Source organism: Mirounga angustirostris, unplaced genomic scaffold, assembly GCF_029215605.1.
Source record: "Mirounga angustirostris isolate CCGP_5_RB_7025 unplaced genomic scaffold, mMirAng1.0.hap1 SCAF_11, whole genome shotgun sequence".
Lineage (NCBI taxonomy): Eukaryota > Metazoa > Chordata > Mammalia > Carnivora > Phocidae > Mirounga > Mirounga angustirostris.
In genome coordinates this window covers 32662388-32950745 of record NW_026991719.1, presented here as the reverse complement: position 1 = coordinate 32950745, position 288358 = coordinate 32662388, and the positions used below count along the sequence as shown (strand labels likewise).

General features: G+C 41.5%; 4 protein-coding genes, 1 non-coding gene and 2 pseudogenes across 6 annotated transcripts; 3 read left to right on the top strand and 4 right to left on the bottom strand.

Annotated features, from left to right (window-relative positions):
* Nucleotides 1–12441: 12441 nt before the first annotated feature.
* DYNLT3 (dynein light chain Tctex-type 3) lies at nt 12442–19877 on the top strand. Of its 2 annotated transcripts, XM_045876253.3 has the most exons (6): nt 12442–12591; nt 14757–14798; nt 16917–17040; nt 17703–17780; nt 17864–17984; nt 18065–19877. In XM_045876253.3, the coding sequence occupies exons 1-5, from the start codon at nt 12475–12477 to the stop codon at nt 17968–17970; spliced, it is 468 nt and encodes a 155-aa protein (XP_045732209.2). In that variant the 5' UTR covers nt 12442–12474; the 3' UTR covers nt 17971–17984; nt 18065–19877. The 2 variants fall into 2 exon arrangements, with proteins under 2 accessions (XP_045732209.2, XP_045732217.2); XM_045876261.2 differs by lacking the exon at nt 17864–17984 and having other exon boundaries at nt 12446–12591.
* A 24549-nt stretch (nt 19878–44426) lies between these two features.
* Nucleotides 44427–45931, top strand: LOC123843641 (G2/mitotic-specific cyclin-B1-like; annotated as a pseudogene).
* A 5688-nt stretch (nt 45932–51619) lies between these two features.
* On the bottom strand, nt 51620–84347 carry LOC123845481 (cytochrome b-245 heavy chain). Its single transcript, XM_045876230.3, has 13 exons — nt 84142–84347; nt 82162–82257; nt 80713–80823; nt 72310–72394; nt 69736–69881; nt 67307–67497; nt 64096–64225; nt 61599–61691; nt 58854–59107; nt 57580–57742; nt 55695–55841; nt 53134–53258; nt 51620–51824 (listed from the first exon to the last, which is right to left on the bottom strand). Exons 1-13 carry the CDS (start codon nt 84184–84186, stop codon nt 51698–51700), a joined length of 1713 nt encoding a protein of 570 aa, XP_045732186.1. The 5' UTR covers nt 84187–84347; the 3' UTR covers nt 51620–51697.
* Nucleotides 84348–118247: 33900 nt separating this feature from the next.
* XK (X-linked Kx blood group antigen, Kell and VPS13A binding protein) lies at nt 118248–162474 on the bottom strand. Its single transcript, XM_045876241.3, has 3 exons — nt 161870–162474; nt 154316–154578; nt 118248–122106 (listed from the first exon to the last, which is right to left on the bottom strand). The coding sequence occupies exons 1-3, from the start codon at nt 162112–162114 to the stop codon at nt 121280–121282; spliced, it is 1335 nt and encodes a 444-aa protein (XP_045732197.1). The 5' UTR covers nt 162115–162474; the 3' UTR covers nt 118248–121279.
* LOC123843155 (large ribosomal subunit protein eL30-like) lies at nt 128375–128855 on the bottom strand (annotated as a pseudogene).
* LOC123851624 (small nucleolar RNA SNORA63) lies at nt 129729–129858 on the top strand. The gene has a single exon (XR_006792656.1). It is a non-coding gene; the product is annotated as a small nucleolar RNA SNORA63 (small nucleolar RNA).
* Nucleotides 162475–170980: 8506 nt separating the features above from the next.
* Nucleotides 170981–264041, bottom strand: LANCL3 (LanC like family member 3). Its single transcript, XM_045876222.3, has 5 exons — nt 263353–264041; nt 189352–189475; nt 186634–186831; nt 179446–179653; nt 170981–172637 (listed from the first exon to the last, which is right to left on the bottom strand). The coding sequence occupies exons 1-5, from the start codon at nt 263923–263925 to the stop codon at nt 172478–172480; spliced, it is 1263 nt and encodes a 420-aa protein (XP_045732178.1). The 5' UTR covers nt 263926–264041; the 3' UTR covers nt 170981–172477.
* Nucleotides 264042–288358: the final 24317 nt, after the last annotated feature.

The window sequence follows — 288358 nt, the reverse complement described above, 5'->3', positions numbered from 1 at the left end:
CAAGTAACTGACTAGCCGAGACTTCCATAAACTGAGTAATGGTTAGCCACAGAATAATCTCAGGTCCCACAATGTGGACTAAGGTTGTGGACTCAGTAATGTGACCCTGAGCTGGGGGAAATCTCAGTCCCCAGAGGATCCAAGATGTTCCCGTTCTCTTGGAATAAGCAGCCTGTGTTATTACCTCAATCCGGTGTTGACTTGTATAACTCTCCTGCCCTGGACTTATTTGTTCAATATTCCCTTCACAGCCATATGCCATTAGCACGGTTGGTTTCTCTTTCCGTGTCTAGCAAATGATCCAAATCTATTTCCACCCACATGTTCCCTCTTGTACTCTGAGAGTGGGATAGTTCCTCTAAAGAGAACCTGTCAGTGCTAATTAGGGAGGAAAACCTATGTGGCAATGTGTAGGTTTAAAAGACAAGAAAATCCCCCATGGAGGTTCTGTAGAACACTTTGGATACACTGACAAGTTAATAAAAAGCTTGATTCAGTGACATTTTTTAACACACTGGCATGGAAAGTACCACTGGAAATCAAGTGACTTTCAAGAGAAAAGTTGTTTCATTGAACTCTGTGAAGAGCTATTATTGGTCTTAAATCTCCTCTGTTTCATGGCTCCTGAAGTAATGCATCAAAGAACGATCAGTGAGGGAGTTGGGTTCCCACTCTGGTTCCACAACCTGCCAACAACTTCTTTGTGGCATTTGGGAGCATCATTGTTAGAGAAACTCACTCATCCAGGGAAAGCAGGCCGAGGGTTCTCTTACTCTTTCCTAAACCTATGTTCACACAGAGCTAACTTGGAGAGGGGGTGAGAGGAGAGGGGAAGCGGAAGGGAGAGAAGGATCCATGCGGACGCAGATGGACGTGTGGATGCTCTGACTGGAGAACAGTCAGGAGACTGGTAGTCACAGCTTTGAGAACGCCAGGTTTGATATTGTTTGTGTCAGATGTGTGAATGATCACTGGGTTTACAAAAAGTTCTCTCACCTCTCTCAGTGCTCTTGTGGAAATAGCAGAAAGCTCTAACTGTCTGCCTGAGCTTCACCAGCATTCTAACAAGTGGCTTAATAAAGAGCCAAGCAACTCAATGATGAGTCTGTACATATTATATGGCTGGCGGGATGTGAGTAAAGTTATTAATTATCAAAGAAATGGCAAAAGAGCTCAGTATGCACAGTAGCTAGTAGAGTTGGCAATTCAACCTAGAAACAGAGAACTCTTCAAACTTCTAAGTAGCTTATGTCGATTCATATTTATGACTACCACCTACGGCCGTTTCAAATCATCCCATCTCAGTAATCTAAGAGACGCCACTTAGTCAAGCTGTAATCATTTATGCTTATTTTCGTGAAGTAGATATAGTCAGACTTACCGTGGTCATGAATTTCAATAAATGACTCAAGAAAATAAACAGCATGGTAGACTGATAGCAAAAATGGCTCCAGTCCTCCCCCTCCTGTATCTACACCCCGTGAGTTGTGATATTTCAGCTCCTCCCTTGAAGAGGTGGAGTTCTTTCCTCCACCTTTTGAATGTGGGCCAACTTGTGACTTGCTTTAGCCAACACAATACAGAAGAAGTGATATCATTCCAATTCTGAGCCTAGGTGGCAAGAAACCTTGCACACTTCTGCCTTCTCTCTTGGACTCATTCCTCTATATGAGAATAAGTCCCAGCTCGTCTGATGGAAGGTGAGAGGGCACAAGGAGCAGGGCCTCATCATCCCAGCTGAGACTACCCAAGACCAGACAGCTGACCAGAGACTATGAATGAGGCAAGCTGAAATAAACTGAGCCCAGCCCATATCAGCAAGGTCGCCAAGCCAATCAATAGACTTCCAAAAAATTATCGATGGTTATCGTTTGAGGGATGACATTTAGCAGTAGCTAATTGACACGATCGGTGAATATTAACTTTCTCTTAGACCTGCTGTCTGATTTTTTTTGGACTCATCCTGATTTCTTGCAAGTTTTAAACATGTACCACAGTACTTGTTTTCTAGAAAGGGATATTATTTTCTTTATGAACAATGTTAACTTTTAACTTTACTCAAGCCCTAAGCCCCTCCATCATCCTGAGAAATGTCAATATCCATATGGAAGATTCTTTCTAGTATGATTTTTCTTTAACCTTCTCAATTCGAAGAAACTTTGCCCTCATGGGCTCTTTAATGACCATCTCTCATTCCCTAAATTCCCTCATGCCAGAATTTTTAACCTCCAATAGCACTAGCCTTCTCATATTTTTCACCATGTCCGATATTCAAGCTTGTTGAAAGTTTCTATCTTTGGGTTCCTCCGTTTTCCTGCATTGTGTCAGCTCCTTCTTGATCTCACTTCTGTAGCAGACACTATACATTGGTTCACTTCAATATCAAACCCCTCCTCCCTGAGCAATACATAGGGATGTACAATAGATGCTGGAAAATTGAGACCTTGAATTTCTGGTCGCCTTTGCATGGAGGAGTGCGATGTGACACAGTTCTGTCCAAAGAGGTCAGGGGAAGTTACAGTGGAAGGCTTCCCTTCCTGAAAAAAGCTTCATTAAGGGAAAGCCCTTAACGACCTCCTCCTTCCTGCCTCAAGCTCAGATGTGATGATGCAATTGCTCAGCAACTACACTGCACCCCCAAAGATTAAAGCCATGTGACAAGGATGACGAAAAAGAATGATATATTGGTGTTACAGTGATGACACTGGAGTTACACCAGGACCTTAGATCCATTCTTCAGGACTTTTGTTGTATGAGAAAAATAATCGTGTACTTACTTGAGCTAAGGTTTTCTGTTGCTCATGGCTCTATCACACAGTTGTACTGGTACAACTTCTTTTCCTATTTGGTCCTTACATATTCAATATATCTTGCTTCCTATCATATTGCCCTACACTGCCCTGTAGCATTCCAAACTAGAATCCCTCCAACTGCCCACCTACCCCCAGACCTGAATTACAAACTTATCTAGAGAAATCATACAAGTATGTATTCTTACCAGTATAAATATATTTTCAGCTTTAGTTGGTAAAATATCCTGAGTTTTACTCCATACTGGACTAACTCTTCCCTCTCTTCACCTAATAGCAGCAACTAAGGTCTATCACTCTTCTCACTGTTTGTAACATGACTTTGCAAAGTCCCTGGACCAATACCCTTTTGTATTTATATAGAAGCCATAATATGGGAACTCCTTGTTTCATTTTTCTTCCTCTTCTCCATTCTTTCCTGGAAACTTATCTTTATTCCAACTCTTAACTTCTCTCTTCCCAGTTCAGTGAAGAAGTATACTATTTTTTTTTTCAAGTAGGCCCCATGCTAGTGTGGAGCCCAATGCAGGCCTTGAACTCACGACCCTGAGATCAAGACCTGAGCTGAGACCAAGAGTCAGATGCTGACCTGATTGAGCCACCCAGGCACCCCGAATTACCCCTTTTTCTAACCAAGGCAATTTTCTCTTTGCCTTAGTGGTCATCTCCTACTTGCTCAGGGATCACTCTGCATAGGTCATTCGAGGGAATGCCATGATCCCCATCTGCTACAACCTGCTGCCCCGAATCACTGAAGCCAAATATTTGGACCCCATGGATGCTGAGCACTGACAGGCCCTGACGCGCAGGCCCCGGCCGTATCCCCTTCACTCGTCCCTCTGACTCTGCCCAGGCTGACTCTGCGGCCATGGGGGGGGGGGGGAGGTATGGGTGTCTTCTCGGGGGTGGCTCTGTGCTGCACCCCCTCCCAGCTGTCCCATCAGGCCTAGGGCATCTAGGCATGGGAAGGGGGGTGGGTGTTCCATGGTAGGTGCCCATCCCTGTCCCCATTAGCCTTTTGCTTGGGTCAGTACACTGCTCAGGGCAACTTCTGTCCAGAGTAGGACTAAGCAGGATGGATTTTCTTTTGATAAAAGAGTCAAATGTCTGAAAGAGAAACCATTTCCTTGATTGTGTAAGGAACTTGCTGTATGCACACTAGAGAATAAAACTCCTGTTTCTACGCTTCCAAAAACAAACAAACAAACAAACAAACAAACAAACAAACAAACCCACTCCCTCTTGGCTAGTTCTATCTCCTGGGCATATAAAAGTACTCGTATCTCCATTACCTTCAGATAGCACTCTTTCCCTTTATCTATATTCCTCTAGCTTTTGCCCTCTATCTCTCCACACCGCATTGCCAGTCTATCACCACAAAATGATAGATTGTGTTATCCTTATATTTTTCAAATCCTCTGCAATTGTGGTTCTGACTCCACCACTTCATTGAAACAGCTCTGATTAAAGTCAGCAGAATCCTTCTAACTGCATAATTCAATTCATAATTCTTTACCTGGCATTCCACACCACTAATCACTCTCTCTTTGAAACTGTGTATCAGTCAGCTATTGCTGCATAAAAAACCACTCCAGAAGTTAGTGGCTTAAAACAACAATCACTGACTGTTTCAACATAAGTGTGCAGGTCAGATGGAAGTTGGTTGATCTAGGCTAGGCTTAGCTGGTGGTGGCTTATCCTTCTGCTGTGTCCAGTGAGCTATCCAGGCTAGTTCTTCTCCTAGCAGAGACGTGAGAGAACAGGCCCAGTTGTGCAAGCTGCTTTTCAAGTCTCTTTGTGTCACATCTGCTAACATTCCATTGGGTAAGGTATGTCATGTGGTCAAGCCTAGCGTCAGAGCGGGAGAGCACTGAAAATTTACGTAATACTAGGAGTAGATATAAGGAGAGTGAAAAATTAGTCATTAGTGTAATTTATCTACTCTATCACTCAGTGTATTTTTTCAACGTGTGATATCACTTCTTCTATAATTGCCTTTTCTCTTTCTTTCTGGGGGGCTCTTCTGATGCCCACCCCTTGGATGTGTTTCCTCATATTTCAAACTCAGTGCTCCTTTTTCTCCTCACTCTGCATTCCGCCCCCCCATATTCAGGAGTCCTACTTTTTTATCTCCACATGTACCCTTTCTCTAGCCAAATGGAAGCATTTATAATCTTCCACATGCATTGTACTTTTTCATGCCTCATGCTTTTAAACATTCTGTTACTTCTTCCTGGCAGTTTCACTGCCCTTAGCCTGGTTACCATCAGCCCTCTTCCACAAGTCAGCTCAGCTAAAGCATCACCTTCCCTGCTTCCCTCATCCCTCAAAGTCCAAGCTAGTGTTACAACATAGTAAGCCATCAACAAACATTTGTTGAGATGGTTATTTAAAATAAAAATATGTATTTAATTCTATTCCAAATTTAAAAAAATCCAAGTCTACTGGGCAAAGACAAAACACCAAAATTTGTTTTAGCCTACGGAGATAAAAGGTGACACAGAAACAGATTTTGTATTGCTTTTTCCTCCTACATGTCTTCAAGAAAAATTCACAATGTGATATGTGATAGCTGGAAGTGAATGATTCATCTTATTTTGACCTCAAATATAACCTCTAAATGATAGGCCTTAAACAGTTTTTTTCCCCCTAGTGGATGACATACTATTTTCTGAAGTTGACCTTCACTTTCCTTGTTTATATAAATGGCTGAATGCTTCTCTTTTGGTAAAAGCACACTATTTCCAACCATGTCATTGGTATCTAACATGGACTATGCAATGCTCAAGTAAATATGAAGGAATAAGTAAATATAATTCTATCAAAACACTTTCTCCTGCAGCTTCCTCGAGTGGAGTTTTATTATAAACTTTCTGATAAATAATTCACTGAGAAATTACATATTCGTAGTCCCTTGGTAGCACGGCACAGTATGAATGCCATAAACTTGACAAGTGGTCAAGGGTACAGACTGTGTTGGCCTAGAAGTAAACAAGGCACTACGGGTAAGTGTTCCAAAAGCACCACTGCTTTGTTGAAGAAAGACAACTTATCAGTAAAGACTCACATAGGAGAGTTCAAAAGGAACAAAATAATTGAAATGGAACCATAGAACATTCTGGGTTCCATAACACCACTCTGCCCCACCACACATCCCTTTTAGCTCTCATTCATTCATTAAAAAAACAAAAACATTTATTAAATCAGGCATTCTCTGCTCTAGAAACACAACAAGAAGCAGAATAGACCAGGTCCCTGGTTGGGAGGTTTACACATGCATGACAGATACAAGTCAAATAGGTGGGCAGTTACAATAAACCCTAGAAGGGGTGAGATGAAAAACAAAGGAGAAAGAAGAAGAAAAATATTTTTCCATAGTCTATAAGAAAGAAAGAAAGGTCGAAGAACTGGTAGAGGGATTCCCACTTCTGTTATAAGAAAAGCAGAGAACAGCAAGGCATGCAAGTGTGTTCTTATGGCAAATGGCAAAGAGTGAAAAGAGGCCTCATACGATGGATTCCATTTCTTGGTGAAGTGGGAAGCAATATGCAGACAGTGACAGGAAATTTCTGGAGTCACAAGGTTGGAGAGTGAGAGAGTGTGTATAAAAGCCGTGGTGGAGAACCAGTGCTGAGCGGACCAGAGAATTATCAGAGGTTTCCCCTGCTGCTCTGAAAGCCCCACTGTGGGTGGAGGCCACAGAGTTATGGAGGCGCCCGTTGGTTCGCTGAGAGGCATTTTCTGCCAGCCTGAGGTAGGTAGAGAAAAGGCAAGTGAGTTGGAGCCATTCAAGTGTTAAATGTTTAGCCAACAAAGAATCAAAGGAAATCACAGCTTTTTTCACTTTGTGATGGCTCCTAAAAGAAACAGCCAAAACCCAAATTCCATAATGACCCCAGGAGACATGTCCCCCAGTGAGGGCCTTCTTCCCATCTGAACAAATTCCTGCCACATGGACCCAATATCCTCACCATAATGACGGGCATGCTCCAGGCTCTGGATTCCCCCATTCCATCAAACATTAGCTAGGGGTGAAACAGAGGTGAGACCTGGGGGGACAGAAACTCCTTTTCGAACAGTTTCTATTGTTCTCCATGCCCTTGTCTGTATCTGGAAAGAAGACAGTTGGGCCTTGAATATTTTCATCAGAGCTGACCCCTAAGTTTTATAGCTTGGAATAGAGGAATGGGAAATGTGTTTAATCATGTTGTCTCAGCACATTGTTCAACATCTGTATCATCCATATCTTGACCTAAGGAGGAGGGTATACAATGATGATTATTACGATGAGAACTATACGCATGATCCCTTGGTGTCAAATGAGGTCAATCTATATATGTTTATATTTGATTATGCATTTGAAAACTAGGGATGGATCATGTGTTGAATAAGCGTACATGATTAATGTTAGTTCTTAGCAAATGCTTTGTTATGTGGAAACCAGGGCACAAAATGCTCATTTTCAGTGTTATTTTCTCCCTGTACAAAAGTTGCTTTGTCTTAAAATTAACCACTTTAAAGGTTCTCATCTGGCCCATGAATAAATATTTATAATGTGCTTTGACTATGAAGAGGGTCATTAGCATATATACTTGGACAATGAATTACTTCCTCTGATAAGGATGCAGATTTGTGAAGAGCAAAAATGACTAAACTTAATGAAGGCATTTTATGCTTGTAAATACCTTATCCGGTCCTTCAAAATCATCAAGAAATGTCCTTTATGAGACATGGTTTAGAAGAATCACAGAAATTAAGAGCTGGGTGAGACTTAATAGGTTTCCTTGCACGTGTTCTTTCTCTGAATCAATACAGAACTGACTCATGGAGTACATTTATTTTTTAACCAGTTTATGGTTCCCTTCAGGGCAATAAAGCACTATAATAGACAAAAGGGTCACAGTCTATACCCTGAATCAAAAGGTCAGCATTTCTTGCCACTAAAAGAGAGACACCAAATAAGATTTTTTTCCCCTCTCTAATGTAAGGAAATATTCTGAGTCTTGAGATTTGTTTCAAGTTTGTAATTTGTGCATGAGCTGGGTGTGAATTGCCCATAACGTGAGTAAAATTTTTAGTTCAATGAACGGTTCAAAAATTGCCGCCTTCGCTAGAAATGGCAAGAGGAGGGACCAAAACACACAAATAAACGAATCCCCTAAACCTTAGCCAAAACCATTCTTTTTTTTTTTTTTTTAAAGATTTTATTTATTCATTTGACAGAGAGAGAGACAGAGAGAGCACAAGCAGGGGGAGCGGCAGGCAGAGGGAGAAGCAGACTCCCCTTGGAGCAGGGAACCCGATGCAGGGCTCGATCCCAGGACCCCGGGATCATGACCCGAGCCAAAGGCAGACACTTCACTGACCGAGCCACCCACACACCCCAGCCAAAAACATTCTTATGGTTTCCTGCAACTGTGTGAACAAGCAGAGCATACCAGAGACCTAAGTGTAATCTCACCTTTTGCTGCATGAACAAGTACTAAATCATGATAAAAATTCATGGCAGAGACTAGGACAGGAAAGAGAGGAAAGAACATAAGCTGCATACCTCACATAGAATCTATGAGTCCGCAGGAAAGGCATCAACCTGTATAGGCAAGTCTTTCTTTTGCTTCCCTGGTGCCTGCTTACCTCCCCCTAGCCAATGTGCTAATCGTGGTACAGCAGGCTCGGCTTTGTACTCAGCGATCCTCTTTCACTCACGTCCCCCCGACCACCCCAAATACCAAAAAGCCAGAGAAGGACATCAAATAAAAGCCACAGAAGCTGATAAAAGCACTGTCCACCAGCTGTGACATCAATACCAAGCTTCTTATACTCCCTAGTAATGCACCCCTCCCCTGGCTTCCAGGCCCACGGTATGATGATAGAATGAGTGAATGAAGGCACCAAGTAGGAGAGGATCTTCCTTGCTCCTTAGATCTATTTTTCTCTTCAGTCATCTGACTTTCTGACCCTCACTCTCTTTCTTCCCATCTCACTTCTCCTAAAACCCTCGCCACAGTAATTCTCTGACCCCATTTGGACCTTGGATGCCACGAACCTATTGCTTTTTCACTGTTCATTGCTACTTATTCAGCTTGGAATCCGTGATCTATCAGCACACTCCCTCCTCTGAAAATGCCTTCAAATCCCATGATCCTCTCTTCCTCAGTTAAAATCACCTGCAGACATCCTAACCCTGGTTAATCCTACTCTTCTCACGCTTCCAAGAGCTGAATGGGACTGGAGCCCGAGGCCTCCATAACTAGTTTCGCTTTGAAATTTAGGACCACTCCCTTCCGCTCTGAGAAAACACAATGTTCTCTCTCATCTAACTTCCAATTTTGAATCCAACTTCTAATCTAACTTTCGAGTTCCCATCTAACTTCTTCACATCATTCAAATGATCACTTAAACATTTTTTTCAGAGGAACCTTCCCTTATCACCTCAACGCAAATAGCCTCTCCCCCAACACACTTCATTCCCTCGCTTTGCTTAGATCATCTTCGTAACGCTTCTCACTACCTGACGTCCCACACACATGTATACATATATATGTACAAATATACATAAATGCCATAGAGACAGGGAGTTTTTTCCGTCTCTCACCTTCAACACTATTATTTTGTGTAACGTAGGTTTTGTTGTGGGGCACTGCCCTGTGCCTTGTGCGACGTTTAGCAGCATCCGTGGCCTCTACTCACTATATGCCAGGGGCACCCATGTTAGCTATGATGGTCAAAAATGTCTCCAGGCTTATCAAATGTTTGCAGGAGCCCCAAGGGGAAAAATGGCCCTGATTGAGAACCATTGCTCTAACGCAATGCCTGGCCCACAGTGGGTGCTAAATGAACATTTGATGAATGAATGAACGACTGAATCATAGGTCACAAAGAAGCCCCAAGAATTAATATAATTTATCGCTCTCACTTCCAGCAGAACCATGTTTAAGTCTTACCAGAAAACGCGAACTTACTTTGTTTTAGGGGGAAAGAAAGGATCTTGTGCCAAGCGTTCTCAACCCTGACTACATGTTTTAATCACCAGGGGAAGCTTTTGAAAAACTACTGATGCCAGGCTCCTCTCCAGAGCAATTAAATCAGAATCTCAGGAGGTGGGGTCTAGCCTAGATCATTTTTAAAACCTCCTCTTATGATTCTGATTTGCAGCCAAGGTTCACTTCCTGTTCTTTTCAACCCTCCAAAGACTAATTCCATAGCATAGCGATCGTCAGCAGATAGGACATTTCTCCTCACACGTCTACACTGGCGACCAGTGCTTTTGAAAGGAAGGAAAGTGTATGTGAGCATAGTAACTTCTTGCTCCATTTATATCTTCTATTCCCTGCCCTATTGTTGGTCCATGTTCATCCTAAATAAAACAATTTAAAAATTAGTGTTCTAGGGGCACCTGGGTGGCTCAGTTGGTTGGGCGACTGCCTTCGGCTCGGGTCATGGTCCTGGAGTCCCGGGATCGAGTCCCGCATCGGGCTCCCTGCTCAGCAGAGAGTCTGCTTCTCCCTCTGCCCCTGCCCCTCTCATGCTCTCTCTCTCTCTATCTCATTCTCTCTCTCAAATAAATAAAATCTTTAAAAAAAAAATTAGTGTTCTACTCTTGGTCATTAGTTCTGATAATTAGGAAAATTGTATTACCTTGCTATTTTCTTTGGTAGTAATAGTTTTGCTATGCTGTCATATTGGGACCAGATATTATAAAGGCCTTAAAATAGTACTGTGTGAAAGTCTTGATTTATAGTAGCTCACATACTAAAAACAAAAGGATTATAGACACGGATGCCTGAAGCAGAACCCACAGTGAAGCAGGGTTAGCACTACAAATTAGAGAGGTCCACCAATATTTATATATTTATATAACATATGATGGTCTATTAGTGAGAACATTAATAACTGTGATTTTAAGTGTCTTATTCAAGTACACAGAATTTTTCATTCCCAAAGTGGTACCTCATAACTTGAAAAATGAACTCTGGTTCTCAAAGATGAATAGTTCTGAAGTGAACTAAATACTTTCTCATTCTAGAAAAGGTTTCTTATGGGAGTTACCTGTTTCCCTGTGATTGCAAAACAAGTAGGCATAATACCTGTCACCATATTGCAATAACTTTGGTACGCAAAATATCCTGAGAAAGGAGGAACAGTCCTCCTCTATGAAGCTTTTCTGCAGTAACTCGGACATGACGCACAACTTAGGAGAACCCGGTAACAAAGTGCACACAATCAAGTAAACAGGCCAATTTGGTTCAGCCTAGCTCATAAGATGAGAGCAGAGAATGCAGAGGCCTGAGATTCAGAAGCCCTGGGGTCCGGTTAATAACCACGTGCCCTTGCCCAAATTATGGCGCCTCTCTGAGCTCCAGTTTTACTTGTAAAATAAGAGTTGGACTAGAATACTAATGAAACTTCCAACTTTGATTTAGAAGAGTAAAATCGAATAGCGGTTGTGATAAGCTGAGTAATGCATCCCCTGCCACCCCTACTCCTGCCCCACAAAAGATGTCCACATCTGCAAATCCCTGGAACCTGTGAATATGTTATCTCACATGGCAAAAGGCACTTTGCAGAGATGATGGAGTTCAGGACCTTGAGAGAGAGACAGAAGGAGAAGACATGAGGATGGAAGTAGAGGTCAGAGAGGAGAAAAGATACTAAATTGCCAGCTTTGAAGATGGAGGAAGGGGTCATGAGCCAAGGAATGCAGGCAGTTTCTAGAAGCTGCAAAAGGCAAGTAAATGGATTCTCCCCTAGAGCCTCCAGAAGGAACAAAGTCCTGCAGACCCACTTTAGACTTCCGACCTCTAGCACTGTGAATTAATAAGTCTGTGCCGCTTCGAGCCACTAAATTTATGGTAATTGGTTATAGCAGCAATAGGAAATTAATTTAGGTTGAGAAGTTGGGTGCTACTATCAGACTATTTGAGTTTAAATCCTTCTTCTATTATTCACTGGATAGGGGAACTTCCACAAATGACTTCAACTCTCTGTACCTCAGTTTCGTCTTGAAAAATGGGATGATATGGTACCAGCACCAAACCTGCTGGGTTATTCTGAGTTTACGTGAGGAAATCCTGAGGATCATCTGGAACTTAGTATACTACCTTTAGATAAATGTAATCATTGTTCTGCCAAATTTTATAATTTAGGATATTAGCACCTCGTTTCCTATAAATCAGTTATTTCTTTTTATGTAGTCACTGAGGAGGACGGGTGTAGGAGCATTCACTTTTAAGAGTTATGTATATAACATTTCATTTGATTCTTACAATCAACCGTGAAATAGGTATATCTCTCAGTTTTCATACGAGGCTTTGGGAGGTCAATTCACCCAAGTAACGCAGCTAGTAAGTGAAGAAATCAAAGCGGTTGTTCATTGTTACATTAACTGCACTTATTGGCTAGATGATGATGAAAGAATGTGTGCACATAAACACTGCAGTGGGCACTCAACCAATACTGCGCAGTCTAGACTAACACTCGGTCACCGCATCTGACCCACACCGTCACAATCCCCAGCGCTGCATCACCCAACCCTTGTTTCCAGAAAGGTCGGAGGCAAAAGACAGACGCCTCCCATCGCGCAGAACCCTGCCCGCATTACCGACAAGGCGGCGCCGTTACGACACAAAGGCGGAGCCTTCGTGGGGACCGCCCTGGTATATAAATGGGGCGGGGCCTCCCCGGAGGCCATTGCGCGGCCGCTGAGTTCGACCCGCCCGCCGCTCCGCCCCCCGGGAAAGTCGGTGCCACCATGGAGGAGTACCACCGCCACTGCGACGAGGTACCGCCCCTCGGCCGCCCGCGGACGACCCCCGCCCCCGCCCGCCTCACCGAGGCGTCTCGGTCGGGTGGTCTCTCGGCGCCGGGCGGCCCCGAGAGTCGGGGTGCGGCGCCCTCCGAGCCCGGGTCCACCCCTCCCCTCCGGGCCAGGACCCGCCCCGCCTGGCCCGGCCCCGGCCCCCCGACCCCCCGACCCGCCGACCCCGAGGCCCTGAGGGTGGGCTGAGAGTCGGGGTGGCTGGGGCGTCTGGGAGCACGCGGGGCGGGCGGGGAATCGGGGCCGAAGGGTGGAAGGCCGGACTCGGGGTGCGTGGGGTGGGGATGGGGTGTCGGGCGCCGCCCGTCTGAGAGACGGGCCTTAGAAACCTGTCTGCCCGGCGGCTTCCTCCGCCCCTTTGGCGTCCCCGAAGCAGGTGCCGCAGCCTGGCGAGCGAGGCCCTGATGGCAGAGCCCCTCCGCGGCACTCTCGCCTGGGTGGGCTGGAAGGAGGTGCTTCATGGATTACGAGCCCTTGCTTACTGACTCAGGCTTCCCGGCACCTCACCAGAACCCCATGATGTCAGTTGTTATCTTCCTGTTACTGATGGGGACCCTGACTTTCATGGCGACTACGTGATTTGCCCAGAGTTAAAACTGCCAGGAATGACAGATGCTCCATTTGAACTCTACAACCCTGGCTCCACTTAACCTTTAGGAGGGTAAGGCCTTTTGGATCCCAGCATAACCTGTGACAGGCCTGAAGGGCAGAAGAGACAAAGACATTTTCTGTCCAGTGGTAGCCACAGGTGAATGATGTAGTGAAATGAAAGTAGGCACCTGGAGGAGGTGCCACAGAAAATGGTGTGTTATTAGACCCCTGGAAAGGGCTTGCGGTCCATCCAGCTGTAGGTGGGATTCTGCTGAAGCTACAACCACACTTAAATTCATTAGTTCTGTGATGCAGGTGGCACACAGACTTGTAGGTTAGTGGGCAAGTATTCTTCTTTTAGAAATTGAGGCACAAGCACTTTCACTCTCAGACAGATCCCCCCGACAAGTGCTAGTCTCCTGACTCCTAAGAGGGTTCTGTACTGCAGTACTTCCTAAATATATTTAAAAAGAAATAAAATTACATGTGTTACCATGGCCACCCAGTACGACCTGATTATTTGGTGACCTTCCAAATCGAAGTGAAATGGACATCACTTAATCTGTAGGCCACTTTTGAAAATCGATAATGGCCTTATTTTAAGGTAAAATGGTAATTTTGAGAGGGTCAAAATGTGAGAGCTGTCTTCGCAATCCTCATTATTTAGGATTTTATTCCTTTGTTGTTGGGGAATTCTCTGATGTAATTAAGTGAGTTGAAAATATTTTAAATCTATACCCAAGATGATACTTAGTTCCAGGATTGTTTTTTGAACTAATTTTAAGTTGCACAGTGGGATTTTCAAAAATGGTGATGTCATAAAGCACCTAAAACGTCTCCATGGAAACAAATCATGTACTACCTGAAGAGTTTGGGTTTAGATTGTAATCTTATCACAATTGTAATCTAGTTCTCTACTCTAGGACACTTGGATGTCATTAATAGTTGCTTTTAACTCAGAATTCTGTCAAGCCACTCCACAGCAAAGATTCAGTTGCCAGGCCTATTATAGTATTAAAGTGACATTAATTTAGATCAAGCATTTTCATAATCTCTAACTCAGGAAAGCCCCATTTTTGCCCCGCCTAAGTTAAAAAACAAAATTGAAAACAGTATACTAATCAGTCTCTTCTCATGGACCATCTCATTCTTACTTTTCCTATATACTGATGTATGTGTGTACATCTTTATATCCTCCTCCTGCTGGTTCCTGAGCTTTACAATACAAAGATTCTCAATCTAGGACATTCCTCAAAATCACCAGTAAAGCACCGTTAAAAAAATGTGGTTGCCCAGACTGTGTCCCAGACCTAATGAATCCAAATCTCGAGGGAGGGAGGGAGGGAAAGCATTCTGCAACTTTAGAAGTGTTCTCAGTGGGATTAGCCGCCTCGGTAGAACTGACTCCCCTTATCACTATGGTCTGCTGTCACTAATACCTGCTCAGGCCAGCCTAGGGTATTCTGTGTGTCATCACAGCTATAAATAAAAGGAAGTCTGTGTTGAAAGCGGCTGTATCTTTTGTTTCCCCCCTTTAGGTTGGCTTCAGTGCTGATGAAGCACACAACATAGTTAAAGAGGTGAGTTACACATCTCGTTCATCTTGAAGCTTGCTGCACTGATTGAAATGTTAGAAAGCTCTGTTTTGACTTCCAGTACAAAGTTAGAAACCTTACTATTAAAACAAGATTTTTAATATTTACTCACTTTTTATAGGGGTGCTTCATAGAGACGGGCCTTAACAAGGTGTTTTGTTGTATGCTATCAGGCATCCTGGAGCTTACTCTGAAAGTGATATTGGAGTATTAGTCTAGAAAACTGGTTTGCTGTTTTGTAAAATTGATGTTCTGTCTTTTGAATAAAAGAAGTTTTATTCCGGTAGGCCAAATATTATTTTAAATGTTAATGCTATAGAAGTATGTGTGTGTGTGTGTGTGTGTGTATATCTCTCGCACACACACACACTTTTATATGGGTAAATTATATGTAAAATATATGTCAAAAGACCCTAGAAATATGCTTTTTTAGCCCAATTAATTGGAAAAATAATCACTTACCATCTTATAGACACTGATATGATGCTAAATCAAAACCTTAAATATTTGAAACATGAAATCTGGTCCTCCTAGTAGGCAAGTAGACAAGAAGTTCTATTTGGGAATCAGTTCTGGCAGAGACACTTGGATTACTCTAGTTGTATCACATACAGACTACATGGTGGGTAAGGTATTTATGAACACTTTTAATAGTTCTGAGTCATTTTTCACTGTGCCAAATCCTAGGGAACAAATGAGCTGGCCCAGAAGGCACCCTTGTATTGTGGGTATGGTGGCTGGGTCTGTGTCCTGGCAGGCTCTACCTGCCTTTAGTCTGGGCTGGACTGGCTTGCCCTCTGGGGCACTAAGCACCTCCTCAGTCCATCCGGAGATGGTGCCTCACCTGTCTGAATGTTCTAGGGCATGAGCTCACCAAGAACTCATCCAGGGCTCGCCTTGTACAGCTAGGATCAACCCGAGGTCTGAGAAAGCTAGACAAGCACTGGAAAATCCTGCCGTATTTTTATGGTTCAGATTCATGTATTAGAACTATGTAGGACAGCATGATGACTCCAATTAACAATACTGTATTGTATGCTCAAAACCTGCTGAGAGTAGATCTTAAATGTTTCCACCCCAAAGGCAAAAAGTGGTAACTGCATGGAGGGATGGATAATGTTAACTAACCTTATTGTGATCATTTTACAATATATCTGTGTATCAAATCATCACATTGTACACCTTGAACTGACATACTGTTGTGTCAGTTACATCTCAGTAAAGCCGGAAAAAATAAAATAACAGCAGCGGTAAGGATGATGATGATCTGTAAGGTTGCATAACTGCTTACTCTGTCTCAGTCACTGTACTTGAGCGCTTGACATTCATGATCTCACTCCCTCCTCACACCAACCTGATAAGATGAAGCTCTGATCTCTAAGGATTAGGAAAATAGGGGCTCCGAGAGGTTAAGTCACTTGCAAAAGGTCACAGTGAGTAGGTGGCAGAAGTGACCTTACACCTAAGCTTGTGATACTAAACTGGTGCTCTTAATCAGGCATCAGAAGTGGACGTGAGTGAGCACTGGAAAATTATTCAGCTGTCTTGTGCTAGAGCCCCTGAAAAGTGGTGTTTGTTGATTTACTTTTAGTAGCAGGAGGTGGTAGCTTTATAGCTAAGTAATTACATAATATAAACAAAAATGTAATTATTACACATGAGAATTCTATTTTTAAATTGGACTCCTGCTTTATTTCGAGCATCTGAAACCCAAGGTTCAAATCCCAGCTGTTTCAAAGCCAACCTTTAACCAATTAATATCACCCTTTCTTAATCTTCACTCCCCTCCATAATCCTTTTGTGACATAGCTTATCATCCTCGATTAGTCTTTCTGGTGTTACAGATTTCTTTTATTAGCTTCTCTTCTAGTTCTTTACAACAGAGGCCAAGTCCTGTTTATCTTTATATGGCCCGTAGTATCTCGTAGAGTGAGATAGTACATGCAGGAACGCCCTGAAAATTCTAAAACAGCTAGAGACAGGGCATAATAAATATTTACCAGATGCATATTTTCTAAGATGCTTTTTGGGGTTAATTTTTTTGTTTTGAATAAATTTTTGCTGTGATTTGTATATGTCTTTAACTATCCTCTGCCCTTTTAGTGTATAGATGGGGTCTTGGGTGGTGAAGATTATAACCAGAACAACATCAACCAATGGACTGCAAGCATAGTGGAACAATCCTTGACACATTTGGTTAAGTTGGGAAAAGCTTATAAATATATTGGTAAGTATCAGTGTCCTTCCTCACTAGTTTACTCCCCTTTGTCCTCACGGTCTTCTCTGAACTTAGAGAATGTAAATGAGTGATAGACAAGTTGGATTCTAATAGGATATGAAGGACTTCTGGCTTATTCATCCAAAGATAGTATTTGGTAATACCTAAAAGATGGAGATCTTTTGCTACTCAGAAGCAGTTGGAGCTCCTGCCAGCCACCTCCCTGTCCTTGGTAACAGTACCTTTTACATTTGTATCAGCTACCTCCTTCCACCAAAACCACTCAGCCCTACCGTCTCCCTGTCAGGAGCTCCGTCCTCCTTACACGTACATAGGACAGTGAGGCGCCTCATAGTAGTTGTTTGGAAAGTGTAATCTTTTCTTCATTTTTGTGTCCAGATTATGCCCATGGAGTGAGGCACGTGATTTGGCCCGGCTTTTTCTGTGGCATAATCACCAGTGGTCATGGCAATGGGCAACAGACTGGATCCAGTGGGGTCAAAATCGTGGTGGGAGATAATCAAGAGGACTTATTTTTTCTAATCTGTTTGCCGAAAGCTTCGTTTGCTGTTCTTTTTGCAGCTTGTAGAGCTCTGAACTCCAACACTTAGATATCTTAGATGTCTTTGCCTTTGTTTGTCAGTGTTCTCACGCTGCGACTTTGTTTTTAGTGACCTGTGCAGTGGTCCAAAGGAGCGCCTATGGCTTTCACACAGCCAGCTCATGTTTTTGGGATACTACATCTGATGGTAAGAGACCTTAAGCTGATTCATACAAAGTCCAACTTCTGGCAGGGTCAGACACTTATTATCAAATGCTTGTTTATCTCTAGATTTCGAAAAGGCTATCAACAGGATTGCTTTGTACCTAGCAATGAGTATGCCTTCAGACAAATATGAAATGGGAAGATTTAACAGATCGCAGGAAATAAGATATTAAAACAGATGAAAAATGTGTGTATATATATATATATTCCCTGGCAATTCTGATGTTTTGCTGATATTTCAAAGTCCTTTTTTTGTGTGTGTTTCAGGAACCTGTACTGTAAGATGGGAGAACCGAACCATGAACTGTATTGTCAATGTTTTCGCCATTGCTATTGTCCTGTGACCGACTAAAAATGTGCGGCCAAAGCCATTAACTTAAGAATTTGTCAGTGTATCCTTTCTAAAAAGAGTAGTAGTTACTAATTAATGTGTTAATGACAAGTGTGCAATATGCTTCAAAAGCTACCAATGAAAACTGAACATTATACAAGCAATCTCATAGTAAGTTGGCAGATTATCTCATGTTCTATCCGGCATCATTTAAATAGGAAAAATTTGTTGTTGGCAAAACACAAAAACAAATACGGCATGACATGAAAATATAATCTTATATTTTCACTAACATGTACCTAAGAAGATGGGGAAATCCATCCAGATAATAAAATTCTCTTTCATCCAGAGAAGTTAACAGGGATAAATATATGACCAAAAAAAAAAGATGCAAAGATAAATGTGGAGAAAATAATAACTAGCTAACACTTCTTAGTTTTTCATCTCCTCTCCTCACTTAGTTGTACATATCATTTAGTAGAAATGAATTCTGTTCGTTTTTTTCCCTACCAACTATTACTACGGTAGCAACCATCATTGACTTGTTTACTTTTTCTGAGAATTGTCCAAACAGTTTTTTAAATTTAAAATTCTTGGATTTACATTTGAGAGCCAAATAAATCTGGGAACCTGAATTCCCTAGTTCAGCAAAATTCGGGACAGTGTCTGCTGAAAGGTACATGACACTGACAGCTGACTCACAACTGGCTCATTTCACATAGAGCCAACATTTATGGAATCCCTATTATATGCATATTTCTCTCTTAGCATTACAGTTATCAATGTACTGTGCAAATGCTGAGTTACTTTTGGCACCTGTTCAGTTGGACAGCTAACATGCTTGGGGAAGAAAGAATTGTTTGACAAGAAGAAAATGAATCTGGTTATCCATGTAGAAATAAGCAAAATGAAAAGCACTTATTGCTGACAGAGAATTTTCGATGTCATTTTAAGCATTGCTCCTAGCAAGTAAAAAAATGCAAAGAATATGCAACTCTTAGTTAAAGGCCTTACTAAGCAGTGTGACTATACAGATAGTCAATTTTGTCGTTGCTTTAGTTACAACCATCTGTAAATAATTCAAATACTTATGACATGGGGTTCAAATTGAGTGGAGTCAAGTATAAATTAAAAGTATACAATCATTAGCAGGTTAATGAATATCTCAGGGCTTATGAAATGTAGTTAAATTTATTAAGAAAATAGAAGATGAAAAATTAGGGTACACAGCTGGTCGCCAAACGCGAAGTCAATCTGGTTACTTAGCCTGGAAAACAAAATTAATTTTGCATATTACCACTAACACTAATATACATAGGGAGGGGAACCACGATTCATTGCATTTTGAGGGGAAAGGCAGGCTTAGTATTAGTACTGACAATATTAAGATAGTGATAGTATTCTTGTAGGAATACTATGTGCATGTTTGATATATTGCTGAATAATTGTTCAATGTTTAAGAAGAATATTAAGAAAATACCAGGATAATTTCATGGGGGTGATCTACATGTCTGGCACGTCAAAAATTCTCACAGCCATTACCTTTCTTTTACGTGGCGCTGTTGGCTTTTGTGCCTTGAAGATTATATTAGTGACCAAAATATCTGTTCGGTTAAGGCTTGCTTTTGATTATTGTTATTGAAGCCTGATTTTAAAGGAATAATAATCAAATATACCTCGTGAACTTGCTATCTGCTCTGTTTTTATTTAAAATACAATAAAGATTAGCTTCCTGCGCTGTGCTTTTCACTTCTTGCGTGATCATTGAATAGTTAAAGAAATGGCATTGTGCTTACTCTAAAAAATTCTAAAGGAATAAGGGAAAAAATAAAAAAAAGAAAAAAAGAAAAGGAAATCTAATAAACTATGGATTTTAGTTAATAAAAAAAGGAATAAGGGGAAGGAAGGTCAGACCACATAGATAACAGCATACAGAATAAGGGAAAAAATAAAAAAAAGAAAGAAAAGGAAATCTAATAAACTATGGATTTTAGTTTAAAAAAAAAGGAATAAGGGGAAGGAAGGTCAGACCACATAGATAACAGCATACAGAATAAATACCATTAAAATAGCAACCCAAACCCAAGTGTTCAACATTACAACATAATAGCTTCTGTTTTATGCCTTTTACTCTGTGATCTTAACACAAAATTTCACTTTTAAAAAGTCCATGTAAAATACATTCTGTAACTATTTATTAGCTTTTAATGACTAGTTTTGGCAAGGAATTGTGTCCTGTTTGTCAACCTTCAATTGAGTTGTTGCTGTTTTGTTTTTTTTTAATTAAAGACTTCATGTAAAATTAATGTATTCAAATGTAAGTACTACCTCGGATTTTGGTAAAGCTGCAGTTTCAGGTTTGTAAAGTGCCGGTATGCTGCCTTAAATTGATAGCAACAGCTCATTACATTTTCTCTAGTAAAATGTACTTTTTTGCTCTTCTCCCCAAGCTGGTTGTTATCTAATTATGAGTCACTGAAAGCATTTCACCACCTACAGTCATCATCACATTTTTAAAGTAATCATACGATACTGCAGATTTTATTTTCAAAGTTTGAGTAAAAAAAAACCAAAAACCCTCGTCTGTTCCTGATAAGTCTCTTAAAAGTGGGAGAAAACTCTGACTTTTTATGACAAAAGAAGTTCTTTCATATAGCGGACACCAAAGCAAAGTTTGAGAGATGGATTGAAAATTGCACCCCATGTGTTAGAATCTACCCAAGGGGAATTTGTTTTAAAATCCAGAAGGTGGAGCTACATTCGTGGCTAGAAAGATTCAGGAAAATTGACTTTTGTGTATTTATGAAATTCCCTATAAAAGGATCTTAAACACTCTGCTCTTGCAAGATCTAGATGGCCATCATCCATAGACATTAAATGGTTCAGGTGATTCTAGTCCACCATGTTTAGTTGGAACCCTGTAATTCTCGCTGAGGTTCCACCTAATGTCCCTCTATGTCATCCTTGGCTATGTAGGATATATGGACAATCCAGGACTACTTAGAAACGACCCGCACTGCTTTGTGAAAAGTGTCTCTTTCCAAAATGGTTTCTAAGGATCCCAGGGACGAAGCTGGGACTTTGAATAGACACTTGTAGCACCACTGGTATGATATGTATCTTCCCTACAGGACATGAAACGTGGCCAACTCCCCCCCCCCCCCCCCCCCCCCCGCTCTGGGATCCTTTAAAGGTATAAACTATATGGGGAAGTTTCTTTGTAGCTCTGCCTCACGAGGTCAGGGAATTTGATGCCTAGGCTTATCAAGTAATGTCTATTCGACTTCCTTCATGCCAAAATACATACCTTTTTATTTTACTGAATGCTTCATCTTTTTAGGTACTTTTTTTTTTTTTTATGAACACCAGCCTTTAAGGAGATATTTCAGTCTGGGTTTCTCAGGGCAGAGTTTTACACAAGCCAGTAATGAAAGTTCTGTCAACTCATTTTCATCCCCTCTAATACCTTACAGAGGAAATCTGCATGAAAATTATTAGATTTTGGCATGTAGTGACCTTTCATTTTGTAGGCCAGGAATTTGAGTTAAGCTGCATGAGCGAACATAGCCTTTCATAGTTAATGCTCATACAGAATACCACCCAAAATGATCAGGGTTAGAATAATGGTTTCTTAATAAAGCAAATTTTTTTTCTGTAAAGGGTCATCTAGTAAATATTTGAGCCTTTGCAGGCCTTTGCAACTACTCAGGTATGCCAGTTGCAGAATGAAAGCAGCCACAGACAATGAGTAAGTGGATGGGTGTGACCGTGTCCCAGGGAAACTACAAAAACAGGTGGCAGGCTCGCAGAGTTTACCAACCCCTGCGTTAAAGGAAGAAGTGTTTCCTGGCCACTTCAAAAATTAGATGTTAATGGATCTGAGAACTTTTTTTTTCCTTTTATTGTTTTCAGTTACACACAAAGGGACACAAAGCATTTTTATATATTATGTTTTTATTATCTTGGACTCAGAGGGACCTTATCAGTAAGCCCAACCTGTACTCTCTTTACAAAAAGAAAGAAGGGCTATAAATCAACTTTTCCAAAACTAAAGTATTCTTTTTTTGAAATACATCACCTAACTTTTCACTAGTCGACAGATCCTTTTATATCTTATTGGAGTTCATTTTACCACCTTATTTTAAAGAATGTTATTGTAAAAGTCAACATTTTGTGTTTTATCAATTTTTGCTTTTTTTGTGGTGAAGATTCTCGAGAATCTTCCACGCATACCAGACCTGGTAGTCATGGCCCATTCAATGCCTCCTGTTAGCAGAAATCACATACGAGGAAGTGCATAGCCCACAGCTGAAATAACCCTGCCTCATAATTTGGGAAAGGGGATGTTCTTTACCCAGGATGGCTATGTATTGCATTGGCATGAACACCTGACCCAGTGATGGCTTATCCATAGACTGATTCTTAATCCACGAGATGGCTGGGGTACATTAAGTCAAGCAAAGTAGTTCCCTCTGTGGATCAGAAAATAAGGAGCAGTAGTCAACAGGAGGAAAAGGGAGCAGAGAGAGAAGCAAAAGTCTCGTCAAAGATTGGTGGCAGAATGGTCACCACAGCTTACCCTCTCCCCTGTCTACCATCCTTCAATCCCTGGAAGACAGACCAAACTCCAGTACCAGAGTGGTGTATTAGGCCGGGAGCAGGTTGGTGGGAATGGTCTGGCTTAGAATCACTAGCATGGGGTGATAAAAAGAAAGAAAAAAAACCTGCACACAAATGTTCCTAACAGTTTTAATAGTAATAGCAAAAAAAAACTAGAAACCACTTAGATGTCCTTCAGTGGGTGAATGGTTTAACCAACTGTGGTACCTACATGAAATAATACTCAGAAAAAAAGGAATACATTATTGGTACAAGAACTTGCATGAATCTCAAGAGAAGTGGGCTGAGTAAAAAAGTCCTAAAAGAATACATAATAAATGATTCCATCTATATAACATTTTTGAAACATTTTTTAAAGATTACTTAGAGAGAGAAAGCACATAAGTCGGGGGAGGGGCAGAGGGAGAGGGAGAGAGAGAATCCTCAAGCAGACTCCCTGCTGAGCATAGAGCCTGATGCAGGTCTCAATCTCATGACCCTGAGACCATGACCTGAGCTGAAACCAAGAGTCGGACGCTTAACCAACTGAGCCACCCAGGAGTCCCTTGAATCAACACTTTAAAAACTGGAGAACCGACTAGTGGGTGCCAGAGTGTAGAGATAACAGGCAGGAGGGAGGTAGGTGTGGCTATAAAAGGCCAGCATGAGGAATCCTTGTGGGGTTGGAACTGTTCAGTATCCTGGCTGTGGTAGGTGGACACACAGATCTACATGTCATAAAACTGTGTAGAACTGAGTACACACAGATGAGTACAAGTAAAATTGGGGAAATCTGAATAAGGTTGATGGACTCATCAATGGCAATACCCTAGGTGTGATAGTGTAGCATAGGGTTACAAAATGTTACCATTGGGGGAAACTGTGAAAAGGACACAGGGGAGCCATCTGTATTATTTCTTATAACTGCATATGAATCTAAAATTACATCAATAAAAATTTCAATTAAAAAATGAAGATGAAACAGACAATTTCATGTTAAAAAAAAAAAACATTTAAAAAGGCAGATCAACTTTTGGTTGGTTTTCCTGACTCTAAATTCTCTACCAACAACATGCCCCCTTATTGCTTGCTCCCAGGGATGACCACTCCCACTACTCCCCAGGATACACCACTAGATAAAGACGTACTAAAAGAAAAAGATTCCAGAACAGCCAAGCTGCTCTGTAATAAGCCAGTCTCTTAATCTGGAAAATTCTGTGTCGACTCCCTTAAATTTGGGCTCCTGAATGATTTGTTGTAGCAGGGATACAATTACACTTAGACCAGACAAGTGTTAGTTTTCCATAAAGTCTATCACAAGCATGGAAGAGGGCTGAATTATTTCCAAAAACATCGGGGTACTTCTTTTGCATACTATATTCTATTTATCCATTTATCAGTTGATGGAAATTTGGATTCTTAGTTTTTGATGCTATGAAAATGCTGTCTTGAACATTTGTGAACAAGTTTCTACATGGACGTACATTTTCAATTTCCCTTAGGTATATGCTTAAGAGTGTAATTGTTGGGTCATATGGTGTGAAAGGTGCAATGAATATTGGATGGGATGCCAGCAAGAAATCGGCAATGCCCACTACCCTTCCACAAAGAAATGCTCTCCCACGTCATTTTGAAATATATAGCCATCTTGATATAGCTTCCATTTTCCCTCTAGGGATAGATATGCATATAAGAAATGTTTTACTTTCTCTTTAACTCTTATATTAGTTTCCTATTGCTGCTTATACTTGGTGGCCCCAAACAAAACGAATTAAGTTTCTTGCAGTTCTGGAGGTCAGAGGTCCAACATGGTCTTACTGGGATAAAAATCAAGGTTTAAGCAGGGCTGCATTCCTTCTGGAGGCTCGAGGAAAGCATCCGTTTTCTTGCCTTTTCTAGCTTCTAGAGGCTGCATACATTTCTTGGTTAGTGGTTCCACCGTCCAAGCCAGAAGTGTAGCGTTTTCAAATTTCTCTCCTCTCTCACCCCTGCTTCTGTCCTCTCCTCTGACTCTGAGCCTCCAGCCTCCACCTTTCCCTCCCTAGGACCCTTGTGATTACATAGGGCCCACACAGGATAATCTCACCCTCCCAAATGCTTTAATCACACCTGCAAAGTTCCTTTTGTCATGTAACTTTTTTTTTTTTTACAGGTTCTAGAGATTAGCATGTGGATATGTTGGGGCAGTCATTCTTTGGTCTAGCACAACTTTAGATTATCACATGCTGAATGTCAGTAGAGTTGATCTAAGTATCAGAAAAGCAATAGGGAATAATGGGGACTGTAATGTATTGGATAGCGCATGCCCCTTCAAAGAGGGAAGCTACATCTCAGCTCCAGCCATCATCAACATTTAGAAACAAGGTCTCAGGCTTCCCTAATCCTCCAGTTTTGCAAGAAATTCGGAAATATCAATTATGCTGTGAAATCTCTCAATTTCAAAATCTCGGTATTTTTCAACATTGGATTTTGGACTTAGGGGGCCCAATAAATTGTACATCTTTTTCCTACTTGAGTCTGGAACAAACTAAAAGACAAGGAAAAAGGATACAATCAAAACATCACCTTTCTGTTGGAGAACAGGACTTACCTGAGGACAGCTGGTCCTTTTAATATTGAACCTCAGAATTTGAACTACCTCCCAGTCCCAAGCAGAAACATACTCTCTCAGGGGAATCAGCTACAAAGAGGAAGATAAGAAGCAGCCACTCCACTTCCCAAGGCAGGAATGAGTGAGAGCGCCAAGAAAGAACAGTAATGTTATATGAATTGATGATTCCCCACACAGGGAACCATATGAAAGGAAACATCATGAGCAGAAATTTAGCACCGCTCCCTTAACACTTGGCACTGAGTCTGAGGTTATTAAAAATTTATTTATTTATTTTGGGGAGTGGGCAGAAGGAGAGGGAGAGAGAATCTCAAGCAGGCTCCAAGCTCAGCACAGAGCCAACGCAGGGCTGGATCCCATGACCCTGAGATCATGGCCTGAGTAGAAACCAAGAGTCGGGCGTTCAACCGACTGTACCACCCAGGTGCCCGGGTTCTGAGGTTTTTAAACACTGTGTAGCCTGACATTGTCCAGGCCGAAGAAAGCATGTGTGTGGGTCAATATGGCCCATGGGTCATTAGTTTGTCTCTGTTGCATGGCCTACCAGGCCCTACCTTCCCCTCCCACCCTATCCCAGTCTCTTCCATTACTTGGCTAATGGCCAGACACTGCAGGCAATTGTTCCACAATGGTCAACAGGCAAGGGGAGAAAATTAAGTCAGCCGTTGTCTGGACTTAAGGCCAAGTCAGTATGTCTGGGAACAGCTACTATCACTGCAAGCTTGATGAGGGGAGCTGCAGAGTTACCGCAGAACTACTGTTCTATGGATCGCTAGTATGCTCTCTTCGGAGGGCAATTCGGCAGCATCTACCCAATGTTTAAGTGTTACATCCCACGACATCAGTTCTTAGAATCTATACAACAGAAATAATAACATTAATGGATGAAGGAAAAAATGAGAATTTTCCTTGCCATACTGTTCGTAAAAGCAAATTTACAAAAAGAAAACAACTAAAACGTCCACCACTAGGACAAGAAATAAATTATGAAGAAAAGAGGAGGTATCACGTTGGACTTTATGAATTATAGGTTAGAAACAGACAGTTATATATTAATTTTTAAAACTTAGTTTAAATCACACATGAATGCATTTCTATGTGAAGCCCTTCCAATGTAACAAAAGCTTAACAAGCCCCTTGCCCTCCATCTTGTCCCCTTTTGGTTTCCCACCTTGTCATCCACTCCCAAGGGTAATAAGAGGTAATAATTGCTGTCATTTTGATGTATATAGCTCCAAGCTTTTTCCACATTTATATACGTAAATGCATGTACCACTGGAAAATGGTATCTAATAGATACGATTCTGCGAGCTGCCCGTTCTAGGCAACAGTATACCTTGGGGATTTTTTTCATGTTAACACACACAGAGCCACCTTGGTAAGTTTAGCTGCTGTATTGCATCATATGGTATGGAGAGGCCATAGTTTATTCCTTTCCCTCCTTGTGGGCAACTGGGTAACTTCCAGTGTTCTGCTCTTACAAACAATACTGACATCAATATCTTTGCCCAAACCACCTTGTGTCTGTGTGCAAATGTTTCTCTGAAAATAATTATAGAGGGCGCCTGGGTGGCTCAGTCGTTAAGCGTCTGCCTTCGGCTCAGGTCATGATCCCAGGGTCCTGGGATCGAGTCCCGCATCGGGCTCTCTGCTCGGCAGGAAGCCTGCTTCTCCCTCTCCCACTCCCCCTGCTTGTGTTCCTGCTCTCGCTATCTCTCTCTCAAATAAATAAATAAAATCTTTAAAAAAAAATAAAAAATAAAATAAAAATAATTATAGACTTAGTGGGTTTTAACATGTACACCATTTAAATATTAATATATTGCATTTCTTCTGTAATTTAAAAATAATCCTTTGTCTTAAGAAGACAGAAAACAATTCAGACTCTTGAAAATAGCAAGCAAATATATTTGCACATGGACGTACATACAGGGTACACATATATGGCTAAAGAGACCCTGTGCCAGCCCTTAAAAGAAACAAACTCAGGAGCAAGAAAGAAAAAAAAAATGTGTTACTAGGCAGAAGTAAGAAGCGCATGGTGAAGAATCCATCCAGGGGATGTAGCAGGCTCCAGCAAGGGGAAGCTGGGAATGCCCCGACTCATGGACTAGAAGGCAATGGGGTGAGAAGGGCGGCTCATCCTAAAGTCGGAGAATCCTAGAGTTGGAGGGGCCTTTGAGGTTGCCTATGCTAACCTCCCGGCCACAACAGAAATTCTTTCTACAAACACATTTGGCAGATGGTTTGTAAGGGAGGTCATGTAGGGCCTGGATTGGGGGGCGTGTTCTACATCCCAATCCAGTACTTGGCGGGGTAATGCCTTCCATTGAACTGGTCCCCTTTGATGCTGAAGTCACACGAGTAAGGCAGCATGGTCGGATTTCATGGAGGAGAAACCCTGGGAGGTCTTGATCGAGCAAATACACCCGCACACACACATTTAGGGTTGGTACAGGCTTTGGCCGACAGAACACTGAAATTCTTGTTTTGCTTTCTCTTCTGCAAGGAATTTAGCTCCCTGTGCAGGTTAGCGGTGCTGCCACCAGGGGACAGAAGGACGCCACCGATTCTGTCCTGATAAGGAACTTGAAAGTTTGTGCTCTCCCCGAGATTCAAACAAGGGCTCTGCTAGCTTTGATCTCTCACCCAAGGGGTCTAGCCAGAGAGCTCCAGCTTTGCCTAGAAAACGTATTATCCCGTTTGTTAAAAGGATTGAAATCTGTCAAGCTTTAAACGTGTCACGCTGGAACCCACATTTTCCAGGCCTCCGAATATACAAGCAGGAGAAATAGTGGCAGTCTGATCTGCAGCAACTCTGCCTCAGAGAAGTCACTGGAATCCCTAATCCTGCTGTTCCATTAGAGGTCTCTCGACCGTGTCTCATTTGTTTTCCTCAGCGGCCCTGGTCTCTTCCCACAATGCAACGCGGGGGGAGGTCAGTAAACCCCGCAGTACGCGTTTACTTAGCGTTCACTGGGTGCCAGACACTGTTCTAGGCTCTGGGGGACCAAACGGACACAACTCTTCCCTCCCGGAGCTGACGTTCCAGGGGCGGGGCAGACAAGAAACAAACGTGTTCAGACAGTGATAAGTGCTACACAGAAGTCATAATAAATAAGAAGGAATGCAGGTCTTACCAGACAGAGGACTGGTTCCACCCTCAGATTCTGCTGCTCGCCACCCCAAAGTCGATACTTGAGAGAAGAGATGGTCGGAAAGGAAAGTTGCTTTACTCCGCAAGGGGGCAGCCTGGAAAGATGGCGGACTCATGGCCCAAAGAGCTCGTCCCGGAATAGCAGGTGGTTTTTAAAGGGGAAGGCGCGGGAAATGGTGACGGGGCTACACGCAGGAGAAGCTGGTGCTCAGCGGTTAATCATTTGTCCTTGCAAGGCTTCCAGACTCCTCCACTCTGCCAGGAATCAACGCTCCCAGGTAGCTCTTGTTGAGGATACCGTGGTGAGCGATGGCAGTTTTTCAGGGCGGTCGGGCCTTACCTTCCAGAAAGTCTGGTCCTTTGTTCTTCAAGGCCAGCGGTCAGCAGGATCTCAAGGGAAGTAGGTTAGTTCTGCTACAAACTATGGGGTTTAGGCCAGCAAGCAAGGAGTGCATACGCTTGCCCGTCGGAGTGCTGTCCCACGGGGGAGCGGGATCGGGAGGGATTCAAGGACGGGATGGTGGCAGGGCTCCTGTTCTCCAAAAGTGTCCAGTATTACTTACAGGCACCTGGCAGGATGGCACTTTCTAGGACCCTTAATATTAGGTATAGGGAAGGCACAGAAGTAGACACAGTCCCTTTTAAGTCATGTTAAAAACTTGGGGCTCTAGGGGCGCCTGGGTGGCTCAGTTGGTTAATTGTCTGCCTTCAGCTCAGGTCATGATCCCAGGGTCCTAGGATCGAGCCCCTGGCTCAGCAGAGAGTCTATTTCTCCTTCTCCCTCTGCCCCTCCTCCTACTTTCTCTCTCTCTCTCAAATAAATAAATAAAATCCTAAGAAAAAAACTTGGGGTTCTATCCTGAAGCAGTAGGAAACTTTGAAGTTTTTTAAAAGAGGGATGACAGAAGATGGGCTGGCCAGAATTGCATTCCCCACCAAAACTTAGACTAGGCAACGTTTTGTCAACAATAAAGATGCACATATCTGATCATGTGAAAAAGCATCAAAATACTCAAAACCTAACACAACATAATGTAACATAATATAACATAACAACATAAAATATAACAAAACATAATATAGAGTAAAAGTGAGAATCCCTCTCACTTCTCCACACTATTATATCAATATTTTGGTGTACATCTTTCCAGACCTTTGCCATGCTCCTAAACACACACACACAGGCTTTTTTTTTTACATTAATGGGATCATACGTATAGATCTAACTAGATAACTGTATTATAGGCATTCCAGTGTGTGGGTACACTATTATTTATTATCGATGTACAATTATGATGTTTCCAATACTGCATAAATATCCTTGTATACATCTAGTGTATTGTAAAGTCTAACTCCAAACCAAAGTATACACCATGTATGACTCCCTTCACTTTAAAGTATGTACGACTCCCTCTAACCAAACTTAATTTCCCTTTTAAGCCCCTTCTATTATACAGAAGTAAGATTAACCAGTCTTTTAAGGGTTATGGCTTTACTGCCCCCTATGGAATTTGCATCACAGTTCTAGAACCTTACACAACCCAAGAGGGCTGGAGCATTTGGACATTTTCCCCCATCATCTGTCCATTTTTCCCACCAAATCCGGTATCTCTCAGCTATTCCTGTCCCACATCTGGGCACATGAAATTCTTTCTAGGAGATTTCCCATGGGCATATCCACATATCCGGATGGCATATCCCTTTTCTCCCTCAGGGCTTGCCAATACTCCACCCCTTCTGTTGTACCTTTAATTTTATATTGTCAAGGTTGACAATTTTACTTTCCAGTTTTTAAGCACAGCTAATTCTTCTGTGCTTTGTCTATTAATTAATTCTAAAATTTAAAAACAATTAGACAATATTTACATCATTATGACATATAATATATTATGTAATGATAATAATATGTATATTTTTGGGCGCCTGGGTGGCTCAGATGGTTAAACGTCTGCCTTCGGCTCAGGTCATGATCCCAGGGTCCTGGGATCGAGTCCCACATCAGGCTCCCGGCTCAGCGGGGAGCCTGCTTCTCCCTCTGACCCTCTCCCCTCTCATGCTGTTTCTCTCTCGCTCGCTCTCTAAAAAATAAATAAAATCTTTAAAAAAAATAATATGTATATTTTTAAACTTTGAGCTGAGTTGTGTGCTAGTATTATTTTTCCTTCTCTATGGATCTAAGCTCATGACTATACCACAAAAAAGGGAATATTCCTAGACTGATGTTTGAATGGATTCCTTTTTTTGAAACTCCTATCAAATGCTTTTACCATATGCTGAAGAAGCCCAACTCTCTATCCCTGCTTATTCCATCATGTTTCTTTATTTCCTGGAGATCATGTTGGAGGGTTCTTTTCTCTTCTTCTATCTGAAATAGCTGCTCAGCCTGAAAAACTGCACAGCCATAATCCTGAGGCGTTCTTTCCCTGCTCCCCTGGGTTAGAAGACATTTTGCTTTAGATCTTATTTCCTCATTTGTTTTAGATTACTTCCTCATTAAAAAAAAAAAAATACAGCCTCAAGTGACTTCTCATGAAAGAGTTATGGGAGGTTCATTTTAGTACACCTAAAAATCTGAAAACATCTGAGAGTTCCTACTGCTCCACGTCCTCACCAACACCAAAACTTTTGAATTTAAGTGATATTAGTTCATATGAGGTGGTATTGCCTTGTGATCTTAATTTGCATTTTCCTGATGGCTAATGATACTGAGAATTTTTCATGTTTATTGGTTATTTGGATATGTCTTTTTGTGAAGTGGCTGTGCACGTGGTTTGTCCATTTTTAAGGTTTTTTTTTTTTGTCTCTTTGTTATAGATCTGTACAAGTTCTTTATATATTCAGACTATGAGTCCTTTATGGACATATTTATTATAAACATCTTCTCCCAGTCTGTGACTTGTCTTTTTATTTTCTTATTCACATTTTTTGATGAACAGTAGTTCCTAATTTTCTAAAGTCTGATTTTAATTTTTTTCTTTATGGTTCGTGATCATTGTATACTGTTTATTAAATCTTTGCCTATCCCCAAGATCATAAATGTAGTCTCCTCTGTTCTATTCTAGAAGTTTTATTTGTCACCTTTTCAATTTAGGTCACTTAGGCCTATGACTTCTCTAATTTTGGGGTGTGGTATGAAGTAAAAGTCAAGGTTTCATATTATTCCATACGGATCTATAATTGCTCCAGCACCATTTATAAAAAAAGACCATCCTTTCCCTTGATTTAATTGCAATGGCACATTAATATATGCTTATAATATACAATACTAACGTGAATATATATAAATTTAAATATATATACATATATATGTATGTGTGTGTATATATATATATATTTGCCGACTTTTCTATTTTTGCGCCAATACCACACTATATTAATTACTATACCTTCACAGTGCTAGTAGGAGTATAAATTGGGACAACCACTTTGGAAAAGTCTGGCAGTGTCTAATAAAGCTAAATATACACTTACCCTATGATCTAGGAGTTTGACTCCTACATATTTGCCCAAGAGAAATCAATGCATATGTTTACCAAAAGACGTATAAGAATGTTTGTATCTTTATTCGTGATAGCCAAAAATTGAGAATAAACCAAATGGAGAATGGATAAATGAATTTTAGTGGAATTTAGTGGAGTTTAGTGGAGTCATACAAAGATTACACCACCATAAAAAAGAACAAATTCCTGCTTCCCATAACATGGACAAATCTCACGAATATTTTCGTTTTTTTTTTTTTTTAAGATTTTATTTATTTATTTGACAGAGAGAGTCACAGCGAGAGAGGGAACACAAGCAGGGGGAGTTGCAGAGGGAGAAGCAGGCTCCCCGCCGAGCAGGGAGCCCAATGCGGGGCTCAATCCCAGGACCCTGGGATCATGACCTGAGCCGAAGGCAGACGCTTAACGACTGAGCCACCCAGGTGCCCCTCACGAATATTTTTGAGCAAAAGACACAAAACCACATATACTACAAGATTCTTTTTCTATGAAATTCAAGAGCTTGCAAAACCAAACATGTAATATTAAAAGTCAGAATAGTGGTTACCTCTAGGGGGCAAGGTGTTGCCTGGCAGGGGGCATGATGAAAATTGGGTTCCAGAGATGCTCTGTATATTGGTCTGGGTGGTGTTACGCGGGTACCTGTGTCCATACAAATTTATTGAGTTGTACATTTAAGATCAGTGTTCGTTATACACTTTGCTTTACACAATGTCATATATCGGTAAATTTAAAAAAGGAAATGGAAGTCTGAAAATGTTCTTGTTCTGCCTCACAGTTGAGTGGTTAGCTGGGTTAAAGGACACAAACTGTGTGCTTCCTCTCAGGTTTCCTCAAATATCTCCTTAATGGCCCTCTTGGACAGAGCCCCGTCTGTGTGGGATTGCTCCTTTTCTTCCAGACCTCAATAAAATGTCCTAACACGGCATAAGAGGTCTAGGTCCTGACATGCCACTGAGGCTGGATGAGGCAATCCAAAAGTGTGTGTGTGTGTGTGTGTGTGTGTGTGTGTTGGTATACTACTTCACTTCTGGTCACCAAATGTGTGGACATTTTCCCATACTGACCAAATTCCCAACATCAGCTGGGTGTCCTACAATTCACTTCAGTTCCGACACCATCTACCTGAAGTTAACTCAGATCTCCCAAGTTCAGAGCTCAGTCCCACAACACTGCTCCCATTTCAGACGCCAGTCACGAGTCTCAGGTTGTCATCTGTACTTCGGACTGTAAGTCAGAGTTCCCAGTTCAGGTTTGGTCATTTGTTAGAGCAGTTCACAGAACTCAGGAAAACCATTTACTTATCAGATCACCAGTTCATTATAAAAGGATACAACTCAGGAACAGCCAGGTGGAAAAAGCGCATAAGGCCAGGTATATGGGAGGAGCTGAGGAGTTTTCCCGCCCTCTTGGGCTATGTCACCCTCTGGGCACCCTGATGAGTCCAGCAACCTGGAAGCTCTCCAAACTCTGTAGTTCAGAGTTTTTTATGGAGGCTTCATCACATAGGCTGGATCAATTATTAACTTAGTCTCCAGCCCCTCTCCCCTCCCTGGAGAATGGGGAGTAGGGCTGAAAGTTTCAAGTTTCTAATCATGGTGCAGGCTTTCAGGTGACCAGCTTCCATCCTGAAGTCATCCAGGAGCCCATAAAGAGTCACTTCATTAGAACCAAACATGTTCCCATCACTCAGAAAATTCCAAGAGATTTAGGAGTTCTGTGTCAGGAACTGGGTCAAAGACCAAATGTTAGAACAAAAGATGCTTCTAGCACCTTTATTGCTTAGGAACTTACAAAGGTTTTAGGAGCTCTGGCCAGAAGCCTGGAATGAAGACCGAAGTATGTATATTTCTTATTATATCACAATATCATGAGGGTTATATTCCCTTGAAGTGAACTTGACCAATGGAAAACAGACAGGAACACACTGGGAAGATATTAAAAAAAGGGGGGGAATCCATTTAAATATCACTCTAGGAATAGTCCCTTTTCAGTGTTATAGTCACGACATTAGATCCATACAGAAGGAAAAATAATCCTAGCACACAACTCAGCTCAAAATTAAAAATAGTAACATATATTATTAATATGTATATACATGTACATATATGTCATATGTACTGGTTATTCAATGAACCCTATCAATATGATGGTTTGTGTTATTTAGCTCAGATAAACGATCTTCTATTTTCTTTGATACTTTTCTTGCACCTGGTCTGTCTGTACTGTCTTTCTGGAACTTCTATTGGTTGGATAATGGACTCTACTCTTCAATTCCATGTCACTATTCTCCTCCTTTATATCTGGCATTCCCATGTCCCTAAACTCTCTGGCATTCTTCAGGATAAGTACAGCATCTATCTAAGCTTTGGCCTCCTCTTCAGATACTTCTGGTTTTGGTTTCCTTCCTCCTAATTCATGAATTATCATTTCTCCACCAATTATCCAGCTTCTAGGAATATGTTGAAACCTTTTATTCCTTGAGGTCCTCATCTAGTCTCCTTGCATGGGTAGTTATACTATTATCTTTTTTTTAATGCACTCTAAGAGCCTTGGGGGAGAGAGAAGGAAATTTGCTTAGGGTCAGTTCACCACCTTGAACTGGAAGTGTCTAAATGCTTATTACATAGTTGAATCTGTCCTTACCATGTCACTTGTGTGTTTCATGACTGCTTAACAGGACTATTTTTTTCTAAACGTCAGGCATGTTTTTGGTCCATTTGGCCTGTATAAAGTTTTAGAGACAAGTTAATAGTTATCTGCCATCTCAAAGCAATCAATACCACCTGCAGCAGACCTTTATCCAGCAGGTCAACACATCTTCATTTCTGAAAGTAACTAATTGTGTTTTTTAAATACCATTAAGAAAGTGGAAAGTGAAAAAGTTGTTAGTACATTCTGTGCTTTTCACTTCCAGCAGATATAAGGAATTATTTTTAGAAAAATAACACTCTGTTTTTCTTCTTTTAATGCCTTAAACATCACATAATTTTTAATTTGCCTCCCTGATTTTAAAGTAACCTAATTCTTTATTTTTACCTTTAAATTAATCTATAAACAAATTTTACTTATTTTTTTAAGATCTTCTTTATTTATTCATGAGAGACAGAGAGATAGATAGAGGGAGGCAGAGGGAGAGGGAGAAGCAGGCTCCCCGCTGAGCAGGGAGCCCGATGCGGGACTCGATTCCAAGATCCTGGGTTCATGACCTGAGCCAAAGGCAGACTCTTCACCGACTGAGCCACCCAGGCACCCAACAAATTTTTACTTATTTAGGCAGAATCTACACAAGTTCTCTTTTCCTCTCCCCCAGAAATCTGGCCATTACTGTCCTGGAAATGCACATACTAATGATACAAAACTTACAAAAAATCAGACATACTAATGATACAAAATTTAAGCCATCTGGGAACACCTGATACAAATCACTCTCAAAGTCTGCACTTTCCGGATGACTAAAGATTTACCTTTTAAACATGGGCATGGGCAAAAATCTTAACCATTATGTATGAATATTTTAGCTGACTTAACATGTTTTGTCTGTGGACTGTTTAAAACATGATTGCCATTACACGTATTATTGTGCCAAATTGTAAGTTCTAATTAATATTCTCAGTCCTTTAGGTCCCGGACAGTATATTGACCAGAGAAAAAGCTCAGTATACATAGCATTTGTTGAATAAATGTATGAAGGAAGGAAGGAAGGAAGGAAGGAAGGAAGGAAGGAAGGAAGGAAGGAAGAAAAGAAGGAAGGAAGGAAGAAATGCAGTACGATGATGCTCTTAGGTTCTGTTGAGGTATATGAGACTATTTTCTGTTATACTAAATGACCCCAGACTGCGGTGCTTCTGAGTTTTTGAGTCTGCTTGTAATGTTCCTTCTTTGCCCTTTCTTTAGGTTCTCTTGTCTCTATGTCTCTTGTTACCATTGTGTGTATACCTATCTCTAAAAACCCTTCTCTCTTCTTTTAACTCACCACCTCTCATTAAGTATGGATTTGGGACCAAGATCACTAAGCTCGTTATGGCAAGTTAAAAAAGCTCTGAGTGAGTTTCTGATTGATTTTGCCAGAGTTTAATGTACTGTTTGTGGATTTTAGTTCCGTTTTGGTTGCCCAGACACTTCCTCCTGCCCTCATCCCCAGTTTTTATTTCTATTTCAGATAGTAAGATTGCCAGATAGCTTATTTCTACATGGATGAAACGATGTGCTAGTTATTGGGTAGAATTGTCTAATATAAATTACCTCTATTTTCTAGATGGCAATGCCCTTAGGCCCTATGAGCCCTGGGATTTTCAAAGCAAGCATAACTCCATGTAAGTCATGACGATTCAGAGGATATAGTGTTTTCCTCAAAGTAAAGCCAGTATGTTCCTTATGGTAATCCCCAGAGAAGTTTGCCATGCGATGTAAGCACGAATATAATCACCTAAAACTCTCATCCTGGACCCGTCCATCTCTTTCATCAATTTTTGATACCATTTATATCCGTAGCTTTGTTACATAACAAATTACCCTAAAGTTAGAGGCTTTAAGCAACAATTATTTACATTTTCTATGCATCTATAGGTCACCTGGGTGGCTCTGTTGATGTGAGCTGGCCTCACTTATGCATCTGCAGTCAGCTGTAGGTTGCCTAGAAGGTTCTTTTAATCTCAGGCTCTCTCCCATATGTCTGGTGTCTTGATGGGCACTACTAGACTGTATCTGCTCTGCCTACACGTTCCACCCCCAAGCAAGCTAGCTTGGACACACTATCATGGAAAAGGTAAAAGAGCAAAAGATACAGCAAAAGCATGCCAGGTTTCTTGAGGTCTAGACTCTGGAACTCACACATCAAGTCTGCTGCATCCTATCGGTCAGTGCGAGTCACAAGAATAGCCCAGATTCAAGGGGTGAGCAAACGGACTCCTCCTCTTGGTGGAAGGAACTGCAAGTCACATTGCAGAGGACACGGATAAAGAGAGAAGTAGAAAACTGGGGCCAAACTGCTATCAATTTAAGCATTATTTACTTTTTTAAAAGCAAGGAAAAATAACTACTCCATTTTATTTTAGTAGTCCCTATTTTGTTTCACTCCCTGTAGTTAATGCTGATACCATCTATTTCTATTTTATTTTTTTCCCTGTTCCCATTTCCTCACCCTTTGGTATACAATGCTTTAAAGAGGATGTCTCAAAATGCATTGTTATATACATCAAACGGAAAGTAAAGTTGCTGAACATTTGCTACAAAAGAAAAAGTGCAAAAACTCATTTTCTTAAAGAGTGTTGTAGTGTCTACTTCCACTGTGAGTTGGACGTAGTCAAACTTCCTGTTGCCTTTGATCTCAGAAAAGGCCCAGGCACCTTTGCACTGGCAGAATGAAACACCAGGTAATAGAGGCAGCACGAAGTTGACAACACAGATATCTGAGTTTAATATTTTAGCTGTGGGCGATACAGAGCCTCCAATTGGGAAACAGGATGATCAGATAGTTCTGCTTTCAGTAGCTGGATCTGGAATAACCACCATGTGAATGGTGTGCCCTGGGTGCCAAGCACATTACTTAACCTCAGGAGATGTTTAGATAGCACGGGGGCGGGGGGGAGGGGATTTCTTATCAACCACAGCAAGGAGCTCTGAAATTTGCTCTAAAATCCCTCAGGAGGGACAAAGGTGACTCATTCCTTATGCCCTGAATTTCCCCCCATCTGACCTGAAAGAGTGATGTTTAGCTGTTTCCATGTGAGTGGGAGGGTTAGAGATTTTATTGTTACTTAATTGGGAATTGCATGACCGAAAAGAGGAAGCAATGTTTAGCAATCGAGTGATCTAACATAATGGTAAACTTTATGATTACTTAATCTTTTAATGTAATTCTAAAATTGATGAAGAACTTTTGAGCCCGATTTTTTATATAAATCCGGTTTACTGATTTATATAAAATACAATTTTGTACTGTACAAATACAAATCAGTATTTGCAGTGGTCTTCTCTGAAGGATACAGTTCAGAGTAAAATCCTTTGGGCTGCTTCCAAAAGACAGACAGGCACAGTCTCCAGGTCCTTAATTCTCAGAGTAGGATTGTTGAAAATCAACTCACAGTGGCTGCTTTTCATGTACAGTCTTGCTTAGTACTTCCTTTTATCCACAACACAGTATACATCAAAATTTACTTTCTTCTTAAACTATGGTATCCCGATTCCTTGAAAACTGATCATCTGTTAGCAATAATTAGCATTAACTGGAATATCCAGTTGCTGAGACCGCCTCATTCCTCATCAAGATGATAAAGATGACAGTTTTAAAAGAATCTCAGGCCAGCTGGTTGATCTTCTGTCGAATTTTTAGAAATCTCTAGGGGTCTGACATCCTGGCCTTCATCAGCAATTTGTTTTTTACCCAACAACACTTAACAGCTGTGAAATCCTGTCCTTTTATAACTCAGCTTCTTCCTCATACAATTTTATTTCATAATACCCACACGCACACACCACACGATATGGACAATAACCGGCCATTCTCTACCAGATAGAAATACATTATAAATAAATACCAAAAAGTAAATTTCATAAATATTATTGAGCCATCCTAGAACCTTCTTTTGTCCAAGCAAAATAATTTCAATGCTTGATAGGTCCGATCTTAAATTAAAAATTAGGTTACATGGAATAAATGGTGACATAGGAGAACCCAGCTTCCCCGTCTCCCTCCCCACAAAGATTAATAATTAGACACTGTCCATGAACAAAAACAGCTCTGGGAGAGCTCTAGAGTCCACGTAGGACATTTTAGAAACACAAAAGAGAAGGAAAACGGATTCATTTTGCCTACATCATCCCATCTCCCAGGCCAGCGTCGTTCAACACCAAGAAGGAACTTCCCAACTAGAAAGAGTTCCTCTCACCCGAAAAGCGTGGCTTGAGTGGCCAGTTTCCCCAGCCTCTTGGGACATGGCGCGAAGGTTCCGCTTTAGTCTCACCCCACCCAGACCTGCAAAGCTGAGACGAAGTTGAGCCAGCTAAGAATAAGGAAGAAAAGCAGAGGCTGTTATTAGCAAACACACAGTACAGCAATGATTGTTCACAGAGATCTGCTGTGCAGAAAAAGTCAACACATTTTGCCACTGATAAAGCCAAAGGTCGGCACAGCTGCCGGGGACGTCCTGCACGTCGCTGGAGCTTTTGCCCCGCAGGTATTCACTTGCTGATGCCAACTGCTTGAGTCTCTCCTGCCCCCCCCCCGCCCCCCCCCGGCCTCCAGGGCCCGGGACCAGCACCTGCAGCCATTGAAGTCTCTGTGGCTGGGCAACTGTAAGACGCCACCCATCAGAGTCCCCGCCCACGCCCACCAGAGCCCAGGAGCCATGCTCCCAGCCAGCTCTAGCTTCTGCAGCTGCACAAACACAACACATCAGTCTAGGCCCCCCTAGCTGACGCCCCTGCTATGCCTGCCCTGAGGGCTAGCCCCTTCAGCTGTGTACCTGCCCACCACTGGCCTGACACCAGTCATCAGCCTCTACTCTAGCCAGCAAGCACAGCGGGAGTGTATACAGCCATGGGTGCGTGCACCAACAACTAGGGCCTTTGCAGCTGCTTGTGGCCCCGATCAGGCCCTGTCTTCCATCACCGGCCAGCACCACCATGCCCACCTATAGCTTGCCCCTCCAGCTTTGCAGGTGTACACCCCCAGCCTGAACCCGTCACCAGCATGCACTCCTGCGGGGAGAGTATGCAGCCACAGGAGAGCACAGCGACCAGTCAGGTCCTCTGCAGCTGCTAGTGGGCCCCTAGTTAGCCCCCAGCCCTTGCTACCTGCCCCGGTGCCCATCACTACGAGTGTGTCTGCAACTGGCCCCAGCCACTGCAAAGCACCTGCAGCTGGCCCCATAGTTACGTGTGTGCATGCCACCAGCTCCGTACACCACCACTGCCTACCCTGATCCTTAACTACTACATCTGGAGGTGCTACCTAGGACCCCAACAGCCCTTGCAGCCACTGCAGACTCCTCATAGTGCCCACAAGGACCACAGAGTTATTGATGCTGTGGTCCCAGTGGCCTCAGCCAAAGAGAAAGCACACTTCCCCAGACCTGGTGCTGCCACATACCCCCACACTGGGCACCTTGCACCACTAGACCCAGTGGATTACAACATGATCCAATGTGCCCCCACGCACAGGTGAAAAGTTTCCCTTACTGAACTCACTGCATAAAGTCTGAGAGAGGTGACTGTTTCTTCAAATGTGCAGACACCAGTGCGAAGCTACAGGGATCACGAAGAATCGGGGAAACAGGACGGCACAAAGGAATACAGTGAAACCCCAGCAGCTGGCCCCAAACAAATGGAGATCCAGGAATTGCCTGACAAACAATTCCAAGTAATTATTCTACAGATGCTCAGATCGCTACAAGAGAACTCAGATAAACAATTTAATATCAGGAAAACAATACAAGAACAAAATGAAGAGTGCTGCAGAGAGATAAAAAAAAATAAGAAAGAACCAAACAGAAATTTTGGAGCTAAAGAATACAATGACTGAATCGAAGAATCCAATTGAGAGCTTCAACAGCAGACTTGAGCAAGCAGAAGAATCAGTGAGCTAGAAGATAAATCAATTGAAATGATCTAGTCAAGGAGCAAAAAAGAAAAAAAAAAAGAGTGAAAAAGAATGAAGAAATGAAAAAAGAATGAATAACTTACCTTAACCTAGGTACGTTATAGGACACCATAAAAAGAAATAATATATACATCATTGGAGGCTCAGAAGGGGAAGAGATGGGGAAAGGGGTAGAAAGCTTATTTAAAGAAATAATGGCTGAGAACTTCTCAACTCTGGGAAGAGATCTGAACATCCAAGTTCATGAAGCTAATAGGTCACCTAAAAATTTTAATCCAAAACAATTTTCTTCAAGACACATAATAACAAAACCATCTAAAACAAAAGACAATAAGAGGATTTTAAAAGCAGCAAGAGAAAAAAAAAAAAAAAAGCTATCTCATACAAGGAAACCCCCATAAGGCCATTAGCTGATTTCTTAGCAGAGACCTTACAGGCCAGGAGAGAATGGGATTATATATTCAAAGTGCTGAAAGAAAGTGCAGACCATGAATACTTTAGCCAACAACACTCCTTTTCAGTATTGAAGGCAAAAGAAGGACTTTCCCTAATAAACAAAGCCAACAGAATTCATCACCAATAAATCTACCCCACAAGAAATGCTGAAAAGAATTCTTCAAGCTGAAACAAAAGGATGCTGATTAGCAACATGAAAACATGTGAAAATATACAACACACTGGTAAAGGAAAGCCCAGAGTCAGATATAGAATCCTCTAAGACTGTAGTGTAGTGATATGTTAACTACTTAACTCTAGTGTAAAGGTTAAAGGAAAAAGGTATTAAAAATAGCTATAACTTCAACAATTTGTTAATGATTACACAATATAAAAAGATGTAAATGATGACATCAAAAACAAAAGGGGGAGTGAAAGCATACAGTTTTTGTATGTGATCAAAATTAAATTCTTATCAGTATAAAATAGACTGATATAGATGTGTATAGATGATGTTTTATGTAAACCTCATGGGATTCACAAAGCAAAAATGTGCAATACATACACAAAAGATAAAGAGAAGGGAATCAAAGCATGGCACAATGGAAAATAATTAATTTAAAAGGAAGGCAGTAAGAAAGGAGGCAAAGAAAAATGGAACTACAAAATGGCCGGAAAACAATTTCGAAGATGGCATTAGTACATCCTTGCCTTCAATAATTATTCTAAATGTTAGTGGATTGAAATCTCCAATCAAAGGCAGAGTGGCTGGATGGATAAAAAGTAAGATCCAACTGTATGCTGCCTACAAGCAACTCTTCAGGTTTAAGAACACACATAGGCTGAAAGAGATGGCAAAATAGATTCCACACAAGTGGAAACGAAAAGAAAACAGAAGTCCCTATACTTACATCAGAAAAAAGACTTTAAGCCAAAAATGGTAATAAGAGACAAAGATGGTCATATAATAATAAAGGGATCAATTAGTCAAGAAGATATAACAATCATAAATATATATGCATCCAACATTGGAGTCTTTAAATTTATTAAGCAAATGTTAACAGATCTGAAAGGAGAAATAGAAAATACAACAATAGTAGGGGACTTCAATACCCCACTCTCAACAATGGATAGACCATCCAGAAAGAAAATCAAGGAAATGCTGGATTTGAACCATACTTTAGACCAAATGGAAATAACAGACACATACAGAACACTCCATCCAAAAGCAGCAGAATAAATATTCTTCTCAAATGCACACAAAACATTCTCCAGGATAGATCAAATGATAGGTCATAAAACAAGTCTTAGCAAATTTAAGAAGATTGAAATCCCAAGTGTCTTTTCTGACCACAATGGTACAAAACTAGAAATCAATAGCAGGAGGAAACTGGGAAATTTACAAATATGTGGACATTAAGCAAGTACACCTGAATAACCAATAACCAGTGGGCCAAAGAAGAAATCAAAGGTAAACCAAGAAATATCCCTAAAGAGACAAAAATGGAATCCCAACATGTCAAAACCTATGGGATGCTGCAAAAGCAGTTTTAAGAGGGAAGTTTATGGCAATAAATGCCTACAGAAACAACTCAAATAAACAACCTCATTTTAATTCTCAAGGAACTAGAAATAGAAAAACAAACTAAGCCCAAAGTTAGTAGAAGGAAGGAAATGGAGACCAGAGCAAAAATAAATAAAACAAATACCAGAGAAATAACAAAAGATCAATGAAACTAAGAGCTGGTATTTTTTTGTAATGATGAAAAAAACTGACAAAAGTTTAGCTAGACTAACTCAGAATAAAAGAGATAGAACTCAAATGAAATCATAAATGAAAGAGACATTACAACTGATACCACAGAAATACAAAGGATCATGAGAGAATACCATGAATAATTATACACCAACAAACTGGATAACCTAGAAGAAATGGATAAATTCCTAGAAACATACAAGCTACCAAGACTGAATCATGAAGAAATACAAATCTGAAGAAACTAAAAAAGAGTAAGGAGATTGAATCAGTAATCAAAAACCTCCCAACACAGAAAACTCTAGAACAAAACATTTAAAGAATTAACCCTGGGGTACTTGGGTGGCTCAGTCCATTGAGTGTCTGACTCTTGGTTTTGGCTCAGATCTCGATATGAGGGTCTTTTTTTTTTTTTTAAGATTTTATTTATTTATTTGAGAGCGAGAGCGCTCATGAGAGGAGAGGGGGGAGGGTCAGAGGGAGAAGCAGACTCCCCGCGGAGCAGGGAGCCCGATGCGGGACTCGATCCCAGGACTCCAGGATCATGACCTGAGCCGAAGGCAGTCGCTTAACCAACTGAGCCACCCAGACGCCCCACGATATGAGGGTCTTGAGATCAAGCCCTGTGTCGGGCTCCCAGCTCAGTGGGGAGTCTCCTTGAAGATTCTCTTCCTCTGCCCTTCCCTCTGCTTGTGCATGCACACTCTCCCTTTCTAATAAATAAATAAATCTTTTTTTAAAAAAAGAAGAATTAACCCCAATCCTTCCCAAACTCTTCCAAAAAATTGGGAAGGAGGGAACACTCCCAAACTCATTTTACAAAGCCAGCATTACCCTGATACCAAGACCAGATAAAGACATCACAAGAAAAATAAAATATAGGCTAATAACCCTAATGAACACAGATGAAAAAATTCTCAACAAAATACTAACAAACCAAATTCAACAGCACATTAAAAGGATCATACACCCTGATCAAGTGGGATTTGTCCCTGAGATTCAAAGATTATTCAATATACACAAATCAATAAATGTAATATACCACATTAATAGAAAAATACAAATCATATGACCAGGGCGCCTGGGTGGCTCAGTCGGTTAAGTGTCTGCCTTCAGCTTGGGTCATGATCTCAGGGTCCTGGGATCGAGCCCTGCATCGGGCTCCCTGCTCAGCGGGGAGTCTGCCTATGCTCCTCTCTCTGCTCGTGCTCTCTCTCTCTCTCAAATAAATAAATAAAATCTTAAAAAAAAATCATATGACCCTTTCAATAGATGTAGAAAAAGCATTTGATAAAATACAAAATCCTTTCATGATAAAAATTCTCACAAATTGGGTATAGAATGAAGATACTTCAACACAGGAAGGCCATACATGACAAGCCCACAGCTAACCTCATACTCAGTGGTGAAACGTTGAAAGCTTCTTCTCTAACATTAGGAACAGGACAAGGATGCTTATTTTCTTCACTTCTATTCACCATAGTACTGGAAGTCCTAGCCAGAGCAATCAGGCAAGAAAAGTAAATAAAAACATCCAAATAGTAAAGGGAAAAGTAAAGTAGACTTTGTTTGTAGATGGTGTGATCTTGCATACAGAGAATCATCAAGACTCCACCAAAACACTGCTGGAACTAATCAATGGATTCAGTAAATTTGCAGGATACAAAAATCAACATCCAGGAAACAGTTGTGTTTCTATACACTAACAACAAAACATCTAAAAAAGAGCCTGGCATGCTGTGGAGGAATGGCTGCTGGTCTGCAGTAGGTTCAGGCCCCCAGCTCGTTGGTGGCTCCCGTGCTCTGCTTCTCCCCACTGAGCTGCTGCCTGGTGAAAAGGAAGCCATTGCACTCCGGGTCACCAGGAACACAAAAGTTAATGTTGAAAATAAGGCGAAGATCAGTATGGCAGGCACAGAGCATGTGCCTCTGGCCATGACTGTGACCTTCAAGCCCGGGCTGAGGCCAAGAACAGCTCTCGGAAACACTGGTAACAAAGTCAGTGAACAACCACAGGCCAAACTGCCTCTGAAAAAAAGGAAGCAAAAGCTTTGGTTCCTGGAAAAGTTATTGCTAAAAAAAATACCTAAACCTCTGGAAAAGGCACCCAAGCCTGTGCCTGAACCAGAGCCAGAACCTTGAGCCCGTTAAAGAAGAAAAACTTACGCCTGAGACGATTTCGACTGATACTCCCTCTCCAAGCCCAGTGGAAACATCTGGATGTACCCCTGCAGAATAATATCTGTATCAGGCATTCTCTGATGTAATTCTTGCAGTGAATGATGTGGATGCAGAAGATGGAGCTGATCCAAACCTTTGTAGTGAATTATGTGAAAGATACTTATGCTGGTCTGAGACAACTTGAGGAAGAGCAAGCAGTCAGACCAAAATACCTATTGGGTCATGAAGTCACCGGAAACATGAAAGCCATCCTTATGGACTGGCTAGCACAGGTTCAAATGAAATTCAGGTTACTGCAGGAGACCATGTACATGACAGTTTCCATTATTGATTGGTTCATGCATAATAATTGTGTGCCCAAGAAGATGCTTCAGCTGGTTGTGGTCACTGCCATGTTTATTGCAAGCAAATATGAAGAAATGTACCTTCCAGAAATTGGTGACTTTGCCTTCGTGACTGACAACACTTACACTGAGCACCAAATCAGACAGATAGAAATGAAGATTCTAAGATCCTTAAAGTTTGGTCTGGGCCGCCCTCTACCCTTGCATTTCCTTTGGAGAGCATCTAAGATTGGAGAGGTTGATGTTGAGCAACATACTTTGGCCAAATACCTGATGGAACAAACTATGTTGGACTACGATATGGTGCACTTTCCTCCTTCTCAGATTGCAGCAGGAGCTTTTAGCCTAGCACTGAAAATTCTCGATAACGATGAATGAACACCAACTCTACAGCATTATCTGTCATACACTGAAGAATCCCTTCTAAATGTTAGGCAACGCCTGGCTAAGAATATAGTCATGGTGAATCGTGGGCTTACAAAGCCCATGACTATCAAGAACAAGCATGCCACATCTAAGCATGCTAAGATCAGCACTCTGGCACAGCTAAATTCTGCACTAGTTCAAGATTTAGCCAAGGCTGTGGCAAAGGTGTAACTTGTAAACATGAGTTGGAGTGCTATAGTAACTGCAAATAAAATTGGCACCATGTGCCATCTGTACATATTATATGTTACCTTTACTTACTTTTAATGAAATTTGTGTTGTGTTCAAAAACAAAAACAAATCTAAAAAAGAAATAAAACAATCCCATTCACGAGAGCATCAAAAATAATAAAATACTTAGGAAGAAATTTAACCAAGGTGGTGAAATATCTGTACACTGACAACTATAAGAATTGGATGAAAGAAATTGAAAAAGATAAAAACAAATGGAAAGGTATCTCATGTTCTGGATCAAGAGAATTAGTATTGTTAAAAATGTCCATATTACCCAAAGCCATCTATATATTCAATGCAATCCTTATCAAAATGCCAAAGACATTTTTCATAGAAATAGAATAAACAATTCTAAAATTTGTATGGAGCTGCAAAAGATCCGGAATAGCCAAAGCAATCCTAAGAAACAACAAAGCCAGAGGCAAACTATGCTACAAAGTTTTAGTAATCAAAACAGTATGGTGCTGGCATAAAAACAGACACATGGACCAATGAAACAGAATTGAGAGCCTAGAGATAAATCCCCACATATGGGGTCAACTAATATTTACCAAGGGAGCCAAGAATACTCAATGGGGGGAAAGGATAGTCTCTTCAATAAGTGGTGCTAGAAAAACTGGATAACCACATAAGAAGAATGAAATTCTTCTATATTACACTACTCGCAAAGATGAACTTGAAATGGATTAAAGACTTAAACATAAGACCTGAAACCAGAAAACTCCCACAGGAAAACCTAAGAAGAAAATTCCTTGACATTGGTCTTGGCAGTGATTTCCTGGAAATGACACCAAAACCACAAACAACAAAAGCAAAAATTAATAAGTAGGACTACATCAAACCAAAAAGCTTCTACACAGTGAAGGAAACAACAAACAAAATGAGAAAGCAAGCTACCGAACGGGGTAAAATGTTTGCAAATCATACTCCAAAACATAGAACTCCTACAACTCAATAGCATAATCAAGCAATCCAACTAAAAATTGGGCAGAGGAATAGACAACTTTCCAACGAAGACATACAAATGGCCAACAGGTACATGAAAAGGTGCTCAACATCACTCATCATCAGGGAAATGCAAACCAAAATCACAATGAGATGTCATCTCACACCTGTTAGAATGGCTAGTATCAAAAAGATAAGAGATAACAAGTGTTGGCAAGAATGTGGAGAAAAGGGACCCCTTGTGCGGTGTTGGTGGAAATGTAAATTGGTGCAGCCACTATGGAAAACAATATGCAGTTTCCTCAAAAAATTAAAAATTAAAAATAGAACTACCCTATGATCCGGCAGTCCCACTTCTGGGTATGTATCCAAAAAAATTGAAATTAGATCTCATAGAGATGTCTGCACTCCCATGTTCACTGCAGCATTATTTCACAAGAGCCGAGATGTGGAACAATCTAAGTGCCCAACAACAGGTGAATGGATAAAGAAGATGATTTATAATTATACAACGGAATATTATTCAGCCATGGGAAAGAAGGAAATTCTGTCATTTGCGACAACCTGGATGAAACTTGAGGGCATAATGCTAAGTGAAATAAATCAGACAAAGAAAGACAAACACTGTATGATCTCACATATATGTGGAATCTATAAAAGTTGAACCCAGAGAAACAGAGTGGTTACCAGGTACTGGGGTGTGGGGGACATTGAGGGATATTGGTCAAAGTATATACAAATTTACAGTTACGAGATGAACAAGTTCTGGGGATCTAAGGTACAGAATGGGATTATGGCTAATCCTGTATTATATACTTGAATGTTGCTAAGAGACTAAATCTTAAATGTTCTCACCCCCCAAAAATCAATGGTAATTAAGGGACAGGACAGAAATGTTAGCTAATGATATAGTGGTAATCATTTTGCAATATATAAAAGTATTAAATCAACCCTTTGTCCATTGTACAGATTATTGAGGTTTAGGAATCCAGATCTTTTGTAACCACCATTGAAATTGATTCGGCGGAATTTCATTAATGTATGCCAAAATGACTGGGTAAAAGGCTATTGGAGAAAATGAGATTCGTACCATCCCAGAGTAGTAAGTCCCAAATGTGACTTACTATTTACAAAAGTAAAATGAAGCTTTTACATTTATAACAGAGAAATCTGGTGATCAAACTTAAAACCGCCAATAACAGGACAAACTGAGAGTACCTACCCCCTAATGCAATGCACTGAGGACACAAAGTCACCTGTACATAGACGATAGAGTAAATAATAGTTCTGTATCAGTGTTAAATTTCTTGGATTTGTTCATTGCCTTGTGGTTATATAGGTAAAAGTTGTTCTTTGGAAAAACATTATTTGGTGAATGATCACGTTGTAATGCTTTAAATATCTTACAATTTTATTGGTCAATTATACCTCAATAAAACTGAAGAAACATTATAAATAATTTATATTTATTTATAATTATATAATTATATTTATATATATAATTTAAAATTATATAATTATAAATTATATTTATATTAAATTTATATTTATTTATAAATATAAATAAATGAAAGTAAAAATGAGCATGAATTGGGTTAACCAGCGTTTCTAAACTAAGATACCACGATATTTTTTTAAAAGATGTTATTTATTCATTTGAGAGAGAGAGACAGAGACAGGGAGAGCACAAGCAGGGGGAGAGGCAGAGGGAGAGATACCAAGATATTTAGATGGCATAAACCAGAGATTTATACCGCCACTGTTACCCAGCTGTTCTTAGTGCATAATCTGTGCCTAGCACAACAGCTTTGAAAATATCCTTGGTTACTTATACCTTGACTAATCTGCTAGTGTAGTATAAAGAACATGGACTTTTTCACCAGAAAGGTGTGCATCAATGTTGACACAGTTACACACTAGTTGTGAGATGGCTTGTGCCGGTCGTTTGTCCTCTGTCCCTCAGCCTCAATTTTTATCAACAAAATTGGGATAAAATGGCTACCTTGCAGTGTCCTAAGGGATTAGCCGAAGTGTATGTAGAATGTTTGGCTTAGCCGAAGGTGTTTTGCTAAATGTTAGCTATTTCTCTTACTGACATTTGTTTCAGGTGCTGTCCTCTCCCCCTGTGGCCGACCCCCCGAGAAGAACACATGCCCACACGTCTACCCATTTCCTAGACCGTGCAGATCCGAACTGATGGACCCATTCAGAACAACGGCCAAGACTGAACCGTGAGCATATGTATATATTCACAATCTGATTTGATGACACCTAACTGCAAAGTTAGAGCCTACAAAACGAGTGGAAGTGGGGAAAAAAAACCAAAAACGGTCTCATACTAGGGCTTCTTTGCCTCTGAGATTCTGTCCCCAACATGAGGTGACACTCTTGTCTCCTACCAGTGCCATGAGGATCACCAGGCCATGAGCAATGGACTCAGTACTCAGTTTTCCCTTCCCAACCCATAAATCATGACACGTTCGGCTCATCACATGCAAAAACACAGACAATCTCAGCCCCACTGGGGCAGAGCACATCTCTGCTATGTGAATCCACCCTTTAATACGAAGAAGATCAATAACACAGACACCAAGAGAGCTCATTTGTTTTAATAGCCGAGCACAGCTTTATTAGTTCTTCCTAGGAATTGTCCCCCAGGCCCCCCCCAAACTATTCAAATACAACAGCTACAAGTATGCAGATTTCATAAATGCAATATTGCAAAAGCAGGGGAACTAAGAAAAGCCTTCTGAGCCTTGAGATTAAAAGCGATGCTTTATCATGCTCTCAGTACCTGTTACTAAGTGCTAAGTCCTGGAAGCCAGAAGAACTCTGCGGGCAGTTGAAAGCCGGCGGCTTGGGAGAAGAATGGAGTAATGAGGAGCACTCTTACACTCATTTTTCATCTCATAACCAGGGTAACACAGGGCAGGGCAGGGCTCTCTGCTATGGTAACTATGTTGGCATCAAGGTAAAAAAAAAAAAAAACAAAACCCTGGACACACACTTTCAGAGCAACAGATGAATCAGTTTTACTTATGCCACAGAGGTTAGAGAAGGCCAAGGTTCTCAGCCGCCTAGAACTGTGGTTCCCCCTCTCGCTCACGCTCTGGTGGAAAGAATTGAGACTGTGAGCACCAGAGCCTGAGTCAGAGTAATAGCACAATAAAAATTTGGTGAATGAATGAACTGATACCTGGGGTGCAGTGTGAACAGGCCGGACCTAAGTCTCTCTGAGTAAAAGCCTTGCTGGGACGTTCTGGGGAGACAACATGCCCACGGCAAGCCTGACTTGTCAGGAGGAACCCGCAGTGACCTGCATGTCCTGAGAGAACAACCGAGTTCTTACTACTGCATCCCGGTCCTTTGTATATGCCCACCCAGCATCAAAATTTGCAGCCAGAATCTCAGATTCAAGACCACATGTAATCAACATAAAATGAGCATGTGTAAGTCTCCTTCAATACATACAAGACTAAGGAATCTGGGGTGGAAAGTGACCAGTGTGAGACCCCCACCTCTCCCCTTCCCTTGTGCCTTTTTTGCTTTCTCTCGTTCGCCTCCTGTTCTCTTTCCCCCTGCCCTCCCCTTTTCTCCTAACCCAGTCTTGTGCCCTTCCCCCAGCTTTCTTCTCATTTCTTCCTCATTACCAAAGTTAAGTAGTTCTAAATATCTGTGGTTCCACAGGGTAGGGCAAATAAAGATATTTTTAGTTTCCAGAAATAAGAGTGGTTCTAAGAAACAAAAAACAAACAAAAAACCCTGTTTCTGGCCACACTAACAGTGATTTAGAGACTCTTGAACTCATGGATATCTAGAACATTCTACTGGGTGTGAATCCAATACCTACACAGTAAGCTGGGGATTTTGGTTTCTAGGACATAAATTTGATGATGATGATGATGATGATGATGATGTAACAAGAAACCAGTAGTCACACAAATAAGAGCCATTTTTGTGTGTGTATTTAAATAAAACAAGGGGTAGATGCTATTTAAAGCAGCTGGGCATATCAGATACATACTTGGCCTAATTCTTAGTTTAAGGCTTTAAATTATTTCTATCCGGGCCTTGTATGGTTCTAAATGTCTTTTCATTCATTCATTCAACAAACTTTCACCGAGTATCCACTCTGCCAAGCATCATTGTAAATGCTGAGTGATACATTAATTAGCAAAGCTAAGCTGGAGACTGCTCCGATGGCCATCCTGTCCCTCTTAAGTGTTCAATCCTTCTCGGCATATATTATCTACTAAATATTTGGAAGAGTTCATTCACTATGACAACAATGATAACAAAGATAACACAAGATGGAAAATGAATGGCCACTCCCTGGATTGTTGCTTTTTGGGGGGAGTATATGAACCTACTTCCAGGTGGCCTGGTATCACAGAAAGACCACCAAACCTGGGGCCGCATGGACTAGATCTGGTCCACGCTTCATAATCTTCGGGAAGTTACCTCACCATTTTGAGTCCCTATTTTTTTTTAAATCCTAAACACTGAGTCCAGGAACCTTTGCCCTACCTTTCTCTGGCATTATTGTGAGTAAAACATGAAATCAAGTTTGTAAAAGTGCTCTGAAAACCATAAAGTTCCATACAAATGCAAATTATCACTATCAAACAATCTTTAACACTCATTTCGGGGAAAACCTTCCTTCCCCTTATAGTTTCATTTTCTCTCTTTTTGTAAGGGGGGAATTTACATGATCAACTAGCATTATTGGGTTAGGTACTTGGCAGCATAACCCACATTGATCTCGCGGGAAGAGACCAGTTAGAAGTTTTCCTTGTTGAAAATGAAATGCACTCCCCGGGGGCCAGACTCAGAGTTGGAGATGCACTGTTTACTGAGGGTTTCAGCCAAGGCTTCAGGTCCGCAGAGGAAAACTCCTATTCTGGTACTTTGGGGGAAAGAAAGGAAAAATAAAACAGTGTCAGGCTTTTGGATGAGACAGACTACAAAGCATGTGAGGGCATTTCCTCTTGATTTTAGGCTCTAGGGCAGAGTCCCCCCCTGCTCCTTTGTCTTTTCCACTATGGGCAGTGTTCAGATTACCCTGTGGGAGAGTGGTTCAGCCCTGTTTGTGGGGACAGCTGCAAAAGGCAATTGACTTCCCTGGGAAATAGCCCTCAAGGAGAGTTTATAGAAACCTCTGCCATGGAGAAAATGGTGGTGAAGTGGTGAGTCTGTGGACTAGTTCCCTTCAGGGCTCTATATCCCCAAACCCTTTCCAGCATCTAGAAATCAGGAACAAATCTGCTTTTGGTTCACCGACCCTGACAACAGCTGGGTGGAGCTTGATCCCTCTCTGTTTTAAAGCCTAGTTCCTCAAGGTGTGGTCCCAGACCAGTAGCCTCCTACTCAGCTTTTTAAGAATGTAGATTCTCAGGGCGCCTGGGTGGCTCAGTCAGTTAAGCTTCTGCCTTCGGCTTAGGTCATGATCTCAGGGTCCTGGGATTGAGCCCCACTCAGTGGGGAGTCTGCTTCTCCTTCTCCCTCTGCTCCTCCCCCTGATCATGCTCGCTCTCTCTCTCTCAAATAAATAAAAATAAATAAAATCTTAAAAAAAAAAAAGAATGTAGATTCTTAGGTCCCACCCAAGACCTACTAAATCAGCATTTGCATTGTGAAAGGACCCCCAAGTCATTCATATGTTCATTAAAGGATAAAAAGCAGAGGCGTGAAGGGTATATTTGTGGTGATTTCTTGAGTCTATGATGTGTTCTAGCAAGAGAAAGGATCCCCTCAAACTTCCAGAATGGGTAAAGCTTTAATGAAGGCAGAAAGGAACTTAGGATGTCTGGCAACTTATGATTTTAGACCCAAAAACTAAAACTGAAAGTGGGGACGGTATCTCCTTAATGATAAAAGTCTAAATCATATTGAATTAAAAGAAGTAGATACACCAGTGAGATTTAGGAACTGAAAGAAAAGAACTGAGTTATGGCCCCACTTGGGAGGAGCAGGGTTCAGAAAGGCAGAAGTGGGGGGCACCCCGAGCATCTTTGTTTATAATAACTCTCCAGGTAATTTTGCTGTGATCTAAAGCCTCCCTCGTAAATTCATAGGTATCTAGAACCTTTGATTGGGTGTGAATATAGTAATCTAGGTATTTTAGTTTTTGGAATATACAAATCTAGCTGTGTTTGGGAGCTGCCGCTTTGGGCAGACCGTGAGCCTCAAGAACACCTTGGTGGGGGACTCCTTACTTTGGGTGTTGACTTGCAATTGTCTTGAATTCGTTATCCCAGTTGGGCCGTCCATACAAGGTCTTTTGTTTCAGGCCTGTGATCACATCTTTCTCCTCATCATGGTGCACAGCAAAGTGATTGGCCTGTGGGAAAGGACATGAATTCACAAAAAGAGACATTCTGTAAGAAAAACAGCTATTTTTACGTATCTTACAAGCCAAGCTCTCACTACCCATTCTAACCATATATATATTTGAAGGCTAGAAGGTATACAAAGATGAACAAACTGGGTCTCCTCGGGCAATTTATAATCTAGAAGGGCAGACCTTGAAGTGTGAACGTGAATAATCCTATTTGTAGAATAGGGTATCATGAATGCCGCAGGAGAGGCACAAATATCTGAGAGCAAGGGAGGGAAGTGGGATGGGAGGATATGGGAAGATTGCAGGTTGGCAACACTTGGCGTCGGGCGTTGAAGGTGTGGGTAGGATTTAAATTCTGTCTCACTGTTTTTCTCTCCGTTCTACATGTAACTTTCTCTCTTCACCCTATTAGACTCTCACTCCTTCAGGAGAATCGCTAAGAACTAAAACAACCACAGATTAAAGTGCACTCATATAGTGGCAACATAATGAGACAACAAATCAAGCCTAAAGCTAGTCTGTGTGTGTGTGTGGGTGTGTATACATAGTCACTGGTTGTTTTCTGCTACCGTTCTAGGGGACCTCGGTTCAAACAACAGATATTTTTCATAGAAGTGGTGAATTAAATTTATTTAAAACTTGAATCAGATTTTAAATTCACCGGCCAGGGGATGGATGATGGGGATGGAGGAGGTTAAGAAGGGTGACCACTGTGGTTTAATAATCCTGTAGGGACCAGTTTTGTAAAGCAAACAGTTATTTTTCAATGCAAATAAATTTCTCATTTAAAAAACTGTGTCTGGCTTTTTAAATAATAAAACTGCAAAGTAATTTATATTTTATAGATTTTTTTCCTCCTGGGTTTCATTTTTTATCAATATTTGTTGTTGTTTTGTATTTAAATTGCAGAAATGGCTCTTAAAATCCCTTTTTCTGGAGCAGCAATGTTCATGGTCATAGGTTCCTGTATCTACATGCAATAAGACTCTTCTAAGACTTGGAGGACCTATGATAAACAGTACACCAAAACCCAAAAGAAGAGTGAGTTTTCACAATCCAAGGTGTGTGTGAAAGATGCCCGGGGTGGAGGAGGCAATGAGTGGCTGTGGACAGCTGAGACACCAGCCAGGGGCAGGCAGAGGCTTCTGCCTTAGCTCCTCACACAGGGGGAGCCCATGCTGCTTCTGCTGCTTCCAGGCCAAATCACTGATGTTTGCTTATTTAGAAAGATTTTAGGGGCGCCTGGGTGGCTCAGTTGGTTAAGCGTCTGCCTTCGGCTCAGGTCATGATCCCAGGGTCCTGGGATTGAGCCCCCCATCGGGCTCCCTGCTTGGCAGGGAGTCTGCTTCTCCCTCTGCCTCTCCCTTTGGCTTGTGCTCTCTCTCAAATAAATAAAATCTTTAAAAAAAAAAAAGGAAAGGTTTTACCTCCTAGGAATCATTAACTTGTTTCAGAGTTTCTCAGTCTGAGCACTTTTGACGTTTGAGGCCAGATAATTCTTTGTTGGGGGGGGGGGGGGTTGCTGTCTTATAAATTGTAGAATGTTTTCATTGTTAAATGTCCCTGGAGGGAGGGTTGTGTGTGTGTGTGCATATAATGTGTTATGTATTATGCATTATGTTATATTACACACACATATACATACATATGTATATGTTATATACATATACACATATGCACACATATATCATTTTCATTAAATACATTTTGATTTATTTATAAATGATAATCATGAACTAGTGGGAGTTGCTAAGAGTGCAGGCTCTGGAACATTCTACCCCTGCCTCTTACTAGTTGGGTGCCCTTGGACAAATGACCCAACCTGTTCTGGGCTTTGGCTTTCTTATCAGTAAAGGGTGGATAATAATAGTAGCTGCTTCATAGGGCTGTTGTAAAGGACTGAATTACACAATCTATGTAAACACTAATAAAAATACCTAGCACATGGTATATGCTTAATAACTATGAGCAGTTATTATTACTACTTACTAAATGTATTGTGTATATTGTAAAATACACATAAACATAAAATTAAAGGAATGTGTGTGTGTGTGTAGAGATACAAAGATAGAGGTAGAGATAGAGAGAGAGGCATAAAGAGAGGGAGAAAGGCAGCTAATATTTTCTTCCCATTACCCTGTGGATCGTCTTGTCCAGCTGGTTCGAGACCCCTGGTAGGAGCATGACTCTAATAAGGCCAAAGGCATGGCTCTTATTCCCTTGTGGGCTCCTTAGGTTCCACAGATACGAGCTTTGAATCTAGTCTCAGGAGTCTGAACATGTGGGGACACTGAGTGAGAGTGAACGGGCCGGATCACCCAATTCCATCAACTGTTCTTGGTAAAAACAGTACACAAAACACTCCGATAACCAAAGGGTAGTCAGTCAGCCCCAGGCACTGTGGGGAGGACCCGGGAGCTGGGATCTCGCCCTCACCTGAGACTCATCCCAGCCCGTGAGATAGATGTTATAGCTGAGGAAGCCGGCGTTGTTCCTCTCCTGCATCTGGGTCTCTAGAAGCTGCAGCAAGTCCGCAAACCACTCAAAGGCGTGTGTGTCCCGGCACAGCCAGTAGAAGTATATCTGCAAGAACAACAGATCAGGAGACAGATTCTATGTAAACGGGCCTCATGGGAATTGACATATGGATTTCTACCCTCCCCTCCCACCAACTTTTGCCTCCTGCTCAGAACGCCTAGAAACAGGTTTTCAGAAAGCTCTGGACATTTCACAAACCAGCTCACATGAACCTGCACAGGCCTTCACCCTGTGGGGCAGTAAATAAAGAGCTTGGTCTCAGAAATGCATGGCTGAGGAAAACAACATTAGCATACCACTTTCCCTCCAGGTCTGCTCTTGCCCACCTCAGGTCCCTGGCTTCCTTTGTACCTCCTCTCAGAAAGACCAGTGGGATCCAGGCTAAGGGGGCGACCACAGGACTACTTCGCTGCCTACTATGTTGGACATTCCTGAGTTGCCAGGAAAAAAGCCGCTCTCCCCATACCTCCTCCATATAGTAAAGAGAGAAAGGGGAGAATAAAAAGTCAACATATGTTCAATGTCTCTATTCGAGGTTATCTCTAAAGTTATTCGAATGACTCACGTTTTATGCAAGAAGTCCTTTATCGGGCAATGAAACCAAATTTACATGTGACCAAAAAATGCCCTGGGAATTAATTCTGAGGAGATACCCATAAGATACTATGCTGAGGGAAATAAGTCAATCAGAGAAAGACATGTATCGTATGATCTCACTGATACGAGGAATTCTTAATCTCAGGAAACAAATTGAGGGTTGCTGGAGTGGTGGGGGGTGGGAGGGATGGGGTGGCTGGGTGATAGACACTGGGGAGGGTGTGTGTTTGGTGAGCGCTGTGAATTGTGCAAGACTGTTGAATCACAGATCTGTACCTCTGAAACAAATAATACATTATATGTTAAAAAAAGAAAGAAAGAAAAGGAAGATAGCAGGAAGGGAAGAATGAAGGGGGGGAAATCGGAGGGGGAGATGAACCTGAGAGACTATGGACTCTGAGAAACAAACTGAGGGTTCTAGAGGGGAGGGGAGTGGGGGGATGGGTTAGCTCGGTGATGGGTATTGAGTAGGGCATGTATTGAATGGAGCACTGGGTGTTATACGCAAACAATGAATCATGGAACACCACATCAAAAACTAATGATGTAATGTATGGTGATTAACATGACAAAATAGTTTTTTTTTTTTTTAAAAAAAGAAAGTAAGTAAAAGTTTCATGAAAGGACGTGTCTCCTGCCCTCTCCTTGCAAAAAAAAAAAAAAAAAGTACTGGGGGACTGGAAAAGGAATCAATCTCAATATCTAATAAAGGATGATAGAAAAATTATTCTGTATCCTCTCCATGGAACATAAAGGAATCATTAAAAAGGATCATCATAAAGCCTGTGACAACACTGAAAAAACACTATGTTTTTTTTGAAAGCAGGCCATGAACGTATATGTACTCAATATTTACAACTTTCAAAGAGTATGAGAAAATACTGGAAGAGAATCCACAAAAAGGGCAGCTGCTGAGTCGGGGTTGTCAACACTTTCTGTCCCCACTTCCTTTCTTCCCAATTTCTCCTAACGCTATACAAGTGCAGTATACTACTTGCAGTAATAGACCTGCTTATATACAAGCACATGTGACTTATCAGGTAGCCCTTTTATGAGAAGTCTGTCTCTCTGAAACCACCAGGAACTTGTCTCCACTTCCTTTGGTCCCCCCCAGTCTCTGCCCCGAAGGCTCTGTCACGCTTCACTCAGCCCCAAGCAAGCTCCCTGAAAAAACGAAGGGACTTACCTTTTGGAGCCTCAGATTGGTGGCATTGTTGCAATATTTATACCAGACGGACTTGAGGATGGATGCAAAGGGTGTGACCCCGATCCCTGCTCCCACTAACATCACCACCTCGTAACTGAACACATCTTCACTGGCTGTGCCAAAGGGCCCATCCACAGCTATCCTGGAGGGAGGGAAGCGTGCGAGGAGGTGGTTAGAGAGCTACCTTGCACTGCAGAGTAGGATGGGGCACAGCGTATTACTGGGGGCGTGCAATATGTCACATCAAACTGGGACACTGTATCTCTGGGGCACTTTCTTCTATGAAATAGCTTTCAAGTAACCCACTCGGGGTGTTGACATAGTGGTTGGAAGTAAGAAGAGGAAGTTTTAGCTAACTGAAAACATTTGGTAACTCTCGGGGGTACTTTTTTCATCTCTCCACCCTTTCACCTACCACACACACTCACACACACACTCACACACACACACACACATACACCTGTACCTCTTGCCAGGGCATCCCACAGTTGAAATTCCTGCTCACATTGCACACTGAAGGAAAGTGAGAATTTTCTGTCATAGCATCTTGTAAATTTAATATCTTCACTTTTCATTTGTTCATTGAGTTAATCAATAAGCTTTTCTTTAGCATCTCCTAAGTGCCTGGCACCATCTCAAACATGTGGGAAGAAGGGGGCAAAGCGAATAATTTTTGGCCTTTGCCCTCAAATGACATATGTCAATTAAATTTTAAGAATATCTTTGATACACTATAACTTTGTTTGTTAGAAAAGTTAATACACCGGGCGCCTGGGTGGCTCAGTTGGTTAAGCGACTGCCTTCGGCTCAGGTCATGATCCTGGAGTCCCGGGATCGAGTCCCGCATCGGGCTCCCTGCTTGGCAGGGAGTCTGCTTCTCCCTCTGATCCTCCCCCCTCTCATGTGCTCTCTCTCTCTCATTCTCTCTCTCAAATAAAAAAAAAAAAATCTTTAAAAAAAAAAAAAGAAAAGTTAATACACCTTGGCCTTGACCCTTACGTATTTAAAGGAATTTGGGAATATTCATTATTAATATTTGATTCAAATACTTTATACTTCACACAAGATTTATTAGTATATGCCTAAACGTACCACATACATAAAATGGGGAACACCGAGATAGCTACCTATATTTGTAGAACTTGTGTGTTTGCACACAAGGAGACAGTGCAGTGAGAGATGGGAAAAGGGGAGTATTTGGTGACATTTTTCCTGAACTCGTACACTTCTGTAAATATGCGCTTTGCACTTACTTAGGTAGTTTCCAAGCATCCTGAAACTCCTGCTTATCACAGCCACAAGCATTGAAAAGTCCTTCCGTCCAGTCCCCAACGATACGAATATGGATGCTAAAGAAGTCTTCCTCAGGGGCGGAGGTCAGTGTGAAAGGGTGCCACTCCAGCCTGGACACCTTGGGGCACTTGACAAAAATGTATTGTCCCACCTCCATCTTGAATCCCTTCTTCTTCATCTGTAGCTCAATGGTTTTGAAAGGGTGAGTGACCACCTACGGAACAAAACGTGTCTCTGGAAACTACACTTTCCCCAAATGCTTGCCTTTTCAGTGTCCACATGGACAAAAGGCTGAGCTAAGATGCCCACCCACATCCCCTCTTCAGGCCCAACGAGGCATTTCCTCGAGCAGATGCGTTTCTCGTGGCGACTTGCCCTCAGCTGGAGCCCACGGCCTGCCAACTCCCAGACGTCATCCCAACCCCCGCACTCCCTGTAGGATCAGCTGAGGCAGCAGCAGCAACTGAGTGAGGGTCATTCATTTCCTCCCTGATTCTGACCATCTTTCTTTTCACAGGTGCATCTTCTGAGAACATGCCCCAGTCAACCTTCTGTCTGCAATTCTCTGTCTCAGAGTCTTTGCCAGGGAGTCCAGCCCAAGACGCCAGTCTACTGTGATATTTTTTTCTCCAAGAAGTCAAGGCACGTGCTAGCAACAGAAAGAAGAGATGGCTGCTTGCTCAGCCTTCCTGTCTCCCCAGAGGATCATCGAGAGCCTTGGCAGCTGGGTAGAAGAAGGACACCCTATTGACTGGCTATATAGCAACATCCCCCAAACCAAGCCGCATGTACTGGTCTATCTTTGTCCTGAGTCACACCTTGAATCTGCCTGATTGCATGCATTGTGTTTACATTTCTACCTACCTGGGAAGTACACCATCGGTCTCTCCCAAAGCCAGTCCCCCCCCCCGCCCATTGCCTTCCTCATTCTCCGTGTGTACAAGTGTTCGTCACAGCTTTGTTTAGAATAGCAAACAATTGGAAACAGTCCAAACATCCATCAGCTGGTGAGGTGGTAAATAATTTTAAGAAACAAAGCAGCACAATGAAAAACTGTCATTACAACACAGACAGCAATACACTGTTTCTGGGACAATTCCTGAGATACCCAGGACTTTCTATGTACAACTGAAAAACAAACCAAGGGACATCAGGGCAATGAAAAATCAACAGAAACAAAATAGCAGCTCCCTAAATGTTGACTGAGTGTCAAGCTCTTCTTTCCGTGAGTGAGGAGGGGTAAGATGGGCAACCCTTTCGATAAATATTGCCAAGCATTTCCCAAACCTGTGATTTCACTCCATCTTAAATGATAAAGCAGTACCCAACGTCCTTCCATCACGGAAATAAAGAATCTTAAAGCTTCATTTTGGAAAAAAAAAAATAAAAATCGACAAAAATTATTTTGAAAGTGATGTTCACTAGCAATTTTGTAATGTGGCAATTTTGTATGGTGAAAACATTCTTTTCCCCCTTTTGCAATTTTGCTGCCACAGGTGAAATCGGGATTAAACTAAATAAAATGCACTAGCAGAATTGACATCAGCATACTTTTGGATGACACCTTGTTTCTTTTTTTTTTGAGAAGAAAATGAATATCTGTTTTTATGAGAAGAAAATGAGTATCTATTTTCTCCACAGGAAAACAGATTTGCCTTTAAAATACGTTCAAGGGAAATGCTTGCCTGCTTAGTCAGGTCTAGCCTAGTAAGGGAAATTCTGTGGCAGCCTTTTTTGCTCTTCTGTGGGCTTTTTCTTCTAATACAGTATAAGTATCATAAAAGGAGAACTGCTGTAGCTTCCTATATTTCAAGATTTCCAGTGCCAGCTGGACTGACTTTCCTCTGGCCTTCCACAGATGCCAAGAAAGAAAAGCTAGGGTGGAGGGCAGGAAGAATTCATGCGTTTTGCAAGAATAGCCCATACCAGGGTTTTAGTAAACACTTTTTGAACTGTATTGAGTTGAATTCAATTTTATTTGATAAAACTAGTTTTGTCTCTTGTTTCCTGAAACTATAACCAGGAGTTTCTATTTCTATTTATTGAGTTGGATATTTATTTAGTTAGTAATGAGAAGCAGCACCGAAGTGTGGAGCGGGGGGAGCCACCATATACCTGGAGTCAACTCGATTCTAGATGCAGTTTAGTTACTAACCTCCTTGAGAGTTTGGGTCCTCCAACTCTGATATTCTGTGATTACATACACAGCACAGAAAAGCAGGTAAAGGGAGACCTGGAAAACTACCTCAACCTCAATCAGACCTGCCCTTGGCTCCCTGGTTCTTTTGGCATCTGAGTATTTTAAGGCTCAGTGTGTACCCTTTTGAACTCATGTGCTTTGCTTCTTCACTCTAACCTGCTCACATTCATCACAGTATGCTCCTCCTCTCTCTCTCTCTCTCTCTCCACACACACACACACACACACAGAGAGAGAGAGAGAGAGAGAGATTCATGTACACAAAACCGTCAGATTCATTTTTCAACAGAAAATGTTAACTTGTACTTGCCCCAGTTAAAAGGTCCAACCATTTGATTATCAAGCTAAGTATACTGACTGAATTCAACTGTAGGTCTTCTCTCTGCTCTACATTTAATCAAAAGAAACCGAGTGAAAGACAGCTCTGACCAATGCTACAGAGAACTTGGGTAAACTTGTCCATGATATAGTTAGATGTTACTAGTAATTCCTAAACCAGACAATACCTTGGTGATGACCACCTTCTGTTGAGATCGCCAAAACCGTACCAACCTCTCACAGAGATACAGAAACATGGGACCCACTATCCATTTCCACGTCTGTAATCAGAACAAAAAATGAAAACAGGATGTATTAAGGGGTAATAGCTAATATAAGATTAATGGGAACAAAACATTTTAGAAGTCAAGTTAATCTTTGTAGGCTTGTTTAAATATATATATATATATTTTTAAAGATTTTATTTATTTATTTGAGAGAGAGAGAGACACAGCGAGAGAGGGAACACAAGCAGGGGGAGTGGGAGAGGGAAAAGCAGGCTTCCCACCAAGCAGGGAGCTTGATGCAGGGCTCGATCCTAGGACCCTGGGATCACGACCTGAGCCGAAGGCAGATGCTTAACCGACTGAGCCACCCAGGCGCCCCTGTAGGCGTGTTTAAATATCTGATATCCGATTCGTAAATTTCTCATACAACAGAATGCATGAAAAGTACCGAAAGTTAAAATAAAGTTTTGAGCCAGTAGAAATGAGCATTCTCCTTTGGCCACACCGGGGAACTTTATCTACAGTATAAGACTCTCCCAAGAGGAACTGCCCACAAGAATGGGATTTCCTCCTGGTGTTGCAACAGCAGTTGCTGTAACCCTACAGCAGAGCAAGATTAGTTTCAGAATTAACATTTCTCTTAAGGATAGCATTTCAACAACCCCATATTTTTTTTAATGCAACATTGCAGCTGCTTTCTCTCAACTATGTAGTCAAAGCTTAATCTTTTGCAAGATAAAAAATTTCATGCAAGAATTTAGTTGTTTCTCCAATATCCTGGTAAGTTCTAGGAGCTATGCAATGCACCTGCTGAAGAGGGACAAGCCCAAAGATTTTCAGATTTCTTTAGATTCCTCTCTCATCAGAATCTCCAGTGTTTCACAACACTGGAATTACCCTGTAGTATTATTGGCTATATGAAAACCTTTAGGATAAACAGATCCATCCTGGGACTCAGTCAGTTAGGTTCCTAGTTTAATACCTGAAGTAGTAAAGAGCTTTAGGAGGCGATATCATTTAAAGGATGGCATCTCAGAATGGATTTCAAGAAAGAAAAAGAAATCACAAAGGGCTTCCTACAGTCTCACATATGATCTTTCTATTAAACGTTTTGAAAAAACTGTAGATTGGAAGTTGAGAGCACCTGAATGTCCCCACCTTCCGCCAAAGTTGAAGACTATCTGCCCTGAAAGTCGGAAATATTCTGCTGCTGGCCTTTGTTTTCATGGGACAGGTTTTTAAAATAGCACGGCACCATCCATCTATTTCCTGGGCACCGCAATGGGGCTCCATCAAATAGAGTGAGGTCTTGGACATCGCCTCTAATCCCAGAAACCCAGAAGCTCCTTTGAGGTAGATGCCTGTTAAGATAGTAGTACCTTGATTCCAGCTGTCTTCAAGGAAATGTGCCTTCCCCTAACCCATAAGAGGACCTGCAATTCAGTTCTTTTTTTTTATCCTTTCTATTGATGTGTGCATGTAGTGGGGGCAGTTCATTGATACATCTGGTTGCTTTCATTAATGAGCACGGATGCTTAAAGATGTTAAGTCCCTGGACAGCAGACTGTGTCTTAGAGGAAGAAAACTCCTATGTTAAGAGAGCAGGAAGAAAGAAAGGAGACAATGGGGTGGGACATTTGCCTTTACATTATACTGTGCTTAAAAAAATACTAATCCTGTTCAGAAGCCCTGTACCAATGTTGATTTTTGCCTAGCTTTATACCAGTGCTTAGCATGGTAACCAATAAGGTACACTGCTTGCTAATGGAGGAAAAGATATGAAGAACATAAGGCCCACTTCTCACTCAATGGAGCGGAGATATTGAGAATACACAAAATGGAACTTTGCAGAGCATGCAAGAGGAGCTCCCAACAGAAGGTGAATATTCTACCATGTTTTCCCTTGGTCATCCTTGCCATCCTCTTGCATTGGTACAAACCTGGCTGTCCGGTGTCCTTTATGTGGTGTAGACACAGCCTCCTGATGCTTAAGGGCAGCCCTATATGTTACTTCATAATTTCCTTCCCAGCTTTGAAAGCTGTAAAGAAAGTCTTACTTCCTGGTATCTGAAAAGGCTCTTAGCTCCTTATAAGTGATTATCTGAGCTATCCAACTCAGCTTAGAATGGAATCCCTCTGGAAACCATTAACTGGTATTATTGTGGCCCTCACATCCAGAAGAGAAGAGATGGAATTTCTTGAACCCCAACAGCACTTTCAAAAACAATGCTTTTCCAAGTTTTATATCAAGATGTTCATAATAGACCAATGCAATCCTTACCTTTCAAAAAATAATTCTAGACAATAAGTATCACAGAAAAAAGTAGATACTTATAACATTCTAGCAGTTCCATGGCATTCGTAATGGACAGCTCTATGACATTTGTACATATTTCTTAGACACAGTTGGAAGATTGTTGGTAATGAAATTGTAATAGTAACAATGAACTGTACATACCATAGGAGGGTTCCCAGAGAACTGTGGGATTGGGCATTTTCCTGGTTTTCCCCAGTCTGAGGGGTCTTTTTCACATTGCTCAGGCTTGTGTTCCTTTAAACTCTGTGGGGTCTGCCCACGAACGATTCGCCTGGGGAGGAAATTAAGTCCAGACCATTTAGTAGCAAGAAATTAAGTTCTTAGTTTTTAGAGAATCTGGGCATATTTCAAGTATTCTAGTATGGATCCTATACTTTCCACTTAACAGTAATATCTCATTGACCCCTCTGAGTAGATTTGAGGAAGGGAAAGGAAATATGTCTTCTTCAGCAATATAAAAAAACATATGTACAATGACACAAAGAATATGTAGGTTTTGGATCATCAGTACATGTTTTCTTAAAGGGAGCATTTGTGCTTCTGTTTCGAGTATTATTTTCATTTGTAAACAAACAGACAAAAACAGGAAAACTGCCAATCTAACAGAGCACGTACTCGCCCATACAGTGTCTTTGTGCGAATTACAAAAAGATGCCCCCTCTGTGGGGACAGTCATAGAAGCAAAGAGCCTGGCCAGCAAAGCATGGGCGAAGTTTACGCCCCACGGACAGGCACCCTGTGCGGTTGACACACAGTAGCTCCGAGGCTTAGTCCAAGCGCTTCATTTGTTGTTCCAAAATTGTCTAAAGTAAATCGAAAGGGTTGAAATCAGTTTAAGGAGACTTTGTGGGGATTATGACATTCTCACAGATATCAACACTAATGGTGCGTCCTTGGAAGCACTCAGAGCACATTCATTTCGATTCCATACATTTCAACTGAGCAACTGCTAACACACAAGACAATGTGGGTTTACTGGGAACAGAAGAAGGGGGGCACAAAGTCAGGTAAGTCATGTTCCTGACCTCAAGGAACATAAATGGCAGGGTCTTCAGAATATATATGAAGAAGAGACACAGAAGGCCCCCTTTGTAATAGTTGTATGGGGGACCTAAAATTTCTTGTGCCACTTGGTATATTCTGTGAATGTTTTAATTCAAGGCTGTTAACCATCCTTTTCTATCCCTAGGCGTTGGGGCAGAGAGTTACCATGTACTGAGCATCTATTATGTGCCAGGCCTGGGGAAAGTTACTCTACACAAATTATCTCAGTTGACCCTCATAACAAGCCTGAATGGTAAGTATTGGCAGCCCCATTTGACACATGAGAACACCGAGGCTTAGAGAAACTAGTAACTTAGAAGCAGAATAATTTGGAGAAACCAATTTTGGGCCTGTGTCAGACAGCCTTTGTTTCAAATCCCAGGTCTACCCCTTGCTAGTTTGGTGGCCTTGGGCAAGTTATTTAACTTCTTCTGAACCTCGGTTTCTGCAGTTGTAAAATAGGTATAATAATACCTAATTAAAGGTGTATTTTAGTGATCCATTGGCCTGATGCATAAGATATGTCAACACAAAGTAAGAGTCCAACAAATGATAATTGTCAAAATTCCTAAGTCCCAAGTTCACATGGGGAGTAAGGGAGAGAAAACAAAATTGGATTCTCCCCTCTTCTCAGCGCAAGGACCAGAAGTCAGGAAACCTGGATTTTAATCCCAGTTCAGCTGCTGCTGCCAAGGCCATGAGACTGTGAGCAATCAGCCAACCAGTGTAAGTGGCAGATTCTCTTCAGATGGAGAGTGGGGCAAATATACCTCGTCTGCCCGCTCCAAAGGTAAATGCATAGTTGTGAAACTATACAAGCATAAAGCGGTGGAAGTACTAAGCTAGAGAGGGGAAGAGATTCATTTTTTGTCTCTAGGATTCCTTGAAACAGCTGGCTTATGATCAAATCCCATTTAAAGATACTCAATTGCTTTAGGAGAGTCAAGAGATTCTTTGCCTACACAGATTCTTCAGTGCTTAGAAAGAGTTGATGAGGGGTCAGAGTCAGCAAGTCAATCAAGAATGCATACAAAGTGGTTGCCCAATGCTGCATCTTCCCACCCTTTCCCCTTTTCACACTCAGGTCTTAGTCACCTCCAGGCCAACTTGGCTCCCAGCACAGTCATTGAACCTTGAGCAGGTGCTCTCTTGATGCTTAGTTATGTGGAGCCCCAAACCCACCAGGGGACTTCCCCAAGCCTACTTTTGTGTGCAGGTGGGAGAATCAGCTGGTGTGAAACAGCATAAAAAGGAAACCTGGTATTAAATAGGATTTCCCATAAGACGAACTGTCCCAACCACACATGCAGGCACTGTGAGTCTCTATGAGAGTATTTGTCATGGCCTGCCTGAGACCACCTGGGCCCCAATCCCAGCTATGCCACTTACAAACTGGCTGACTTGGGCTACATAGTTTAGCTTTGTTAGCTTGTTTCCTTGTCTACAATTTCCCCCAGGAAATGGGGATGTAAGAGGATCTCTACCTAAAAGAAACATTTCATGTCTATAATGAGTGCTCAATAGAAGTGAGCTCTTAAAAAAAAAAAAAAAAAGATTTTATTTATTTGACAGAGAGAGAGACACAGCGAGAGAGGGAACACAAGCAGAGGGAGTGGGAGAGGGAGAAGCAGGCTTCCCGCAGAGCAGGGAGCCCGACGCGGGGCTCGATCCCAGCACCCTGGGATCACGACCTGAGCCGAAGGCAGACGCTTAACGACTGAGCCACCCAGGCGCCCCTAGAAGCGAGCTCTTACCTTTATTGTATTAGAATGCTGGAAGGCAATAACCATGTATTTTTCCTTCTAGTATTCCCCACCGCGCCGGAGACCAGTCCTCATACACAGTAGGCAATCAGTATATGTCCAGCTTGAATCAAAGCTCATCGAACTACAGCAAACCCTTTCACCTGATTAATTTAGCCCCTCTAGTTTGGGAGTTTGTCTAATTTACTAGTGATTAAGCCATAAGAAACATCACTGCAGACATCCAAGACCCCTCCAGCACCCTTAACATGTTTTACACACTTGGAGAGGTACTCAAACGTTGGGGTATTTTTCAAGCTTGCTAGAATTAACTGCATTAATAATAGCTATTGTTAAATTACTACAGAAATAATAGCTATTAATCGGGTGCAATAAATGAAAATGCTGCTGAGTGGCCTCTAGCCAACTGACCTCTGGTGTCCCCTCATACTCCCCCAGCAGAGAGTCTGACGACACACAGACAAGGAGGTCGCTGTACCTCTAACAGCCTCCAACCTGGAAACTAAAGGATTTAAAGTACTTGACCTCGGAGATTAAACACTCACTCAGCTCCGTGGATGGCGAGACCGATGAAGAAGATCACAAAAAGATGGTGTGTGTACCAAAACACTTCAAAATAAGACCTCCGGATGGTTTTGGTGGAGGAAGTGATAATTAATATGAGGCACAGTGTGATCACAATACCAGTGATGCCGGCCAGCCGGGTCACAGCCACATACAGGCCTCCTTCAGGATTCTGCAAAATACAAACACACACACACACACACACACACACATATTACTCATAGGCTCTCAAATGCAAGACTATTTATAAAGCGTCTGGTGTATAGGCCAATAGGTATTTTCATTCCCCCTTCCGATAATCCTAACCATCCCTCACAGAGTGAGATAGATTTAGAATAGATATTTCTCAATTTAAAACTGTCTTACGGGGCGCCTGGGTGGCTCAGCCGGTTAAGTGTCTGCCTTCGGCTCAGGTCATGATCCCAGGGTCCTGGGATTGAGTCCCACATCGGGCTCCCTGCTCGGCGGGAAGCCTGCTTCTCCCTCTCCCACTCTCCCTGCTCGTGTTCCCTCTCTCACTGTGTCTCTCTCTCTCAAATAAATAAATAAAATCTTAAAAAAAAAAAAAAACTGTCTTACGTGGTCAGGGTGTCACAGGAAGTACTAACTGATACACTGAAATAGTCCTAAGGGAGTATCGAATAAAGGACATCAGCCAACTGTAAGATGTCCTAAAAGGGTCTGAGGCTCCTTCTCCCTTTGGTTTGGAAAGGGCCTCAGTGCTTGGTTGGCAAATGTATTCTGGACATGCCTCCCATCTTAGGCTGGGTTCCCCTGAAGCAGACAGACCTTGAGATGAGGATTCATGAGCAAGTGATTTTAAAAAGGTGTGCTCCAGAAGAAACTGGTAAGAAGATGGGCAATAGGACAGGAAAGAGGAACAAGTCAAACACGAGGGTGATCTCAGGCCAAGTCTTTAGAGAAGGTAGCTTCAGCCTGATGCTGCGGAGGAACTGTGGAGGGTAGGTCACACCTCAGAGTTCATCCCTGACTCAAGGCAAGGAAGCTGGGCTTTCATGGCCTGCACCCATCAGCTATTGGTTAACGGCTGCCCACAGAGAGGTAGCCATCCAGACCCTTCCAGATCTCTGAGCTTGTGGGCCAAGGGACTCCGATAGCACCAGGGTGGTCCTCTGAGGAAGAAACACTGGCATCAGAAATTGAGAAGTGAAAACACACAGAAAGGTGGGGGGAGCACAGACACAGTACAAAGAGATCCGGGCAGAGCGTGACTGACAGCGTCGGCTCACCGAGTATGTTCACATTGCCTTTCTTCTATATCATTGTACGAACAATGAACAATATGAAAGAAAAATTATCCCAGAAGTTACAGAAAAGGAATTTTTTTTCTTTTATGCAAGTTGTTTTCATGTTAGCCTGAGGAGAATTATTTCTGCAATGTTAAGGGACTTTTCTTCTCATCTTTTCTAAACACGAGGAAACACGTTTGGGATTCAGTGTATAATTATGTGACTTGGCCATCCTCCCAAGCCATAGGGCACATGAAGATGACTCAGAGCTTCTCCGTCTGAGTGTAGGAAGCTCTAACAACTGCTGGATGGGAAGCAGTCCTTGCTGTGGATACCCCAAATGGCTGCCCCTGGAAGACCATGGAGTTACTCCCAGTGCACCGTGCTTCCCATGGGCCAATAATCAGCAGACATAGGCCACCCCTCAGATGTTGTAGGCAAGAAAGAAGAAATGCGTCTCTGTCGGCTGTCAGCTGGTGGCTAGCCTAGTACTAACACCGAAGTCGGAGTGTTCCCCAATTCACATAAACAATTTCCTAGAACACTCACATCAGACGAGGTCATTCGGTGACTGTGAGGGAGTGAGACAAAAAAAAAAGACCACTCCGGAATTATGTCAGAGCCAAGACAACAACACAAGTGACTGCTGCTAAGATACCCAATCCTAGAAAAACCCCCAATTCCTGACCATACCTGATGCAGAGCAAATCCTTGCTTCCTTAAACCCCTCCAAAACCACCTAACGCAAGTCCCTGTCCTATAACAAGCCTCTACGAACACCTTCCTGGAATGTCCCAGACTTTCTCATGGTGCTAGGTCTCTTTTGCTGCAGGAAGTGATAAACTCAACTTTGTTTGACTAGATGTGTGTTCTTGTCTTTTCTTTGGTGGTGGGCATTGTCATGGGTGAGCCTGAGTTACTCCAGATTCCACAGGTGAGCCTAAGGACCTGGAAAACATCTAGAGACCCTCCACACATGGGATCAGGAGTGTGGAAGACATTTTCTCTGTACCCACATTCTTAGAAACTACAGACTTGGCCCACTGATAGTCAACTTTTAACATTGTTGATGTTCTGCCCAAGTAGAGTTCTTCACTTGCTGAAATCTAGTCCTCAGTTTTAATGGCCTAGGGACCATCTGTATCCGGAAATAGACTTACCGGGATTTTCTTTCGAGCAAAATTGAGGTAACTTTCACCAGGTTTATCTCCAAGGTCAGAGAGTGCTATTGAATACCTATCAGAATTGTTGACTCGGGCATTCACACACCATTCCACATTAAACAGATGGGCAATGGTATGAATCGCTGAAGAGAACAGAGAACAGAAACAAACAAGGTGAAGGGTGTGGACAATTTTTGTGTTAAGTTGGGTTTCTGCCTATAACCCCCGACTCTATGATAAGATACAGGGAGACACAGGGATGGCCCAGGACACTTAGAAACAAGAACTGGGTCTCCAGGCCAGAGAGGCAAGACTCGAACTCTAGTGGGTAAGCTATTCTCTAGTTTTGTGATCATACGCAAATCACTTGACCTCTCTGGTCTTGGTTTCCTCATTTGTAAAATGCAGATGTTAAACGACATTATCCTAAAGATCCAATCAAGTTCTGAGCTTCTACAAAATAACCTTGGTCTCTGAGGATATTTAGGTGTGCTCTCATTGTTTCTCTCCCCCTGATATATTTGTGCTCAAACAAGAAGACTCTCATATAATAATGTATGCCTTTGGCTGGCCCATTCACCTGACTCTGACATTACTCCAGAGAGATAACATTTTATCGAACTGATATAAGCCAATGGCCACAAGAGTGAATATCTTCTTGAAAATTGCATTCCTTACTTAACAAGCACTTACATACAACTTACTGGGTTTCAAGAACTGTTATAAGTGCTTTATAATTAATCCTTATACTATTAGTATCATCTCATCTTACAGATGAGGAAACTGGGGCATAGATTGCTTTAATATCTTGCCCAAGATCACCAAGCTAGGAAGCAGCAGAGTTAAGAATCGAATCCAAGCAATCTGGTGCTCAAATCTTTGCTCCTAATCATTACGCTATGTTGCTTTCTAATAAGATTTTATCATGCATTTTGCTTTTGAACCATTTTGTTTGCCACAGCTCAGAAAGCCTGCACAATCTACTAATAGAAGAGAAACCCAGTTAAACACCTGCAATCTAAGCCTATTTTACTCAAATTATGGGGAAATTCTTTAAGGGCAGAATAAAAATCTCTTTTGTTCATCACTGTGCCTGTGTGCATGCCTATTGCCCGGCACATCACTTATTTGTTAAGTGAATTAGTGAAGATTTGATAATGGTCCCAGATACATCCCTTGTGCCAACACCGCCACTTTAATTATTATAATAATAACACATAATATAGAATACATATATACATATGTATACCTGTTAGATATATAATAACAATAATAAATAAAGAACACGCTTAGCTGATAAGGGCTATCTTACCCTTAAAATAAGGTATCTTTTCAACTTATGGGTTGTGGCAAGAACCACAACCTGTAAGTTGAGAAGATATCCTATCTTAGGGTTACTGCAAGAAATCCACAAATCTACATGTTCAACCTTAGTATTTTTTTTAATGGATAAATAAAAGCTCTCAGTTGTGGACTAACTTTTTTTATATTAAAAAGCATGGAAAAGGGTGAAGACACTCAGATTTTGTCAGAAGAGCCCAAGATATAAAAGTTTTAAGACTTGAAGGAATAAACCCTAATATTGGGATGGAAGAAAGAATGGTGAATATTTTTTAACAGAATTCATTCGAAAAGTACAACATATCTTGCTGGGAATGTAAATTGGTGCAGCCACTATGGAAAACACAATGGAGCTGCCCCAAAAAACTAAAAAAAGAAATACCATACAATCCAATAATTCTACCCAAAGAAAATGAAAACACTAATTTGAAAAAAAGATATATGCATCCCCATGTTTATAGCAGCATTATTTACAATAGCCAAGATATGGAAGCAACCTAAGTGTCCATCCATAGGTGAATGGATAAAGAAGAAGTGGTATATAATATATATATTGTATAATTGTGTGTGTGTGTATATATATATATATATATATACACACAAAATTGAGTATTACTCAGCCATAAAAAAGAATGAAACCTTGCCATTTGCTACAGCATGGATGGACCTAGAGGGTATTATGCTACATGAAATAAATCAGACAGAGAAAGACAAATACCATATGGTTTCACTTATATGTAGAATCTAAAAACCAAACCTACCAAACCAAACAAGACAGAAACAGACTCATAAATACAGAGAACAAACTGATGGTTGCCAGAGGGGTTGGGGGTGAGGGGATGGGCAAAATAGGTAAAGGAGATTAAGAGATATAAACTTCCAGTTATAAAACAAATAACTCACAGGGATGTAAAATACAGCATAGGGAATATAGCCAATAATACTGTACTAACTTTGTGTGGTGACAGACGGTAACTACATTTATCATGGTGAGCATTTTATAATGTATGTCATTGTCGAATCACTATGTTGTACACCTGAAACCAATATAATATTGTATGTTAAGTATACTTCAATTAAAAAAATAAATTAAAAAATACAACATATCCAATCACCACCTAATCTACCTAAAAATGCTGATCTCCTCTAAAAATAAAAGCAATCTAGGAATAGAGGGAACTCTCTGGTTCCACGTTTTCTTTGCAATCTCAAATATCTTAATAAACTTACCAGTGTGAAGTGCAATCATCCATGCCACCATTTTATGAAAAGTGAGGTTCCTGTCCAGTTGTCTTCGAATTCTTGTGGAACAGCACTTTGATTAAGGAGAAAAGAACAAAGTAGTAATTGTTAACAAGAAGGTTTTCTGTGTGACAGGCAGTAGATACGTGTCACCTCATTTAATTGTCATAACCACCCTAAAAACAGTGTCATTCTATGCATTCGACAGATGAGAAAACCGAGGCTCAGATACTTGTAGTCATCTTCCCAAGGTCAAACAGTGAGTGGCCTACCTGACAGGTTCCTGCAGTAACCACACGCATGCACAACCAGCTCAAACCAAGAAGCCCAAAGAAGTTTGTTGAACATTAAATGTCAGGTCCCTACAACCAGTTTCTGCATATTTTACCTGGACCTGAAGGAGGGAAGCTCTGTCTCTGTGTCTTCTCCATCACTTTTCCCCACCCCAGAATGTGTGTGAGCTCCCTCACAGTCCCACGCTGGGCAGTTAGCAAAGGCTCATCCTTGTGAGGATGTCAACCAGTAAGTTAAGTGTTAGGTGAGAGATTCAAGAGTCAGCTCTCCTAGGGACACTAACATTGTAATAGGAAAGCTGTATGCATTTCACATGACCCTGAAAGTCTAATGGGGACACAGACAAGTGAACAGTTCTAGAACAAGTGAATAGTTTTAGAACAACACCCTTCTAAGACCTACACTGTGCAAGGAGAAAAAATTGTCCACCCGCCTCTGTTGACAGAGACAACATCGCAAGGAGATACCATTAACCAAATATTAATGGCAAAAAGAACAATAGCTAATATTTACAAAGAGCTTCTGCAAGGAGCTGTTTTAAGTGTTTTATATGCATTCTGACTCTTTATTTTTGCATCAATCTTAGCAGGGAGGTACCATTATTATCACTGTATAACAGGTTAGGGAGAAACAAGTGGAGAGGTTACCCCTGCCTTAGGTCACATAGTTAATAAGCGGCAGAGTTGGGATTTAAATACAGGCTATCTGATGCCAGAGTATCAATATTCTGATGTTTTCATACCTTTTATGATTACCTTGACATTAAAAATAGTATTTTGGTCAGTACTCAAGTGTGACTGTCCTGATACATGTTAGAAGATGTGGATTTTGCTGGCTAATTGAACATAATAACACAAAATAAATAAATAAATAAACAAATAAGTGGTGGGGGGAGGAAGATTTGGATTTGAATCTTGATTCAGGTCAATGCCCAAAGTAGAAAAAACACAAACTGTGCTTTATGGTTGAATCAAAGCTTTGTCCTCCTGAAACCTGGTCAAATGCTTGCTCTGGCTGCAAGATACAGACAACTGTTAAGGAGAGCCAAGTGCCAAAAAAAAAAAAAATCTTAGGTATTATAAGTATCTGGTTCTAAACATATTCAATTTAATCTAAGGGTGTTTAATATTTGACTTACTTATTATTTTTTTAAATAGGCTCCATGCCCATCATGGAGCCCAACATGGGGCTTGAACTCACGACCCTGAAATCGAGACCTGAGCTGAGATCAAGAGTCAGATGCTTAACCGACTGAGCCACCCAGGGGCCCCATGGCTTAGTTATTTTTAATAACATGTTCTGATTTTATAGAAAAAAATGTAGTTGTGTGGAGAATTGTGCTTACTCTACTATCTCTGGGTTAGCTACATCTACAGAGAGCATGGGACCATGAGAGCAGATTCCCAGGACTGCAGAAATACTACTAGTGAGGAAGACACAGAGGATTCCAGAGAAAGGAAGAAAGAATTAGACTTTATTGAGTGCTTTCTGTGAGCCAGGCAGTTTAGCCATAATCATTACCTCATTCAGTGACAATGTGATAAGGATTATTGTCCTCATTTTACAGATTAAAAAAATTAAAGCTAAATCTCACATTGGCTGGGATCCAAGTCTATTTGTCTTTAAGGTTCATACCCTTTTCCATCAAACCAAATGCAAAGATATAGTCACTATTATTCTACATGTCTAAAAAAAAAACCCAAGACAAGAATTTAAGTCAACTGCAAGGTGATCACAGAAAACAAGGTCAGGGGAAGTGAGATTGGGAAGAGAAGGCTACGAATGAAGGGTGTATTATCAGATCAGCTACCACTATCATGTATCATATCATATCATATCATATCATATCATATCATATCATACCATACCATGGTCTCTTTGATTAGAGGACTCTGAGAGATATAGAAAATGCTCCAGAGGTTTTCTTTTCTTTCTTTTTCTTTCTTTCTTTCTTTCTTTCTTTCTTTCTTTCTTTCTTTCTTTCTTTCTTTCTTTCTTTCTTTCTTTCTTCCTTCCTTCCTTCCTTCCTTCCTTCCTTTCTTTTCTTTTCTTTCTTTTCTTTTTTTTACCTGAGTGGTTAGAAAGCTTAGGAATTCATCCCCCGACTCCCATCTGTCACAGGCCAAGGGCTGGTCCCAGGGCATCAACTCCCTGGCATTTCAGGCTTGCCCCAGGAGAGGGCTGAAAGAAAATCCTCAGGCAGAGAATGAGTGGGGCTTGCAGAAGGCAGCTACCCCATGTGCTGTAGAACCGTAAGTGTGGAGGGAACATGAGTGAAACACCAACAGCATCAGCTACAGCTAAGTGTCCACTGGTGGACATGGGCAGTGACTCAGGTTCTCAAAATAAGGGTTTCCTATTTGAAATCACTTAGCTTACATTTCTGTTGATGAAAAATTGTCTTTGGTTTCTTATACAGCCTTGTCGCCTTTTCTGTTTATTTCAAGTGCTGTACATTGTTTTACTACTTTGTATTCTTTACAATTTTAAGGAAATATCTTTTTCCTGTTTCCCAATTGCTAGGTTCCTCCATAGTTTCTTGGAGTCCCTGTGGTAGGCAGAATTCAAAGGTGATCCCCAATGACCTTATATAATCTCCTCCCTTTGAGTGGGGGTGGGACCTGACCTGTGAATGTGATGGGATGTCACTCCTATGAGTTTGTTACATTATATGGCAAAAGGCATTTTACAGAGGTAACAAAAGTCCCAAATTGACCTTAAGAGAAAGTTTATCTGGGTGGGCCTGAGCCAATCACATGGCCCTTTAAATCTGGGTCCAGAACTCAGAGACGGAAGAACTCAGAGATTCAAGGCACGGGAAGTATTTGCTGCAATGTTGCTGGCTTGAACATGGAGGAGGCCACATGGAAGGAATACAGGGACTGTCAGGATCTGAGAGCAGCCCCTGAATGGCTGTCAGCAAGGAGACAGGAACCTCAGTCCCACAACTGCAAGGAACTGATTTTTGCCAACAAGAATGAGTTTGGAAGATTTTTACCCAGAGTTTCCATTTGAGAATTCAGCCCAGTTGGCACCTTGACTTCAGCCTTGTAATATGCTGAGCAGAGAACCCAACCAAACACAGGATGCTGGACTTCTCACTGGCAGAACTGAGAGCTAATAAACTGGGGTTGTTTTAAGCCACTTAATTTGTGGAAATTTCTCACACAGCAACAGATAATTAATATAGTCCTTATTGGAGTGATGGAATACAATTGGAGTCCTAAGACTGAGAGAATGGGAACAGTAGGATCAGAAATCAGTGCTGAATTACATTTCAGAGGGCAAGTTCTGCAAAACTTGCCATCAGATATACATGTGTTGGATCTCAGCCCGACCACCTAGCTGTGTGACGTTGAACAATATGCTCAGTTTCTAACTTCCTTACCTATGTATTTATCATAGTTCTTCTCTCATAGGTCTGTTTTATAGATTCACTAAGAGGTGTTTAATAAATATTTGAGTGTTTTTTTGTATCATTATTTAACTCTTCAGCTAGTATGTCTTAGCTCCCCATGCTGAATTTCAAGAAAAAAAATACGGTTTTGATGTGGCCTCTACAGTGTTTCCATAGTTCTACCCTTATCATCATCAATATAGATCATCAAAAATATGGAACAACAGATTCTGATGCCCCCATCAGCTTGAGCAGCAGAGTGTTAGAGAAAAAGAAATTGAATGCCAGAACAATGGAGAGATGTGCTTGAGAAATAAAAGGTCCATTTGTAATACTCTGAATTTAATAGGTAGGTTTTTTTTAAAAAGCTAGTTGATATGAAACTCACACATCTCATAAAAAGGAAAAACAGAGGCCATTAGTTACCAGTGGGTCATTGGAATGGATCTCACCAAGGCACCAATCCCTAGTTTTTCCCAGTTGCCCTCTAGGATATGCTCAGGATGGCCCCCCGCAAAAAAATCCAAAGAGAAGTCACAAGTCATGTTTATATGGGGCTTCCAAATACAATCTCCTCACCATTTCCTGAAATGGGAACAAGCCCGCTGGCTGGTGGTGTGGGAAGGAAGGGCTTTGCTGCCTCTGACTGCCCAGGGCTTGCTCCTCATCACACAGATACCATTTTTATGCTTTTGAGTCCCTTCTGGATTATCGCCAGCTACCTCCTAATTACCCAAGCTACCATCAAGTCCCATGGCTTCCTCACTGAACTACCCCTTTTGCCATTGACTTCTAAAGGGAAGTTTCTCTGTTACTGTCACCTCGAGCCTAGCCCAATCTCACTAAGCTATTATTATTATTATTATTATTATTATTATTATTATTGAGTAATCTCAGCAAATTTCTACGCTGCATTTAAACTGCAAGAGAGAAAAAAAAAATTTTTAAGGTAAAGATTTTATTTATTTGAGAAAGAGAGAGAGGGAGAGTGGGGGGAGGGGCAGAGGGAGAGGGGACAAGCAGACTCCTCGCTGAGCAGGGAGGGTCCTGGGATCATGCCCTGAGCTGAAATCAAGAGTTGGACACTCAATCCACTGAGCCACCCAGGTGCCCTGAAAAAATATTTTTTTTTCAAGTTAGAAATGGAACTAAAAAGGAGTGCATATTTAATGGGGTAAACATGAGTTTCTATAACATGACCAATACAGACACTTAAAAGTTCTATTTTATGTACACCTGGTCTCACTACACATGCCATGAACTCACTTAAATTAGATGTTTATATGCAATTTGGGAGAAATTACAAAAGCCACCCTTGAATCTATAGAACTCAGGCAAAGAAGCTGACAGTAATGTCCAAACCTGATGGCAGTAGGATAAGTGATAAATAAGAACATCAGTTTATTTGTATAGCATTGTTTGTAACTTTGAATTCGCATGTTTCTTCTCTATCTCTTCCATAGAACTCTAAGCTCCTTGAGTTCATGGCCCATCCATATGTTACTCTTTACTCACCATGCGTCCCCAGTACTTAGCATATAGCTGGCACTCAACCAAATGTTTGTTGACTGACAACTCAGCAGTTGACAGCTTAGTCAATTAATATACTTTTGGAATGTTATATTCATTCTTACAGTTGCATTGTCTCACCTGCTTTTCAGCTAAAAAGAAAAAAAAAACAAACCGTGAGACAGGAAGTCCAAGAGACTTCCCTAGACCATGTGGTTAGACACAGAGCCACAGTGAGGGTCTCTGACTCTCAGACTATATAAGGTTACAGATAAGAGCTGACTCTCTCACCTTCTTTTTTCTTTCTGATCTGAAGACTAGGACTCCCATCCGATTAGAATTTAGTTTCTGCACGGCAAGGTGGGATTATTAAGGCTTCCTTAGGGACTTCTGCATGCTAGGCCCCATCCTTCCCCATTCTCCTCAACAAAGCAGGCTGAGAGCCTTTACCTTTACTTTCCCCAGGGTGGGCCAATACTGGGGCTTTACTTCTCCAAACAATCAGAAGGATTATAAAGCAAAGTCTAACTGATTAAGACCACTAGAAATTGAATGGACGTTCTGTGACTGTGTAGTTTGCAACCTACTAACAAATCCTTGAAGTTACAACAATCTTGCCATTTCGGGCCTAGGCTATTCAGGATGCTCCAGCCTTCACATATATGATGGACTTTTTAAGACCGTCATGTGACAAGAAGACAGTTTTGAGTGTAGGTGGCACGTAGGAAAGTGAATGGGCTCTGGGGGCACAAAGAGCCGGGTTTGAATTCCAACATTGCCATTTCATTTCATCCCCATATCACTGACTTGATGTGCAGCTTTTATGAGGTGAGCTCTATGAAGACTCAGTAGGGGACAGCTATTTGGATTTCCAACATTGGTCACAGCATGGTCACTCATTTTAATTCCAATCAGAAAAGAAGTTTCGTTTGCCAAGTTCACATTTCAGGTTGGGAAACATGGAAGGAAGGACACTCCTGGTCTCTAAAAGAATGTTGCTTTCTGCTAATTTTTAAAAATATATTCTCTTACATACGGATCTCTCTGATTTTTATTTATTTATTTATTTATTTATTTGAGAGAGAGAGAATGAGAGAGAGCATGAGAGGGAGGAGGGTCAGAGGGAGAAGCAGACTCCCTGCCGAGCAGGGAGCCCGATGCGGGACTCGATCCCGGGACTCCAGGATCATGACCTGAGCCGAAGGCAGTCGCTTAACCAACTGAGCCACCCAGGCGCCCGGATCTCTCCGATTTTCAGAGCTTCTCTGCAATTTGAAGAGCAGCCTTATTTCGTCCCTGCCTTTGAAGACCTTCGTGAAGATCTTCCCTCCTGGGCCACAGGAAGCCTGAAAGCGGCCATTACAACATGTGCTTTTCACCGGGCATGGCAGCTCAATGGCAGTGCAATTTGGGCCTGGGCGGTAACAAGGATTTCTTAACTGGCCATCCTGGTGAAAACGCTGCCTGTTTCTCAGGGTTTACTTCCTCTAAATAGAAAGTATTCAAACAGGGCATGGGGGGAAGGCCAAAAAAATGAATCGTGCCTTCCTAAAAACAAAAAGTTACAGTACATGAGCTTCATTTAGCCAGTGTTCACTGGGCACCTAGAGTACGCCAGGCCCTGTACTTTACAGGCGGCTCGTTGCTAAAACTTTAAATCAAATGGTTTACCTCCGTGGTTTCTTAGACTGAGAAGATGATTTAGAAACCCTTGTAGTCAGTGTCTACTGTTAATTGTATCCCACTAATCCTGTATTCGTAAATCAACTAGTAAATTTAGTAAGATAAGGAAAAATAAGGCAGAGTTCAAGGCAAATTCTACTTGTTATTGACAGTTTGGATCACTTCCCTTCCCCCAAATATTCCGTGATTGCCAAATTAAGTATTAACTTCTCAGCTATACATTTAAGTCCTAGTTTACCAGCAAAGCCTTACCTCAGACACCTGCCCTTTACAATCCCCACGTCCCCATCAAAGTAGATTGTCATTGCTCTCCTCTATAAATTATCTCTACTTAATAGATTTTTTAAGTCTGGTTAATATCAGACACATACATTGTATTAAGAGGAAAAACAGACGCTAGTCGTTACTCATGATCCAGTAGAATGGGTCTCACCAAGACATCAATCCCTAACTTTTCCAAGCTACCCTCTTGGGTGGGATCAGGAACTGCAAACAAATCCCAACAGAAGCCAAGTGTCATGCTCCTAAGGGGCTTTCAAGAATGTCATTTCCTTACTATCTTCTTTGCGTTGGCCCATTCCATTTTCTCCATGTAGAATGTCTTTCTCTCTTATTTACATCTCCTAGTGGCTTGTTTGATCCTTACATGCCCATATTTCGAAGAAGCCTTTCTTCATTCCCTGCCCCACCTTCATTCCCAATCCCTCCTTCTTTGATTCTCCCCATAGCCCCTTATTTCTAATGTTCTGCGGGACCCATCAGATTTTGCTTTATCATATTTATTTGAGTACATAGATCTAAGTAGATTCTAAATTCCTTGTTTTTCATCTTTGTATGATAACAACAATAAGAAATTCATATACCCTAGGTTACAAAGTTTCTTATATAATCTTTTTTTTCTTCTAGCAGAGTACATTTAGGGGCTCACCAAATTGTTGAAATGAGGGTTAAAAAAACCGCCCTGGGCATTTAGAAATCTCTGAACTCCTCAATTCCACGGACTCAATACCTCTTAGTTACCGTCATTATACTGTGACTCATCGCTCCTTGATTCCACCTGCTTGGGATGTTAGCCACGAAGAGAATTTTCTCTGACTTAAAAATTTTGAAAAACATGGCACTGTAGGATTAATTCCCAAATCCCATGTCAGCCTCATAAAGTCCATAATATATTATATTATGTATGTCTGGCGTGTGTGTGTGGGCGCGTGCGCATGCACACGCACAAGTGTTTTATGGCTCTTCTTGAGGTGTAGGTTGATTGTTTTTTTGGTTTTTTGGTTTTTTTTTTTAAATGTCTGTTCCAAGTTAAACAGTTGTCTCAGGGAGCTCCATCAACAACTAATATGCAAATAAAATGGAGAATCAGGCATCCCTTGGCTTGTGAATATTGGACAGAGGTTGGAATCCTCACACTCCATTAGTCCACTTTTCCTTAGAAAGGACATTTAGTGTGATGTCCTTTGAAAATTTTGAGAAGCGTCAGCTTTATAAATGTTTGCTCTTACCGCGCTGGAACCCCTGAGGAAGGAGAGCAGATTTCGACAGACTGGCAGCAGAATCAGCATGCAGTTGAAATTCAGGCAGGCTGCAGGGGCCCTGGCCAATGGCAGCGCAAACTGGAAGATGTGGGATAGGAAGCAGGTAATTCCTATGAGCACAGAACACCCTTCCACCACTTCTCCAGGGTTCCCAGCATGAGGCCCCCCAGAGACGTCAAGTTATCTGAGAAGGAAGATCCTTCAGAACTGAGAGTCTACCTGGAGGGCCTGCTGGGATCCTTTGTTTTAATTTGGCCCTTCTCTCCCAACCCAACATTTTACTATGAAAATTTTCAAACGTAAAGAGAATTTGAAATAATGTCACAATGAACACCTGTTTTCCCATCTCCCAGGTTCCACCATCACATAGCTGCCCATCCATCTACCCATCCCTCTAGCCATCCATAGATACATCTTATTTTTGATGCATTGCAGGCATCAGTTCACTTCCATCCTAAATACTTAAGCATGTGTATCATTAATTAGAGTTCAGTATAGAAACTGGGGCTTTCTAAAGAAGATTTTCTTAATTCTCAGACTCACTTCAGCAGTAACTTAAGTTGGTCTCGTGTAATGCTTTGGCATTATAATTGTTCTTTGTAATGCCTAAAGAAGTTGCATATTATGGAGGGGAAAGCAGAGGGAAATCACCCTTCTCAGTATCAGCCGGAATTAGTTAACAACAATTATAATAGTGCAGTATTATTACGTATTATAATTATTTATACAGATGATATATGATACCTATTATAATTAGTGTTAAGTCATGAATTCACGGTTTCAGCATGATGTAACAAATGGTATCCTGTGGGGGCGGCTGTCATTGTAATTATTCTCATTTGTCATGAAGCAGAGTCCTGGCAGCTCAAGGAAATCAAGAATGCTAATGGATCCAGGGAAAGTTGGGGGCCTTCACTCTGCTGGCCTAGTCAATGAATATGACCCTTGGGCAAGTTCCTCAAAGGCTCCATCTGAGGGAGAGGCTTATTTCCTGAAGGTCATTTCACTACATGTCCCTGGGAGCAGAGCTCTCCATTCACAAAAGTTATCAGGAATCACATGCTTTAAAGAATACGGGAAGTCTCACTTGTCCCACTTGTGTCACCCTTGGATCAATCTCCAACTTTGCCTGCAATTCCAGGGTTCGCATTAGATGTCTTCTTTAAGCTAAACAGTGGCACAGTAGTTCTTGGCATGGGAGGGATGCCGCTGGGACTCCCTGACACACTTTAGTTTATCTCACACTGGAAGGCCTAAAGACTCTTGCCCAGGGGGTTGCAAGGGAGGGAGCGAGGCTAATGGTGCCGTTTGGGTTGGTCAGAAGATTTATTTAAAGTGTTGAAAGGAATATGAACCAGAATCTTTGATTAGAAATGTAAGCCAGTCAATATTGCATGAGATGGAACTTATACTTACCCCAAGAAGTTTTCGAGTGTAATAGAACTGAGGTCTAGAGAAATATATCCCATAGAAATGGATAAAGAGGAAGACGTTCATCCCCAGCCACACCAGCTGCAAAAAGAGAAATAGTTGCATGAAGTTTCCACATTTCAATCGGTAGATTTCAGACAAGATTGGAGTCAGACTAGGGTCAGGACTTCCCCAGTCTAGCCTTCAACAAAGGTGGTTACACATCTGGGTGTAACCAGCTGCAAGTCAGCTCTTGCCTACAACAGTGCCACTACACTTCGTGATTGACATGTCCACCTTGCGTTGTTCCCCATGATTGTTCTACTGCTGGCCAGGATGCCAGGTCATTAACAATCTCCCTCCCCTCTGTTGTTTTCTTCTTAACTAGTAGCAGGTGAGTCTTCTCGAAAAGAGAGGGGAAAGGAATAGGTGACTATACGGTCCCCCGCACCAATAAGACACTGTGTTCTAGTCTCACGGGTGCCGTCACCTTCCTCCAGCACACAGCACCCCACCCCAGCCAGTGGGAGTCACATCAGCTAAAACGTCAAGCCTTTAATTCTATTTGGGAACTTTTGCTTAACGTTTGAAAGAGGGACTATTGAACATGAATGAGGGGGTGAGGGGCAGGGGATTTTTTTTAAAAGCGACCCTTCTACCTTTTGACTGCTCATTTCATCCCAAGCACTGACCACATACATCAAGATCTTTTCTTACTTGTGCTTTAACGCCATTAAAGGTCCATAGGTGCTTGAGAACGATCTCTTTATGAAGAAGGTATTAAAACAACTTCTCCATTCCCTAACCTTGTCATTCTTACTCTTGCTTTCCAGACTGTGTCTTTACTGTCAAGCATATGAGTGTGCAATTTAGGAGGAGGTCATCTCCTGGGGAAAACTGTGCTAGGAGCCAAAAGTATAATATGAACTTGTTTTCTATAGGAGTAATCTGTTTTCAAAATGGTGGTAAGAAATCAAGTTAACAGTATTCTATGTTGCATTAGAATGTTGGTTTGGCATAATTTTTTAATGACACAATATTTCTTATTTTTCTTTTATTTGCGCCCCCAATTCCTCTCTGTGTCTACAACTCTAAGACTCAATTTGACCTCATGATAAATTCTTTCAAAAATTCCCCACTCATAGGTGTTCTTTTTAACATCAGTACAATACTTTCATTGGCTATTTGGAAAGGTTATTTATAAATCACATTTCTATCCTCCCAATTGTCCATGATTGCTTTGCTGAGACTGCCATCTTAAATTAATAGTTGGTCCTTGTTATGGTAAAAAACTAAAGAGATTAACACATCTATTTGAAAATTAGCCCTATCTTTACTTACAAAAATTGTTTCTCAAGATAGATTAGATTGATTTATATATATAGTCATATATAATGTATATAATATATCCACTGTATATATGAGTCTAGTTTATTTCAATTTCCTTCCTTGAATTTTTATAAACCTCATAAACAACTCAAATTTACCTCAGAGGAAAAAAAAAGTACTTTTTAAAAAAGAAAGTTGAGAACTTCAATTATTTTTGCTGTAATCACTGAAATAAAGGCCATTTCCCATACATGAGCCAATTTTGTACCTGTTATTTGGAAAATGGTGTAAAATTAGGATTGCCGATTTTTAAATGGAATAAGCACATAAAAAGTAGAGAATTTACCTCTGAGTAAATATTGATAAACAACTTAGACTCGGAGATCATTAGCATGAAATGTCTTCTACCCCCTCTGCAAAATGCTGGCTGATTTAGTACTCCCAAAGAGTCAAGAAATAGAGTAGGTGAAGTGAGCCCCCAGATACATTCTTTTCATTAATAAGTTTGGAAGAGTGCACTCAGTCCCGTTTACAGATAGACGTATGTTCACACAGTAAATCAGTTTCAATACAATTTCTTAAAGAAACAAAACAAACAAACAAAAGTTTTGCCCTATTTTAGTTTCCCGGAGAACCCAGACAAGTTCGAGAACTTACAACGACAAAGATGGAGAGCCCCTCATTCTCAATCCAGTTCCCCATGGTGATGGAGGTTCAATGCCTTGTGTCTGCTTTTCTTCTCTGCTCTGCTTCTTCTTCCCATGAGGAAATGAAAACAGCAGCCTGGGGCAATCAGTTTCCTTTTCTATTATCAGAAATTAGCTAATCATCGGTCAACTGAAAATCTTGTTTCCATAAGAACCTTAAATCTTTAAACCACAAAAAGCTGCAGAAAAAGGGTCTGTAATAATCTAATCATAACTAACCATAGTAGGAAATGAAACCAATTTCTACAACTGAGAGACAAGTAACAGTCCAATGATGGGATATATTTGACACATGGACTTGACTTTTTGACTGATCAGTTACTAAATAGCAATTTGTAAAAAGTCACTCAACTAGCCATGACTTCGTGCTGGATAAAAATCATTAAATATCTTTTGACAGGCTGAGCAGCATTTTAGTCTTGTTGAGAAGAACAATAACAATAATGATGGTTGATATTTATAGCATGCTTACATCGTGCCAATTTTCTAAGATACATATGTGTGTGTGCATACATATATATTTATCTAAGAATTGATACATATATGTCTGTGTAAACACATACACACACATATATTAAATTCAGTATACAAATAAATTCACTTGATTCTAACAATTCAACCCTTATAAAGTAGTTTTTTTAGAAGGTTTTTTGATTTTTTATTTAAATTTTGTTAGTTAACATACAGTGCAATATTCGTTTCTGGAGTAGAATTCAGCGATTCATAAAGATTTTATTTTTAAATAATCTTTACATCCAATGTGGGGCTTGAACTCACAACCCCGAGATCAAGAGTCACATGCTCTACCGACTGAGCCAGCCAGGCGCCCCTAAAGTAGTTTCTACTACTATGATTACACTTACAGATGAGGAAATTGAGACCCAGAACACTTACGTTACTTGGCCACGGTCATGCAATTAGGAAATAGTAAAGTTGGGATTTGAAATCCAAGTACTTTGGCTATACTTCTAACCAGATGCCAGGGAAAAAAAAAAAAAAAAAAAAGGCCTAACTGTGTCAACCCCATCCAAAATCACTCCAAATACAACTACAGGAAATAAAAATATAACAAATACAGCAAAATGTTTGGATGACTATAGTATTCCTAGGAAGACATGACATCCTTTAGGCTAGGTATGTACACAGGGTCAAAACAAAGGTATATCAGATGTGGCTGATGCCAAAAGCCAGATTTAGCATATTTTTTTTTTTCCTGACTACTACTCTGTCTTCAGGACATGAAAGGGTAGGAGGTAACCTACAGAAGGGTAGGATGGTAACCCCAGTATGAGATGAAAGCTGACAAATTACACAAGGGTGGTTGTACAACAGCTATAGGTAACGAAGAGGTAAAAGCAGAACTAGCAGGGCCAAATGGGAATGAGAGAATCAACAAGAGGAGAAGCATGGACCGTTTTGGTTGTTGTTTATTTATGAACCACTTGAGACAGCCTACAGAATTAGGACAATTGGCAAAGTAATACTATTTTGCACTTAATATTTAAGGAAAGGTATTAAACCGTGACCTTCTCCATTGCTCTTGGATCATGAGTAACCCACGTAAAGGACAGACAGCTTCACGGTTCCATTCCACACAGAGGTGAATTCAAAGAAACACAGTTAGACAATGAAAACATGTGCCCATTATTTGCCTCTTTGCACTGAGATCTACTCCCCACCCTTTCCTTGCTCTGCTCCGTTTCAGGGAGAATTGCATTTGCCAGGCTCCTTGGCCCTCTGGCTTCTGGTGTGGTCAGCCCAACAGGAGGATGAGGGGCAGGAGAGAAGCCAGGGTGTTTCTCCCCCCAGCTCTCTGCTTCAAGTGGCATCTCGGAAGCGGTTGCATTTCCACGAAGGCTCCAGCTCCTACCAGTCAGCCTTTCCTTCTCGAGCTTGAGCTCCTGCTGACCATCGCTGCCGCCGGAGTTCTGGCCCCTACCAGATGGCCCTGCCTTCTGGGCTTGAGCTATATCACCTCCTTCCGGTGTCCCTCCAACCCCGAGGGTGGTAACCACTTCCTGTAGTTGTTCATCTTTATGTTGCCTCCACAACCATGTGGGGATTCTGCACTTTCCCGTCAGCCATACAACAAATTCCTAGTATGAAATTCACTGTGTTAAAATGTGGTGCTTTGGGGGCGCCCAGGGGGCTCAGTCGGTGAAGCGTCTGCCTTCAGTTCAGGTCATGATCCTGGGGTCCTGGGATCGAGCCCCACATCCGGCTCCCTGCTTCTCCCTCTCCCACTGCCCCTGCCCCCCTGCTTGTACACTCTCTCTCTCTCTCTCTCTCTCTCTCTCTCGCAAATAAATAAAATCTTTAAAAATAAAATAAAATAAAATAAAATGTAGTTTGTTTTTCAGACTGGACTTTGCCTGATACACAAAATGTAATTGAGGCATGTACTCATTTTCTCATGTAATTAAAGAAGTGAGGCAAGGAGGAATAAACCAGCTTAAACATCTGCTCTCCCTGTCTCTGCCCGGCTCAGGCTCCTCCACAGGGGTGGGGGGTCAGGGGCGGGTACTGCAAACGGCGGCTCCATCAAGCTCAGTGAAACTTTTCAAAATCTTCTCCTCTCCACTGGTCCCCCTCTTCTCTTCCCCCAGCCTGCTGCTTCATCTTCCTTTATCCCATCGGAATCTTCAAGCCTCTCCCACATTTTCTCACTGACCTCCTGATGCCTGTGCTCTGCTGGGGAGGCAATGCTAAGGGGAGCATGAATATTCATATACTAAGAAATAATGCTCTTTGTTTCACATAAACCTGTTTCTTGAACGTTTTCCAACTCTCTTCCCCTCCGTCCATGAGTTGTGAGAAAATGCAAAAGAGAAAGAATATTTTCCGTGGATAATCAAGCATTCCCTCCCATGGCTTTTGTCCCCCCTTGTAAAAGTAATCACAGGGCTGTGAGTAGAGATTTCTTGAGAGCCTTAAGGACCTCAATCAGTTTCACAGCTGGAAGAAGAGAGATCAGTTGCAAAAAAAAAAAAAAAAAAAGTAAAAGCTTTCTTTTATGGAAAGTACTTTCCCTTTTGAGAACACTGTTCAAGTACATTGTAATGTGCACCGCTCTTGGAAAGACAGAGGGTTTGATAAAAAAGCAACAAGTAATGGTTGACTGGGATTGACTGGACATGGAGAATAAAGAAAATTGAATCTCTGTATCTTCTCCCAGCCACTTTGGCTTCCACTGTTTCCTAAGCTCTTGGTGTCAAGCCAGACTGTGGCGAATAGAACGCAGTACTCATCCTCCCAGTAAGCAGTCATGAGTAACACCCTCAGATGTGATTGAAATCCTAGACACTTCTGGCTGAGAAAAAAGACGAAATAAGCAGACCCAAGTCTCCAGGAAATTCCCTGACGGTGCATCCCAAGGAAAGGTATAACTCCTTCTTGATTTTTCAAATTAAATTGGGCTTCTAATTTATTCCCAGAAGTAGGTGTGAAATTGCTGAAGAAGAGATGTGTTTCCCAATGTGTTTTGTTCCTGGTGATGAGGAGAAATGGATTTCTGTTCCCTTTTTTTTTTGAGAGTGAGCGCGCACATGTGCACAGAGCGGGTGGCAGGGGTGGTGAGCACAGGGTGGGGAGGGGCAGAGGGAGACGGAGAGAGAGAGTCTTAAGCAGGTTGGACGCCCAGTGGGGAGCTAGATGTGGGGCTCGGTCTCACAACTCTGAGATCATGACCTGAGCCAAAGTCCGATGTTTAACCGACTGAGCCACCCAGGCGCCTTGATTTCTGTTCCTTTTTTCTCTGCTGTGTGTGCTGTTCTTTCAAGAACTGCCATGCTCCCACTCTATGTTTCTATGAGTTATGTGGCTCCACTTTCTTTGCCTAAGTATGACCAGTGAGGGGACTTCATCTCCCTGGACACAGTATTTGTCCCAGGGGTGTGCACTCGTCCCAAAGAAGGCCATTTAGAGTTCTTTGCCTGAGGGAGGAGTCATTAGGGACTCTGGAGTACAGAGGGTGAAGCTTTTCTATCTTGGTGCTGGCAGTTGCCATAGACTCTATTATCTTGTGCTAAGAAGTTGCGTAAGAATGCCAACACAAAATCAAATCAGAAGCTAGGGAAGGCTGGAGAGGTTTGGAGACAGATACGATGACAATGTTTGAATTCTCAGGTCTGATCTGCCTGAGACACTTGGACATCTTAGTTATTCCTATAGACTGGGTTTTCTAGGCTGGAGATTAGCGTTTGGGACTTTTATTAGAAAGTGCCTTTGGGGCGCCTGGGTGGCTCAGTTGGTTAAGCGACTGCCTTCGGCTCAGGTCATGATCCTGGAGTCCTGGGATCGAGTCCCGCAACGGGCTCCCTGCTCAGCAGGGAGTCTGCTTCTCCCTCTGACCCTCCTCCCTCTCATGCTCTCTGTCTCTCATTCTCTCTCTCAAATAAATAAATAAAATCTTAAAAATAAATAAATTAATTAATTAATTAATTAATTAATTTAAAAAAGAAAGTGCCTTTGGAGGTAAACATCTATGGAAAGGAAGAAAAAATAAGAAAGCAGGAGTGGGCAGAAGGGGAAATTGAATGATCAGTGTGTGGTCACGGTAAGGCCTCAGCAACCGTGTGGGGAGATCTGAAGCTGCAATGACTCTGAATGCTCTTGGACAAGATGGCCGTCTTCACTGAGACAATGGGTGCTATAGGTGCTGACAGCAGGGGAGTGAATCTTTTGTTCCTAAAGTTCAGCCCCGTGGCCACAGTATAGTATCAAACCCAGTTACATAAGCCATTAATTCCCACCACTACCACTTCCTGCTTTTAAAAAACAGTTTGAGTTGACTTTCTACCACTTATACCTAGAAGGGTTCCTACTAACACATGGCGTAATGAAACCCTCTTCTACTCCATAACCACAGTTTCAAAGGTTAGTGAAAGTTGAGTACAGCTGCTAGAATGGGATTCAGATGTTCGATCCCCTGTTTGAGGGAAAAAAATAAAAGAAGAGACATTTAGTGAGATAGGTAATTTAAAGGCATTAAGAACATGATTTTCAACTGGTATTTCATTTAACAGAAAGCTAATATGTCTTAAATTTTTAACTCTTTAGGTTAAATGTGATTTGCATACATTAATTGATCACAATAAGGAAGAAAATGAGAGAAGCTCACATAGTTTCTCTCACTAATCATTGATTTGAATTTAAAACTTCTCAGTATGCCTCCTGTGGTAAATTGGCTATTTTCTTTGTCTTTCTTGAAAAAAATCAATATTTACAGATTTACCTTGGTCTTCGTAACAGCTTTGCAAAGCATTTTATACATGCCAAGTGCCTTATGTGATTTACCTCATTCATTTTTCATAGCCACCCTGCAAGGTATATAAAATTATCATATCCATTTTTAGTAGGATGAATATGGGTCGTCCCCCACCAAGGATGTTTAGGTACTTGTAGGTTCACAACCCTCTCTCAGGAGCTTTCCTGGTGTGATCTGAAACCAGCCCCTGTAGGCAGAGGTCAGGGACAGGCGGAAGAGGCAGCCACACGGTGTTGGTAGGTGGTCACTTTAATAATAGCAAAGGGAACTTACATAGGGGGCTTGTCTTGGATTGGGTGGCAGCGAGAGGAATAGGTTCCCACACTTGACCTCCAAATCTTAAAAGTCTATGTAAAGACAACTGGGCTGAGTCACATATACTGTGTAGATGTTCTCAGCATCATCACCATCTCAAGGCTCTGTCCTTGGAGCAGGCTCTGGGAGCGGGCAAGGCAAGTGGAACCCACAGTCCAAGGACAGAGCGGGGGGTGGTGGTTAAGGAGCCCCTGAGTGCCCAGAAACAGCTCACGGGTCGATTAGTGGTCACGTCTTTTTTGATCATGTCCCCCAACAGTACTAATCCCTGGAACCTGTGAATATATTACCTTATGTGGTTCGAAGGACTTTGTAGATGTGATTAAAGACTTTGAGATGGGGAGATTAGCATGGATTATTCTGGGTGGGCACAATGTAATCGCAAGGGTCCTTATTGGAGGGAGGCAGGAGGCTCAGAGGCATAGAGAGAGGATGTGAGGAATGGAGCAGAAATAAGAGAAGAGAAGATGCTATGCTGCTGACTTTGCAGGTGGAGGAAGGGGCCATCAGCCAAGGAATGCTGCTCTAGAATTGGTAAAAGGCAGGGAAATGGATACTCTCCTAGAGTTTCTAGAAGAAATACAAACCTGCGGACACCTGGCTTTTTGCCCAGTGAAACTGATTTCAGACTTCTGACCTCCAGAACTGTAAAAAACAAATTTGTGCTCTTGTGAATCAGTTGGCTTTGGGTAATTTGTTACAGCAGTAATAGGAAACTCATACACCATTTTACAGATGAGAGATGAGAGCCCCAGGGAGATGAAGTAGCTTGCCCAGAGTCACATGGCTACTTGATGCCAGAGCTGAAATTGAAATTGGGGAAGTCTGTTGCACTGCTGCTTATTCGAGCCACCATAACCATTTTATGATGAAGCTAGGGCTTCATCATAAATAATAAAATGATTTTATGAGTACCAGCTGCCGCCCAAGGCCCCAACTTGAACTCTGATATCCTGCTTTTGTTTGCAACACATAATATAACTCTTTGTTAGATAGAATAGTCCTTGGACTCCTGTCCCCTTTTGACAGCCTAAGTGTCACTGACAGTTTCCTGCAGTAACCACATGCATGTACAACCAGCTCAGACCAAGAAGCCTGAAGAAGTTTGTTGAACAATAAGTGTTAGGTCCCTACAACCAGTTTCTGCATATTTTACCTGGACTTGAAGGAGGAAAGCTCTGTCTCTGTGTCTTCTCCATCAATTTTCCCTGCCCCAGAATGTATGTGAGCTCCCTCACAGTCCCACGCTGGGCAGTTAGCAAAGGCTCATCCTTGTGAGGATGTCAGCCAGTAAGTTAAGTGTCAGTCAGGTGAGAGATTCAAGAGTCAGCTATCCTAGGGATACCAGCAGGGGCCTAGCTCCCTCGATACTTTCAGCAAATAATGTTTGGCCTAACAAAACTAACTAATATGGTCTTCCTGCTTGCTAGTGAGAAACTGAAGCAGTTTTATGCAAAACACGTGTAGTCACATGCCAAAGTCTGTTAGCATACATAACCACGGTACAAGTACCAACATTTTCTTTTTGTTCTAGCCCAGGATCCAATCGAAGATCATGCATGGAATCCAGTTGACATGTATCCTCAGTGTCTTTTAATCTGGACCAGTTCCTCGGCCTTCCTTTTCTTTCGTGACACTGACACATTGGAAGAATGCAGACTGGTTATCTTGTAGGATGTCTGTCATTGGAGGTGTGTCTGATATTCGTTCATGACGAGATTCAGGTTATGCATTTTGGGCAGGAATCTCCTAGAAGTGATGTGTGTCCTTCTCAGTGCACCACATCAGGAGGCACATGACGTTGGTTTGTCTTATCACTGGTGATGGCCTTGCTCTTAGGAAATGCACACAAAAGTGTTTAAGACTAAATGTAGGCAACTTTGGCTGAAATGGCTCAGAAAAAAATAATATGGAGAGACAAGAATAATGTAAGTATGATAAAATACTAATAGTTGATAAATCTGGGTCAAGAGCATACTGGATTTCTTTGTACTATCCTGGTCATTCTTCTGCATGCTTGAAAATATTTTAAAATAAAAAGGTTTTTAAAATCTGACATTCAAGGCTGTCTTCAGTGTTTACAGATTTCTCTGGCAATTGGGGGCAGAATACATTTTGGCAAGATGCTGCTCTTTTGCTGGAGAAGACAGTTTGATGGGCTTTTTGGTAATTCAAAGGCACCACCTGGTCTAGGTGTCAGAGGTGTAGTCAGGAAAGAGCTTAACTGCTCAGCACAGTAAAATGAAAGGGTGACATCCTTGCGTGGAGAAACTTATAGCTGATTTCAAGCTTACACTGGAGATTATGAAAGAGAATGTCATGGTTGATACAAGTGGCTCTCACAGAGATGATGACTATGCCCCAGAACAGGACAGAATGTCTGACCCAAGAGAGGACAGACAAGGCCAATGAGGGGCTTTCCTGTTCATGGTGACAATCTCAGAGAACAGGGGGACACAGTAATGACTGCTGGCTTTCCCTTTCCTATACTGTTAATTCTCTTGTGCTGTTTGTGTGTCTTCGCTAAAGCTGATTAACAGGCACAACATAGCATTAGCTTGAATTAATGGTCATCCCGGAGGATAAGGTAGATGCTGGCCATGGCTGAAGTAGGCTAAAAGGGGCTGAGGCAGCAGGGAGAAGTCCTGATGAGAGGATCAGAGATGACCCCCCAGGAGCAGCAGGAGACAACCAGGAGGCTACCAACAGCTGAAAAATCCCCAGAGATATATGGGAAAATACAGTGGACTTGCAGGCATTCTCTGGGGTTTGGATTGTAGTGATTTGCATATTAAAGGGAAGACTGCAAAACCCTGGAGAACTCAATTAGGTACAGGAAAGCAGCATCCATTGGCCACTTATGAAATCATATACAAGAAATGGCAAATATGTATATGCATGTTTCAAAGGTTTACTCACGTCCAAAGGAGAGAGATGGTGTGCCAACCCCTTACTGCAACAATCATTAAAAGAATAACTTCTCATTTAGCAAGGTAAAGTCATCCATTGTAGATGAGGTAGATCAAGAATGAGAATTTTCCGGGGCGCCTGGGTGGCTCAGTTGTTAAGCGTCTGCCTTCAGCTCGGGTCATGATCCCAGAGCCCTGGGATCGAGCCCCGCACTGGGCTCCCTGCTAGGCGGGAAGCCTGCTTCTCCGTCTCCCTCTCCCACTCCCTTGCTTGTGTTCCCTCTCTTGCTGTGTCTCTGTCAAATAAATAAAATCTCAAAAAAAAAAAAGAAAAAAGAATGAGAATTTTCCTATGTGTGCACTTTTAAACTTTGCTAATTTAGGGACCATGTGTAAAAAAAATTAAGCAGATAATAAATATTTATTTTATTTTAATGCAGTGATATTATTAATTTGTGGTCATTCATGAGATTTACCGAACTTCTTTCTTGAGTCTGAGATCTCAGTAATTAAAGAAGTCTACGAAACTCAACCAACAAGAGTTCAAATGAATCATAAGGTTTTATTTTCTCACCTGGGAAGACATCTGCACACACTGAACTTGAAACTACAGGCTAACAATGTGAATATTGCTGTCAGTTCAAGGAAGTGAAGATATTCAGACTGAAGACAGACTTTTATATAAATCAGAGACCACACTCATTTCCCATTCTAAACCTCCCTGGGTTCAGTGGATTAACAATTTTGAACAAAGGCAGACAGTTTGGTGGAAATGAAACCACAATTTTAAAAACAGATTTGAAGACCAGGAATGACATTTAAAATTTCTTCAGTTGCTTTTGAAATTTAAATATCTACATCCATACATATATAATTGGATAACTCTCAGTCCTGTGAGTGTGATTCAAATTTATAACGATTGATTTGGCTTAAAAATGAAACTTGCCCATCAAAAACGGCAGTGTCCAAGGAAATACGGTACACATGTGAATATAGATGCCGAAACTCTCATAAACTATCTAGCAATATGGCCCAATGATGAGCAACGCTTGGGTCTCAGGTGACTGTATAAAATTGTTATCATTAATGAAACAGCTGAAATCAAAGGGGCACCATGAGCAATGCAAGCCCAGAGTCAAAATGAGGTACTCTCTGGCTGTATCCACTTCACATTTCTCCAGGGTAATTTAGTCTGTTAAAAACCAGCATTACGGGTGCCTGGGTTGCTCAGATGGTTAAGCATCTGCCTTCGGCTCGGGTCATGATCCCAGGGTCCTGGGACTGAGTCCCACATCAGGCTCCCTGCTCTGCGGGGGGGCCTGCTTCTTCCTCTCCCTCTGCTGCTCCCCCTGCTGGTGCTCTTTCGCTCTCTCTGTCAAATAAATTTAAAAAAATCTTAAAACAACAACAACAACAAAAAAACAACCAGCATTAACAGGCGTTGTTTTGACGAAGATTTTCTCAACTTCCTTCTCCTCTGTTGCCTCCCAATACAGAGAATGAAAAAAACAAATAGTAGGTCTCCCAAACTTCCCCAAACTCCTTGTAAGTAGCCTCAAAATAAAATTTTCCAGGGGGCAGGGAACAAATCTTTACTAGAAAAGCGTTTTAAAAGAAAGATTTATTTATTTATTTGAGGTGGGGGAGGGGCACAGGGAGTGGGAGAGAGAGTCTCAAGCAGGCTCCATGCTGCGCACAGAGCCCGACATGGGGCTTGATCTCATGACCCCAAGACCACCACCTGAGCCGAAACCAAGAGTTGGATGCTTAACCATCTGAGCCACCCAGGTGCCCCAAAAAGCTTTTTATTTTATTGAAAAAAAAAAATAAAGTCAAGGATGAGGTCAGCAAAAATGATGGTATTATGGACTGAATTGTGTCCCTCCAAAATTCATATGTTGAAGTCCTAATCCCCAATGTGACTATATTTGGAGATAGAGCCATTAGGGAGGCAATTAAGGTTAAATGAGGTTGTAAGGGTGGGGCCCTAATCTCAGAGGACCGTGTCCTTGTGAAAAGAGGAAGAGGCACCAGAGACTTCTTTCTCTGCATGGGCACAGAGAAGAGGCCAGGGGAGGGCACAGCTAGAAAGCAGCAGTCTACAAGCCAGGAAAAGAGGCTGCACTAGAAATCACCCATGATGGCACCTTGATCTGAGACTCTTGGCCTCGACAACAGTGACAAGATACACTATTTAAGCCACCCCAGTCTGGAATGCTTTGTTAAGGCAGCCTGAGACGATTAATACAGGCAAGTAAGGAAATTCCGGGCTTGTCCATCCCCAGAATCATTGGAAAACCTGGGAAAAACTGACAGGATAAACCTTATCCGAACGCTGGAAGATAATGAAAGGTTTCTAGCAAGGGAGCAAATGCTTAAGTAAGAGAACAGCCCCTAAAACACAGTAGGAGAGCTTTGTGGCATTTTCACTCGACCGTGTCCAACCCCCTTCCGCCATGTGGCTCCGCCGTGTGGCTCCGCCGTGTGGCAGTGGTCGTGAAGACAGCACGCTGCACTCCCTTTGCCGGTACTTGTTTGTAGTGGGACCAGAGCAGACCTTGCCCCTGAGGAACAGCTCTGGTCTTTTTTGACCTATCTGGGGGTTCCCCTGAGGGACATAAGCACTTTGTTTCCCCTAAATCAGAGCTCTTTCAAGGTGAAGTGGCTAAGCAAAGGTCCTCCCTCAAAGACTTTAGAAGGAAATCCACTGACACCTGGGGCAAAAACATAAGACTTAAGGCAAACAATAGAAACACCGACAGCCTGGCAGACAAAGCTGGGGTGTGATATTCTTTGGGGGCTAAGGGTTTTGACAACCTGCTGTGTAGACTGGGGAAGCTAGAAGGCCATGCACACACATGTCCAGGGCAGGATACATGCTCAGAAAAGACCTAAGAAAACCACAACCTTCCACCTCTGGCTGATCTTTAGGCTGTGAGCCAGTAGAAAGTGAAGGCTAAGATAGAATTGGAAATGGCCTGGCTAAGGGTTGAAGGACCACTCCAACACAGAGCCAATCTTCCTTCCTTCCTTCCTTCCTTTCCTTCCTTTCCTTCCTTTCCTTCCTTTCCTTCCTTTCCTTCCTTTCCTTCCTTTTTCAGTTTGGCTCCAGGTGTTTAAGGAAATCTCAGTCAAATAACTAGCTGACCACTGAGTTAAAGGAAAGAGACCTCATATACCACTCATGACAAAGAATACATTCTTTACAAAAGCAGTTTAGGAAAGTCACTAAACAAACAACTGTGACCCGTAGCATGCAACAAATCCTGGAATGAGGGAGAATCTAAGTCTCCATCCCATAATTTTCAAGATCTCCAGTTTTCAACTAAAAATTACAAGGCATGCATAGAAACAAGAAGGTATGAAGAAAGTATGGCCCAGATGAATGGATAAAGAAAATGTATTCAGCCATAAAAAAGAAAGAAATCTTACCACTTGCAACAACATGGATGAACCTGGAGGGCATTATGCTAAGTGAATAAACCAGACACAGAAAGACAAATACTGTCTAATCTCACTTATACGTGGAATCACAAAAAGTCTAACTCACAGAAACAGTAAAATGGTGGTTGCCAGAGACTGGGGGTTGGGAGAAATGAGAAGATGTTGGTCAAAGGGTACAAAAACTTCCAGCTCTGAGATGACTAAATTCTGGGGATCTAATGTGAAGCACAGTGACTATAGTTAATGATACTGTGTTGCATGCTTGAAAGTTGCTACAAAACTAGATCTTAAATGTTCTTGCCACAAAAAAGAAACGTTAATTATGTGAAGTGATGGAGGTGTTAACTAACTTTATCATGGTAGTCATTTGGCAATATATACATGTCTCAAATCATCATGTTGTATACCTTAAACTTACACAATGTTACTTGTCAGTTATATCTCAATAAAGCTAGGGAAAAGGAAAGATAAGGTCATATAGGGGTGTTATGGACCCTTCATCCAACATGACTGGTGTCCTTATAAACAAAGTATGTGAAGGCATGAGGGAAGAAGAAGTGCTAACAGCTGCAAACCAAGAAATGCCAAGAATTGCCAGCAACTACTAAAAGCTAGGAGGAGGCAAGGAAGGATTCTCCTCCACAGGTTTCAGAGGGAGCAGCGACCTGCTGACAACTTGGTTTAGGAATTCTACCGTCCAGAACTCTGAGTCAATAAATGTTGGTTGTTTAAACCACTCAATCTGTGGCATTTTGTGATGGCAGTCCTAAGAAACTAATATATGCCTCCTGTAGAGAACACAACACGCTCAAAGGCCTGGAGGCAACAGAGAACATGGCTAAGTCAAGGATCTGCGAATAGCTCAGTGTATTTGAAATTAAGAGAGAGAGAGAGGAGGGGAATGTCAAAAATGAGGCTGGCTAGATGAATGAGCAGGGGCCAGATTATGCAGGAGTTTGTAATTTATCCTAAAGATAAAGACAAGACACACTGAAAGGTTTAAGAAGGGGAATAAGATGATCCGATTTTTGTCTTAGAAGAGAACTATGATTCCAATAAGAAATAGATTGGGAAGGAGCACTATGGACACAAATAAAAGTTAGGAGGCTCCAGAATTTGTCTCGGTGACTATGTAAATCGGCTATTACTGTGTAAGAAAATATCCCAAACTTAGTGGCTTAAAACAGCATCTGATATTATTTCTTGCAAGTATATGGATCAGTTGATAGATGACTAATCTAGGCTGGGCAAGCTGGGAGTCAGCTGATCTAGACTGGGTTTGGCTGGCCGTGACTCCACACCCTGCGGTTTTTATCCTTCTCCTGGGGACAGTGGGCAAATATGGGCACATCCTTCTCCTACAGATAGAAGAGGTGCAGGAGAGCAAGCCCAAGCAGAAAAGCGCTCTTTCAAGCCTCTGCTAGCATCATGCCTGCCAACATCCCATCGGGCAAAGCACATGGTTGAGCTCAATTTCAAAGGGCAAGAAAATACATTTCGTCCCTTCTTGAGAGGAACTATAAAGTCACACTACAAAGGGTGTGCACATAGGGAGGGGTGAGGAATGGAGGCCATTAATGCAATCCATCTGTCATGTGGGAACTACCTTAATGTAATGGTGGCCTCCAAGTACCCTGCCAGGCAAACTGTCCCAGAGGTCACAGAAAAGACCCACAGACCACATGAAAAGGCTTGATTGACATAGCTTATCAGACAAACTTTAAAACACACAGCAGGGCGCCTGGGTGGCTCAGTTGGTTAAGCGACTGCCTTCGGCTCGGGTCATGATCCTGGAGTCCCTGGATCGAGTCCCGCATTGGGCTCCCTGCTTGGCGGGGAGTCTGCTTCTCCCTCTGACCCTCCCGACCCTCCCCCCTCTCATGTACTCTCTCTCTCAGTCTCTCTCTCTCAAATAAATAAATAAAATCTTTAAAAACACACACACACACACACAGCAAATGGCAAGGGGAAAGAGACGAGGTAGGTTTGCACACTGCACACAGGATGCAAACAAGCAGAAGGCCCACGCTTCCTGAACCCTGGAATAGGCAGTGGGCATACATCCTGTCTGTCTGTCTCTCACTGCGCCAGCCTGCCCTGCTGATGGTGTGGTTGTGAGCACTAGACTTGAGGTTTGAGCCCGGGGTCCACAGACAGAAAGTGCCTAGGACCAATGGCACGCCCTTCCTCTGAGGGATGCAGAGACAAGGACAGCCAGCCACAGCTATAGTTGTCAGTAAGTCTACTGAACAGCCGAGGGTTTTATTTGGATTTCTTAGGGAGAGGACACATGGGACCAGGAAGGTGTAACCAGTGGGTGGCCAACGTTAAGGCTTCACGAATATGGAATCCCTCATCATCCTCATGTAAAACAGTATGCGTCAAGTACCTCATGTATATTTATCATATATATCATTACTACTAGTGTTTTCCTGTTCTTTCCATTCTTTTCTTATTTTTTTATTTTTTTTAAAGATTTTATTTATTTATTTGACAGAGAGAGACAAAGCGAGAGAAGGAACACAAGCAGGGGGAGTGGGAGAGGGAGAAGCAGGCTTCCCGCTGAGCAGGGAACCAGATGCGGGGCTCGATCCCAGGACCCTGGGACCATGACCCAAGCCGAAGGTAGACACTTAACCGACTAAGCCACCCAGGCGCCCCTCCATTCTTTTCTATCTAGGTTCATACACATATTCTGTACTTATTTTACTTACCTCACATGTCTTCCAGGTTAATAACTTACTCGTTGTTTTGGATGGAATTTTGTTACCCCAAAGTTCATATGTTGCAGCTCCCTCCCCCAGTGTGAGTATATTTGGAGATAGACTTTTAGGAGACACTTAAGGTTAAATGAGATCATACAAGTGGAACCCTAATCTGATAGGACTCGTGTCCTTGTAAAAAGAGGAAGAGAAAGGGGTCTCTCTTTTTCTACACACACACACACACACACACACACACACACACACACCAAGGAAAGGCCATGTGAAGACACAGCAAGAAGGCAGCCATCTATAAGCCAGGAAGAGAGGCCTTACCAGAACTTAATCATCCTGGCACCCTGATCTCACACTTCCAGTTCCCTGAACTTGGAGAAAATAAATTTCTATTATTTAAGCTACCCAGTCTATGGTATTTTGTTATGGCAGCCTGAGCTGACTAAGACACTGATTTCTGCCTAACACATTGTATGGGTTTCACCTGTCCCATTTGTTTTCTTGTCTTCTACAGCAGAATTGGATAGTCTCAAATAATACAGCAAATAGACACTATCCTACCACTGTGAGAGACAGTAGTGATGTGAATTAGACCTGAATAGGCTAGGGAGAATGGCAAAGGAGAGAAATGGACAGTTCAGAAGCAATATTGCTAGGATTTATTGACTGAGGAATTAGTTGGATGAGACTGAGCAACAGGAAGGAGAAGTCTGACCTCTGGTTTCTGGTTTGGGCAGCTGTGTTAAGAGCAACACCATATGGGGCGCCTGGGTGGCTCAGTTGGTTAAGTGACTGCCTTCGGCTCAGGTCATGATCCTGGAGTCCCGGGATCGAGTCCCGCATCGGGCTCCCTGCTCGGCAGGGAGTCTGCTTCTCCCTCTGACCCTCCTCCCTCTCATGCTGTCTCTCATTCTCTCTGTCTCAAATAAATAAATAAAGTCTTTAAAAAAAAAAAAAAAGAGTAACACCATATGGAGAAAATGGCCAGGAAGAACAACCATATGTGGAGAAGGGTAATGAATTCAGTTTTGTACAGGACTGAATTTAGGTGCATCGGGAAGGAGAGATTTCCAAGGGGAAGCATTGGCTGGTTAGTTGGATGTATAAATGTGGAACACAATAATGAGGCCTGGTTGGAGACACAGGTGTGAGTGTCAACAGTAAGTAGAATGTAAGCAAGGTCATAGGAGAATACAGCAGTAAGAAAGAAGGAGGCCAAGGGCAGATATTCCTTGGAGACTTTGGTTTGAAGGATAGCAGAAGAGAACAAGTCTGAAATGGAGAAGAGGAAGAGCAGTCAGAGAAATTAGGGCGAACCTGCAACTATGGGGCTTGGCAGCCACTAGAGTTTCAGGTACTAGTCATTTGATGTCAAGAATTAGGTATAATACAGACTAATGAGTGACCCTAGACTTAGCAATAAGTGTAAGTTATCAGTGACCTCAGTAAGAGGTTTCAGTAGACAGCGTGATCAGTAGACAGTGGTGATCCAAGGGGAGCCAGATGTTAATGGGCTCAGATGAAAGATTAGAGTCGCCTCAAAATGGCTGGCTCTGATAGGGAAGAGAGAGCATGGCTGGATTCGAGAAGAAATGTGGATACCAGAGGGATTTGGTTTCATTTTGTTTTTAATTAAGAGCTTTTAAGTGTTGGTGAGAACGACCTAGGACAAAGGGAAGGAGCTACATGTGGAGGATCTTTGATAGAACAAGGTTCCTGAGTACTTGGAAGGAAGGAAATGGAAGGAGCCTTAGGCAGGAGGGGGAGGGGCTCTTCTCTTGTAAAAGGAGGGAAAGAGAGTGCAGATGCAAAAAGGTCTGTAGGGCTGGTGGCAGGGGCTCGAGGGACTTCCTCTTTGTGGTTTCCATTTTCTTTGTGAAAGAACAGGAAAGGTTTTCTGTTGAAAATGAAGTGGTTAATGAACATTTCAGGAAAATGAAGAAAGCTTTCAAGCTTCATGTCTGCTGTTCAGATGTAGGGTTTGGCTGTAGAGAACAAAATGATTCAAGACAGAGTTCAGAACCCAATTGGCCCTGAGATCATAGATCAGCAGTGGTATGAATCTGGGGTAACTTTTATAGCTCTCCTTACCAACTTATGTGCAAGTGTAGAGGAAGAAGGCAGTTGAGGTGATCAGGGTTGGGTTTTGCCTGACAGGTGGTACAGAAGGACAGTGTGCGAGGAGTTCAAGACGTGTGCAAGAGAATGCTAAAGTGATGGATGGTAGAGTCTAAGATGGGTAGAGCACCAGGAAGTGAACACAGAGGAGGGAGGCAAAGTCAAAGAATCAAAGAGAAACCAAAGGTTTTGATGAGGTTGAGACAGTCACCTTGGGTGTGAGTGAATGGGGAAGAGAGAGAAGCAGAAAGTGGTGATCCAAGGGGTCATGTCTGAGATGGAAACTTTAAAGGTGGTATAATTCTGAGAGATGACCAGGCTCAGAGCATGGCTATGAGACAGGGTGGCTGAAGTGGGGGGAGATGAAGATTTCTGAATGAGGAGGCAAAGGAAGAGTGAGGCAGGGTCTGGATCCACTCCAGTCACCCAGAATGAAGGCCCTCCTCTGGTAGCAAAAGGGTTAATGAAATTGCAAAGACTTTGTTTGAATCCAGACCCTCTACGTAAAGCTGTATGACTTTAGTCAACCTATTTCACCTTTCTTACTCTCAGCTTCCTCATCTGAAAAATGGAAGAGGGGTATTAATACCTACCTCATTGGGTCGGGGGGATAATGAAGGGCATACAGTGCACATAGTGCTCAACAATGCATGAGCTTTACCTCCCTTATAAATGTGGTGCACAGAACTGAGAAAAATGTTCTAGGTCTTGCCTGACTATCAAGGGTGAAGGGGGATCTTGACTTCTTACGTTTTAAAGATAGCATGTCTGTGGTGCAATCTCAGACCTATTGTGCTACCCTTTTAAAGACTTGCCTCACATTATTGGCTCACATAGAAATGTGCAATTTCAACCACCAGATCATTTTAATAGAAACTGCAACAATTGAGGTATCTGATAAAAAATTTCAGGCCAAGTATATATAAATTGTGAAGCCTCATGGGAGGAAGGGCTGTTGTATTAGGTGGCCATAACAAAATACCACAGACTGGGGAGCTTAGACAACAGAAATTTATTGTCTCACAGTTCTGGAGGCTAAGCAGTCCAGGGTCAAAGTTTTGGCAGAGTCGGTTTCATTCTGAAGTCTCTCTCCTTGGTTTACAGGTGGCCATCATTTCCTTTGTCTTTACATGCTCTTCCCTCTGTGTGTGTCTGTGTTCTAATCTCTTCTTATAAGGACACAAGTCATATTAGATTGGAGCCCACCCTAATGGCTTCATTTTAACTTAATTGCCTCATTAAAGACTTTATCTCCAAATGCAGTCACATTCTGAGGTCTTGGGGGTTAGGACTTCAACATGTGAATTTGGGGAGGGACACAATTCATCCCATATCATTTGTAAATGAGAATTCCATTTTAAAACACTGCAAATTTGTCAAGGCTTCTGGTCATATTTTAAGACACATTAGAAACACACGAAAGTAAAAATGTTGAGATAATAGGAACTAAGTATCAGTAACATGTAATAATAATAATAAAAATAATAATAATACTAATATAATATTCCTACCAAAAGGGAAAAACCTGGGCACCTGGGTGGCTCAGTCGGTTAAGCGACTGCCTTCGGCTCAGGTCATGATCCCAGGGTCCTGGGATCAAGTCCCACATCGGGCTCCCTGCTCCGCGGAGAGCCTGCTTCTCCCTCTCCCCCTCCCCCTGCTTGTGTTCCCTCTCTCACTGTGTCTCTCTCTGTCAAATAAATAAATTAAAAATTAAAAAAAAAAGGGAAAAACCTTGAAAAATTATTCACTGAGGGAAGAAATAAATAATGCATCCTGCTCTGTAAAGATAAAATGTATAAACTGTTGAGTCTAAGAAACAAAACAAGACAAAATAAAAAAAATCATGCAAGCAGGCGGTCTCTCTCTGTATTTAAGAGTTGGGCTGGTGTTTGAACACATGTTTCTTCTTGGAAACATGGGTAGACATGTTTCTTGGGAGTTGGAGCTCTGAAGAAGCTCTGCAAAAGAGTTCCAGTGCTGGTGCTGTGGCCCTCCAAGGAGGGGGCTTAGAACTGCTGTCAGAGGTGAGAAGTTGATTGCATCACATTATCTGCGTTCTCTCACCCACTCCTTATTGGAAGGCCACACAATTTCAAGATGGCCACAGAGATGTGGGAAGGGAAACAACACTGTTTGACCATCAACTACTGGCAGGGTCTGTGATAGGTGGTCTGCATTCATTAATTCAGTACAGTGCTCGTGTCAAGATTAAGAAGTATTTCTTCTCATCCCCACTCTACAAATGAGTCTGTCGAGGATTAGAAAACCAGGTACCTCATCTAAATTCTCATGGTGGTAGTCGTGGAGGTAGGATTCAAATTTAGGATCGTCTGAAGACAAAGCATTAGTACTTCCAGTTATACCAAGCAAATGGGTCTAGACCAGTACTGCCCAATATGGTAGCCACTAGCCACATGTGGGTCTTTAGATTTAAAATAATTAAACTTAAATAAAATTTAAAATTGAGGGCGCCTGGGTGGCTCAGTTGGTTAAGCGACTGCCTTCGGCTCAGGTCAGGATCCTGGAGTCCCGGGATCGAGTCCCGCATCGGGCTCCCTGCTCAGTGGGGGGCCTGCTTCTCCCTCTAACCCTCCTCCCTCTCATGCTGTCTCTCATCCTCGCTCTCAAATAAATAAAAAATCTTAAAAAAAAAAAAAATTTTAAATTGAATGTCTCAGCTGCACTGGCCAGATTTCAGGTGCTCAATAGTTATATGTAGTTTGTGGTTTCCGTATCGGAGAGCACAGATGTAGAACACTTCGATTATCACTGAAATTTCTATTGGACAACACTAACGGGCCCTGGCGTAATTTAACCATATCATCGCTTCTGTGAACCTTTCACTGACAAGATGTTTTACAGCAACTAATAAAAATGTAGATTTTAAAGGTACCAATTTGATCACTTTTGAAAATCTCTTTAAAAATCATGTAAGATGCATATCTGGAAGTGCATATAACATCAATGTACAGGGGCGCCTGGGTGGCTCAGTTGGTTAGGCAACTGCCTTCAGCTCAGGTCATGATCTCAGGGTCCTGGGATCGTATCCCTCGTCGGGCTCCCGGCCCGGTCTGCTTCTCTCTGCCCTCCTGCCCCTCTCCTTCTGCCCCTCTTCCCATCCATGCTCTCTCTCCCTCTCTCAAATAAATAAATCTTTTAAAAAAAAATTAATGTACAATTTAACTAATAATTTTAAAGTGAACACCTATGTAAGCACCACCAGGTTTAAGAAATGGAACATCACCAATCCTCTGGTGTCCTTCACTTGGTCTATCCCTTCCTGATTAAAGCCTAGCTGCCTTCCCTTCAGAGGTAACCAGGAACCTGACTTTATGCAATTATCATTTTCCTTCATGATTTTACCACCTACGGGTTAAGTCACAGAGTTTAATTTTGCCTTTTAAAAAATTTCACATAAACTGAATCGTAAAGTAGGCATTTTCTCATGCTTTTATGTCCAAAAGAACCTTAGTAAGATTTATCCATTTTGTTTCATATAGTTCATTTACTTCCTTTGCTGTATATATAAAATTCCCTTTGTATAATTACGCCACACCTTATTTTTCCTTTCTAGCGTTGGTGGCTGTTTGAGCTGTGTCCAGTGTCTGACTATTACAAATACTGTCCTTCTCTGAAAAAAAGGAGGATTTTCCATTCTGTCAAGGTGAGACTTGGGTTAAGAGATTTACAAACATTTCTGACCACAGTCACAATAAGAATACATTTTACACTGTGACTCAATGGAAACAAAAATCCCCCCAAAGAATATTTGATGTGATATGTGGGATGCACTTTTCTATTTTCCTTTGTATTCAATTCTAGTCTACATCCCCTTTTTAAAAAAATCCTGATTGTGACCTCTCCCCCCAAATTGATTTTGGGATCCCTTGGTGGTTTGCCAGCCACAGGTAAAAAATTTCTGGAATGTAAGTTACAAAAGATACGGATGGCAACACCAGGCTAGTGGGCCCTTCCAGAACAAGCCTTCCACAGTTTCCATGACTACCCATTTTTCTGGCCAATAAAAGCAACCATGCAGTGAACCAAAACTATCGTGGCAGTCTGTTTCTTCCCCTCTTCTGCATCAGAACGGGAAGGCAAATGCGGCACAGGAACGAAGCAGCAGGCTTGCGGAATCCATCACCAGCCTTTGTGGAAGGCATCATGTCCCAGAACTGATGTGTCAACGTATCTCACCCAGGCTACGGAAGGGCTGACCCCTTCCCTCACCTCAACAGGCGCTCGGAGGATAAGTTCTTTATTTCTGTATTGGCCTTTCAGGAGCCAGCCCTTCCCCAGGGTGTGGAGGAATGACTGACTTACTCAGAGAGGCCAAACCTCAGCTCTGAATGGGCATGCTTCCTTGCAAGGTGCCCTTTGTGTTTTCCCCACATTTGCAAGTTCACCCGGCCTCCTTCGGCACTGCAGATCATGTCACCTCCCTCACCCTATGTCCAACCACCTGTTGCCATTGTGTTAACTTGCCTCTGTGGGGATTATAGGGGCTCTTTCCCAGCTTGCTGGAGATGGGACCCCTGAGTAAAGGAGCACAGCCTTTCCAGAGTGGCAGGTCAAGTTGCCAACTCTGATTTTTCTGCAGAGCTGTGAGCCACGGGTGGTGAGGGAGAGTGACATCTGGCAAGTGTGGACGTGGGGTGGGCACAAGGGTGATGGCAGGCATTGTTCTACTTTTGGCCGCTGAAGCAAGAACATGTGATATCTTGGAAGCCCTCAAGGGAGTGGGAGGTTAAGAGCAAGGGTTTTCAAGTCAGATGGCCTGGACTCAACTCTGGTTCTTTCATTTCCTGGCTGCATGACTTAGACCAATTTTTTAAAAGATTTATTTATTTATTTGAGGGGGTGGGGCAGAGGAGAGGGAGAGAGAAACCTTCACGGACTCCTTGCTGAGCATGGAGCCCGACAGGGGGCTCGATCCCACAAGACCCTGAGATCATGACCTGAGCCAAAATCCAGAGTCAGACGCTTAACCGACTGAGCCACCCAGGCGCCCCTAGACCAATTGTTTAACCTCAACCATGGTTTCCACATGCATAACTGTTACTTCTCAGCCCTGTTTTGAAGATGAAATGAGATGATGCATGTGACTCACTTAATGCCTTGCACATAGAACGGGCTCATTGTGATAGCTGCTTGCTTTGCTGTTGTTCTCATACTGGGAAAGAGGAATGGTGGAGAGGTCTAGGCAGCGGCCCGAAGTGCAGGATGTAATGCCTGGGAACTGCACATATACACCCTCAGACCCAGAAACTTGCCCTACCTGGGACCACAAATGTGGGTTTATCTTGCTGGCCTGTTGTGTATTGGAAGCTTCCTGGAGAGCTGTGCTGACAAGGATCCTGAGGTCATGGCAAGTGTCAGGGTGGCAACAGATGTCATGATTGGTCATCTTAGCCTACTATGGGCTTGGAATGGAGTGACGAGTTTAGAGTGAAGACACCGGCTGGGCATTTGCCTTTCCTGCCCCTTTAGTGATTGAATATTTGGTGACTTACTATTGAATTTTCCAGACATTTCAAAGCAGCTATTTCGAAAGCATTATTTCTGGGAGGCACCATGCTGGCTGGTATGCAAGCCTCAACTATGTCTCTGCAAGGCCACCGTCTACAGGGTGCACATTTGAGGAGGTGCTTAGATGTAGGACACAGGTGGGTCAAGCAGTCCAGGGGGAAAGAAGCAGAAGGAAAGGAATAGTCACACACAAGAGGGAGTGTGTGACTTCTGAAATAGCAGGCCAAGCTCAGGCTGGGCTCCAGTCTAAGGGGACCGCCATTGCTTTGTACCTGGCTAAATAAACACCGCCACCTGGTGGCCAAGGAGAATGTGCCTCTGTCGAGGAGGCCGGTCGGAAATCACATACTTGAAAAATGTGAGGAAACAGGTGAATGAACAGAAACTTTAAAATATTTAAAATATCGTGTTTCACCATGCGAGGGTAAATGTGGGGTCTAGAAACCCGAGGCTAGCAGAAGTGACATTAAAAGGCAAATGAAGAAAATGCATCTATTTTTGTATAGCGGACATTTATTGCATATTTACAACACGCCAGGCCCTAGTCTAAGTGTTGAATGTGTGTCAGCTCATCTACTCCTCACCTCAACCTTATGGGATAGTACAAGTGTATCCTGATTTTACAGCTGTGGAAACCGAGGCACAGAGGGATGAATGCTGGCAGTGCTAACATTTCAACGCGAGCAGATCAGCACAGAGCCCACTGCATATATTTGAAATACAAAGGGACCCACAGACGACACGAAACTTTCAAAGATTTGAAGAGTAAGCAAGTAGGGAAATTATCTTTTTGCAAGTGAATCACTCCGCAAATTTACTGAGCCACTACTCCACACTTCCTGCATTGCGTGGGGGGGGGGGGAAGGGGGGGAAGGGCTGCGAGTCTGATGTAGGACGCCCCCCCCCACCCAAGGAGTTCCAGTCAAGGTGAGGAAGTAAAACGCGCATGGAGGACGCAACCAGAAAGCAACATATAATCACATCAGGGCATGGTGTGAGTTGCGTAGGGCCAAGTATCGGTGATGGCCTGGAGAAATCAGGAGGCAGTAATGAGTGAGATACCTGAGTGGGGATGGGAGCCTTGCATAATAAACAACTCTAGGTTAACGGAAGTGTCCGGAATTCAAAAGAGCCTGAAGCGAAGGACTCGGATGCCACAGAGACAGATTAAATACTGTAGGGAGGGGGCGCTTTAATGGTTGATAGTAAATGAAGTCGCCTTCCCAAGCGTTTATTTACTTTTTGAATATTGTACTCCAGCTTCTCCCAGAAGGCATTTCAGTAGTGAGATCTCTTGGGTCTCCCACGTGAAAAGAATGCTTCCTCGAAGCTTGTCACCATTGCATCTCCCAAGAAGAGAAAGGAAGAGACGAAGGGGCCAGGTGGAGGGAGAGAAGAGCTTGGGAGGTTAAGAGCAAAGACTCTGGGGGCAGTCTAGATTCAAATCCCTGGTTGACCTTGACAGCTGTGTGACTTTGGGCAAGTTACTTAACCTCTCTGTGCCTGTTTCCTCATGAAGTTGTCACCAGGATTAAGATGATTTGATTCGTGTAAAGCCCACAGAACAGGGCCTGGCACTTAGCAAACTGTTCCTATATAATTGTAATGAGAGTGATAATATCTGGAGATGCATAGTAATGGCCTTCTCCCTTTTGCATTCCACACAGCTGACCGTGTCCCTAGTAACCCTGAGGCAGCAGCTGCTGAGGATGGGGGTTAAGGGATGTCATATGGGCTAGAACTGGGGAGAGGAAGGCAGAGCGGTTCCATTTGAACTTGGCAAAAAAGAGTTTTTTAGTTGAAGACACGATCTTGAAACTCAGGCTTTGTTGTGAGAGAGAACCGTTTTCTAAGTTCCTTTGGCTCTCACTGAGCACCAAAGCAAATCCTAGAGGGCTGGGGCCACCCTGCCCTTGTAGAGCAGAGAGGACACTCTTTCAGCCTGGGGCACATAGAACAGGAGACATGCTGCCCCAGAGAAGGCCAGGCTATGAGGGAGAGGAAGTGGACAGTGGGCCCTTGGGTAATTACGGGAAAAGGGGACCCCCTGCATCCTGATGCCAATCCCCATTCCCAGGGGCATATTGAATCGATTGAGAGAATACCAAAGGTTTAGGAGCTTTCACTCCTCTTCCCATTGGTGACTCTTGAGGGACATTTATCTGGAGCCCCACCGAACCATGTGTTAGCAAGGAGGAGGAAAGGTGCAGTCAGACAGAGGACAGGGACTAGGCCTCTGGTGTGGCTATAGGGATTTGGAAGCCCAGCCTTGCCCAGAGGAGGTAGGACGTGAGGCTGAGGCCAAAAGCCTTCCATATGCCCTCTTCCTTGTGGGGAACAGCCCAGTCTCCGGGCCCAAAGGAGGGAATGGTATGGGCTCTGGGGTCTGCAGCTCACAGCGAGCCAAGGAAGGCTGAGGAAGCAGACAGAGAACAGGCCCCCCCCAGCTGCAGACCTCAGCAGCAGTACTCCAGCAGAATGTGTAGGACCCAGGTGTGAGCCAACACTGGCCTGACCTGGCCTCAAGACCAGCCTCAGGCCACAGGTCCCCTGCCTGTGAAGTCACACAGTCTCTCTCCCACAGACTTGGGTGCTGCCATCTTAGGAAAGGAGGAGGGCAGGGCAGGCATTCTGAAAGACAGAGCATTTTAAGTCTAACATGTCCAGTTAGTTCAAAGAAACTTTAATTTAGCAGAGAAGCCAAGCTTAGCAAGGTTTTGTGGGTCCTGTGTGTGTGTGTGTGTGTGTGTGTGTGTGTGTGTGCGCTCACATGCCAAATGGGGATTTGGAATCATGAGGAAGTTCAGATGCATTCTGTTAAAAAGATATATTTTATTTGGACATCTGAGCACAGTGTGGGGAAATCAGCGATTTTGCTACCTTTAGACACATATATCTGATGAAAGATTCACTTGTTTAAGCCCCAGACACCTACCTCTGCTTATGAAGCAAGATTTCTAGAATACTGGAGAGCCCAGGTACATTGTAATCGCCTGGGGAATGGGGGGGAAAAAAAAACCCTGATATCTAGGTCCCACTCTCAGACATTACCATTTAATTAGTCTGGGTGTAGCCTGACTTCAGAATTTGTAAAAGCCCTCCCCCCAGGTGATGCTAACGGACAGCCAAGTTTGAGAACCGCTATATAGAATAACATTTTCCCCATTGCTCAGGGCACTCTCTTTGAATACAGAAATAATAGTGAGGAGTACGTGTTCTTACTGTAAATACAATTTTACTCACACAAGGGGAGGAAAATGCCATCCAAGGAGCAGACCTGGCTGCTCTGGCATTTTTCTGGTGTACTTAGCATTCTTCATAGAAAAGCAGGTCTTCAGTGTATCTATCCAAATGTCCACAGCAACACTGTCCAATATAACACAAACCACAAGTGCCAGCCACATATGACATTTAAAATTTTATAACAGACACATCTAAAAAGTAACTAGAAAGAGATGAAATCAATTTTAAGCCATTTTATTTAGCCCAATATGTCTGAAAATATTATCATTTCAGCATGTAACAAAACACAAAAATTATTAATATTTTCCATTCTTCTTTATACTAAGTCTTGGAAATCTGATGTGTCTTACACTTATGACAAATCTCAATTCAGACTAGGAACATTTTCAGTGCTCAGTAGTTACACATAGCTAGTGGCTGCTAATACCAGTCAGTGCTGGTTTAGACATCATGGCGTTCACTAGTATAGGATGCCGAATCAGAGTGCTATCTAAGGAGATGACATTTTAGCATAAAGTTTATTTCCCTTTGGAAATTTGTCAATGATATCAGGGCCCTGAGAACGTAATGTTTGTTTCCTCCTGTAATCCCAGGTAGCCCCGTCAGGTACAGAGTCCCACCTTGCCTTACTAGTTCTTTGGGACCTAATAGAAACCTTGCTTATCCTTTTCCTTCAGAATCAGTTCTCCAGAGGAAGTAGAGAATGAATTCTGATGGGAGATGAATGTAAAGCAATCCCAAGGAGTTCCAAGACCTAAAAAGTGATGTCAACATTCAGGCAGAAGAATTAGGATCTTTTTTCCCCCTGCCCTGTAACCCATGGTACTAGAGATATGTCACCCCAGCGGCTGAAGATCACTCTGCCTCCTTTTGCAACTCCTGGGACCCTCTCCGTAATTCAAGATGTCCAGAGCCAATTGGTCAGATTTCAGGGCCAGGATTAGTCCACATGAAATCCTTTACAGGTGAAAGATGTGCCCTCTGGAACAGGTGATTGAGCGTTTTGGCCTGTTGGTCTTTGTAATTCCAAGAGTTGAGTATTGGCAGTGAGAGGAAATACATAGGGGAAGTCTTATAGCCTGTGGTTAAACATTTAAGCTACTTAAACCTTTCCAATGTGGGGAAAAGGATCCTTCCAGATGTGTCAGACCAGCTAACTAAAGTTCTGCATCAGGGTTGGGGGAGAAAATAAAATCACTTCCTTGCTTCTCTCAGGAAAACACTGTCCTTGGGGACTTGGAAGAAAGAATTGAATGGTCTGGGTAGAACTTGAAGTATTTCTTGTTTCCTGTCCTGACACCATCAAATGTCATGTAACTATGACCCCTAATCCAACTGTCTTCCTCCGCAATGTGAGCACTTAATAGTCTCCCTCCTAAAATATCAGCTTGAATTTTTTTTTCTAATTTATCTATTCAAATAGTGGTAACTTTTTTGGTTCCAAAGAACAAAGAAATAAGACTTGATAAACCAGGTTCTAGGCTCAGGTGTGCTCTAATTCATTAGTTGGACTTTGGTAAGTCCTCTCCGTTTTTCCAGAAAAAGAGGAGAGTGGCCCTGAGCATGAATATGGTAGAAGAATGGGATTTCAACCCCAGAATTCTTTCCTCTGGGACCCTCATGATTCTAGCCCAGTGACCCCCTTCTGGCTCTTCAGAGCACGGCTCCAGTGCTGGGAGCTGTGGAGGGCACCCTGCCTCAGCCCCCAGCCTGAGGCCTGAACAGGAACAATTCCTAGCTACAGAGTAAGGGCTGCCTTACAAGCTCCTGCCTCTTCATACCAGGGTACCCCGGGAAATGCCACCAGGCTTGCTTCTTCCCTCAGTCTCTGTCATCTGCCAGACCTAACCACATCTGCAAATTGGGCACAATTTAGGAGCCACGAGAGTCTAGGGATTAAACACTTGGGCTTTGGCACCAGACCACGTTGGGCTTGGACTCTAACCCTGTTACTTCCTGTGCTACCAGAGGAAAGTTCCTTTAGCTCACTAGTCTCAGCATTCTCTTCTGCAGAATGGACATAACTGTGGTAACTGTTGCATAGGATTGTGGTGAGGAATAGAAGTGATCATGTGTACAAGACACTTAGCATAGGCTTGGCTCATGTCAACACTATCATTCCTTCTCCCTCTCACCGCGTGCCTCCTGATCACCTCTCTCCCATGTTCCAGCAACACGGACCTACAGGCTGTTTCGCTGCTTATAAATGTCCCTTGTACTAATTCCAAGCTTTTCCACATGATGTCCCTTTTACCAGGAACGTTCTTTCTAGTGCCTTCATCAGGCAAATGCCTCCTCATGATTCAGATCTCAAGCAAGGGCAGATCCAAGTTTTATGGTGCCTGAAACAGATAATTTGGTCTGAGGAGAGGCTTTGAAAAAAAAATGAAAAACGATTAATTCCAAATTTGGTACAACATGAAAGAATATTCAGAATGAACCAGAAATCACAGTAAATTACTTAGAGATTCAGGTCCCTTCCTTCTGTGATCTCTTCAGACAGTGGAGGCAGAAATGCTTAGTAGATGTGCTTCCCCATTGCTTCCTCACTTCTTCCCACCCAGAACATGCTACACCTCCTAACCTTCACTAGGGGCCTGAGGCTTAAGCTTTATAGACTTCAGGGTAAATTCACCCCAGGTCTCAGATTTTATGTCACTTTCTCTTTGTACCTTCTCTGAACCTCCAAGACCAGATCTGGATTCCTTATCTCTCTCCCTAGGACCTCCTAGGTAGACCGCCATCATAGCTCTGACCTCTGTGCATTGAAATCACCAGGTTGGATAGCTGTCTCTTCAAATAGACTCTTGAGTTCTGAAAACCAGACGAGTTTCTTGCTCACCGGTCCACCCTCAGTGCCAAGTGCAGCATCCAGCACACAGTGTGCAACTAAATGTGTGTGCAACTCATGAATGAATACCTGGTTCTCCCCATCCCCATCGAACCTCTGGGGTTCCCGATTCTCCAGAACTGAGGAGAGTTTTCCTTCCTGCCCTTTCTAGATGCCCACAGCTCCACGATTTCAATCTTGTGACGCTGAGACAACCCCACTAGTAGGCGCCCTCACAGAATAACCGGGTGTAATTGCCACTATTTATTCAATACATGACTTCTTCCAAAGTGCTTCTTAACCAGGGACACATAATGCAAGAAGAGATAAGTATAGGATTTTTCTTTTTGGATAGAGAGGATAGGGAGCTTTTGCATTCTTCCCCAATTCATCAGCTTAGCTGAATCTTGATTTTCAAAAATGTCTAGAACTAACACAACTCAACATCAAAAAAAAAAAAAAAAAACCAATTAAAAAATGGGCAAGGACTAGAATAGACATTTTTCCAAAGAAGACATACACGTGGCCAACACACACAAAAAGATGCACAACATCACTCATCATCAGGGAGATGCAAATCAAATCCACAGTGAGATATTACCTCACACCTGCCAGAATGATTAGAAAAAAGAACACTTGTGCACTGTTAGTGGGGCTGTAAATTGGTGCCGCCACTGGGAAAAACAGCATGGAGATTGCTCAAAAATTAAAAATAGAAATACCATATGACCCAATAATTCCACTCCTGCATATTTACCCAAAGAAAATGAAAACACTAATTCAAAAAGATATCTGCACCCATATGTATACTGCAGCATTATTTACAATAGCCAAGACATGGAAGCGACCCAAGTGACCACTGATAGATGAAGAAGGATGTGATATATAGATACAATGGAATATTACTCAGCCATAAAAAAGAATGAGATCTTGCCATTTGTGACAACATGGATGGACCTAGAGGGCATTATACCAAGTGGAATAAATTAGAGAAAGACAAATACCATATGATTTCACTTATATGTGGGATCTAAAAAACAAAACAAATGAACAAACAAGCAAAAGCAGACTCTCAAATACAGAGAACAAACTGGTGGTTGCCAGAGAAGAGGTGGGTGGGGGGATGGGAGAAATAAAGGGGATTAAGAGGTACAAACTTCCAGTTATAAAATCAAGGCACACAGATGAAGAGTACAGCATAGGGAATATAGTCACTAATATTGCATGGTGACAGATCCTGAGTACCCTTATGGTGGTAAGTATAGAGCAATGTATACAATTGTTGAATCGATACGTTATACACGTGAAACTACTCTAACGTTTTATGTTAATTATACTTCAATTTTAAAAAAGACACTACGGGTTGCCCAGCAAATGGCTATTTCCCCCACTTGCTGTTGTTAGCAGAACCCGGTTTTTGTGGGTATTCATCCTCCCATAAGCTAATGGATGGTGGCCCCTTTGCCAGTCCCCGGGGGTGAACGCTGCACAGTTGTAGGAAAGCATGGCAATTGCATTCTCCTTGCCAGAGACAGCTTTAGAGGTGGGGATGTGACTCAACCCCAGCCAGGAAGAAACTGGGGAAGTTCTGCTGTAGGTGCTAGGGGGCTTCTAAGAAAGTTTTTTCTCCAGAAGTAATAGAGCTGCCCAAAGGGAAATCCCCTTTCTAATTTTGTACTCGGTTGTGTAAATGTGATGCCTGGGACTCAGGTTGCCATCTTGTAATTACAAGGAGGCAAGCACGAAGGTGAAGTGACAGGTTGGAAACAGCAGAAAGGAAGCTGGAAAGCCTCTGGGGCCTGAGGCTCTTTGGCCCATTGGAATCTAGAACCACCTCTCTCCAAACTTCTTGTTAGGTCAGGTAACACAATCCTATTGTTTAAAAATCACTTTTAATCGGGTGTTCTACAAATTGTAGCTAAAGGTACCTTGCTGTAATTCCTAATGAGTCCAAGGGGGTGACTTGGGAGGTGAAGTAAAGAATGCACAGAAATCACTTCATTATTGTGATGGTTATTCTGCTAACATATACATTTATTAGTGCTTTGAAAGTGTAAAAACATTTCACCTTGATGACATACTTTGTGTGAAGGTGGATAATTTACTTTGTGAAGGTAGAACATTCACATTACATTTTAAAACTAAAAATATTTTCTCATCTCTTGAATCAAGCTGCAAATGAGAGAAGCCAAGTGATTTGCATGTGAACAACCTTCATTTCCAAAAGAAAAGAGTATATAATAAGTATGCTTGAGAACAATATTCCAGCAGAGCAAAAAAAAAAAACCCAAAAACCAAAAAACCAAAACCAAAACCAAACAAACAAAAACAAACAACTTCCAAGGGTAGTAATTCCTGATATTTCTAGTTACAAAGGAGGTCTTTTAAGGTCACCTCCCACACAACAGTAGTTGAATTTTTTTTTTTTTTAAAGATTTTATTTATTTATCTGAGACAGAGAATGAGAGAGACAGAGAGCACATGAGACGGGGGAGGGTCAGAGGGAGAAGCAGGCTCCCTGCAGAGCAGGGAGCCCGACGTGGGACTCGATCCGGGGACTCCAGGATCATGACCTGAGCCGAAGGCAGTCGCTTAACCAACTGAGCCACCCAGGCGCCCCAGTAGTTGAATTTTTAATACCTGTTCATGGTAGTGGCTGGATGATGACAAAGTTACTTTAAATACAGCAACACATTTAATCAGTCCTGTTCTATCACTCCCAACAGCATTCCCATCGGTTTGGAAATTAACTGCACAAGTGTGTGCCAGACATCTCTAGTTAGCGTGCAAACATCTCTCGTTAGTGTAGAGGAGGGCAATGCCTGCCCAATTCTTGGAGGTCAGCAGCCCTACGGCTGGGCACCATTGCTTTAAAAAATTCTGCCACTCTGCTTACAGTCACCTTGTTAGAAGAAGGTGACACCAGGGAATCATTCTCCTCTGCACTGGGGTACTGGCAGGGATGGTCTTACAGCACCACTCCAAAACAGACTTTCTAAATCCTGTTTTGTTTCTTGAGTGTTACCGCTCCTGAAAACCTGCCGCATGAACTGTACAGTGTAGGTAATTAAAAGAGGAAGCTGACTGGGCGCCTGGGTGGCTCAGTTGGTTAAGCGACTGCCTTCGGCTCAGGTCATGATCCTGGAGTCCCGGGATCGAGTCCCACATTGGGCTCCCTGCTCGGCAGGGAGTCTGCTTCTCCCTCTGACCCTCCTCCCTCTCGTGCTCTCTCTCATTCTCTCTCTTGCAAAAAAAAAAAAAAATTTAAAAGAGGAAGCTGACTGATAAGAAATGAAACCAGTATGCATGATGCAGATGTCTAAGGAGGGTGATATTCCCAGGGCTCTAGGAAGCAGGCTAATCAGGTTTCAATCAGGAACCCATCATTCAGAAAGAATTAACTCGGGATGGGAGGCAGGGAGGGAGCAGAAGCACAGGCAGGATCTCAAGATCTAACTGGATGACTCCCTCCTTGGGAGGAGGCAAACCATGTCACATGGGGGTGTATGCTGCAGGCAGGGGAGGCCAGCTGGGAGGTTTTCCGATAGCCTTCTCCAAGATGCTGCTGAGGCATACTGCTATATACTCCTCATAGATGCTCTGGCTTCCAAAACCCACTTAAACCGACACTGCTTCTCTTTGGCCTAAACAACTATGCAAAGGAGGTGACAAGGAGTGGGGCATTCCCTAGGGCAGGCTTCTGCAACAGACACACCTTCTTAGTCTGATAAGGGTTATTATGTGCTGGGAACAACAGGATTGGGGATGTTTCTGAATTCCCAGCTCTGTACAAATCTCTGCTGTTATGAAGTGCCTTTTTCTGGGGGGGAAAAGACTCAAAATGTTACTCATTTAATTACAGTATATAGAGTTGACATTTCTGAGCTCCTTCCCATTTGGAAAGCTATGCAGAAAGAATATACTCTCCTGGAAGAGGAGCACCCAGAGAAATATGGCCATAGAGGAATAACATATATTTCCCTCATCTCCTTCATAATCTTTACAAACTTGGGCCTAAACACTGTAAAACAGAACTATCACGGTGGAGGAGAGGGGGAGGAAGTAAACTACAGGCTCACGTATTAAGCAGCAAATCTTGACGCCTAAAATGTACATCCCTGAAAAAACTATCCAGTTTACCAGTAAACATCCCAAATGTATGGTTTTAAGCTGTTCATCAGTACTGGTAACATGTCCCAGTGTTCACAGGGAAGTTAAAACTTACTCATAACTTTATTTTTTTATTTTTTATTTGTTTTTTTGTTTAAAGATTTTATTTATTTATTTGAGCCAGAGAGAATGAGAGAGAGAGAGAGAGCACATGAGAGGGGGGAGGGTCAGAGGGAGAAGCAGGCTCCTTGACAAGCAGGGAGCCCGATGCGGGACTCGATCCAGGGACTCCAGGATCATGACCTGAGCCGAAGGCAGTCGCTTAACCAACTGAGCCACCCAGGCGCCCCTCATAACTTTAAATAAAGAGACCCTCTGAGAAGAGGGCTGCGTAGATTCACATAGTTGGGGAAGCTTTGTGAAAACAAAGTGATTAGCACCATTGTTAAATGGACTGTGGACGCCAGATTAGATAACTAGTATTGTGTCCGTGTTAAATTTCCCAAATTCGGTCACTGTACTATGGCTTTGCTCTTAGGAAACACACATTGAAATATTTCAGAATAACGGGCGAAAGAGACAAAGCGAGAATGACAAAGCAAACACAGCAAGATGTTAATAGGTGGACCTAGGTGCAAGATAAAAAGGAATCCCTTGCAGTGTTCTTGAGGCTTTTCTATTAGTTTGAACTTATTTCAAAATGAAACATTTACAAACACCAAATGAAGTAATTTTAGATTGACCTACTTAAACACTATACTTGTTGACATTCACTTTTCTCAAGGGGTTGACTGAATGCCAAGAGCTCTCTTTGAAAAAGACTTATCCTATAGCTAAGTCTTTCCAAATTGCAAGGCCATCTTCAGAAGAAAAGGAATTATTCAAACAATCCACATCTATCTCATGCTCTGAAATGACCGCTTTATTATTTTTTTTTAAGATTTTATTTTTCAACAGAGAGAGAGAGAGAGACAGCAAGAGAGGGAACACAAGCAGGGGGAGTGGGAGAGGGAGAAGCAGGCTTCCCGCTGAGCAGGGAGCCCGATTTGGGGCCCGATCCCTGGACCCCGGGATTATGACCTGAGCCTAAGGCAGATGCTTAAAGACTGAACCACCCAGGCGCTCAGAAATGACCCCTTTAATAACTGATAGTTTTTCTTCCAAAACTATCAATGCATAGTTTGTAAATGGATTGTCATTTACATATGATTACTCATGTTAATATCTGAATCAGTACACCATTTATGTTTGTCTAGAAGAGAGTTGTATTGCCTCTCTTTTTTTGGTATCACACACAGCAATCAACAGACAGCTGAGCAGAATCTTAGTATCCAGCAGTGCAGCTTCAACAAATGGAATAAATGCTTATAAAACAGAAAATTCCATGAACTGTTGGTGTCTTGCAAGGCACAATCCTAGCAGTCTCAAATTTCTCATCCTGCAGAAGGAATTTCCAGGTGAGGTTACAAAACCATAATTAATCACAATGAAACCATTTTCAAATTCGTTTTTAAAATACTCCCTGACATCAAAAAGCCAGGAAAGGACTGTATAAGGAATGAAACACAAGGGGAAATTGAAAAATTAATTTATTATATGAAGAAACATAAACAGTATTTATTAGAGTCAATGGCTGCATAGAAGCAGCCTGCAAAAGCTCATATCCACAGTTTATTGACTGAGAAGTACTGACACATCACACTCATAACCACAGCACTAATGTTCTAAGGTGGTTTCCAAAGAAATGCTGTATTTGACACTTTTAATATTTATTTTCCCATTTACAAGGCTGAAAAGATTAAACCCACATTCAATTAAAGTCTACCAGGATCAGGCATTCAATTTGTAAAGCACAACTGTCAAAAGACACTAGCTACTATGTCCGTAATGAAAGATGCAAGATGCAAAAATGATCAACTCATGATCACCAAAAGCAATTTCTCAGATTCCAGTGGGTTTTCTTCCTCCAAGTACCATGTGTTTGGGTGCTAATATCTGTAAGCAACTAACGACAAGAGAAGGGGCAAGTGCTGAGTTCTCTCCAAGAATAAAGACCATTTACACATGCCCAACGTATTCACTCAAGACACTCATGAACTCAAGACATTCAAACAAGACACTGCTTGTTTCTTTTCTAACAGTAAAAACATAGTAACAACCTGTTTATGGACTTGAAAACTATACTAACAACTCCTTAAATATGCATGGCACTTTAAAATATTTTCACAGCATTTTCACATCTATTATTTACTTTGATCTTTCAACCAACAACCTTGTGAGGTAGGCTGGGCAAGTATATCATCCAAATTTGGTGGGTGAAGAAACTGAGGCATACAACAATTAACTAACTTGTGGGGCTACACGGGGAGGTGCCAATCTCTACAATGTGCTGTCTCCAGGAACGAAGAGACAAAGCCTAAATGTGTTTGATGATCTTATTTCAATATATTTTGATGAAATACTTCACTTCCATTCAGCTAAATGATCATGAGTCAGTTCGAGCAGTTGTCATGACAAGTTATGGCATGCAATTAATTAGACAAAGCACTGAGAGTTTTAAAAATTGGAATTATAATGAAAAATATTTTAACTCTCAACACATGAGGGAACTTGCTTGTTTGTCTTTAGGGCAACCTAGCTCTGCAGTCTGAACTATCACTTTCAGAGGTATAATATAAATAATTTTAAAACAAAACTTCTCAGTTCACTATGACTTAAATTTTTACCATACAGAAAAACACCAGTGGATTCTCTCCCCCAAAGTGAATGGACACACACAGCCCCAGAGCAGGGCTATCTGTCTAGCAAGGGTTAAAGATGACAAAATGTCCAATTTAGTTAGCAAACCTCTTTGTCCTTATAAATGTGCCTTATAATTGGGTTATGGGAGCCTGACAGACCATCACTGTTAGTTTGGTTTGGGGTCATTTAAGATGCTTAGCTATCTTCTACATTAAAATGATTTAAAATGCATTTGAAGGCTCAGATTTTGTAACGGTTATTGAGACAGGCTTCCAAGCCAAGGTTGGATGTATCCGTCCCTCCATCCCTGTCTAATTCAGACCACGATTCCTGCTCAAACTCACCATGTGTAACCTGTCTCCTGACAGACTGCCTATTAGAAACTGGGTGGGTCAGAAAGTCCAGCCATTAGGGATCCTTAGACCATCAACCCTGACTGCCCTGCAATGTCCAGCCTAGTCAGTGACAGGTCGCCTGTTTCCAGATATTTCATTATCAAGGTTTTTATGGTAGACACAATGGCACTAGATCCAGGCATTTTCCCGAGACAACTGAGGGTATGCTACACAATCCTTTTATGAAACAAATATGGTTCCAGATTAAAGGAGAAATTATACTGGAGACAGGAGAGCATAGGAGCATAAAACTGGAGATATCATTAAAAAAACTCACAATCATGCCAAGTCAAAATACATTCAGTTAAAGACAAAAATCCTCTGGTCATTTCATCTCTTTGTATAATTTAAAAGTTTCTGACGTCAGTATCTAACTTGGGAGAGGAGACCCTTTTCCTTCAAATAATGAAAAGTAAAATGCCCTATACAGTCATACCTGGTGAGAGATTTCTGAGAAGTTTTCTAGAAAAACTTCAGTTAACCAGTGTAACTCTTGTCTAAAACTTTTCTGACAGGCAAGGAAGAAGAGGGGAAGAGAAGGTTATGAGTTTTATTTTCTTCTTTGTTAAGAAGGCAAGTCCTAGAAAATTCAACTAGAAATTTCCCAGAACTGTAGGATGGGACTGAACCTTGAAGAGGTTTAAACCTACCTTCCAGCAGATTCATTTATCTTCAACCATCCTGAGAAGGTAAGATTTCTGCTTATAAAAGCCTACATCATTTTGATGTTTTAACAATCTTCTTAATCTAGAATTTCTTGAACACATTGAAGGAATACAACTTTCCTAACATTTAGCACTTCCATAGCCAAATTCAGAATTCAATTTTGCATCCATGAATCCTTGGGAATAAAGTCTCCAAGTCTAGACTTTTGAATCAGTCAGAGATAGCAGGTCAAGGTGGCTACAGCTGGCTATGTACAAAGAGCCCTAATGAGAGAAAATGGAACATCTGTCTATTCAAAAAGCAAACTTGAACAGCCCATTCTGAAAACTCTGACAGGAATGATATTGCTGATGACAAAACCCCAGTAACCTTCTGTGGTCATGAGGACAGCTCCTGGATGAAAGCTATGCTCAGAGAAAATAAGACAGGGGGCTACCTACACCAGCAGTTCAAAAAAACCTAGAAAACAAGAAAGCTCCTGTCCTCACTCTACCTGATGGATCTAACCAGCCCAACTCAGATAGCATGGGGACCTTGCCAGTGAAAAGGCCAGTAATGCCTGGGAGGACAAGGTCAACTACAAATGGCGGTACTTTAGGCTGCCCCTCCAATGCTCAGGGGTTTCCTTGCCTTCTCTCCATAGTTCCCACATGCCCAAGAGCTCTCTACAGGGGAGCAACTCACAAGGAGTTGAGAGCTAACTTCCCTCTCTTGGTAACTGCGCAGGGCCCATCACTTGCAGAAAGAACAAGGATCAACCCAGAAAACAGTACGTCTGAACCCCGAGAGATTCAGGTCCTATTAAGCAGAGCAGAGCTCATCAGTATTCAAAATCTGGCTGGGCATAGAACTTATTTTACTGCTAGAAGGTGTCTCATCCCTGTCTCCGGTTGACCTTAGATCAGTCTTGCCTACAGACTCACGGGATTTCTGCTGCCTGCAGTCACAGCAAACACACTTTAGCCACTCTTGAAAGCCTTCGGAAACACTGGAAGAAAAGAGCTTTTTGCAAGGGTGGAAGAACTGATAGAACACCAGCATGAACAGGATGGCTGTGCAGTACCCAATGAGCAACTGCAGAATCAGCAGAGGCGCACACACATACATATAGATGTCGGTCTTGTAAAGATACCACATGAGGAGGAGGAAGGCGTTCTCAATGAATCTCAGCATGTAGTACACCAGGAGCCGGTACCAGTTCTGGGATTTGCTGATGAGGTCAGGGTTGTTGATTTTCAGCTGCACCGCTGACCAGCAGAACATATTGATCCCAGCATAGAGTAAGGTGAGGAAGCACAGCACAATGGTGGTGCCCACCCGACTGAGGGCCTTCTCGATGTTCTCCGGGAATGGGGAGCCACTGCACCAGAAGAGGATCCAGGGATACAGGAAGAAGCTGAAGAAGTTGATGAGTACAACTATTACCACCCAGGCCTTCAGGACGGAGGTAAAGAGGACCAGGACAATGACTCGAGTGGCAATCTCGAAGCTCCTCCAGAGGAAGATACACACATAGGCCAGAGGCTTCACTTTGACATCGTATTCATCGTACTTGATCTTGATGGCTAGGATATTGCAGCGCAAGGCTCCGTATACAATGGACAACAGGGATAGGACCATGAAGAGACCTGGGGAGAGGAGAGAAAGAGCACTGTCGAGTCTCACCTCACCAAGAATCCTACTCTCGCAGACACTTCCTTACCCTTATTCCTTGGACCCTTCTCTTTTCTTTTCACAGGCTGACTTCCAGTGGTCCGTATCTGCTCACTGTGCCTCAGGGCTTTTTCCAGGGCTGCACAAGGCTGCTCTGCCCAGGGGCCAGGGAGGCTTATGGGCCAGGGAATCCGTGCCACTGGGAGAGCCCTCCATACTCAAGTCTAGCCCTGATAAGAGCTGGAACAGAACTAACCTGGCTCCCCCATGCCTTGGGTAGCATAACTCTGAGGCCTGTGTCCTCTCCTATTTACCAGTGTTTCCTCACAGGGCTACTTTCCAGTCACCCATGGTGACAGCTGTCTAATCACACTCCCTTTGTTGGCTGCCTTGCCTGCCTTGTCTTAGTCCCTTCTCCCGTGCTCCTTGCACCCTCCTCCAAAAATACATGCACTCAAAGCCTTGTCTCAGGGTCAACTCAAATTGAAACGCCTTTCTAACGCCATCTTGCTCTGTCAGAATATGTAAGGTCCTTTACGTGGTGTGCTCTGTTTCCTCACTTAGCTGATAAGCTCCCAAGGAGTCAAGAATGACCAAGTCTGACGTTCTGTCTCGGTGCCTCTCAACATACACCAGCAGTAGGTACACAAACAGAAAGGTCTCAATAATCAATTGCTCAGTGAGTTCCTCTATATCTGCATGACCTTTGCAATATCCCGACTACAGAATGCTCATTTTTCTTTACTCTTCAGTTACATTTAAGACTATAACTGCAGATTGCTGAAGAAACGAGAAACTCACCATTACTGAAATCTTGTCTTGGGCTGAAAGGCCTTAGTGTTTCAAGAAGTCTCAACTCGAACTGCTTATTTCTTAAAATGACCTATGGCTAATGGGCTTATCCAATTTATACCAAGCAGAAGTTTGGCATGGCAGGGGGCAAAATATGGCTCATTTAAATGGGACATGGTGGGGTGCCTGGGTGGCTCGGTCGGTGAAGCGTCTGCCTTCGGCTCAGGTCATGATCTCAGGGTCCTGGGATTGCCCCTGAGTCAGGCTCCCTGCTTATCAGGGAGCCTGCGTCTCCCTCTCCCAATGCCCCTCCCCCTGCTCATGCTTTCTCTCTCTCTCTCTCTCTCAAATAAAATCTTTTTTTTTTTTTTAAGATTTTATTTATTTATTAGAGAGAGACACAGTGAGAAAGGGAACACAAGCAGGGGGAGTGGGAGAAGGAGAAGCAGGCTTCCCACTGAGCAGGGAGCCCGATGTGGGGCTCGATCCCAGGACCCTGGGATCATGACCTGAGCCGAAGGCAGACGCTTAACTACTGAGCCACCCAGGCGCCCCTCAAATAAAATCTTAAAAAAAAATAAATGGTACATGGTACCGTGTTTGAGAGCACGACACTGTGGTTGTAAGCTACTATCTTAGAAATGTGCCACCAAGCCATGAACACAAACTGTGTGGTTGAAACTGAAATATAATCCCTTACGACAGGCCAGCATCACCTCCAAATACTGGAGCAAGGAGAGACTGGAGGCAGGGCTTGGGGTTAGGCACCAAGAGTCTGGCTCTGGTTTTAGTCTTATCCCGCCAGGCCACACTAGGGAAATGATGATCTCTTTGGGTTCTGTTTTCTCACCCATAAAATTGCAATGTCCATATAACATAATTGTCTCTACCCTAAATGTATAATTTTAAACACATGTCAATAAAAGTTTTTTTCCTTATTTAAGTTCTAAATCAATGGAAAAAACATCTATATTTGGTGGACATAAAAGCTCTGAGTCCTTGGTACTTATTTGCCTAGGAGAAGCTCAATTTTACTCAAAGCATCGACTTTTTTCATAGTCTTTTGGCACTGATTTAAATCATCAAATTCATTCACCGGAAAGACTGTCATCTATTAATCAAATTTAAAAGATAGAAACACTATCACAGGAGTAGACTGGGCAGCAATTGGACTGAATTATTTTTCCTGAGAGGCTAACTCAGCGGAGTGTTGTAAAGCAGTACATATCGGTGATGTATTTTTGTATGTTTTATGTATTTTCTATTTTTACAAATTTCTACACTCTAAGGATCTAACATTGAATCCTTTTCTTTTAGTCCTTTGGTTTTTCCCACTATAAGAAAAATACTTCATAAGCAGAAGATGAGCTAAGCCTTAGTAATTAAAATGTCAATTTTGTCTTCGTACACATACAGTATTTATAGTTATATTTTTGGTACTTCAAATTATTTATTACTTTTAACAGTCTAATGACCCAAATGATTTTTTTAAGCATTTACCCATTTTTCTCTTGTTAGGTCAATTATTTCCAAATTGCATTTATTTCTCTATGAAGAGAATGAGCCAATGATTACCCAATTGGTGCTCAGTGGCAACTACCTACTGAAGCCCTCTGAGAATGCAAAGAAATTGTCGTAAAATCACTGACTTCGACCGTCACTCCCACTGTTGGGTGCTCACTGCCAAATGTCACAGATAGAAAGGGGTCCAAGAAGAGAGATGCACTTGGAAGACAAGAAGCTTGTATGCTCATGGAAATACCTACTTATTCAGACTTAAATGGAGAAAAGTTCCCTGATGCCACTTCCCAACCTTATCCTCCCACAGTCAACACAAAAGGGGATCCGTTGGCAGTCCTGCCCATTTAAGTGGCACTTCAGAGAAGTCTCACTTCCCCTAATAATCCTATTCTCATTTTCTATGAGTGTGTGTGTGGGGGGGGGCATTTTGCTGCTCTCATCTTTTATTAGAAGGTAAGACATCACCTTAGGTAAAGCTGAATAGAAGGCTTGGGCACTTTTCCAAACTCTTGTCACACTTATAAAGCTTCTTCCCACTCAATTCCTGCCAAATCACCTCCTTCCAAATGAACTCTTTTCCTATTTCACAGAGAAACAAATTGTTATTAGGCATGAATTTACTCATTTCCTGACTTGACACCAAAACCGAATCCCTATGTTAAGTGATGATGAATATTTTATTCCTCAGGATTCCTCTTAGGAGGAGAATTCTATATGTAGGAGAAGGCAAACAGTTTCTCTGTTGCTTTGGACAGGTAACAGAGGCTGCTCCCCAGGTGGAAGACAGTAAATGGCTGTTCTCTGTGATGTGTCTACTCTCCATGGACACTGGATCTTCAAATAAAACGACTGAACTTACAAAATGTTTAGGTGGAATAGATATTTCCCAAAAATTTAGTGAATGACTTCAAGGAAGGAACTGGCACACACAGAAGGAATGTGGAGTACGGTGGCAGAGGGCAACTGAACGGGTTAGCACAGGAAGCTTCTGAAAATTGGAATTTTAACCAGATTTTTTTTTTAAGATTTTAGTTATTTATTTGCCAGAAAGAGAGCGAGAGCACAAGCAGGGGGAGCAGCAGGGAGAGGGAGAAGCAGGCTCCCTGCTGAGCAGGGAGCCCGATGAGGGGCTCGATCCCAGGACCCTGGGATTATGACCTGAGCTGAAGGCAGACACTGAACCGACTGAGCCACCCAGGCGCCCCTATAACCAGATTTCTGAAGGGCAGTACTTTTTATCTCTTTTTCTTTCAACTCATTAGCTGCAAAGTGCTTTCCTTACTATCTGGAGCCAGGATCTGCTGTACTGCACTCCACCACTTGCTTCCTTCTCAAAAACCTTGCTCCATCAATTACCATCTTTCTCTTTGCAAGTTGCAGCTGCTCCCTCTATCTTGGCTCTGTTCCTTGAGTGTACAAATATGCCTAAGTCAGCTGCATCTAAAAAACCATCCTTCACTTGCAAAAACCGACATAATTGTGGAAGCTGTGTGATGGATACAGGAGAGTCATTATAATATCTTCTCAATCTTTTTGCCCGTTGCAAAATTGCTATAATAATAATGCTAAAAGGGAGGAAAGAAGGAAGAAGAGAAGGGAGGGGAGGGGAGGGAAAGGAAGGGAAGAGTAGGGTGCGGGAAAGAGAGAGGAAGGACCCCTCCTTCACCCTGAACTTCTGTCTACTACTCCAATCTCCTTGACATTTTTCAGTCAATCCTCTTGAGTTATCTCTAATCAAACACTCACTCTTTAATCCTCAACTGCTTGCAGTCTGGATTTTGGTCTGGCTCCTTCCTGATCTCTCTGTAACATGGGATGTTGCTTACTCGCACCTTCTTGAAACTTCTCCTGTAGAAGAGATCACACTGTTTGCTCCTAATCATCCCCTCACTTTCCTTGCAGCCTCTTCTCAACTTCATTCATAGGCACATCTTTCTCTTCCACTCAGGAACCATGGTTATATGGTCTCCTTCTATCCAAGGGCCTCCTAGATTTCTCTTCCTAGATATCTTATAGGTGCCTCAAAACAAAACAAACAACAAAACAGTACCACAAACAGAACAAAACTTATTTTCCTGAAAACTCCTCTGATGTTTCCTCTAACAGCCCCTGACACCATCACCCCAGATCACCCTATCCAGAAAAATTTATGTTTAGTCGGACTTTTCCCCTTCCTCTCCCATCACAGCCAAGTAGATCTCTAAACCTGCTGCTCTGCATGGCTCATGGACCAGCAGCACAGACACTGACTGGGAATTGGTTAGACGTGCTCTGCCTCAGACCCAGTCAATCAGAATCTGTATTTTATTTTATTTTATTTTATTTTATTTTATTTTATTTTATTTTATTTTATTTATCTATTTGACAGAAAGAGACACAGTGAGAGAGGGAACACAAGCAGGGGGAGTGGGAGAGGGAGAAGCAGGCTTCCCATGGAGCAGGGAGCCCAATGCGGGGCTCGATCCCAGGACCCTGGGATTATGACCTGAGCCAAAGGCAGACACGTAATGACTGAGCCACCCAGGTGCCCCCAGAATCTGTATTTTAATAGGATTTTCAAGGTGATCTGTATGACCATTACAGTTTGAGAAGTACGGCCCTGAGTTCTTTTCCTCTTGCCTTTCTGGTTCTGTCACTAGCTAACTCTCATGTGGTTCTTGCCACAGTGTCCTAACTCATTTCTTTCTCTGCCACCAGTCTTCCTTTTCTCTTTGCCTGGATAAACCCTACTTGTTCTTCAAGGTTCAGTTAAAGGGTTAACTCATCAATGATGCTTTTCCTTAGCCTTTATTCGACTACATGCATTCAGTTGTGCTAAATGTTTCCAAGACTCTTCCGAGCTCAATTAACCGCCCCTTTACTGATATCTCATAGCCAGCCACCTATGCAGACCTTTATTTCATCACTTGATATCTTGGGTTTGGCGTGATCTCCTAGGTGTAGCCACTGTTTCATACAGATTTTTATCACCAGCACCTAGCACAGTGACTGGCACAAAGCAGGTAACTGATACATGTATACTGAATAAATGAATTAAAAAATTGCACAACTTGTGAACAGCCTTTTTTCAGCACTGGATAAGGAATTTAAGCTCCAGATCTCTCATGGACTTAAAATTGAAGTGAGCAATGAGAACTCTCAAAGCCCCTTACCAGAGGGTTATGGGCTGTGGTTATGGGCTTCCTATGCAAATACATCTGCTTCCATGTGCCTTTCTCAATCAAGAAGTTGCACCGGTTTCCAACATTTCCTGAGGTTGGATCCAAATTAGAAAATGTCTTTGAGATTCAAGTGTACATTCTAAAAAAAAAAAAAATTCCCTTTGAGGTACATGAGAGGCCTGCAAAACAGGGAGATGTAGGAACAGTACAATATTCTCTGACCACAGGCATAACTAAGGAAGCTAAGCACTGCTTCAGCATGTGGGGGCCCAACCAGAAGCAAGACCATTCTGGATGATCTTGGCAGTGTTGGGTTTTCCTGGCCACTTATCTAGATCACTGTTCTTTTTTTTTAAGAATTTTTTTTAAATTATTATTATGTTAATCCCCATACATTATAGATCACTGTTCTTGCAGGATCCCACAGCTTACTCCTGGGAGTGATCCCTGACCACTTTTTCTAGAACCCAGTGTTCTACTTTTCTAGTGTGCTGCCCTAATTCCACCCCAGGCCCTGAAAACTGGTTAACAAACTGTCAATAAAGAGGTTGAGAATGAGAAAGCTCATCATCACCATGAGCATCCACATCTGCCACCCTCCCTCCCTAGCTGCTACTATAAATATTGCTTTAGTTCTTTATTTTAATGGCTTTATTGAGATATAATTCACACACCATACAACTCACAATCTAAAGTGTACAATTCAGTGGGGTTTTTTTTAAAGTCGATTCATAAATATGTGCAACCATCACCAGAGTCAAATTTTTTTTTTTTAAACAAGCTGTGGCCAGATTTATTAAAGAAAAATTTTGCATGATTTACTTTCACCAGTCTGTTCTGGCATGCTTCGAATGATATCAGAATCACCTGGATCAATGACAGCCAGTGTGCGTATTCTGTAGTATTTCCCACATGCTGTGCCCAATTCAATATTATTGCCACTGTAGTGATGGACACCAGTTTTGGCCAACATGGCGTAGTATTCTATTTCAGATCTCCTCAAGGCTGGGCAGTTGTTGGCGAGGATGACCAGTTTCGCTTTGCCATGTCTGATCATTTTCAGAGTCTGCTTGTACCCCCAGCACGTACTTTCCACTTTTCCTAACAAGCTGGAGCCTGGAGTTGATCGACTCCAGCGGCTTTTTCGTCTTCTTTGCAGCCACCATCTTCCTGCCTTAGATGAGGGACGGCCCCAACCAAAAGCAGCCGCCAAAATGGCCGGGAGAGAGAAAGGCCACCAGAGTCAGTTTTAGTACATTTTTATCACTTCAAAAAGAAACCCGGTGCCCATTAGCTATCATTTCTCCAACCTCCTCCGCTACTCGGCCCTACACAACCACTAATCTACTTTCTGTCTCTTTAGATTTCCCAATTTTGGACTTACATGTGAATGAAATCATATGTGTCTTTTGTGATCGGTTTCTTTCACTTAGCATAATGTTTTCAAAGTTCATCTATATTGTATGGACATACTACATTTTTTAAATTTTTTAAATTCATTCATCAATTGATGTAAATTTGCATCATTTCTGGTTACTATGAGTAGTGCTGTTATGAACATTCATGTACAAATATGTTTTCAGTCTATCATATATGCTGGGTCATATGATAACTTTATATCTAATCATTTGAGGAACTGCCACACTGTTTTCCAAAGCAACTGCACCATTTTATATGTATGCAGGTGTATGAGGGTTCTAATTTCTCTACATCCTTGCCAGTGTTTATTATTATTGACTTGAATTTTTATTATTATTAACTTTTTGATTCTAGCCATCCTAGTGGGTGTGAAGTAGTATCTCATTGTGATTTTGATTTACATTTTCCTGATGACTAATGACGCCAAGCATCTTTTCATGTGCTTATTGGTCATTTGTCTACTTCCTTAGTTGCTTTTCATTACTAACTGTAGAACGAACTCATAAGAGATTTCACACAGTCCCATATGTATCCCAAAAAGTTTGACAAAATTCAAAGGCCAGATCTGCACAGACTAATTTAAGAATTTAATATATTAGCCTTACCCAGAGCCATCAATGAGCATTTTTTTTAAAAGTACAATTCTATCTTCTCATGTTTTAATTCCCTAATAAAAAAAATAAGGCATCAAAAAGCAAAAAGAGATGCAGGATCTAGTTACAATGTAGCTATAAAGTGCTGCCTTGTCTTTGCCCCTGCTCAAAATAAAGCTGTTACCTTTCTAGCCCTGTCCGCCATGGTGCTTAGCAGCCAGGGATGCATGGTCTCAGACATGTTTACCAAGTAAAACACTGGCTTGAGGGGCGCCTGGGTGGCTCAGTCATTAAGCGTCTGCCTTCGGCTCAGGTCATGATCTCAGGGTCCTGGGATCGAGCCCCGCATCGGGCTCCCTGCTCAGCGGGGAGTCTACTTCTCCCTCTCCCACTCCCCCTGCTTGTGTTCCCTCTCTCGCTGTGTCTCTCTCTGTCAAATAAATAAATAAAATCTTTAAAAAAAAAAAAAAGCAAAAAGAGGATTTTCATGCTGGCAATGGTAGATTAGTTTGTTTTAGTCTAGTATTTCTGCCAAGAACAAGTGGAAAAATATCCATTCAAAGGCATTAGAGATCTACCAAAGCAGTTGGTACTTCTTGGGCCAAGATCTCAAAGAAAAGTCCCAAGAAAAAATTCTGAAGCTGCTTTTCCTCTTAAGATATTTGTCCATATGATAGCAGGTACTAAGGGACTAAGACTCTGAATACAGCTTTCAGCAGTATCTCAAAGCTGGTGGGTGTGGGAGCAAATATTGACATTCTGGCCCTATAATGATCCTAGTATACACCCAAAGCTTTCTGGTGGGAACCGAAAAGACTAAAAGCTAGGAGTACAGGTGACCAGAAATAGATCAGCCCTCACGAAGACTGAAGTACAGAATTTAACCAACTCAAGTTGTAACTGAATCACATTCATCTGTATCTAATCCAATTACCTGCTATAAACAAAAGTTAAATCTTCCTGGGGGTGCCTGGGTGGCTCAGTCTGACTCTTGATTTCGGCTCAGGTCATGGTCTCGGGTGGTGGGATCACGCCCCGAGATGGGTTCTGCATTGGGCATCGAGCCTGCTTAAGATTCTCTCTCCCTCTCCCTCTGCCCCTCCCCACCCAACCCCCAACCCCACTCGGGTGCTCTCTCTCTCTCTCTCAAAAAAAAAAAAAAAAAAAGTTAAATCTTCCTCAAGAAAGATAATTCATCCAGAGCCTCAAATTATCTCTATTTTAAAATACAAATAACTGACATTTAATTAAAAATAAGTCGGCATGCCAACAACAAAACCAAGAAATGATCAAAATCCAAGAATGAAAACAGATGATAAAAACAGACCAATAGGAGATCTAGATATTGGAATTATCTTAGACTTAAAAATATCTGTAATTAATATGTTCACAAAATTATATGAGAAGATGAACTTATCAGAGACTGGAAACTATTTTAAAAACTGAACTCAAAAATATAGAACTGAAAAATTCAGTAAGTACAAATTAAAAATCAACAAGTAGGTTTAACAGATTAAAAATAGCTAATAATTAGTACCAGGCAGAAGGCAAGTCAGAAGAAAATGGAGAAACAAAAAGGATGGGAGACTTACAGGAAAGGGATAATGTCAGGGGGTGGGGAGAGAGAGAAAAAAGAAAAAGAATGGGTCAGAAGCAATATTTTTTTTTAAAGATTTTATTTATTTATTTGACAGAGAGAGTGAGAGAGAGAGCACAAGAGGGGGGAGTGGGAGAGGGAGAAGCAGACTCCCTGCTGAGCAGGTAGCCTGATGTGGGACTCGATCCTGGGACTCCAGGATCATGACCTGAGCCGAAGGCGGTCGCTTAACCAACTGAGCCACCCAGGCGCCCGGGTCAGAAGCAATATTTAAAGAAATGAAGGCTAAGAATTTTCCTGAGCTGCTGAAATATAAAACTAAGACCCAAGTAGGATAAATATGAAAACTACACTAAGCGTATCATATTAAAATTGCTGAACACTAAAGTCAAAGTGAAAACCTTAAAAAAGCAATCAAGCGAACAAACAGATTAACTTCAAAGAAGCAACAAGGACATCGGCATCTCAACAGAAATAATGGAAGCCAGAAGACAAAGGAATGAGTATCTCAAAGTGGGAAGAAAATAACGTCTAAAGATGAAGGTAAAAGAAAGACATGACAAAACAAAAATGAGGGAATTTGTCACCAGCAGACCTGCTCTAAAGAAAATAATAAAGGTGATATTTGGGGCCCAATGAAATTTATCCCACATGGAAGCATGGAATACAGGAAGGTCTGAACAGGGACCAAAAGGATAAATACAACTCAATTTTTATAATGGGCAAAGAGACTTGAACAATCAAATCACACACACACACACACACACACGCACAAGCACACACACACAATGTCCAATAAAGATGTGAAAAGGAACTCAAGCTCATTAGTCATCAGGAAACACAAATTCAATCTAAAATGAGACACTATTACATACCCACTGTATTACTAAAATTAAAACCAAGTGTTGGCCATTGGAACTCTTATATACTGCTTGTGGGAATGTAAAATGATACAACCACTTTTGCAGTTTCTACTAAAGTTAAACATAGGTATTCCCTATGGCCCAGCAATTCTACTCCTGAGGATAGATGTTAACAGAGCTACATATATATGTATACTAAAAGGCAAGTACTAGGATCTTTTCAGCAGCATTATTCTTAATAATCCCAATCTGGAAATAATCTAAATATTAATCAAGAGAAGAATGTGTATCAATTCATTGTGGTATATTCATACAATGGAATGCTACACAACTACACTAAAGAACAAACTTGTACCACAAGCCACAACATAAATAACTCTCACAAAGACAGTGTCGAATGAAAGAAGCTAGGCCTGATTCTATTTATATGGATTTTTTAAAAACAGGAAAAATTAATCTGTGATGTTAGAAGTCTGCTTTCTGCTTAGTGGTTACCCTTTGGGAAGGAGGCTTGGGAAAGTGATTGAGAAGGGGTATAGGGAGGCTTCTGGGAGTGCGGGTACTCTTCTGTTTCTTGACCTGGATAGAGGGCTACATGGGTGCATTTACTTCACACACATAGTATAGTTTTCTGTATACCTTTTATACTTCAATAAAAATGTTTACTTAAATACATCTAGATGCACTACTACTATACTTACTAGGCACTTAATAAATGTCTATTAGACAGTATTTTAAATTTTTTTTATTTTAAAGATTGTATTTCTTTATTTGACAGAGAGTGAGCAAGCACAAGCAGGGGGAGCATCAGGCAGAGGGAGAGGGAGGAGCAGACTCCCCGCTGAGCAGGGAGCCCGACGCAGGGCTTGAGCCCAGAACCCTGGGATTGTGACCCAAGCCGAAGACCGACGGTCAACCGACTGAGCCACCCTGGCGGCCCTAGATTACATTTTTATTTATTTTTTTTTTTAAGATTTTATTTATTTATTTGACAGAGTAAGACACAGCGAGAGAGGGAACACAAACGGGGAGTGGGAGAGGGAGAAGCAGACTCCCCGCCGAGCAGGGAGCCCGATGCGGGACTCGATCCCGGGACTCCAGGATCATGACCTGAGCCGAAGGCAGTCGCTCAACCAACTGAGCCACCCAGGCGCCCCCTAGATTACATTTTTAAATGGCAAAAAAACTACTCATTCATTACTGCAATGAAGTTGTTTCAGAAATAGTTTCCTTCCGTACGCTGGCAAAATGCCAAATAGAAAACATAGTTCAAACTCCTACTTAGCTCACTTTAGCAAAACCGGTTCTACAGATGTAACCAGAATGACACTCTAATGCTGTAAAATACATTTTAAAGTTCTAGTGATTAAGACCTTACTGTTACCAAAATCTTACTTGAACATCTGCCAGTTTACCAGATGTTTGATCAGAAATTGAGGACTTTCAAAACGTATTTATATCTTGTTTAGTACTCAGAATTGTCAGAACAAATATTATGGCCCATCATTCATAGCATGCATGATGTGATTATTACTGTCTACAATCCCCAGAGATCCTGAATGATTTTGCTATTTTTCTCCCCAAAATATTTTGATTTCTTGCCTAAGGAAACTGGATGATAAAATCTCCTTCAGCTCATCTCTTTTATGTTCAAAAAAATTATTGTACTTTTACTTCATGCCCGGGACTTGTATAAACACTTTATAGGTACTAATCACTTCATCCTAACAATTCTATAAAGTAAATACTCTTATTATCTTCATTATACAGATGAGAAAACAGATACACAAAGATGCTAAATAACTTCCCAGAAATCACTCAACTAGCAGAGCTAAAATCCGAACCTAAGCAGTCTTGCTCTAGAGTCTTGGTCTTAACCAGTAGGCAATTCTGCCTAAATAAATATAATGAGGTCCACTGCCCTAGCAGTCGTCTTAGCTTCAGTTTTCATCTCTTTTATCAATGGGAGGCAAGAAATAGCAATCTGGTACCCCTGAAATTGCCCAGGGCCTCAAGGAGTGTGGCGAAAGCCCCCCCTCCGAGTATTTGGGGAGTTGTCCAATCCTTCCTTGCTTCCACTGAGCCCAAATTCCATACCTATTTTCTATTAACATGAGTATTCTTTATATAAAGACTTCCTGAAATCATGCTGTCTAGGCACCTGGGAGTGGGTAGGCCTCACTGCACTAAGGTGGTTTCTGGGAATCGCCTCCCAAGGCACAACAAATGAGAGGGAAAAAAGTGAGGCAGGCTCCTCTATCTGCCCTTCCAACTTCCTTATCATCCTGCCTCAGGCAGAGAGGAGAGGCATCAGTGAGTTGAGCTACAGAAAAGAAAACCCTTGTCCTCCATAGCCAGACAAAGGAATTTAGTACCTGACCCATGTACAGGCCCCTATATCAGGTTATCTAACAGCAAAATGGTAGGAGGACCACTCAGAACCCCAAGACAGAAGTTCTACATTTTGCTGCACCTTAACTACGGCAAGACACCTCAAACCTTCTTAAAACAGTTATGTATGTACAGTAAACTTCGTAAATAATCAGGCACAGCCACTTGACCCTCCACAACTGAAATACTCTCTTCCATTTTCTGCCTTTGCCAACACTTGAGCCATAGACACTCACACAACTATTTGCACAGACATCCTTACCTCCACTAGTCTTTTCAACTCCCGCAATGATTCTCAGTATAATTTCCCCCCAAATCTATCTTCCCTTCCCTCTTTTCAAATGCTTTTCTGTTCTTCTTATTTAATGGCCTTATTTTGTATGTGCTTATGGTTGTAAATAACATGAAAACCTTTAGAAATATGTAGAATATAAATAACAAAAGTGGATAAGTAAATGGCTTGGACTTTGCAAAGAAGACCTCAGTTCTTCTGTGTGTGACCTGCTCAGGGCCCCCAATTCCAAGTTGTACTACCAAGACCTACTTTGCATCGATGTGGATGTGGAGTCAGAAGGTCCTGTGCTGGATTCTTCAAACACAGGCTCTAGAAGGAAACCTGCGAAGCTATATAAGCAGCACTGCCATCCTCCAGTGAAGCCAAGCACGGCCTTGACAACATACTCTTACAGGGGGTGGGGGGAGGTCCTTCACACTGAGTAACATTAAGTAACTTCCACTGGCTTGTGGCCACAGAATCCAGAAAAGAAAATCGAAGCCTACACCCAGAGAGAAACCAAGCCTGGATGAAAAGTCTTGGTGCTACACAAGAGCATTTTCTCCCCCAGAGCATTCAGAGGTGAGTTCAATTTAGGAGGAATGGGTATGAACCCACCCTCAAGTCTTTCAGACTTCGTATTGTCATATACATTGACATACACCATTACATAATCACAGAGACCACTGTTTAGACTGCTATAACAGCTATGTATACTGTACTGAATACAGCCGAGAATGCTCTTTGATGCAGAAAAGTATTATATATATTATCACTTCTTTGTTGGATTTGCAATGGCTAAATAAATTCATCTGGTTATAGGCTGATGAGAGCATTGTGCAGTTCAAACACAGACAACTAACAGAGCAGACGTTTAAGCAACTTCCATATTGGAGCAAAGTCAATACAATACACCTAAATCAACCTTAGGGTAAGAAGAAAACAAGCTATAGTAATCTTTTACAGCTTTATTGTGGTATAATTGATATACAAAAAACTGTACATATTTAATGCATACAATTTGATGAGTTTGGACATACGCAAGTAAAATTTTTAGTAGCTAAAATTTAAAATAACCACTAACTTCAATGAGCCTATGTTTAACCAATTTTCTAACTACCCAATGCTCACTTTTAGGTAAGAGAGAAATATGTCTAATTCATACCCTTAATAGAATACAAGCTCAACCAAAACACAGATCCCGTTTTGTTCACTGATGCCTGGCAACAAGTACAGTGCCTGGCACACAGTGGGTGTTCAATAGATATTTGTTGAAGAAGTCAGGTGATAACAAAGATTTACTATTAAATAAAAAATAGTGTATTCAAGCCAGTATAACATATCTTCTTCGTTTACCAAACCATATGCTACGAACATGTTCCCAACAGTGTACCATCCTCAATCCTTTAAGAATGTTTCTAATACATATGGGATCTTCTCCAAAGAAAGGCAGAAGGATAACAAATATAAGGCTGAAAACTACATGAGCAAAATAGGTTTCTGGAAGGCCCCTGTTTACCAGAAAACCAAACGCCCAGAAATCTCCGTTTCCTTTGGACTGTTTAACTGAGTTTCGTGGCACATTTGTTCTGCCAGTCACTGTTATTTTAAAAGAGATCAGTTAACCAACTCTTTGCTCAATATATTACTATCCTTTTTACTAAGCATTAACTAAAATAATTCAAATGCACTTCTAAAAGATTTAAAAATGAAGAAAACTTTGAAATCAAAGAATTAGCAAGTTTTCTAGATTCTTTCTCGATAATCCAGTGCCCTACTCACACACACATATGCACTTCCTTTAATTAACCCTGACATTTGGATCCTAGTCCACATCCACCAGAACAACTCAGAAAATGTGTTCACAGAAGCAGATAGTAACAACTGCATGTCCTTAAGTTCAACTCGAAGTAGCCAATTCTCGGAAGTTTTGAAGTCATGAATTTATTGTCTTTTTCCTAAACACAATGAACATATGCCACTATAGTTATAAGATACTTTAAATTTATGCTTAATATTATTTTCCCTAGAGAAAATTCAATTTCATTCTATCCACTGATTCCAAATTACTTTTAGGTCCCTTGAGGCACAATTAGAAATACCAGATACAGCTTCCAATCTGAAGCAAGCATTAAAAACTATTTATCTCTGGAAATATAAAGCTTGGCTCTCTAAATCTTTCTCAGTCTCCTACATGCTGAAAAACTGCAGAGTCAGCCTTAATTAAAAAAAAAAAAGGCCAGCGATACCAATGACTATTACCCACATTATAATACAGCTGTGAGAGCCAGTTTGACCCTTTCTACATGTTCCCCTTGCCCATCTGCAAATCTCCAGCCCTTAGCCAACCTGTTTCTCCTACTCAGGGTGATCTTTGACAGCAGAGGATGAGGAAGGATTGAGTATGTCACACTTGAGAAATAAAAATGTGAATTCAATTCACCTTTTAAAAAAAGTCTTTAGTATGTTCACATGCCTGTCACCAGGCCAAGTGCTATTCAACATGTGCTTAAGGAGGTGTTTGTAGTAATGTATGAGGAATGCTATTATTTATGCATATTTTTCTCAAATTAAAGTTCTTATTTTAGAATAGTTTTAAAAGTAGACATACAAAAGCTGGTTCTTTGAAAAAAAATCACAAAATTGATAAACTCCTAGCTGGACTGATCAAGAAAAAAAAAACAATATGAATTACCAATATCAGAAATGAGGGGCTCTCACTACAGACATTAAACATATAAGGAAGTATTATTAACGTTTGCCAATAAATTCAGTAACTTAGGTGAAATGGACAAATTGCTGGAAAAATACAACTTACCAAAAGTGACACAAGATGAGATTAAAAATCTGAATAGCTGTCTATCTATTAAGGAAATTAAACTCATTAGCAATACCTTCCTATGAAGAAAAATTAATTCATCACTGTTTTGCATCAAGACCAGAGAAGGAGCCAAAACACAGAATCCAAACTCACTTGAATCACCTTTTATAAGGTTAAAAATTTCATTAAATTAAAATCCATTAAAGTTACCAATGCTGTACCCCCCCCCCAAAAAAAAGTAGGCACATACCCCTTGCAGACTTGTCATCTAGTGTAGCTTCCCTAAAAGGGGACCCTCCATAAATAAACAATTAATAATATAGTAAATTAACCTATAGTGAGCATCTTAACCAAGGGTCTATACCACATGCCAATGTTTTCTGCTTGTCTTATTTAATTTTCACAACAATCCCGTGAAGCCTGTGTTGATAGATACAGTTTATAAATTAAGAGACAAAAGGTCTCTGAGGTCAGCTCAGTTACACTATTCAATAATAGAACAGGCAATGAGCCCAAGCTCCTGACCTTAGTCCCAGAGGATTTACGCAAAGTACCAGCTGTGTTTCAGCTTTGAGGTTGCCCAGAATGAGAATGCCCCCTGAATTTCCCAGCACTGATGCCCCAGAGCTGTGGAGAAACCTCCAGCAAGAATATAATACTGTTTGGGCTCAGAGCTCCCCAATCCCGAGCTGCCCCATAGGATCTTCATGTGTGTCTTGACCATCTAGGTTTCTCAATGAGCTCCCGGATCTCTTCATGGAAATTTAATTCAGAGCCTACTTAGGCCAACAAAAAGGAAGGAGGACGGAAGGAAAAGAAAGAAAAGGGAAGTGAGAAGAGAGGAAAGGAATAAAACAGCCTCTGTAACATTTCAAAGCACTTTCAAAACCAGTATCTGCCTTGTCCTCCTACCCTCCTAAGAAGGTAGGCAAAACAGTCATTGTCACTTCTGCTTCATAAAAGAAACTGAGATCTAGGAAGCCATATAAAATCAAAAGGAGAATGGAAAAATAGTGTTAGACTCATATGGTAGAACAAGGGTTGGCAAACTGGGTCCTATTTTTGTACAGCCCAAGAGCTAAGAATGTTTTGTACATTTTTAAAGGGTCGGGAAAACAAGCAAAAACAAAGAATAAGTGACACAGACCATGATGGCCTGCAAAATCTAAGATATTTACCATCTGCCCCTTTACAGAAAATTGTTGCCTACAATAGAACACTTCTAAGTCACACACACAAAATAAACTAGCACTACATTCATCAGCATGCATGGTTCTCGAAATATTAATTATGTGGAGCAAAAATGCAAATTTCAAGATGATGTCTGCAATATGATAAAGATTAAAGATCTACAAAATCAATGTATGATTTTTATGGATACAGTACAAATGCAATTAAGTTATAAATCCTGCATGAGAACAATAAATTCTGAAATCATGACAAGGGTCACAGGGTGCCCCAATTATACTAATATGTTATTTCTTAAAGAGGAAAAAAAATATAATTCTGAAGCAAACATGTCATGTGAATATCTGATAAAGTACACAAAGAGGTATGTGGGTGTTTGTTATATTATTCTCTACTCCTGTCTATATGCTTTAATATTTTACAATACCAATATTTTGAGTTAATGTACAAAGAAAAAAATATCTGCAGTTAATAAGTGGGCGGATAGTGCAGATATTGTGTGTGGTTTTTAGCAGACCGCAGAGAAACATCAAAAAAGCTCTCGTGACATCCTTGTGGGCAAGTCACAGACAGCTCATATGCCAATATGAATGCAGTTAGATGGATTTGCAACTGGATAAGCAATCTGTACTCATACTCTTCACTACTTCCATTCAGGCTAAAGGGCATTTATCAAGGAGCTTGAGGCTGTGGCTTTGGAGCTGTCCTAGTCTCACATTCTTGTAAACTACTGAAGACATACAAGTATACCTGGGACAAAACTGGGAAGACAAGAGAATCATGATTCAAAATGATCTCGACAGGCTGATACCCTGGGCATGAATCCAAGAAAAGGAAATAGAACAAGAAAAAACATCAGGCCCTACCTTTATATATTTAAAAATACACTGTACAGGTACAGATGGGTAAATGTTGGCTTAGCCGGTCTCAGTATGACCAAAAAAAACCCACAAAAAACAGAATTTATATCCATCCATAGAAACCAATTGTATCATTCAGCTCCTCCCGAAGCTACATTTGGGCACATAAATAAAATCACAGAGTTCAGATTAAAGCCAAAAAATAAAATAAAACATAGTCCCACTGCTATCAGCTTTTGTGGAATAGGTCTGCAACATCACATGCAATGACGAATGCCATGTTTTAAGAAAAAAAGTGACAAGCCAGATTTTATGTCAAGTACAGTAACCTTGATAGCTACAAAGCATTCCATTAGAGAAATGACTGGAAGATCTGGAGAACAGAAAAGAAAAAGGAGACAAGACAGTTGTGAATATCTGGAGGTCTGCCATGAAGGGAGAGTGGATGTGTTAGTGCTGCTTTAGTGGGAAAAAAATCAGGTCTAACCATGAGGCTGAAGATTAAAGGAGGCTGATTTCCATATAATACAAGTGAAAAATCTCTACTTAATGTCAGCTTGGTGCGGTATTAGAGTGAAAGGGATTTATTCCCCACGCCCCGCCCCCCTCCCCCGCCCGTCTCCTCTCAACTGTGCTCTGCGGAAACAGAATGTGGAAGAAGTGACAGTGTCCCAGTTCTGAGCCTACATCACAAGAGGCTCTGCAGCCTGCATGCTTTGACTCTTCCCAGAGCCCTGCAACCAGCAGGCTAGCCTGCTGCGGGAGTAGAGCACCTGTAAGTGAGCCATTCCAAGTGCAGTCATCCTAGATCAGTCATTCCCAAATGACCCAAGATCAGCCTGGCTGGCCCAGACCAGAACTGCCTGGTTGACCTGTAGACTGATGAGCAATAATGTCTTAGGTGATCTGTAACTTACAATAGCTAACTGATATCAAGGAGACCTCTTGTCCCCTTTCCTGGCATATGGTACCTTGGTCTCTACTCACCCCAGGCTATTCCCTCAAGTCTCTCACCTTCAGAAATCTATAAATGATAATCAGGTCTGTCTTTACGCTTGTGAATACTCCCAAACTCCAGGGTACACACAGTGAACTATTTCAGGAGAACAGCACTGGGGTGGGCCTGTGGGTTCCCAGCTTAGGAGATAGGAAATAAAGTGCTTGGATACCCATGTTGTGAGCGCACTCCTCATCCTGAAATCCCACTTTAGGTGGCTTAAGTGAGGGAGTAGCCTCTTACCACATATATTATTGAAGCCCCTATTCTCTCACCCTTTCCCTCAGGTATGTCCTTATAGAATCTGAGGTTGGGGATGTGGGGGTTGATTGTGGCAGGGCTGGTTTGTCACACTTGGAAAATCTTGAAGAAAGGAATCTAACCAATTCTTAGTGGCTTTTCTTTTTTTTTTTCTGAATGTGGCACATACAGCTAGCTCCTGGGCCTGATGTCTTCTGGGGGAAAAGGAAAGGTCCCACTTAACTTATTATACAAGGAAGAACATACTAACAAGAAAGTTTTATCAATGGAACGGTGCCTTTTGAGTACTGAGAGCTCTACTGCTAAATATAACCAAGCAAAGGCTGGTGGGACCACCTTTAAGGGACACCAAAGAAGGGACTTCTACATAGAGTACAAAGTCAGACATGATGACCTCTTAAATCCTTTCTACCTCTTAACATTCTCCATCTCCATGAGAAGCAGTGTTGGCTAAAAGACTAGCAAAGGGCCAAGCATCCAAAATCCTGGGTTTCAGTCTTAGATTTGGGCCCTTAAACTTCCTGAACCTTGGTGTTAACAGATACAATGGGCCTCCCACTTAACTGGTATCCTTCCTCCACTCTTCCTTGAAGGCAGAACTCTAACTCTGATTACATGCTCACCCTCCCACATGTTAAAGGAAGATGCTCACAGGTTTGGCCCCTGGGATAAATCCAGATTTCTGTAGACCAGTCTCCTACAATTTTTTGTTGCAAATGGAAAAAAATGATATTTGCATGGTATATTCACTGGGTTAAGTAGATGAAGTTATCTATCTATTCCAGACCCCACCCAACTGCTCTTTAGGGACAAGGGCATCTCTATCTTAGAGGCATCTGTAACTCTCTATTACTGTGGCTAGAGACAGGTGTAGCCTGACCTCTGTCTGGCCAATGAAACCCGAGGAGAATTCTGCTGAATGAAAAGGTGTTCCTCCCCAATAAAAAAAAAAAAACACGCAGGAAGAAACCTCTCTCTTCTCCCTGACTTGGTCATGCCTACATGTGATGTCTAGACCTATAACAACCTGTAGATGTTTTAAAACATGGCGCCCAAATTCATTGATATTCTTCCCACTGAGAAGTAGAGTCTGTGTCTCCTTCTTGAATCTGAGATCTAGTGACTGATATGGCAAAAATGATTCTGCCAGTTTCTGGGCGAACATATTAAGAAACAGAAAACTTCCACTGCATGTCTCTTAAAACAGTCATTCTTAAGACCTAGCTGCCAGACATTGGGGAGGGTATGTGCTATGGTGAGTGCCGTGAACTGTGTAAGACTGTTGAATCACAGACCTTGTACCTCCAAAACAAATAATACATTATATGTTAAAAAAAAAAAAAAGAAGATAGCAGGAAGGGAAAAATGAAGGGGGGGAAATCGGAGGGGGAGACGAACCATGAGAGACTATGGACTCTGAGAAACAAACTGAGGGTTCTGGGGAGGGGATGGGTTAGCCTGGTGATGGGTATTAAAGAGGGCACGTATTGAATGGAGCACTGGGTGTTATACGCAAACAATGAATCATTGAACACTACATCAAAAACTAATGATGTAATGTATGGTGATTAACATAACATAATAAAGACCTAGCTGCCATGCTGTGAGGGAGCCAAGGAGAGGCCCACATGGAAAAGAACTAAGGCCTCTGTCCTCAGTCCCAGCTAAGCAACCAATAGGAAACAGAGTACCAAACTGCCAGCCATGTGAGTAAGCCCTTGGAAGTGGATTGTCTAGCCTTCAGTCAAGCTGCTCCAGCTGACGCCACATGAGGCAGAGATAAGCTGACCCTGTGGAGATCTTCCCAAATTACAAGTTCATGGGCAAAAGAAACGACTATTGTTATTTTAAGTCATTGTTTTGTGGTGGTTTACTATGCAGCAATATCTTATGAATATACAGTCCTCTTGCAATCACGAGGGGAAACAGACACAAAGATGGAAAATGCCTAGGTCCTTGATGACACTGTTGTGCCGATAAATCAGCCAGCCATGGGATCATTCTGCCTCTGAATTTATTATATGAGGTGATATATATAATATATATATATATTTTAATTTTTATATTTTTATTTATTTTTAAGCCACTTTTAGTTGGGACTTCTATCACTTGCAATTGCAATGTCTTAAATGATACCCTTTGCCTTTTCATCTATAAAAATGAAATTAATATGACTGCCATGCTCTTTAGTTTTCATCATTCACTGACTATATATTGAGAACCCATATGTGCCAAACTGGGTATGCACATATGAGTAAGACAAAGACCCATGGCTAGACCAGTATCAGGCCTGACCACTCTCCCCACCCCCAACAAAAACTAATAAACATTCATTGAGGAAGCATGAAAAACACAGATAAGTGGAAAGAAGAAAAAATAACCCATAACCTATCTCAAGACAACTAATTAACATTTCAGTGTATTTCCTTTGAGACTCCTTTTGATGTTTTCTATTTTGTGTATGCATGTGCATATGTGCACGTGAGTGTGTGTGTGCAACACATGCAAAAAACTGAGATGTTGTGGCAGAAACTTATAAACTTATATAAAGCACTACACACACACACCGAGCTATCCTTCAACATCCTTTCCATGTGCCTCTAAGAATGTACAAATTATAACTATTATCTTTAGATTAGTTCATAAAACACAGCTGGTCCTAGAAATAGGTGATACATTAAGGAAGTTTTTTTCTGAAGCTAGACAGTGTGTCTGGCCAAGGTACATCTCTGGGAAGTGACCTGATTAAAATGAAGGCAATTATGTCAGGTTACCAAAGTTCAAAGAACCGTATTATAAAATTAGACCGATGAACCCTAGAGCCTCCTCAGCCTTTCTCCAAATATGGCTGAAATGAAACAGTAGGGATGAGTTATAAACACCTCTGAAATCACTAACTGAAACATCCTATGCTAACCACCACCTTCTACCCATTCATCTCACTTGTCTAAGAACTACTACAACTGTTTTTTTATATTCTTATCAAGCACTCACATCAAATGAACCCTCTATTTCCCCCCATCCAGTTAAGAATCTTTGGTCCACAACTTCATTGATTCTCTTGCACAAACCTCAAACACACCTGCCCCTCCGTTCTTCTGTAGCCTGTGACAGAACTTGTACCCTGGAGGAATCTAGCTGCCTTTTCCACAGTTGCCTGTGCCTGGCCTGCTGTGGTTCAAATTACCACCTCCATTCAGATGACTACTCTCAAGCAGCAGAGTCTGAGGCAAGCATTTGGATGCAGGCGGATCATCTGGGATATAAGCCTAGGAAGCAAAGTGAAGGAATGAAGGCAGCAGGGCTAATAAAGACTACATGAAGCTGGTTACCACTGTGGCAAGCAGGGCTCATTGTCTCTGGGGATCCACAGAGGACTGTAACATTTGGACCCCAAATTATCCATCTTAAGGACAGAGGCTGAGGCTATATCCACTGACTACCATCTCCTTTAGTTTGCAGGTGGCCTCGTGAGTGTTCCCTCATACTTCTCATCTACACTTAAACTGCATTCTCTGACATAGGAGAAAACCCAGAAGCAGGAAAAAAGAGAAATACCACAGTGTGTGCTGGGACTCGGAGTTGATGTGGGATGCTGGCAATGCATGTGGAACTCTTCCCCACAGCTGCACTAAAATCGAGAGGGCCAAGGAAAAGTGGCTCAGAGTATCCAAGAGCCTGCTAATGGGCCCCAAATTTAGCTTTCCAGGCTATACATCCATTCTTGCTTACAAACTAAATCTTCAAACTCTATGATGATGCCCCACAGACACTTCCAACTCAAAATGAGAGAAACTGAGAGGAGTCAGAAGCATACCCATGGAGTCAAACTCTTTAATAGCATTTGCTGATGACAGTAGCATGGGGCCCCCTCAACTGTGAGTGGGTTTGCCAGTGAATGAGGCTATGAGGGCCCTCGCCAGGCTCTAGAACACCGGCATCAGCAATTCTTCTTGAATTGGGACATGTCATCAATTAGACAGATTGTCCCATCCCTAAGGAAGTGGTAGATGCCTTCTCCACATACTGTGAGGCGATGGTCATGGGCCTTGTTGCTTGCCAGCTCCAGGATACAGGCTGTCAGCTCACTGATACACATGCAAAGTGCATGGTCCAGTGGAGGTTCAATGGTCTCTCCTCCCACAGTGTAATAAAACCAGTTTTATTCCCAAGGACATCTTTATTTCAGTGTTCCTAATCAACATTCCTTTATTCTCTTTTGAAGTGTTTTTTTTAAAGATTTTATTTTTTTTTTAATTTGAGAGAGAGAGCACAAGAGGGGGTAGGGTCAGAGGGAGGAGCAGACTCACTGCTGAGCAGGGAGCCCGATGCGGGACTCGATCCCGGGACTCCGGGATCATGACCTGAGCCGAAGGCAGTCGCTTAACCAACTGAGCCACCCAGGCGCCCTTGAAGTGGTTTTTAACACCTGTCCACTCCTTCATAAGTAATAAAATCTTCCCACATGTATCCGTATCTATATGAGTGACATGATTTCACCTTTTGAAAAATATCTTTTCACTGCTTTGAAACTCACAATGAGATGCCCAATAGGTTCACCTGTCAGAACCAGGTAAATGGTTCTTGGAGAATGTACCTCATGTACAGTTAAAGCTCAGGAGTGTCCTTTCTTGGCTCTCCTAGCTGAAGCCAAAGTGCCAACAGAACTGTGTTCACTCTGCCTTTTTCTGTCTTTTAAAAAATTGCCTCATACTAATGTATTTCTGTTTTGTTTTTGTTCATTTACAGCCATTAAGTTATTCCCCATGGTTGGCAGAAATGGATGGGAATTTGGTTTGTGGATCTGACCATCTGGAGATCTCTTTACATAGACTCATGGTTTATAGAGATCTAGCCCCTGCTGGGTGAGAGGCAACAGAGAATCTGGCTTGTCAGTCTTTTTGTTTATTAGTCTATTTTTAAGCTTAAATCAATTCAGAATTTCATGCCCTTTGGGAAGGAAATAGCTTTTTGAAATCTGGACTAGGAAGATTTTGTTTCTGTGTTTACCCTTGATCCATGGCTAAAATTGTAAAATTGAAGCTGTTTCTCTGGAGCTATATGTCTCCATATCTGTAATTCAGAAATGCCTTCACCTCTGATTGTGTGAGTGTGTAAAATTTTCTTACCTTGCGATGGTATTAATATATTAGATTATAAAGTCTCTTTCTTCATTTAAAGGAGCTCTGTTCTGAGTGGCATACGTAGATAAGTAATTGCTTATATAAACAGAATATAACAAAAATTTCCTAAAATACAGAAATTAAATATTTTAAATGTGCTAAATTTAAAAAATATATTTTAAAAATTCAAATTTATATGGAATTTATGTAAATCTTTGACAATTTCAACTAGTACAATATTTGGGGTTTAATGAAAACAACTATGTTTTCTCTGATATATATTTCTGTGAAATATAATACAAGCATACATATTTATGCCTCTTCGGTATATTTTTGCTAAACTTACACAGGTTTATAATCAAATGGGCTAGAATTACCTACTGAATGTTTAAGATTACAAAAATATCAATTTATGTTTAAGCAAATTGAATCATTGTTCTGACGAACTTGTATTTCCACAGTAATGAGGCTTTGTAGTATGTCACCTTGGAAGTGTTTCCAAAATCTTTAGATAACTGAAGACCTTTGACCGATATTATGAAACAGCAGACACAGAATGGACACTTAGATCATTTCTAAGTAAGAATACTAAAACACTCATTACTAAGCATAATTTTAGTTTATATACTTTTGCTTATTTGTATATGCTACAAAGAGGCTATACCTTTGGGTTTGTAGATGAATGTGTTCATTTCTGCCACGTTGTGAAATGTATAAGGGAATCGTGTAGCTGAATAAAAGCTAGGTTGAGTGTATTCATGAGCTCTGCTAAAATGACAGAAATTCACAATTATCCACCCCCTAGTTTCCTCTGTGAAATGCGAGTGCTTAAATGTTATAAGTAATAAATATGAATGAGACTATATGTGACTGAGACTCTACTAGGAGTCTCAAGATAATGAGACATGTTTTTTTGTTTGTTTTTTTTAAGTGCCAAAAAGAGAATGTTTCTGTCTGAAGTAAAATCACTTGTTCCAGAATTTCCTATGGCTGCTGTAACAAATTACCACAAATCTGGGGGCTTAAAACAATACACATTTGTTCTCTTACAGTTCTGGAGGTCAGAAGTCTGAAGTCAGGTTCACTGGGCTGTAATCAAGGTGTCAGTAGGGCCCTGCTCCCTCCAGAGGCCCTAGAGTAGAGAATCCCTTTCATGGCCTTTTCTAGCTTCTAGAGCTGGATTCCTTGCATTCCTTGGCTGGTGGCCCTTTCCTCCAGCTTCAAAGCCAGCAGTCCTCACATTATCTTCTTCCTGTCATCAAAAGTCCTCCTGCCTCTCCCTTATAAGGACACTTGTGATTACATTAAGGACCCATCAATGTCATTCACAGGTTTTAGGGTTTAGAACCTGAATATCTTCAGGGTCCTTATTCAAGCTCCCACCTCACCTTCTATGTAATCCGTCCAAATAGCAGAGATTCCATATCTCACCATAGTAACACTTTCTTATGACTTTATCATGCCCTTTATTATTCCCTTTAAAATAAAAGAAACCTGCATTTACAAATGTGTTAGTGATTTTGGTATGTTTATTTAAATATTGTATTGTTACTTTATTTAATAAATAGCCAAGCTACAATCATTCATGCACTCAGTCAGGCACCCATGATCCCATCTTAAGTCTCAAATCTCCTGGGAAACTTTTCAATTTTACCTTCCAACAATGAATCCAAAATGAAAAATGAAATAAAACTTAACAACACCTTTTGTACTCAAAACTGTCTTTGAGATTTCCTGAGGTCCCTAAAAAGTCACGAAGATTGTTTTTTTACCTTATAAAAATTTAGAAAAAAAATAGCTCAATTTGTTATGTTAGTATTGATTAGTTGCATAAGAAAAAGTCAAATCAAAAGAGGTATTCAGCCTTTCACAGATTAAAGTTGAATAGGGAGAATATTAAGAATATCACTATTTCAGTTCTATGCTATATGCAGAGTTCCTAGATTTTGTCAGCACCCTTACTGTCTATTGTATGTTTCTTTTTTAAAAAGATTTTATTTATTTATTTGACAGAGAGCTAGACAGCACAAGCAGGGGGAGAGCGAGAAGCAGGCTCAGCGCAATGCGGGACTCAATCCCAGGACCCTGGGATCATGACCTGAGCCGAAGGGAGATGCTTAACCAACTGAGCCACCCAGGCGCCCCTATTCTATGTTTCTAATGATGGAGTGCTGCTGTTGCTTTCCCTGATGCTATTAGGCAACAAGCTGCAGCTCCCCATTAGCCACATGGACCTCCTACTGAAAAAAAAGGTCACTAAATTCAGCGCCTGAGCTCATGCATTCCTGTTTTCCTCGCCGGCATTCTCAAGTACCTGACGGCCAACATCCTGGAGCTGGCAGGCCAGGAGGCCCACAACAACCACAAGATGTGCATCACCCCAGAGCACGTGCACAGGGCCCTGGGCAACAACCAGCACCTGAGCCACCTCTTTGAGGATAACACCTACGCTCGGGTGGAAGCCATGCCCCAACCCAAGGAGTGGTGAGGCCCGGGTACCAAAGCCCACAGCCTCATCTAGTCCCCAGTGCTGCGCATAGATGAGGGAGGCCTGCTCTTCTGTCAGCAAAAGCCATTAAAGGATTTAAATCCAGGGCCATTCTTCTGACTGTTCTCTATTTCTGTCCTTCTGAGTGGGAGGTGTCTGTCAGACATTCTCTCCCCTACAACCAGCTACTCCCTTTGGGGTAGCCTATGACTTTGAATGTTAGGGAAACAACAGGGTTTCCTTCCAGCAGAGACAAAATTAAAAATGGTCCTTACGTCCAAAATTTATTTGATGCTATATTCCTACCAGTACCTCTGGCTATTATGAAAGACCCTGATCATTTTAAGTCAGACTCTCTGGAAGCCAAAGAAAACCACCTTGCTGATATCTGCAAAAACACCGCTCTTATGGGATCCAAAGACCAAACCTCTGTTGTGGTCCAGAAAACTGCTTCCCCTAGTGACAACCCAAGAGAATTAGCTAGGGGAATACAACAACTGGCCCCTGAAAAGGAAAAACAAAATTGGAAATCTAAAGGCTATTGGTGTCATGAAGAATAGAAACTTGGTTTGGACCCAGTAACAAACCAGTCCTGCCAGAAAATTTAAAACTTCCACATTAACTACCATATGTGAATTAACTCATTGATTAATAAAATAACGTTCATGAATCAATCAATATTGGTGGGGAAACGCTGACAAGACCGCAAAACGCACTTACCTTCCTTGCTCCGTATGCCCTAAGTTTAACCCAGGGAAACCTACCCATACTGTCCCGGACATTTTAATTTGCCCTGGGGACCACTCATATTTGGCAAACAGATTTCGTACAATTGCTCCCATCTACTGGACAGAAGTACATTCTGGTAATGGTTTGCATGTTTTCAGATTGGACTGAAGCTTTCCCATGTAGCTAGGCAACTGCTTCTTCTGCACCTAAATTCCTATTAGAAAAGATTATTTCCACTTGGGGAATCGCCTTTGAACTTCATAGTGATAGGGGTCAAAGACTTCAGTAAGTCTATGCTGCCTGGCCCGATCGGCAGCTGTGGCACTGTGGTAACTGCGTTACCATCCTCAGTCTTCAGGACTGGTCAAACGTACAAATGGAATTACTAGACTCAATTAGCTAAATCAGCTGAAATCTTCCAAATACCCTGGTCAAAAGCGTTACTGCTGGTTCTTCTAAGCCTTAGATCTACTCTCTTCAGGATACATAAACTTTTGCCTTTTGAAATAATTACAGAATGGCCAATATGCTCAGCCCCCACTTCTTTTGACCCACAACTAATAAGAGGGGGTAGGGAGATATACTTCACTTTTGCAAAGGCCTGATCAAGTCCATAGAAAATAATCACACTCTGGTAGAACAACCTTTCCACAGTGAGCTCCTGGGAAACCAAGACATCAAACATCACATCTTCCAGTCTGGATGTTTCATCTATTGGAAAAGACATCTCCAAACAGACTCCCTTCAACCTCACTGGAAAGGCCCTACTGGAAATAACACCAGGTGTTATTAACTAACCTCTGAGCAGCCAAACTTCAAGGAATAGATTCCTGGATTCATGTGTCTCATCTGGAAAAAAAAAAGCCCCCAAATCTGAATGGACTGGCATACCATCTGGTGACTGAACAATGAAAATTTCTAGTAACTGAAGCAGGTGACATCAGAAGTAGACAGCGTACCCAAGATGTATAGACCAGGCCTGCACTGAGTTTGTTTTCCCTTCTCACTCTGTGTTTAATCTTGTCATTCAGGTCTTCAATTGTTTCTTCCCTAGTTTTCGTACTATCCTTTACTTTAGCTTTAACGCATCCTCTTAGCTCCACCTTACAAAAACTCTCTGATTCTGCTAAACTTACTGATTTCTGGATTTGTGCCAGAGTAAATAATACTCATGATGATGAACCTAGATTGGTGGCCTGGCCACTATCTTTAGAAGGATGGCAAAACCTACCTGACAAAGGTATAGGATCTTCCTTTGGTACCTCTGAAACCACACATCTTCCCTCCTTGAAAACTGGCACAAAATATTATGGTTTTCCACTGGGTACTCCCCACTCATAAAGCAATACTCTCACTCAGGTCTGGACTCTTACCCAAAAATCTTTCTTTTAAAAAAAAATAATGGAAATGGCAAAACTCTAGGGTATCTCCCAGTAAATGTAACTATACTATTTTATAGAACCTAGATGAACATGAATTCACTCCCTTTTGTAATCCAGAAGACTCTATCATCTTCCCTATGGTGGGGCAATAGAAATGCAGTAAGATGGGAAAATTGGAAGCTAATGTGCTCCCACTCAATGGTACTTCACTAGGGACTGACCAAATATCTGGCAAAAGATGGAAACTTAATTCAACTCACTTTTTTCCTAGAGATCTCCCAGACCTCAACCAAAATCTTACTAATACTAGATCAGCTCATTTGTTACTTCAGATCTATAGAAATTTAAAGAGCTCACATAATCATTCCCATAATGCTAGTAAAACAGATTATCATGTGCTCTGTATAATAATGATTACATTTCTGATTATGGGATCTTTTCTTTCATTCCAGGGGAAAGAATCTAGGCAAAAGGACCCAATTATGCCTTATCCTTAGAAGACAGTAGGGACTTCTTTTTATGTGGAAGAAACATATTCTACACTATCCCTCAACTAAAAGGGATGTGGAGGGGTTGTTGCCTTACCCCTGATACTGAAATTAGAAAAACCCTTCCCTCTTCTGCTTATATACCTAACATAGAGTCTTTCTCCTACCAATTTAAAAGGATACATCGGAACTGGGAAGGTTGTAATTATGGCTGGATACCTATATATAACCCTACAGTAGACAGAAAAATTTGGGGCCTTTCACCAGAGCCTTTCTTCCTTGGGTTGAAGTAGCGAAAATTAAAAACAAAAAACACCATTCGCAATCTTTCTATATAGTTATGTCCACCACTTTCAAAGCTTCCGTCTAAGCCTTTGCATATGAGCAGACCCAGATCGATAGCCTTGCAGAAGTAGTTCTAGAAAACTGCAGGGCCCTAAACCTCCTCTCTGCTCAGCAGGGGGAACCTGTGTCCTACTCAGAGAAGAAAGTTGTCTTTATGTCAGTAAGTCAGGGAAAATAACACAAGAACTAAAAATAATGAAGGACAATATCAAGCTGCTAGCTGAAGCTGGCCAACCTCCCAGAACTCAGGACATTTTTTATCTATTAAACATGGGCAATCAGGGAAACTGGTAAGTGCATTTCAATTACTAGCTATCATTGGGCTTTTCATCCTCAGTTTAATCTTTTTAATTAAATTTCTACTGTTTTGTATTAATAAGCAAATGTCTTCTTCCCAAATGTATGTATAAAATAAAATCCTTTTCCTTTGAAAAGCTTTCTCTGAAACTCAAATAATCATGGAAACTAAGCCATCCACCTTAAAGGGACATACCTGAGATTATTCATTTTTCAATCCTCTTATTGTTCAAATGAGGCCATTGAAATTCCATATCATTTCCCTCCTCTGTGGGACAAGACACCTGAGGGTGGGGCCCTCCTCATCTCTGTGAGGAAAGGCGACTGAGGTCGGTCCTCTGCTCCATGGGAAAAGATACCTGAGGACAACCCTCCTAAGCTCCATGGGACATACAATACAATCCACCTATAAAGAACTTTACTTTTGACAAAAATTAATAAATACACCTGAAGGACATAACTGATCAGCAATGTTTTCTGTGAAAGATCTTGATCAACAGGGGGAAATGTGAAAGAACTTCAATCTAACATAAACCCAGAGGATATAAAATGGAAAATCTCACGCCTGTGCCCTAAGGAAAACAAAATTTAAGGACTAAGAGACTGCTTTCCCGTAAGTGTCTGATTTACAACAAAACTGGTAATATTGGAATTTTCTTAATGATAGGGAAGTAGTCAGGGGTTGCTTCATATCAACCCTGGAAAGCTCTGCTTATGATTTCCCAGAGGCATGAACAAGAAATGACCCACGTCGGCTGGTCTCGCAAAATGAGCTGAGTTGAGCTTTGTTTGTAAGACCGGACTGGTTTTGTCTGCTTGGGGAATTTTTAAGGCTGGTCTCTACTTGTTTGGATTGTAACAGTCTCCAACTGAACTCTCCCCACTTTGCATTCCCTGCCCAGAAATACGGCCTACCTACCCCCAACCTTCAGCGGACTCGCCTGCAGTTTGCTGTAGCGTGTGGGTCCCAAATTACAATTCCTCTGCTATTCCCAAATAAACTCATCTCTTTTTAGAATTTTGACCTGGCCTCTTCATTTAGGTCAACAAAGACAATCTTCATTTTCAAAAACTTGAGGAAAAAAACTGGATCAACTGGCCAAAATCAAGTAGGCTATCACCACCTCTGGTCTCTTGCTGTGTTCCTGTCACATGGAAAGAACCAAGAACTGGGAAAATGGTAGAGTGCCATGCAGAGGACTCACCTTGGTCAATGGCCATTCCAGTTGTAAGTCCTTAGAGAACAAGGATGCCGCTACATTTATTGAGTACCTACTGTCTGCCTGGGGCTGTGGGAGGCATTTCACATAAATGTTAATGGACCGAGGTTCAAGACCTCAACTTTAGGTCCTGACATATCTTAAGAATCGTAGTCACTCTGAGGTAACCTGAATGAGCTGTGCTGTGCAAATACCCTGTGACCCTGCTGTAAATTAAGCCATTTTACCAGCGAGCCTAGATGGTAAACTCTAGCCTCAGCAGAAAGAAGAGAATACTGAGGGAAGTAAAATTAAGAGTGATTTATTTTTTTAAAATTCCAATTTCTGTGTTACCTTAAATATGTATTTTTTTCAACTTAAGGCTTTTAACTCATTTTTGCTTATCTACATAGTAAAACCTACCAGAATATCCGGTTTTCATTTACCTATAATATTTGGGAGGAGTTGTTTCCTCTCCTCATATGAAGTTTTTTCACTTGTGTCTTAGGCATGTAGAGGTTTTTGTTTTGTTTTGTTTAAATCTGGCTTAACCAAAACCTGCCCTCAATTTGATGATTCAACAACAGTCCAAAGATTAGACAACTGTGTTCATTTAAAAGCTGAGCTACCTATTAGAACTTCAAGAAGATATGAGAGTGCTCTTGATTCGATCATTCATCACAAAGAACCCATTACGACCAAGGGGCTCAGCTGGTTTAGAACTATCACTGAATGACGGAGGCAAAATCCAAAAAGGCCCAGCTTCTGACAGGTGCATTTTCAGCCAACAGCAAGCTGTTTTTTCCAAAATGGTCACGGCAATGAATTTCTAGAACTCTACCATTCCCCATCAAGAGTCAGAGTTTCCTCCCCTCCCCTTCCTTTGAACCTCGATGGGATATTTGACTGCTTCAACAAAGAAAACACAGCAGAAATAATGTCGTGTGACTTCCGAGGCTGGATCACAAAAGGTGATTCTTTTTCGCTCCCAGGACACTGCCCTTGAAAACGGCCACCACGCTGGGAGGAAGCCCCAAGCAGCCCACATAGAGAGATGAAATGGAGAAGATTGGAGGCCCTCAGCAACAGCTAGCGTCGGCCATAAGCAATGTGAGGGAAGGAGCCTTCGATGGATTCTAGCCCCTTATCATTGAGTCACCCCAGCTGATGTACAGTGAGGTGCAGGTGAGCCCTTCTGGGCTGCCCTGCACAAATTGCAGATTCATACGCAAAATAAACACTGTTATTATTTTAACTAAGTTTTCAGCTTAGTAACTGGAACACAGACTCAGAACTGAAGGCATATATGAATGAATTTCACATGAAACAAAATAAACTTTGTTTTACTCCCCACTTTGACCCCTGAATGCAGGCAGAAATGAAAAATATACATACATCTTCCGATAGTGACGTCCTGCTGCAGGGTGCTTATATACAGCTGCAGAGTCAGCTGGGGGGCTGAGCCCAGGAAGGCCTGGATCACTGATGCGCGACTGAACGCAGACCGGTGAGTGAAGAGCTTGCCCTCGGCCTGGCCCACCTCCTTCTCAACTTCTTCAGAGAAGCCATTTTTTGGCATCTGTCGCTTCTTAGTGATGCTGACATAAGGCTCTTCGATGTGGCCTGATTGACAATAGATGCAGAAGACTTCAAAACACCTGGAAACAAATCAGCAAGTCATGATAATCAGAGACAGACAGGATTCTGTCTTCTCTCAGTTACACTGCTTACACTTAGCCTGATTCTCAAACTTTGACGTGGCTACTCTGGACTACAGCCCCTTCTCTCAAATCACCCACTCCAAGGAGTTCTGAGCATGAAGTTAGTCCTCTTGCGGCCCTCCCAGCAGGCTGACTGGAAATGAGTGTGAACTTAATTGAGAGAGGACGCCAAAGGCCACCGAGGCAAGGAAACCCAGTAGGGAAGGGGAAGTGGTTCAGGCTCCAGAGCCAGAGAAGAATATTCAATTTCCCTTCATGACACTTACTAGCTGTGCAGCCCTGGGCAAGTCATTTAACCCTTGAACCCTTTCCCTCAATTATAAAGCAGAGATAACACCTACTTTGCCACACTGTTGTGGCAATAATACAGTATATGGGTGTGTATGTTTGTGTGTATACTGAGATATGTATTCATATATATATACACACACACACACACACACACATATATATATATATATATATATATATTCTTTTTCCACATCCAGTAGATGCCCCATATCACCTCAGTTAAAGCAGCAGCTACGGGTTGGGAGAGCCCCTAGCACAGAGCAGCTTGCCATCTAGCACTCGCCTAAAAGACCACAATATACTACCTAGCTCTCGGCTCTCATAAACCCTTATGAGACATGACTAAAGTCAATCCTGTCTGGAGGTCTGTCAGCTATGTCTTACTTATAGAATAAGCCTGCCCTAGGGAGGGAGCCTCAACCAGTCGCCTTTCTAGACTGACAGAGTACCTAGCTTTTAAAATTAGATTTTCCTCTCTAGGTAATGATATGGATACCAAAGGGAGGAAGAGTACTGATCTGCGTGATTTACTCTGAAGTGCACACACATGGATTGATGGGTCAATCGAGGGATGGAAAGACGCATGAAACAAAATGTTAACTGTAGAACCTAGGTGGTGAGTACTTGGGTGTTCACTGTATAATTCTTTTAAGTTGTCTTCTGTATGTTTGAAAATCTTCATAATATAATGCTGGGGGAAAATGGGTTTTTCTTAGAAATAAGAAAAATGTTCATGGCCTTAGGTTTAAAAATTGTTAAAGGACTTTTTTTTCTCCCAACATGCATTTTCATAACAACCTTATGATGCTGCCAGAAGGTTTTATGGCTTCATCTATTTTATTGAAAGTTGTTAACTTTGTACTCTCACCCGAGGCAACTATGGCAACAAGAATACATTTATAATTAAATAATAAAACGATGTAAGAAAGGAAATGCAAGAGCCTCTCTGATGAGTATAAAGTGGACATATTTTGTGACTACTGTCTTTGTTCATTCCTTCCTGGGAGGAAGAAGGTACATAGCAGTGTATGTGTGTATTTAAGAGAAAGAGAGATATGGTGGGGGAGACAGGTTTGTCTGGTACATTTTGTCCAATGGGGTCAAAGACACTTTGATATAGTACATAAAAACAGGTAAAAAAGCCTGGGCCAATTTGTTCAACTGAAAATAATGAAGTACAGGCTGTGAGTTCAAATCCAGCTAATCCAACTGAATTTTCTCTGAGAAAAACTCAAATCTATAAGAACTATTTGAGGCCTAGCAACTTCACACAAGGACTACAAGACAAAATAAACTGACCATCATCTTAATTCTCAAATATGTGATGAATGTAGATGGACTTTGCCAGTGCTATGGGAAATGCAAAGACAGCTGGGGTACACCTGCCTCATTCAGAGGTGCTCACAATCTAAATGGAAAAGGGTACGTATACATAATGAGGATAATAATGAACACAACTAATATTTACATGGCACTTTCGGTTTACAAAATATTTCTCAAAATATTTCTCATATAAGCCTACTGCAAGAATTTGAATCACAGCATTATTTGCAATAGGAAAATTCTGGGAATATTCTAAGGGTCCTAAAATAAAACAATAATTAAATAAATCATAATATATATATATTCAATGAAATATTACCCAGTCCTTAAAACTGATGGTATAGACATACATCTACTAATATATAAAAATGTCTACTATATTTGTTAAGTGAAAGGAGTAAATTATAATATACATAGAAAATTCCATTTTTTGTAAAAAAAAAAAGTCACATATATAAAAACATATAAATCACACATACACATAAACACTGGAGTGCTGGATTTGGCTCATACTGATTCAAGAGACTGTTAAATTGTTAGGAATCATGTGAGCCAGTTGTTAAAAAACTGGTAGCTTGAAATAGGCCATGATGGGAATATTTACATCACAGAAACCAGCAAACTCTGCAATTCAAGGGCTTTTCCCCCCAAGAGATAGTTTACCAGCTTACTGCTATAAAAATATGAGTAAGGATATACAATAAAATGGTAAATATTGTTCTTTTTAGGCAGTCAAATTAGTGTTTTTTAAATTTTTTAATTGTGTGTATCTGTTTTCTGCTCTTCTGTCCTTTCAACAACAAATATGTTTTACCTGAATTATAAAATCAAGCTTAGACTTTTAAAGACTAACCAACCAACCAAACACCAGCACATGCTAAGAGGTGAATGAATGAAAATAAAGGTTCAGAGGAGAAAGCCAGTCTCTTGATGCTGAGGAGGGTGCTGTATTAAACAGGAACCATGTACTGAATTGTTGACAAACTGAAACTTCAAGGTCTACCAATCGGGATTATAGAAGGTTCCAGAATGGCTAATGACAGAGGTGGCCCTGAAGCCCAAGTGGACATCCTCGTAATCCACTGTTTTTCCCAATTAACACATTTATCTCAGCACAGAGTTTTACACATAGTAGGTGTTTAATAAATGTGTGTATGGTCCTAAGACTTCCCCTACTTGCCACTACTGGTTAAGAAAACTGGTAAGAAATAAACTACCATTCTTCCTGAAATTCTGCAAGACTCATCCAATTATTCCAAATGTCGGGTTTTTTTCTTTCTTTTTTCTTCTTTTTTTTTTTTTTGCTGGAGAGATTGTCTAAATATAGCTGTAAGTTAAATATTTTCATCAAAATCGTTCAAGGCTGTTTTTCAGTATCATGTAGACCAAGGGTTGGCAACCATTTTCTGTAAAGGATTTATAAAGAGTAAATATTTTAGGCTTTGCAGGTCACAGCCTGTATCCCAACTATTCAGTCCATCACTGCGGTGCAAAAGCAGCCATACATAATACATTAAATGAATGAGCATGGCTGTGTTCCAAATAAAACTTTATTTACAAAAACAGGTAGTGGGGGGATTTGGCCAGTGAGGCATAGTCTGCTAACCCATAATGTAGATAGTCAGCAGTCCGATCCATTTTTTTTTTCACTTCACCCCACTTTTTTTTTTTTTAAAGATTTTATTTATTTGACAGAGAGAGACACAGCGAGGGAGGGAACACAAGCAGGGGGAGTGGGAGAGGGAGAAGCAGGCTTCCTGCTGAGCAGGGAGCCCGGTGCGGGGCTCGATCCCAGGATCCTGGGATCATGACCTAAGCCGAAGGCAGACGCTTAACAACTGAGCCACCCAGGCGCCCCTCACTTCACCCCATTTTCAAGCATCACAGTTGGAGTTTATCCCATAGTGAAACGATGCTTGTTGGTGTCTGCACAAATAACCTGTGGTACCAGAGACCCTTTAAAGCAGTTAACAAAAACATGTTTTCAAAAGAAATACTATGATTTCCTATACGCCATGTTATCTTCAGGTGACACACATGCTCAATGAGGCTACACAAGAACCAAACTGGTTACATAGAAAGCACGATGTGACCTTTGAAAAGCCACTTGCCTCAATTTCTCAACTGTAACAAAAAAGAAAATGACAGGTCTCAGGGTTCTACATTGGATGGAATTAAATACTGTACGTATAAGCACTTTGCAAACAAACAAAAAAAAGCTCTTAAATATAGGCTATTATTTTAAAGTCTTTTGAAAGCTTATTATACAAAGAAATACTCTCATAAATCATGTTGCAATGTTCTGTAAAAAATTACTAGAACTTCTTAGCTTTCATTTTTATAAACCCAGATTTTCCTCATTATACCAGTAAATAAAAATGGAGGAAAACTCCTTGAACTTGAAATCCATTTATATTTATTCCTTCTCCCAATTTATTTAAAAAACTAACATTATTGTAAAAGGATGATAAACAGATTTTGTTGTTGTTAGGTGTTTTTCCCCCTCTGGTTTTCTAGAATATCTATTATCATTCACAATAAGATCATCCTTAAAATAAAAAAATAAATTCAAGATACTATTCAATGATCATATCATTCAGACCTAGGCTTAATAAGGAAACAACCACACAAACTGCAACTACAGTTTTAAATATAAGACTGATAAATGAAATATGGTGCTCTCCCAGTGCTTCCCTAAAGGAAAGAAGGAATGGGGCCTACTTTTTAGTATTTAGCCCATAATTATTACAGTGAAATGCAGTGCAGTTTAACTGAGTGAACTCAAAAACAGCATCTCACCCAAAAAGAACATGAGTTTGGCTAGTTAGTAGCCAACCAAAAATAAAGTGAGCTAAATTTTCCAAAAACAATTTCAAAATATTAGTAAGTCAAATTAGTAAGGAGGGGAAAGAAACAGACCATGACTCTCTTTTGTTTGGGGGAAATAATTTCGATCCTAAGTAAAACTGATGTCTTGGAGTTAAAATAGAATCAAACTGCCAGCAGTAAAAACTTCCAATAAGATATTAAGTCCTGCGAATACACATCAGCAAATTGCTTTTCTCTTAATCTGGAAGCTAAGAGGTTTGGACCCACGTTTTGTGTACCTCAGCTCTAAGATCATGGGTCCAGTATCTCCTTGAAATAAATCAGTTGCATTAGAATGGGAGAGTCCTTGTTGACAGAACGGGGTGGTTTGTTGCTTTATTTTTTATGTCTTATTCTGTTTTTCCCCCAAGAAGGCAATGACCCATTCAGAATTTTCTGGAACGAGGTCTTTTTATGGAATTGAAACTTTTTATATAGCTGAGAGGTTATCTCTTCAAAGTATCAAACTTTTTTTTTTTAAAGATTTTATTTATTTATTTGACACAGAGAGAGTGAGAGAGAGAGAGAGAGAGCATAAGCGGGGGGGGGGGGGGGGCAGGCAGGCAGAGGGAGAGGCAGGCTCTGTGCTGAGCAAGGAGCCCGATGTAGGACTCGATCCCAGGACCCCGGGATCATGACCTGAGCCGAAGGCAGAGGCTCAACGACTGAGCCACCCAGGCGCCCAAAGTATCAAACTTTTTAAAAATAAAGTTAAAATATTTTTACTATAAAAACTGAAAAATGTAGAGTAGCATATAATGAGGGGAAAAAATGATGCACTTTTTTGTATTTTCCAGGAGATAATTAAAACCGCCCATAACTCCGTCATCCAGAAATTACCACTCTCTACAACTTGGTATATTTCCTTGAGCTCAGGTTTATATGTGCCACCCTATTTTTATACATATCATGTCACTAGCTTTGTCTTGGGTCACTCTTAATATTTAAAAAGATTTTAAATGGCAGTAATGATAGAGATCACTCACCTTGATAGCTATTTAGGTCGTTTGTTTAGATTTTGCCAAGATGACCAAACTTCCTTAATTTAAGATGGGGCTTACTGGTAAAATGTACTCCACACTCTTCAGCTTTCTTTCAGAGTGTAGGGAACATAATTAACCAAACTCAATTTCTTTTTTTTTTTTTTTTTAACCAAACTCAATTTCTAAGAAGCTTTGTGAACATGGTCTGGGGTGTCCTTTTCCTCATCTATAAAATGGGAAAAGTGACATCTACTCCATGGTGAGGATTCAGCATACTGAGGGATCTTAGCATCAACCAAACCATCTAGCACAAGCAGCACTGAGAAATACCAGTTCCCCTTGATCTGTCACTTCATTTAAACACCGTGAACAATGAGTTTTCTTTTCACAGATAAGGTTAATAAATGATGAGTGCCTTGCCCAACGTCAGATCACATTGATTTTACTGAGCAGGATTACAATCAGGATGCTGGGGCCTACTTGGTCAGAGAGGACTACCTCCTCACTAAATAGCGCCAGTTTGCACGACTTTGAAATTCCTCTTTCTTTCTCTCTCTCTCCTTCTTTTTTCCCCCTTAACTCTTCCCTTGCTCTCAGATGTCAGTAGCAAGGCCTTAGTACCGCTAGTGTACCTGTTTGTGTTCCTTTCTAGGATTCTGTGGCTTCTGGATGCTGGGAGACTTGTTCATCCAGTTTGTCCTGTGTGTGAACTGCAGGTCCGTATTCTGAGTGTCAGCTGGGATAGCTGTATTTAATGTGAAGTGCAAAGTTTTAGAACAGGGCTCTCTAAAATCTATCTTGCTACTGGACTTTTTTTTGTCTCTGTGCGTGTTGGGGCAGGGGAGATACTGCGTGGTAGGGAAAGATTCCTGGCTAGCCGAATCTTCTGGCAGCTGAGCTCTAGCCTTTCTATCTCTTCCAATTCATCTATCATCTGTGTCTAAATACAGTATTATAAATTGCCTTCTAATACAGATAAGAATCCGTTGTTTTGCTTTTCCTACAGGGTTGAAAGCTGTCAAAACAACACATTTTAAACTCTCTTCATGGTCCTTAGATAAGCCAGTCTACTTCATTACCGTGCATTCGACTTGCTTTGTGTTAATAGAAATTAATTTCCAGAAATGTCACTGATGGTTTTTTTTCTTAACGCACGAAAGTTTGTCTTCATGGCACACTGTGTTCCAGCTTCAATCACTATGTCTGTAAGTTAGGCAGGGCCAGAAGGCATTTCTACAACCCTGTCTGTTTCCACACCAAGAGAATGGTGCGTAATTTCTAGAGCTCTGCATGAGAAATAAATTAGTTATTTGTAAAGCGCTCAGAACAGTGCCGGGCACACAGGAAACTCCACGTTTGGTAAATTAAAGAACCTGCACACGCTTTTGCTCTAAAGGCGATTTAGCCCCCACACACTTCTCAAGGGTTTGTCACGACACAAGCCAATCCTGCCAGAGCCCACCTGGCCCCAGAGGCGGCTTGTATTTTATGAGGTCGAACTATACGCACCTGCCATTTCTGCTGGTCAGGTTCAGCTGAGTACTGGCAATTTCACATGCGAGAACCTAAGAGGAAGGCGGTCCGCCCCGGCTTCATCCCCACTCTCCCCGGATTCTGTCGCATTCGCGTGACTGGAACGGTGGGGCCGACGCGCAGGCCGGGCCGGCCTGGGCCCGGCACCCAGTCCAGCCGCCCGCCCCTCCCGGAAGGCCGCCCCTCTCGGCCAGGGCAGAGGGGGAGGGGACCCGGGGGCCCGCACGCACCTGAAGAGCGGCCCGAGTTGCAGCAGGTGCAGCAGCAGCACGAGCGGGCGGTCGCGGCTGAAGTCGCGGTGCACGAAGAGGAGCGTGAGCTGCACGAGCGCGCAGGGCAGCAGCGAGAAAAGCAGCGTCAGCGCCTGCCACATGCCGTCCCCGCCCGAGCGGTAGGTGCTGCTCAGGTACAGCGCCGCCGTCGTCTCGGCCACGAACAGGAACACGGACGCCAGCACGGAGCCCGGGAATTTCATCTCCGCGCGTCAGCGGCGCGCACCGGCGGCAGACAGGGTGGCGGTGGCGGTGGCGGCGGCGGCGGCGGCGGCTGCCCGGGGGGTGAGGGGGGCTCCCGGCATGCCCGGCCCCGACTGCTCCCGCGCCCTGCGCTGCCCGCCGAGGGCACGGGGCTGGCCCAGAGGCCGGGGCGCTGGAGCGGGGCCTGGGGGCGACCGGCCGGGCCGGGCTGGGCTGGGGCGGGAGCGCGGCCCCGGCGAGACACGCCCACGCGCACCGTGCGCCGCCCGCGCGCCACCCTCTGCCCGCGGCGTCTCCGCGGCGACGGACCTCAGGCGGGCCGCGAACCTGCGTCCTGCGACTGCTCGCGCCGCAGCCCCAACGGCTGCGGCGGGCCCTGGTGGCCCCGCGCTCAGCCTCTGGGTCCTAGAGCCCTTGGCCCGCGCTCCCGTTCACATCCCTTCGAAAAACTGCAACCAATGGGGCACAGAATCCGGGGCTGGACGCCTTTCCATCCCAGGTCTCTATTTTGTGGGCCTAGGGAATGCCTAATTCCTCCAAGGAGCAGCGTTTCCAGTCATTTAAAAATAACCAGACCACACAGATGTTTTTCAAAGTACAGGCGTAAAGTCCTGTATCCAGGATTTACCGTTTCAGTGGGCCAAATAAGCATGCCCTTCAGCCTTCCAGATACAGTGGTCTAAAACGAGGAGAGGCTTCTCTCCTCGAAAAGCTGCCTACATAATGTATTCCTCTGTAACTGTGACTAACTCGCACAGAGTGAAGACCAGGACCTAATAAGGAAACGGTTTTCCAGCCCAAGGCATACCTCTGCTTGCTAGTGTGTGCCAGCCCCAGAACTCCTCTTCACTCATTGAGCTTGTGACAACCTTGTGAACCTCAGGATAGGCTCAGCCCACCCCCTTGTCCCTCAGAGTTTGAGCAAGTCACTAAATCTCCCTAAAACTCTGGTCCTAACCTGTTCCATAAGGGATTAGACCTTAATAATTACAAGGTCCCTTTCCCTGCTGTAATTAGGTGATTCCATCAATCGTAGGAATATCTTTCATTTTTCTAGTTAGGAAAATGATGTCAACACAAATAGAATATGAAGATTCAGAAGAAAGCAAGACAAAAATTGTAGAGGGAGAGAACATGAAGGGCTGTTTTTCTTCATTCTTGTGTGGCATGGGAAAATCTATTTACAAGGGTTAAGGGGAGGATTCAGCCAACAGCTGAGAGGTAGCAGGCCCATTCTCTGAAAGGATTACTAATATTTATTTATAGAACCCAGCAGGCCACCATGTCCTGGATCAAGATACACACACTGTCACAAACACAGAATAGGCAGCAACACTCCACAGAATATTTGGGTAATATTTTATTTGACACTGTATTAAGCTTTAAAGGAAAAATTAATTTGTAGCTTAGAATTATTAATTAGAGCGCACTCAATATTTAGCATTGGATTTTATTTTAAGGCAAAGAATTATCACAGGTTTCATATTATTAGGTAGACTGTACATAAATATGGGGAAAGATAAGCCATAAATAACATTGCTTTAAACACTATAGAGTCCAGTTTATGGTGAATTATTTTCTACAGTACAAAACTAATACAGAAAACACATTTGGAAAGATCACAGTGTTTAGAACATCGTAACAGCAGTTTTTAAAACAGTAAGGTGCATCTCTAAGCTTCTGACTCAATCTTGCTTCTAAAGAGATTTCATTATACCATGCAGTGGCTGTGAGAAAAGCTCCCCCCCCCCCACATGAAGGGGAGGCAAGATCAACTGACTGTACACTTCCCCTCCAGGAACAACCAAGAGCAAAAGCTAAAATATGATGAGCATTTGCAAGTTGATCCTTCTCAGTGTGCACACCAGCTAACTTGCCCCAGTGACCGTGTCTTTATGTATTATCATTTACCATTTTGTCCTTGAAAATAATGTATACATTCAAGCCTATGATTGCTCTTTCCCTGTAATACCTAAATGGATTTTGACTAAAGACCAATTTAATGTCATGTATTGCATTATACTTTCTCCCTAGGACTGAAATACCCATTTTTTAAAATATTATGTACATAATAATAGACTTATAGAAAGTGGTTTTTTGGTATAATAATATGTAACATACCAGAGTACTTGAGAATTTGGTTTCATTATAAAATACAGTACTACAACATTTTGTGATATAGTAAAATATCTGGCAGAATGTTCTGCTCTAAATTTAGACCTAACTGCTAACGATTCGTCTTTAAACGCGCCTCAAAGTACCCCTAAAGAAATATAATTAGCAAGAGGTCCTAGAACCTGTTTTTGGCAAAAAGGCATTTTTGAAGAAGCCTCTCATTTTGTGTGCAAGACTTTCAAAATTTTAGTTATATGCAACATAACTGGTGTTGGATTTAATGTTAATGGAAATTAGGAGTTTAAAGTAATAACTAATCTCTATTTGGTGTATTTTAAAATAATTTTATGTTAACTGCATTTGTGCTGAGGCAAGTGTATTGCAAAGAGTACAATTTTATTAATAATATTAATTTATTGATCAGTTCTTCAAAATTTAATACTACTTTAAATAATGGTATGTATTCATTCCTAGATACAATTAGGAATAAGCAGTTATATTCTATTGACAGATTATTCTTTTGTATCCGCTAAAAGAAGTAATTGCACTAGTTTACTAGAGAATGTGAAATGTATCATTAGGGGGGTGAGCTTTTTTTTCCTCCAATGATACAATCATATTACTGTAAGTATTGTCAATTGTGCAAAAAATCTTTTTGGTGAAGTAAATTCTATTCACTTGGTAAATGCTCACTCCAAAACTAACATGTGGTGCTTGACTATTCCCCATTATATGGCTTTGCAAAGTGTTTCCTTAATAATTGGATTCTACAAAATCCATTTTAAAAATGTTTGTTAATTTAGCGCCATTAAATCCATGAGATTAAAATTCAGACTGCCTTTCCAAGTAGAGCTCCCCCAGATGTTCATAGTTGGGGGAGCTGTTACCTTTTTAGAGAAGGGGCTGCCCGTCATTATCAGACAGATTCTAAAACCAAACTCTTGCATTTCAAATGTTCCACTCCTACTCCTGGAGAGTCTATATAAAACCAATGGTATACTTTGCATTTTCAAGAGCAAAGGGATTCTGCGGCTCGTCTTCAGAAGACATTTCTAATATTGAAATACTAAAGTGCTAAAAAACAGAGACAAAACTGACCATTAAGATCAATCTTCTTATTTGAATACATACACATTATAAGAGTTACTGCAGTCAACTTGGACCAAATTCAGCGACAGAAGTTGATAATCGGTAATTGCCACTTAAGCGCACAGACAACAAAACAAAACTTATGGGGGCGGCTTCAGAGGTCCCACTAAAACAAAGGCAAAAAGGTCATTTGCTGAAGATTGACAGCTGCTAAGTATAGTTTATATCTTCTTGAAACTGACTGCTAACATGGCTACTTTACTCACTTTACAAAAACAGTACACATTAAAGCATGTAAATCACCACCACACACAATATAAAAAGAAAGCAACAGCAGGGTGGCATTACTCAAGGGACTGTATTCTGTGTTTACACATATGCACATTCAGGTGTTTCTCCCCTCGTCTTTCTAGAGTGCTCATAATTTCTGAAAGCATGAGAGGAAGGTGTGTATTTGGGTACTTCCTGAAGATCTACGTCCATGCGCAAGACATTAAAGCCATCTGCTGGTTTCAATTTAGTAGGTGGCTCTAGAACAAGACAATATATCTTGGCTCTCCGGTGATTCTGAATACAAAGAATAAGTAGAGATAGGCTCCAAGAAGAGTGGAGAAGGAAGGGAAGACACAAAATTTTTCTTATGTAGAGACACTTGTGGGAATTTTCAGAATTCTTGTCCCCAGAAGTGTAGTAAAGAATGACCTCAGGTCTCTGTGAGGACAAGATAATTAATAGGGATTAATACTCTGGGACAGAACCATTGTTCTGATATCTTTAATGGGCCGGGGTGTGGGGAAGAGTATTAAAACTCCTCTATAGAAAAAACAAATTTTATAAGTATACCATAAACATAGCATGCCAGACTAACCATGTTTTTATAGTTGGCAGCTGGGCGACAGCGACAATCAGGAGATTGAACGTTACAGACACAAACAACAACTTTCTTTATCCAAGAGGGTTTTCTCCGAGTCTGTGATATGTTAATACACCATAAAAATCTCTAAAAGGGGGTAAAAGAACAGCACTTGCCTAACTTATTTAATCACATAATCTATTTTTCCCCAGGGCAGCTCTTGGTATTAGTGTTCGGAATCTGGGGAAACACCACAGGACTCAAATAACATGCAGTGTTTTGTCTCCATTTCCTCTCATAACAACAAACACATACATCAGCTGTGGGAAGACCTCATCAGTACCGTGAAACAGCAGTATATGCCAGCCCTCCGCTGTTCAATACAGTAGCCAGCCCACATGTGGCTCGTGAGCACTTGAAATGTGGCTAGTCCCATGTGCGACGTGCAGTAAGTGTAAAATACACACCAGATTTTGAAGACCCGAGACAAAAAAAAAAGGTAAAATATCTCATTAATAATTGTATACTGATTACATGTTGAGATGAGAATATTTGGGATACATTGAGTTAAATCAGATACATTATTCAAATTAATTTCCTCTTTGTTTAACGTGGCTACTAGAAAAATTTTTTAAAATTGCATGTGACTCACATTTTCGGCTTTATTTGTGAAACTCACATCTGTTATCTTCTATAGCTGGCTACTAATGGCTCTAACGTGGCAGAAGTTTTAATGAAAATGAATGCTTAAGATAGACAACTAGAAGTGTAACTAGGGCCCTCATTAATTATGTACTCATTTATTAGAGGGCAGTTAACACACAGTGAAGACCCATTCATTCATCAGTGTATGCTTGCATATACCTATTCACCACTCAGATATATCTAAGAGCTGTTGGGTTTTATATCATATGTGATACTGACTCTCCCTAAGTTAGTCTTGCGCTCGCTCTCTCTCTCTCTCACACACACACACAGAATTTCCTATGGGGGGGGCGGGGGGGAGACTAGGAAAAACCAAAGAGGAAACAAATAGGAAGGGCTTGCAAACTGTGTTTTCACAGTCCTCCACAGTCAAGCCTCGCCTCTTGCATCTTTTCTCCCTGTCTCGCTTCTTCTTCCTTGACGAGAAAGGCAAGAAAAGGAAGGCCAGCCTGCTCTTTTCACCATCTGACTCACCAACAAACGTCTCCAAAGAACAAAAATATGATTTGGTTTTCGTTTTAAATGATTTTTCAAATTCAGTTCAGAGGTGAAAGTAACAGGTACATGAAGGCGAAAGAAGATGCAGGAATTTCTGCAGATAAGGGACTTCGCCATTTGTGGAAGAGTCTAGGTGGAAATGACAAGGTTCAATATTTGAAGGGAATTTTTAAAAATGTTTCTTAACCCTAAAGGCATCATCCATCAGGCCTCAATTCATTAGCACTATCAATTAAAGAAACAGGGAGAGAGGGCACCCCCGGTATGAGAGTTATGGTAATGCAGGAGGCCCAGATACTTAATGTAGCATCAACTTTGGGATTTTTCACAGCAGTGCAAATAAAATGACGAGGTTTCTTTATGGAGGAGAAGCAGGACAGATGCAGCTGTCATTCTGTTCTCCGGCACAGCTGCGCTCGGGGTGAGCTGTCCTGGACCTGTGACCTGACTACACAATGGGCCCAACTCCTGCTGCGGCTGACCTTGAGGTCAGCCCTTCTGGCCAGAGCGGAGGCCAGCCTTATTGAGCCTGGAGCTTTTAGCTACAAACTGACATGGATGGAAGAGATAAGGAGAAATCCTGCCCTCCCAGGCAAGGGGAGGTCACATGATTAAGCACACACCGGAAAAAATAAACATCAGAATGTACTATTTAAAGACCAAAGGGAGGACAAGAAGTTGCTGAATCGTGGGGAGGTTGGGGAGGGGCGGGGATTAGAGGTCCCAGGAAGCAATAAAACCCACAAGTAAGATGACTGGTTCTTAGCATTAAAAAGTACCTCAGCAACTCACGCTGACATGCTGAGCTCCAGCAAGCTTTCCCCACCCACCCCTTTGGTTGCCTTTTCATTTGCTTTCCTGGCCAAGTTTATGCCAAGATAACGTGGCCTTGGCGAATGTGAGGCTGGTTGGTCATTTAGCTATTAATTTGGGACAGTGTTGAATAAATAACCCAGATCCCCAAAAGAAGGCCTCATATGTAATTGAGAGTATGTTTCTATCACTATTGTCACACAGTCCTGAGGCCTGAATTCTACTACAGACCAAAAATACTTTACTTCCCAGGTCATTTTTGCTCTGCAGAGCTCGCCTACCAACTCCTTTTCTCACATTACTGACACTGTAATCCTTTGTTTCCAGCAAGCAAAATAAATATTTGCATTAAAAGGAGCTCCGAGCTAAACCAGCCTATTCCTTTTTACTAAGCCCCAGTGAATCAGAACCTTCTGAGGCACAAATACTATGGTCAGGATTGGTTCTAGAATATAAAAAACATACACTTCATTTTTACCCATCAAGTGATCCGGACCCCAAGCACTGCATCCACATATGGAGATTCCATTTGGCTGAAATGCTTACTTGAGGTAAAAAATTGAGCACAATTTTCTACGCACATAGTAGGTACTTAAAATATAGGTTCCTTCTAAAATATATAAAGGACCTGCATATTACAAAACTCTCTTATATTCATTTTTATCATTGGCAACCTCATGACAATCCTGTGAGGTGCAGAGGGCTCTTTGCATTACTAATGTTTGTCCTTTTATTCATGTGTTTCCTTAGCATGGTTATAAATCACAAGCTTACATTAGTTGCATTGAAATTATTGAGATTTGTTCTCTACAGGAATTGAAACAATTTGAGTACTACCTTGATTAAAATCTTAGTGTGTCAAAGAAAGTTAAAGTTATATAGTGCCATGGAAGAGTTCCAAATTAACACAGAACAACAAAATGAGTGTTTCTCGAATTATCAGAAAGTAAATACTATTATCTTAATAGGGTCGTCAGTTGCCTAAAGAATCACAGGGGTGTATATGCTGAAAAACCTGTTCGTCAAACCTCAGTTATTAGGTTAGAATGGAGCAAAAAAGTAGAAACTGATGACTGAAATGTGATTGGGCACAATATATGATATTTGGGGGAAATGTGTGGAAGAGAAGGTCCGTAATTGTGTTAATGAAGCAAATTCACAGAGTTGTAATATTCTCCAAAACTTCCCATTCTTAAAGTATACGGCAGTCTCCCCATTGTGGAGAGATTCTTTCAATCTGTCCTCAAATATTTCCAGTTACCTTCGGGGTTTATAACTATTCATGCCACATAGAGTAATATTAAAATTACACTAGTGGTGGTGAAAATGCCCCCGTCACCTTCACGAGGCAACCTGCCTAAGCACTTATTCAGAAAAGGATGTTACTGCTTAGAAGGGAACAAGTTGGTTAATTAAATAAGAAGTGACACGCCAAAAAAAAAAAACCAAAAAAAAAAACCCAATATAAAAAGTGTTGTTCTCCAACAAAGAGAAATAGATCTACAGTTTCTAACTTAAAAAAAAAAAAAAAAAAAAAAAGAAGTGACATGCCATGCTTTCTACTGCAACACTTAAGGGCCTTTTCCCCCTTCTTGGGAAAACAAGATAGAAGAGGATCTTCCAAAAGCTACAATTCTACTCTTTCAGGAAAATGAAAACTTTTAACTTTTGACAAGCTTACCCTTGTTTCTAATTTACCAAGGTGTCAATTCATAAAGACACACTCAGACATGGCCTTTGCTTGCATTTGACACACAAAAGCGTTGCCTTTTCAGAAGGGTCAGCACAATGTCATGGTTACCCTGCTAGACCTTAAAAGGGTGGGCGAGCATGAATGAGTCCAGTTGTTCTGAAGTTCCTAGAAATGAAACTGATATGTTGAACTAGATTATCACTTCTTAGGGTGTTAGGTTTCAGGTTTCAAGAATGAATGGTGAAAGGATAAGCAAACAGAAACAGAAGGTACCTTCCAGGGGTACTTTGGTTCACTGCTGTATCCCCAGATTCTAGTCTAGAGTACTGAATAAATATACTTGTGAAGCGAAACTCTGGATTTGAATCTTCATTCTGCCCCTTCCTAGCTGTGAGACTTTGGATCAATGACCTAAATCATCTTGAAGCGTTGATGGATGATGACAAAAGCATGTATGCCATAAAGCCCTGTATACTGGATGCTTATTTCTTTCAGCCTATAGAGGCCAAAGGAAATGAAATTGAAACAAGATGCTGAAAAGCAGGTATCACTATCATTTCAAAAGGAGACTGCTCCATAGAAGGCATTTCGCTTTAAGGCTTTCTGAGAGGACCTAGACTATTCATGAAAGAACTTCTAGAGACCAACTTTGAGAGTCATCCGAAGCTGTTATTTATGTGGTGTTGCTCTAACCTGAGTATTTTCAAAATGAACAATTGAAGCCAATTTCATATATTTGTATCTGAGGATACGAAAATGGAACAATAAATGAAAAAGGTGCATGTTTTCAAAACCATTTTGTCCTAACTTGTTCTGATGAGTGCAAACATAAAGTCATAAAATATACAAAGGTAGTTTTTACCTTTTTTTGGCCACAGATCCTTTAAGAATCTTATGAATGCTAGAGAACCTCTTCCCAGGAAAATAAGTGTGCACACATATGCACACACACACAGCACATGGCACACACACATACATGCCAACAGACACACACACACACACACACATATTTTGAGGCAACAGAGTATTCCCAACTCCTCCCAGTTTATCTATAAATCAAGAAGTTAGGAATTACTGAACTTAATAAGTGTTTGGGTTTACATGGAGATAGATGTAGAATATATATATATATTTTTACATCTATCACATATATGCAAATATTTAATGACTATTTGAATAATTCTTAAATCTTGTACGGCATGCAGGTCCCTCCTCACTCCGATATATGAAATCACTAGTGACCAAATTCTAGGAAATGGGTAAGCTCGCATTCTGACCTGACAGATGTTCCTACCGTGTTCTGCAAACCCCTATTTACCTGAAGTAGTTTTACAACTTCTATGTGTATATAGCAGGGTAGAATTTAATATAACAACTTGGTTCAGTGGGTATTGTAGACAGTTTCTAGTGGAGCCTGTGTCTTGGAGACTAAGGTGATCAGCCAAGGAGTTCACTCATCTCTTAATCTAACAGCATAAACTTTGGCAATGTTCTTTTCACCATCACTAGGTCCCATTCTCAGCCAGGGTCTGCCTGTCCCAGGAAACACAGTATTCCCGCAAAGGCAGAAATGACATATCTTTGTAGTGGCTACCCTGATCTTTGTGATGAGTGATTTTTACCACGAGTGTATTCTACAGTTCAGCTAATAGCTTCATAGGGATTACATAAGCATTTTATATTAACAATAGAGAAGACACAGCTCACGCTTCAAATTGAGAAAAACACTTGACAGCAACACTTGCTATAGTATTTGCTAACCTATGAATTTTCCTATTCTAATTGAGCTTTAGGAAAGAAAAAGGAACCAGGAAAAGAGATGTAAGGCCTAAAGGAACTTTGAATTTCAGGACTTAAACTAAGTTAAGATATGTTTAGGGGCGCCTGGGGTTGTGAGTTTGAGCCCCACGTTGGGCATAGAAATTACTTAAAAATGAAATCTTTAAAAAAAAAAGGTTATGATATGTTTCCTTTAAAGTGCCCAGATTAATGATTAACAATAGAGATTCATATGCAAATTTATCCATTCAGTAAAAACCATGAATTTCAATAAGTAAAGGCCTAAGACAACCAAGAGTTTCCTTTTTTTGTCCTTCAGCAACCTGACATTTCATTCCTCCTAGCAATTTTCAGCTGGGCAATTACTTTAGTTTTTGATTGTGTTTATTTCTGAATTTATGGGTGGAGGGCACCCATAAATGGCCAAATTCTCTTTCCAATTGCAAAGGTACTGGCATTTTATTTACATAGTCCACATTTCAGTTTTGTTTTCTATGCCATCACTGAAAAATGGATCATTTCTCTTTCCCTTTTTCCTCTGATCTCTGGTTTCATACCTATTCCCTGAAATTTTAAGTCTCTATGGTTTTTAGAAGAGTTGTGGGGTCTTAATTCTGCAGGTTCTCAAACTGTTCTCCCCCAAGTCTGGTACCATGTTGCCTTCACCTGCCTTCGCCCGCCCATCCCTCCTTCTGGCGGCAATGTTAAGGCTCCTGGTTGTGATAACCATTGAATGTGGCTTATGTGGAAACTGCCTCGGGTAGGCTTGGGAAATCTCAGTGACCTTCTGCAGGGCCACAGTGGGAGATGGAGCCTTCTAGACAAAGACGCTGAAGAGAGGGAACTCGGCCTGATTGGGCTGCAGCAGATCGATCAGAAAGCACACCGTCCCGGAGAAGCCTTCATACAAGCTGTATATACTTTCAAGGACCCGAGAGCCGGCCTTGAATTCCTCCGTAAATAAAAACTCAGCAAACCTAAGAGAAGAAAATAACATATGAACACGGGAGTGTTTCCATATTATTGGCCTTCAGTTGCTTCTTCCTCCTCTCTGCTAAGGTAAAGTTCTAGCACCATTTTCTTTGCAGAACTATATAATATTTTAAGAAAACCTTTTTCTCTGTTTAAAAAAAAAAAGAAAAGAGGATCTGTTATATAATTGTGTATGTTTCACAACAAATTGTGTTGACAAGCAAATTCACTATTGTCAGAGTTTGCAAAGCAAAGCAGTTTGGTATTTTCTGTGGATTTCATTCCTTCTGTCATCCAATAATTAAAAGTAAAAGAGACAGATAAATAACCATATTTTTCTTTATCTGGAATAGAAGCAAGCTGAGGTATGACTGTTCCTTTGAAAGAGTAAATATGCTGTGATTCTGCAGGCATATCATTTCTGAGCTAGGTTTCATTTATATGTGACAGAGAGCAGAGACTGTGAAAATAAATGGGCAAGATTTTATACAACCTGTGCTTTGGGCAAACATAGGAATAAGATGAATGGGAAAAGGCAAGCAACATTTTATAATCATGACATCAAATAGCAAACTCAGCTCTAAGATAGATTATTTTTAGGACATCTGCCTTAAAAATACATCACTAGCCTCTAGATTCTCGATGAAAGATCCTTTTTCTTCTACGTGTATTTGCCACAAATCCTATTCAAATTGTTGATAGTGAGTAACACTGTAGTAGTTTACAGCTTTGAAAGTGCTGTGATCTGTGTTATCTCTTTTCGGACCTGCTGACACAATCACCAATTCAGAGGAACTCACAGGTTGGTAAGGCCTGAGAACTGATACTGCCATAAATTTAGATTATTGCTACTATGTGTGTGTGTGTGTGGGGGGGTCCTATGAAGAGTAATTACTTATTTGATCTTTTTAGGGCTCTTGGAATTATCAACAGCAGCTTAAAATAAATCAGCAGGAAACATACTGCAATTCTGTTTGGTACAATTTTTTTATCAACTGTTTTCCTGAATATGCAACAATTTTTAAATGGAGTTAAAAATTTTAAACAGTATAATGATGATGACTCTTAAAGAGTTAATTCAAAATTTGTCATTATGCAATGAAACTTCAAAGTATAGCTTCAAGGAGTCATAAACTTTACAGTGCCACGGATCATTTCACGATCTGGACTCCTCCCAGAAAAAAAAGTCTTCAAATACAGAAAATAAAATACACAGGATTCCCAAGGAAATTAATTATATCAAGGCGCAGTTAGCAAAAGTTGTAAAACCCAATTTGTGAAATAATAATATACGGATTCCTTATTAACACATTAAAGAACAAGATCGAGTAGTGGGTCTAATAACTGCTGACATTTCTAAGTAGTTATGAGAGTCAAATATATTTCATAATATCTGCAACAAGAGCAATATGACGTGAGAATATCTATGACTTCTACTGGTGAGAGTCACGACTACTGCTACTTCTCCTGTGGCTTATTACCTACAGTCAGAATTGAAGGTAATGCTCCATTTCAGTTTGAGATATAATACTTTTCTCAAGTAAATTCACAAGCCCTAGATTAAGAAGCTCTGGTAGAGCAGAAAGAGGAAGGGCTTTGGAGTTGAGATCCCCAATTCTGATAATTTCATGTTATATGACCTTTGGCAAATTTCTTAATCTGACTTTAAAATGGTGAAGTTGCAGAGTTGTGTAAGATTACCTGTAAAGATTAAAGATACCGTATGTTAGGCTCTGAGCTTATGGCAAGCATTTGATAAATGGTAAATATCGTTTTTCACATAAACATAGTGGAATGTTTATAAAACAGAGACTACCATTCTACTATTCTTGAAAAGAAACCCATAGTTAATTTTGCTCTTTCTCCTCCTGACCTTTTCCCCCCCAAACTTTGATTTATTTAGCACATTATTGAAATTATAGTCTGTATAATATTAATATCCTACATTTTACTTAAAAGTAATATGATAAACATTTTTTGTGCTTTTCAAAATAATTTCTAAATGATATATAGCATTTTATAAGAGTACCAGCAACGTATGAGAGTAGCAGTTTCATTGTGTTCTGACCGGTATAGTTATCACATTCAAGTGAAAATGACCAATTGAATTTGAATTAAAAATAAATAAATAAATAAATAAATAAAGTGAAAATGACTGCTCCCAAAATCTACCCAGTGATGCAAATTTCAAGCCAACGAATTTATTTTTCTAAAAAATTCTGTCAAAATAGAAGTCAGAATGGTAATTCTAGAACTAAAAAGAATTACAGACACTGAGAACATTACATATCAAAACATATTGATTATGACAAGAATTGAACTCTGGAAAATTCATCCATCTGAGAATTTTATTACTGTTATTATGAGAAAGATGTAAGGTATTCTAATGAAATATTTTTTTTAACTGTAGACAATAACAAAGGAAAGGAATACTAGAAAATCAAAAGGCAGAAAGTTTCTATGAATTAAGAAGCAAAAGAAACACAAAAAGAATCAATAAACAAAACCAAAAGCCAGTTCCTTGAAAGGATGAATGACATAGACAAAATGTTGGTATCTGACCAAAAAGGAAAAGCATTAGGAATGCAAAAAGGCATATAATCACAGACATGGGAAATTGAAAATATCATGGAACTACACTGTTAAAGCTTTACATCAAACATTTGAAAATCCATATGAACTAAATGTTTTTATAGAAATATATTCACTACCAAAATTATTTCAAGAAGAGGTAGAAACCCTGAATAATTAAATAATGATAGAAGAAACTGAAACCATTATCAAGCATTTTTCTGCAACTATAAATTTCAACCAGTGACTAAGTAATGTTTATTACAAGAAGGTACATATTGTCTGACATTACTGTTTTAGGAACTGCCAAAATTAGGGAAGTTTCCCCAGTTTGGGCCATAGAATATTTAACTTTGAATTATAATGAAGTGAAAATTTCAGTACACTAAAGCAATTAAATGCAATGCCCCCCATATATTCAGATATGACCTGCACATTTTCAGGCTCTACCTGGAAGTGAGAAATGGAACCTGTCTGAAGGGCCCTGGATCCCAGAACCTCATAACTAAGAGAGTGTGTAATCTAGGACTGGTCTGCCAGAAAAATAGAGGGGTTGTTCTGGCTCTTTTGACTAGGCTTTCTAGGGCCTGACAATCTCTGATGAAACCAATCCCAAAGGTGATATCACATTAGTCTAGACAGAATCCAAAAGGATTTTCTTTTTGTACGTTTGGGAAATAAAGGGTCAGGCTGCAACCAAACAGATTAGGGAGCCATGAATCAAAATATGTTAACAGAATTCCTGAACAATGAAGCTTCAAATGGAGGACTGACATATATTAGTATTTTTCCTTCAGTGTCTACCGGCAAATGTCATAAAAGGTATTTTATGTTTTTGTGTTTTTTACACTGAATATTAGCTAAGTTGGCTTGGGAAGACCTTTCTGAGAAAATGACTTTAGAGTGAAGGTCTGAATGAAGTCAGGGGCCTAGGAGATACATGTAGAAAGTGAGCATTACAGGTGGGGTGGGGGGAAACAAAACAGTGAGGTAGGTTGCACCTGGCACCTTCAAAGAACCAAAAGGAAGCCACTGTGGTAGAAAGAACTAGGTGGAAAAGAGCAGATGATGATCTCACAGAGGTAATGGGAGGCAAGATCCTGTAGCACCTTTTGTGCAAAGGACAGACTTTGGCTTTTCCTGAGTCATATGGGAAGCCACTGGATTTTCCTGAACAGAGGAGTGTCATGATCTGACATGATATACATCGTAAGAAGCAAATTTCAAAGGTCAGGGTGAAACACAGAAGCATTCCTAATAAAATCATCATTACTATTGCTCGTATTAATGAACATTTTTATGGAGATTCTGACCCATGCAATGGGGGAGGAGGGGGGAGAATACAAATGAGGAAGGAAGTAACAAAATTATAATTATTTGCAAATATGTCTTTCTAAACCCAATGAACTCTAATGAAAATCTAATAGAAACAGTAATGGACTTCAGAAAGGTGGCCAGATATATCATTACATCTATCAAAACTAAGATGTTTATAAGATACAATGCAGATTTATATGAAAGAAGTGCATCTTAGATTGCTAAACTGCAATAATATGCACGTTTTATTTTTTTAAATATTTTTATTTATTTATTTGACAGAGAGAGAGACCGCAAAAGAGGGAATACAAGCAGGGGGAGTGGTAGAGGGAGAAGCAGGCTTCCCGCAGAGCATGGAGCCCGATGCGGGGCTCGATCCCAGGACCCTGGGATCATGACCTGAGCCAAAGGCAGACGCTTAACGACTGAGCCACCCAGGCGCCCATATGCACGTTTTAAAAAGCTTTCGTAAATACCAGTAATAAATGACCTGAAAATACAGTGCAGGAAAAGATTCTACTCACAAACCTGGAAACATAAAATACCTAGGAATAAAAGTAACTAGAAACATGCAAGGGGCACCTGGGTGGCTCAGTTGGTTAAGCAACTGCTTTCGGCTCAGGTCATGATCCTGGAGTCCCTGGATCGAGTCCCGCATCGGGCTCCCTGCTTGGCAGGGAGTCTGCTTCTCCCTCTGACCCTCCCCCCTCTCATGTACTCGCTCTCTCTCATTCTCTCTCTCTCAAATAAATAAATAAAATCTTAAAAAATAAAAAAATAAAAAAATAAAAAATAAAAAACACAAAGATACCCAGATAACACCATTAAAAAAAGTAAGTTCTAGATTAGTCAAAGATTTGAAAGTTAAGATAACTTTTAAATGGGTGGGAGAAATGGGTGAAGGAGGTAAAAAATTTATTTTTTAAAAGTTAAAATCACAAAGGTACTAAAAGTCAATGTAAACTGATATTTTTGTAATCTTCGAGCAGGAAAGGTCTTTTTAAGTATAACACAAAATCCAGAAATCTTGAAAGTTTAACAAGAAAAATACTTAAAATTTTGGTCTGGCAAAAGACCTAAAGCTAAGTTGAAAGAGAAATGGCAAAGTAGGAGAATATTTACAGCATATATTGTAACAAAGAGTTACAATCCTCAAGATAAGCATCACAAGAGGATAAAAATGGGCAAACGATAAAGACAGGCTAGAAATACCCATGGGTCTAATGACTTCAATTCTAAAATTTCTGTGACAAGAAATGCTTGCACAGGCGCACAGAAATGTATGTACTGGCTATCTGGGACAATTTTGCTTGTTATTTGTAAAGATCACACAGGTACCAAGTGTCCATTACTTAAAGATTGGTGAAATTAATCATGGTACATCTATAATGAATAACCGTACAGTCATTTAAACAATGAAATAGATCTATACAAACTGAAATGAAGGATGTCCCTTAAAAATTGTTCATTTAAAATTATAAGCTGTATGGACCGCCTGGGTGGCTCAGTCGTTAAGCGTCTGCCTTCGGCTCAGGTCATGATCCCGGGGTCCTGGGATCGAGCCCCACATCGGGCTCCCTGCTCAGCGGGAAGCCTGCTTCTCCCTCTCCCACTCCCCCTGCTTGTGTTCCCTCTCTCGCTGTCTCTCTCTCTGTCAAATAAATAAAATTTTTTTTTAAATTATAAGCTGTAAATGGCATGTATAGTACTATTATATATACATAATAGTAGGATCTTATTAATATATATTACATAGTTATATATACATAGATATATAAATATGCATTTATGCATAGAGAAATGTCTGGAGTGATAGAACTCTAATTTTTAGTAATAATAACAGTGAACACTTACTTACATTGCAGTTATTATGTGTCAGACACTGTTCTAAATGATAAATGAGGACACTATGCTAAGTGAAATAAGCCGGTTACAAAAAACAAATACTGCGTGGTAACACTTATATGAGGTATCTACAACAGCCAAACTCGTAGAAGCCAAGAATAGAATGGTGGTAGCCAGGCACTGGGGACAGAGGGGAAAATGGAAAGTTGTTGCTCAGTGGGTATAATAAAGTTTCAGCTATGCAAGGTGAATGAGTTCTAGAGATCTGCTGTACAACACTCCCTACAGCTAACACTTAAAAGTATGTTAAGAGGGGGGTGCCTGGGTGGCGCAGTCAGTTAAACGTTGGACTCTTGGTTTCAGCTCAGGTCATGATCTCGGGGTTGTGGGATTGAGCCCCTCATGGGGCTCCACACTCAGTGCAGAGTGTGCTTGAGATTCTCTCTCCCTCTCCCTCTGCCCCTCCTGCTCGTGCTGTCTCTCTCTCTCTCAAATAAATAAATAAATCTTTAAAGAAAATATGTTAGGAGGACAGATGTCATGTGAAATGTTCTTACCACAATTAAAAAATAATCTCAAATATACATACCCTTTGGCCCAGCAATTCCACTTCTAGGGCTTTATCTTTCAGATATACCCATACATGTGCAAACAATACATATATATAAGGTTATTCATGATAGCATTACTCATAATGCAAAATATTGGAAATAATGCCCATATCCCTCTACATGGGACCTAGTAACTAAACTCTGGTTCATTCATGCAATGTAATACCATGCAACAGTAAAAATTAAGAGTTGCTTATGTACTGATTTAGGGTGATTGCTAAGAGAGCAAGGTGCTACCACTTGTATAAAACAAAGAGGGATGAAACTTTATATACACAGTATCTGAGAAGATAACTAAGAAACTGGTAACACTGTCACCTGGAAAGAGAAGCAAATTGCTAGAGTGCACAGTTGATGTGATGCATCTCTTTTTTCACTTTTCAAACTATGTGACTCTATTACCTATTCAGAACATGAATTCGATGAACATTTAGGGAAAAAAAAAAAAACCACGCCCAGATCAGCTGACCTTTGGGCTCGGTAGATGTATTTCGAGTTTCCGGTGAGGCGGTATAGCAGCAAGAAGACATAAGCACTGCCGGCGACACCGTGGCAAATCCCCGGCCCCTTCTTCAGCAGGCCCTTCTGCCACGTAAGTTCCCCACACCGGATACACGTGTCCAGGTACTGCGGTTTTTTGGAAACCAGATAAGCTTTGGCAAACAGATAGGCAATTCCTGTGAAAACATCAAAGACATCAGAGGTGACTTTGGGGCTTTATGCTATGGAGCAGAACTTCTCCAACTGTAAAAGGCTCACACATCACCGGTGTAGAACACCCATTCTAATCTGGTAGGTCTGAGGTAAGGCCTGAGATTCGGCATTTCTACCAAGTGCCCTTCTGGGAACCACGTTCTAGGAGCAGCGCTATAGAATCTTCCTGTCTTATGTTACCTGTGAGATTTAGTTGTTTGAATTGTATTGTGATATTGGCCCCTGGAGAAAGAGCAACAAGTACAAAGAGTGATACAATCCATAATTTACAAATGGGTTAATATTTAACGATGCATACTCTGGTAAGCATTAGGCATATCTGGCTATTTGAAATGGCTAAGTGTTTATACGGCCTGCCCATTCCCCCACAGAGGTTCAGAATTTGTAATGTTAAAGTGCTTATAACTATACACCTTTTCTTAAGGCAAAACTGGGAGTCCTTCCAGAAACAACAATGATCCCAAACGACCTGGCCAAGACTTCTACTCCAGCTGTGAAGTGAGTCCTTCCCTACTCGATTGTTCTAAAGGAAGACAGTTTCCTTCCAAACTCCTCAACAGAGGCAATCTCAATTACACAGGCAGGAACAGAAACAAGAAAAGCGACAGCTATTAATGGAAATGATTTCCCCCAAGTTCCAGGTGCTCATATTCGGAGAGGAGATTAGTAACACAAGATCCCTCTCTCTCCTGCATGGCCTCTAACTCTCTCCTACATGAAGTGGGAAAGATTGGAATTTAGCAGGTTACGCGACTAGCTCGTCCATCAGGGTTATCTCTGCCTTTCACTGTCTTTTGACCAGGCTATTTTACAACTCTGTGGAGACAGAAATTACCTTGTAGACAACTGAGAGTAATGTAAATAATTCCTATTCCTAGAAAATCACATACTGTCTGGGAGAGATTGTTTTGACTTCCCTTGGCCTTTGTGGAAGCAGCCAGTTTTGCATCTATTAAGCAAATTCATGTCAGCTCTCCTAATGGCCCATAAATATGCCTGCTCCTGGAATTTTCCTTTGAAACCAGCTGTAACACCTTTCCGGTTCCCTCATTAATTAATGAGCTAAATAAAATTGTTGACCCACGTTTATTTTATATTTGTATGAGTCATGATTTTAGTCTCTTTTAGAATTGATCCTCTAACACTTCCTATGATTAACACATAACAACAGGTTCTCAGCCAAGGCTTTCCAGTCAACCACTGACAATGGTCACCCATAGCCTATTGTCCTTCTTCACTTCTAGGAACAAAGTGTCTTCCACAAGCTAAAAGAAGATATTAAAAGAATTGAACTTATTTACACATTTATTCATTCACTGTATCCATTCTGTCGTAAGTGATCGTTGGTTACTGTATACGTGGCCCTAGGCAGGGCTTGCTTCATGGGCATGTGACCTGTACAGTCTCCAAGGGTCTCCAGAAGGACCTCATGCTGGGTTTAATACTCTGCTGTTACCATCTTGAAATTAATAATCAATTTTTTAAAGAAGGCTGCCTTGGGTGCCTGGGTGGCTCAGATGGTTAAGCGTCTGCCTTCGGCTCAGGTCATGATCCCGGGGTCCTGGGATCGAGTCCCACATCGGGCTCCCGGCTCGGCGGGGAGCCTGCTTCTCCCTCTGACCCTCTCCCCTCTCATGCTGTTTCTCGCTCGCTCGCTCTCTAAAAAAAAAAATAAATAAAATCTTTAAAAAAAAATAAAGAAGGCTGCCTTTTCACTTTGTGCTGGGCCCCCCAAATTATGTAGCCAGTCTTGGCCTTAGGTTATACGAAATAAATGCTAAACAAGATTCCTGACCTTCAGGAAGGTACTGTCTAGAAAGGGAGAAAAAATTTGTACATGTGACTTATATACATCATAGGACATGGAGTTCCTGATGCTGTTGGAGCATAAAATGAATGACGCTGTCAATAACCCTAGAGGGATCAAAAAAGTGGAAGTTCCCTGAGGGAGACAGTTGGGTGAGGCCCAGGATAGAAGTAGGGCTTTCTTCAGGATTTTGCAGGATGCATAGGAAACTCCAAGCCCAACATGAGTTACAGAGAGCATTCTAGGCATCAGGATCAATAAGGGCAAAGATTTGCAGCCAGGGCAAACAATCCACATGAAGACCAGTGGTGCAGTGTTCTAACCAATAGGACAGGGAGATGGAAGGGTAGATTGGGTTCACCTTATGGATGGTTTTACAAGTCCAGTTAAGCAGCATGGACTATATTCTGTGGGCAATAGGGAACCAATGGGAGGGATTTTGTTGTGGATTGGTTGGGTTTTACTTTTAATGATGCGGTTAGTATTATAGACAAAATGTCCCACAGTGGTGTCAAGAGAGAACTAAAGAAGCACAATGGGGTAGCTATGAGCTGATCATGTCGGCAGAAAGATGGCAAAGAGGCTAATAAAAGGCTCAAAGGATTTGGTGGTTGTTTAGACAGTAACTGAGCACCTACTATATATCAGGTACAGTAGTAGGTGCTAAGGTTTTAAAAAGCCTCTCCCTTCACAGTGTTTACAATCTAACTGGAGGCATTAATTAGGTTATCTGAGGGGAAAGAGAGCTGTCATGGAACACACAGGATGGCTCCTAACCCACACCTAGAGGTAGGAAAGGCCCACTAGGGGGAGTGACACCATCTAGCCTGACTACGAAAGATGAGGAAGAATTAGCCGGGTGAACTGGGAGCCCTTGGTGCTCTGCTGGATTGCCTTTACCTTACCTGCAGGTGCCCCATTTCCCAGATGCTATGAATTGGCTGCTCATAAAGCTCACAGCTGCCCTCTTCTTGAGAGATTTGCACTCACCCAAATGAAAGGCTATGCTATATGCCCACCTCCCCAGGAGATTTCAGCCAACGACTGGCTCTGACACAGGGAAACCAAAGGTCAGCTCCCCTGCCTCAGGATGGACCAACCCTGTGGTGTAATCTATGACTCTTGGCACCCACTCAGAAGCCAGGTGAAGCTAGTCTCCATTTGAGACACAAAAAGCCCTCTGTGACTCAGCTCTTACTCTGTTCTGCCAAAGTCTCCTCCATTACCTACTTGAAGATTTTCGCTTCAGTAAAACTAAACCCCCCACAGTTCCCCTTCCTTCACTATGTGGTTCCAAGCCTCTGACTGACTTTTCTTGGAATAATCTTCCCAACTTTCTTGGCCTGGCCAATTCACCTCAGACATCACTGCCTCCAGGAAGCCCTCCCCAAACCTGGAGGGGCACCTGGAATCCCTCTTCTGAGTTCCCATCATTCCCTATACAAACCTTAGCACTTAGACGATATCATATTAAAATTTTGTTTATATGTCTGCCTCCCCTAGGACCTTACCAACTACTCATGGGCGGGAACTCTATCTCGTTCACTTTTGCTCCCCTCGTCTACGGCATGCTGTTTGACCTGGCAAGGGCCCCAAAAACATCTGCTGACTTTATAATGTCTCATTTCTCACCCCAGCACAGGCCGACACCGAGGCAGAGACGAGATGTGGAAGCAAGAAGGGCTGATATGGTCCAATTGCTGTGCCAGGCTATTAGCCCAAGGCAGCTTAATATAGCTATCGATCCTCTGCTTCCGGCCAGAGACAAAGGACCTCTTCCTGCAGCCTGAATCACAGAATGGTCCATGGAAGGGACCTTGAAAGACTTCTAAACCTCTTGTCTTCTAACCTGACCTACTGAAACCCGCAATAAGGTTGCTTAATCGAAAAGCAAGGAATGTTGGGTTTCTTTGCTTTTGATAGGAGCCGTGTCATTTTGTCACTGGAACACTGATTATTGGGCACTTACCAGAAACCTAAGTCACCAATGATATACGTGTTTACCGAACACTGGGAAAAGAAATCATTACTTAAGAAATATGGTTTGGGAAGCTAAACCTGTGAAAGCACGCAATCTAGCAGAGCCTCGTGACAGACTCGGCACGGATAGTTTGAACAGACTGGAGCATCACCCCACAGGTCCGTTCTGCGGTCTGTCATTTCACTGAGGCACACATTGTACGGCGCGTGACAAAGCCTGGGGACCAATGACACCTGCACTGGTCAAGCCCTTGTTTTCTATTCAAAGTCACATACCCAGGAGCCCTTGTGAAATGATTTTAAAAACTAGCCACACCTGTTTCCTCCTCTGCGTGAGGAAAGGAAATGCACTGTCCGTGTTACCACAGTAATGATGTAACATAATGCAATCTAGAGTTTATTTTAGACACAGCATTTGTTTTAATGATTTTGTAAATGACTCTCATCCTGTATTTCAGAATCATTAAGGCTATGAAGAGGTCATATGCATCTGCCTGCTGTATGGCGTTGTATTTAGTGAGAAAAACTAGATGCCACACTGGCTATTTCTAAATGTGGGTGTCTGCAGATCTTTTGGGACATATCCCTCAGGAAGGGCAAGAGTCCACAGGACAAAGGGGATCTGGGGTGATCAAAAGACTGACTTTCACCGCTCCATCACCACATGCTCATTTCACAGATGAAGAAACAAAGCCACGAAGGGCACACAGTGGTTTTCTCAAGGTCATTTAGTGGATAGCATTGGGGCTACGATTAGAACCCAAAGTTATTGACTTCGAGGCAAGAACTATTTCCACACTGCCTAAATGATAACTAATTAGAACCTGTAGAGGTGGGTTAAGGACAGTCGATAGGAAACAACTATAGGGGGAGATAAGGTATTGTTGATGAAGTTCCACATTTGGATTATCTCTTGCAGGTTTTTATTCACAGAATCAGTCTGCTGCCCCAAACCATCCGCACTGTTCATAAATCTGCTCTCAAAAAATGTTTTCCTCAAACAAGTGAAAATGATTTTTCTAAGTCATCTTTTTTAGAATTTTGGGGAAGTTTAGTGTTGCTGACTTGATGGTCTTTAACCTGTACTTATCAGATTTATAATCACTCTTAGGTTGTTTTTAGCACATCACATAAAAGGAGGACCAATACCCTTGAGGTGGGAGTGCGGGTTGGCATACATAATGGGCCCCAGTTGGTTCTTTATTCATTTGTGAACTGGTTTATTTTTGGTAGTTCAGTGAATACAGGGTTTTAATGAGTTTGCTCTGCAACCTATGTTTAATCTTACCAAGATACAGAACGTGAATGATATATGAGGACAAATGAAGTCCCCAAGGTGATAAATCATACGCTATACTGTTACAGTGCATGATTTACAAAGACACCCCCATCAATTAACTGACCCAGTCACTCCTTTTAATGGATTATCTTCCCATCTTTGCAAGGCTGTTACTAGCACTTTGAGTCCCTTTAAAATATTCTGTATTTAATTTGGGACACCTTCAAAATTCAAGGATTCTGGGGGTGCTTGGAGGATAGCCAGAGACCATCACTGAGAATGATTAAAGGGAAATGGGATAGGAGAGTGCTGAGCGTAACATGAAGGGATATCATTTCCAGAATGGTAAATAACTTGTTCTTCTCCAAAAAGTTCAAAGCCAGAAGAAATGGGCTCAAATCATCACCAGCGGGAATGAGCCTGGACATAATGCACAATGCGCTGGCGCCAGGACAAGCACACACAGGAGCCTTTGAAGTCCCTTCCTTAGGTAAACGTGGCAGGTGCAGAAAACATGGCCAATGAGCTAAAACTTGTTATTCTTCAACTTAAACTGTACCAAAGAAAAAATGAAATCTCAGTTGGATTACAGGTTAATTAGGTAAGGAGCGGAAAGGAAGTAATAAAAATCAGGTAACAGACTAAAGAGAAATCGAATATATTTTAAAGCTGTGCTCATGGCACTGAAGCATAGACTTGAAAATTAAATCCACTCCTGGGGCGCCTGGGTAGCTCTCAGTTAAGCATCTGCCTTCGGCTCAGGTCATGATCCCAAGGTCCTGGGATTGAGCCCTGCGTCAGGGTCCCTGCTCAGTGGGGAGCCTGCTTCTCCCTCTGCCCCTCCTCTAGCTGGCTCTCTCTCTCAAATAAATAAATAAATAAAAATCTTAAAAAAAAAAAAAGAAAATTAAATTCACCTAATCCAAAATTTTTGTGTTATTTTGGTATTTTAAATCTCTCCCCTGGCCAATCAACTGAAATTGATTTATTTGAATTTAACTTCTTTCAAATTGCTCCTTCTCAGAAAGCCTAATTAACAGGGTAATGGGATTTAAAAAAAAAAAGAAAGAAAGAAAAGATGGAGTCTGATAAATTTCTAGGCTCAATTCCAGAGAGTTCACTGCAGATGGCTTCTCAGTTCTCTAGACTTTTTATTAGGTGATGATGGAAATCCTCATTTGAAGAATTATGGAATAGTGCATCTCAAAATTTAATGTGCATAAAAATACGGAGGGATCTCGTTAACATGCAGATTCTGATTCAGTGCGTCTGGGGTGGAGCCTGAGGTTCTGCATTTCTAACCAGCTCCGATGTTGCTCCTGCCACTGGTCCAGGGACCACATTTTGAATTACCAGCCTCCAGATTTATACTGTTCGATGCAGATATTGAGCCCCTGCCATGTGGCTAGTGTGAATTGAGATGGGGTGTTAGTACAAAATATACACTGGCTTTCAAACACCTTAATATGAAAAAAAAAACTGAAACAGCTCAAGTTTTAAATTGGTTGCATGTTGAAAAAATACTTGGGGTATAAAATATCTATTATTAAGATTCATTTCACCTGTTTCTGTTTACATTTTTAATGGGGCTACTAAAAATTTAATTTCATGTCATTCATATTATATTTTATTGGACAGTCCTAGTTTAATTTATACACAAATAGATATGGATCATATATTGTTAAAATTACAGGATCATTTCTAGAGATCCTTTACAGATTAAGACTTTTTTTTGGTTTGACAAGTTTCATGTTGACTTTTTTAGCTCATGTAGTAATGACATAAGATGAGAAATACCCTCACTCCTCAGAAAAGACACCTCTCTTTGGCTAAGCCCAGTGAAAGGCAACATTTTCAGATAATAGTGTGGGTGAGACCTGGGGCGCCATGGCACCAGTGTACCAGCTCGTTCTCTCTCTCGATGGCCTCGCCGAGCTCGGGTGGCCAGTTGCAGTTCTGTTCCTGCTCCATGAGGAAGTCCACACTCTGCCATACCAGCTCCTGATCTGAGGGCTTGAGGTGCTCGTGGTAAGACAGAAGCATCTGGAGAATGGACGACAAGCCATGAGCTGCTCCTGTATCAAGAAACAAAGCATACTTAATTCACACAATTGGGAGGACAGCCCACTTAATTTAGTGAAAAGATAATCACGGTATAAAAAAATGAATGGCAGTATTACTTGAAAGCAGACACAGTAAATTCAACTCCATAACGGTAAAGCTTTCTCTTTGCACTCAGGCCCTTGGAACTCCCCCCAAATGGCCTTAGTTTTTAGCCAGTCAAAAACGATTCTTCTGGGGCCCCTGGGCAGCTCAGTCAGTTAGGCGTCCAACTCTTCGTTTCAGCTCAGGTCGTGATCTCTGCGTCGTGAGATCGAGTCCTGCGTTGGGCTCTGCACTCAGCGGGAAGTCTGACTGAGATTCTCTCTCCCTCTGCTCCTCCCCACCCCCCTCTAAAAAATAAAATCTTAAAAAAAATTCTTCCTAAAATTTAGTCATAATACTTGAAGGTACCTTTCTTTTACTGGATTTTAATTAGGTAAAAAAGCTTTCCAGGAAAATATTTATGCATTAGATAGCAATCTGGTTTGTGCTATACATGTGAATGACTAGAATGTTAATTTCTCTAAAAAGATGGAAAATGAAAGGAATAGTTCTATTAAGAAACTCTAGCAGACACTGCCAGTGCCCTGCCCATCACCTCGCCCACACTCACCATTCTGGGGCACCTCTCCTCCCCAGCTTCTACCTCAAGCATTTATCCTTCTGCCTGAGGCTTTCTCTGGCCACAGGGGTATGCCCAGCCCACAGGGACAGGACTGAGGTCCTAGGGAATTAACAGGTCTGGGAACAGCCCTCGACCCAGGAAGCAAGGAGCTGGTGGATGAATACCCCAGCTTCCTCACCATTGGGGTGGGGCAATTCTGAGGGATGTTCTAGACAGTCTTCAGGGTCCCCAGTGGAACAAAGCCTCAGTTATCCACAGCTGTTCACCATTACATCCTCTATTAACCTCTTTCTCTACCCTGTCTCACTTCCTCAGTCCTTTATCAACACTTTCTAGGATCACCTTCCAAATAAGCCATTTATACCCAAATCCTTGTCTCAAGGTCTGATTCTAGAGAAAGATAGGAACTTAAAGGTTCTTTGAGAAATCTCTCAGAGAACTACTAGTCTATAAGCTCATTGCTGAAGTTGGGTACCCTCATTAGGTACAGGCTGTTGGTAAATGTCCGGGGATCACAAAGATAAGTGAGCAAAAGTCCTCATCCTGAAGGTGCACAAAGCCCACTGAGGCAGCTGGACAGGCAAACCACTAATTACAGCGTGAATTGATAAAGGCTCCAATAAAAGCATGGCAGGGTGACCTGATATGAACCAATTTTGCTTCAGGGTAAAACCTGAAACATGTGAATGTTTCTCCAGAGAAGATTTTTTTTTTTTTAAGATTTTATTTATTTGACAGAGAAAGACACAGCGAGGGAGGGAACACAAGCAGGGGGAGTGGGAGAGGGAGAAGCAGGCTTCCCGCCGAGCAGGGAGCCCGATGCGGGGCTCGATCCCAGGACCCTGGGACCATGACCTGAGCCGAAGGCAGACGCTTAATGACTGAGCCACCCAGGCGCCCCATCCAGAGAAGATTTAATAAAACCTTTTTCCAAAAGCGCAGTTTCTCAATAGCTCTGATGATGTTTGATCAGCCTTGAAGTCTAGGTGTATTACAGATAGTTGAAAGGGTTGGGGAAGGCCAGGCATTCTGGGCAAAAGGAACAGGGACAAAGATTTTGAAGATTTGAGAGCACTTTGCTTGTAGGAGATTATACAGGACAGAACCAGAAAAGGGGGAGAGACGGAGCTTGAGTTTGGAGAAAGGAGCAGGTGATCTACAAAGGGCCCTGTAAGTCATGCTCAGGAGTGATGGGGAGCCACTGAAAGACTCAAAAGGGGAGTAACCAATTTTCACTCTACAGGCCTCATGTCTCAAAAGTAGCCATTATGACTTAGTAGTCTGTTATTATTATTATTATTATTTAAGATTTTATTTATTTATTTGACAGAGAGAAAAACAGTGAGAGGAAACACAAGCAGGGGGAGTGGGAGAGGGAGAAGCAGGCTTCCCACCAATCAGGGAGCCCGATGCGGGGCTCGATCCCAGGACCCTGGGATCATGACCTGAGCCGAAGGTAGCCGCTTAACCGACTGAGCCACCCAGGCATCCCAGTAGTCTGTTATTAATCCACTAATATTTAAACACTTGAAAATCTCAGTGGCTTCATCCTGTTTCCCTGTACAGAGGCACCGTTGGCAATGAGTGTATAAACCGTTCAAAAACTTTTGGTGAAATTCAGCCAATGAACTCACAATCTAGAATAAGGATTTTAGTCTTTAGGGAAAGCAATCATCAAAATAGCTACGTTTCTGTCAGACTATGAGAACAAACATTAAATTGTGATTTGTAGTATCTATTAATATTCGTTTTTAAATGGCATTTTAAAGTATTTCTAGTTAAATGAATAGTGATGACCCAAAATCAAAATCTTCTAGTTTTTAGTCAGTGCGGGTATTAAGAGGACTTTGCTAACACTTTCACTCACCCAAGTATTCAGTTCCATAGTAAGAATACATCAGGGGGAATGGTTTCCTTTTTTTCATGGCATACTGCTTCCCAGAGTCCAGAATCGCCTGGCAAATTGATTTGATCTGTGCTGGGGTCAGTACCTGAGTAAGGAAATCAAGAAGCAGAAGTCAAATCAGGATCTTCTTTTTTTTTCCACAGACACTGGATTTTCTCCTTAAGGTCCATCAGCATATTCCCCAAATCCTTTTCCTCTATGTAAATAAGCTTAGCCAGTAGTAACTTTTTGTTTTTAAACAACTGATTCACTTTTTTTTTGTCAAGTTTATCCACCCTCTTCAGAAAATTTGCTGTGTTGATGGGAAATACACATTTTTATTGCCCTAGGCTTCTATAAAATGCAAAGACCACTTTACCACGGTTATATCATTAATCCTTGTCACGGGAACAAGAAATTGCACAGAGAACAAAGACTGGGCCTAACGGATCATGCTTAATAAAGCTGTCACTCCCAGTGTGTGGCGCAGGTCTGGCCCAGACAATGGGCCTTCGGTCTGTGTCATTTAGACTGTGCTAATAAAGCACAGCTGCATGACAGACTCACGGTAGCCTCTGCACTCCCAGAACGAAACCAAAGTCCAGTAAGTACCAAGACAAAATCACTTTCAATATCAAAATGACTCTGAATAGAGAATGGCTAAAATGCAATGACTTGCAGTCTTCCATATTTTACTCAATCTACCCACAGTCCATTCTTAGGACCCTAGAGATGAAAAAGTCCTCAAGCCTACAAAGCAGTGTTGAGTTTATTAGGATTCTGCTTAGGTGTGAGAGGTTCCTCAGGGCAGATGAGATGCTCCCAGCTCCCTCTGGCCCACTCCTTCTACCTCACCATGACTCTTTGGGGGAGCACTTACCACCTGGGGTGTTATGCCTCTGTCTCTGTCTCTCTCTACTAGACAATCAAGATGCCACAAGACTATGGCATCTCACCTTTTTGGTATCCTCAGTACCTAACACAGAACCTGAGGGGGCCTTTGGGAATAAATAAGTGCCAGGTTTTTACTGGCATGAAAAGCAGAGCTCTCCCTCTCTCCCTTCCTTCCACAATTATTTCTTAAGCCCCTACTATATAACAGGAAAGCTGTTCTAGATGTTGGAGGTATGACAATGAAAAGATTGACAAGACCTCTGCTCTCATGAAGCCAAACTTCCAAAAACGCAGACCTGGTCCAGAAAAGTACCAGTCAGAATAACCATGGCCACTGCCCGCCCCCCACCTGCCCCTCCAAAAATCACCTGAAGTTCAGCCTTAGATTGAATGAATCTAAGATCAAAGAAAAGTCCATTGGATTTTGGCCTCTCTCCTCACACATCAAGTTTTTCTGCCTGATATCTACCATTATACTCACCAATTCCTTCTGAAATAAAGTACTAATGATTTTTTTTTCTTTTTCTCTCCCTCCCACCCTTTCTTTCCCTTTCCTTTTTTCTTTCCTTTTTTCTTTCTTTCTTTCTTTCTTTCTTTCTTTCTTTCTTTCTTTCTTTCTTTCTTTCCCTCCCTCCCTCCCTCCCTCCCTCCCTCCCTCCCTCCCTCCCTCCCTTCCTTCCTTCCTTCCTTCCTTCCTTCCTTCCTTCCTTCCCAGGGTTTTGCTCCTCTGATACACACAACACAAGAAAGGCAAAATATAATCCAGATTTTGGCCTCCTCAAATCTAACATTTAATTTGGGAAATTAATTACATAAAGAGGAGGTTGTTCATTAATTAATTCTGCCAATTAACACTTCCTGAGTTACTATTCCAGTGAGGCCCTAAACTTGGTATTATGGGAGAAATTCTAGAAAACCCAGGACATATTTTTTTCCTTACAGGGAACTTACTATCCAGCACTGGAGATGAGATGTAGCCAGAAGTCTACCATAGAACAATTTAAGTTCATGAGCCTAAGGGTGGAAAGAAAGTAATGCAGAGTATGTAACACAGACAAGGAAGCACTGTTCAGCTTCACTAAGACTTTACTATCTCGTTTTCTATCTGGTTGCTCAGAAACAATGATGTTGTGGCTTTCAACTTAAATTTTCCTTCTTTTAGCAACCTATCTCTGTCTCTTGGCTGTACTCCTCCTTTCTGCCTAAAATTCCTGAAGACTCTTATCTTCCCAGACATTCCTGCCATCATTTCAAGGCTCAACCTTGGGTCTTTGCAGAGCTGAACAGCAAATTTCTCCTAAATGATTTCCTACCCTGCATCTACTCAAATTGCTACCCCAAATTTTCATTTGCTATTAAAAACACCTTTTCCTTTGTGCCTTTATCAGTGCCAACTGATCTTACATTGAGTCTCACTCTACAGAATAGCTTCCATCCCCAGTCCCATATCAATCCCTCCAGCCTGGCTTGCCCTCAGAAACATGCTAAGAGACTCGAATGGCATGGATTTCGTAGGACCCTGACCTGGTCCCAGCCCACATTTTCCTGGCAATATATCTGGCTCTTCAGATGAACTTAGGTCCTGTCTGCCAATATTGGTTCTGAATCCATATGACAAGAAACAGTTTTTGTGATAGGAAAAGATCACTGGGGTATGTATTCATTTGAATTACTAAAATTCTCCCTATTTTACTTCTATGCTACTAAATGAAAATCAGTTTATTTTTTCCTCGGTTGAGCATTTATTCATGTTCTCTGTGTGTGTGTATTTGTGTGTGTGTGTGTGTGTTCACCTGCTTGTTTTAAATGCAGGAAAAAAATCAACTTAGATTACATGTGGTGCCCTCTTCCTTTCTTTCCATCCCTAACCCACAGCCTAGAATAGAGCACGAGTTTATAAAGTATTTCAAAACCTCCCCAGTCATGCATCATGTCTGCGTGGTTTCCTCTTATCTCTCGGGAACACTGTGAAAAACAAAGAAAAACCGTGCTAGTTTGGCTAGATAAAGACCAGTTATGCATGCAGTTCTTTATCTCTGAGAACAGACAAGACCGACCCTTGGGTTTATCGATCAGCAGATACAAAGTGAAAACAGCGCTTATCAAAAGTGTGTGGAGGAGGAACACTGAGGAAGAGAGTGCTGTTTCTTTCCCCCTGAGCAAATAGCACAGAAAGAAGAGATGCGGTGGGAGGGGCTCATCCTTCCCTCATGTGTCTGCTTTCTCAGGCGTTGCGCCGTCCCCTGGCCCAGGGAACGAGGAAGTGGCATTTCCAGTGGGGGGAAAAAGTGACAGGATGGCAGAGAGGGGCTTCCTGCCCATCAGGCCTCTACCAAAACAAACCCAAATTCCCTCTCCTGTATTTGTAGCACCTAAGGCCTATGTGTGTGTTGGTATCTTGGATGGATCTGGTTCTTTAAACTGTTTTCTACACTGACTTAAAATAAATTATGATAATGCAAGAATGCAAAGCAAGGCCGTGGTGGCTTGATTTAAAGTTTTGTTAGTTTAACTGATTCCCTTCACCGATCCTCAAACAGAGGTGTCTATGGTGGGCTCTGGGTTTGAAGAGCTGAGAGATAAAGCCCATGCTATGCTTCTTGGCCCTACCCGAGGGTTGTGTGGTAACTGAACCATCTCCATGCCAAGGAGTTTCATTAAGGAAACGGATGATGTGACCCAAGCCACACAAACCTTCCTTCGCCACAGACCCCTTTCCCAGGCAAGTGTCCCGCCCACAGGCCCTCTGAAGTGGCAGCCTTTGCTAGCTATAGATCAACCACGGCCAACGTGATCAAGCAATAGTCCAAAATGTCCTACGTGTGTGACTGCTCATCTACGTGGAATGCAGAAAGCCACGCCTATATCACACCAAACACATAGTAAGAATCTGATATTAATGGAGGCGTTTCCTCCAGCAATTTATTTGACCTCAATTCTTTGTCTACCACCATATGTGCCCGCACAGGCTTCTGTTCGGAGAAAAGAAACAAGCCATTTGACTACCAATGAACATCAAAATGACTTGATGCCCATGGACAATAGCTTTGAGGAAAAGGCTTTTGAATTGTCAGAACCTGGGTATTTTCGAACTTCAAATTGATGCCATAAAGAATACACTTGAAGGACACAGAGAGTCAGGATGGAACTAAAAGCTGTTCAAGGTATGAAAAGCTGACACAGAAAGGAAACCAGGAAGTTGAAAGTCAGTGTGGAGTCCCTGCTCTCCTTCCTACACCCCTTGTGCCGAGCCTTAGGAGAGATCCTATAATCCACTGGATAGGTTTGGGGATTTATAGGTAAGCTAGGATGTGTGCCCTCTGCTCCCTCCTGGAATTGGGGAGTTGGAAGCCTCAAAGATGTGTCTTTTGCCTCAGGGTCTAGGACCGGTAAAAGAGATAACACTGCATGGCACATCCCTGGAGAGAGCCAGAGACAATCCTAAGTTTCCTGTGCGCACCATGCTGAAGCAGGAAAAAAAATATCCCATCCCCCAAAGTAAACTTATTTTTAAAAATTCTCTGTCCAAATAATCTCAAACTAAAAAGTTAGGGAAACTTTTTTTTTTTTTTAAGATTTTATTTATTTATTTGACACAGAGAGAGACAGCACAAATAGGCAGAGTGGCAGGCAGAGGGAGAGGGAGAAGCAGGCTTCCCGCTGAGCGGGGAGCCCGATGCGGGGTTCGATCCCAGGATCCTGGGATCATGACCTGAGCCGAAGGCAGCCGCTTAGCCGACTAAGCCACCCAGGCGCCCCTAGGGAAACTTTTTTTGTACCAATATTCAATATTCACAAGTGGTTAGGTTTTTTGTTTGTTTGTTTGTTTTGTTTTTTTACTTTTTATGCCTTTTGCAGGTTGTGGTTTGGTTGGAACCTACTAGGTTACAGAGAAGAGCCAGGCCTTCAGAAAATCTCTGCAGGGGGTGGAGATTTACCTCAGGTGTTGAGAAGACAAAAACTGAGGGAAACTCCTTTGAGGCAGAAGAATCTTAAAGAGACATGACAGGGCTAAGGGACAGCTTTCAAGCAGGAAACAGATCTTGATGAATCAAACAATTCCCATCTTTTGCAAAGCCTGTGCAAGGCACTCTGGGGGAAGATGTAATCTTAATAATTAGACTAATAATACCCGAACCATTTAAACAATGAAACACTCAACATTTGTTTAAATTCAAAAGTCATGACCTATAGGGGTAACGTGGAGGGAGTAAATATTGGGGGCCTCATAGATGGAGAGGGATCAGAGTTAAGCTTTGAAGGACAAGTAGGAAGTGGATAAATAAAAGTAGCTGGAAGGGTGGGCATTTTAAGCTGTGGGATGGGGAAAACTCTGGGTATTAGGGCAATGCCTCTCAGACCCAATGTGCAAATTACCTGGTGCTCTTGCTAAAATGCAGATTCTGAGTCAGTCGGTCTGGGAAGGGACCAGGATTCTACATTTCTAACAAGCTCCCAGGTGATGCTGCTGCTGCTGGTCCAGGGAATGCACCTGAGGTAGCAAGGGATTATGGGAACACAGAGGCTGGTTGCAGCCGAGGATTTCTCCTGGGAAGGGTGAGAAATATACTGAAGGAACTGTAGTAAGTTCCCAAAGACATTCAAGGAAGTAAGAGGGAGCACCTGGCAAGAACACTGCACACCATAATTTAAATGATCAGAATACCCAGAGAAGAGAAGCAAGCAACAAATGGTAAATTCTCTTCCAATATGCTGTGTGTAGGAAAAACGTGTCCAAATTTACAAACCCCAGTGGAGAGTTCTCTTAGCCAATGTAGCCAGGTTTGTTATTTTCTTAATTAGTCTCCAAACGGGGGGCACATGTGCTGGTGCAGAATGAGCAAGTCCCTTCCATCTGGTTTTCCTGATGTTTCCTGACCATTATTATGCTGGGTGATGAGGAATGGGAGGGGGGGGGATGCTCTAGTTAATGATTATCTTCCAGTTATTAAAGGCATTCAGCGGGGAATTTCAGTTATAAACATTTGGTCCCAGATACCATTCAAAGTTGTTTCTTTTCCCTTCTCATGTCAGGAAACACAAGCCTAGAAAACACTGGAAACCAGAAAAGAAAAACAGGTTTTACCCCATTCTTGCAGACTGACTGCTGGCTTTAAAGATTTATTACAAGTACCTGGTAACCCAGTCTGCACCAAGGGCCACTAGATGATGTCATTGTTTTCTGTAAGACACTAAATGTCTCAGAGACTGAGCTTCCTTATTTATGGAAAGGGGATCAGAAGGACTTGCCCCACCTACCTCCTCAGGTCCTGGGGAGACCCCTAAAAAAGCACTTGCCAATGGTTGCCGGCACACTGCAATCACCTGGGGAGCTTTTAAAAATCGTGATGCCCCGGCCACACCCCAAACCAATTAAATGAGACTATCTGGGCATGGGACCCAGGCATCAGGATTTTTAAATCTCCCCAGGTGATTCCGAAGTTTGGGGACAGAGGGGCTTGAGACACTGCTATGAAATATTGAATAAATGCAAACAGAGTTTTTAAAAGCAAATAATAATAATAATATGATGCTGATGATGATCGATCATGATGAAGAAGAGAAGAGCTAAAGGAAGGAAGAACAAAAGACCTCCCAAACAAAAGATACTCCCAGGTAAAAAGAAACACCCTTGGTGTGAATCATGGGGGAGTGGAGGGAGAAACCAGATATGTCACATGAATGGATACGCTGGGTCAGGTTAGAGGTCCACTGAACCTCATCCAGTGTTTCCAACACAGGCACCAATGCACATATTGTAGGACAGTCATGGAGAAACCATAGAACACAGCAGACAATACATTGGACTAGGATTCTGGAGGTCTGGGCTTGAGATCCAACTCTGCCACAGTGACCATGGTTCAGTCATCAGAACTGTTGCCTCATCTTTTTTTTTAGGGGGGGAGGGGCAGAGGGAAAGGGAGAAATAATCTTTTTTTTTAAATTAACATATACTGTATTATTAGTTTCAGAGGCAGAATTTACTGATTGATCAGTTGCATACAACACCCAGTGCTCATTACATCAAGTGCTCTCCTTAATGCCCATCACCCAGTTACCCCATACCCCCTCCAGCAACCCTCAGTTTTGTTGCCTATGATTAAGAGTCTCTTATGGTTTGTCTCCCTATGTTTTCATCTTATTTTTTCCTTCCCTTCCCCTATATTAATCTGTTTTGTTTCTTAAATTACACATACGAGTGAAATCATATGGTATTTGTCTTTCTCCAACTAACTTATTTCGCTTAGCATAATGCCCTCTAGTCCCATCCATGTCATTGCAAATGGCTAGATTTCATTCTTTTTGATGGCTAATACTCCATTGTGTATATATACCACCTCTTCTTTATCCATTCATCTGTCAATGGACATCTGGGCTCTTTCAATATTTTGGCAATTGTGGACATAGCTGCTATAAACATTGGGGTGCAGGTGCACCTTCAAATCACTATGTTTGTATCCTTTGGATAAATACCTAGTAGTGCAATTGCTGGGTCATAGGGTAGTTCTATTCTTAACTTTTTGAGGAAAGTCCATACTGTTTTCCAGAGTGGCTGCACCACTTTGCATTCCCACCAACAGCGTAAGAGGGTTCCCCTTTCAGGGAGAAGAGAATCTTAAGCAGGCACCACGCCCAGCATGGAGCCCAAAGCAGGACTCGATCTCATGACCCTGAAATCATGACCTGAGCAGAAATCAAGAGTCAGATGCTTAACCGACTGAGCCACCCAGGTGCACCTCCTCACCTTTAACATAAAGAAACTGGACTAAAATCTACCCACGAAGTCAGGGCTTTTTAAAATTTAGTGTGCCTTAAAAATCACCTAGTGAGCTAGCTAAAACACAGCCTCCTGAGCCTTCCCCTCAGAGATTCTGATTCAGTAGCTGTGGAATGGGGCCTGAGATCGTCTGTTGGTAGCAAGCTCTCAGGTGGTGGGCCTGCTGCTGGTCTGAGAACAACACATTGAATAGCACTGTACTAGGTGACCCATAAGTTTCCTCGGGGCTCCGTACTCTTGTTCTCTAAGAGATAGGAGGAGTCTGGCTCTTGAATGAAAGAAGGAGCATAGCATGATGATAAAAAATAGGGGCTTTGAGGTCAGACAGACCCGAGTTCTGGACTTAGGTTCATCACTTTCTAGCATTGTGGGTTTAGGCAAAGTTACTTATACAGCACTCTCCCCATATCTGAGGTTTTGCTTCCCGTGGTTTCAGTTACCCTCAGCCAACCATAGTCCCAAAGAAGTGATCCTCCTCCTGATGAATCATCAGAAGTCAATAGTGGCCTATCGCTAAGTCACAAGGCCTGCGTCATTCACCTCACTTCAGCTCATCACGTAGGCATCTTATCTCCCATCAGCACAAGAAGGGTGAGTACAGGACAATATGAAATTTTGAGAGAGATCACATTCACATAACTTTTATTGCACTATTTTGATGTAATTGTTCTATTTTATTGTTAGTTTTGTTATTAATCTCTTTGTGTGCCTAATTTATAAATTAAACTTTATTACAGGTATGTATGTATAGGGAAACACAGAGTATACATAGGGTTCAGTACTGTCCGTGGTTTCAGGCATCCACTGGGGGCCTTAAAACATATGCCCTGTGGATATGGCGGGGGGGGGGGGGGCGCTGCTATACTTTCTAAGCCTCAGTTTACTCACTTGTAAAAAGCAGCAACAATAAGACCTACCCATCTCACTGCATTGCTGTGAGGATTCCGCATAAGACACTTAGCACAATTCCTGGCATACAGCTTACAATACATGTAAGCTATCCGAAGTTCAATTAGTGACTCAACTCCCACCATTCAGCACCATTGACCTTGGGATCAGGATCGCTTAGGATCTCTCTCATAAGGTAACCCTGCTGTTGCTCACCTCTCACCCCCATGTTCCACCCAAGGACGAGCTTGTGGCAGTTGGCAACCTCAGTTGTTGTAACTTCTAATTTATAAACTGGTAATGGATAGCCCTTCATGTCTGTGTATTTACTTTTCTCATCACCACACTTTGAGCCTTTCACTGTCCCACTTACCCCAAGCCACGTTTCGTTGCTTCTGTAAAACAGTTCTCAGGTTTATCTGGTTTCTAGACAAGTCTCTGTCACTAACTATGTAACTTTAGACCAATCGCGTAAACCCTCTGGACCTTGGTTTCCTCTTTTGAAAAAACAAGGAGTTAAGCTGGTCTTTAATGTGTCTTTCAGCAATGATATTTTGTTATTTTGTGATTCAACACTTTAGGACAACTATTTATAAATCTGTCTATACTCATTTGGGCTCTAATTCTGGGATGTGGATGTGATGGTCTGTTTCAGCGGTTTCATTTCTTACAGGCTAGGCCAAAGGTCCTTTGCAATGAGATCATAATGCATGTTTTTAACCTGTCCTCTGTCCCGGCCGTTATCAAGACGCATATTCTCTTATGTACTTTCTTCCTAAGTAGAAAGTTTAAAGAACTAGAAATTGTTTCAGCCTCTCGGCACTGGCTACTTGAATAGTCTCTGGCCTCCCGATGCCTCTAAAGTGAATGGCTCTGTTATTAGGGCCGGATGCATAATTGACATTTCACATCAGACCCTCCTCTAAGCCAGTGCTGAATGAATGAGTCATGGCAGTGTTCTCAAACTGTGGTTCGACAGACATTTTCTGCAAGTGCTTGCTGGGTGTACAACACTGTGCTAGATAATACAAAAATACAGAGACAAGTGGTTGAGTACAATCAGGTATATAGTAAAGGTCTTTCCTATTTGGAAAGGCCAATTCTGATTACATATTTGTGGCTTCCACCATTAGTTAGCTACTCAACATCCACTCTCCCCTTATTACTTGATAACTAGATCTCAATTTTATTAGGGTGACAATCGTGTTTAGCTCCAGGTTATAAATAGTAAATAGCCTCAGCCAATCACATCCATCCTTTTGTCTCTTGCCAGATAGTCTGTTCTCAGCCTTCCTTGAAGCTAGGCTTGGCTATGTAGCCTCATTTTGATCAATGGGGAAATCTTCTGGGGCAGGAGCTTCTTAGAAAGCTTATTATTTCATGATAAATGGAAATAAAGTGGATAGACTTGGCTGTTAGCTGCCTTTCCTCTTTTTGGTGCCTTGGATGTTTATGTGAGGCCTGGAGCTGTAGCAACCATTTTGCCTCCTGAGGCAATGAGCACATGGATCAAAGGCCAACATTCAAAGAATGATGGAGAAGAAAAAAAGATCCTGGGGTTTGTGGATATCATTGAGCATGTGTCCTCCAACCAGGACTACCTATCTCCAGACTCTAGTTAAAAGAGAACAATTATTCCCTTTTTAAAAGTCACTGTTCATTGGGTTACTTACTGCCAAACTCACATCAACTGGGTAGCCATAAAGTGCCAACCTAACAGGATGGCTAGCATTCATTTCCCTGTAAAGCAATTTTTGCCCACACGTACCTCTGCTTCCACGGAAACCTCTAGCTCCACAGCTCTTTAAAGTAAGGTTGTCTTACTCTGTCTTACTCTGTTAAGGACAAGAAGGTCCCCAAATCTTCATTAGATTTGAGCTTCCACAAATTCCAAATTCAAATGCAGTTTCCAGCCCTGACAGCACTCACAAAGTTGTGATTGATTTTTTTTAAGTGCTATCCTAGAGCCCAGAGACAAAGCCTGGGAAGCAAACTGTCACCTTTGCTGCCATTGCCCTGGATGATACCCCTTCTCCTTCCACTTATCCTGCTGTAGGTCAGGGAAAATGGACGCTCTCCAATATGTCACCATGACAGTAGATCCTCAAATCCTCAAAGTCAATTTGGGAAGACAGAGAGGCAGCCCATGGGAGCCTGAGCAACAAGTGCTGTGAAGCAATTACCTGCTTTTCCAGGAACCAGTGTCACCTCAACTTAAGTGATTATGTTATGTGCTGCCTACGTTGTCACTTTAGAGAGCTAGTCATGAAAATGGCCATAGAAGAAGAGTATCTGAACAATTTGTGACATTTTAAGGCTCAATAACTCTTTCACTGAGATACTTTTGACAGAACAAGCTGAAAGGGTTTCTTTTGCCAAGCTTTTGGACGTGGGCCTATAGGATTGATGGCTGCCCTGAAGGTCAGAAACGGGAGGGAAGGCAGAGTTTCTTTAAAACTGCTTAGATCTTCCCCCACCCCATATCTTTTTTTTTTTTAAAGATTTTATTTATTTATTTGTCAGAGAGAGAGACAGGGAGAGAGGGAACACAAGCAGGGGGAGTGGGAGAGGAAGAAGCAGGCTTCCTGCTGAGCAGGGAGCTCGATGCGGGGCTCGATCCTAGGACCCTGGGATCATGACCTGAGCCGAAGGCAGGCGCTTAATGACTGAGCCACCCAGGCGCCCCCCCACCCCATATCTTAAAATACATTTTAGTAAATCTGTTCTTTGGGGTTAAAGGAACCAGTGTGATAGAGTGTGAGTTTGGCCATGAGTGGTACCTTTCCTGTGTGCAAAATGAAACCTAAAGCTGCTGGGGTGGGGGTGGGGTGGAGTGGGTGACCATGGCTGAGAAATTCAGAATTTCAGGCTTTGTCATTATATGACCCTGGGCAAGTGATTTAACCGCTTTGGCTTCATGGTTTTCATCTATGAAACAACACTGCTGACCAAGAAACTTCCCATGACCTTTCTGGTTCATGATTTATATGCTTTATAAGTATGTGCATAACTTTCCTTCCTCCCTTCATATTCACATAGCTATTGCAGAGAACCCTCTGTGTAATCATGTCCAAAGTAGTTTTGTTAGTCGACGTTGCGTCTTCAGGTGTTTGAAAGGGAAAATGATTGTGGTTTACTGTTTTCTGGCTTCTATTCAGAAAGTTTTGGCAAGGGATCTTAGGAGAGCTGGATTATAAAATTCAGATAGAATCGCTTTCTACATAACCGACACACTGAAAAAGGAGATCTGGGGGTGACCTGGGCATGAATATGTGATGGGAGCAGCCACCACCATCCCTGGGTAGGGATCAGGCAGCTATGATGAACAAAAGTGTCATTGTGGCTAGTTTTGATTTTCACTTTACCCCTAAAGGAAGGAGAAGGAGGAGGAGTTGGCTCTGTGGCTGAAGACAGAAGAATGAAGTAAATTGACACCTTTACTCTGTTAAGGACAAGAAGGTCCCCAAATCTTCATTAGATTTGAGCTTCCACAAATTCCAAGTGGGTTGCTGTCAAATGAATGGAGCTAGGGAGGCTTCTTCCTGTTCCTTAGCGAGGCTGCGGTGAGCAACTGGGATATATAGCCAGTACTAAGCAAAGCAGGATTTATAACCTTTTAAGTTAGTAAATAAGGCCCTTGTATTATACAGGGTTTATTCTGTAAATATTTATTGAGCCCTCCTATGGCTCACCAGAAGACCATCAGTGAACAAGAGAGACAAATCCCTGCCATCAGTGGAGATTACAGCCTAGTCTGAATAAATTCATATTGTGCTCCATATTTTATTACCCCAAATATGTCTTATTCAGCCACTTTCCATCATTTGTTATTATTTTAATGTGGCTGTCTTCATAAAAAGTAAATTGTATGCCTCATCTCATGTTGCCTGGGGAAAGTTTAACAGGAGATGAAATCCATTCACAGGCACCGATGTTCAGCTGAGGGTAATCACCAGAATCGTGACGATGGACACAGGAAAGAAATTTTCAGCTGGCCAGCTGCTATAACTTATAATTACATGAAAAGGTTTAAAAACCGAGGCCCCACTGTAGACCAAGATTTTACGGGAGGTGGGGTAGACTGGACACTCCTATTTTGTAAAAAGCCTCACTCACAATGCTGGGATACAGGCACTGCTTAATAGGGCTTTGCATTGCAAATCCGGCACTATTTAATATTGCAAATTGCACGGGTGGTTGGAACAAAGAACTCAGCTTAATCTTATGTGGTTCCCGTAGCTTTGCTGTATTTATACCTGGTCACAGACTAGACTTTCAATTACAAGCTTAATGCCAGGTACCCTCACTATAAGTTTGCTTTGTAAGTTGCAACACAAAATACTACTGACCATTTAGCAAGTTTTGAATAAACAAAAGCATGCATCCCCACAATACTGAGTAGCCCCATGTCTCATATGTGAAGTGGGTAGGTACATTAAATATATAATTAATTATGAAGAGGTACTTACAAAATAAGGTCTCTCAATTACACCATAAAGGAACAACTCGAGACAAAATTTATCCAGGTGCATGCATGTGAGATCTATATATCTATATAAATATATAGATGTTTACTGTGAAAGATGTATAATTTGGACTTCTGCTACAGTACATCAGTGTCCAAGGGAAATAAGTACCTAGGTCCACTTGTATAAGAATGTCCACAGCAGCTTTATTCATAAGAGTTTATTCATAAGCTTATTCATAAGACTTGGAAACATCCTAAATGTCCATCAAGGGGAGAATGAATGAATAAACTGTGGTATGTTTACACTATGGAATGCTACTCAACAATAAAAAGAGAATGAATCACTGATACATGCAACCACACGGCTGGATCTCATGAACATGTTGAGCAGAAGACTACTTGCTGTATGACTCCATTTATATGAAGTTCAAGAAGAAGGCAAAACAAATTACAGTGATACAGAAGGGTGGTTACTTGCTTGTGTCCTTTGTTGCGGGGGGATGGGGGCAAGTGGTACTGAGCGGGATAAAGGAACTTTCTGAGATGATGGAAATGTTCCTTTTCTTAATCTGGGTAGTGAGTATTTGAGTCATACAGTGAAATCATTGAACTATGCGCTTAGGATTTGTACATATTGCTATACGTAAACTATGCTTTTTTTTTTTAAAGATTTTATTTATTTATTTGACGGAGAGAGACAGACAGAGAGCACAAGCAGGGGGAGTGGGAGAGGGAGAAGCAGGCTTCCCGCAGAGCAGGGAGCCTGACGCGGGGCTCGATCCCAGGACCCTGGGATCATGACCTGAGCCAAAGGCAGACGCTTAACAACTGAGCCACCCAGGCGCCCCATGCTTTAATTTTTAAAAGCAGAATAAGTCAGGGTATTGAACAACATATCTGTCAAATACTAGAACAGATGGTTTCACTGTTAATACATTTTGTCTGAATGTCAAGATCCTTTGGTTATAAGACACTAACCTTACTAGGTATCCTGAAGAAGGGCCTTCCTAAATCTTGTGTGAAATCTGCCCCTTCTGGGCAAATGAATTGCATAGAGAGGCACATTACCTCTGGGATGATGCAGCCCCAGGCCAAGGCTTAGTGACCAAAATACAGAGGCTGGATTTCACTTCCTTTTCCATTTTAGTCAGGTGCTCTTATTCAGGGCACCACCCTGCTAATCACACAGGGCTGCCTGGCTCTCTGAAAGGAAGCTGGAGAGCTCCTGGAATCTAAGGGCAGCCAAACCTACGAAGGGACTAATACTTGGACCCAGAAATGTACCAGGCCCCAGGTAGTGTTCTCTCTCTTGATGACACTGGACTCCGCCTCTTTCTTTCACTTTCCACAGACCCATTTTTCCTACCTCTCTATGGCTGAAGGTGACTTCCCCTTACACTATAACACATACTGGCTTCTAAGTTTTATAATGTCCTTCAAATTTAGCCACACTGCAGGATCATTCAGAACCACTGAAACCCAATTTCAACTTCCTGAGAGGGAATCTGACTGGCTTGGCCTCAGTCAGGTGGATTTACCCCAATTGCATCAACATGGGTGCAGAAGTCCAGCCAGAGAGGGAGCAGGACTGTTTCACAGAGAACTGGGCATATCTGGAGCTAGCCAGACTTGCCCAGAGGATCTACTATACTTGTATCAGGGATGCATTTAAGTGAAATTATTAGAAAATCTGACTTCCAGTGGCTTAATCAAGTAAGAAGTTATTTTTTCTCATATAACAAGGTCTGGAAGTAGCGTACTGCTGATACTGTTTAGTGGTTTTTGACATCAGCCAGAATGTCACAATTCTCTCTTCCTTCCCCCACGTTGGCCCATAAGCAGAAAAAGGCTGCTGTAACTCCAGACACCATGTTTATATCCCAGGCAGGAAGAAATGGGGAAGGGTAGTACCAGTCATATCCATTCTTTTTTTTTTTTTTTAAATCAGGAAAGCAAAAGTTTTCCCAGAACTCCCAAGTCAACTTACACTGACATGTCATTAGCTAGTAGTATGTGGCACAGCCACCCTGACGGAGAGTTTGGAAAGTCAAGTAATTATCTGAGAACACTGCTATGTCAAATAAGATTAGGCTTCCGTTAGTAAGGATGATGTGGAAAATGGATATTTGGTAGGCAACAGACAGTGTCTGTCACCATAGTGAACTTTAGGAATCCATATTCTCTGGAAAAATTTATGTTAGCCATTTGTGATCGTGTCTGAACACAGGTGATGGAAAACATAGTTAATTTTTTAAAATTCATTGCTTCTCACCACACACTAAGCCACTGTGTATGTATGTATATATATATATATATATATTCAATTTTGCACTCCACCACGCAGGATTCTTCAGCTAGGATTTGCATTCTATTTCAAAAGCTGTCATGGAGGTAATTGGTCAAGGCAGGTTTATCGGCTCCCAGACTCATTATCCAACCACTACACAAATGCCTCTTCTATACAGATAATACAGGATTATAGGACAGATGATTAAAGGAGCTCATTTTCTCTAAATATTCCGCTATTTCAGAAGTGATGTCAAAGATAATTATTTCAATATATGTAAATAGATACTATTCCATTTTATATCCAGTCCCTAGTGCAAAACAGGTGCGGGAGGTGAAGGGAGAGATTCTGAGTGACCAACTGCAGGCAACCTTTAGAAGGAATGGGTGGGACTGGATGGCTTTTAGGTGTCCCTCTATGCCTGAGATTACCCTTTCTAAATGGATTGCAATCATGGTCTCTCCAAATCACAGGGACATTTCCAAGAATCGAGTCTAGATTAGTGCTACTTTGCAACCAGAAGATGATGTATTCTATAAGGTGAGAATAATGCCATGGAAAAGGACAGAATGTACTCACCCACATGATAAATACAGAAACTCGAATCTTCTGATGATTTTCACATATGAATAAAATTGTGTTAAAAGACTATTACCACTGCTTTTTATGTTTAAGTACTTATAAATACATTTAATAGCAAAATGGGGGGGATATGTTAATCATGTGGGGGGATCTTGTTTAGATATTTGTTCATAGAACATATATTCATGTTACAGCATATCATTCATGTTAATCTTTTTTTTAGGTTTATTTTAAATTTTATTATGTTATGATAATCACCATACATCGTTAGTTTTTGATATAGTGATCCACGATTCATTGTTTTCGTATAACACCCAGTGCTCCATGCAGTACGTGCCCTCCTTAATACCCACCACCAGGCTAACACATTCCCCCACCCCCCTCCCCTCTAGAACCCTCAGTTTGTTTCTCAGAGTCCATAGTCTCTCATGGTTCATCTCTCCCTCCGATTTCCCCCCCTTCATTTTTCCCTTCCTTCTCCTAATGTCCTCCATGCTATTCCTTATGTTCCACAAATAAGTGAAACCATATAATTGACTTTCTCTGCTTGACTTATTTCACTTAGCATAATCTCCTCCAGTCCCATCCATGTTGATGTAAAAGTTGGGTATTCATGTTAATCTTATTCTTTTTATTTATTTATTTGAGAGACCAAGAGAGCACAAGCAGGGGGAGCAGCAGAGGGAGAGGGAGAAGCAGACTCCCCACTGAGCAGGGAGCCCCATTCGGGGCTCAATCCCAGGACCCTGGGATCATGACCCAAGCTGAAGGCAGACACTTAAGGACTGAGCCACCCAGGTGCCCCTTTGTTAATCTTATTCTTGCTTCTAATTTAAAAGTATAAGGAAAAGCCACAAACTTTAGGGAGCCATTTATAAACCAATGAGAAAAGAGTTCTAAATATCTGCAGTTGGAAACTGTATTAATTATCTGTCTTTGGGCAAGTCACTTTTGCTGTCTGGATCTCAGTTTTCTCATCCGTGAAATGGGAGACATTAAAGGACCTTAAAAACCCTTTTCTTAGGGCACCTGGGTGGCTCAGTCGTTAAGCGTCTGCCTTCGGCTCGGGTCATGATCCCAGCGTCCTGGGATCGAGCCCCACATTGGGCTCCCTGCTCAGCGGGAAGCCTGCTTCTCCCTCTCCCACTCCCCCGGCTTGTGTTCCCTCTCTGTCTCTCTCTGTCTCTCTCTGTCAAATAAATAAATACAATCTTAAAAAAAAAAAAAAAAGCCCCTTTCTTGCTCTAAATTTCCAGGTTTCTATTACTCTGTTAAAGAAGTTTATCCAGGGAGCCTGGGTGGCTCAGTTGGTTAAGCGACTGCCTTCGGCTCAGGTCATGATCCCAGAGTCCTGGGATCGAGTCCCGCATCGGGCTCCCTGCTTGGCAGGGAGTCTGTTTCTCCCTCTGACCCTACCCCCTCTTGTGATCTCTCTCTCTCTCAAATAAATAAATAAAATAAAATCTTAAAAAAAAAAAGTTTATCCAGATCAGTTTGTTCTGGTGGCATCAAGCCTTCACTCCCAGTTCTCCAGTGTTGCCCTGAGTCTTACACTTCTTCCTTTAATTCTGTGAAGTTCCCCAGTATTCTGCTGGTAAAACTCCCCCTTTATTTTTATTTTTGTAGATTTTTAGTACAGTATTCCAAAAGGTTATATATAAGAATAGTACAAATTTTCCCATGTACCATTTACCCATAGTCATGTTTTGTTAGCATTTTGTCACATTTGCTCTATCATTCTCTGGTTTTGTAGGGGGCATTTTAAAGTTGCCTTTACCCCCAAATACTTGAGTATATATTTCCTCTAAATGAGGAAATTCTCTTATCTAACTACAGTATAATTATCAAAATCAGGAAATTGAACACTGATATAATGCTATTATGTAATCTACAGTCCATATTTAAATTTTTCCAATCATCCCAATAAATCCCCCTAAAGATTTTTTTTTCCCTCCTGTTACAGGATCCAATCCAGAATCACACCTTGCATTGAGCTGTCATGTCCTTTGGACTTCATTAATCTGAAACAGATCCTCAGCCTTTGTCTTTCTTGACTTTGACATTTTTCAAGAGTACAAGCAATTTATTTTCTTGGCTATCCCTCAATTTGGATGTGTACAATGTTCCTCATGATCCAATCTGAATTATGCACTTCGAGCAGGAATATCCCCGAAATCATGTCATGATATTTGACCCCTATTGGTGCCCCCACTTTTAAAATTAAGCTACTTCAAGTTGAATTCCTACCATCTGAGATTTTAAAAAAGTTATGACTAATTTAAGGCTTTAGTTGCTGAAGACCCACAGGTTCTTTTAATGCAGTTTCAGTGGTAACATGTGTCATCACTTGGGCCTGGCTCCATCCCAGCTGGGAAGCAGGAGTTTGGGCCAAAGACGACCAGTGATAAATAGACCATGAAAGTCAGCTAAGTCAGGGGAGGGTAGATGGGTAGGTCCAGGAAGTCAGAGTCCATGAGGTCGAAGCCTGCAAGCGCCAGTCAACAAGGATAGTAAGCACTGACTGCGGGGCGGGGGTTGTGGGCTCACTGCCCAGCATTATAGAGCTAATGGGTGGAGCTGGCCCTGGGCCCATGGGTGGTAGTCACAGACCTCAGTGGAGGGCAGGAGTAAGGTGTTTCTGGCTATGGCAGATTCTGGGGTGACAGCACTATCTCGCATACCTCAAGGTTGGCATTACTCTGCAATTTCCCCTCACTCTGGACCAGTGCTTCTCAAATCTTAATATGCACAAGAATTCCCTAGAGATCTGGTGCAGGTGCAGAGCCGGATTCCGTAGGTCTGGGATGAGGCTTGATATTTTGCATTTTTAACCAATCTGTCCCCATGTCACGTCTGACCACGCTTTGGGTTTCAAAGCCGTAGGAGAACACTGTTTTTGGCTATGGCAGCAATGGATGTGCCGACGATACCCCACATACATTGGAGTCCGCATTTATGGGAAGATTACCCTCGATACCATCATCTAGAAGCTTCACTGAATCAGCCAGTTCAGAACACACTGAATACCCTACTGAGTTATTTAAATCCCAAAAAAGCGACTCCAAAAAGATAAAGAGGTGACAAAGGCAAAGGAGACATATTTGGCACACTGCCTAGCCAGAAATAAAGTGAAACTCTGTACACATTAAGCAGTCAATAATGGCTTTCTAAAAAATAAGTTCACATAAAAATCTCATTTTGATAGCCCTGAAAACATGCATGTCCCAAGAAAGGGGGGCTATACCCCTGGCTGGGGAAGTGTTGGCTTTGCATCAATCCTCGCTTTTTCTATAGAAAATTATAGTCTACCTACATAACAAACCTGGTGACTCAGGCTGATTTCCTTTTAGCAAGCACCTCTAAATAGGCCCGGCACAGTCTTCCCATAATACTCCCAGATGTTCTAAAACAGAGAAGGTTAGAATTGAAGGAACAAGGGCATTACTCACAGGAAACACGAACCTGCTTCTTTAACAATTCACATTTCTGGCAAACTCTTTAAAATCAGTGTTTTTTGTACGGCTCTGCTTTGAAAAGGCAAGAAGTGCCAGTTGGTATTACAGCTCTGTGGCAGGTAAATTTAGGACATGGCAGCAGAAACACTATATGAAAAGCCAGTCTAGCAATGCAGCAAATTGTTTACTACATTTGCTTTCAATTAAAGGGAAAGGAACTTCATCTTCAGAAAAAAAGATGCTGTTTTCCTCCAGCAGAGGGAGCCTATGCCAAAATCAACCCTGAAGTACCAGTGTTCATACGTTCTTGTCAGAGTGAAGTAAGGGTCATTTGCCCCCCGCCTCGCAAAAAAAAAACAACCCTCAGTTACAGTTTATTGAAGCACAAAAGCATGACAATGGACTTGCAATAATGATTTCAGGTGTTCCATGAATGCTTGCTTAGTGAATAAACGCTCTGCCTCCTCTCTCAGGGAGCCTTCTGTTTTGGTGACTTCTCATGCACACATCATGGAATGTCAGCATTAAATCACACACCTGGCTTCTGGGAGGAGCCCACTTAGTAAACTGAGTTTGGTGGTGGAGGTGCAGGGCTAACTTCAGTTAAGGGCCTCCTATGGCACATAATTTATTTTTAATCTTCACATCATCCCAGAGAAAAGAGCCCCATGCCCTCTTGAGAGGAGGCAACTAGTGATTTGCTTATGCTCACACCCCTAGGAAGTGGGAAGGTTGGATTCTTGTTCTAAATCTTCCTTCTACTGGAGTAGGATTATACATCCATAACTTTGTTATGTAACTGAAAGATTTCTCATTGTGGTGGAGCATACTTCCCTGCCCTACTGATGGGCTCTGCCATGCAAACTGCTTTGGTCAAAGGAATGTTAGTGACATAGAAGCTTTATTTTTCTTTTTAAAGATTTTTAAAGTAATTGCAACCCGGGGCATGAACTCACGACCCCGAGATCAAGAGTTGCATGCTCTTCAGAGCCAGCCAGGTGCCCCCATAGAAGCTTTAAACATGCCTGCATAGTTTGTCTTGTCCTGAAATACATGGAGTTGAGCTGAACCCTACCTGCAGCCTGGAGCAGAGCCACTCCACCTCCAGATGACCTGCAGACCATCAGCCAGAAAAATCAATATCTGTTATTGTAAGCCACGGAGATTTGGGATTGTTTGTTACAAAGTAAATTTGACTAATACAATGCCGTGAATTATACCTAGCCCCAACTTGCAGATGAGAATACCGGGGCATTTAAATGGCTTACTCAAAGAGGAAAGTAATTTCCCAGGGGCACCTAGTAGAGTCCTTCTGATCTCTCATTGGCCAGAAACATGTAACATGGCTACCTACACTACAAGCGAGGCTGGAAAAGTATCTGGCATTATGATTCTCTACTGTGGAGAGTAGGGTCCCCCATCCTAGAGAAAAGAGATAAAGGGTTTTTGAATGGCCATTTAACAGTATCTGCCATCCCATTGTTGTCAGGCTCCAAGGCCCATTATCTTCATTACCCCATGTTGTGTTCTATCATAAGTAGGTAGAAGCTACTTGGAAGTCCCTTCAACTTGATTTTGGTGAGCTCAATATGGTGGCATGATTTGGCTTGTCCTTTTGCACTTCTGCACTTGCCATGAGATCACCCTCCAGGTAACTGAGAACCCTAGGGGAATGAGGACACACGTGGAGCCAACCTGAACCCACACAGAGCTACCCCATGAGTGAGGACAACTAAATGTTTGTTGTTGCAAGCCCATGAGATTTAAAGGTGTCTGTTATGTATTTTAAAATAATAGCAACAGTGTTTTGAAATTTACCAAGCCCTAGCTGGCTATCAAGTATAGACTCTAAACTAATGGTATAGGTGAGGTTCAATTTGTAACTACCCAAGTGTATCTGCACATGGTACTGCCTGGTAGCTATTAAGAGGATTCTTCTTAGGAAGAAAATCTTCTAGAGAATCTTCTAGGACATCCCCCTCTCCCCAGTGCCCTCAGTTTGACTGGTATACAATAGTGTGGGTGCTCCTCCATTCAGAGGCAGTTCAAAGGGGATGAATTCTCACGTGGGAGTGCCAGGAAGGTGCTATATGTGGGCTGATACACTTGTTACAGGTACCGAAAGCCCTGAGCACGGTGAGGAGGAAGTAATGGAGACAAGGTTGAGAATGACTCCTTAATCACCATTACCTCCGCTACTGTTGCCTAATCTCAATAAAGTGTGTTATGACCACTTACTCTCCCAAACTTCAGGTCATAGAATCTTTTGAGAGCAAGTCGATAAGAACAACAACAAAAAATTGCCAGAACTATGCTAACCATTATATTGTGGCCACAGCTGGTACTAAATAAATGTGTCCGATACTAGGCATACAACAGCTAATAAAAAACTCTGCCTCTGTTCTCCTGGAACTTGTAATAATGTAAGTAGTATTGTTTTTGCAATCATTTTCTATAATAAAATAATTTCCAGATGGATAAAATATTTAAACATTTAAAAAGCAATCATACTGGGTGTTATACGAAAACAATGGATCGTGGATCACCACATCAAAAACTAATGATGTATTGTATGGTGACTAACATAACATAATAAAATTAAAAAAAAAATAAATAAAAAGCAATCATACAAGTTGTAGAAGAAAACACACAAGAATGATTTTATATATGTTGTCAAATATATGACAAACAATATTAGTGTTTTAAATTTTACAAACCAAGAAAGAGCAACAATTCGAAGGAAAAATAGAAAAGGACATAAAAAAGGAATCTGCATATAATGATATGCAAAAGACTTCAAACTTCGGCAAAAATTATCTTCAAACTAGAAAAATGCAAATTAAAATGAGATACCATTTTTAATCTAGCCGAGTGGCAGAAATAGGTAAGTAAAATTCATAGCACAGTTAACTGGTGGGGCAATAAGCACTCTAACACACTACTGGGGGGTAACCAGGTGCTGCCTCTTTGTAAGGCAATTTGGCAACACTGATCAAAAACTGCGCACATGGAAACAACACAATCTGAGAGTCCACTGATGAATGGATAAAGAGGTTGTGGTATCTGGTATAGACAATGGAATATTATTCAGCCATAAAAAAGAGTGGAATCCTGCCATTTGTGACAACACGGGTGGACCTTGAGAGCATTATGCTAAGGGAATAAGTCAAAGACAAATACTGTGTCATCGCACTTGTATGTGGAATCTAAAAACAAAACAAAACAAAACTCCATAGAAAAAGAGATCAGATTTTTGGTTACCAGAGGTGGGAGGTGGGAGGAGGGGGGACTGGAGGAAGGGAGTCCAAAGGTACAAACTTCGAGTTACAAGTAGGTACTAGGGATGTAATGTGCAGCATAATGACCATAGCTAACACTGCTGTAGGATTTTTGGACAGTTGTTAAGAGAATAAATCCTAAGAGTTCTTATGACAAAGAAAAAAATTTTTTCCTTTTTCTGCTTTTTCTTTTTATTGTATCAATATGAGATGATGGATGCTAACTAAACACTGTGATAATCATTTCACAACATATGTAAGTCAAGCCATTATGCTGTATATCCTTATCAGTGATGCATGTCAATTATATCTCAATAAAACTGGAAAAAATATTGGGGAAATAATTGTCTTAGCTATAGGTGTACAAAGATGTATGTCTAATACATGATAGCATTATAAGCAATGGCAAAAGACTAGAAACAACCAGAATGCCCGTTAAGAGGGTATAGTTAAATGAAGTGTGGTACCACCTGGACAGTGAAATACTATCCAGCCACGAAAGGTACAAAGTAGATCTGTATATGTTACATAAGAAGTTCTTCAACAGACATGGTCAGATTCAAAAAGTAGGGTCCACAACAGTGCTTGTAGCATACTCTGCTCGCACATGCATGTGTGTGGACATGTCTAGAATATTCCTGGGAAAATTCGTAAGAAACAGGTAAAATTGTTTGCATGAGGATGAAAACTGGAGAGTCAGTCTGAGATGAGAGGAAAACTGATCTCTCATTTGATATACCACCTCGTACACTTGGGGGAGTGTGTGTGTACCAAATGCATGCAGTCTTTTTTAAAATGAAAATCTAGTTAATACAATAGAATAATTGAACAGTCCCTAAAAGGTGTACAGAAAAACAAAAAGAAAGCCTAATAGCCTTCCTATTACTTTAAAATATCAATGCATTTAAAAGGATAACTTTTTTTTTTAAACAATGATCTAGTGATTAGACTGTGGAAGGCTGACTCTTCAAGGACTACTGAATTTCATTCAGTAGACAGAGAATGACCTGAAAAGCAAACTAATGACAGTTTCTTAGTCAGGAAGGGAGGTACGGTTATTTACATAACTCTGAGGACATACGGAAGATAATGTCTGCATTATCTTCATGGCCCATCTTCTATTGCAGACAGGCCGAAGGGACAAGACACTTGAGTTACACCTATGCCGGGACTGGTCCAAGAGGATTAAAGTGTTTCTGAGGCATGGAGCCATTATGGAATTTGAAAGCAATCACTTCTGTCAAATTGAAAAAAAAATTCCACAACAATTATTCTCTCCTTAAAATACAATGGAAATAAGTGTGTTGGAGTTTTATGGGGGTAAATGCCGAGCAGCTGCACTGTACTTCAGTAATGAAAATGCCCTCAATGCAAACAAAACAAAACAAAAACCACAAAAAGCTGCCTATCAAAAGGTACCACTTCTATGGTCGAATGAATATTCTTGTTATCTGTCAATCAATGACGAGGTGTTTCAGCGCATCTTATATCCTCAAGAGCAGCTAAGGGGAAATATTGCAGTTTGATGTGATATGGTCATGCCTTAGGGGAATGTACAGTTTTGTCGTGGGGACAGATTTCTGTTTTAATCGATGAAGTACTGAAGACAAAGTTACTGGCATTTGGAGAAAGGAGAAGCCTGAGGAGGCTTTACACAGGATTTGGAACAGAAGCTGTGCCTAAAGGTAAGAGTACCCAGGGAGGTAAAACAGCAGGAGCAAAGACCCAGAGGTGGACTACCAGCAGATTGAGAAAATGGATGCCAGTGGAATAGCACATCATGTTGTGAAAGACAGAGAATGTTCGGGTTGAACAGAGAAGCTCAGTCCACTTTGTAGCAGGCTTGGAAGCCATGCAGAACTGTGCAATTCAGGGCACCTGAGTGGCTCTGTTGGTTAAACGACTGCCTTCAGCTCAGGTCATGATCCTGGAATCCTGGGATCAAGTCCCGCGTCGGGCTTCCTGCTCAGCAGAGAGTCTGCTTCTCCCTCTGACCCTCCCCCTTCTCGTGCTCTCTCTCATTCTCTCTTGCAAAAAAAAAAAAGTGTGCAATTCATGTGTTACCCATGTACTTAAAAAATTATGTCTTACCACATGATAATGGATGATTGGGAGAAGGGGGAAAGGAAGGGTCCTGGCCCTTATGGTTAAATATTTGAGATAACCTAAATATTAGGTTAAAAAAGGCTTTTCCCGCCCAACATAGGATTTCTCAGTGCAGTATGAATCTCCAAGAGTGGGTCAGAGTTTGCAAAGAAAATATATGACCAAAGGTCCCTCCTTTTGCATAATCTCCAATATCACAACTCCATTTGGGAAATGCCAGAGAGGCAACAAGGAACCTCTCCTACTTTCGGCCTAAGAAGTGGGGTGAGGACTTGCACAAGGTCTACAAGCTGTGAGGTGTAAAATGAGCTAAATTGTTGACATGAAAGAAAACCTGGGAACTCTCCTTTAGGACTACACAAGTTGCCCTCCAACTGGAGTTCCTCTCCCACACATAGAATTCTGACACCTCTCCACTACTCAAAGAAGTGTGATACTAGGAAATACCAAATGGGAGGGCAATGCTGTGGGGGGCTTCTCAAATGAAGAGGGAGCTGAGAAGCAGGAGGGAAAACAGATGGTAAAGAGGTGCAGAAGCTCTGGCAATGATGTCTTGGGAAAGACAAAGGAAGAAGAGAAGTCAGCCTATGCGTCCACCCTGTAAATTATCCTCAGGGGGCACCTGACAGGCATGTGTGAGAGGAGCGGATAGTATCACTTTGGCCCAAGCTATGGGTGCAGGGCCAAGGGGATACCAGTTTGGTGGTGGTGGTGGTGGGGTTTAGGAACAGGGGTTGAGCTAGATCCACACCAACATGACTTCTCCCATCTCAAGTTTCTGAGTGCCTCCCCATCCCTGGCATATGGTGGTTCACTGAGGTGGACCACTTGGAGTTCAAAGTCAACAATTTCAAGTCATAAAATCGGAAAGAATGAAATTCTGGACATAGGACTAGACACAGTCCAATGTCTTAACAAATGAATATCTTCCGCAACAAATCGAAACAAATCATTTTATTGAAACTGGAGGGAAGAAAGACATAATTCTCAAGTGAGCTGAGGAAAATAGAAAAAAAATCACCAAATACTAATTTAAGGTGATAAAATGTTATTGGTATTCTCTTTATTTAGAAAGCTGCTTGTAAGGTTTTATTTCAGTGAATGTGAAAATATTTGTTATGGGCTGCTACTGATCCACCCACACTTATTCTACCATAAAAATGACCTTCAACCAGAATTCCCTTCAGCAAAGGAGTTTTATGGAACTCAATGCCTATAGCTAGAGAAAGACTACATAACTGATCTTCAGAACCAATCAAATCTCTTAAATTAAAAATTTTTTTTTTTAAGATTTTATTTATTTGACAGAGAGAGACACAGCGAGAGAGGGGAACACAAGCAGGGGGAGTGGGAGAGGGAGAAGCAGGCTCCCGGCCGAGCAGGGAGCCCGATGCGGGGCTCGATCCCAGGACCCTGGAATCATGACCTGAGCCGAAGGCAGCCGCCCAACGACTGAGCCACCCAGGCGCCCCCAAATATCTTAAATTTACTTGTCAAGCAACAGTATGTGTATGTTCTGCAAATACTGTGTCAAGCTCTGTATAGAGTCTACAGAACTAATAAAAGGCACACAGTGCATGACCTCCAAGTACGTATAACTGGACAAGAGGCTGAGGGCTACACAAACACCCATCAGAGCTGCAGAGACTGTCTGAGAAGCAAAATAATGGAGGGAAAAATACAAAGGTGCGTGTTACTGAGATATCCAAAACCAGCTTGGTCTAATTTAGAAAGGTTGAAATCTTGTATTAAAAGCTTTCTTTAATCTGGATTTAAATGAGATGGGGGAGCTATTGATGTGACAGAAACAAGGCTGTGATCTGTGGGGATCAGTGTTAAGAAGTTGTGAGCTAAGAGTCTGCCGCCACTTCTCCAGCCCTTTGGGTCATTCCAAGAATGTACTAGAAGAGTTCATGCGATGGCAAGGGCCTCTCAGCTTTAGTAAGGATACTCCTTTAAGTCAGGCATGTGGGGTTCAATGTTAAAGAATAACCGAGGATCCAAATGATTACTCTGGATACAACACCTCATTTATCAGTTTCCAACAGCTGTTATCACCGGTCTAAAGGTATTGGGAATATAGCTAAATCTGTCCATCCTGGCCACGGTCTCATGGTTAGTCCTACAGTCTTTGCCCCATTTGCAAATTCCCTGTGACACTGGAAAGTAAGACAGCCATAGGAATGCTGGGATTTCTGGTTCCGGAAGTGGGGCCACCAGCAATTAAGATCTGCATGGGTCAGGCCAGATCAATGTGTCCTAGCTTCTCTGAAACCACATAGTCTCTGGAGCTAGTGTCCATTTCCTTAGACCTGATGGGAAGTGGGGAGATGAACTTCACTGACTCTATCACAGCCCCAAATATCTGCCTCCTTCTCTTTTTTAGGAAGGGTTCCGTCCTCCAGCAGCCCAAGTGGTACCCAGATCTACATGTGTGCCCTGTTGTTCCTGGTTGTCGTTCCACGTCTGAGACCCCAAGAGTCATCTGCTTTTTTGTCTTTAGGCCATCTTTCTCTGGAGACTCCCACACTCTGTATTTCGCTGGAGCAGTTAGGGGGGTCTTAGGAGAGCAGAGTTCCAGAAAACTCCAACTGGTCAATAATGATGAGCACTTCAGGCATGGCAGAGTAAGAGGGCTACAGAGAAACACAGAAGGAAACCAAGCTGTGTCACCTGAGGATCAGCTTACCAGCCTTTCTGGGGGCATCCCCATTTTATGCCTTTTTGTATGTGCCCCAGAGCTCTCACCTTGGCTAAGTCTTGAAGTTAGAAGGAATATATTTTAGCAGAAAACAAAGAGGGAAAAGCATTCTACGTAGGAGTGACAGTGAGCAATGGCCAAATGTGATGCTTCAAGCACTCTGAAGAAGAGGAATGAAGGGAGCTTGTTGACAGACTGGGATAAAAGAGAGAGAAGACTTGATGACATAGTGAGAGTCTGAGTACAGGGAGGGCTGAATGGAGGTTCTGTTCAGCTGTCTTCCATTTCCAGGGAACATGGAATGACGGGAAATTTCCACTGAGTAAGAGGAAATGGTCAGAACATCTGACAACACGGTTGAATGCAAGAAAATGCTGAGACCACAGTCTGCAGAGTAACTTCTCCTTTTTGCTTTCTTGATCAAGGGCAGATTTTGTCACTAGCAATTAGTATTTAATTAGCAAGTTTCAAAGTTTAATAATAATATATGTCACCAAATAGAACCATATAATTGAAAAATAGCTCAAATTTTAAGCCCCTTTGTCAATGCCCTTACAAAAAAAAAATTTTTTAATTCCACTTTATATTTCTTCAGTGTCTCATTTACTATCTCTCTCCATCTCCCCTTACTTGGGCTTCAGTGTTGCATGAACTCTACTAAATTTAGGAAGATCCAGTTACATCTCTAAGCAAAGGGTTTTCTGCAGACAATCCTGTCAGAACACACCCTCGAGGAGAATTTATTATGGAGTAAAAGTGGATGGGAAAAAGGGGTTTTGATCACTGGAAGAAAGGAACATACTTCCAAATAAGAATCCGTGTGAAAGTGCTGTATAAATGATAATAGTGGTAATGATTATAATTATTCAGTCTTTTGGTTCCACTTTTTTTTATTTGAACTTAGGATCCTATGCAAAAGGTTGAATATAGGTATATAATTTAGCCCTGCATTTCTTTTCATACACTAGTCTACACAATTTTCTCTTCAAACAGAAGAGTGAGGATGAAACATCCCTTGCAATAACCCACCTTCCCTAATAAATTGCACCGGTAGAAGAATTAAAGGACTGGACTGTGGCATCGCCAATGGGATCAAGAATGGGAGAGGAGGCCCCAGAGAAAGAGAAGTGGAGGTCTGCAATACAGGATGTGTTATGGGTCAAAGTATATCCCTCCAAAAAGACATGTTGAAGTCTTAATCTCCAGTACCTGTGAATGTGACCTTATTTGGAAATTGATGATTAAGTTGAGGTCACTGGGGTGGGCCTTAATCCAATAGGACTGTGATCCTCACAAAAAGTGGAAGTTTGGACGTAGGCGTGCACACAGGGAGGACAATGTAAAGGCACAGAGCACACCATGTGAAGATGAAGGTACAGATCTACAAGCCAAGTGATGCCAAAGCCTGCCAGCAAACCACCAGAAGCTCGGGCAGAGACATGGAACAGATCCCACCTCACGGCCCTTAGAAGGAAGCAACCCTGCCAACACCTTGATCTTGGACTCTGCCCTCCAGAACTATGAGGCAATAAATTTCTATTGTTTGTAAAACCAAGTTCATGGTACTTTGTTACAACAGCCTTAGGGAACTAACACAGGGTGGTAAGGGCAAGAGGCGAGGAGCAGCACCACTTCTTACAAGGAACAGGGCTCCCCTTCCTCTGGTTGTTTCCCCATGATATTCTCCTCAACTTCAGTTTTAGCAACTCAGGGTCAGGAAAAGGATTAAGAGCTGCAGGGCCACATATGGCATTTGCAAAGAGCAATATCCTAAAACCAAATACACATACCCAGCCTGGGTTGCTGTGTTGTCCAAAGATACCTATGAAGTTCCAGCTTGAGGCCCAATGCCCCATGGCCGCCTCCTACAAGGAGACAGAGGGCCCCCCGAGAACCTTGGGGGTGGCAGGGTTCAAAGTAGCAGTGCATTGTTCTTCAGTTTGACCTTCAAGAAGGCCCTTTCAGTACAACATGATCACTGCAGTTAACACTGCTGTATGGTATATTTGAAAGTTGCTAAGAGAATAGATCCTAAAAGTTGTCATTGCAAGGACAAAAACATTTTTCCTTTTTTTTTTTTTTTGGTATCTACATGAGATGATGGATGCTAACTAAACTTTCTCTGGTAATCATTTCACAATATATGTAAGTCAAGTCATTATCTGTATACCTTACTTATATAGTACTGTATCGTCAATTACATCTTAGTGAAAAAAAAAAAAAAAGAGGCCCTCTCAGCTGGAGTAGGCCAGAGGCTGAGCAGGCCAGCTCCAGGCCTCCCATCTTACTTCTGACCAAAACAGCTATGCTTTTCTCTCCTTCCGGAATAAGGCTTCCACATATGATTCCAATTAAATGAAGGGTTCCCCAGATTAAAGATAAATGCCTTGAAACTCCTTTGTAAGACCCCTGGGCTTCAGTCAAACTCATCTAGTAACCATTCTTCATACACACTTCACCCTCCCTGCCTTAATGTCTTTCCCTCTCCTGGGAATGCCCTTATTCTTGATTCCAGCAACTGTGCCATAGTCTTGGCCACTTAAAAATACTTGTTCCCTGCAAAAAGAAGTCCAGTCCAATTCTACTTGAATCTTGGGCTAGAATTCCTAGAAGCCATAGAAGTAGACCAGCCCCTGGTGTGGATGGTCATATGCCCAAATTCTAGTCAATGGGACAAAGGGGAGGTTTGCGGGGAGGCACCTAGGAAAGTTGCCTACTTGATAAGAAAGCAGAAGAGGGGCGCCTGGGTGGCTCAGTTGGTTAAGTGACTGCCTTCGGCTCAGGTCATGATTCCAGGGTCCTGGGATCGAGTCCCGCATCGGGCTCCCTGCTCTGCGGGGAACTGCTTCTCCCTCTCCCACTTGCCCTGCTTGTGTTCCCTCTCTCGCTGTGTCTCTCTCTGTCAAATAAATAAATAAAATCTTTAAAAAAAAAAAAAAAAAAAAGAAAGAAAGCAGAAGAATTCTTTGTCCCATCTTCCCCACCCCCCAACCTTTGCTTCTTGCATATGAATACAGTTGAATGAGGATGTGATTCTCAGAGCTACAACAGCCATGTTATGATCATAAGGGGGGAAAAAAGAGGCATACTCCACATTTGCAACAACATGGACCTTTAAGGTAATATATTAAGTGAAATAAGACAGGAAAATACTGTATGATCTTACTTATATATAGAATCTTTAACCCCCGTCCCCAAACAACAACAAAAAATCAAACTCATAGGTAGAGAGACAGAATAGTGGTCATTAGAGGTGGGGGGGTGGGAGGTGGGCAAAATAGGTGAAGGCGGTCAAATGTACAAACTTCCAGTTATAAAGTATGTCATGCAGATGTAATATACAGCATGGAGACTATACTTAATAATCCTGTGGTACATACTGAAAGTTTTGCTAATAATCTTAGTCCTCACAAGAAAAAAAAAAAATTGTAACTATGTATGATGATGGAGAGGAACTGTGATCATTTTGCAATATATACAAATTTAGATCTTCATGTTGTACGTCTAAAACTAATACAATGTTGTAGGGCAATGATACCTTAATTTAAAAAAAAGAGAGAGAGAGGGCTGCAGAGATACTGACCCAGAACCCCGACATCCTTGAATACCTGAATCAGCACTGGAGGCCACCTACCCCCCCGGACTACATCTTGTGTAAGAAAGAACCCCTCTTCAATTCACCGCCAATCAGGTTTTCTGTTACAGTCAAACGCACTCCTCACTGATACATTTCCTACCCTCCAAGGCCCCCTCCAGGGAACATTCAGAGATCTCCCCACCTGCCAACCAGACAAAATTTTTCTCTCTTTACTTCCATCTTCTTTGTGCCTACAGTCACAGCTGTTAATGCTCTTTATCACATTTGATAATTCATATTGAAATTTCATTTTTCTTTTAAATTAGAGGCCCATGAGGACAAGACCTTAATGTGTTCTTCCTCTGATAGAAGTGATCTTTTAAAACAGTGCTTTAAAATTTTTAATTGATATATACTTGACAACGTTACATTAGTTTCAGGCGTACAACATAGTGATTTGACAAGTCTATATATTATGCTATGCTCACCACAAGGGTAGCTACCATCTGTCACCATACAATGCTATTTTACAGTATCATTTACTATACTTCTTATGCTGTGCCTTTCTTCCCCATGACTTATTCCTTCCGTAACTGGGAGCCTGTGCCTCCCCCTCCCCTTCACCCATTTTGCTCAGCCCCCACCCCCTCCCATCTAGCAACCACCAGTTAGTTTGTTCTCTGTACTTACGGCTCTGTTTCTGCTTTTTGTTTATTCATTTGTTTTGTTTAGATTACACATGAGCAAAATCATATGTATTTGTCTTTCTCAGTCTGATTTATTTCAGTCAGCATTATACCCTCTACACCCATCCATGCTGTTGCAAATGGCAAAATCTCATCCTTATTTATGGCTGAGTAATGTTCCACTATACATACATACAACACACCCCACATCTTCTTTATCCATTTGTCTAGCGATGGACACTTTAGTTGCTTCCATAGCTTGGCTATTGTAAATAATACTACAATAAACATAGGGGTGCATGTAGCTTTTCAAATAGTATTTTGGCTTTCTTTGTGTAAAAACCCAGTAGCGGAATTACTGGATCATATGGTAGTTCTATTTTTAATTTTTTTTAAGGAACCTCCATACTGTTTTCCACAGCGGCCGCACCAATTTGCATTCCCACCAACACTGCAGGAAGGTTCCTTTATTTTCCTTATCCTCCTCAACACTTGTTGTTTCTTGCCTTTTTGATTCTAGCCATTCTGACAGGTGTGAGGTGATAGCTCAGTGTGGTTTTGATTTGCATTTCCCTGATGATTAGAGATGTTGAGCGTTAAAAACAATGCTTCTAAAATATTAATGTGCATACAAGTCACCTTATGATCTTGTTAGAAGTGGAGATCCCTGGCCCCAACCGCTGAGTGTCTGATTCAGTGGTTCTGGGGTGGGGCTGAAGAATATGTATCTCAAACAAGTTCTCAAATGATGCAGGTGCACTGTCCAGGGTCACTCTGAGGAAACACTGCTGTGAGACACAGCTCACCATTTCTATAATCCTTGTCACACACCACTTCTGTTAACCTCTTTCCTTTTTGTATTGTATCCCCAGTGATTTTGTGAACTCCTTGAGGGCAGGTATCATGTTTCACACCCCCTGGTACCTCCAGAGTACCTAGCCCAGCAGCACTCAACCACCTTTACTGAGTAACTGAATGGAATGAATGAGTGAAGTGAATACAGCACCTAACCTTCAGGTCTGGTTTCTTCTTCTCCCTAACAGTGATAAATATGACACAAGCCACTACCTCAACTGATATTTCTGCAGGGTTTCAGAATTCTAGTCAATAAGATGCAGCCAAGAGCCCTTTTCTTAACATTGGACCCCATTACAATGCAGAGACATTAGGATTTCACTTCTGATTCCTGTTGCATGAAGTCACATATTTTTATGAGGTACAAATTTTTTATTATACATTTTGTTCCCTCTGGTTCTCTGAGCCAAGTGCCACTTAAAATAATCTAATAAGTAAATAAATTTTCCTCCAGGCAAAACCTCTTTGTCACATATATGCATTATCTGGTTAGAAAACATTATCCAGAGTGGTGGGAGTGCATAGGGAGTTCTTCCTGGAACCTGTAATGGTTGAATTGTTGCAAGGAACATTAAATTTGATTCTTATTTTGTTTTCTGATGGGCCTTGTTCTCAGGGAGGCCACTTATGAAGAAGAAAATCCATAGTATTAGGACAGAGTTGGGGATGGGAGCCTGAATCTCATCCACCACACAACTGTACTGAGTGTGGGGGCTACGGCTATGAAAGGAAATCTTTCCTTTCATCCAAAGAGTGGAAATTAATCTCTATGCTGATGACCAAACCTTAAATAGCAGCATTATTTCTGAATGGATATTGCTGTTTAGACAGTTTAACAGGAAATGCTCCTATCAGCAGGATGCCAGGTCTGTGCCACTTTTTCAAAAGCAAAGGCCATGGTAAAAAAGACCCACAGAGAGACATCCCCAATGGAAATTTGCTGAGCTGTTTCCTCTTTGTTCTCTCTTAATAGCAAGGGTGAAATGACCTGTTTAGGCCATAAGAAGAAAACATGGTAAAAAGATAAAAGCTGATAGATTCATTTCCAAGGTTTAAAAAGTACCAATGAAAGATAAATTGCCTGGGCTCTATTTAATACATTCCAACCTCTGACTCTACAGTGGGGATCTGTTGGACCCAGCACCCAATGTCCGTTTACTTATTCATTCAAAACCACTTACCATGTACCCAAGCATAGTGGTTCAACAATCACCTTTGAGACCCCACTGCATGAATTCTAACTATAGCTTCACTGTGTATGTGCTGTGAGAAGCTGGTGAAACCATTACCCTCTCCGAGCCCCAGAGTAATCACCTGAAAATGGAGACAGTAATAGAAGTTATCTCATAGGGTATGTCCTCGCTCCTCACAGTGTGGACCATGAACCTGGAGCATCACCACCACCTGGGAGCTTCTAAGACCTGCAGAATATTAGGTACTGCCCCAGACAGAGTGAGCCAGAATCTGCCTTTTAACAAGATCCTTAGGTGATTTCTATGCATGTTAAAATTTGAGAAGCACTGGATACATAAGAACACAGTCTCTGGAGAAATGTCTGTTCATGTCTTCTGCCCAATTTTTAATTGGATTGTTGGTTTTTTTGGGTGTTGAGTTGTATCAGTTCTTTATATATTTTGGATACTAACTCTTTACTGGATGTGTCCTTTGCAAATATCTTCTCCCATTCCATAGGTTGTCTTTTAGTTTTGTTGACTCTTTCCTTCATCATCCAGAAGCTATTTTGATGTAGTCACAATAGTTTATTTTTGCTTTTGTTTCCCTCGCCTTAGGAGACTTATCTAGAAAAATGTTACTACAGCTGATGTCCAAGACATTTCTGCCTGTGCTCTCTTCTAGGATTTTTATGGTTTCAGGTCTCACATTTAGATCTTTCATCCATTTTGAGCCTATTTTTGTGTATGGTGTAAGAAGGTGGTACAGTTTCATTCTTTTGCATGTAGCTGACAGGTTTTTCCCAATACCATTTGAAGAGACTGTCTTTTTCCCATTGGATATTGTTTCCTGTTTTATTGAAGATTAATTAACCATGTAATTGTGAGTTTGTCCCTGGGTTTTCTATCCTTTTCTGACCTCTGTGTCTATTTTTGTGCCAATGCCATACTGTTTTTGATTACTACAGCTTTGTAATATAACTTGAAGTCTGCAATTGAGATACCTTCAGCTTCTTCTTTTTCAAAACTGCTTTGGCTATTTGGGGTCTTTTGTGGCTATGTATAAATTTTAGGATTGTTTGCTCAACATGACTCATCATCGGGGAAATACAAATCAAAACTACAAGGAGCTATCACCTCACACCTGTCAGAATGGCTAAAATCAACAATACAAGAAACAACAAATGTTGGTGAGGACATGGAGAAAAAGGAACCCGTATATACTGCTGGTGGGAATGCAAACTGGTGCAGCCACTCTGGAAAACAGCATGGACATTGCTCAAAAAGTTAAAAATAGAATGACCCTATGACCCAGCAACTGCACTACTAGGTATTTACCCAAAGGATACAAAAATACTGATTTCAAAGGGATATATGCACCCCCATATTTATAGCAGCATTATTTGCAATAGCCAAATTATGGAAGCAGCCCAAGTGTTCGTCAACTGATGAATGGATAAAGAAGTGATATATTTATACAATGGAATATTATTCAGCCATAAAAATGAATGAAATCTTGCCATTTGTAATGACATGGATGAAGTCACAGTATAATGCTAAGTCAGTCAGAGAAAGACAAATACCATATGATTTCACTCATATGTGGAACTTAAGAAAACAAATGAGCAAGGGGGGGGCAGAGAGAAAGAAAGAGAGAGACAGAGAACACAACAGGCAAACCAAGAAACAGACTCTTAACTATAGAGAACAAACTGATGGTTACTAGAGGGGAGGTGGGCAGGGGGATGGGTAAAACAGGTGATGGGGATTAAGGAGTGCATTTGGTGTGATGAGCACTGGGTGATGTACAGAAGTGTTGAATCACTATATTGTACACCTGAAACTAATATTACACTGTATGTTAACTATACTGGAATTAAAATAAGTTTAAACCTCTCTAAATCCCGGGGCACCTGGGTGGCTCAGTTGTTAAGCATCTGCCTTCGGCTCAGGTCATGATCCCAGGGTCCTGGGATCGAGCCCCACATTGGGCTCCTGGCTCCTGGGGAAGCCTGCTTCTCCTTCTCCCACTCCCCCTGCTTGTGTTCCCTCTCTCACTGTGTCTCTCTCTGTCAGAAAATAAAAAATCTAAAAAAAACCCAAAAACCTCTCTAAATCCCAAGCTGACTTTCCAAGAGTCCTTCTTAATTTTTTTCTTCAATCCATGTTTAGACAAAATTTATAAGTATCTATTAAATGAACAACCAAAAAAAGAAAGAAAACAGTCTCTTGAACCCAAACTGCCTGAATCCTAGCTCTACCAGTTACCATCTCTGACTCCTTAAAACAGTACTTAACCAATTTGTGCCTCCATTTCTTAACCCATAAAATAGGGATGATAATAAAAACTCAACTCATTGTTGAGAAGAGTAAAAGAATGAACACATGTGAAGAGCTTATAAAAGGGCATAGCACGTAAGTATTCAGTAAGACTACGGTTATGGTGAGGATTAATTGAGTTGTAAATGCAGTAAATAAATAGAAAGTACTTGGTAAATATTTGCTGCAGTGGACAAAATGCTGTTGGGTGTTGTCAGGAAAGAGGATTTAAAAATAGACTCTAACTAGGGCACCTGGGTGACTCAGTTGGTTAGGCGTCTGAGTCTCGATCTCAGCTCAGGTCTTGATCTCAGGGTTGTGAGTTCAAGTCCCTCATTGGGCTCCCTGCTGGGCATGGAGCATAGTTATAAAATAAATAGGAAAAAAAAAACAGACCCTGACCTCATGACACTTAGGACTTATTGGTACTAATCCTGCTTACACATGGTGCCCATTAAAAAAAGCCATCACAATAACAGTCTTTCTGAAGCACCCACTCAGTGGTAGTCAAGGCATTCATGCCACAGCCTGGATTTTAAATGATGGATCTAAACTATAATTCATGAGCCAAACTTGAGTTAATACTGCTCTAGACACCATGAAGTGACTAATATGGTGTGGGGGAAAAGCCACATTCTTTGGGTCTCTCATTTTCAAGCAGTTCTCATATATTGCTCCCTCAGATTTATAAAGTGGACAGCATTAAAAAGAGCCCTATCTATCTAGTAAATTATGTGGAAACAAGTTGATTCTGCTCGACTGGGAGGAAAGGGCTTAGTTGTTATAGCTGATTCTACACATCTACACTATTTCCTAGGATAAGGTGTGTCCTGCAATGGTTCTTAAACTTGGCTGCCTATTAAAATCGTCTGGAGCGCTTTTCCAAAATACTAATACCCAGGCCCCACTGGCTGAAATACAGATTTAATTGCTTTGGAATAAAGCTCAGGCATGGGTATTATTTTTAAAGTTCCCCAAGTGATTATAATGTGCAGCCATGGTTGAGAAACACTGCTATAAAACACATTAGGCCAAAGGTGCCCCCAGTTAGTGGAGGGAATTAGCAGAAAGTGAAGAAGAATCAAGGACAAAAGAGGAAAAGAAGGGAAGCATATCAGAAGGGATAGCTAATCAGCATTCTGCTTCTATGTCTTGGGATAAACCACCAGAAATGTGGCTTTTTTCTCCACCAGGCCAACTAGGGGTTTTATAAATGTGATTTAGTTCCAGACATTCAGCACAGGTCCAGCATAAATCAGAACCCTGAAGTAGCAGGATAAAAGGGGACAGATCCAGAAATGTAGGACTGAGAAAATGGGGTAAGGAGGAAACCGTCCAAAATAATTGCCATAAAGCCTACGGCCTTTACTCAAAGTTTTTTGCAAGGACCATCCCCCAGACTCATTTTCCCCATCAGCCAAACCTGGAAACAACCCACATGTGAGTAGAACGGGTTAAACACATCGCAATAAATATACTGGTACTATTGCAAGTGATGAAATAAAGCATGGACTGCAGGTACACTCAGCAGCACGGATGAATCTTACAGACATATCATGTTGAGAAGGTGGACACATAAGCACACAAATGACACGATTACGTTTGTCTGAAATTCAAGAATGAGCAAAACCAATCAGTGGTGAGAGAAGTCAGTAGAGCAGTTCTCTTTTGGAGGGGGGACTGACTGGGAGGAGCCTGAGGGGGCCTGCTGGGTGGGTGCTGGAAATGCTCTATATCGTGGTCCCGGTGGCTTTATAATGTGTGCACATATATACACTAGTCACTGAGGTTAATACTTCAGATAGGTGCACTTGACCATATGCAAGGTATCTCAATAAAAAATAAAGAAAAAGAAACTTATTTGCTATTACTGCTCACTCAGTAAGTATTTATTGAAGGTCTACTCTGAGCCTGGCCATGTGTTAGGTGAATAGAGAGGTGTACTAAACCAACAGAGCCCTTGCCCTCTTGGCACTTAGATTCTAATGAAAATACACAATGTGGAACATAAAGAAATACATGTAATAGGTCATCATGAGGTTGTGATTGTGATAAATGCCACAAAGAAAAATCAAGCAGGATAAGGGGCTACAATGTATGTGGCCGGGGGGGGGGGGGCAGGGGGACGGGCCATGCTGTTTTAGATGGGAAAGTCAGAGAAGGTGTTTCTCAGAGAAGGCCTTGAATGTTCCAGCAAGTTCAAGGCACCTGGTTTCCACCCTGTAGCAGATGAGAGGCAGTGCATTACATGAGGATGGGAATGTCGTTTGTAGGCAGACAAATTGACAGAGCAAAGACTGTCCACTGAAAACAAGGGAAGGATGCAGGAGCTATAAACTAGCAGGCCTGAGCACTCCAATGACCCAGCATGAGGGCCACATACCTTCCCACCTCATTAGCCTCATTAGGACATCTCCATAAGGTGCAAAACAGCCTTCTGTTCTATCACTTCTCTTACTGTGTCATCCCCACTTCCTGCCCTCTCCTCCACTAGACAGCATCTTGAAGGCAGGGATTTGGTCCTGTTTGTCATTGTATCCCCAGCACCTACTACCATGAAGGGACACAGTGGAGGAATCAATAAATATTTACTATTTGCTTGGCTGTCTGATGTTGAGTCACCCCGAAAATACTGCTACAACACTACTATTTCCAGAATTCTCTGTGTAAGCATGTAATAGAATTTAGACTTCAGAATGAATAATACATCAAGTTTTAACTTTTAAGATTAAGTGTTTAGGGGCACCTGGGTGGCTCATTTAAGCGTCTCTTGATTTCGGTTCAGGTCATGATCTCAGGGTCGTGAGATTGAGCCTTGCCTTGTGTTCCACACTGGGCACAGAGCCTGCTTAAGATTCTCTCTCTCCCTCTGCCCCTTCCCCCCGCCCCCATCCCCCTCTCTAAAAAAAAAAAAAAAAAAAAGATTGAATGTTTAAAACAAAAGTGTCAGCCATCTGGATCTGGAGAACTCACAGGAAACTCCTCATTTCCCAAAGTTCTTAGGGAAATGAGGTGTTACTGTGCTGATCAATCTTGCCTTGACATCACCTGATCTTTGTCTCTGCCTCTCAGCCTGGAGTAGTGGTGTTCAAACTTCAGGGGCTAGTTAGAAATGCAGGTTTCCAGGCTCCATCCTCAGAGATTATGATTCACTAGGTCTGAGACATGGGCAAGAATAATAAAACAACACTACTGAATGCTTAGTAATTCTAAATGCATCGTTCTAAATGCATTTCATGTCCTATCTCAGCTAATCCACAGCATAATCACATGACACACTTTACAGATGAGGAAAACGAGACACAGAAGGCTCAGGTAACTTGCCTGGGAACACACAAGTGAGTAGCTCTGAGAGCCAAACTCAGGCACTCTGGATCCAAAGCCTATGCCCTGAGGCTCCTCAGTGTATTGGCATCTGGTATGGATTTACATCAAGCAGGCCGGTGATGCTGGTGGTCTGCAGGTACCATTGTAGGAACACTGGCCTATAGCAGTCTTTCCCTTCAATTCTTGCACCCTCTATAACTACTGTTACCTTGAACCTGTGCATTCAGGGAACTCTCTCATTTCCCACATCAGAAGGGGACCACAGGCCCTATCCTTGTGGTTAAAATGATGACTAGGTCTATATCCATGAGAAGGATGGAACAGAATACAAACCATGGTAAGACTGGTAAGCAAAGGCACCTCAAACCATGGTTTGGGATGGGAGACAGAAAAGAAATGGCCACAGCCATGGAACAGATGGACAAGGCATGGGGGTGCTGTGTGGTAAGAGGTAAAAAGCTAATTGGCATTCAGCACTCTGCTTCTCTGTCTTGGACTGAAGCAGCAGGATCATCTGGGAGATCACGTAAAGATTGGCGCGCTCTGCCTGACGCCTCTCCCTGGCTTTAGGAGTGTGTTTGGTCTGGACATGGGGTAGGCTGGAGGTGTTAGAGTTAATGTCCTCAACCAATAAGGGACAGGAACCGGCAGATAAAGACACCACATTCTTCAGTCCTCCTGGGGGACAACTCTGGGTTGTGTTTCGACACCAGCAATGAAAGGTCCCCATGGGATTGTGCCCCAGCCACCCAGAAGTAACCTGTTCATCATCATCATCATACTCCGTTGGCTTTCTTCCCTTCTTTACCTCACTTTCTACTCCCTCACTGTGCTTCCCCGGGTCACCTCCCACGTAAACTAGGTGCTCCCAAAACCTTGTCTCAGAGTGTACTTTAGGGGAAACGGAGCTAAGACAGGGAGTACTTACAATTAACATAGTGGCTACTACAGGTGAAGTTCTGAAATTGATGAATCCCTTAGAGTGTGAGGATGGCCACTGCTGGCTGGAAAAGCCACTGATGAACACTAGAAGCTTCTGCTTTTCTTGTTGAATTCTTTTTTATTCTCTCCTTTCCAGGTCTGTGGCCCAAAATGTTTGAAAATGGCCAAAACTGGCTTCTTAAAGATGCAAGCAAAAAATGGGGCTGTTTCTGAGATTAGACTATTAGTAAGGGCCAAGCATTCTGTCTACAGGGATAAAAGGAACAAGGTGAGAAATAGAGACACTAATTCAAAGCTTAGGACATGCCTTAGGTTAACTTATGTTAACCTATGTGGCAGGTTACATTATCCAAAAAAATGTCCACAATAGCCCATCCACGTACTTTTCCTTTGCATTCCCCTGCCCCTTGAGCCTCAATGTCCATTGTGACTGCTCTGGCCAACAGAGCACTTTAGAAGCGACACTATATGACATCCAAGGCTAGGACATGAAGAGCCATGCACTTCTGCCATATTCTCAGGATGCTCACTTAATCCAGCCACCACACTGTAAGAAAGCCCAAGCAGTCCATGGGAAGGCCAATGTGGAAAGGAACCAATGCTCCCAACCCCAGATGAGCTCCCAGTAGACAACCAGCACCAACTTGCTACCCCTGTGAGTGAGCCATCTTGAAAATCGTTCCCCTGGCCCCAAGTTGAGCCCTCCCGGCTGATAACAGAAGGACAAGAAAGAAGCCATCTCTCCTGAGATGAACCCTACCCAAATTTCAGATGTTTGACCAAAATAAATGATCGTTATTCTGAACTACTGAGTTTCTTGAGGCAGTGTGTTAGGCAGCAGTAGGTAACTGATACACTCAGTTTCCCGAGAATGGAATGCTGAGTCAGAATTTTTACCAAAACCTTCTTTTGGAAGCCAAAGTAGATTTTCCCCTTTCTGAAGCTTGTAGTCTCAAGTGCTCTTCTGGACCTCCATAGCCTCACCTCTTCTGCTAGTTCTGCTAGAGCAGCAGGGAAAGTTTCCCATCTTGCCAACAGCAAGAGCTTTCATGTGACCGTAAATATTTGTTAATTGATAGATAGGTATAGTGTTCCTCTTATCCCATCCAGGCATGTTTCCTTGGAAACCTAATTTTCCATGGATTCCCTTGATTGCATCTTGCAAACAAATTTTATTAAAGCAGAGACTGAGTCTTAGGTATTTTGGGTAAACTTAATAAATCCAAGGACCCATGTGGTCCAATCCTGGAGCAATGTCTCTTTTGGCAATTTCAGATCATCAGAAAGCAGCTCCTTTCTTTTCTTGTCTTTCAAAGTACAATAAATCTATTCATAACCCGCAGTAACACTTCCTCAAACCCCTTCCCCATTCTCCAATCCTTTTGTCCCTCACAGCTGATTCAGAACCTTTTACACACAAATGATTTATCTGGCCCCAGAATCCACTTGGGTTCTTTTTTTCCTCTTCTCTTTTCTCTCCCCTTCTCCCAAAACCTTGATTTAGCCTCTAGGTCAGCAAAGAATAATTTTTACCCACTCTAGGAAGGTGAAAAGGACAACAAAGAGGGACTCTGAGCAGACAAATATGGATTTCTTCTTAGCAGGCAGTTTTCTGGAAGGAGATGGGAGGGAAGGATGCTATCACAAATTTTGATTTTGTCTCAATGTATTATAAAGCATCCATTTTAATCTAGCTAATGAATACGGACAAAAGGATAAAAACAGGATATAAGAAACTATGTTAATGAAAAGATGTGCTTAGAATCTATTGAAATAATTTAGTTTTTAGATTTAACCTTAATATTAGAGAGTCTTCTCATTCTGTAGCACCAAGGAAAACCGAAAGCACATTTCTGGCAATTTAATCCAATTCCTGCTTTAAGTTTAATTCCCTTTGTCAACTCAATTACCTGATTTTTGTTTGTTTGTTTTCAATCATCACTTCTGGTTCTCCTTTTTCCTATGTTAATGTGAATATTCAAGATGAATAAAGGCAATTTGGTGATTTCCTGGTGGGGGTTTAGATTCTGAAGAGGTATTTACAACTAGCCATCATTCCATATTTTAAGGTAGCTCTCAAGGATTTTCTCTTCCTTGGCCTTGGTTTGCTATGGTCCCTTTAACCCATTATCCAGGCACCCAATGGGTCATAATTCTGAGTCAGGTAAGAAATTTACCCAGTATTTGTGCAAACAGTAGAAATCTCACTTTTTTTTTTTTAAAGATTTTATTTATTTATTTGACAGAGAAAGACACAGCGAGAGAGGGAACACAAACGGGGAGTGGGAGAGGGAGAAGCAGACTCCCTGCCAAGCAGGGAGCCCGATGCGGGACTCGATCCAGGGACTCCAGGATCATGACCTGAGCCGAAGGCAGTCGCTTAACCAACTGAGCCACCCAGGCGCCCCAGTAGAAATCTCACTTAACAATAATTTCAAGTGCAATAGGAAAAGTAAAATAACTAATAGACCTTCTATTCTCTGAGTACAAAGATACTCAGGACTAGCTAAAATCAGTCTTTCCTCTTTCCCTCAAGAAAATTCCACATTTATTCTTGGCTTCCTGACATTCCCTCTACCCCTTAACCCAGTGGTTCTGCAAGTATGGCCACTGGATCAGGACCAGCAAGCATCACCTGGGAACTTAATAAAAATGCCAATTCCCTGTCCCTATCCCAGACTTACAGAAACAAACTGCAGTAGGGGCCAGCAATGTGTATATGAACAAGCCCTCCAGATGATTCTGACGCCTGCTGGACTGTGAGAACCCCTGCCTTAGAACATAAAACTGGATCAGAATAGGGCGCCTGGGTGGCTCAGTCGGTTAAGCGGGTTAAGCATCTACCTTCAGTTCAGATCGTGATCCAAGGTCCTGGGATGGAGAATCGAGCCCCAGGTAGGGCTCCCTGCTGAGCAGGGAGCCTGCTTCTCCTTCTCCCTCTGCCTGCCCCCCACTTGTGCTCTCTCGCTCTCCCTCTATCTCAAATGGATAAGTAAAATCTTAAAAAAAAATAAAACAGAGGCGCCTGGGTGGCTCAGTCGTTAAGCGTCTGCCTTTGGCTCAGGTCATGATCCCAGTGTCCTGGGATCAAGCCCCACATCGGGCTCCCTGCTCAGCGGGAAGCCTGCTTCTCCCTCTCCCACTCCCCCTGCTTGTGTTCCTGCTCTCACTAACTCTGTCAAATAAATAAATAAAATCTTAAAAAAAAATAAAACAAAACACAAAACAAAACTGGATCAGAATGGTCCAGTGAGCTGAAATTGAAAGGACCTGAGTTCTGTTCTGTGCTCTGCTATTAGTTTACTGTGTGGCCTTCATCAAATCAGCGCACCTCTCTGGCCCTCAGTTTTCTCATCTATAGAAAGAAGACCTTGACACAGAACTTCTCTTAGGTCCTTACCACTTCTACAAAGTAACAAAGTCACTGCCTTCAAGAGCACTAGGCAAGTACTGTAATATCATGGCATAGGATTCCATTTTTTTCATGTCAGATTTTTTAAAGTTTCAGGAAAGGCTAACCCAATCTTGTCAAAATGACTAAATACTTTAAACAGCTAGAAGCTGTATTTAAAATGTTTCTGTCAAGACCAAGTCATTTGTTAAAGTTGCTGGTGAATGCTCCTTGACAGTTTATCTCCCTCAGAATTTATCATTTCTTAGCCAGAAATATTAATTCATCTGATCAGTCCAGGAATCTTGATGTGCAATTATTTTTTATTCGTGCTAAAAATAGATTCATAATTCCCCTTCCGTTCAGAAGAATATTTTCCCTGTACAGAAGTGACTCAGCATTCATTAGGACTGTTATTAAGATGCCAACTGAGGATATTCTCTTGATAGGAATGATATTTCAACACATTCTTGCAAAAATATTAAGACTAAATTTTGATAGCAAATGCTACATAACATTTATATTCTAAGATGGTCCTATGATACTCCTTTTGAAAACCTTTCACTTTTCCTCCTGATAAGTTCAATTCAGTATTTTGGAGCTGAGACCAAACCTAAGTAGGGACATAGAATGTGGGCTGGGCACTTCTTGTCGAATTGCAACACATGATTCATTCCATCCATTTGTCAAACTTCAGAATGTGACAAGCAAGGCTCTGATGAAATGGATAGACTTTCCAGGTGGGATGAAATCCTGATACAAGTAGTTTTGAAATTAGCTTAATCCTTCTATTACTGGGGGAGCGGGCAATGAAAAATAAGGTTTTTACCTGAAGAGTCAGTGATAAGAGGTCAACTAAAGAGCTTACACGGTCACAGTGAAAAATGGTTTCAGGATCTGGAAACAGAAAAACAAGGGCACGTGTATGGTGTGGGGGGAAAAGTCCTTTAACATGGCACATTTGCCTTTAAAGATAAACATTGATAGAAAAAACTGACATTGCTTGCATAAATATCACCACCAGACACAAGTCAATTAGTCCACCCAGGCCACTTTTCAGTCCAAATAAGCTAATAATGTTTAAAGAAAATATAACATTTCCTTAGCACTGTGCTGGGGCACTGTGGGATGGCAAAAAACCAGATGTGGTAAAGAGGAAAAACAGGATCAAGAGACCAGGGTCCCTCTGCACACGTTGCCCCTGGACAAGTGGACTCATGAGGGAGAAGGTCTTTTCCAGCTCCCATGCTGCATGAGTCCATCATAAGAATGGCCCTTTGTGGACGAGATGGACTTACATGTGAAACAGAGAATCAGATCAGGGTGTGGAAGCTCAGCTTGTTTCAAGCCCCCTGGACATGGAGTATAGGAGCCTGCTGGTTCGGGCAAAGCCTCACAGGTGTAAATCAGGAGATTCTGTTTCCTTGACATGGTATTTCTGCCACAGAGAAAGTCCATTCAAGGGTGTGGGTTCCAGTTCTTCATTCAATAAATACTTATCAAGCACTTACTATGTGTCAAACACTGTTCCAGGGGATAGGTATATCACAGAACAAAACAAAGATCTCTGTCCTCAAGGAGCTTATATTCTTGCATGGTGTGAGAAAAGATTTGTCACAGCAGGCCTGAGACTGCCATCCTTAGAAAGGTCTGCTTCCGAGGTTGGCCCTCAGCTGGCGTTTGAGAACTTAGATTTCCGGACAACCACTCCCAGGACTAGTAAGAGTGGCTCGCTATGCCTAAACTGTGCTTATTTGTGAACACTTGCTTTCCTTCTGGGAGGTTAGAATTTGGGTACATGCCAGGCAGAGGATGCCTACATGACCAGCCCCCTATATGATCAAAACCTGGGGCACTGAGTCTCTAATGGGCTTCCCTGATGGGCAACATTTCACACGTGTTGTCACAACGCCCTGCTAGGGGAATTAAGCACGTACTTTTGGACTCCACTGGGAGAGGATCTCTGGACCCCAGACTTCACTCCAGGCCCCTTTTCTCTTTGATGATTTTGCTTTGTGTCCTTTGGCTGCAATAAACCATAGCCATGGCTATGACTATATCCTGAGGTCTTTGAGTTTTCCTACTGAATCATCAGTCCTCGGGTGGTCTTGGGAACCCCCAACACACAGGAGGAGGAAGTTCAGACTATATGCAATTAATACTATAAATGACTAAATTATCTAGCACACTAGAAGGGGATCGATGCTAAGAAGAAAATGTAGAGCAGGGAAGGAAGACTGGGATGTGGTGAAGGGACGGAGCATACTGTATTAAACAGGAGGGGCACTGTAGGTCTCAATGAAAAGGTGTCGTTTGATCAGAGACCTGGAGGAGTTAAGGATATTAGCCAAAGTGATATGTGAAGGAAGAGCTTTCTAGATGAGGGCACAGCTCATGCAAAGACCCTGACATGGCAGTGTGCCCGTGTGTTTGAGGTACAGTCAGGAGGCTAGTGTGCCTGGAGCAGTGAGAGCCAAGGGGAGACAGGTAGGAGAGGAGGTCAGAGAGGTGAGGCCAGGAAGGGAGGATGCCCACCATAGAGGGCCTTGTAGGCCACCATGAGGTTAACCAGAAATAAAAATTAGAGTAAGATAACTAAGATGAAGTTAAGGGTAAGGTAAATACATAAAAATAGACACACCATGGAACTTCATAGTTGGTAAGTAAGATGAAAATTTGTATTGCTCTGAGAAGGAAAATCTCAGGTGTTGAGTCATTGTATTTCAATCTAAGGTCAAGAATTATGTCCAAAGCAACCATATAATAGCTTAATAATTGGGATTAATAATCACCATCCATTTTTTGCTTTTCATGTGAACAAACAGCAAAAGCACATCACTGAACACCACCGAATCATTCTGGCCAAACCTTGCAGTTATACACATTTAATACCTAGCACTGGCCATATGGAGGGGCAGAGGGAGAGATGGTATGATACCTGTGAGGTGAAGAAAGGTATTTCGGATTATTTGTGGCACCTTAATGAGACATGTTGAGGGAAAAGGGGATGTGGGGGTGTGGAAAACTCAGCACCTGTCCGTACCTTCTCTGGCACACACACATCTTCCCACGCTTCCCAGAAATCTAGAACCCTGAGAAGATATATCCACACATGCATGCCCAACACACTACATCATGATGTCTCTGATATCACACACTGTGACAGACTGCAAAGCCTGCCACCAAGCCTTTCCCCATCTGCATCCATGCCCTTGAAATTTTACCTTGTAGTTCCTCTTAGCAAGAGGTGGAGTCCAATGCTCTATTCTTCTAAACTGGACTGGTCATGTGACTTGCTTTAGTCAACATGCAGCAGAAATGATGAAACACCACTTCTGAACCTAAGCCTCAAGAGGCCTTGCACGCTTCTATTCCCACTCTTGGAATTCAGTGACCCCTATCACTCCAGCCAACAGCTGGCCAGCTGAAAAGCATATAGGTGAGGCCATCCTCCGCCAGCCGGCCCTGGCTGACCTTTCAGCTAACTGCAGAAATATGAGCAAGCCCAGCCAAGATCAGCCAAGCCTGGCCCAGATCTGCAGAACCATCAGATAGACTGGTGAGCAATAACAAACGAAACATAAACCACTAAGTTGTGAGGTAGTGTTGTTTTGCAGCAATAGCTGACACATGTGCCCAAGATTGAGCATCTCTGAAAAAATTCTCCAGGTGACTCCACACAGGAGCTCCAGAGCTCGAAGCACTGCAGAAACTCTCACAGTAGCTCTTTGGACAAAGGCAGACCTGACTACCACTTTAAAGCCAGAAGGACTTGGAGGGAGGCCACGCACTTCCAGGATGGGATGCTTAACTTCGTAACAGCCCTTACATTTTGGCTTGAGAGTCCAACAGCTGTCACGCTGCTTCTCTCTCTCTCTGGCTCACGAGAAGGAGAGCAATTGAAATGTGGGAAACAATCTCTGCTCAAGTACAACGAAGGGCAGATTCTTACATGGCTCAGGGAGGCTGGCCTTTGGCAAAGTGGGGAACAGCAGGAAGGGCACAGACGCCAGAACAGCTGAGAAAGAACTCAGTGCCTGGGTGAAGTGTAGGCAGGCTGCCCAGAGGGGAGGCTGACAGCGTTTCAAGATCACAGCTTTCCTGCATGGAGCTGAGAGAATATTTTCATCTCCTATGAACAACAGAGCTGCCCATTTTATTGTTTGTTTCTTAGGCAGCAACATGTAAGGCTAATTCAAAATCTGAATAAGTCTGTGCCTGTTAACCTCAATGCTCTTTACATTCTCTTCAACTCCTTTCTTTTTTTTTTTTTTTTTGCTTTACTGCTGCACAAGGTATCTTCTCTAATCAATGTACTTTGAAAAGAAAAGGTCAAGATATTTCAAGTACCCCTCAAAGTCATACCAAGAAGTCTCTCAAAACGAGCTGAATAAGTACAGTGAAAGCAGGTACAACGTTCCAGTGAAAATGTGGATCATAAAATGACATACAAACTAAGAATCGCAGTGGGGTTCTGCATGCATGCATCCATTTATTTGGTACCAAGGATGATGGAAAACAAGACAGGACATACTCCCTGCCCTCTGGAGACTGAGTTCTTGGGTCGGCCCACAAGGAGCGCTCAGCCCTGGCAGAGCTCAGAACCCAAAGTGCCAAGTGCAGTGATGGAAGCAGTTTCCAAGTTCTGTGCAAACACAAAAGAGTCTGTAACACTTACAAGTATGTCCAAAGGGCAGAGGAACCAATGTGAAGTTAGAGCCCAGCACTCCAATGTTCACATCTCCCAGGGACCATGAGTCCCGTTCACTCACTCGGAGGAATACACAAAAACCTCTGAAATTCTATGTTGTCATATCTCTGCCACACAATCCTACCAGGACCCTGCCCATCCTTTATACCTGGACACGAGCTATTTTACACTCTTTTGGAAAGGGAATTCTCTGTAAGAACTAATCTCCTGATTCAAGAGAGCTCAAAGGAGGCCCACCCGTATCTTTTCCCAATCACCACCTCCTGCCAGACTTTCTATGGGAACCTGTGAAACACTTCTATTTCCTCTAGATGAATGAAATGAAATTAAAAGTTGTCTTTTATCTCACTGTTCTCCTCCAAATTCTAAAATCTGCACAACACAGAAATCATCATTCCCTTTCATCCAGTGACCAGGCTACAGATAAAAATGTATGAGTGAATTCAGAGCCAGAAAGCACAGAGAAAGGGGATTAAACAAGGCAATCACCTTCAAAATGTTACAAAGCCAAGCTGAAAAGCCTGATCTTGACCATACGCCCTGTGTTTTTAATTCAGAGAAATACGTCACCCTCTCTCCTCAAAATTGCATTTTTCTTCATCTTCAAAAGAAGAGTTAACTCCTAGCAACTAAATTATTTTAATAAGGTTAAACGAAAAAGAAGAGGGGGCAAAAGCAGTTACCCAGCTCAACAGTGTGGAAAATCATAATCTTACACAGGTCTAATTAACTCGATGCAAAATGTTGTCTAAAAATCAACAGCAAACATACACTAACATTGTTGGAAACATATTATTTAAGAATAAATGTCCAAAGAACATTTTTAAAAGGGAAATACCCCTTTGATTTTCACATTCCATGTTGTTTCATTCTTTATCAAGAGACTTTATTGATTGCTCCCTATCAAGAAGTGAATCTTGAAGTGTCCCAAGAGGCATTCTAATTATAATTAATAGTACAAGGTTTTCTTTCGGAATCATTAGGGATTCATTAAGCTGACAACACAAGCTGTTTAATACTTGAACTTTCTAATAAAACTGTAGGATAAGGGGTGCCGCCATATTTCTGCCTTTGGAAATTTTGTTGTTGAATCTCCAAGCTACTTTGTGTGCACAATGTCCATTTACCATTCCTTTCGATTTTAGCTGTAATTTGTGCCTTCAAAACCCAATGTATATATGTATCTCACCGGAAGGAATAAAGTTTGGATGCTGAAAGGTCGTTTGACTTCTGCTTCTTCCCTCTACCAAGCCTCCCCCTAGCATATATTTTATTTCCTAGTAAGGAATATTGTATTCTGCTAAGAAAAGAACAAAGTTTAAGTCATGGAAAGCTGAAAAATTTTACTTGTAGTTACTTTAGGTTGGCATACAATTAGTTGTCTACCCAATATCTCTTTCTCCCTGACAGAACCCCAACAGTTTTCAAGGTAGTCCAGGTAAATGCAAGCTTTCCCAGGCTCCTCTCTGTACAATGCAACAGTTTGGGTCAAAAGACAGAAGGAGAAATTTGCTGGAGATTTCGCGGACAGATACTGCTTCCCTGGTAAGTCCAGACATAGTCTGGCCTTCCCTCTTCTTTCTGCCTTGAACACAGACATTGTATCTGAAGCTTCCACACAGATTCTGCAACCCTCAGGTGGGAAAGGCAGACACCTAAGTGCAGACTTCTTTGCACGTTAAAATAATAACCCTATGGGTTTAAGCCACTGTGGGTCAGGTTTTCTACCACTTATAGCTAAAAGCATTGCTAACTGATACATTCAGGTAGGAAAGGAATCCAGCTTTCACACTCAGATCTGAGTAGATTTCATTGTTTGAAAAACCCCTGTTAGAATACCGTACATTGCTCCTTGGGAACAGAAGCATATGAGGGCCTCACAGTGAGCAATGGCTGCATGCAGGCTCTAATAATATCTCTCATCACTCCTATTTCGCCCAGGACCAAAACAAGCAATGAAACTATTTTATTAAGGCAGCACTCACCCTCATGCACCACTGACCACAAGTTGGGTTTGCAAAGTGAAAGCTATGGCCTTCTGAGGACATTATTAAGTGGCATAGCACAGAGCCTGCATCATAGGTCTCTCCTTGGGATTTGGGTTTTTTTTCCCCCTCTGATACGATGCTATGTGATTATCTTCAACATGACATTCATCACAACTCTTCCCGCAACAGCATTTTCCGACGAGAATAAAATTGACATTTTTAATGAGCAAAGTAAAAAGATCTTAAAGGACACAGACATAAAAGGAGTGGTTTCTGATGAAAATACTGTCCACAGGGTAAGAAGAATGTTCTCAAGTAAACCAAGGGATGCAGGCAATGACTGCTTTGGGTCAGCAGGCCAAGGTTCCAGGTGAAGAGCTATGCCAGCACCCTACGTGCTAGTTTGAAAGAAGGGGGGGGCGCCTGGGTGGCTCAGTCGTTAAGCGTCTGCCTTCGGCTCAGGTCATGATCTCCAGGTCCTGGGATCGAGCCCCGCATCGGGCTCCCTGCTCAGCGGGGAGTCTGCTTCTCCCTCTCCCTCTGCCTCTCCCCACTGCTCCTACTCTCTCTCTCTCTCTCTCTGTATCTCTCTGTCTCAAATAAATAAATTTAAAAAAAAAAAAAAAAAAAAGAAAGAAGGGGTACCCTTCTGAAAGCAGGTGGTTCAAAAGTGTTTAGCATCTTGCCACTCCATGTGTGGTCCTCACACCAGGAACAGTGGCATCACCCAGGAACTTCTCAGAAATGCAGAATCTCAGGCCCCATCCTAGGTCTTTAATAGGTTATCCAGGTGATTCCGATGCATCAAATGTGGAGAAGCACTGGTTTAAAACTCTATGAAATGGCTAGCATGCTACACCACCAGAAATCGGGAGGTGTAAATTATTCCCACCTCAGCAAATGGCAGGCATAGTCTAATATTCAGAGGGCCATAAACGTTGCCTGTGGACACTGCAATGATTTACAGCATTTGCCATGGCAGCAGGAAGAAAATTTACTCTGCCCGTGGCACCGATGATTAATATATTCAACTGGTCCAAAGATATTAATTTCCCCCCTAAAAGGTCATTTATCAAGGTCTCTAAAGGTTAATATATATTCTTCAAGATGACAATGATAACAGGGTGCCTGGGTAGCTCAGTCGGTTAAGCATCTGCCTTCGGCTCAGGTCATGATCCCGGGGTCCTGGGATCAAGGCCCACATCAGGCTCCCTGCTCAGCAGAGAGCCTGCTTCTCCCTCTCCCTCTGCCTGCCGCTCTGCCTCCTTGTGCTATATCTATCAAATAAATAAATAAAATCTTAAAAAAAAAGACAATGATAACACTTGTTGTCGGGAACTACGCTGTGGATGTGCAAGACACACTTTTCATAAAGGTGCTTCCTCCTGTCACTTCAACAAAGCAACACAAATGTCTCAGAAGTCTGGTATGCTGTCTGGTTTATGCCACCATGCCACTGCAAAGGGTTATCTTGGGCATTTGTGCTACTTGGTCAGACCCTAGAATGCTTGAACAGATTGTCCATGGCATTATCAAAGAGAAGTGGGAGCTTATTTACACCCAAATCATGGAACCAGTTTGCTTAAAAAGTAAAATGCACATTTTGCTCTTCTAAGAGTGTGAACATCTAATCTAATAAGATCACATGTACCCTGCAGCCTACATTGATTGTGCCAGGCCTAAAAGTCAGTGGTGTTCTCAACAGTGCACCAAGGAAAGGAGATGAAACTGAAGTTTAGAGAACTTACTTTAAATTCATGAAGAGTGATCACCGGAAGCAGGAACTTCCCAAGAGAGCGTCGGGATTCCTTGTCCTACAAACCAATCTGGAAGTTCTTGGAAATAAGATTCCTGCTTCTAGCAATGTGGTGGGCTAAGCCAGTGGTTCTGGAAGTGTGGTTCCTAGAACAGCAGCATCAGCATCACCTGGGAACTTCTTAGGAATGCCAGTTCTCACATCCCACCCCACACCTACCCACAGTGATCTTTTTTTTTTTTTTAAGATTTTATTTATTTATTTGACAGAGAGAGACAGCGAGAGAGGGAACACAAGCAGGGGGAGTGGGAGAGGGAGAAGCAGGCTTCCCGCCGAGCAGAGAGCCCGATGTGGGGCTCGATCCCAGGACACTGGGATCACGAACTGAGCTGAAGGCAGACGCTTAATGGCTGAGCCACCCAGGCGCCCCTCACAGTGACCTTTTAACAAGCTCTGCAGGTGATTCTGCTGGAAGCTAAACTTTGAGAACCACTAAGATCAATGCTAGTCAAACTATCACTGGTAAAGGACCAATTCCGTTTCTTTTATTTCTAAAATAATGTACTGATACACTGTAAGAAAAATTAAATGACAGCACATATTAAATACAAGTCCCATTTTTTTTTTTTATTATTAGATCCAACTGACAAAAGTTATTTGGTGTAATTCCTAAAAAAGTTCTGAAGTGCTTACTCTCTGTTTCTGTACTTACATACTTTTAGACCAGTAACAAACGTGCAGAATGGTACTGGCCTGCAAGCTACAGTTTGAGTAGCACTGGTCTAGACAAACAGAAAGTCCTTTCCCTTTAACAAAGGAACTGTAATTTTATCGATTCTAAGATGCACCTATGTTCTACATTTCAACATCTCTGAAATTAGAATGTGTCTCAGAATCGTAACTGTGAATGTGAGAAAGTTTTATGAATATCATAACAAATTTATTTTGCTTGTATTTTCCTTTTAGGTATACACAAGAGTGATCTATGATAAAGGCCAATGTTTAAATAGCTCTAAAGAGAGCTCTTTCAAGAAGTATAAAATCCTGATAAAAAGTACTGTGTCCGTTTAATGGACAGGGTTTTCTCTTTCTCATTGGTACATAAGCAAAATGCATCTTATAAAGGACAAAAATCTTACAATTGATTAAATTCTGCATATCCTTCACAAGGCTTACTTGCCAATACATAGTTAGACTCAAATACAGTAAGGGAAGCCCCAAGTTCCCCTAAAAAAAGTAAAGCAAAACAAAAAATTTGAGCTGAAGTATATGTGATAAGCAAGGGAAGGCTATCCTGAGGGCTAATGTTGGTATCTCCTGGATTAAGCTGGGGACCCAGGAAAAAGGCCAAAGTGGTTCCAGGCCAACAGTATTCCTGAATCCCAGATGGAGCAAACACAAATCTCTGTAAGGGGGCATCCTCTATTTAGACACCACATATTAAAATCAACCAAATGTGCGTGCATGGTGAAAGACCAAAGACCCAAGGAAACAAGCCACCATGAGTGACAATATGCCGAAACAACAAACAAGAAAGACCACCAAGGATGTCCAATATTTAAATGAACAGATACTGTATCCCTAACAAATGCATTAAATGTTCCCAAAAAAAGGTAAAAATCACGAAACTTAACAAGCAATATGAAAGCTGAGAAAGGTTCACCTGGAGCTTACAGAAAAGAAAAATACAATTGACAGACATAAAACTCAATGGAGAGGCTGGTTAAACAGCAGGTGAAACAATGCTCAAGAGAGAATTGGTGAACTGGAAGATAGATTTGAAGAGGTTACCTAGAATGCAGCACAGAGAAACAAGGGAATGGCAAATGTGAAAGAGAGGATAAGCAAAAGGAAGTGATACAAAAGGTAATGTGTGTCCATTCGGATCCCAGAGGAATACAGAGCCCTGGTTCTCTACCTTGGCTGTACACTGGAATTACCTGTGGAACTATAAAACTATTGATGCCTAGGTCCTACTCCAGGAGATTCTGATTTAATTGTTCTAGAGCACCACCTGAGCTTCAGGCAGTTTTAAAGTTCCCCAGGTGATTCTAATGTGCAGCCAAGGTAGAGAAGCCCTGATATAAAAAATGGGGAACATCATGAACTCAAGTTAGTCTTCTTAGATATAAGACCAAAAGCACAAGTGACAAAGGAAAAAGTAGATAAATTGGGCTTTATAAAATTAAAACTTTTTGGGCGCCTGGGTGGCTCAGTTGGTTAAGTGACTGCCTTTGGCTCAGGTCATGATCCTGGAGTCCCTGGATCAAGTCCCGCATCAGGCTCCCTGCTGGGCGGGGAGTCTGCTTCTCCCTCTGACCCTCCCCACTCTCATGTGCTCTCTCTCATTCTCTCTCTCTCAAATAAATAAATAAAATCTTTAAAAAAATAAAATAAAATAAAATAAAAATTAAAACTTTTGTGCTTCATTGATATAGTTAAAACACAACCCACACAATGGGAGAACATATTTGCAATTCCTATTTCTGATAAGGGCCTTGTGTTCAAAATATGCAAACAACTTTTGCAATTCAGTAATAAAAAACCAAATAATTAAAAATGGGCAAAGGGTGGAAAAGACATTTCTCCAAAGATGTGCAAATGGCCAATAAGCACATGAAAAGATGTTCAAAATTATAGTCATCAGGAAAATACATATCAAAGCCACAATTCTATACCACTTCACACCCTCTTAACATGGCTATATTCAAAAAGTCTGATAATAACAAGTGTTAACAAGATGGTAGAAAACCTAGAACCCTCTTACATTGCTGATGTAATGGAATATTGTGCAACTGCTTTGGAAAAACAGGCTGTCAGTTTTTTAAAACGTTAAACATAAAGTTACCATTTCACTGAGCAATCTGATTCCTAGGTATATACCCAAGAGAAATGAAAACATACGTCCACAAAAAAACTGTACAAGAATGTTCACAAAAGCATTATTCACAAATAGTCAGTAACTGGAAATAACTCGAATGTCCATCAGCTGAAGACAGGATAAATACAATGTGATGTAGCCATACAGTGGAAAATTATTTGGCAGTAAGAAGGAATGAAGGAGTAATATATGCCAGAACCTGGATGGACCTTGAAAACATTTTTCTAAGTGAAAGAAGCCAGTCACAAAAGGCCACATATTCTACTATTCCATTTGTATGAAATGTTCAGAATAGGCAAGTCCATAAAGACCAAAAAGTTGACTAGGGGTTGCCTAGGGCAGTGGGGGTAGGAGGAGGAATTGGGGATAATGGAGGAGTGCTAATTGGCTTCAGGGTTTCCTTTTGGGGTGATAAAAATCTTCTAAAATCGATCATGGTGACAGTTGCACAACCCTGAGAACACATTAAAACCACTGAATTGTGTACTTCACATGTGTGAATAGTATGGTATGTGAATTCTATCAATAAAGTTGTTAAAAAATAGAGAACAGGTGATATTTGAAGGGACAACAGCTGAGAATTTTCCAGAACAGATTAAAGACAAGAATCCACAAATAAAGCAGCACAACAGAAACAAGTAGGGGGATTACAGTGAAATCTACTCCTAAACACACGATGGTGAAACTGCAGAAAGCCAAAAACAAAGAAATCCCTGGCAATCAAAATCCAGAGGGGACTGTGAACACATTGAAAGCATCACAGCATTAACTGCGAGGGAACGGAACTTCAGAACAAGGGACTACTCAGAAGGTACCACGTTTGGCCTGAAATCTAGAAAAAACAAAATGCCAGGCAGTAACAGAAATCAAAGCAGTATTGTTCTGTCTTTGATTCACATTTGGACAGGAACACAGCTTGCCTGATGGAAAACACAATGCTTTAAGCTTCAAGGCTAAATGTTAAAAACCATTTGACACAGTCGTTTTACTTAGAATCTCTAAGAAGTCCCCGGCACCAAGAGGAAGAACTGGGGACTGTTCCCTCCTGCAAATGCTGATGGGGAGTTATTTACATGTAGGTCAAGGTGCAAGGGCAGAAATCAGAAACAGCTGTGCCATACCAGGTGCCACCTTGTTCATCAAAAGCTCACGCTAACACGAAGAGAAATATTGTCATAGTATGCCGTATAAAAATTCAGATTCATATTTCCTTCTCATTTCTTAGATTTAATTATCTCCTCACATATCTGTTTATTTGCATGGGAAGGATTTGATGAAGTATTCATTCCTTAGCTGTAGTAAAACTGCCTTACTGAAAACTGCCTTTGACTCTTCTCCTCCTATACATACATGGTTCATAAATATTTGACAACTGTTTGAGGGACGGTATTTTAACACGTGATTAAACTGACAGTTTTCTTCACTAAGTTATTCTTTACAGGAAAAGCTTAAGTCCTTCAAAACAACAAAAAAAGGCATTCTAATGGCTGATTAAGTGTCTACATCTGTCAGTGTTTATAAAGCACGAATGCAAATTTTAAAGAGGGAGATAAAGGTTGGAAAACATACAGGTTTTATCACCCACATGAATATAAAAGTAACAGATTATTTTTAAAAAACAAAATAGAAAGCTTTTTAGATGTCAGGTATTACACAAGTCCAAAATTACAGTTTCCTAAAAGCTATCTTTAATGTTAATAATCAGAGAGTTCTGACAAAAAAAAAATGAAAAAAAAATAATCAGAGAGTTCTGTGTGTCAGCCCAGAAATGCCTAAGTGGATCATTTTGACCTGTCACAAGCTGGGTCAATTTCTCATTTTGTAATGTGAAAGTGGTAGAATTTTACCATCCTTTGGCTGTCACAAAGCTGATTGTGACTGAAAATATGCCAATATTCATGACTAACCAAGGATCCTGTCCATCAAATACTTAATCCTAAGTGGCTCTGCTGTCAGACCCATAAAAGCTACAACGAATTAAGGTAAGAGCTGCTTTTACAACGTGAGTTGCTCCTTCTGGAGCCTCAAATAAAGGGGTTATTTACTTTCATAAAATTAAAAGCGTTTCATCTGTATTCCTTCCTTCCTTCCTTCAGTAAGTATTAAGAATCTTCTGTTTGCCAGGCATGTGCTTATTATTCAGCTCAGTAGTAGTGAGAAGGGAGCGGAGATTAGCGGCTCACAGTTGCCCCAGGTATGCTGCAGGAAAGGTTCCCTCGGAAACGTGTAGGATGAAAACAAACATGAAATGTGCAGTGAACGGTATACCCAGAAGGGCAAGCAGAGATGCCGGGGGGAAAGGGATCGATTAAGAAAAAAAGGTTTGTGAGAAAAATAACAAAAGCAACTCACAAAAATAACAAATGTGGTATTAGAAACTTTCTGCTAAGGATTATTTATCTCACAAGTTGCCATCTACTTAGATCCTCACTCATTAACATCCGTGCTGGTCTTGAGCATCACACTACCAGTTGACAATGCTCTATTTGGGCACTTCTCACCTGTACATGAAAGCGTTCCAGACACCACCTCTCTTTGAGTTTTCAAGCTGCTGTGAGGAATTGGGGGTGGTGGTGGTGAGAGTGAGCAACTAATTCAGTCCCGAATCTCCAGGACAGATTTCGAGGCTCTGCCAACTCCCTCAAGGGTTCTCTCCATAAACTGCAACTATTATCTGCCATTTGGTTAACATTTATCGGTATATTTAGTGAATGGGGAATTTTGTTTAACACTAATAGTACCAGCAGCCCAGGGCAGCAGAAAGATCACGACCTTGGAGAAGAACATGAGTTCTAGACTAGATTCAGTCCCTTATCAACTGGGAGCTGTAAGTCCCATAGGTAAACTCTAATTATATCTGTCTCTTTCCAACTGGTTAGTTCCTATCAAAAGTATTGTGCTTGGAAATGTTATCTTTACCCTACTTATCAACCCTAATATCCTTGGGAAAGTTACTTAACCTCTCTGCAATGTTTTCTATTTTCTATTCTGAAAATGGAAGTAGTAATAATATCTAACTTGAAGAGATACTGTGAGGATTAAATGGGACAGTTTATGTGAAAAGTACTGAGCAGACTTAATGTTCTATGTAATTATTAGTTACCATTGGTTGCAATAACTCGGAAGCATTTTAGGATCTTGGAGCATCTTAGAGCCACTGCCATGAAAAAAATGTTATTCCTGCTCTGCTTTAGGTAAGTGGTTCAGCCAGTCTTTACTGTACTGTAATCATCTTTTCACTTTTAATTATTTTAACTAGGTTCTCTCCTCTCCTTCTGGGGTAGAAGCTTAAATGTAGCTCTGATCCTCATTTTCCTCGATACTTTAACAAGGAAGGCACATGAAATTGAACCAGATGAAGATTTTAATTGACACAAAGCTGTTCGACCATTCAAACTAATAAAATATCATTACATCCTAATTTAGTATGACTTCTAAGGATATAAAGGATATATCAAGCCGTATTTTTTTTTTTAAAGATTTTATTTATTTATTTGACAGAGAGAGACACAGCAAGAGAGGGAACACAAGCAGGGGGAGTGGGAGAGAGAGAGAAGCAGGCTTCCTGCCGAGCAGGGAGCCCCATGTGGGGCTCGATCCCAGGACCCTGGGATCATGACCTGAGCCGAAGGCAGACGCTTAACGACTGAGCCACCCAGGTGCCCCTCAAGCCATGTTTTTGATGAGGAAGAATTTGTTGACAAACTTTACCTATAAATGACCACATTATTTCATTACTAGGTAACATTCCATAAATATTCTCTCAGAACATTTTTGAATCACTGAGCAGGAACAGCATAAATGTGAAGAATAGAACAGAATATGGAGAAGTCACAGCTAAAAAGCACAAGAAAGTTTAATTTAAAAAAAGTTATTTTCTTGGTATTCATATTTCTCAATAAAATACATGTGTCTAGCTTAAAAAAGGAAGAGTTCCTTAAAATATCAGACTCCTGGGGCGCCTGGGTGGCTCAGTCGTTAAGCGTCTGCCTTCGGCTCAGGTCATGATCCCAGGGTCCTGGGATCGAGCCCCGCATCGGGCTCCCTGCTCAGCGGGAAGCCTGCTTCTCCCTCCTCCACTCCCCCTGCTTGTGTTCCCTCTCTCGCTGTGTCTCTCTCTGTCAAATAAATAAATAAAATCTTTAAAAAAAAAAAATATCAGACTCCTGCCCCGCACCCCTCTCCATCCACATTCTGTTCCTCTGAGACAAAAACTTAAAACACTTGTCTGTATTTTTGCTACTTATCTTCATATTTCTTCTTATACAGCTATAACCTGGCTTTTCCATTTTAGGTGCTATTAATCTCCTAACATGGAAGATGAAGACTCAGCTCTTATTACCTCTCCATACATACATTCCCTTTCTCAAACACCCTAGTTATATTACATCTTTTACCAAAACAGTATTTGGTTAAATCAATACTCAGTGAAACGGGGTACAATGATTACCATTTCCTTTCTCCTAGTTTATCCCACCTCAGAGTTAATAATTGCTTGTTTTTATGTTGTTTGGTTTTCTGTCTGTAATAAATGCACGCCCAAACTTTCCAACTGACCTACAAAACTCCCCTAGGTATATCCAAACACATCAGGTAAGCTTTCTATTTTTTTTTTTTTCCTCTTGGCAACATCCCAGCTGTAGCTCTGCTTCAGTACTCACTGGCTGCCTTCAAGGCTGGATACCCAGCTGTCATTTGGGGCTGTCTTTACCATCACTCTGGAAGTTTCCTATCATTTCACCTGCACCGTGGCTCCAGATTTTGAGATTCCCGCATTTTCCTATTTCTTGGTTCAGTCCCCCTTTACAATGGACCAATATTTTATATATATAGATATCTATCTATATATTTTTTTACCAGTTATAAAGTTGTTGCCGTGTTCCAGATGGTGGCTGGTTTATTTACAACCTCTGGCCTCTAAGTTCTTTTAACACATGTCTTGTGAGGCTAGATTATTTCTAACACTTTTGAAAGAAAAAAGAATGTTTTGAAAGAAAAAAAATGTTTTGATTTTTCTTTTCAGACTTTGCAAGGTTATTTCTTTCTTACTCTTACACTTGATCATTTTGGTTGCTATAGAATTCTGGTTGATAAGTAATTTTCTCTGTGAATTTTGGAGGCCTCAGTCCATTGTCTTGTAGCTTCCTAAATTGCTATTCAAAGCCCAATGCTAATCCTTCTATGGAACCAGTTTTGCTTTTCTCCTTGGAAGCCTTTACAATCTCTTTATTCTTTTTCCATCCAACATGTTGGTGGGCCCCTGAAATCTGACAACTCAAGTCTTGCACCTGTGAAAAATACTTTTGAGTCCTTTTTGTCATCTTTCCTTTTCATTTACTTTGTTCTTGTTTATTGGTACTGACTACTAGACGGAGGTTGGACTTTTTCTAATTAGTCTATTCTCTTTTTATCAATCTCATTGTCTGTTGGCTGAACTTTCAGGGACATTTCCTCGATTTAATATTCTAATCCTTCTACTGAATTATTTTTACTTCTGCCATGGTATTTTTAATTCCGAAGAGTTCTTTCTGTCCTCTGAATATTGCTTTCAATAACATCCTGCCTTTATTTCATACATGTGATCTCTTTCCTTCTGGCAATATTAATTATAGATTTGGGCACTCAGGAAGTTTTCTCCTGCTCCCAGTATTAACTGTTTACCCCAAGTTTGGCTTTCCTATATGTTGTGATCACTGTCTTTCACATCAGATGCTTTCTTCAAATGTCTTCTGACAGGTCCTATTTAAGAGTCTCAACCTAAAAAGCTCATTGGGAACCTGGGGTGGGGAAGAGTGCTAGCCAATTGGTGGCATTGACTATAGGGTGACAAGGCAGTGTAACTGCTTTGTCATTGGGAGGGGATACACCTACAAATGTCAGTATTTGCGGTTATTTTTGTTGAATCTATATAACAACCAAAGACCGTCCTTCAGCCTGCCCACTCTTGGTGGGTGAGTGTGACTGCTAGTGTGCTGGGGGCTGAGTTGAGAGGCTAGGCGTGTAATATGGTGGTGGGGGGGGTCTCACCATTCAACATGTAATGTTGCTATTTTCTGTGAAGTACCTCATCTCTGCCCTTGACTGTGACCTGGGCCTCAAAGCTCAGAGCTTCTCTAATTCAGTCTGTCAAGAAAGTGATTATCAAGGCTTCTACTAAGGTCTGGAGGGCCCCCAAACACAAACCGGGTGTTCCTACCCGATCCCCTTGATCCTCTCCACTGAGTCTGTGAATCCACTTCCCCCCAACCATGTCCATATGTTTTACTTCTAACAACCCTTGCCTGCAGCCTTCTTCCAGGGCCCAACTTTTAGGCTGCAAGAGCCACAGTGGACACATGCCAACAGAGTGGACATACCTGTGAAGATGATAGCCCATACCCCCAGCTATAGTGAATCACTGGTGCGAGAGTGTGCCCCTAGTCAGGACAAACCCTGTGATATAATTTACACTCCAGAGGTCCCCTAACAGGATGAGACAGAGCTGGGACTCAGCCTAAATCTCACCTTTGCTTGGCTTCCTGCACTTTGCTCTTGCCCCCACTCCTCCCATACTGGTTTCTCCTAGAAGCACTTTCTTTAAAAAAATAATTTATTTCTTCGAGAGAGAGAGCGAGAATGAGCAGGGGGGAGGGGCAGAGAGAGAGAGAGAGAGAGAGAGAGAGAGAGAAGCAGACTCCCCGCTGAGTAGGGAGCCCGATGCGGGGCTCCATCCAGGACCCTGGGATCATGACCTGAGCCAAAGGCAGATGCTTCACCGACTGAGCCATGCAGGCGCCCCTTAGAAGCACTTTATTTCTTTTATTTTTTTTTTATTTTTATTTATTTGTTTGAGAGAGAGCATGAGAGGGGGGAGGGTCAGAGGGAGAAGCAGACTCCCCACTGAGCAGGGAGCCCGATGTGGGACTCGATCCGGGGACTCCAGGATCATGACCTGAGCCAAAGGCAGTTGCTTAACCAACTGAGCCACCCAGGTGTCCCTAGAAGCACTTTCTTTTTTTTTTTTTTTTTTAAAGATTTTATTTATTTATTTGAGAGAGAGAGAATGAGAGACAGAGAGCATGAGAAGGAGGAGGGTCAGAGGGAGAAGCAGACTTCCTGCCAAGCAGGGAGCCCGATGCGGGACTCGATCCCGGGACTCCAGGATCATGACCTGAGCCGAAGGCAGTCGCTTAACCAACTGAGCCACCCAGGCGCCCGAAGCACTTTCTTAATGAAGCACTTCCACATCAATCTACAGCCCAGAGTCAGCTTTTGGAGAACTAGCCTAAGACCATCATCTAGTTGCGTGGGTTTGGGAAAGGATCTAGATGTCTAATCATTCTATCAAACTTGCAACTAGTTCTTCTGTTTTCAGACCTGACTCAAGTCCCCACACTAGCATGGGTTTTGAGAACCTCCCATTCCTGAATGTTTCTAGTGTTCCAGGAAGCCGTGGCTTCTGGAAGTTTGTGACAATTGTAGAACACTCTCCTGTACTGCCATTTTTATTCAATTTTAAGTTACACTTCAGTGACACCTTCAGCTTCATAGTGTCTATTCTTCCCAATGTCATAGGTACAACTCACTCTCCTCTTAGCAGTGTAAACATTAGTAGAAAAACATGCAGAAGTCTGACCTGACTTAAAGCTCTAGAAGTGAAGCAGTTGTATAGGGTTAAACAACTTTACCAGCTGTGTGATGACAGGGAAGTTACTGAACCTCTGAGTCATATAATAGGTCATATAATATGCTTATCACAGTGCCTGTCATACAGTAAGTCCTGTCCTTTGAGTTATTTTCCGCTGGTAATAACGAGTTTGTGGTACTATCACACTATGCCTTCACCTAGTTCTCACCATTTCTGAGATGTTTGCTCAAGGTTAAGGGAATAGTCTAAGGCAGTGGTTCTAAAAATGTAGTCTCCAAATGAGCAGCAGCATCCGGAAGTTGTTAATAGTGCAAAGTCTCAGGCCCCACTCCAGACCTACAGAATCAGAAACTCTAGGGATGGAGCCCAGCCATGTGTGTTATAACAAGCCCTTTAAGGGATTCTAATGTGTGCTCACATGTGAGAAATACTGACCTAAGGCCACAGATCAGAGACAAATAGAACAGACCCGCATAAAGATGAAGGCCAAGACCTAGAGCCAGTTAGTGTGGTATTGAAGACTGTAGGCAGAACTAATGAATATACATAACCACTCAATGATTAGTGATAGGAGGAAGTCACAATTATACTTTTATTATTAGAGCAATGTAAATATTTAAGATCATGATATAAATGAATATAAACAGGAGTTAGGAGCTAAAGAGTAAAATGTTGATTTAAGTTTGTAGAATTGACAGTGAGCCTATATGACATAGTCTTGAAACGCAAATAGAAAAGTGCATTAATGCAAGAAAAAACATAAGTTCTGGGCCCAGAAGCTTAAGAAACACTTGAAAGAATCCTTAATTGTATTAATCCTTTTCTGAAACAAGCTACCAAATATACATGATCTGGAACATTTGCTGAGGAAAACTCATTTGACGTTGTCACTTCACCAGAGATACAACTATTAAAATTCGGCTCAGGGCGCCTGAGTGGCTCAGTTGGTTGAGCGACTGCCTTCGGCTCAGGTCATGATCCTGGAGTCCCTGGATCGAGTCCCGCATCGGGCTCCCTGCTCAGCAGGGAGTCTGCTTCTCCCTCTCCCACTCCCCGTTTGTGTTCCCTCTCTCGCTGTGTCTTTCTCTGTCAAATAAATAAATAAAATCTTTAAAAAAAAAAAAAAAAGAAAGAAATTCGGCTCAAATTCTGAATTAGTGCCATGCAAGCAAATGATCTTTAGAAGCAAAGATGACAACTTAAGAGTTTGCTCAATCTGCCACTCAGATTCTGGGGGAACAGACCAAGAAACATTCCACCATCACTTGCATAGCAATTTCCAGTCGCTGAAAGCCAATTAGGCCATTTACTCTGAGGAGCACAAGTCAGAGACACAGGAAAGCCAATTCCTAGAATAAGTCTGCAAAGGGCCTGAAATTTTCAGAAGAGAAAAGAACAGCCCTTTTCCCAGAGAAAGCAAAGTGCAGAGGGCAGCACGCATAGGTTCGTCTTTCAGGGCTGATGACCAGCCCCTCGATTTACTCTGACACACAATCTCTCTGAGCTGCTCAGCTTCATCTCCTGGGTGGCATAGCAGAGGAGGTTTCCCTCCAGCCCTTATGGCCTGTGTGTGAAGATCTCAAAGCTCTGCTGTTGTGTTCGGGGGCAGAGCAGCTCTGAATGCCACCACAGGGAACATTAGACAGACTGGCTGAATGTCCAAAAACCATACCTATATTATTTAGCCAGCACAGAGTCTTGCTTCACATTAACAACAATCATACTTAAAACACTAATAATGGCTGACTTAGAGTCTTTACTCTGTGCCTAACAGACCCTCTGCTAAGCACATTACGTGCCCATTCTCACTGCATCTTCTTAACACACCTAGAAGGTGAGTGCTGCTTGTACTGCATTTCGCACATGAGGAAATTCAGCCTCAAAGATGCTATGAAACCTGGCTAAGGTCAACCAACGATTGTGCTGGAGCCAGGATCCAATCCCAGAGCTATCGGATTCTGGAAGTTCTGCTCTTAAACACAATGTTTAATGCCTTCATTGAGAGTCCAACCTATTTCAACAGTTGCAATCTGTGATGCATGTGCAATTCTCTTTGCCTCACAAGGAAAGAAAATTTCAAATAGTAAGGTTATGTTATTGAAATGTGCATGAGGATAATACTTCCTTTCTGGTTGAGCACTGGATCTCTTCAGCCTTAGATAGCTGTATAGTCTGTTAGGAATGTGGCTCCCTCCTAAAGTCATCGTATAAGTGGAGATTCAGCTGGTCCCCACAGTGAGTGCTTTGAGATTGGTGATGTTTTGGTTGCCATGGACACCAGATTTCAACACACCACTGAGCACGGGAAATCCATTCCATGCAAAGCAATGGAGCCAGCAGATGGGCACAGTGACAGCTAACTGCACATAGTGCTATGACCAATATTTGTTTTGCCACCTCTAATTTAGATGATGTTCTCACCCATCAAGTCTGTAAGACTGCCTCTCATCTGAGAAACAGCTTCTTTATGGGCCAGGTAGCAACACTCACACTTCAATGTGTCAAAGTCATTCGTTTGTCTGGGTTGTTGGATGGGTAAAGCTATTCAGAAAAGAAAACCTGATCTTAAAACACTTCCTTGTTCAGCTTGCGAAAAAATGGATCAAATGACTTCTTGAAAATTTAACTTGTCCAAGTGGCTAGCACCCCAAAAGTAATGAGTCTGTTAACTTGGTGCATTTCCCTAGTAGCTCAATCCATAAAGAAAATAATTAGGCAAAGCTAAGTGGTACTTATATATAAATAATTCATGGAAACATGTTTTTCTTTGGGACAAACCAAACATCCAAGGCATTGTACTTAATGAATATAGGTCAGAGATCAATCAGCGAAAGTCAATCATGAAGAAAAACACTTACTTGACCACACCACAGATTGTTGGCCAGTTTACCAAGAGACCATCACCATGTGGGGATATTAAAGGACCTCCCTACCACACGGAGGAAATCTACTGTGCGTTTTGTAGGGGCCAGTCACATGAGAAACATCACTCATTAAATTAACCGACAAAAATGAAAACAGCCAAGTTAATAAAAAATTAATACAACCTATCATTTCCACATTCAGAGGTCAATAAATACAGTGAAATTCCATTAAAACAACCTCTTATAGAACACTGGGAGGTTAAATTATTGGCAAAAAAATTCAATCCATTTAAAAGAATTTTTACTATGCACATTTTCCCCCAATTTATCCCATAATAAGAAAAATTACAAGCCATGTTCTCGCCAAATAATTACAATGCAAACAATAAGCTTAGGTTTTAGTGGAATGTATTTATTAGATGAAAAGGTATAAATAAATTCTAAGGAAATCTGCATTACTGAGGTTTGTTAAATCATTGTATCGTAAAAAAGAAAAAGGAAAAGGTCTAAGCATTTTCCATTTAAATTAATTTAGAATGGGGGCAGCACTACTTTATGTCACACAAGTAAATTTAATTAAATGATCCTAAAATGGGAGTGGTTCCTTGAACATCAAGATCATGTTTTCTATCTGATCTGGAAATGTAATAAAATGTCTCTTCTATTATTATGAACTAATTTAAAACTGCTGGAACTTGGACTATTTGGGCCTTTAAAGAAATTCTAAAAAAAAAAACAACCAAAAAAAAACCACACAACCCCTTGTATATATAGTGCAAAATTATATTTATCAGGAAGAAAAAAAGGAATCCATACATTCATTCACAGATTGTTAAGAGAGTTCTTAAACCTGCAAGGAGATGTGCCTGCTTAGCAGGGAGTCTGCTTCTCTCTCTCCCTCTGCCTGCTGCTCCCCCTACTTGTGCTCTGTCAAATAAATAAAATCTTTAAAATGAAGTAGAAAATCTAAACAGACCAATAAGGAGTAAGGAGATGGAATCAGTAATCAAAAATCTCCCATCAAAGACAGACCAGGACCAACTGGTTCTGAAGAATTCTACCAAGCAATTAAAAAAGAATGTCAATCCTCTCAAATTCCTCCAAAAAATTGAAAAGGAGGGAATACTTCCAACTCATTTTATGAGGCCAGCATTACCCTGACACCAAAGCCAGATAAAGGCACTACAGGCCAATACCCCTAATGACTAAAGGTGCAAACATTTGCAACAAATACTAGCAAACCAAATTCAACAACACATTAAAGGATCATACAACATGACCAAATGGGATTCATCTCTGTGATGCAAGAATGATTCAACATATGCTAATAAATGTGATACAGCACATTAATAGAAGGAAAGACAAAAAAAAAAATCATAGGATTATCTTGAGACATGCAGAAAAAGTATTTGACAAAATTCAGCACCCAATTATGATAAAAACTCTCAACAAATTGGGTATAGAAAGAACATACCTCAACATGATCAAGGCCACTTAAGAGAAGACCACAGCTAACATCATACTCAATGATAAAAGGTTGAATGCTTTTCCTCTAAGATCAGGAACAAGACACAGGGGTGCTCACACTCACCATGCCTAGTCCACATAGTACTAGAAAAAATACTAAAAGACATGAAACCACAAAAGACTCTGAATAGCCAAAGCAATCCTAAGGAAGAACAACACAGTTCGAGGCATCACACTTCCTGATTTTGAACTATATTACAAAGCTATAGTAATCAAAACAGTATGGTACTAGCATAAAAACATAGACCAATGAAAGAAAATCAAAAGCCCAGAAATAAATCCACACATATATGGTCAACTAGTATCTGACATGGGAGCCAAGACTACTCAATGGAGACAAGATAGTTTCTTCAGTAAGTGGTGCTAGAAAAACTGAATAACCACATGCAGAAAAGTGAAATTGAACTCCTATCTTACACCACTCACAAAAATTAACTCAAAATGGATTAGACTTAAACATAAGACCTGAAACTGTGAAACATGAAGAAAACAAAGAAAACGCTCCTTTACATTGGTCTTAGCAATGATTTTCTGGATAGGACACCAAAAGCACAAGCAACAAAAGTAGAAGTTAGTAAATGGGACTACATCAAACTAAAAAGCTTCTGCACAGCAACGGGAACTATGAACAAAATGAAAAGGCAACCTATGGAATAGAAGAAAATATCTGCAAAATATATTATGAATAAGAAGCTAATATCCAAAATATATAAACAACTCCATACAATGCAATAGCAAAACAAACAGCTTGATTTAAAAATGGGTAGAGGAACTGTATAGACATTTTTCCAAAGAAGACATACCCATGGCCAACGGGTACATGAAAAGGTGCTTAACATCATTAACCACCAGGGAAATGCAAATCAAAACCACTATAGGATCTTACATCACCCCTGTTAGAAGGCTATCATCAGAAAGACAAGAAATAACGAGTGTTGGTGAGGGTGTGGACAAAAGGAAACCCTTGTGCAATGTTGCTGGAAATGTAAATTGATAGTCTGGAGGTTCCTCAAAAAAGTAAAAACAGAACTACCCTACTACAATCCAGCAATTCCACTTATAGGTATTTATCCAAAGGAAATGAAAACAGGATCTCAAAGAGATGTATGCATCCCCATGTTCATGACAACATTATTCACAACAGCCAAGGAAGTGGGAGGTCATAAGACAGACCTTGCCAAGGGGCGTCAGGAGGCAGACATTTTGGTATCCACTCAACAGCTTCTCCTTCTCCTTCCTCTTTTCTTGTCAGAACGTGCATTCAATGATCCAGGTTAAAAATGAAGGACACTAGTCTTCCCAGCCTCCCCTGAAACCAGAAGTGGCCAGTGACTACGTGCTGGACAATAAGGCAGAAGGGAAATTCTTCAAGTATAAAATGTTTTATATGATTTTTTTTAAAGATGCAAGAAAAACGCCTCAGACCCTTCCTTTCTACTTTAGTTGTATGGGAACATAATGCTTGGAATGACAATAGCCATCCTGCAACCCTAGAGAGTAGGACGCTCCTACACTGAGAATTGCGGAGAAAAAGGTGGGAAAGGGCTTGGGTTCTGATGACTTTCTCGAGTTGCTGGACCAATCTGTAATGGCCTAGCTCTACACCCCTTAGAAAGTGAGGTAATAAATGCTCCCATTATTCAGAGCACTTTTTATTGGACATTCTATGATTTGCAGCTAAAAGCATCCCCACTTACACAGCTGCCAACCACCTGCCTTAGGAATGAGCCCAAGACCCAATTAACAATCTAGCAATAGATACATATAATTACGGCAGGAAGATAGATTCCTTGTATTCGGTACGATTTTCTATATGATGTTCAGAATCACTTTGATTTTCTGTTAGTAGACACAAAAGGGAACAGCATTGATTCCATTAAGCGGCTACTGTGTGCCAAGCACTATACTAGGCACTTTATCTAAAGTGAGTCACCACAGCAACTTCCAGACCAGTCCCCTTTGGCTGGGGAAATAAAATCACATCTGTATTTCCTCAAATCTCATTTGAACAATTTAGCATTTCCTTTCATTACAAATGCAGACCACAAACCACCCAAGTACTTGTGACTTTGCCACCTATAGAAATCACAGCTAGATTCCTATCACACGGCAGTTGTTGAAGACAGCTTGAAATATCATTGACCCTCATCACTCTTTCAAAGGTACCATAATCCTTAGGCTTGCTGCAAAATCTTGTTATTTAACGTGTTAATAAAGAAACACAAATGCTACTGCATCACAATTTTTTAAACGTTTTGGTAACTGAATGTCGATATAACTGGCTTCCTTTGTAATCCTAAGTGTTTGATTTTATGCCCCTAAAAATGATATTCTAAGAGGTATCGATGGCGTCACCAGATTTACAAAGGAGTCCTTGGCACAAAAGGGGTTTAGGCCCCCTGAAACTAGTGCCCCTTCCATCTGCTGTCCATGCAGAAAACCCGGTGATCTTTTTTAAAAGTAAGTAAGATGAAGACATGGCCATTTAAACCTGAAACAAGCCCCAGCTCCTGACTGACCTGGCTCTGCAGGATCTGGTTTAAGCTGGCTCAAGGCTCCTACCCGGTTGGGGGCTCTCCCATCCCTCTAGCCCTAGCTCACTCTGCACCCATTACGCAGGCAGCCTTCCATTTCTTTGAAATCTCCAAGCAGATTCCCAACTCGGGGGGCTTCAAACTTGCTGTCTCCTCTGCCTGGAATGCCTGCTCTTAAAGCAGCAGCTTCGTGCTCAGGCTTCAGTGATGAACCAGGACATCACCTCCACAGAGAAGTCTTCCTCGCTACTGTCTGCCAAGCAGCACCCCTCCCCTCCCCTATCCTGCCCCGTCCCCAGGTATTTCCTGTTTACTTCCTTCAGAGCACTTGCCACAACATAATTATATTGACTTCTGTTCACTACTAAGTCCTGGCATCTAGCAAGGGGCCTGGCACATGTAAAAACCTGACATTCATGGAATGAAGGAATAAACGACAGAAGTAAGTGAAAAGGAAGCTATCATTCATCCATTTCACAAGTGAGGAAATTGAGGCTCCGACATGTTAAATTATTTGTCCAAGGTCATCCAGCGGCAAAGTTATTATTTTAACTGTGGTCCCTTTATCCCTCCACCATTTCTTTCTAAATTCCTTTCCCTGCTACATTTTCACCCATCTGGAAAGCAGAATGGACCCAATATGTTTTTATAGTGTGATTTCATAGGGCTTCAGTGCCCCATTGCTCAAGGATATCTGCTTAACAAACCATCAAAACTACTTCCCTTGAGTATTTCCAGGAGAGCCAAATTGAACAAAAATATCTTACCTGGTTAGAGTGCCTCTTCCTGTCGCTGTCTCTCTACGTACATTGACACACGTGTTTTCTCATCTCTGATTCTTATCAATGCAAACAATAAAATCAGATGGAAGGAAGACAAGTCAAAAAAGGGTAGACTAAGGAAGAAAAAATCTAAACCCCAAATTAAACGCTAGTATGGAGAAGTATATAAGGCACTTTACACCAGCTTATGTGGGCAATTCTGGCCATAGGCTTCCTAATAGCCAGCCTCAAGAGAGAAACATGTCAGTTATGTGACATATTCTGAAGATTAAAAAAATATATAAATTTCCAGGAAGAGCACAACTATTTCTGTACTCTAAGTACTGAGAGAAATTCCCCTTGTGGGTCCTTATAATGAAAGCATGATAGGATAATCAGTATTCTCAACTACAGCCTTATAAAAAAATATATCCGGCTTCAGAGAATGGTGTCTTATAGCATACATAGCTCAACAGACAGGACTGGTATGCCAAAACCTATGCAGCATGGCATTGCCTTGCTCTTCAAAGCGTGATCCCTGGACCAGCAGCATCACCTGGGAACTTGTGAGAAATGCAGAATCTCAGGCCCAATGCCAGGCCTGCTGAATCAGTCCATATTCTATTGACAAGATCTGCAGGTGATTCCCGTGAACGTTAAGTTTAACAAGCACCAGTCTAAAGGTTAAGCTTGATCTGAGGCAAAATTTCCAAGAAAGTCGTATTCATTTATTCCGGCAACACATATTTACTGAGACCCTGGTGACAGGAAAGAGGTCCTACCAATAGGGCATATTCCTACCAGTATGACACCAAAAGCACCACCATAAAGGAAAATATTGATAAATGGGTTACCATTCAAAATGAGTGGCAAAGCAAGCCATAAACAATATTTGCAATAATCCCAAAAGAAAAGGTGAGAACCTGAATATGTCCCAGGTACCATCTTAATGATGGGCATATAGCAATAAAATAAAAACTCTCTACACATATAGAGCTTACCTTCTAATTGGAAAAGACATAAACAAGTAAAATGGAACAAGTAAAGGGCATCAAGTCAGGGGACAAGGTTGCAGTTTCATAGAGGGTGAACAGGGAAGGCTTCACTGAAGAGGTAGCGACCTATACAAGGTCAAAGAGCTAGCTATAAAAATAGCTAGGGGAAGAGTACTCCAAGCAAAGGGAACAGCGAGTACAAATACCCCGAGACAATAAATGCCTAAAACAGCAAGAAGGCCAGTGTGGTTGAAGCAGAGTGAGCAAAAGTGGAATAGGTATGCAGGGGGGGCCAAATCATGTGGGGCCTTCTCGGCCATATTAAGGCTCTGAGCTCTGAGAAAGATGAGAAATCACTGAAGGAAAGGTAATAGGGCGCCTCTGCAGGATGCTGAGTGGGGAAATGGCATAATGAAGTGCTTTTAAGATTGGTTTCTAAGAGATAAGTGTAATGGCTTGAGAGAATCCAGCTGAGTATATTGCACTAATCCCAGTAAATGGGAATTCATTCATTCATTGATTTATTAGGTGCCAAAGCTGTGCCAAGTAGTGTGGGGAGGATCTAGAGTAGGGTGATAACTGAGGGAATTGCCAGAGGAAAGTGAACATAAATGACATTGGAAGGAAAGAAACCCAGGACACAATAACAGATTATATTTATAGAGAAATGACAGAAGTTGGCAACTCAATTTAATCAACATTTATGGATCATCTACTAAGGGCAAAGCCATATGCTGGCTAGGATGCAGGAGTGGGGATGGCGCAGAAGACTTATTTTCCCCTCATAAGGGCTTCCAGCCAGGCGTGCTTAGCCCCTGCCCTGCACTTTTCAAGCCTGAATTTCTCAGATTACTGCAGCTGAGGCTGGCACTGAGACTGGCTTATTTGCTCAGGTTAAGAGCTGTTTTTTTGGGGGGGGGGTTTAACCCTCAGAACTTGTTCTGTCTCCTGGGAGTAGGGGCCAAAGCACCTCAAATTGATTAGTATTAAAAGACAGATTTGGTTTGGCAGGAGGGCGGCAGAGAGGTCTTTTTTTTTTTTTTTTTTGGCAGAGAGGTCTTAATAAATGTCTTTTTGGATCAGTGTTGCAGACTGGCCCTGGGCCACCAGTTTTGGGGCAACGAGTCCTTGAGGTCTGTTTCCACCTGTATGACCTGATGGGTCTCCCACTCTTTGCCACTCCATTCTGTAGAGAAGGCCCCAAGGCACAAAAAGGGAAAGCAGGGGGAAAAAAAAAACCCGAATTTGAAAATTGCCTACCACCAGACAGCAAGGTCTGAGGAGCAGATGCAAATGTATGCAAATGATATGTAAATAGCCCCGTGGCCTTCTAAAAGGTTTTATACAACTGGAAGGGCCCTTGGGGAACTGCTAGCAGATAACAGTGACTCAGAAGCAGAGTGAACTATTTCAAGACAACTTTGTCACACAGATCTTTGCTGCTGTTCTAGCATAGTGCACAGTCTTTAGTGATGTTTTTCTCACTTGGATCAACCTCACCTTCTATAAATAAAAAAAAATCAAGTCTGCCTCTGTTATTTTAGAAGTTATCTAAGTTAATTACACTTTAAAAATACTGTGTACCTTTAATTTTTCTTCAAACGCCTCTTTCACCCAAATAAAGTCATGTTCAATGTGTCACTTCCTCCCTAGAACAATATTTGGCTCCACTGGGTTATGAATGAAAATGCCTCGCTTTCAGTTCTAGTTACTAAGATCCTTTGGAGGATTTTTTTTCCCCCTACTCCACAGGAACTGGCACATTCTCTTCTAATAGTCACATGCTGTATTCAAAGTGAATCCAGAAAAAAAAAAAAAAAAAAAAAACAAGCAAACCCATATGTAGTTGTGAAATCCAATTCACTTCAAGGAGCCACTGGAAAGCTATTCATTAAGAAAACCTGCCCTATTCAGAACGCTGTCGTCTAGACAATCCTATCTACGCGTTTTAGAATGAAAAATGCACATTCGATTCCAATGGGGTAAACTTCCGTCTACATTTATGCATTTAAAAGAGGACACCCCCATCAGATAGGCATTTTAAAAGAGCCCTGAGATGAACTGAATAGTAAGCAACCACAGTCAGCACATCAGACCCGCAGCTGGGCAGTAATTCTGGATTACAGACCGAGGCGCGCGCGCCCGCGCGGGGATGGGGGGCAGTCGCCAAAGCCATTTACCTCCACGTTAGCGATGGAAACAATGATAGTCTAACCAGCCCCCCAAACTTCCAATACTCTTTTAACATTCGAGGGTGCTTCAGCTTTTTGACAGGAAGGTCAAAGGAAGGGAAATCCCTTTCATTTTCGAGGAGTTTTTTTTTTTTTCTCCCTCACTTGAAAGGGCCTCCAGGAAGCTGTTGGGCAAAGAGGCATCTGGGGAGATGCCACGTTCGGTGTAAAACAAAAACAAAGCGCAAAGACGCGGAATCCCAACAAATGAGAGACTGAAAAAGAGAGGAGGGAAGACGGACAAAAACAAGAGGTGAACCTCTGGAGACTGAGGAAACGACAGCGCCAGACAGAGTAACAAAGAGAAAGAGAAGAGTCGGGGGCGCTGCTCCCGCAGCCGGGAGTCCGGGGAAGGGCCGGGCAGGCGGCGAGCGCCCCCCCGCGGCCGGGGCTGCCTCTTACCTCCTGGGCGAGTTTCTGCTTGAGCACCAGCGCGGCGCACAGGTAGCCCGCGCGGCCCACGAACAGCTCGTCCGAGCCGCACTCTAGGAAGGAGACCGGCGCGCAGACGGCGCACAGAGCCCGGAACTTGCCGAGCGGCTGCACGTAGTCGGACCGGCCCAGGGCGTGGTACACGAGCGTGGCCACGGCGTACACGCCCGCTCCCCCGAGCAAGAAGGCAGCGCGGGTGTCGGCGTCCGGCTCGCCCCACTCCTCGGCGCGGGCGCACGCGTCTATGAGGCGCTTGGCCGAGCGCAGGTAGCGCTCCCGGGCCCCGGCAAAGAGCGGGCTCTGCGAGACGTGGTAGAGCATGTAGGCCACCCCGGCCACGCCGCCGTACAGCCCGCCTTGGCAGCTGCTGGCCGCGGCCGCCGCCCCCCGGGCCTCGGCGCCGCCCCCGAGCGGGGGCAGCTCCTGAAGGATGCGCTCGATGGTGGCGGTGACCAAGGGCGCCACCGCCTCCTCGCACTGGCCCGCCAGCAGACTGCCCTGGTAGTCATCGAAGCGGTTGGCGAAGCAGCGCTTGGTGTCCATGCTGCTGCCCGTGCCCCCCAGTGCTGGGCCGGGGTCCGCTGGAGGGCGCGCCCTGCAGCGCCGCGCACCACCTCTCGCTCTCGGAGGCGCTCGGCTGGCGGTTGATGCGGCGGGGATGGAGCAGGGAGGCTGAGACGGGAGGTGACTAGAGGAGGCGGGCGCGAGGAAGAAGCAGGGAGCGGATTGCCAAGTGGGGCACCGGGCTGCCGCGAAGCTCGCGAGTGGCCCGGGCCGGCGCGGGGGATGCGCGTCGTACGCCCCCCTCCGAGAGGCCGCGCCCTCACCGAACCCGCCCCCTCCTGCGCCGCCGCAGCTCGGCCGCCTCTCCAAGGGGCCGAGGTGATCTCCGGCAGGACCCACTCGGGGCCCGCGCCACTCCTCCCGCTCCGCCCCCGGCTCCTCCCTTCCCGGCGGAAGGCCGGGGACGTGCGGGACACCGATCCGGAAAGCTGAGGCTGGGCACACACACACCTGGCGCTGGAGGTGAAGACCTCGAGTCCCTAGTACACTCAAAGTGTGGTCCTCGAGTCGGCAGATCAGCATCACCTGGGAGCGTGTTAAAAACGCAGCAGCTCAGACTTCGCCCCAAACCTATCGAATCAAATCAGCATATTTAACAAGATCCCCAGGTGATTCACGTGCACATTAAAGGTTGAGAAGCCACTGAACTGGGGGTGGGAGGTGGGAAACTAGGAAAAAACGGAGCGCCCTCCTGAAACTTGTTTTGTCATCTTGGTCACTTTGGAATTCTCATTCTGAATATTTCAGTCCCAAAGGCTGAGGGCTTTGAGTACATCACGTGTCAAGCATGGAATCGGTGGAAGGCCCCATAGGGAAATTTTCTTGGCCTTGGTTGTCGTGTTGCTTTTCTTGGAGTACACAGGAGTAAAAATTCAAAGAACTACATACACCAGGTTAAGGTAAGAGGGTGGGGGGTTCTGTCTTTCTCCTACTCTAGAGACCCCTCCCTCCCATGCATGCATAGTAAGAGCCTAGTAAATATGGTGACGTCATTTACTAGTTAATATAAGGGCAAATGCTGCGTGAGAATTTTCGGCATTTTTACCCTTTTCTGCGGTTCCTTAGTTAACCTCTTTCCTCCCTTCCTTCCTCCTCCTGTTTCTTCCCTTCTGCTTTCCTTCTGCAGGCGTTATTGAGGGTCTCCTATGTGTCCTGGACTCTGGAAATAGATGGATAAACAAAGTAGACACGGTCCTAGACCTCTTGGAGCGTGCAGTCCACTGGGAAAGACAGAAAATGAACAATTACACAAACAAGTTGCCTTTCTTTCATTCAGCTGTTTTAAAATAATTCTTCCATTCCCAAAGTGTTGACAAGTGAAGGCCAAAGAGGTCACCTCTCCCAGGGGTATTTGCATTTTGATAGGGACTGTGCGAGACACAAAAGAATAAGTGGCTCTTGGAAAAGTTTCTGACACTTGGTGGGGAGAACAAATGCTCCACATACTTGAAGGGCCAGTTTTGTTTGGAGGCAGTTTTTTCCTCAAAAGTGGTAATTGTCACAATGATTTGGAAGCAGAGATTAAATAGCCTGCCCCTCTGTCGATGCATTCTGGAAAAGGAGCTCTGTTTGCCAGGATTACTGCCAGGACTAACACATCCACAGAGTAGATGCTGTGGCCTCCATCCTCCTATAACACTGCCAAAACAGGTTTATTTTGAATTATAAAAAAGCTAAGTTCACTTTTAGGCAGGGAGCTTGATGGGTTAAGGGTATCAAAGAAGCAACTGGAATAGTTCGCTTCTCCTTGGGCCTTTTTCCTCATGCCTCAATCGTGGTAAACATTAGGAGTGACTTTTGTCCCTTCCAACAAGGAGACCTAAAATGCAAACTTTCACAGGCAGGAATGAAGCTTTATTCCACTTCGTTGCTCCACACCTCCCCCTTGTCATGAATCTAGAGGCAACTCTGTTAATTTTGACTTCGATTATCCTTTCACAAATCCCAGCACGAGGGTAGCACCAGCAGCAATGACAGGGCCTTGTGCTCACAGACTTCAAAAACAAAAAAACCAGTGAGCAGGTCTCAAGAGAAGGCGCTCTGCCCTTTCCCAGTTGTGTCACCCCCTCTGTTGCCCCAAAATGCTGCATAGCAAGCAACCACAAAATTTTGTAGCCTGTAACAATAAGTTTACTGCTCATGCATCTGGGATCTTGGCTGGGCTCATTCATGTGTCTGGGGGTGGGCTGGCTGTTGCTTGGGGAGATTGGTGCAACTGGGCTCTAGTTCACATGTCTCTCCTCCTCCAGCCAATCCCAGCATGCCCGCATGGCAGTGGCAGAGAGGTAAGAGCCCAGGTGAAAACGTGCAAGACTTCTTTAGGTCTGGTCTTAAAGCTGACACATTTTTACCTGCCTTAATGTATTGGTAAATCACATGAAAAATGCAGGGTGTCTTTATGGAACTGTAAAGTATATGACAAAGGGTGTGTATACAGGGTGGGGTGAATTATTGGGGCTTCTAGGGGTTTTGGACAGTGAAACAGCATGATTTGGGAGAAGCAAGAAGTTAGCGGTATCCAGAAGCCCTCTTAAACTCATAGGACAAATTAACCCTTTTCCCTATAAATGTCTTTCCCGAAGACCCTACCACTTGGTCTGTTGCACAATCACCTGGCAAAACTTCAGTCCAGAGCATCCTTCAGGGTGGAGCTAGCTCTTTAGACCACATGAGGCCTTGCCTCCCATTGCCATTTACTTAATTCACAAGCAGTATTGCTTATTTTAATATCATGACTCCACCAGAATACATTCTCCATGAGGGTAGGGCTTTTTGTTACATTTATTTACTGGTAGGCACCAAGAGCCTAGAATAGTCCCTGGCACATGTATTGGGCATTCAATAAAGGTTTGTGAAATGATGAATGACTTACTATGAGAGCATCACAGCAAGGGAACCTGGAGTGTAGAATGCAGAATAAAGAATGCAGGGTAAACTGTTGAAAGTTTACCCTGACTTGATGAAACCCTCACTGTTTTCTTGGATCCTTTTGCTCTTATGAATGCAAGAATGTAAACATTCTGCAGTTTCCGCTTCCTTTCTTTGTCTCCACAGGCTGGTGACCTATACACTTTACAGTGACGTCACACAATCTGTTTTTACTAACTAACCAGGTGTAGGAGATTTCTTTTTCCAAATACGGCCCTAATGACATCTCCTATGCCACGTGTTCCTCTACAATCGGACACTGACATTCCTCTCATCAGATGGTAGGGTATGTGTCCCCTCTTCTTGAATCCGAGTGCACTTATAACTAACATAACCAGTAGAATGTGAGTGAAATTATACTGCATGGCATCCAAATATTTAAAAAAAAAAATGGTGCAGCTTCCATGTTACATGCTGGACCACTCCTAGTTGGAGCCTTGAACCACCTTGTAAGAATCTGACTATGCTGAGGCGGCCATATTGTGAGGAAGTGCAGACAACATGAAGAGGCCACTTACAGGTGCTTGTGTTGACAGCCCAGCTGACAGCATCAGCTGACAGCCATTTGAATGAGCCACCTCGGATATACAGTCCAACTGAGCCCTCAGATGACAGAAGTTCTATGAGAACCACCATCCCAATCCCTTCCAGAATTCCTGACCCACAAAATTATGAGCAAAAGAAAGTAGTTGTTTTAAGCTACTAAGTTTTAGGGTAATTTGTTGTGCAGCAAAGGTAAGTAGAATAGCTTGCTAGCTTCCCATCATCCAATGCCATAAAGTCCCCTATAATCTGTACTGCCCCCTCAACAGGGCAAAAAATAGGAAGAGGAATATTTTGGGGAACTCTGCACAGGGAGACAGGAAGTATGGAGGCACACAGAAAATTGTGTTCCAAAATAATAATTCTAGATGGATTCTTTAGAAGTAGCAATGACCCCACAAAGAAATTTGCAGCCTATACAAAATCTTGCCAAAGGCAGTTATTTTGCCCTTATCTGCAAGATTTGTCCTGATCTTTACAGAATCTCTAGCAGCATTTGCTGACAAGCAGCTCCCAACACATGGTTTCTGTGATCTTGCTGAATTGCCCAGTTCCTAGTTCTTCCTCAGGATTTCCTTATTATGCAGATTATGCAAAACTATGGATGGAAAATAGTTTTAGTGGGTTCCTCAAGGAAGCCACATAAAAATTATGCAAAACTATCCAGGAAGAAAATATTAAAGGGTTTCTCTGATGCAAATCATTGCTCTCTCAGGGTGAATATGGGGGAAAAAAAAAAAACTCAGTAATTTTATAACTGTCAAACCTCAACACTTAAGGGTTAGTACATTTTATGGGATAAACGATCTTAAAAATACTTTCAGAAAGTTTTCTGAAGTTTTGCTCCAAGGGCTCATCCTAGAAATGGTTTAGTTGACTCAATCAGAGCTATGTCTAGTCCTTATAGTACATTCTCTTTGGAAATGCTGCTCTGGTTTTTTTAGCTTAGTTACCTAAACTTTGGAGACCTCTCCTGCTTCTGCTCTTTTGTCCCCTGAAGACCCTTCTCAAAATAGCAGCCTGAAGAAGTCAGATCCTATCTTCTGATTTATGTCAGTGTTGCACCTGTCCCTCAAGGTAAAATCCAGAGCCCATAGGACAGCCCAAAAGGCCCACTGCCATCTCGCCCTTCTTACTTCTCTAACCCCCCTCTTATTCTTTTTCCCCTTGTTCCTTCAATTCCAGCCACACTGGCTGCCTTGATACTCCTCAGACATGCTAGTCAGAGCCTTAACTTGGAAAATAATCTTTGGGGGCACCTGAGTGGTCACTGGTTAAGCAACTGCCTTCGGTTCAGTCCCAGGATCGAGTCCTGCGTCTGGGCTCCCTGCTCAGCAGGGAGTCTGCTTCTCCCTCTGACCCTCCCTCCTCTCATGCTCTCTCCCTCTCTTTCTCTCACTCATTCTGTCTCTCTTTTCTTTGCAGTTTTCTCTTCCTGGAATACTCTTCAAAAGATATACTTGCCCCTTCACCTCTCAATGAAGTCTTCCATAACTTATCATTTAAATTATAACCTTCCCCTGCCAACCATTAGTATCTACTCACTATATATTTTTACTGATTTATGTTGTTTCTTGTCTCCTTTTCCTAGGATGTAATCCCCACGAGGACAGACATTTTTGTCTCCATGGTTCCCTGCTTTATCCCAAGCACCTAGATTAATGCCTGGCACACAGTCTTTTCTCAATATATATTTATCAATGTCGGTGATACCCTTCTTACTGTCAAAAACTTCCACCAATCCCTAACTCATGGCTGAGCTTTGTAGTCTACTTTCATGATCAATTTCTTGATAGTGCTTCTCTGTATAAGCAGCCCTAAATATGTGCATTTTTGACATAAGATTTGATTTTCTTTCTTGTCTCTTTTTCTCTATATCCAACATTATCCATTTTAAGCAATTTTTAGCCATTACATGTCAAACATGATTGCCAGCACACAATGTAATGGCAGATTAGAAACTAGGCAAAAGAAGTAAGTAAACTGTCACCCATCACTCTTTCTGAAGGAGGGACAGCCCGGTGTGATCAGTCACATTGGCCAAGAACAAGTAATGTACACCCTACCTTACTGGATATGAGAATAATATATGTCAATTATACCTTTGGGTACTATAATGTGTGTGTATGGATGTATGACTCGAATGCACTATAATAAATTACTGCTGTGTGGGGCAAAATACTAAAATAGATATGCTTCTATTTTACACTAATGAATCTGTGTAAAGTTACCTTAAATTGGCAAGTGAAGATGGGGATGTTCCTTTGGTTAGAGTAAATTCTTCAATTTAAAAATGTTAACAGTTTCCTACATGTAGTCATTTTTAAGGTTTTCTCCAATATTCAGGATTAGGAGGGGAAGAGTGATTGAGAATCCCTGTGGTATAGTTCAACAGATGTCAAATAATGACCTAGTAATGAATAATGCATTAATTAATATTCTTTTTGTCTTATGATAAAGCAATATTTCTATTTCTACATCTATAGTTCTCATTGTTGGAAGAAGTTTCAATGTGAGAAATATAAGGTAGAGTTTTTCTCTGATACAATTTGTAGACATTTGCATGAATGCAAAAGATTGGGTAGTAGTTAGAAGATCAGATATGTCTCAAATAATTGATCCTGATTATGACTTTGGAATGCTCATGCTCACACTTTTCCAACTGTCCTCAATATGAAGTGATTTCTCAATATATCTTGGCTCAGCATTCCCATGAGATATAATAAGGAGTGATATCCAGAAAGAACTGACGTCCCAGCCCATAGTCCAAAAGGTAGAAAAATCCATTACCAGATAACCAAAGAAAGCTAACTGCTTTAGGTTGACAAGGATTAACAGAATCATGAAGCTGGAAAGATCCAAGAAATCATCAATTTAATCCTTTCCTTTAACAATGGGGAAATTTAGGCCCATTGCAGTCATACAATAGGGAGTCACTGAATGGTGGGAAAGAAGAGTGATGGGATCATATCTGTGCTTTGGAAAGATCATTTTTCTAGAAAATTGGAGGATATATTTGAGAGGCAGAAGATTTATCAGGATGGTAAGTAGAATCAAGAAATGAGGAAATCTGAGTTAGGTCAGTGGCAGGAAGCATGGAGAGACTTAGAAGGAGTCAGGAGATATTAAGCAGGTAGGATTTACAGGGTTTGATGACTGACTGGATGTGGGAGTAAGAAAGAAAAATCAAAGATTATGGCTGGTTTCTGCTCTGGGCAATTGGGCCAGTGGAGGTGCTGTACACCAAGTCAAAGGATATAGGTGGTAGAATAGGTATGAGAAGAAGGACAATGGCTAATGCAGTTTGAAAACGTTTGAGTATGACTTTCAGTCTTATTATGGGGAAATATATATATGGTGTGTGTGTATATATATAATTTCAGTATTTAAGTCCCAAAGATGCAGTCAAAATTCAGTAAGTGTGATTAAAGGAGGCTGATGGAGGCAAGCTTTGGAAATCGGTTAATATAGTGAGAACATGGGAAAAGGCATGCACCTAGACTTCAGAGCAAAGTCTGTTGTGCTTGTCAACCCAGCTTCTGTTCCTTTCTCCTATCAATAATATCTTGAATTTCCTTGGAGAAACAACCCATAACATGTAATTTGAAGGGAGCTGAACCATTCCTGTGTCCCCAAGGTGAGCATATATCCCAGGCCTGCCCATGGAGAAGCAATTCTGAGAGGTTAGAACCATCGGGAAAGCTGGGATTGCTAAAGTAGGATTAAATCTACAGCTGCTGGTGGCCATCCTGTGAATGCAAGGAGAAAGCAGGTGTAAAGCACAGAGAGGAAAGCAGAACTGAGTCACAGATAAAAAACATGACCTGATGACATTGTTGGTACACCCACGCCTGGCTTTACCTGAAGAACTGTTCAGTTATGGGACCCAGTACATTCTTTTTTTTTGCTCAAGTGGGTGTCTGTCACTTACAAAGAAAGAGGTCTGGACTAATTTGGGTTTTTGATAAAGTAGTTTGTGGGGGTGCCTGGGTGGTGCAGTCAGTTAAGCGTCTGACCCTTGGTTTTGGTTCAGGTCGTGATCTCAGGGTTGTGATATCGAGCCCCATGGGGCTCCACACCGAGTGCAGAGTTGGCTTATGACTCTCTCCCCCTCTCCCTTTGCCCCTCCCCACTGCTCGTGTGCACTTTCTCTCTCCCTTCCTCCCTCCCTCTCCCCCTAAAATAAATAAATCTTTAAAAAAATAATGTGCTGTGATTTGTTTAGAGAAGATGGGTAGGCAGGGAGGGAAGCAAGAAAAAGGTTTGGAGAGGTTGTAGAAGTCAGGTTTGAGGGGATGAGTAAGACCAAGAGCTGATTGAGAAGAGCTCTTGAGCAATGAGTGAGTGGAGGTGTTGAAATGAGACCTGATGTCAAATTCCTGCTCCACCAAATCTAACTGTGTGACTTTGAGAAAGTTATTTAACTTTCCTTAGCCTCAGTTTTTTCATCTATAAATTGGTAACAATAAGAGAATCTGTCTCATAGGATGGTTAGGATAATGCCTATAAAGGGTTTATCTTGATGTCTCGCTCTGAATAAATGTTAGCATTTGTCCAAAACCATCATTATTCTACATGTAGTTGCTTCAAGAAGTGTATTCCTGTTGCCTGATTACCACCTAACCTCTTGTATCTTCCTCTTTTCCTAAGCTGATTTTCTTTAGAAAAGAGTTGGGGTGGGGGGGGGGCGGTTGTTTGTTTTGCTTATTCTTTCTCAATGATTCCTAAATCAAACACGTTACATTTGCAGGCCTAAAGATTTCTTTCTTTCTTTTTTTTTTTTTTTACCATGACAAATTCAACTTCTAAGGTAGAAAAAGAAATCATGCTGCGTTTTTTCAGCTTTGATGTGATTGCTGGTAATAAAGATTCAAGTTGACAAATTTTGTTGCTGATGCATAAGACAGAATAAAATTAATCTTTTTCAAGGCTGTCTGGTTCTGCAGTGCTAAGAGTAGGCAGGAAAGTAAAAACATGTGACATAAAGCCATGTAGGTGAGCAGATCTGCAAAGGAGGATAAGCAGGCACTAAATGAGGGGGATGTTTGACTCAGTGGTTTTCAATCTTTTAAGTACAATGGAAACTTTCCACAATTTCTCCTTACTTTACCAAACTCTCACAACTTTGAAAAAAAAAAAACAAAACCCAACCCTGCAAGATGTCTTTGGTTGCTGTGGTTATTTGAACTGCTTCTGAAAGGATTGACAGAGAAATTAGTTGATTATTGGCTAGGAGTTGTATAGCACAAACTTAGTTTAAAAAGAAAAAAAGTATATTCAGTCTCTATATTTTCTCTTTCAATTAAGATGTTCCAGAAAGTTGTCAGTATTATCTATTTAACATGCAGGCAATTAGAACTTCACTTAACTGAATCTCCAGGTCACCACTACTCAGTAAAATTGATTTTTATTCAGATAGTGACATTTAACCTCTTTTTTGTCAAGGGCATTATACGTTTGGATTTTGAGTTTTGCATGGTACATACAAAATTGGAATTCAGATATAGAGGAATAGTGGATTCAGAAGAGATAAGTGGGTAAGTATATATAAATGATGAGTGCAAAAGCATCCAAAAGACTGGCCTTCTATAAAAGGGAGCCTGGAAATAAGTCAATGGAATAGAACATCATGACAGTCTATTAGGAACCTATTAAGGTTCCTGCTGCCAGATAAATGTCAAGAAAAAGCAGAGATATTTATCTAGTCTCAATATTTATTTTTAAATCTGAGGTCTATTATCTCTTATAATGGCTTTATTTTATTTACCAAATGGTTAAATATAAATAAAATGAAGCCATTTATTTAGTACAAGCTCACTCTGGTTTGTGATGCAGACTAAGTATCTAGACCAAAAAAAAAAAAAAAAAGATCTGGAGTATGAGATTGGCTAAGGGATTAACATCTGGATATCTATCCTATTCTTCCTAATTAACCAAAACAGCATGAGAGCCATTGTTTTCCTATGGGTAAAAACAAAAAGAAGATTTGCTTTCCTGAGAACTACACTTTTATGTATTTTCATTATTCTTCTAAACTTCTTCCTTTTCATAAAATATTTGGGAGAAGAAAAATGCCTTGAATCTTAGATTTATATCATCCTATATAAAGTTTTAAGACTTCGTATAATATTACCTACCACCTAAAGCAGGCATCTATCTGCATCCATTAGGATTAGATTTAGCTGCTTAAAAAGAAAAATATATTAAAAATTAAGCACAACAATTTCTCTCACCTATTAAAAAAAAGTCAAAGGTACAGAGAGTGATGTCAGCAAGATGCCAGAATAGAAGCCCCAGACCTTCCTTCTTCCCAGGGAAATAGATTCCACAACAATATATGAACCAATTCCCTCTGTGAGAAATCTGAAGGCCAGTGAAGAGGTTTCTGCACCCGAGGCCAAGCATGAAACCAATCACACTGAAGTCCATAGGAACATTTGTGGTACTTTCTTGCCATAGCCCCTCTCCCTGGCACAGTGCCATGTAATCTGGAATAAACTCCTAGATCCTGGCTTTAACCTAGGAAGGGAAAGTGAAGACTAAGCCAAATATCCAATGTTCTGACTTTTAGGATGCTGCCCAAGTGACTGGCTTCTGCTTCACCTGTCTTGGAGCACTGATGGGACCCGGCATAGTCTAGGTGCCTGGAAGTTGCTGAGAACAAAAAAGAGCTGTACAGCATGCTAGAGCTCTAGGGGAACCACAGTACAATAGACAGAGGTGATATAACTCAGCAGCCTCTCTTTTAGTGGGGGAAGAGGAGACTGGAACATGTCTCCACCATTCTGGACTTTCAGGGGGCTTCCTGAGGGACTGGCTTTTATCTTGCCTATCTCAGAGTGTGGATGGGCCCAGCATACTCCAGATGCTGCAGGGCCACCATGAACAAAAAAGAGCTGTGTGACATGCTGCTGTTCCAGAAGGCCCATGGCACAGCAGACAAAGGCTGATATAGTTTGGTGGCCTCTCCCTCCAAGGGAGAGGAGTGGAGTATGCATCTGACATTCTGGCTTTTGAGGAGGGCTGCTTGAGGGACTAGTTTCTGTCTCACTGGTCTCAGAAAAGACACAGGAACTGGCATACTCTAGATGCCTGGGGGCTACAGAGAACAAAGAGCTGGGCAACATGCTGCTGCTTCAGAGGACCTACAGTATAACAGACACACACCAGAGGGAGCAAGAGATTACAAACTCCTGAAAAAAAAAATCCAACAAATCTCTCTAACTAGGAATCTACAGGTACAAGGCCAAAGAACACACATTTACAAGAAAAGACTTGAAAGGCCCCCAGATCTCTAGCTAAGCTGATTGGGGAAGATATTTCCTTGTATGAAGTCAGTCTGTAAGGACTGGGAGAGTTGACTGTTTTTTCAAATGTGCAAATACCAACACAAAGTTACAAGAAACATAAACAAGGAAAAATGACCCAATCAAAGGAATAAAGTAAATCTCCAGGAACTGACCCTAAAGAAACAAAGGTATATGAATTACATGGCAAAGCATTCATAAAGAGGCTCAAGGATCTTGGGAAAATTATGAATGATCAAAGTGAGAATTTCAACAAAGAGATAGAAAATATGAAAAAAGTCAACAGAAATTTTAGATCTGAAGAATGCAATAACTGAATTGAGATGTTCCTTAGATTCAACATCAGACATGAACAAACATATGAAAGAACTTGCAAACTTGAAGCAAAGGTCATTTGAAATTATCCAAATGAGCAAAAAGAAAAGGGATAGAAAAAGAGTAAAGAAAACCTAAAGAAATTATGGGATATCAAAAGACCAATCTGTGCTTTATTAGGGTCCCAGGAGGAGAAGAGAGAGAAAAGGGCTGAAAGCTTATTTCAAGATATAGTGACTGAAAACTTCACAAATCTGGGGAAGAAAATGAACTTCCAGATTCAAGAAGCCCAACAGATGCCAAATAAGATGGAACTAAAGAATTTCAAACTGAGACACATTATAATGAAGTTATCAAAAGTCAAAGGCAAAGTTTTGAAAGCAGCAAGAGAAAAGTGACTCATCACATACAAGGGAACCCTATAAGAATATTAGTGGATTTCTCAGCAGAAACCTTGCAGGCCAAAAGGGAGTGCAATGATATGTTCAAAGTCTTAGAAGAATAAACTGCCAAACGAGAATACTGTATCCAGCAAAATATTCCTTTTTGCCACACAATCATTTAAAATTAAACAAATTTTCCAGATAAAAGCTGAGAGAGCTCATCACCAGTAGAATTGCCTTACAAGAAATATTAAAGGGAGACCTTCCTGTTGAAATGAAAAGATGCTAAACAGTAACATAAAAGCATAGGAAAATAAGCTCACTGTTAAAGGTAAATATATAAACAAGTATGGAATAGTGTAATACTAAAGTGGCTATGTGTGAATCACTTTTAATTCTGGTATAAAAGTTAAAAACCGAAGTATAAAAAATAACTATAAAATATATTAATGGATATGCAAAATAAAGTGTAATTTGTTACATCAATAACAAAGTGTTGGGGGGGTGAAGTAAGAGTATAAAGTTGTATTTTGTTTGAAGTTGAGTTGCTATCATCTTATAGTAGATTGTTAGAAGGAGTTCTTTGTAAGCCCCATGGTAACCACAAAGAAAATACCTTTAGGAGATACACAAAAGAATATGAGAAATGAGTCAAAGCATGCTACCATAGAAAGAAGTCAATGAAACACAAAGAGAACAAGAGAGAGACAAAACAAGTCAGAATATAGTTTCCTAAATGGCAATAAGTTATTGCCTATCAATAATTACGGGGCACCTGGGTGGCTCAGTTGTTAAGCATCTGCCTTCAGCTCAGGTCATGATCCCAGGGTCCTGGGATCAAGCCCCGCATCGGGCTCTCTGCTCCACGGGAAGCCTGCTTCTCCCTCTCCCACTCTCCCTGCTTGTGTTCCCTCTCTCGCTGTGTCTTTCTCTGTCAAATAAATAAATAAAATCTTTAAAAAAAAGTAATTGGATTAAAGTCTTCAATCAAAAAAACAGTGACTGAATGGATTTTTTAAGGATTCAATTACATGGTGTCTACAAGACTCATTTTAGATTTAAGGACACAGGCTGAAAGTGAAAAGATGGAGAAAGATATTTCATGCAAATGGTAATCAAAAGAGAGCAGGGGTGGCCATACTTATACCAGACAACATAGACTTCAAGTAAAATATTGTCACGAGAAACAAAGAACAATATATAATGATAAAATGGCCAATTCACCAGGAAGATATAGCAATTATATATGCATCCAAGAAGAAAGGACATAAATATATAAGCAAACATTGACAGAAATGAAGGGAGAAACTGACAGCAACACAATAATAATAGATTTCAGTATCTCATTTTCAATAATGGATAGAACATCCAGGGAGAATATCAATAAGAAACACAGGACTTGACAACGTTATAGACAAAATGGACCTAACAGACATATATAGAACATTCCACCCAACAGCAACAGAATAAACATTGTTCTCAAACACAGATGGAACAATCTCCAAGATAGGTCATATGTTGGTCACAAAACAAGTCTTAACAAATTTAAGAAAATTGAAATAATTCCAAGTATCTTTTCTAAGCACAATGGAATGAAATTAGAAATCAGTAGCTTAAGGAAAACTGGAAAATTCACAAATATGTGGAAATTAAACAACACACTCTTGAACAAACAATAGCTCAAAGAAGAAAACAAAATATAAATTAGCAAGTATTATGAGACAAATGAAAATAAAAGCATAAAACATTAAAACTATGGAATACAACAAAAGCAGTACAAATAGGGAAGCTTAAAGCAAAAAATGCTCACATTAAAAAGGATCAATCTCAAATAAAAGCCCTAACTTAAACCTCAAGGAACTAGAGAAAGAAAAACAAACTAAGCCCAAGGATATCAGAAAGAAGGAAATGATAAAGATTAAAGCAGGTATAAATGAAATAGTGAATAGAAAAAGAATAGAAAAAACAACAAAAGAGTTGGTTTTTTTAAGAGGAAAACTAAATTAGCGAACCTTTAGATTAAGAAGAAGGACTCAAATCAGGAATGAAAGAGAAGACATTACAGCTGATGCCACAGAAATAAAATGGTTTATGAGACTTCTAAGAACAAGTATATGCCAAGAAATTGGATAACCTGGAAGAAATAGATAAATTTCTAGAAACATACAGCCTATCAAAATGGAATTATAAAGAAATAGAAAATCTGAATAGGTCTACAACTAGTAAGGAAATTGAATCAGTAATCAAAAACCTCCAAAGAAAATCCCAGGACCAGATGGCTTCATGGGTGAATTCTGCCAAACATTTAAAGAACAAATGATGCCAATCTTTCTCAAACTCCTTAAAAAACTTGAAGAGGTGAAAATATTTCCAAACTCATTTTATGAGGCCAGCATTACCCTGAAAACAAAGCCAGAAAAAGCCACTACCAGAGAAGAAAAATAGATGAACCAGTGAGCATAGATGCAAAATTTCTCAAAACAAACTAGCAACTGAATTCAACATTGCATTAAAAAGATTATACACCTTGATCAAGTGGGATTTAGCCCTGAGATGCAAGGATGGTTCAACATACCCAAATCAATAATATGATACACCTGGTTAACAGAATAAAGGATAAAAATTCCATGATTATCTGAATATTTGAAGAAAAAGCATTTTACAGAATGCAGCACCTTTTCATGATAGAAGGAACTCTCAACAAACTAGGTGTAGAAGAAATTTACCTCAACATATTAAAGGCTATATATAAAAAGACTGCAGCAAATATTATACTCAATAGTGAACAGTTGAAATCTTTTCCTTTAATATCAAGATAAGGCAAGAATGCCCATTCTTGCCACTTCTATTCAACATTGTATTGGAAGTCCTAGCCAAAACAATTAGACAAGAAAAAGAAATAAAAGGTATCCAAAAAAAAAAAAAAGTATCCAAATCAGAAAAAAAAAAAGGTAAAATTATCTCTGTTCACAAATAACATGATTTTACATGTAAAAACCCTGAAGTTTCCACAAAAAAACCCCTTAGAACTAATAAATGACTTAAGTAAAGTTGTAGAATAAAAATCAATGTACAAAAATTAGTTGCATTTCTATACACTAACAGTGAACAATCCAAAAGGGAAATGAAGAAAACATCCATATTTACAATAGCAGCAAAATAATAAAATACATAGGAAGAAACTTACCCAAGAAGGCAAAAGATTTGTACACTGAAAACTACAAAACACTGCTGAAAGAAATTAAAGAAGACACAAATAGATGGAAAGACATCCCATGTTCATGGATCAGAAGACAATTATTGTTAAAATGCCCATAGTACCCAAAGTGACCTACAGATTTAATGAAATCCCATCAAATGCCAATGGCATTTTTTACAGAAATAGAAAAAGTAATCCTGAAGTTCATATGGAACCACAAAGGGCCCTGAATAGCCAAAACAATCTTCAGAAAGAAGAACAAAGTTAGAGGTCTCACACTTACTGATTTCAAAACATATCACAAGACTAGAGTAATAAAAATAATAAATATGGTCTGGCATAAAGGCAGACATATACGCCAATAGAGAGCTCAGAAATAAATGCACGCATATATAGTAAAATGATCTTTGACAAGGGTGCCAAGAATATACAATGGGGAAATGATCATCTCTTCAATAAATGGTCTCGGGAAAACTGAATATCCACATGTAAAAGAATGAAATTTGACCCTTGTCTTGCAAAACACACAAAAATCAACTCAAAATGGATTAAAGACTTAAATGTAAGTCCTGCAAGTATAAGCAAACCTAGGAGAAAAACCTTCTGACGTTGGATTTGGCAATGATTTCTTGAATATGACACCCAAGCACTAGCAACAAAAGCTTTGGGACTACATCAAACTAAAAAGTTTCTGTGCAGCAAAGGAAACAATCAAACAAAAAACAGAATGGAAAGATGACCTATGGATTGGGAGAAAATACTTGCAAACCCTGTGTCAGATAATGGGTTAATATTCAAAATTCATAAAGAACATTTTCAACTCAATAGCAAAAACAAAACACCTGATTTAAAAATGGGCAAAGGACTTGAATAGACATTTCTCGAAAGAAGACATACAAATGGCCAACAGGTATATAAAAAGATGCTCAACATTACAAATAATCAGGGAAATGTAAATTAAAACCACAATGAGATATTACCTCACACCTCTTAGGATGGCCATGATTCAAAACACAAAAAATAACAAGCATGGAGAAATTGGAGCCCTTGCACACTCCTGATGGGAATGCAAAATGGTGCCACTGCTGTGAAGAACAATATGGCATTTCTCAAAAAATTAAAAATAGACTGCCATATGATCCAGGAATCCCACTTCTGGGTATTTATCCAAAAGAATTGAAATTAGGATCTCAATGAGATATTTGTACTTTAACATTCATTGCAGCATTATTCACAATAGCCAGGAGGTGGAAACAACCTAAATGTGCTCCCATGGATGAATGGATAAAGCAAATGTCATATATAAATACAGTGGAATATTATTCAGCCATAAAAAATAAGTAAATCCTGTCATATGCTACAGTATGAACGAACCTTGAAGAAATCATGCTAAGTGAAATAAGCCAGTCACAGAAGCACAAATACTATATGATTCCACTTATGTGAGGTATCTGAAGTAGTCAAACTCATTGAAGCAGAAAGTAGATGGTGACTGCTAGGGGCTCAACTGGGGGGGGGGGATGGGAGATGTTGTTCAGTTGGTATAGTTTCAGTCATGAAAGATGGAAGTATTCTAGAGATCTGTTATACAACATTGTGCTTATAGTTAACAGTATTGTACCATACACTTAAAAGTTAAAAGAGTAGGTCTCATGTTACATGTTTTTTTTACCATAATAGAAAAAGCCCAGGGCATGGAGGCAGGACTGATAAGATAACATCACAGTGACACCAAGGACCTGGGCTGCTTTTGTCTTTCTGCTCTACTATATTTAAGTACATGGCTTCCGTTCTCTGAGACACTTCACAGCTGAAGATGGCTGCTGCAGTTCCAGCCACAAAGTCTAAATTCCAGGCTTGCAGCAAGGAAATGAATTGAGGGAGGACAAAAGGTTGTTCTTCTACACTGAGTTAGCCCTTTGAAAGTGCCCTCTTTGAAATCCCACAAAATATTTCTGCTTCCTTCTAATTGTCAGTCATATTGCCCTAATTTAAGGATGACTGGAACAGTCTTTTATTTATTTATTTTTTTAAAAGATTTTATTTATTTATTTGACAGAGACACAGCAAGAGAGGGAACACAAGCAGGGGGAGTGGGAGAGGGAGAAGCAGGCTCCACGCAGAGCAGGGAGCCCGATGTGGGACTCGATCCCAGGACCCTGGGATCATGACCTGAGCTGAAGGCAGTCGCTTAACCGACTGAGCCACCCAGGCGCCCTGGAACAGTCTTTTAGTTAGATGTATTGCTACTCTACATAAAACTACGATTTTATTACTAAGGAGTAAATGGAGAAAGGATGCTATTGTAGGCTCCACATATACCCATACTTCAAAATATATTAGTCTCTGCCAGGAGCTATGATTCTCTGGCTTTTTTACAAGATTTCCCTGGAAATGCAGCCTTATTGTGAGTCTAGAGTTAGGCCAAGAGAGGAATTTGCATCTGTTAAAATATCCTTGTCAGTAATGAATAGGTTCCAATTATCCCAACTTTATCTCCTAGAAAAAATCTAGCAACAGATCAATAGGGAAGAGCTGGGTGGGTGGTGCATGTGGGGTTTGGACTAGATAGTATTCCTGGAAAAAGTGATGCTTTCATCTCAGGATACACAGTGCTAAAGGAAATGGATGATTCTTCAGACTAAAGTTTGCCAATTCCCTCAATTATTATTCTTAAAAATTGGTTTTCAAATGCTTCTGATTCTCCTAGGAATTCTAGTTGTCAATAATCCTCTTAAAAACCAACCCCTCAAAGCAAACTAAATGTGGTCTGTGGAGGGTGTTGCCAGTTGTCTTGGCTGCACACTGGTTGAATTCCTTCCTCTGAGGAATTCACACTTTGTGAGTTTTAGTGAGAGGCAAAATCTACCTCCTCCTGTAGAATTAAAAATACCGTATTCAGATTTTCCCTAGCATTCCTTGCACTGAGAATGTGAGTATATAAGTACATTCTGCTAATCAGATAATTTTCTCAGTGAATTCAGTCTTTGATTTGAAGCCAATAATGCACAAAAATCTGTGGCTATGAGATTCATCTCAGGTGGGAAGTACAGTTGCATCAAGACAGAGTTCCCAGGGCAGCAGAGACAGGGTTCTGGTAGCAGCATATAATGTCCAATACCATGGTAGTTGTGGCACAAACTTTAGTATCCACTATACAGTGATGGTGGCAGCTGAATCCTCAATAGGCTATTCTGTGGGGTCATTTAGGTCAATGTCTCTGGCCCTTAGTCTCTGTGTGCAGCTTTCCACCCTTCCCAGAGTTTCTATGAGCTGCCCAATTTCCTGTTAATAAATCACTTCTCTATTCAAATCAGCCAGAGTTGTTTTTAGCCTGGCATAACCTTCAATCTCTGTTAAGTGTCCAGAGTTTCTTTTCTTCTGATCTTTCTTATTCTAAACTTTTCAATTTGAAAATAATTTTCCTCAGTGGAAAAATAATAGAAACATCATAGAAGTGGAATAGTTTCGGCTTTCCTTCTATCATCTGTTATGATCCAACTGATACTCCTATAATTTCATGTATCTTCTTGTTGAGAAAATAATTTTTAAAAAAGGATCATGTCTTCTTTTTTACATTTACATAATGAGCCTAAACAGTCTGTCTTCCTAATGCCATTTTTTTTAAAGATTTTATTTATTTATTTGAGAGAGAGAATGAGAGAGAGAGAGAGAGCACATGAGACGGGGGAGGGTCAGAGGGAGAAGCAGACTCTCCGCCGAGCAGGGAGCCCGATGCGGGACTCGATCCCAGGACTCCAGGATCATGACCTGAGCCGAAGGCAGTCGCTTAACCAACTGAGCCACCCAGGCGCCCCTCCTAATGCCATTCTTAGGACTTCATGATACTCCTTCTTATACATATTTGGTTATTTCCTCCGTCTTGTTTTTGTCTTAAAAATCTTTGTTACCCAGCAAATTCCCTGTGTGACTGCATTGGTTTTTTTTTTTTAATTTAAATTCAATTAACCAACATATAGTACATCATTATTTTCAGATGTAGACTGCATTGGTTTCTTTAGATGCTTCTGTATTAGGCAGGACCCAATTCAACCTCTCTACCTGGTTTCAACAAAAGGAAACTTACAGCCTCATAACCTAATTATCCTGGCATGGCTAGGACCAGGTGCTAAAATAATGAGGTTAATTTCTCTGTTTCTCTCTCTCTGTCCTCACATCCCTCCCTCCACCCTACCTCCTAGATTGGATTCCTTCTTAGGCAGGCTCTTTCCTTGTGCTGACAAAATAGCTGCCAGTAGACAGTGGAGACACTTCAGTTCTACAGGTTAACAACCCTAATAAAAAAGAGTGCCTCTCTTTATTTTTTAAAGTTGTTTAAAATAAAATTTATTTTTTATTTAAAATCAATTAATATATAGTATATTATTAGTTTCAGGGGTAGAATTTAGTGATTCATCAGTTGCATATAATGCCCAGTGCTCGTTACATCAAGTGCCCTCCATAATGCCCATCACCCAGGTACCCCATCCCCCCACCTTCTTCCCCTCAAACAACCCTCAGTTTGTTAACTATAGGAAAGAGTGCTTCTCTTTAGATTTTGACTCTCTTTGGCTTGATTTGGGTCACATGCCCTTTCCAGAACAAATCTGATTGGCCACACTTTGGTCATATGCTCATGTGTGGGACCAAACTACATATTCTGGGAGTGGAAGAGAAGTGATTCCCAGTGGAAATTAAGGCGTTGATGCCAAAGCAAAGGGTAAAGGATGCTGGCCAAACAAAACATCCCAAACTCTTTTTAGTCTTTCACCCCCACACTTACTGCACAACTGTAGAAGAGTTCATTTCTGTTTGTCTTTTTTTTTTTCTGTGAAAATTTTGAAAACTTTGCTTCCCAAATATGTATGCAGACATATCCAGAGTCTAAGTCAGGCAATTTCTAAGACAACAAAGTAATATTCTTCAAATCCCTAACACTTTTGCGTCACCATCATCACCACCCAAGTCTTTGTGGTTAGAATTAAATGAAAAGGAGCTGTTCCCTTTTACTCACTCTCCATTGACAGTTGAAACCTTTACCAGGAGTAGACAAGAATTATCAGATATTCTATCTTTAGGACAATGAGATTTCTGAAAGTACCTGGGGGCTGAAACTCTCCCTCATTACTGAGCCAGTTATGCTATAATGTTAAGCTAATTGGAAAACAGGAGAGGTAAAAACAATTCAAAGCTCTCAATCTCTTCCAAGTTTTATCTATGTATTCTTTTTCACCAAAAAGGAAGCATCATTATAAATTTTAGTCCTGGTTTTGCCACACAATAGCATGTAACTTAAGCAACTCTCCTTAACCTCTTTGTATCTCAGGTTTTTAAAAACCTATTTCAGAAGTTGGTGTAGGCCAAAGTATGATACAATAATAAAATAATTTACAAATAAGAGATTCTAAAATCCTGGCTATGTTTATTAGAATACTTTTGGTTGCGGGTGATAAAAACCCAAATCAAGCAAATTTGGGCAATAAATTCAGGCAACTTACTGGCTCACAAAACCAAGGGAAGGACAGGTAGATAGCTAGGACTCAGGGGCAACTAGAATTATGGACTTGAATATTTCTAGGACAGTCTTATTCTGTCTCTATCCCCTTCTTTCAAACATAGGGGAATATGGTAGCCTCACCATTCACAATGTTCACTCTATTAATTCAATTTAATAAACTCATACTATGTGACTAACACGATTTGAGGTGTTAAAGATACATCAGAGAACAAAATAAAGTTCCTGATCCTTATGGACCTTCCAGTGCAGGGCACCAAATTTAAAATTCTAAGGAAGAGCCTTGATGGGCTCTGTTTAGTCATGGGCTCACTCCTGGGTCAATCAGTGATGGTCAGGTAAGAGCTTGATAAAGAGGAGGGCTCTATATCCGGAAATGTGGGTTCATTCAGTGGGTCCTAGGAATTTGCAATTTTAACAAGCTCTCCCAACCAGCTCTGATTTAGATGATTCTTGAAAGAAACCAAGAAACACTTTTCTCTGGCACAGAGGCACCATAATTTTTGGCATTTGCTTAGAATGTCACACCTCTATTCAGACGCTCTAATGCTAGAAGATGTGTTCTCCTCCAACAACACTGTCTGGATCTTTGGCAATAAAGGCCAACCGTAACAGTAAATGAAGTAGATCACTAAAGAAGCAAAATAGCAACAGCCACATTGAAACAGTTGTGGACTTTTGTAAAGAGTCAGCATGAGGCAATAACTCAGGCGTGGGGAAGCTTATGGAAAAATAACTTCTTTACCACATGTGACAAGTGATGAAAAATACTTCAAGTCTTTGGAATTTCTGCAACTGCTTGTTTGTTTGTTTTTTTTTTCAAGCTACGTGTTTAACCAAGCCTAATTTGCATGGAAATTCGTTGAAGGTGAAGATCAATTTTATCTCTAATTAAGACGACTTCTGAAATTCAATGTACAAGTGCCTGATGGGAAGAACATTCTAAGGCATTGCAGGTAACAGAGTTAAAGCAAACAGACTTGGAAAGGGCCACTGCCCTTGTTCTGGGGACTGTCATTGCTGGAAAATGATAAGAAGGGGCATTTTGCAGGCCAACCAGATTGCCAAGCTCATTTGCCTGCTGTGAGAATTTTGCATGTAAGTGTCCCAAATGGGGTTTTGCTGAAGGATGTTAGGGAAACAGAAAAGGAATTGGGTAGGACTGGATTGGATGGCAAAAGAAAGAGACTTGATGAAACCTTTTATCTCCTCTTTTGTTTCTAATTATGGCTTTTTGAAAAATCTGTGTCAGATTATATTTGAGTAATTTTAGTAGCATTAATCACAAAATGGTCTGAGGGACAGATTCTGTAGTGGTGTAATTATTTTCACTGTTTCTTACTTTAAAACCCTTTTGATGATGAATTCACTTTAAAGAAAAATTCACTTGGTTATTTTTAAGTTATAAGACATTTAAATAAATGTTCTCCCTGCCTGGAAAAATAATCCTTTAATAACATATGGTTTAAGTTCTTTGACTATTCTTAATTAATGTACATACCTATAAAATGTGTATGTATCCTATGTGGTTTGAAAAAACACAAACAACATTAACGAGCTTATATTCTGTATGGGTAGTCTATGAGATGTGGTGGTGGTGGGGAGGAAAGAGAACAGGGGACACAAAGGGACTAAAACATTTCCCTTTCTTAAGGACCCTTTAACACAGTGGGAAATACAGATGTATAAATAATATTAATAACTAGTTGATAAGGGCAAAATAAAATATAGGCTAAAGAGTGCTGAGTGTGTAAAACTCTGTGTGCATGTGTGTGTATTTCTATAGAAATACAGCATAAAAAACCGCCTTAGGTCATGATCCTCAGAAGCAGACCCTGAGAAGAGGATTTGCATGCAAGTGATTTATTAAGGATATGCTCCTGTGACAGGGTGTGGTATGGATGAGAGGAGCTGGGGAAAGACATTAATAATGAGAGTGGAACAAGTAGAAAGGAAAAAGAGAAAATGCCAAGTAAGGGCGCCATTTTAGGTCGAATTACATAGAGTAGCTTCAACCTATTTTCATGAGGGAGCTCTGGAGTGTAAATTACACTTTTTAGAGTCATCTCAACCTGAAGCTTAGTAGCTGTGTTTTCATACTTCCACATCCACAATCATTGCAAAGCATTTCCAGTAGCCTGAGGGGAGTCCTCCTCCTGAAGGAGAGCTGCAGGTGTTAGCCTAGCTGTTGAAAGCACACCAAAGTTGAGGCAGGGACATAGAAGAACCCATTAAAAGGGATCATTGTGCCCTCTACAGCAAGTGTAGGCTGTTTTGCCTAATTGCAAAATATACATTATCTCCTACTGTAAGGCATTATGATATGATGATACTATTTCTACTTAATCCTACTAAGGAGTGATACATTCATGTTGTTATGCCCTCATGTAGGCACTTAAAACATAATGCCTTAGAGTAGATATTTAAAATGATTTACTGTTGAATGAATGGGTAGATTAATTGATGCATAAGGAACAGATAAAAGTCCGATTCTCATAATATGAAATTTTCTTGGGAGCCATATAGATGAAATAAGAGTCTATAGTTTAGGGCTTTAAAGAATGCATTATTTAAAATTTTTCCTTTAAACAGTAAATGCTTCATAAAAAATACATCTCATAACCCTATCATTTTAAAACCCAGATGCTTTTTAGTGGTTTTCTATTCTGTCTGAATAAAACCTCTGCCATGCACTTGGCAAATCTCCATGAGGGGAGATGGTTCTCTCTTTCAATTATTGATTCATTATGTATGTATTTATGGAGGGCCTATGAGTTCAAGGACATGTGGTCCCTCTCCTGAAAGAGCATTCAGAGTAGGAGGAACTACAGTCTCACAGCAGATTATTATCACAGAAGGCCACATGCAGGAGGGACTCCTCACCCAAGGATACTTAGGGTGAGTCTCCATAGTGAGTTGGTATCTGAAAGCTAAGTTGACATTTGCCAGGTGAGGAAGGAGAGAATTGACATACTAGTCGGGGAGATGGCTCATTTGAAGGCAGGAGTAATAATAATATCTAGCTAATATTTATTGAAGGCTTCCCCTGTGCAATATGAATCATCATGGATATGTAAAAGTTGGGGTCCAACAGGAAAGTGACTGAAGTAAGTAGAATCTGTTTGTGAAAAGTCTTGTGTGATGAGGTTCATAAATGGTGTGAAAGTAATTAGTATCATTAACTGACTGATTTCCTGGGGTAATAAGGAACTCCTAACAAGAACAGAAACATCCTTAACTTTGGGAGGTCTTTACAAGCATGCATCTACTTGTGGACACAAAAGACTATCCACACACATGATCTTAAAATCAGAAAATATTAAATGCAAATGCTAGTGACTGACTACCTACTTCCAATATAGTCAAACTACTGGTTGCAGCTATGGTTCATACTCATGACCTTGGTCTTATTAACCTCAATCATTCACTTGAGGACTCTAGAACAGCACTTCTCAATCTTTAACATGTACGTGAATAATCTAAGGATCTTGTTAAAATGCAGCTTCTGATTAGTAGGTTTGGGGTGGAGTCTAAGATTCTGTACTTCTTATAAGTTCTCAGGTAATGCTGATGTTTCTGGTTTACGGACCACATTTTGAGTAATAAGACTGTAGTTCACTGGCTGCACATTGGAATCACCATAAAGCTTTACAAAGTGCTGACACCTGGACTCCACCCACATAAATTCTGATTTAATGTGTCAGGGGTGTGGCATGAGCATTGGAATTTTTAAAAATTCCCAAGGTGATTCCAATAAGCAGCAAAGATTGAGAATTACTATAATCAGTTATAAATGTGCAGGTAAATGACTAAGGAGTATATCTGACATGTGGACAAAGCACAGTTCAGAGAAGAAAAAAATCTGTTGAAGAGATAATTTTGGAAAATGGAAGAACTATCACTCTGATTGGAATAGAATACTTAACATATTTAAACAAAGATTACTAAGGCATGCAAATTAAGTTTCATATTGCAGTAGTCAATCATTCATATTAATAACTTAGCAATTAGAATCGAAAGTATATCCTTTAAACATTTACATACATTATAATACTGAATTCTTAATAAAAATATTTTTCCATTTAGAAAAGCAATATGTGCTGATGGTAGAAAATTTGAAAACTATAGCCCAACATCTAGAGAAATATAATATTTTCATATATTTCCTTTCATAATTTTTAAGGCTTTGCATAGGGTTTCTTGATTTTTACAGAACTATGGA

Bases quoted from the DNA above. Each gene is read 5' to 3' on its own strand.
- DYNLT3 (XM_045876253.3), top strand. From the start codon at position 12,475: ATGGGGCGGGGCCTCCCCGGAGGCCATTGCGCGGCCGCTGAGTTCGAC. The intron at 17,041-17,702 runs GTAAGTATCAGT...CTTTGTTTTTAG, and splicing joins AAAAGCTTATAAATATATTG to TGACCTGTGCAGTGGTCCAA. The intron at 17,781-17,863 runs GTAAGAGACCTT...GTTTATCTCTAG, and splicing joins TTGGGATACTACATCTGATG to ATTTCGAAAAGGCTATCAAC.
- LOC123845481 (XM_045876230.3), bottom strand. From the start codon at position 84,186: ATGGGGAACTGGATTGAGAATGAGGGGCTCTCCATCTTTGTCGTT. The intron at 82,258-84,141 runs GTAAGTTCTCGA...CTCTTTTTGCAG, and splicing joins GGCTCTCCATCTTTGTCGTT to CTGGTGTGGCTGGGGATGAA. The intron at 64,226-67,306 runs GTGAGTGTTTAA...TTTCCTCCCCAG, and splicing joins CTCGCCATCCACGGAGCTGA to GCGAATCGTTCGTGGGCAGA.
- XK (XM_045876241.3), bottom strand. From the start codon at position 162,114: ATGAAATTCCCGGGCTCCGTGCTGGCGTCCGTGTTCCTGTTCGTGGCC. The intron at 154,579-161,869 runs GTGCGTGCGGGC...ATTTGTTTCCAG, and splicing joins CAACTCGGGCCGCTCTTCAG to GTGTTTTGAAGTCTTCTGCA. The intron at 122,107-154,315 runs GTATGTATATTT...TCCTCTCCCCAG, and splicing joins GGACGTCACTATCGGAAGAT to GTCTCTTCATGGTCCTATCC.
- LANCL3 (XM_045876222.3), bottom strand. From the start codon at position 263,925: ATGGACACCAAGCGCTGCTTCGCCAACCGCTTCGATGACTACCAGGGC. The intron at 189,476-263,352 runs GTAAGAGGCAGC...TTCCTTACTCAG, and splicing joins AGCAGAAACTCGCCCAGGAG to GTACTGACCCCAGCACAGAT. The intron at 186,832-189,351 runs GTGAGTGAAAGT...TTCTTGATACAG, and splicing joins CTATGGAACTGAATACTTGG to GAGCAGCTCATGGCTTGTCG.